At 49.1% G+C, this 245,848-nt stretch overlaps 9 protein-coding genes across 41 annotated transcripts; 7 read left to right on the forward strand and 2 right to left on the reverse strand.

The window, feature by feature from the left end:
* Nucleotides 1-12,394: 12,394 nt before the first annotated feature.
* NOTCH1 (notch receptor 1) lies at nt 12,395-57,505 on the forward strand. Of its 2 annotated transcripts, none has more exons than XM_030000497.2 (34): nt 12,395-12,617; nt 14,364-14,445; nt 32,190-32,452; nt 32,826-33,164; nt 36,488-36,610; nt 36,785-37,018; nt 37,162-37,317; nt 37,438-37,623; nt 38,082-38,195; nt 38,795-38,908; nt 39,962-40,195; nt 40,530-40,640; nt 41,400-41,592; nt 41,847-41,992; nt 42,395-42,508; nt 43,520-43,639; nt 43,997-44,149; nt 44,610-44,838; nt 45,002-45,203; nt 45,349-45,502; nt 45,742-45,926; nt 46,124-46,256; nt 46,571-46,828; nt 46,939-47,051; nt 47,603-48,174; nt 48,911-49,339; nt 50,139-50,287; nt 50,919-51,135; nt 51,491-51,581; nt 51,858-52,023; nt 52,754-53,049; nt 53,397-53,544; nt 53,657-53,754; nt 54,212-57,505. In XM_030000497.2, exons 1-34 carry the CDS (start codon nt 12,560-12,562, stop codon nt 55,679-55,681), a joined length of 7,650 nt encoding a protein of 2,549 aa, XP_029856357.1. In that variant the 5' UTR covers nt 12,395-12,559; the 3' UTR covers nt 55,682-57,505. The 2 variants fall into 2 exon arrangements, with proteins under 2 accessions (XP_029856357.1, XP_029856358.1); XM_030000498.2 differs by having other exon boundaries at nt 46,709-46,828.
* A 4,762-nt stretch (nt 57,506-62,267) lies between these two features.
* Nucleotides 62,268-93,794, forward strand: SEC16A (SEC16 homolog A, endoplasmic reticulum export factor). 8 transcript variants are annotated; one of them, XM_030001205.2, is made up of 33 exons: nt 62,301-62,432; nt 66,647-69,232; nt 70,001-70,531; nt 71,085-71,230; nt 74,214-74,299; nt 75,288-75,423; nt 76,217-76,415; nt 77,553-77,730; nt 78,521-78,663; nt 79,515-79,576; nt 79,814-79,952; nt 80,233-80,475; nt 80,800-80,897; nt 81,619-81,700; nt 81,893-82,010; nt 82,253-82,364; nt 82,621-82,726; nt 83,216-83,356; nt 83,466-83,579; nt 84,218-84,422; nt 84,621-84,869; nt 85,555-85,643; nt 86,682-86,729; nt 86,917-87,075; nt 87,319-87,396; nt 87,640-87,696; nt 88,378-88,489; nt 88,827-88,964; nt 89,629-89,729; nt 90,136-90,210; nt 90,835-90,894; nt 91,792-91,866; nt 92,101-93,794. In XM_030001205.2, exons 2-33 carry the CDS (start codon nt 66,722-66,724, stop codon nt 92,167-92,169), a joined length of 6,660 nt encoding a protein of 2,219 aa, XP_029857065.1. In that variant the 5' UTR covers nt 62,301-62,432; nt 66,647-66,721; the 3' UTR covers nt 92,170-93,794. The 8 variants fall into 8 exon arrangements, with proteins under 8 accessions (XP_029857066.1, XP_040975696.1, XP_029857061.1 ...); XM_030001201.2 differs by having other exon boundaries at nt 62,299-62,432; nt 66,647-70,531; XM_030001204.2 differs by having other exon boundaries at nt 62,300-62,432; nt 66,647-70,531; nt 77,613-77,730.
* A 1,792-nt stretch (nt 93,795-95,586) lies between these two features.
* INPP5E (inositol polyphosphate-5-phosphatase E) lies at nt 95,587-105,784 on the forward strand. 2 transcript variants are annotated; one of them, XM_030001208.2, is made up of 10 exons: nt 95,587-96,443; nt 98,246-98,369; nt 99,125-99,222; nt 99,931-100,055; nt 100,211-100,330; nt 100,726-100,833; nt 101,793-101,954; nt 102,544-102,659; nt 103,074-103,264; nt 104,377-105,784. In XM_030001208.2, the coding sequence occupies exons 1-10, from the start codon at nt 95,587-95,589 to the stop codon at nt 104,507-104,509; spliced, it is 2,034 nt and encodes a 677-aa protein (XP_029857068.1). In that variant the 3' UTR covers nt 104,510-105,784. The 2 variants fall into 2 exon arrangements, with proteins under 2 accessions (XP_029857068.1, XP_029857069.1); XM_030001209.2 differs by having other exon boundaries at nt 103,128-103,264.
* Nucleotides 105,785-106,001: 217 nt separating this feature from the next.
* Nucleotides 106,002-112,215, reverse strand: PMPCA (peptidase, mitochondrial processing subunit alpha). The gene is made up of 13 exons (XM_030001211.2): nt 112,085-112,215; nt 111,769-111,971; nt 111,476-111,555; nt 111,066-111,148; nt 110,673-110,767; nt 110,410-110,510; nt 109,728-109,991; nt 109,396-109,488; nt 109,030-109,148; nt 108,452-108,542; nt 108,266-108,328; nt 107,886-108,030; nt 106,002-107,521 (listed from the first exon to the last, which is right to left on the reverse strand). Exons 1-13 carry the CDS (start codon nt 112,135-112,137, stop codon nt 107,352-107,354), a joined length of 1,560 nt encoding a protein of 519 aa, XP_029857071.1. The 5' UTR covers nt 112,138-112,215; the 3' UTR covers nt 106,002-107,351.
* Nucleotides 112,216-112,230: 15 nt separating this feature from the next.
* ENTR1 (endosome associated trafficking regulator 1) lies at nt 112,231-116,896 on the forward strand. The gene is made up of 8 exons (XM_030000807.2): nt 112,231-112,286; nt 112,329-112,514; nt 112,610-112,889; nt 113,439-113,512; nt 114,288-114,399; nt 115,006-115,068; nt 115,776-115,915; nt 116,320-116,896. Exons 1-8 carry the CDS (start codon nt 112,231-112,233, stop codon nt 116,411-116,413), a joined length of 1,005 nt encoding a protein of 334 aa, XP_029856667.1. The 3' UTR covers nt 116,414-116,896.
* Nucleotides 116,897-117,003: 107 nt separating this feature from the next.
* On the forward strand, nt 117,004-136,886 carry SNAPC4 (small nuclear RNA activating complex polypeptide 4). Of its 6 annotated transcripts, none has more exons than XM_030001153.2 (23): nt 117,004-117,332; nt 118,326-118,366; nt 119,437-119,595; nt 120,106-120,231; nt 121,256-121,334; nt 121,948-122,029; nt 122,889-122,993; nt 123,597-123,669; nt 123,982-124,146; nt 124,382-124,529; nt 125,531-125,637; nt 125,924-126,018; nt 126,752-126,846; nt 127,477-127,562; nt 128,283-128,675; nt 129,739-129,828; nt 130,053-130,296; nt 130,402-130,472; nt 130,785-130,883; nt 131,124-131,151; nt 131,806-133,916; nt 135,282-135,416; nt 136,359-136,886. In XM_030001153.2, the coding sequence occupies exons 1-22, from the start codon at nt 117,137-117,139 to the stop codon at nt 135,399-135,401; spliced, it is 4,713 nt and encodes a 1,570-aa protein (XP_029857013.1). In that variant the 5' UTR covers nt 117,004-117,136; the 3' UTR covers nt 135,402-135,416; nt 136,359-136,886. The 6 variants fall into 6 exon arrangements, with proteins under 6 accessions (XP_029857013.1, XP_029857011.1, XP_029857009.1 ...); XM_030001151.2 differs by having other exon boundaries at nt 135,282-135,412; XM_030001149.2 differs by having other exon boundaries at nt 135,282-135,397.
* An 84-nt stretch (nt 136,887-136,970) lies between these two features.
* Nucleotides 136,971-149,719, forward strand: CARD9 (caspase recruitment domain family member 9). 10 transcript variants are annotated; one of them, XM_041119768.1, is made up of 14 exons: nt 136,971-137,260; nt 138,704-138,841; nt 140,716-140,939; nt 142,081-142,218; nt 142,661-142,986; nt 143,411-143,590; nt 143,787-143,939; nt 144,422-144,547; nt 144,670-144,861; nt 145,424-145,465; nt 146,081-146,126; nt 147,559-147,629; nt 148,379-148,461; nt 148,598-149,719. In XM_041119768.1, exons 3-14 carry the CDS (start codon nt 140,756-140,758, stop codon nt 148,611-148,613), a joined length of 1,557 nt encoding a protein of 518 aa, XP_040975702.1. In that variant the 5' UTR covers nt 136,971-137,260; nt 138,704-138,841; nt 140,716-140,755; the 3' UTR covers nt 148,614-149,719. The 10 variants fall into 10 exon arrangements, with proteins under 10 accessions (XP_040975702.1, XP_040975700.1, XP_040975701.1 ...); XM_041119766.1 differs by having other exon boundaries at nt 149,384-149,719; XM_041119767.1 differs by having other exon boundaries at nt 149,396-149,719.
* Nucleotides 149,720-149,813: 94 nt separating this feature from the next.
* DNLZ (DNL-type zinc finger) lies at nt 149,814-152,495 on the forward strand. 2 transcript variants are annotated; one of them, XM_041119772.1, is made up of 3 exons: nt 149,814-150,211; nt 150,513-150,652; nt 152,046-152,495. In XM_041119772.1, the coding sequence occupies exons 1-3, from the start codon at nt 150,026-150,028 to the stop codon at nt 152,155-152,157; spliced, it is 438 nt and encodes a 145-aa protein (XP_040975706.1). In that variant the 5' UTR covers nt 149,814-150,025; the 3' UTR covers nt 152,158-152,495. The 2 variants fall into 2 exon arrangements, with proteins under 2 accessions (XP_040975706.1, XP_029857028.1); XM_030001168.2 differs by lacking the exon at nt 152,046-152,495 and adding an exon at nt 151,319-151,594.
* Nucleotides 152,496-156,974: 4,479 nt separating this feature from the next.
* Nucleotides 156,975-240,480, reverse strand: GPSM1 (G protein signaling modulator 1). Of its 9 annotated transcripts, XM_030001157.2 has the most exons (16): nt 240,328-240,480; nt 236,281-236,343; nt 212,983-213,204; nt 212,311-212,446; nt 211,885-212,027; nt 210,229-210,352; nt 208,958-209,073; nt 208,522-208,677; nt 206,648-206,756; nt 203,482-203,608; nt 188,823-188,893; nt 185,756-185,935; nt 166,004-166,081; nt 163,229-163,388; nt 159,724-159,932; nt 156,975-159,261 (listed from the first exon to the last, which is right to left on the reverse strand). In XM_030001157.2, the coding sequence occupies exons 1-16, from the start codon at nt 240,384-240,386 to the stop codon at nt 159,073-159,075; spliced, it is 2,142 nt and encodes a 713-aa protein (XP_029857017.1). In that variant the 5' UTR covers nt 240,387-240,480; the 3' UTR covers nt 156,975-159,072. The 9 variants fall into 9 exon arrangements, with proteins under 9 accessions (XP_029857017.1, XP_029857019.1, XP_029857020.1 ...); XM_030001159.2 differs by lacking the exon at nt 236,281-236,343 and having other exon boundaries at nt 240,328-240,478; XM_030001160.2 differs by lacking the exons at nt 236,281-236,343; nt 240,328-240,480 and adding an exon at nt 226,609-226,640.
* Nucleotides 240,481-245,848: the final 5,368 nt, after the last annotated feature.

A 245,848-nucleotide genomic window follows, 5' to 3' on the forward strand; every position in this document is an offset into this window, starting at 1 on the left:
GTCTGGGATGAAGCTGAACGGGGCTTGGTCTGGAGGCAGTCTAATTCTGGCCCAGGCACAATCAAAAGGGATTTATTTTTAGGCTCTGGGCTATCGCTGCTTTGGGGAACTGAATGGAAAATGTATATTTAGACTCTTTGGTGATTTGCTTAGAAAAATAAGCTCCTGTCACTGCTGCGGGTAGAGATTTGTGCCAGCCCTGCTCTCGCCAGTGCTGCCGGGCCCCCGGGCAGCCGAGAGAAGCCGGCAGGCATTGCCCCGCTGCACGGCTGGCGGTTGTGGCCCCGGCTCGCTTGGGCAGCGCTGAGACGAGAGCTGGCTTGCAGCCTTGCTTCTTCTTTTTAGTTTCTCAAAAGGATCTTGCCGTCCCACAGACTTTGCCCTTGCTGTGCGAATGCAGGTGTTGGAGGGCAGCGCCGGGCGCTCCCCATGCCTCCCACACCCGCTGCGTCCGTGGGGCATCCCACCCGGGACCAGCACCATCCCCGTGCCCGGTGGCCAGCGCAGAGGGACGCGGTCACGTAAGTCTCGCTGCCAGGACCTGATTTATGTAGTGCCTGTGGGAAGTGCTGGGGCCTCTCTGGTGTGAAAGACGCGCACAAACGCACGGCAGGGAGATGGTATTTCCTCTCCAAATTGCAGGTGAGAGCCAGAAGGGCAGAGCGTTACAGAGCTGTTCACGCTATAAATACACGAGATACACAGGAACCCGGGGCCCATAGCTATTTTTGCCTTCAGGAAGCCGGGATGAGAAGGAGAGCATCCCTCCCTCCCCAGCACGTTGCTGGCAGCAGGACGTGCCCAGGGCCAGCGGTGCCGGGCTGGGCACGTCCCGCCCCGTGCCGGCTCCGATCGCTTCGCTCGCACACCACCGCCGCCAGCAAAGGCAAGAACGGGCACAGGGCCGGCGATGCCCCGTCACCTTCACCCTCGCAAGGCAAAGAGCAGTTGCCGGAGAGCTGCCGTCCCTCGGCTGGGGCTCTGAAAGAGGGTGCGTGGTCCCTCTGCCAGGCTGCTGCAAGCGTCTCGTCTCGGGGCGATGGAAATGGCCGGGATAGGAGCCCGCGCCTGGGTAACCCCAGAGCCGCCAGACCCCACGGTGGCTCGCGCTCCCCAGCGCCGGCTGGCCGGGCTGCTAAAGGAAAAGACGTGTTGCCTTCTCTGGGACCGATATCAGCTCCGCATCCTGCAGAGATCGCTGCTGACTGATGACCTGCTCCCCTTGCACGTGGGAAACAGCACCGACTTTACTGGCGCTGGATCAGGCCCGTGGAGCGTGCACAGCCAGTATGGGAGGCAGGAAGGGCTGCTGCCACGCCGCTCCCTCCTCTCCCTCGCTGCCTGCACTGAACACAACTCCTGAGCAGCTCCTGATCTGTTCCCTTACCCCACTTTCGGCTCTCTGGCAGGCAGACAGGCTGCATCGCTGCGGGGTCACCGGTACTCCCGTGTGTCCTGTGAAGCGCACCGGGGAGCCGAAATGCAAACCGCATGGAGGGGATTAAAGGCACTTGGCCCCGAGAGGGGAGAGTTAGAACAGGACCACGCTTGGGGCTGCCTCCTCCTCTGAGCAGGTCTCAGACAGTGCTCTCCATCCACACTCATCTGTCCTGATTTCCCCCTTGCTCGGCTATCTCTTGGCTGGCACCTCTTCCTTGGAAGAAGCCAGAGGCAATAATTGCACAAAACCAGTGATGGCAAATCACCAGCAGCAACGTCACTAATTGCCCAGATGTTATCACCACCTTCAGCAGTGCCTGTCTGTCTCTGCATCCTCTCACCTCTAGAAAATGGAACCCAGCAACATTTCTTGGTCCTAAAAAACTTAAGGCAGAGTCCTGTCTCTGCCAGATACTTGCTTGGTGTCTACATGCACATGTGTGTGCGTGCTGCACGTGTGCCTGTGGGTTTGAGTGTGTGTGCACTTCTAGAGAAAGCACATTTTGCAACAGACAAATAGGAATAAAATATTTCAAGAATGTCTCTTGAATAAGGCAATCTTGGGGAATTTGACAGCCAAGGTCACCAATAACTTTCGCTTCTCGTTTGCTCAGTGCAGAGCCGGGTCTGGGCTCTGCATGGGCAGGGTTCCACGGATGAGGAAGGTGGCTGGTCCCCAGCTCCCCAGCTGAGGACAGCTGTGTGTTTTGGGATCTATGTCCAAGAGCAGCAATAGCTTCAGGATGTGGCTGGGACCCAGAGCTCCCACCTCACCCCCGCAGGAGGAACCCTGCCTCGGGAGCGTCTCTCCTCCGAGTCCTGGCGTGACCTGCTGGGGCACGCTCCGTCTCCGGCATTCACCAAAAGAAAAGAAGCAGGAAGAAAAAAAAGTCAGCTCCTCGTGATGTAGCCTCATAATTACCTGTTATTCTCATATCGAGGTAATTAACAATTAGGCAGCTGTCTGAATCACATGCAGAGGAACAATTATTTCGTTATTAATGGATTCTATTTAACAGGTCCTATTTTCCCAGATGTTTTTTTTTTCCTTGTGCTTTCATGAATTATCCTAGCAATTAAACCTGCACCAGAAAGAGGGAGGAGTAGTCCTAATATTTACTGAACCTTGCAAAGCATCACATTTCTCAGCTTATGAACCTGTCACAAGTCATCGGGGGGCTCTCGCAGTGATGGGGAGCCCGTAACCCAACACCCTCCGCTGTCACCTGCGCAGATCTGCTGGCTCTGCCCCGCCGCTGCCGGGGAGCTTATTCATTTCACGGGTACCGCTGCAGATAAAAGCTATTATTTACAGTCAGTTACATATTTCCGTTGGCAAACCTCCTCCCTTAAGTGCAGGTTTAAAAACATCCCACTCAGCAAACCGAAGCCGCACAGGCTAAAGCCAACCGGCTTTCTCGCGGGTGCCGTTCCCCCCGTGCCCGCCCCGATGCCCCAGCCGTGCTGTGCCGGGTGTCACCCCGGGATGGCTGCGGTTTGGGATGCGGGAACAGCCTGGCTGGGCCCTTCACCTTCGTGTTCCCTAAAGGCACTTTGCAGGAGGCACCCCGGGCTCTCCCCAGGGCTGCTGCCTGCCGATGCTGGGAACGCTGCGGGGTGGGGGTCCCCTTCCCCGGGCACCACGCTTTGCTCCCACTCTCCCATGCCCACTCAGAGACGCTTTAATAACCTTGAACACTTAACGCCCTGCAGCAGGGACAGCCCAGGTCCGACCCTTTGGGTCAGCTCCCATGGGTGCAGAGGTGGTTTTGGCCACGCTGCCCAGGACTCTACGGGGACGGGGACCTGCTGGGCTGCCCTGGGGACCCTGGGTGGGCACAGGAGCTGCCACGGGCTGGTGCGGCCGGCAGCAGCTATGCCGGCTGGAGGGCAGCAGGCACGTGGGGGCTAATCTCTCTCCAGGGAAAGTTTCATTTTGATTTTCCCACCTTTTGAGTTTGGCTCGTGCTCTAAAGCAGGAGGGTTTGACTCCCTCCCAAACCTTTGAGTATGGGTTTTTTCTGGGGGGAGAGTTTTTTGAGTTTGCTTTCATCAGTTTGTGAGTATGGACTGGTCCAGCTCTAGAGTTTGTGTTTTCAACAGACAGCCGGGGCTGAGCCCTCGAAGCCGCCCTGCACAGGGCCAGGCACCTGCTCCTCTCCCATTTGTTTTTTCCAGGCACGGAGTTGGAGATTTCACTGAAAAACAGGAACTTTGCTGGACAGCAGCTGCTCCAAGGCGGTGAATCAGCTCGTCCCGCTGACGCCCAGCACAGCCGTGCCAGCATCGCGCAGCGCTCCCATGCCCAATGCCCCGCACGCTCGGGACCCCGACGTGGCAGCACGTGCCACCGGCCCGGCGGGCATCCCCCGCAGCGCGGGGACCTGGCCGGTGGCTGCGACCACCCGCGTGGCAGCAGCGAGGGGTCTGCGGCTGGTGCCCCTTCCCCACCGCCTGCGCAGAGGTCAGCGGGCCACGACCAGGCGCGGACAGCTAATGCCTTTTGTCCCAGCCTGACTTTTCCCCTCCCAGCGGGATTAGGATGGGATGACCAGGCAAGGAGGCCCCTAATCCTATTACCGGACCTTAGCGCAGCCCAGTCGGGCAGCTCTGGGAACCAGCCTTGCTGCAAGGCACCGGGGCGGTGGGCGACGAAGTGGCCCATGACGTGCTGCACCGCTGCTGCAAAACCAAGCGCAGCCGCCGTCCCGCTCAGCCCCATCTCCACCAGTTTTCCCAAAACCGATTTGCTCTGCGCTTGCAAAGCACTGGGCACGATGCCCCGGCATGTGCAAGCAGCAGGAGACACACGGGCACCCCTGGCCCCTGCAGCCTCTGCCGACGGGGCTCGGCCCCCCACAGCCACACACCCGGCAGCATTTGGAGCAGGTGGTCCTGAGCCCTTTTGGCTCATTTGGCTCATTTGCCGCATTTCTCCACGGGGTTGCATCTGAGAGGGCAACAAACCTTCTCCCGCCTGGAGAGCGAGTTGTTTTTCTCCCCTGACAGTTGCAAGGAGCCGTGTTTGTCTTTCTCTCCCTTCCTGTTTACTCGCTGCCATCAGGACGCGCTTTGATGTGCTCTTGCCGCTGGACGTTCGTAGGAGCATCGTCTTGCGGGCGCCCGCAGCTCCCTGCACGCTGCAGCGGGGACCACGGCTCCGAATGCAGCAGCTCCAACCGCACCGGGGCCCCGGCAGAGCCCACGTGCCGCAGGGGCACGGCTCGGCTCGGTGCTGGAGAAGGACGGAGCGAGCACACCATTACCCTCGGCAGCACCTGGGCTGCCGCACAGCTCCTACGCTCCAAAGTCCAGGCGACAGCGAGAGCCCTGCCCGGCCGTGCCTGGGGCAAGACGCTGCTGCGGTGGGACACAGGATCCTGCCGGGAGCGGGCAGTGGCACGGGGGTCCCACCGGGCAGCATCACCCCATCCCTGTGTGCCGGAGCAGGGGGGTCGGCCCCATCCCTCCAGTGGGTCCAGGGGTGCGTGGATCCCCCCTCGTGCTCCCGGCTTCCCTCCCAGCTGTGAGTCTCACCGTCCTGTGCAAGAGCCGCTGCATTTGAAAGGTCACCGGGCTTTGAAGTTGGTGGCTCGGGGTGGCAGGGGAGGGCTCGCACCTTGCCGGCATCTCTTTGCCAGCCGGTTCCCACCCTGCCACCTGCACCGGCCTGTGCCGCGGGGAGGGGTGCTGCCGGTGGGTGGTACGGCACGCGGTTTGGCCCGTGCCACCAGCCCTGTGGGCCAGCCGAGACCCCGAGGGGGCACAGATGCAGCGAGAGCCCCCCATCCCACTGAGGGAGGCAGCAGCCCTCGCCAAGCAGGAGCGACCCCTCCCCGCGGAGGGGACCCCACAGAGGGACGAAGGGTCATGGCATCACAGGGGGTTTTTTTGTTAATTTATTTTTCAGCCTAATTCTAAAGAAAATCTGCAATGATTTTCCAGGAAATAAATTGCTCGTCTACAGCTGCCAGCAGGCAGAGGTCAGGAAAAGGGCTCTTGGGCTTCTCCAAAGCCTTTGGCACCGGCTGCGGCACCACAAAAGCCACCGAGCGCAGGGAGCTGCCACGGCACAGGGCAGGGGACCCCCGGTGCCCCGGCACGAGGGATGCGCTGGGCATGACGAGAGTTTTCCTGGGGCTCCTGCGTGCACCCAAGCGTGTTTTGGGGGGGGTCCTCCCTCCCTCCCTCCCAGGCATGGGGCCCACAGCGATGGGGCACCCCGCGATAAAGCAGGCGGCTCCAGGGAGGCAGCCGGTGCCCCACAGCCTCTCCTCTCTGAGCGGAAAAGGCATCTTTTGGCCGATTTCTCCTGGTTCCCGTCTTCGTGTGCCTGGCTTTGATTCGCGGCCGAGTCCTGTGATAATGTGGCTGCCTGGGAAGGAAGGGAGTAGAAGGAACTGGCTATTATGCTTGGCCCCTCTCCAGGAGGTGCTTTTGCTGGGAGGCACCCAGGTCAGAACTGGGTGGGAAGCGTTCCCCGACAGCAGCCCTCACACACGTGTTCGGCCATGGTTGGGGGAACGCAGGACTCCCCGCACCACCCCGGCAGCGGGGCTGCCATCCCAAGTGCACGTAGCCCAAAACTATCTGCTTCGGCACCGAAGATGCGCGGTCCCCTCTGCATGCGTTTCGGGGGGCAAAGAGCTGCTTTGCAGCCACTCTACGAAATGAAACATCTCCAAATCTTCCCGTTTCCATGCGGAAGGAAAGAGGGGGCGGTGGGTGGGAGCGCCCACGAATGGAACAAGCAGCAAGGGCTGGGGTGCGGAAAGCACTTTTTCACCCTCTTTTTGTAATCGCTTAAGAATTTCAGCTGGCTTCAGCCCGGCGCAGGAGCTCCCAAGTCCCAAATCCCATTGCTGTGAGAACAGAGCTGGCACCAAACCATCCCTGAAACTACCTGCTGGCATCGGTGGCATCCCAGGACCCTGCAAGCCAGCCCCCCCAAGGCCAGTGCAGCAAGAAGGGGCATGCCCAGGTCTCCGGGAGCAACATCTCCTAAAAAATCTGCCCAAAAACCGGCACAGACTGAGTGTCCGCGCAGCATGATGTCTTTCTTGAGTGCTTGCCCTGGGAGAGGCAAATCCCAGCAGCGCGGAGCCGGGTGAAACTGCGGGGATGCCAGCGTAACTCAGATGTGCTTGGCATTGTGTGGCGGTCCAGAAATCCAGTATCAGGTTCATGCCCGGGCTTGTGTGCAGAGAATCACGCTTGGGTTTTCACTGCTGCGAGCGATGGTTTTCAATTATTTAATGTAAATATCAGAAGAGGTCTGATCCTGGCCCCTCCACACACCCTGGTGAGCAATTTCTTTGCTGAGACGATGAAAAGTCCCGTGTGCCTCAGCAGGAAAAGGAGAAATGGAAGAAAAAGCAAAGAAACAGATGATTTTGAAAGAAGACGCACATGAAACTCAGGGTGCAAACATGTCCTGCACGGTCCCAGGGCTGGGGACAAGGCTGGGCTGGGGTCTGTGCTTTGAGAGAGCTGGGGGCACCACCTGTGTCCCCCCCCTTGAGCAAGACCCGGCAGATGCAGAGCCACCCCCCGCCCCGAGCTGGGTGCCTGCGACACCCAAAGAAATGGCCCCGGCGAGAGAGGGAAGGGGACAGGGACACGCAGGGTCTGCAGCACCCGGGTGCAGGCGAGGACAAGAGAGGACAAGAGCAATCATGGAAGGGACAGGGACATGCACCGAGGGACGGGAGGGACCTGCATCTCGAGCCAGCTCATGCGGGTGGGTGCACCCACTCCCTGGCACCCGTAAAGGAGCAGCACGGGGACGGGACGGGCTTGGGACCGGGCACATTGTCACCCGCAGCTCCATAAACCCCATCGGCCTCTGTTTACACAACAGCAAATGTTTCGGTTGTTTTATGGAGACGGATAAGAGCAGTGCAGGGGATGGCAAGGCCAGGGCCGGGCTGAGAGACGCCTGCCCAACACCTGCTCTCCCTTCGCAGCCCATAAAGGCATTTTATTTTAAACGTGACACAGATTTTATAGCAGCACCTTTCACCCAGGTACAAACAGTGCAGGGAAATCTGCTCCTCCGGGACGTCTCCCCGCCTGTCGCTAATCCTGTGGGTGAGAGTTACTAAGCTGACTCTACACACCGAGAAATGATGGCCAGAAGCAACCCAGCAATTAAAACCAGTTTCAGCAGCCCATGAGGAGGAAAACCCCACGGGTGCCAAGCCCGGGCGCAGCAGCCGTGCCGGGGCAGGGACATGCGTGGCACCGACCTCCGCCCATGGCAGCGAGGGCTGGCTGTCCTTTGTCCCATCCCGATCCCGGACACCCTGGTGGGACCGATCCCTGCAGCGCTGCCAGGAGGAAAGTCGTCCTCCATGGGCACGTGCTGCCGGAGGCACTGCCATCACCCCTGTGCCAGAGGGATGGCGCGATCAGTGTGATTTATCCTACGGCTGTCCATTCACAATCCTCCACTCAGCTATTTAAGAAAGAAAAAAAAAAAGAAAAAAAATCAGGATTTAGACCATTCTTGCAAATCCAGCCTCATTTCTCCAGTGCCCCGGGGGAATCGCAGCTTAATCCCATTATGGGGCAGCTTTGGCTGGGATAGTTTTACATCGCAGACTCCATGACCGGCTGTATTTTTATCTGCTCAGACTTTCCAGGATGCTCTACCCACTTTGATTCACGCTTAATTACTAAAAATTGCTTTTTTTGAGAGCGTGAGCGAGGGTGCGGGTGCGTGTACCAGCGCGAGGAGGGCTAACCCTGCATGCTGCTCCAAAAACCAGCTGGCAGAGGAAAACCAAGCACGGCAGGGAAAGCAGGAGAGATCCAGTTTGATGTCTGCCTTATCGGTCCTATTTTTATTGCACTGAATATATAAGAGCAAAATATTGATTGTGATGATAAAGAGATGAAAGTGTCAAGAAGGAATAGGCACACTAGTTACTCAGGCGATTGGAAGCCGCGTTGGTTGTATTTAACAGGCATTTGCCATTAAAAAAACGCCTGTTTTTATTTAAATAGCCTAGGGCAAATTTCTCACTAAACCAACTTTCCCACGCCAGCCCAGTGCTCTAACTCTGGTTTTTGGCAATTTTTTTCCTGAGCTGTCAAGGCAAAATATATATAAGAATGCTGGTCTCACTTAGGTTTTTTTCCAGCCCCTGGAGACATGAAAATAATTTACAGATGTGCATTACCTGTTTATATTTGTATTAAGTTTTGCTTAACGGACATAATTTTCTTAGCTTGCAGTAACAAAAAAATATTCCCAGAGTTTCACTCATTTAATTTTAACTTATTAAAACTTTTAAACATGTGTGGAGGTTTTATGTTTTTAAATCACTAATCACATGGACAGTTGCCAAGGTTTCTATTAAAGCCTTTTATGAACGCTATTTTTAAAAGTACCTAAAATCCCATTATTTTTAACCCCTGAAGACCACTCAAAATAAAAAGTTTCTTTGGATTTATGTCATATTCACCTCTTATTGCAAAAAGATTTATGTTGAATGCTGACTTTTCCCTTCCTCCCCTTTTTCTTTAACTAGTAGGAGTCTCTGGGGGAGGCGTTTGGGAGAAGGAAACTCGAAGAGGTTCCCTGCGAGGATCTTGCACCAGATCCCCCCTGTACCAGGGGAAGGATGGCACCAGGTTAAGGCAGGGCACCTCACGCCAGCACCTGGCTGAAGGAGTCATCTTCGCGCCGAGATGCTCGCGCCCCCGTCCTGCCCACGTGAAACCACAGAGGAGCCTTTTACCTCCCCCACGGCAAAGCCTTCCCCGGTGCAGAGCCACCCCACTGCCACGGGGTCACGGCAACCCCGGGGTGACGGCAAGAAATAGATGTATTTGACCTTTCGTGTTCAGGGGGCGAGGCGGCATGGCTGCACGGCTGCACGTACGGATGTTTGCGTTTATCCGCAGCCTTGCCCCCGGCCGCCGCTCGCAGACCCTCCCCACCACAGAGGAAAGCCGGGGCCGGGGCTCGCATACGGCTTCCCGCGTGCTCTTTCGGCCCCAGGCTCGTGGGCGTCCAGCACCCCAAGAGCAGCCGGTACCAGGGACACCCGGTTAACCGGCAGCGCCCGCCGCGGCAGTGCCGGGACAGCAGGCAGGGCTGGGTGTCTCCACCAGCCGGTCCTGCCGCCGCATCCGTCCCCCGGCGATGCGGGCACGGCGGGGACCCCGACGGCCCCGTGTACCCAGGCGTGGCCGCGATGGTCTGGCGGGGCTGGAGGAGCTACCTCAAGTTTGGGGGAGCAAGCCCCTGAGCGCAGCTGAGCTGAACGCACGGTGCTTTCTGCACGTGGAGAACAAGCCCGGGCAAAGCTACGGCCGGTATTTCCAGGCAGGTAGAGCCGAGATGCTCCCCGGGCCCTTATGGGGAGGGAGAAAGGGAGAAGATGGAGAAAGAGAGCAGAAGGCATCGTCTCCAAGGAAGCCCGAGCGGTGGAAACCTCAGGCTGCCCTCGCAGCTGCCTTGCCTCCAGCTGAGGCTGAAGGTGTTGTACGGTCGTGGTGGCACAGGGACGTTGCTCTGCCGGGGCAGAGGCAGGGGCCGCATCCTGCTGCCCAGCTGCTGCTGTCCTACTCGTGTCTGCAGGGAGGATAAGACTGGGAGGGCATCTGCTTCCCTGCCAAGGGTAGAAAACGACAGTGAAGAGGCCTTGCAGCCTTGAGTCCTTTGGCATCTGTTATTTGCTCTTAAAACGCGCCGATGGCCCGGCCTTGCCCCTGCTCTGCCGCGACAGAGCGAGGCGAGTGGCATCCCCCTGGGATGCTTTAAGGTTTCAGGGGGGGCTCAAGCTCCCAGCAGCACCCAAACCCCAAGCGGCACCGTGCTCTGCTCAGAGCCCCAGCTCCGCAACCCGGATCAGGGCACTGTTTTAGAGCCCAAAGTGACGAATGCAGGAGGAGCAGGGAAGGAGGGGAGAGCGCGGGAGCGAGGTACCGCTGCAGGGCTCGCTCCTTTGATCTGACGAGCAGACTCTGCCCTTCGGTTTGTTTAATTGTTTCACACTTGCTCTGGAAATAATTTACAACAGGAAGCAGTGGGATAACACCGGGCCTGGCATGGGATGGGATGAGCCCGGGGGGCTGGTGGAGAGGTGCCCTATGATGAGACACACAGATGACAACAGTGTCACCTCCTTACCATTAACCCGTTGCCGACCCTTGCTCCTCTTCCTCTTTCCCAAGCTTTCAGCCAAAGGCCGGCAGCGCGTCTCCATATTTGAGAGCTGTAAAAGAGCCATCCGATGGCCTCCAGCTCGGAGGGGCTTGGGAGGATCCCCATGGGATTTAGGTGCCCCTATCCCTGGGGCAGTTAGTACCCCAAATTCTCTGTGCTCTGAGCTTTTGCCCCCCACTTTGGAGGCACAGTGCTGCGGTGGCAGACATCAGGCTGCCGTGGCGTGACACAAGGGACCGGTGTCGCAGTAAGCCTCGCTGAGCGGGGTTGGCCCCCACAACCCCATGAAGAAGCATCACGCATTAGCACCCTCACACGGGCCATTTCTGGCAGCAGTGCTCCGTGGGTACAGCCGCTGAGCACCCCTCTGCGGGCACAGCTCTCGGGTGACACCAACAAACACGAGTTTAAGTGCTTAAGCCCATCCTCGGGCTCAGGGTCTGGCTGGGTTTCGGGTGGGACATCTCCGCGCTCCCATCCCACAGGCTCTGGGGCAGCTCGGTGTGGCAGGCTCGACCTCGGCACAGTGACGGCTGGGGGCTGGAGCGGGGCTCTGGGGACATCTGGGGATGAGGGCGCAGGGACCCACAGGCAGCGCCGCGCACACGGGAAGCCTGTGCACATCTGGGGGTTGTCGGGCTGCCTCCCGGGTTTGGCTTCCCTGCTTCTCCTAATTTATTTGTTTATTTGTTGATGCGGCGCATCGGGCTGGCCAGGGCTCTGCCTGCGAGTTCATTAGTTCACAGCACAAAACAAATAACATCCGACCCCAGCTCCACGGGTAGCTGCCTGCACGTACGGTGAAGGCGGGTAGGAAGTGGCTCGGCGTACCTGCACACACCTGTGTTGTGGTGCAGGTCCGAGGGTGAGTCCCACCCTGTGCCCCAAAGCGCACCCTGTGCCCAGCTCTCCTGTGACCCCCGGGGAATGCTCAGCCCGAGCCCTGGTCCCCCAGTGCAACCGGCCATTTACAGCCACCCCATTCCCGTGTGTCCCCATGGTTTGTGTGCCCAGGGCCCCTGCAAGGACACGCTGCGGGCCTGGGTCCTCCTGTGGTCCCTGAGCAAGGGCTGCAGCCCGCTGGGACTATGTCCCTGTGGCTGTGCAGGGGCTGGGGGGGCTGCACTGAGGTTGGTTAAGGGGGCTACAGCAGCGCTGGGAGGGGGCTGTACTGGGGCTGCACTGGGACCATGGGGGGAACTGCACTGGGGTTATGCAGGGTGTGCATGGGGGGGCTGCACCAGGGCTGGGGTGGGGGGCTGAACTGGAGGTGTCTGGGGCTGCACTGGGGATGTCCGGGGGCTGCACTGGGACTGTGCGGGGGCTGCTTGTGGGGGGCTGCATGGAGGTGTCCGGGACTGTGCTGGGTCTCTGCGGGGGCTGCCCGGGAGGGCTGTGCTGGAGCTGCAGTGGGGACGGAGGGGGCTGCGCTGCAGGGTTGTGGGGACTACCCAGGGGGGCTGCACCGCGGGGTGTCCGGTGGCCGCATGGGCAGAGCTGCACTGGGGCTGCCCGTGGGGGCTGCGCGGACCCCGCAGCCCCACTCCCATCCCACGCAGGGACCCTCCGTGGCGGGAAGGGGGTTCCCAGCGGCGGCCCCGCGGGCTGGGTAGGGAGGAGCGTCCCGTCCCATCCCGTGCCGTGCCGTGCCGTGGAGCGGAGTGGAGCGGAGCGGAGCGGAGTGGAGTGGCGTCCCGCCCCGCGCCGTCCCGCCCCCCCCCTCCGCCCTCCCTCCCTCCCGCCCGGCCCGGCCCGGCCCGCCGGGGCTGAGCAGCCGCGGGAGGCGCCGGCGCTCGGAGTCGCTTCGCTCGGAGCTGGGGCGCGGTGTGTCTGGGGCTCCCGGTGGGGCAGCGCCTTACCGGCACACCGGTACCGGCACCGGCTCGGCTCGGCCGAGACCCCGCGGATCTATGCGGCTGTGAGCGGTGGGAGAAGAGCGGGATGGAGCGGCTCCTGGCGCCCGGCCTCCTGGTGCTCTTACTGCCCGCCCTGACGCGAGGTGAGGGCCGCCGTGCTGCGGGGCCCCGACCCGCCGCTTCAGTTCCCGGCGGGAAGTTTGCCGGGAGCGGCGTGTGTCCCGGTCCCGGCTGGGCACCGGAGCGGTGGAGGGAGGCGGGGGGGTCCCCCGTGGGAACCGGGACTCGGTGCCGCGGGATGCCCGGGGACCGGGCTCAGCTCCTGCGGGGGGACCGGAGCTCGGCGCCGCCACCGGGGGAGAACCGGGGCCGGAACCGTGGCGGGGGGGGGGGGGGGGGGGGGGGGAGCGGAGTTGGGTGGCCCGGAGGAGGTGGTGGGGGAACCGGAGATCGGGGCCGCCGGGAAACGGAGCTCGGGACCGGGGGGTGCCGCGGAGGAAAGGCGCTCGCTGCCGTCGGGGGGGACCGGAGCTCGGGACGGCGGGGAGCCCGGGGAGCCCGGGGGGGGGGGGGGAGAGCCGGAGCTCGGGGACGGGCTCGTCCCGGCGGAGGGGCGCGCAGGGCGGCCGCGCTCCTGCCTGTTGTTCCGCGAGAGCTTTTGACCGTTTTGCAAATTTTTCTCGGTTTCCTGTTTCTTGAAAGTCAGCCGGGTCCCCCTCGGTTTTCTACACCCCCCCCCCCCCCCCCCCCGCTCCTTCCCCGGCGCCGGCCCCGGCCCCGGGGCGGGTCCGGGTCCTCCGCCGCGAATTGCTGGGCGAGAGTCGGGGGCGGCCGGTCGGGGCCGGGGAAAAGAGCCCTAAAAGTGGTCGGAGGTGCGGGGCGGAGCGGGGAGCAACCCGCCCCGGGGGGGCCGGGGCCCTGCGATGCCCCCCCCCGTCCCGTCCCGTCCCGTCTCATCCCGTCCCGGGGCCGAGCGAGCAGCCTCCTCCGGAGCAGGAGTGTCCTGGGAGGATTTTGGGAAGGGAAGGCAGAAGGGCTGCCTTCACCCCGCTCCGCACCGGGGCAGCCCGGGCTGAGAACCATGCCTGGCACCCGGCCCCCTCGGAGGGAAAGTTTGCGGAAAGTTGGGCCCGGCCGGTGTGGTCCCCAGCACCCCAGTCCATCCCCCGTGGGACGTGTCGGGGCTGGGGACGAAGCCCCAAGCGCAGCGGGGTGTCCCCGGGGTGCGTGGGGCTCGGCAGCCGTCCGGCTGAGAAGTTTGGTTCTGGCGGTGGCGGTGCGAAGCTGTAGTCACTCAATGTGAAACTGTTTTGGCTGCACACGCGTGTCGCAGAACCGGTTACCGTGAAGAGCGAGCAGGGCAGAGAAGGGGAAGAGCAAGCCGGGGTGGAAATCGGAAGCGATTCTGGTACTTTCAGCAAGTTGCTGTGGTAACTCTGCAGAATTTGGCTCTGAGGGCCAGACAATGAAACCTTTACTCATAGCAAGTTGTGACGGGCGACTCATTTCATTACCGAGTTAATGGTAGCTAATGGGCCCTCGGGCAGATGGTTTTTCCCAAATGGCATTTGTCACTCAAGGGCCTGATCTGGGGTTTCTCTCTGTCAGTCCTCCCACTGGTGGAGAAGGCAGAGCCTACCCTCAAGCCCACCCCAAGCTTATTTTTAGGTGAACCTCTCAGTGCTGGGGCCACGCAGTCCCTGCCCGCCTCCATCACCCTGTGGGTGGGGGCCGCCGGGCGCCGCAGCCCCCACCTCACCAGGCTGCGCAGGGGCAGGGTGCTGTGGGGGTCTCGGCGAGCCTGTCCCCGGTCCGGGTGACGCTAGGGGATGCAGCCTCCCCCCCCGCCGCGACCTGCGCTATGGCTAACGCTTTCCTTCTGTTTGCAGGTTTACGGTGCACGCAGCTTGCCGAATCCTGCCTCAACGGGGGCAAGTGTGAAACTTTTCTCAACGGGACGGAGGTGTGCCAGTAAGTATGGAGGAGCCAGAGGATTTTCATCTCCCCCGACCAAAGTATTGACATGCATGTTGACTTTGCTTTGAAGGCTCTGGATTTAATAGGGCAAGATGCTTTTTCTTTCCTTGAGTGGCAAGAATAACCTGCTTGTGTAGGAGTCGCTGCGAGTTTGGCAGGACTGGGCTTTGTTCCTAGCTGGGTGGAAAAACATGGGCAAAGGGCCATGTTTTGCTGGTGTTAACCTATGCAGACTGCCCTGCTGATGGAGCAGGAGGTAGGGCCAGCCCGCGGCGCTCGTTGGACCGCTGGGCAGGGAGGGAGGCTGTCTGTCTGTCTTCCAGCTATTCCCTCCTGGCTCCGAAGCGTTGCCTTTCAGTCCCTTGCACCCTGGCAGTTCATGGTGCGGTGTCCAGTACATCTCCAATAAACATTCCAGAGAGATTTCATGGCGTGGCTCTGGATGCTGGAGCTGCCCCGTTGATGTCCGTGCGTCCGCGAGGCATCACCCGGCACAGGCGGGGGAGCAGGGCCACCTCCTCCCGCAGCCCTGCCGGCGCCGGTGCCAAGCTGCGGTCCAGCCCGGCGTTCTTGGTGGGACCTGGCACCCGGGCAGGAGCTTTCTCCAAGGCGATTGTGGGGAAACGGATGTGTAAAGCGTTGGGACTCTTTGAAGGACCAACCGACCCACCGCAGCGATGGCCGATTCACTCCAGGCTCCCAGGGAACAATAACCAAGAGAAATGAATAAGACTCCAGCTCCCTTTTTAAAACTATTCCATAAAAGAAATGTGAATGGGCAAGGCTCTGTTTTCCGGCCAGATTTCCCCTCTGCCTGTTGAACGTGGCCCGAGCTGAGAGCAGGCGGGGAGACGTTCCCACCCACCCCAAATTTCCAAATAGGAAGTCCTCGGCGGAGGAACCTGAAGGCATTTCCAATCCCAACCTGTTGAATGGCAGTTTCCCTTGACAATGTGTGTTGCTTTTTTGCAAATCCGCCTGGGTGCCGTTACTCTGCCCAGTAGCCGGGCACCTCCCGCCCCCTTCTCCAAGCTGAGCCCCCCAACCCTTTGGTGCAAATAAATCAGCAAATCAATCAGGCACATGAGCAATTTAATGGACAAAGGCTGGGTCCCTTTGTGAGCCACTAATGAATGCACGCCACTTTTTTTTGCACAGAAGCCCTTACCAACGCTTGACGCTCTAAATCTTGTTTTCTTTCATTCAAAGAGCGACAGCTGGGATTCGGTCGAAATTCGGCAGCTATTGTTAAGGGAGGCAGATTAATGCTGTGTGACTAATCATGTATGGCTTCCCAGAATGCCCAACCCTCCACCCCCTCCCCAACCTTACACCCCTCCTTTTCCTTGTGGTCATTCTTCCCTTTTTTTCTTAAGTCTCTGCAACTCCTGATTTACATTTCATGTGCAGATGGTGATGGAATCTAATTAGATCTGATGCGTGCGAGCTCTGTTTGGAGGAGAAGCCTCCAAAGTAGGCTTGGGGTGGGTTTTTTTTAAGAGAAAAAGTTAACTTTAAAGAACTTCTTCGTTGCTAGCTGTGAATAACCGCCTCTCTCTTGGCTGCAGACGCCAGGATGGCTTCGCAAGTGTGTGCGAGTTATTTTTGCAGGAAACTAAGGTGTGTGCTCTCAGTGTGTTAAAAGCGCTTGTCCCGTGCAGGGTATGCTCCATGGGCGATGGGGGCAGATATTAGAGGTACTGCCAGACTGGAGGAGGTGCAACTTTCCAAGGTATCTGATAGCAGCTTGCAAAATCCTGGTTTTTCACTTGTTTGAATATCTCTTTACGAGGAGTTTTGCTTCCAAGCTTCTTAAACAAAGCAGAGCCAAGAACACAGATACCAGACGCAGAAAAGCTTGGCACTGCCCTTTGGCGCCTGCGTGAAATGCACCATTTTGGCTGCTGGCCACATCTCCGCTTGGCCTGGCACTTAACAAAGTTTGGCCATAAAGCCCCATTGTGCTGCCCCCACAAATCCAATTAGAAAGTGGAGTGAAATAAATAGCATACGAGGGAGACGCTACTCCAGCGGACAAGCGTCCCGGCGTTTGTGGCGGGAGAGAGCTAGTTGGGTTACATGAAGACGACTCTGATAACTCCAAAACCGGGTTATCAGCCCTGTTACGGAAAGGGAATCGCCGGTGCGAGACGAGGAGCTTTCTCTGCCTTTATTATTTTACAGCGATAGTTTGTAAAACTCCAGGTACCTTATCTTGCTTGTCCCTTTGCCAGGCAGTCCGGGGCATGCAGGGCTTTAATTGAATGGAAAGGACTGAGCATTTGATCGGCTGGAGGACTCGCGACAGAAGCGGCCTAATTAAGCCGCCTTTGGAGCTGCTTTCCATCTTGGCAGGGGTAGTCGGGTCTTTCAGTGCTGGAAAAGCAGCAGCAGAGTTTCGTGCATCTTGCATGGACCCCAGCTGAAGGTGCGGGGTGTTTCTGTCCCACGCATGGCACTTGCACCAGATCTGGAGCTTTAAAAGGTCCGGCCTGCAGACGGTGGCTGCTGCAGTGTTTGACGTGTGGTTTCACGGCGCTGGGGAGCTGTGGCTTTCCAGAAAAGGCACTCGCCTTTGATTAAGGCATTTTCCCATGCAAAATGAGAAGGTTTTCCAAAAGGTCGTTTTGACTTCTAGTGATAGCTCCTAATTAGACTGTTGGATAACCGTAGTTTTGACTGGCATCCCTGCAAATGAGTAGGGCTGATTTTAGATTGCTGTGCCACGTGACGTTTATTCCCAGGACCTCCCTTGCTCTGCTAGTTAAAAGCAGATGGCATGAAAGAGGGCTGAGTTTCAAACCCCACTCCACCAGCCTTTCACCATTAAAGTCAGAGGAGCTGCGTCTGGGTTGTCATACCCTTGCCCAGAGAAGCAAAAGAGACGGCAAAGGAAAAGAATAAGTTAAATTAATCACTAGGCTTGCGCTGAAAAGGGGGAAAAGTCAGTTTGCTAAAGTACTTCCTCTGTTTATGAATCAGCGTGGTGTTGTAGTTCAGCCGGGGCAATGGCTCCTGAGCTGGTGCCCGTTGCCACCACCAGCTTCCATAGGCAGTGGGCCAGAAACATTGGAAGAAATATTCAGAGGGGGACCGTAGCGGGAAGAGATAATTATTTTAGCTCAAAACTCTTTCAGGAGACAACCAGGAAGACAGAGGAGTGATCTGAGCCCTGCAGCTCTCTGTACCCTTCAAGTTATTCAACTGCTCAGTCATTGTTATCTCATTGTAAAGGGCGGAAGTTTTCTTCTGGTTTGGTTTTTCTCATGTGCTTTAACCCAACGTTATTTCCATGAAATAATAACAAAGAAAAAATGCAGTCTCCGTGCTGGAGAGGAAGAGGGTGGAGTGTTGAACAATCAACCAGAGGAAGCTCTTAAAGAAGTAGACGAGCGGTGATTCAGCCATGTTGAGAACTCTTGATGGCTCTTTCGAGTCTGATCTCATTCTCGGAAAGAACAAGGTGGAAATGGGTAAGAGGGTAGATTAGAAATACAAAAGCGTCACCTGTTGCGGATTCCAGTGGAAGAGAAACTTCGCTGAGAAGCCCAGCTGGTGAGGTCACTGGGACAGCAGCGGGATTTGGGGCTCTTTTCTAGAAGAATCTCTGTTTACATCTCTGCTCTCTGCAAGGCGTCTTGATGGTTATCAGTTGTCTCAGGTGGTCCCACTGACTCCTGCTAACTTGCCTCGGGATTTTATTGGTTGAGCTGAGGTTTTTTGCTTGATTTTTCTCATGGCTTGGATACTTGTGATGGCCAGAGGGTTGTACTGCGTTTGGGCAGGGGCTAGCACGGGTCACATTCGAGAGAAGGTATCTTAGTAGGTCCCTCAGCAGTACCTGCAGCATGGAGAGGAGCAGGAGAGATGGGGTGATGCCTGCTGAGATGAATTTGCTCGGGGGCTCCCTGGGATGCAGAGGGGATGAGGTATTTGCAGTGGCCATCATCACCTGAGATCAGAGAGTCTATTCCCCTCCGGGTACTTGCAGCTGTTAAATGTGTGATCCTGCGGTGTGACACAGTGCATGGGGCTCTGCTCCATGGACAGCTTCTGGAGGTCACTTGCTTTGTCGTATGGGGTGTATTTTATTCCACCAAAATCTGTTCCATCTCAACCACCTGACTCGCTGTCTTCCTACCTGCTGGAAGCCATGACACGTCCATTCGTTCCAGGTGATGCTGCATACCCTGGTCTCACCTCCAAGGCTGTTACGGTTTATTGTATGTAACATGAGGCACACACGTATAAGTCACTGCAAAACCAAGCTATTCACCAATTAAGAGCTTGGATAACATAATCAGGAGGCAGTTAGCAAGTTTTAAAATAACATTGTTTGGAAATTAACCTACTCTTTCCAGGCCTGGAGGTGTGGTGACCCTCGTTTTGCTCGTGTTGGTAGGTGTCCCAAATGGTAACGGCCTGTGTACATGAGTGGAATGTGAAATTTATAGAGCATCAGTGTGTTTAACGAGGGAATAGCCTCGGGGTGCAGTTACCGCGAGCTGGTAAGCTCTGGATCTGGACGGAGGCTTCTCTGTGGTTAACATGTCGCCAAACTCCAGGTGAAGGTTTTAGACCATGTATGTGTTGGGGCTGCAGAGTGGAAGAGCCTCTGGGATATAACTTAACCCCCACCGGGAAAGCAGACCTGCAGTGGGGTCTTGGTTGAGTCCTGCCTCCATCCCAGGGGCCAAAAAGGTGTTCGGGGTTCCCCTGCTCCGTGCGGGGCTGCAGATTTGTTGCTTCGTGTCCAGCCATCCCCGAGGACTGCCCGGCTTCTGCTGCTGCCTGGCATGGGGCAGCACCGCTGGGCACTTGGGCTGCTCCCTCACCGCTCCCCAAACTGGTCTTGGGCTGACCTCCTGCAGCTCTTTGCTTTGGGGGCCAGGGTTAGAAAGATCATCAGGCCAGAGAGGTGATGGTTTGGGGTGATTCCAGATGCTTTCCGAACGGTGTTTTCATCTCATTACATGCCCTTGGCACACGGCGCTGCTCCCCAGTGCCTGGAAGGATGGTGCTCCGGCCACCCAGCCCAGCGGCTGTGCCGAAATCCCACAAGTCCCTGACACTGCCTTTCTGCATGGTGCCCTCATGAGCCTGGATTTGCTGCGAGGAGGAGGCACCCCAGCTTTCCCAGTCCATCGGTCCATGGAAGGGCTCCATCCTGCGGTGCTGGGCTCCTTGGGGTTGGCCTCAAGAGGTATCGGCGGCGGCAGGTCAGTGTTACCACCATCCTGAGGACTGCGAGCCACGGATGTCGTGCTGGGTGTTCACCAGCCCAGGGCTGTGCCTGCACTTCGGTCTGGGTTAAAACTGCAGCTGCTCGCATTGGCCCAAGATCTGGAATAAGCACGGAAATGCTACTCCGGTGTTGAGGGGGGACGTTGCTTTTTTGCTTCTTGGGAAGCTGAACATGGAGGCATGTGGGAGCAGGAGCAAAGACGTGTGAGGGTCAGGGCCCTGCTTTGGCACCGCTGTCGTCAGCAGGGTCTGATCAGGGTTGCAGAGCCGGGGCTCTGAAGGGCTGAGGAAGCCCCAGTTGGACTTAATAACACAACTCTCTTTGCAACATCTCTTTGCATGGGATGTTGGCAAGTCTTTGCAGCGCCCCGCTAGGTCTTAGTGACGCCAGACCACGGCAGATCCCATCCGCCTGCTTGGAGAGCCCCAGGACAGTTAGAGATGCCCACCTGGGGTCACCCCACCTTTACTTCGTCATCTGAGTCTCGCAGGTAGAGCAGCTCGGCGCTGCTTCCAGCTGGCCGTCAGGCCGAGGTGTGATGGTGCCCGCTCAGACTTGCGTACCCGTGTCTGGACTCTGCCTTCCTCCGTGCACCGCAGTGCCTGGACCCGTTGCAGTGCCTCCGTCTACAGCTCTAGCGCGGGTCTGGCACATCGGCTCACTGCGTCTCACCTCCCCGCGTTGGTGAGTGCCCCACGGGCAGGGGTCTGCGGTACGGGACGGTGTCGGCGTTTCCACATACATCAAGCGAGGTTTTCTTGGTGCCTCGGTTTCCCTCCATGTGCTGTTGCTTATCCGAACATCAAAACCTGGCTTGGTGCGAGATGGAGCAGCGCAAACTGCCAGGTGGATCCTGGCTTGCGGAGGTGAATTAGGGTGATGGAGGTGCCCACTGGTAAATGCAGTGCTTGGTGCGAGAGGTGCAGGATCAGGAGCACAACTAAAGTGTGTGTGAGGGACAGGGGGAAGATGTTTGGCTGGGCCATATGGGGAGCTCTGCCCTAGAATAGAATAGAATAGAATAGAATATTTTCAGTTGGAAGGGACCTACAATGATCATCTAGTCCAACTGATGGGGCAGCATCCTGCCCACTGCCCCACGCGCAGCAGGGTTCGTGCTGTGCTCACGGCCGGTGATGTCCCACATCTGTGTCTCTACAGGGCTGTTGGGAGCATGATGCCGGTGAGATGTGAGTGGTGCGCGCTCTGGGTGTGCTTCCCTCGCACAGCAGTAATTAATATCTACTTTAAGCTTTCACCCGTCACGTCCTCCCCTTCCCCCACGGCAGTCTGGAGTTAATATTGGAAAAGTCAGTTAAACAGTTAATGTTTAGGCCCTGGTTATTAGGCTCTTGCACATTTCCAGCAAAGGGAGCAGAGTTGCATTTTAATGGGAAACTTTCATGCTCAGTCAAGTTGCAAAAATTTATTTGCGCAGAAGTCATTTTCTTTTAACAAGTTTTCACCCTAATTCCCTTCCCCCAAATCTGAATTTAATGGTATTTATATGGGAAATGGATTTATTAAGTTTTAATGATGCTATAACGTTGCCCTTACTTAATAGAAGGGGCACGCTGCAGGCAAGCGGCCATGTGGTGGTGGGCTGGGAGGGCTGGGCGCTGGGAGAAGCACCGATGGCCGCCAATGGGCTGGGGGGTCTGTTGCTTTGGGCTTGATCTAAAGTCAGTGTAGCTGAGAAGTGGCGATGCCAGGCTTTTCTCGGACCTGTGCAGGATCAGTCCCAGGCTGTTGCGAGGGCTGGGGCTGCGGGGCTGAGCCTTGCCTCCTGCTGCCGATTCCTCCTCATCTTCCTCTGTGGCTCCTGGTGAGATGTGACGCTACCTGTGTCCACCACGACTGTCCCCAAGAGGAGCAACCAAAGGAGGGTCTTCACTTTGTCAGCTGCTCTGTCCCGTGTCCCCGTGCCAAGAGAGCCGGCATCAGCGGGGCGATGGGGACCCCGAGGACCTCACGCTCCCCGCTGGCATCGCTGCCTTGGGGGCTGAGTGCTTCTGAGCGTGCAGTGGTTTATTTTAAGATGGAAATTATCTGCTGTCGAGGAGCAGCTGTGGAGGAGAGCACGTCCCCAGCGCTCCTGCCCTGCCAGTGCATCCTTGCGCGGGGGGGGGGGGATCAGAAAAAGACCCTCCCAAGGGCACTCACGGCCACTTAACCCATCGAATAGCTCCTCTCGGGGCGGGTGGAGGAATGTGGCTGTCGACAGCGGGATAGGCAGTGCCGTCGGCTCCCGCCATCGCGTCCGCTGCCCGTCGGCTTCGGGGAGGGCTGGGAGAGTGACCCCGTGGGGGAGCGGCCCAGGAGGAGGTGGGGGGGGGGCTCTCCCCAGCCCCCAGCCCCTATTAAAATGTTAGACACAGACCTCCAAGTCAAAAGGCAGGGCGACAGACGGCCCTTTCACAGGGCCTGCTGCTCCCCACAAAAGGGGGGTTTCCAGGGGAGGGGGGCAGGAATGCGGGCTGCGGCCGGAGGGCAGAGCCGCCACCATTGTCCCCGCTCCCTCGGCGAGGGCGTCATGTTGACACAAGGATTTCTGCCGGCAAAAGGTGTCGGAGGCAGAGTCTTCCCTCCCTCCCTCGCCGTTTCCTTGGTTAAACTCGGCAGCAACAGAAATCCTGGGATACAGATCCCAGGAGCAGATACCCGTCGGCTTGGAGGTGCTTTACGTCCCTCCGGCCATGGTTTCCAAGGGGGCGAGGTTTTTGTTGCTAGTAACTATTTTCGGGAGCTTTGCTTTGCTGGCAAAGAGAAACCAGCAATTTCATGGCTGTGAGTTTGGGGGGAGCTGGATCCATCACTGTCCGGCCGTTGCCGTCTTTGCCCGCTCACCGTCTCACCAAAACAGCCCCGGTGCAAATTGCTCTGGCTTTCGGTAGGGTTTGTGCCGCAGGGGTACCCGTGTGCTCTGCAAACCCCCTCTCTCCTCCTGTTTATAAATATCGGAGCTAAATATAGCTTGTTTAAACTCTTGGTGGCTGTTCAGATCCTAATCTCGGGTTTTATGTTCAGGATTAGAAGAGCGAGATGGTGGGGTCACGCGTGTCCCGGGTGGGAGTTTTCCATATTTGGTTCTCAGGCAGCGCGGTGTTTAGCCAAAACTTGGTTTGAGAGGGAAAAGGAAAAAAAATAAGAGTTCATCATCGCTTAGTGAGATGATGACACCGGCACTGCGTGCGTGCCAGAGCTCCCAGGAGCAAGGCAGCGTGAATTTGCCCTGCACAGGCAGCGCTGTATCCAGAGCGGGTGAAAGTGGGCATTTATCCCAAAAGGGATGGGGAAGGGAGAGTGGCCTCGGGCACCAGCAGTGCTGGGCTGGCAGGTGGCCTGGGGAAGTGGAAATTCCTCATCTCCCCCAAATTCCGACTGTCTCTTTCTGCTGGCTTAAAGAATAAAACATTTTTAAGGGAGAATATTTACCAACGAAAAATCAAAACAGGGAGCAGTTGCAGCGGGTGCTCTCGAATGCCACAGCTGCTGGGCAGCACCGTGGAGGAAAAGAAGAGCCGGGTAACTTAGTGGTGTGTAACAGACACACCAGTCACCAGTGTGAGCACTTGCTGAGGACCTGCCCCAGGACACTCGCCCCTGCCCTGCGGGTGGGCGCTGGGACCATTTGCCAGCCTCAGCCCAGGTTGTGTTCCCTGGGGATCATCCGCTGGAATTGCATCCTTCATGGTTGTCCCTTAAATGGACTCTCCAAGAGAAGGAGCGGGGACTGGGATGAGCGGGGAGAGCAGAGCTCGGCGCAGGGCAGCCCACTCCCACAAACAACGGGGCTGTGCGGATTTACACCGGCAGAGGATATGAAAAACATCAGCTGGGGAAAAAAAAAATATTTCATAGCAGCCATTGTTGAGGGTGGGAATGAGGCAAGTTTTGTCTTGGTCTCTTCCTTCGACATCTTTCATGTTTATTGTGAATGAAGCTCCATTGAAAGGCAGCTCCTTCCCAGGTAGCCGGTTACCACCCAGTGAATAGCCTGGCCACTTTGCTTAGTAATGGGATTATATTGTTTTTCATTACAATGGGAACTTTGATTCCCAAACTGTCCTGACTAATGTCTGCTTAAGAAACAAAGCCATTTTTTTGCCCTCTCCCCTTCACGCTGGTAGGAGGAACAGGGCTCTAGCACGTTTTTCCCCACTCCTGTCCATGAGTATATCCAGCTTTGGGAATTCCTCTAGTTTCTCTCCAGATGAAAGTCTGGGTCTTAAAATCTCAATTAGATGGCTTGGGCTAGGTCAAAAATGAAATGGAACAAAAAAAACACATCAAAGACTTTGGATTGCAGTTTGCTTTTTTTAATTAAACAAGACTGGAGATCTGCTCTTGCTTTATTAACCTGATGTCACTCGAAGTAACCTGCTGCTTTGCCAACCACCCTCCCTGTGTGAAACTCTGTTTTTTTCCCAGGCTGGTGTCCCAGAGTGTTTAATAAAGCAGGGCCTGGATGGGACTTCATAAAAAACCACCGGTTTGGTCTAGTGCTGGTTTTTGGTGCTGGGAGCCGCGTCACGGCTGCCGGCGGTGTTTGTGGGGCCATGCCGGCGCCGGGGGAGCGCGGCAGGGCCGGTGGGAGTTTTGGGGTGTATCGCCCTGTCGGGGTGCCCCATGTGGATGAGGGGGAGCTGGGCGGCTCTGCCTTGGCTCTCCTGCGAGCCGTGGCGAAGCCTTTGGTTTCTTAACGGACGCGTGTGCCAGAAGCCACAGAGCGAAGCTGCAGGTGAGGCGCGGTGAGCCCGGCTGTGCCCGCTGCCGGGAGGGGGCTCAAGCAGCCCCCACCAGCCCCTGGCTGCCAGGGCAGGAGGGAGCATCCACGGCCCCGCATGCCCCAGGGAGGTCAGGGCGGCATCCAAAAGTGTTCCTCGTTTCCCTGCACCCATCTTCTTTCTGCCGGCTCCAGGGATACCGTGCCACCCCGAGCAGGGTGGTGATGCCGGGGCAGGAACTGAGCAGGAGATGGGACCAGAGCACAGGGTGCTGAGCTCTGCTTTCCCAGTGGGACCATTTTCCAGGCCTGTCTGCCTTCCTCTGGCTCCGGAGTGTGCTCCCGTGCATGGTGGGGTGTTTCCGAGGTGGGCTGATGCTGCTGGGAAGCCATCCCGTAGACGGTCGTACTCACCTGTGGTCCCTGATGATGCTCCGTGCAGGAACTTGGGAGGGGGTTGTGAGGAGGCAATGGAAAAAGATGGAATAGGAAGATGGAGTAAGAAGCAGATCCCTTCTCTCAGTGACACGGAGACATATCCCAGAGCACCAGCCCTTTCGCTGGTTGGATTGGAGCTGGGGGAGATCAGGGTCCCCCAGGCTGGCACCGGGCAAACATGTCTTACGGGGAAGGGTGTAACTTCTGGAGAAAGCTGGGGTGTTGCTTCCAGGCTGTGCCAGGTGGGAAGCACTGGCACGACTGGAAAAGTGACTCCTGTGCATGGATGCCTGATGGAAAGCAAGCTTAACGCCCAGGGTCTGCAGCTGCTGGGGTTGCGCAGGGGAAGGCTGGAAGGAGGCAGTTGTGGTTCCTGTTCGTAAGCCCAAGGATGACGGTTACCCCGAGAGGTGTGGGGACGATGGGGTAGGGTCGTGTCACCGCTCCGCAGCTGGGAGCAGCGTGCAGTGGCTGTGGTCCTGTGCGCAGCTAAGGGAGACTCTCCTGCTGGTTATTTCTCCTTCCCTCAGCTGTTGCCAGCAAACACCTGAAATGCAAGCGTCCTGCTCACGTTTGGTCACTTGCTTTGCTCCACGGGGTCCGGACCACACTGGCACAGGCGTCCGCTCGGTCACGCAGCATGTTTGCTGGTGCAGAGGTCTCTGCGGGTGTGATGGTCCCTCGGTGGGGACCCTCTGCACCACGCAAGGTCACAGTCGTGGTTTCTGAACCACCTCTGTGCTGGAGCGGCTCTGCCGGGGACTCTGGGGCACAGGGAGGGCGGCTCGTCTGGGATGGCTGCTCCGGGCCACGGGTACCGCGGAGCAGAGAGCGGCATCCCCCACAGCCCAGCCTGTGCCTGGGGATGGGTGTTGGGGTGGGGGCTGCTCCCCCCAGCGGGGGAGACCCCGCACCCAGTGCCTGGGTTTGCTGCAGCCCCAGAGGCAGCGGGGACTCTCCTGGCCCCATTAGTCTCAAGTACCCCCAAAAAGGGGCTTGAATAAAGACCCGAGCCTCCCCTCCTCGGCTTTCCCACGGTGCTCATACCTTGGGGAAAACAACCACGGCCGTTTATGCTTCCAGCAGATGAGGGTGAGGAAGAGGTTATGTGATAGCGCAGATAAGAGGCAGCCTGGATGTGGGGCCAGTGGCTGGGATGGGGCTCCCCGCCAGCCCCCCGTCCCCTCCCGCAGCGTGGGGCTGCCCCCTGGACCTGCCCCTCCATGGGATGGGGATGGGGACAGCCCGTGCACGTCTGGTGGCCGCGCTCCAGCTTACACCTGGTTTTCATTTTGCTTGTTAGTTTATTTTGTGCGTTTTAAGCCCGAGGTGGGTTTTACTTCCAGCCCTGCCACGGTTTCAGCCCTTGGGAGGACTGCCCTGGGGCTGGGCAGGAGAGCAGTGGGTGGTGTGAGCGCAGCCGTTCTCAGCTGCGGGGCGATGCAGGCTGAGCCCCCCGCATCCAGGGCATCCCCCATGTACCCAGCACCTCTGAAACACCCCCCGGCCCCCGGGCTGCGCTTGTGCAGGGCTGACGCATCCCGAATTTGAACAAAGCCCCCGTGCCGCCATGCGGGAGCCGTGCCGGGGCGGGGTGGGCTGCAGGAGCGCCTGGGTGTCATCTGTGCTGGCTGTGGCAGATGGCAGCTTAGCGCAGAAAGGAAAACATTAGTCTTGGGTCAGAGGTCACAGAAACATCTGCCTCGGGATGCTTTCAGTGCCCGCATTGCTGCGGAGGGACAAAACCTGTTGCTGGTGGGTTGGAGGAAAAGCCTTGCACGCTGCAAGCGGGGAGGGAGCGAACAAAGGGCCAGCAGCGCGCGCACGGAGCCGCACGCACAGAGCACTCGGCGCGGGAGCCACGGGCTGATGGGGGGCCGGGATGGGCCCCCCACCTCTCCCGATGCTGCTCGTGGAGCGAGGGGGTGCTGGAAGCCACGGCGCCCGGGCAAGCGCATGTGTAATGCAAAGCTGGGATAGCGGCGTGGCAGCAGGCAGCAGAGCTTGTTGGCTCTCTGATATTTCTGCGGCTCATTCATGCTTTTGATTATATGATCTGCCGAGCTTTTCTGGAGCCTTGCTGAAATAACTGCAGCGTTGTTTGTAACTCGTTAAGGATGTGCAGCAGACACAACAAATGCACGTGCCCACGCTGAGCAGATCCAGATTTGGCCTGGGCTTGGCGCTGGGAGCGGGGTGGGAATTTGGGGCCGCTGTTCCCGTTCCCAGGCTGTCCCCCAGGACTCGCTGTCTGACCTTGGACAAGGCCTTCTCCATCACCCTTCACATCACCCGTGAATCGTGCCGGAGATTTATGGGTCGGGAGCGCGGTGCATTATTAGTTGCGCCTCCCCCTTCGCAGCAGTTTGTGCTCCAGGAGCGGGTGCTCGCTCGGGGCTGGCGTGGAGGGGGAAGACGCGCCGCACGCTGGTGTCGTGGGAATCCAGCCCCCAGCCTCTGCCTGACCCCCCGAAACAAAAAGCCACCAGGATGGACGGCAGCCCCAGACGCTCGGGGAGTGTAAATCAGTGCGTTCACACCTGCAAGGACCACATGCAGCATCCCCATCCGCAGGGATGGGGACCAGCCGCTGCTTCGCTGTCCCCTGTCCTGCCTGGTGCTTTGGTGACAGCCCCAGTCCCTTGGTTAGGTCACGTAGAAAATATCCTAGAAGTGAAGATTGTGAGATTGTCCGCCCTGACTTGCTCCTTTGTGCTGGCACGGTGCTGGGAGAGGGAGCATCATGCATTGGAGCAGGGCTTGGCCATCACCGGGGTCAGGATGCCATCACCCTCTGTCACCGTCTAAAACGGTGGGGTGGGTCGTGGCTGAAGCGTTTGATGCCTCTTCAGCAGGTTAATGACTCAAAGGAAACGTTTCTCAGCTGCGTGCTCGGGGGAGGGAGAGACACGGGTATTTTTAGCCGTTCCTGCCTGGGTTGGGAATGGGGTGTGCGTCACGCGTGGGACTGGGAGCATGGCCATACTGGCCTCTCCAGGGATTTCACAGAGGCTCCACAGGACCCCGGGGAGCTTGGCCACCTTTCACCACCTCGAAGCTGGTTTCTAATGGCACTTCTGAGCTGTTTTGATCCTGGAGCACCCGCCCTGTCCTCTGCCAACACATATATCTATAATTAAAGCATAGCTTTAATGTCTCTTATGCTGATTTCCATAAGCTGCTTGGGGTTTGGTTTGGGTAGCCCTCGCTTGGGAAGTGCCAAAGGAAAAACCACAGGGTGATCTTCACCTGGCTGAGCCCGCGGGGACGTCGCATCCTCCACGTCTGCCCACCTCGGAGCCCTGACGCCACCACCCGCCAGTATGTTTTCCACAGAAAATAAAGCTTAGCTCCCTGGGCTGAGCTTTAGGAGAGGTTTTTAGCCGCTGGAGAAGTAGGTGGATGCATGATGAGGTTGCAGCACGGCTGGGAGCTGAACCTGGCTCTGCTGAATCCAGCCTTTCCAGACCTGGGAGAGCTGAAAAATAACTACGTCTTGGGCTGGCCTTATTCTTCACCTGGTTTTTGATCTCTTGCTTTGCAAGTGAGGCTTGTCTCCAGGCTTTCCTCTGCAGCCGGGACTCTAAAGCCATTGCGGTCGTTGGGCTTTTAAATGCAGCTCCAGAGTCTCTGGCTGTGAGTGAGCTCTGGGACCCACGTGGGGAGGAAACAGCAAAATTCATCCCGTGGCTTCGGTCCGCAGCTGTGCTCTTCCCTGCCTCGTCTCAGACTTGCCCTTGCAAACATGGGCAGGAATAGCATCGTTTCTGTGCAGAAGCGTCTACAGATGATGCAGGAGCGGTGTCGAAGCTGCCGGGTGCGAGGCTGCCCGTGGGCATGTCCCGGGTGCTGCCATATGTGAGCAGAGGAGTGTCCAGCGTCCTCGTTTCGTGCTCTCGCTGAGCAGCAATATCACTATCGTGACAGTGATATCCCTGCCGTCAGAGACTTTTGCTCTGAAACCTGGAAAAGAAATTGAGATGACTTTGAAACCGTGGAAGGAGTTTGGGAGGGCTCCTCGAGCTGGGAGCTGGCGCGGTGTGTGCAGTGGGTACGCGAGGGCTGTCCCCGTCCCTGTCGCGCTTGTGGCTGTGAGTCGGGAATGGCCGGGCATCCCCAGTGGGTCTGTGCCGCACAGCCCCACTCTGCGCGATGCAAACTCCTCCGTGGGTTATGGTGGTGACTACTGGATTTTAAGAGTGCCTGTGTCGTATCGCTTCTTTTCTGAAGAGTTACTTCACCAGCACTTCTCAATGGCTGGAAATACCCTCCTTGCAGGGAGAAGAAATGCGATGCATGAGCGTACCCCGGTTCCGTCTGCCCACGTGTGCCCATCGCGCGGCCCAGCCCTTTCTGGCTGGGGCAGACCCGTGCCGAGCCCTTCCTCAGCATCTGCCGCACCCACCTCACTCCTTGAGCTGATTGCGTCCGTAAACCAGCTCTTAAAACAAACAAATAGAAAGCCATTTAAAAAAACATCTACAAACTCCCTGAAATTTGAGAGGTTTCCTGAAGCAAAAGCCTGGAAAGCACCCGGGCAGCCCAGCCGGGCATGGGGCAGCCCCCAGCCCCCTCTGCCTTCAGGCAGGGGCTCCCCTGCCCCCCAGGGGAGTGCCTCCAATCACTAATTAACCTCCTGGCTAATAACCATGCCCGGGCTCAGGCTGGGCTCTGCTCTGGCTTCCCATCCGTGAGCTCAAACCACCGCTTGCCTGTACTGAAATTGGAAATGGTCCGAAAACTAATTGGGTGGGAGGGCTTTCAGCTCTGCGCCCCTCGCCCCGGCCTCATTTAAGCCCCGCAGTGCAGGAACCCCAATCCCAGAGACAGCCCCCCTCCCGGCCGCCCGGCTCAACCCGGGATGCGGAGCATCGCCTCTCGGTCCCGGCTGCCCACGGCGGCACCGCCGCGAGCCAAAGCCCGCGCCGTGGCGGCTCCCGCGCGCTCGGCGGTTCCCGCGCGCTCGACGGTTCCCGCGCTGCCCCTGGGGCTCTTTGTCCAGCATCCTTTTTTTTTTTTTCTTATTCCTTCTTTTTTTTTTTTTTTTTTTTTTTTTTCCGCCTTATTCTCCCATTGGAGAATCTCATGACGCTTCCCTGTCGGCCAGCCGCCGCGAAAGCCCAGAGGATTGTTTTAAGAAAAAAAGCGTGTGTGGTGCGGGGAGGCGGGGGAGAGCGGTGCTTTTAACAGATGACTGCACACTTGAGCGGTTTGCCGGCGGCGTGCCTGTGCCGGCCGCCGGGCCCCGCACAATGGCCTCTCTCAGGCGGCCACGGCCCCAGCCCTCGCATTCCCCCGCACGGGGCCACGGCGCAGCCACCCAGAAGCGCCGTCGCCCCACGGCCGCGGCGCCCCGGGCTCAGAGCCGCCGGCGAGCCGGGCATCGGCTGCGGGCGCCGGCAGCTGCTCTGCCTCATTAGGATGCACACCTGCTCCCCGCCGCCCTTTGTGTGCCGAGCAGATGCCCTGATTTATTATTATACACATTTTCTTTTTCATTTGGCCTGGATAATGCCGTCTCATTAACTCAAAATGTCTCCGAATCCTGACAAATTCTCACACAATCCCCAACAATGAAATCAGAATTGGGTTAAAAAAAAAAAAAAAAAGGAGGAGAAGAGGAGAGGGGAAGCGGGGCTGAAACGTGGTCCTGCTGCCGGCACGGCGCGGCAAAGCGCGGTGGCTCCGGGTTGGGGCCGGCTGAGGGTGGGGGTTTGCTGGCTGCGCTTCACCAGAGAAGCCCCATGTTCTTGTTTTGGGGTTTGCAGGCTGGTGGGGTTTGCAGGTGAGTGTTCTGCTCCGCAGCCGTGGGGCTGCAGCGTTCCCCAGGACCCTTCTCGCTCGCCCCAGGGGGGCTGCTCTGCCGCGGGAGCCTCGGGGGCCGTGCACGAGGCTCGGGGACGCAAGGTCCCGCCAGCTCGGGTGGCAACGGGTGCGAGCACGTGGGGGGTGCCCTGAGCCCCGACCTGCCAAAGCACAGCGGGGACCGCGGTCCCCCAGTGCCTGGGTGCTGTCGTCTTCCCCGGCCGTCACCTCCAGCGGTGGTTGCCTTACCCCAAGCTCGCAGCAATGCGTGCAACCGCCCCCAGATTTATTTCTGCTGCCAAGGCTTCTGATAGCAGCCGGCGTGCCCCGCTCTGCTGCGGTGGCATTGCCATCATGGTGTGGGACAGCAGCGTGCTGTCGTCTCGCTTCTCCCATGGATGCTAGTCGTGACGGCTGCTCGGTGCAGCCCAGCCAGAGCAGAAAATCCCCCTTTGGAAGCAGTGTAATGTGAGCAGAGCTGGTTGGGGACAAAACACGTGGCATCTCGTGTTGCAGACTTGATAGAAGAGATGCCGTGTGGGAGGGTTTGCGCTGGGGAGGTGCTGAAGGGCCTCGTCTCCGGGATCTTCGTTTGATGTCAGGTGCCCTCGGTCTCTGTGTGCACAGCTTTGCTCTGTCCTCCCTTTCCCAGGGGGAAGCTTCCCCCTCTGCGGGGTCCTGTGCCAGCCTCGCTGGGATAGCCGGCGGGATTTGCCCTTGCGGCACGTCCCTGTCGCCTGCCCCGGTCCTGCGGCAGGCAGTTGCTCCAGCCCTGTCGACCAACGGTGACAGATGGTTGAGCCGGTGGCCGCGTCGGGGGGCCTTTTCTCAGGGCCCCCACGGAGAGGGACGCGGCGGCCGGGGCCACTCGTCCCTCCTTCCACAGGGTTTGTCTTTGGGGAAGATCTCAGCTGGCTGCGAGGAGCAGAAATGTGTCCCACCTGCTACCAGCCGACGCTGAGCCTGCGTTTGATCGTGTTTGAGTGATTTCTAAGGATGGAGGGAGGATGAAAATCTCCCTGGTGGAGCAGGGACCCCGGGACGGGCAGGGGCACAGGGCTATCCCCGTGCTGCTTGTGGCCCCACGGGCCACTGCGGGGTTTCCTCTTCCTTGGGGTCTGTGGGTGCCCTGGGGTGGGTGCGGGTATGGGGGTCCCCATCCTGGCTCCACCACGTCCCGCCTTGTGCCTTGGTTTCCTCTTCAGCAAGGCGAGGGCGGGCAAAAAAAGCACATTGCGATGAGAAGCATCTCAGACGTCAGCGCCGAAGGCTGCGGTTTTGCAAGTCGGTGCAGGCCCCTCGATGGGGGACGCCTTTGTTCCCGGCGCCTCTTTCATCTTCCTCTTCTCAGCCCAGCGCGGCCAGGGCAGAGCCTTGCAATTGCCAAACCCGACGTGCCGGGATGCGGTGCGGGGTCAGGCCCGGGGAGGGTGTTCCCGGAGCTGGTCCCTGGGGCATCCGGGTGTCCCCCAGCCCCTCGGGACCGATCCCGCTGACGCTGACGGCGTGTCTCGCCCCCGCCAGGTGTAGCGGTGCCTACGTGGGCGAGCGGTGCCAGCTGCCCAACCCCTGCCTGAGCTCCCCTTGCAAAAACGCCGGCACCTGCATCCCGGTGGTGCGCGGCAGCACCGTGGACTACACCTGCGTCTGCCGCCTGGGCTTCACCGACGAGCTCTGCCTGACGCCCCGCGACAACGTCTGCCTCAGCAACCCCTGCCGCAACGGGGGTACCTGCGACCTGCTGACGCTCAGCGAGTACAAGTGCCGCTGCCCGCCGGGGTGGTCAGGTGAGGCGGCGATGCCGCGCGGTGTGGGGACACGGTGACCCGGCTCGGGGGGAGAGGGACAGCTCGTGCGTGACGGGAGTTGCTCCTGGAAAACTCCCGTGGATGGGGAAGGGCGCTGCCTCTGATTTCGGCTTCCTCCGGTGCTGGGGGAAAGGTGGGGGGGACGGTCTGCGAACCCGAGTCGGGGCTTGGGAGGGTCCCTGGCTGAGCGAGCTGCAAGCCTCCTGCACGGGTAAGGGTTTTACGGGGGGGTAGAGGTGGGGGGAAGTAGTTGCAACCCCTGTGAACACAGTCCCAGAGCCGGCTCTGCACCCCAGTGCAAAGGTAGCTCCCACCAGTTTGCATCCTCATCCTCCTTCCCTGCCCTCCCCAGGCAAAACCTGCCAGCAGGCCGACCCCTGCGCCTCCAACCCCTGCGCCAACGGGGGCCAGTGCGTCCCCTTCGAAGCCCACTACATCTGCCGGTGCACCGCCGGCTTCCACGGGGCCAACTGCAAGCAGGACGTGAACGAGTGCAACATCTCGCCGCCCGTCTGCAAGAACGGCGGGAGCTGCACCAACGAGGTGGGCACCTACCAGTGCTCCTGCAAGCCGGCGTACACCGGGCAGAACTGCGAGCATCTCTACGTGCCCTGCAACCCCTCGCCCTGCCAGAACGGAGGGACGTGCCGCCAGATCGGAGACACCACCTACGACTGCACGTGCCTGCCAGGTAGGGGCTGCCTCCGAGGCAGGGGACGGGGATAGAGGACCCTCTCGCAGCCCCTTGGGCCCCCCCCTAAACAAGTAGTGCCCGATCTTCCCCCGAGTTACGGCTCTGGGAGGGACAAAAACGAGCGGCTGTGGGCTCGCTGTGCTGCATGCGTTTGGGAAGACGTTGGGCCGCGATGTCCGAAGAGGAGAGGTCATCTGGGGGCTTTTTATACTTGGTGATTCACCAGAATAGCTCTTCCAAAGAAGTGTTTCAGCAGAGGCCCCTGTGCGGATGCTCATATTCCAGAATAAGAGTGCCTTTTTCCGCTTTAGCTTAATCCACTTCCAGAATGGAATAATTAGCCCGGAATAGCTATTTTGGAAAGTTTCCGAGTGCGAACAGAGTTGGGAGAGGGAGACCCTCTCCGTGCTCACTGCTGCTCCCTCTGGCAAGTGCCGGCGCAGCCCAGCTGAATTAGATCTTCTGAAATGAAGGGCTCTTGCAGGAGAGAGCCTGGCAGGGGCTGTCCCAGGACCTCAGCACCCTATACAGGAGATCAGCACCCTATACAGGAGCTCAGCACCCTGCAAGGGAGCTTGGCACCCTACATGCCAGAGGAAAGAAAAGCGGCTGTGAAAGGGCCCCCCTGACCCCGGCAAGCCCTTTCACTTCTGCCATCGAGCAGCGGTCTGCAGCGCGGTCAGGGCAGGGAGTAGAAGGGGACGAGCGTGGCCCCACGCTTCCCCCCATCCCCGAGCCGGCTGAAGAAATGACATAATGGGGTTTCCTGCCGGCGGGTGGCCAGTACAGCCCAGAACCACGCTGCACCCAGGGCAGACCAGGCTGTGTTTGCTGGAGGGCGAGTGCTGTTTCTGACCTGAGCTAGCCACGCTGGCCGGCTGTGGCAGACGCGGAGGGGAAGCATCCAGCCTCTTCCTTGGAAGGAAGCTGTGGGCAGTGCTAAGCTGCCTGAGAAGTCTCTCGTGGGATTGCTTTCATCTCCTCTGGTCGCCTGTAGCCCCGCAGGGACTGGGGCAGGACGAGGGGTAGGCGGCTTCTCTGCTCTGCACCCTGGGCGGTGCTCGGCATTACCGCAGGGAGCTCCAGCCTCCCTCCGCCGCGGCTCCTGCCCCACCGCCGCTGGGGACGTGGCATCGGGGTGGGGATGGGATCTCCCAGCCAGCACAGACGTACCCGCATCCCGCTGCCAGCCGGGTGCCAGGGGAAGATGCACGATCCCTGTGGGGCGGCATGGGGGAATCTCGCCTTGATCTCTGACACAGGCTCAGAGGTTTAATCCCCTTCCCAAAGCTTTTGGCTGCAATAACTCAGGAGACTCGTTAACCATCCAAAATACACAGGGCCCTGCAGGATCCCCTGCATCCCCTCCATGCCTGCTCCTCCAGGCTGGAGCAAAGCTCCTGTCCTTAGGGTTGGGGCTGACCGGGTGAGCAGCACCAGGGAAGGAAGCCTTTCCTTCTGGGATGAGCCAGTGCAGCTGGGAGCTCCCAGGGGCGATGCTCCGCGGGAGCAGCGCTGAGCCCTGGCAGGGCAGAGCAGCATTGCCACAAGGGACGGGCAGGTGGAGGGGGCAGGAGGAGCAGCGCTGGCCCTGCCCTGCCGTTCTGCTGACGAGGCACTTTCCCCAGAGCAGCCCAAGCGTCGGGCACGTCGGGGTGAGGTATGGCCTTGGGGGAGCATCCCTGCTGCGGAGGGGGGGATCGGTGCTTTCACACCCGGCTGCGGCTTCGTGGGCTGCTTCCAGAAGATTTGCATGCTGCACGAGCTGGTTCACCTCCCGCAGGGTGGCACGGCACGGCCCCTGCTCCGGGGGGGGGGACGGGGGGTCCCTCGGCAGCTCCGCCATCCCGCATGGCTCGCTGCAGGAGCTGCATCGGCTTCGGGCGGAGGCAGGAGGGACCGGGGGCTGTTTCTCATGATAAGAGGGTGATTGATACGCTGGTATGCAGCGCAGCAGACCTGAAACAATGTCCGCTTTTCATTCCTGGAGAGGCCTGGCCGTACCGGGTTTCTTCAAGTTAAACTAATCTCGGCTGTTTTATCGTGCCATCGCTGTAGAATGTAACCCTGAGTTTAAAGTAATTGCAGTACTAATTACTCATTCCGATGGTTCAAAATGAGTTAATCCTGGTATCTAGGACATTGCCAGTTATTGCTGTTCAGTCTCAGCCCAGCTGCTTAAAAATGAGGCACAAATCAAAGTTATCTGCTTTGGACTCCTACCAGCAATCGTAAAGAGCTGTTGCTGCTCCTCTTGTGATGGGGCTGAGGCTATGGGGTAGAGGAAAACGTGGCCCTTTGGAGAGGGAGAGAGGGGAAAACCCCCAGTTGGGCCAGGGTCTGGGGTCCCACAGATGATGAACCTGGGCACCCGGTCCCTTCCGATGGAGGCAGAGGTGACGTAGTGAGCTGCCTGGGCGAGGGAGCAGCCTGGTCTGGACCTGCAAAACGCCTTGGGGAGTTTGGGGGAGCTGCAGGTGCGCGCCAGCACCGCGGGGAGCTGCCGCGGGCTGGCATTGCCATCCCGACCCCGAGCGCCTGGGCGGGCTGGGAAGGCTGACGCCTGACGGCGGCTGGGTCGGGGGCTTTGGGGTCTTAGAGTAAATGCAGCTCTTAACCCATGGGGCTGTTAGAGGAGGATGGGTTGGCTTGGCAGATGCCCGTAGAAGGGCTGGGCCGTTTGATTTCTGCTGCAGATGCCGCAGGGAGAGGCCAGGGGCGGCGCGGTTTCCATGCGTGCCGCACTATTAGGTGGAGGCGATAAGATAAACCCGAGCAGCCGGGCTCACGGCGCGAGAGGTGGGCTGGGATTAGCGCAGCGCAGCATGGGGCGGTGGTTCCCCCTGCCAGGGACTTGGATCCCCCTCCGGGGGAAGCGCTGCTGCTGAGGCTCTTTACATGTGAAATTAAAAGCCGGTGAGTCAGCACCGGGTGCCGCAAGCCTTTGTGGGAGCAGCCCTGGTTCATCCTGGCTTGCCGTGGAGCCGGATCCTCCGACGCTCGGGGCGAGCGTCTCCAGACCCGGGGGCTTTAGCAGGTGAGCCCCACGCCGGGGACGTCCCGTCTGCCCTGCGTGGAGGAAGCCACCACCAGGCTCCGGCGATGGTACCCTGGCAGGGAAACCTGCGCGGCAGAACCAAACCCCGGCAGAGGCGGGACGGGGCTGGGGATGAAACCGGGCGGCTGGGCTGGGAGCAGCTGGTGCACGCTCGGCACCCGATAACAAGTAACCTGCCGTCGGCGGGGGGCTGGCGGGGGGCTGAGGCAGTGGCACGGCCGGTTGGTCAGTTGGCATCATGGCAGACGTCACCTCTGCGCAGGGTTTACGGGCCAGAACTGTGAGGAGAACATCAATGACTGTCCAGGCAACAACTGCAAGAATGGTGGCACCTGCGTGGACGGCGTCAACACCTACAACTGCCAGTGCCCACCCGAGTGGACAGGTAATGCCGCTGCCGACAGCAGGGGTGGCACGGGGCTGGGTTGGGAGGATGGATCCTTCCCCGGGACGTGCTGGGGACCGGGTGGGGAGAGCCGTCCTGCTTTGCAGCGATGCTCGTGGAGCCTGCGGGAGCTGGGCAGCGCCAGCCTCATGCAGGTGCCCTGTCCCCTGGCAGGTCAGTACTGCACCGAGGACGTGGACGAGTGCCAGCTGATGCCCAACGCCTGCCAGAACGGGGGCACCTGTCACAACAACCACGGCGGCTACAACTGCGTCTGCGTCAACGGTTGGACGGGCGAGAGCTGCAGCGAGAACATCGACGACTGCGCCACCGCCGTCTGCTTCAACGGGGCCACCTGCCACGATCGCGTCGCCTCCTTCTACTGCGAGTGCCCCCACGGCCGCACAGGTGAGGTCCTGTCCCATCTCGCCCCCTGCTCTCAGTGCAGGGTGGCAGCTCCCTGCACGTCCCCCGGCTCCTAGCTGAGGTCTTGGTGCGTGATGACTTACGCGCCCATCGCCCTTGACGTGCACCTGCCTTTTGCTGCCCAGGTTTGCTGTGCCACCTCGATGACGCCTGCATCAGCAACCCCTGCAACGAGGGCTCCAACTGCGACACCAACCCTGTCAACGGCAAAGCCATCTGCACGTGTCCTTCGGGGTACATGGGGCCAGCCTGCAACCAGGACGTGGACGAGTGCTCGCTGGGTGAGCGCAGGGGCTGAGCTCGTGCGGGTGGCAGAGGAGCAGCTGGGCAAAGCGCCGGTGCAGCCGGGAGCTCACGTGCAGCCGGGATTGTGTCCTGTGAGCCGCGCTTGTGTGTTGCAGGAGCCAACCCTTGCGAGCACGCGGGGAAATGCATCAACACCCAGGGGTCCTTCCAGTGCCAGTGTCTGCAGGGCTACTCGGGCCCTCGCTGCGAGATCGACGTCAACGAGTGCCTCTCCAACCCCTGCCAGAACGATGCCACCTGCCTGGACCAGATCGGGGAGTTCCAGTGCATCTGCATGCCCGGTGGGTGGGCAGCCCTGCGGACCCCTGCCCCGGTGCTGGGTGTGGGCGGCGGGAGGGCTCCGGGTGCCCCTGAGCTTCAGCTCGGTGTCGGTTTGGGTGAGGAGCTACAGGAGGCTCGTGTGCCTGGGGACAGCACTGAAAAGAAAGAGCTTGGTAAAGATTGCACGGTCTGCTGCAGCGGTGGGGGGACGGGAGGTGAGAGTCGGGCACCATCAGCCCTGCTCTGGACTCGTCCTCTTGCCGACCTTGCTGGCTTGGATCAAGCCAAGGGCGGGGAGATCCGGGGTAGACAACCACGGAGCAGCCAGTGCATCAGGTCCTACTACCTGTAGCACAGCTCCTGAGCTGCCTTTATAAAGACGGGGGGGAACCAAACGCGCCCTGGCATAACCTGCCCATCCTGCACGTTGTGCCAGCTCCGTGCTGTGGCGCTGACAGTGTGCCGGGTCTCTCCACAGGTTACGAGGGGGTTTACTGCGAGATCAACACGGACGAGTGTGCCAGCAGCCCCTGCCTGCACAACGGCGACTGCCTCGACAAGATCAACGAATTCCACTGCGAGTGCCCCACTGGTACGTGGCATCCGTCCCACTGCCGTCGCGGCGGAAACAAAGCCATGATGCATCCCAGCTTGAGCCGGGAAGGAGCCGAAAATGGGCTCCTTAAATTTTGGAGCCCCCCAAAATGGGGAGAGTGGGCTGGGCACCTCTCGGTGCTTTTGGTGGGGGGTTCCCCCATTGCGGTGAGGGGCTGAGCTCCGCGCAGGCAATGCTGCTCCGGGTCCGGCCCATGGGAGAGGGGAAGGAGGATTAAACCCCACGGCTTTGCACTTGAAAAGGCCCCTCTTTGGGAAGGAGAGCCGGGGGCCGGGGGGGCCGCACCAGCAGCTTTGAATGCGGTGTCAAAGTCACGGGGTGGAGCGGAGAATGGGGAGACGGTTAATCTGTGAAAGGAGGTTTTGAAGTTCAGAGACTTTGCTCCTCTAGAGATGTAAATAAGATGCTCTCAATGGCGGGTCGCAGCCCCGCATTCAGGGCCCCCAGCAGCCATCCCCATGGAAACCCGGCGCCCCGGCCGGGACGCGGGGGGCCCGGTGGGATCCGCCCGGCGGCGGGGGGAGGCTGGTGGGTCCAGTCGCTGCGCGGGGACGTGACTTCTCCCTCCGTTCCAGGCTTCAACGGGCACCTGTGCCAGTTTGACATCGACGAGTGCGCCAGCACCCCCTGCAAGAACGGTGCCAAGTGCGTGGACGGTCCCAACACCTACAGCTGCGAGTGCACTGAAGGTGAGGGGTCCCCATGTACCGGGGGGCTCCAGGGGTCCCACCCCACCGGCCACGAACAACCCACCTTCTGCCCCGTGATGCGCCATAAAACCACGTTGCCAAATTATGAACAAGTGCCCGCCTCCCCAAGCACCTGCCTCGGGGGGGTGTCTCCGAACCCCCCCGGCAGCGGGGTCGGTCCCTGCCGCTGTGACTCCCACGGGGCAGGACTGTCCCTTTCCCAGGCGTCGGCGGAGCGAGTCGAGCCCTGCCGCCCGCCGGGCCCGGAGCCGGGCATAACGAGCCCAGCGCTCATTAGGTGTGGCCCCGCAGCAGCCGTCCCACCGTGCTCCCTGCCTCGGCGGCGGGCGGCAGCGAGGGGGAAGGCAGGAAGGAAGGAATAAAGCTGCCTCTATGGGGACGCAAGGTGCAGGGCTGCGGGGGCTCGCCGACCGAAACCCAAGGAGCGGTTGCACAAAATGATGACTTGAGCCCTGGTGGCAAACAGTGGCTCTTTTGTGGAGCAGCTCCCGCCAGAAATCTTCCAGCTGAATGGCCTCTAATTAGTGTCTTGCTAATGCCAAGCCCCGATGAAAAGCTGCTATGTGGGCTTGGCGGGGTCTAGTCAAAGCTGTACTTTGTCCTCAGCTCTCCACCCCCAAACCCGGCGGGGAGGGAGCTGGCCAGGAGAATAGGATCTGCCGGGGGGGTTATTATTCGGGGGTGCCTGTGGCCGGCCCCCCCGCACGCTCCGGGACGAGCCGCGGGCGAGCGCGGGGCCCCGCTCCTGAGCCGAGGCGGCTTTAATGCAGGTCATTGTGCGCCCCGGGACAAAGCCCGCAAGCCGGGGTCTGACCAGCCCTGCCGCCGGCGTGCCAGGGTGCTCCCTTGCCTGCACCCCGTTCCCGGGGGTCCCGGGGCTCGCGGTGGGGTAGGTGGGCAGGTCAGGCCACCCCGGTGCACTGCCTCACACCTGGCCGGGGTGGGAAGCAGCGTCCCCCGTCCTGACCCCGCATCCTCCATCCTCACCCCATGTCCCCCATCCCGACCCTGTGTCCCCCCCGCTGGTGGCAGGTTTCTCGGGTGCTCACTGTGAGATCGACATCAATGAGTGCAACCCCGACCCGTGCCACTACGGGACCTGCAAGGACAGCATCGCCGCCTTCACCTGCCTCTGCCAGCCCGGCTACACGGGCCACCGCTGCGACATCAACATCAACGAGTGCCAGAGCCAGCCCTGCAAAAACGGAGGGACCTGCCAGGACAGGAACAACGCCTACAACTGCCTCTGCCTCAAAGGGACCACGGGTGAGCGGGAGGAACCCCCCGGGGGCTCCACGCAGGTCGGCCGTGCCGGTGCGGCACCCCATTCCCGTCCCCATCCCCAGGCGGGTTGGCCCTGGGCCACCGCCATCAGCCAGCCCGGTGCCGGGGCCGGCCCGGGGTGTCTTCGGTGAGGGCGAGTTCTCCCGGTTTGGTGCCCGGCTTTCGCAGGAACCGCGCCCCAGCCGGGAGCCGGGGAGCCGCTGGTGGTGGAGGCACTTTGTTGTGGAGCGGCGGCAGCAGTCAGTGCCGGCGGGCTTCGTTTTTGCCTCGTCAGCGGGGCCGGGGACCCCCTTAACGGCACCGCTCTCCTCCCCAGGTCCCAACTGCGAGATCAACCTGGACGACTGCGCCAGCAACCCCTGCGACTACGGCAAGTGCATCGACAAGATCAACGGCTACGAGTGCACCTGCGAGACGGGGTACACAGGTGAGAGCAGGGCATGGCGGCCACCGTGGCACCCCGGGGACCTGGTCCGGATCCAGCCCGGCGCCGGGGAGCCCTGGGATGTCCCCTGTGCCCGCGGCAGTGCGGGGACGCCTGCGGCTGGTGGTGGCCCCGCGCAGCCCGGGCGAGGGTGCAGCGAGGAGGGGAGATGCTGCCATCCCGCTCGCCGGAGGTTTTGCACCCTCCAGTGCTCCTGCTTGTTCAGGAGGGTGACCCTGGCTCAGGCCGAAATCAAAGGGGCGTCTGGTGCCGCGAATTCGACTCCTGCTGCGCCCACTCCCATGGGTATCAGGTTGCCGCCTTGTCCGACTGGTTTGTTTGATCGCTGCTGGAAATGGCGGAGGGCTTTGATGGGAGCAGCCCCCACCTCTCCCCACTCGCGCGGCCCCTTGTCCTCCCGCTCGCAGGGAGCCACAATAAAGCCTGGCTTTGTCAGCCGCGGCAGGTAGGGTTACAGGCTGAAACCAGCTCCCTTCGTTATTCCCTCCTGGACCAAACGAGCCCAGGGCACAGCCTCTTCCCAGTCATGTTTAATTAAGCCAGGTGGGCGATGCAGGGTGTGAAGTCACCCTACCCGGAGAGCAGCCCGCTCCTACGCAGGCGGCACGCGTGTGGCTGGAGATTTGAGCCTCCGGCAGCCGTTCCCCGGGTGGCTGGAGGGGGACCTGCCCAGTGGGTGCTCCCCGGGAGGTGGCGTGCACCCACCGTGGGGTAACAATTCCTCACCTCCCGCTTTCCCAGGGCACATGTGCAACATCAACATCGACGAGTGCTCCAGCAACCCTTGCCACAACGGGGGCACGTGCAAGGATGGCATCAACGGCTTCACCTGCCTCTGCCCCGAGGGCTTCCACGACCCCAAGTGCCTGTCCGAAGTGAATGAGTGCAACAGCAACCCCTGCATCCATGGGAAATGCCACGATGGGTTGAACGGGTAGGCTGAGGGTGCGGGGGCTGCTGGGGGGCTGCTGGGACCAAAGGGCCACCCAGCAAAGTCGGGGTTAGAGGCAGGGCAAACAGCCATCCCCTGTGCCGGTGCTCATCCATGCTCTGTGCTAGTGCCGGGGGATGTTTCCCTGCAGGGGCACAATTAAGAGCCGGGGTTTGCTGGGTAAATGACGGCTGGTGTAGCCAACAGGGCTAGGTCGGACCAGATCCTGTGCCTTATGCCCCAATTTTTCCCCAAAGCTACAGGTGTGACTGCGACCCAGGCTGGAGTGGGACAAACTGCGACATTAACAATAATGAGTGTGAATCCAATCCCTGCATGAACGGTGGCACCTGCAAGGACATGACCAGTGGCTACATCTGCACCTGCAGGGAGGGCTTCAGCGGTAAGGGCGCAGCCAGGGACACTGCCCTGTCCCCCCCGTGCTCGGCGGGAGCTGTGGGTGGGCATCCCCGTGATGCCAGATGGGCTGGAGGCTTTGCGGTGGGGATGGCGGAGACCCCAGGTCTGGTTGGGCGTTAGAATCATAGAATTGTTTGGGTTGGAAAAGACCTTTAAGATCATCAAGTCCAACCGTCATGTGGCAGTACAACCAGATGTGGCAGTGCAGCCAGCCTGGGGACCTTCAGCAGAATTTGGGCACCCATGGCTGGAGCTGAGAGCAGGAGGCTCTGCCAGGGTGATGGGTGGGCCATTGCGATTGTCACCACGTCCCCGCTGTACCCTCAGCCCGCTCCCACCAGCACACCTCCATCACAGCCGCTTTTATCTATTTTTCTTAACACAGGACCCAACTGCCAGACCAATATCAACGAATGTGCTTCCAACCCCTGCCTGAACCAGGGCACGTGCATCGACGATGTCGCCGGCTACACCTGCAACTGCCTCCTGCCCTACACAGGTGAGGGGGAGCACCCCGTGCCCCCCAGGCCCCCACTGGGGCTCTGCGGGGCTGCCGCTTCGGGTGTGACAGCAAATCGGTCCCTCTGCGTGTACAACGAGCCGGCACCAAGCGTAGAGGCTTCCCTCGCGCTGCTCTGCCGTGGGGCTGCCCATGGCCGTGGCTCCACCTCCCCGTGCCACGGCACAGCTGGAGGAAATCTGGAGGAGCTTTGGGAACCAGCCAGCCAGAGCTTCCTCCCTCCTCCTCCTCCTCCTCCTCCTCCTCCTGGAGGGCACCGAGGCGGTGGCTTGGCCGCAGCCAGCACCCGAGGCAGCAGCACCAGGCAGCTGCCCCACTCGCAGCCCATCGCCCTGGGGGGGTCGGCGCTGCCGGTGGCCCCGTTCTTCTGCCCTGATGCTCGCGCTGGGAAAAGCGAGCCGAGGCCGAGGGGCTGGGGGATTCTGCTGAGCCAATTCCTGTTTGCCGGCCTCCTGCTTCCGCTCGCGCAGAGCCGCAGCCGGTGCACAATTGCAGGAAGCCGTGAGCTGTTTCCTGCCCTCGGCAGTGGCCATAGAAACCCCTGGGGGGACGGGGACGGGGCAGGCGGGGAGGGGAAGGCTCTGGAAAATAGCAAAGGCCAGTTCGGGAGATACTGGCTGACAGGGAAGATAAGGGTTCGGAGGGAACGTGTCCCTCGGCTGGACGTAAACAGGAAAAGCGGCTGAGAGGGACCGGGGCGGGGAGTGCAAGGGAGGAAAGACACCCCGAGCGGCGCTTCCCTGCCAAAGGAAGTGTGCAGCGCTTTAACGCAACCCAGATTGCCAGGGCTTAAAGGATTCGTGGGGGGCCCGGGGTCACGGGGGACCGGGAATGGAGGAGATGGCCCCAGCTGGGCTGCCCGGGGGCAGTGGGGAAGCCCAGAGCCTGTGCCAGGGCTGGCAGCAGCCCAGGGCAGGGGACGGGGGTATCAGGGTCTTGGGCCAGCCGTCGTTTCAGACCGGGTGTCAGCGGGTGCTTGTGCCTGTGCAGGAGCCACCTGCGAGGACGTGCTGGCCCCCTGCGCTGGCGGCCCGTGCAAGAACGGTGGCGAGTGCCGGGAGTCGGAAGACTACGAGAGCTTCTCCTGCAGTTGCCCATCCGGCTGGCAAGGTAGGGGCATGGCCCGTCTGGGGGTTCAGCACACCCCGCGCTTCTCGGCTGCTCAGGGAGTGAAAGACGGAGAGGAGGGAGGGTGGCCAGGGACCGGCAGCGGGCAGGTGGCTGCCTGCGTGCCCTGCCAGACGGCAGCAGCCCTGCACAGTGCCCGGCCCTGGGGAGGGTCCTGACCTGCCCCACGGCTCAGCAGGGTGGATGCGATGCAGCCGTCACCCGCACCCCTTGGTGAGGGCGGTTTGCTGCGAGGGCTCCCGCCCTGGTGCGAGCGGTGCCCAAGACATCATCGTCGTCCCCGGGGGCTTTCGCCAGCGCCTCCAGCCCACGTGGTCCCCTTCCCGCTCTGTCCCGCAGGTCAGACCTGCGAGATTGACATCAACGAATGCGTGAAGAGCCCCTGCCGCAATGGGGCCACGTGCCAGAACACCAACGGGAGCTACCGCTGCGCCTGCAGAACCGGCTTCACCGGCCGCAACTGTGACACCGACATCGACGACTGCAAGCCCAGTAAGAGCAGGGGTTGCTCCGTGGACCACGCTCAGCCTGGCCCCGAGCCGTCAGCTTCGTTGCCCTTCCTGGGGCTGGGATTTTCCTTCCCATGCATGGGCGAGCCTCGGCCGCTGCTTTGGCTTGGGCCGTGCTGCCAGCCCTGCCCGGGCTTTTGGGCCGCCTCAAGCACGTCCCGGTTGAGTTGCGTCAGTCCAAGGCCAGATGAGAGCTGGCAGGAAGGAGGCTGGGGGGAGAGAGTGATGGGTGGGCAGCAAGCAAGCGTGTCCCATGTGCCCTCCTTGTGCCCAGTCTCCCGGTGGGGCTGGCCCAGCCTCTGCCTGGTCCACGGGCTCTGTCCCATCCCTCCACGCGGCCAGGGGACATGTGCCAGGACAGTGCTGTGGGGCAGCTCCCGGGCAGGGCTGCTGCACCAGGCCTGGACCCATTGCACCTTCACATGTACGTCCCTCCTCTCCAGATCCGTGCCATAACGGTGGCTCCTGCTCCGATGGCGTCGGCACGTTCTTCTGCGAGTGCCTGGCTGGTTTCCGTGGGCCCAAGTGCGAGGAAGACATCAACGAGTGTGCCAGCAACCCCTGCAAGAATGGTGCCAACTGCACCGACTGCGTCAACAGCTACACCTGCACCTGCCCCTCCGGCTTCAGCGGCATCCACTGCGAGAACAACACGCCTGACTGCACGGAGAGGTACAGCCCCGCGCGGCTCCTGCTGCGGGCGCAGCCTTTGTCAGGGCTGGAGCAAGGGGCTGAGGTCCTTGCGCTGCCCCGTAGCCCTGGGCCAGTTTGTGGGGGCTTTGGCGTGGAGCACGACCAGCGGTGACTCACTGGGATGTGATGTCTGTGTTCCCAGCTCCTGCTTCAATGGTGGGACCTGCGTGGATGGCATCAACACCTTCACCTGCGTCTGTCCGCCCGGTTTCACGGGCAGCTACTGCGAGCATGACATTAACGAGTGCGACTCCAAGCCGTGCCTGAACGGGGGCACGTGTCAGGACAGCTACGGGATGTACAAGTGCACTTGTCCGCAGGGATACACCGGGCTCAACTGCCAGGTAGAGGAGCCTTGGGCCGTCAGCTGCTGACCCCAGCGCCTGTCCGTGCATGCTGGCTGTGGGGATTTGGGGGATCACTGCAGCCTCCACTCCTGCAGAAGCCCTGCTGGGTCCTGACCCCCATCCCTTGCTCTGCTCCCCCCAGAACCTGGTGCGTTGGTGCGATTCCTCTCCCTGCAAAAACGGAGGCAAGTGCTGGCAGACCAACAACCTGTACCGCTGCGAGTGCAACAGCGGATGGACAGGGCTCTACTGCGATGTCCCCAGTGTCTCCTGCGAGGTGGCCGCTAAGCAGCAAGGTCAGTCCCTGCCGTGTGTACGGCCTCACAGGTCTGGGGAGGGGTCTCCAGTTGCCCCCGTGTTGGGCTCTGAGCAGAGACATGCTCAGTTCTCTTGGTGAGGATCTTTGGCACAACCAGAGCGATCTCAAGGATTGCACCCCCCGAGGCTGCGGTCCTGGCTGTGATCCCCAGGACGTGTCCCTGCGGTGCGTGTGTGTCACCGAGGTCCCCGCGTCTCACTCTACTCTCCCCGGCAGGTATCGATGTAGCACATCTCTGCAGGAATTCGGGGCTCTGTGTGGACACCGGCAACACTCACTTCTGCCGCTGCCAGGCCGGCTACACCGGCAGCTACTGCGAGGAGCAGGTGGACGAGTGCTCCCCCAACCCCTGCCAGAATGGAGCCACCTGCACAGACTACCTGGGAGGCTACTCCTGCGAGGTGAGTGCCGCGGGGGACGGAGATGTACAGGGAGAAAGCGCCAGTTACTGCCTTTCTGCTGCCCAAGGAGCTGCCCCAGCTTCAGGCTGGCTCAGTGCCCCTTGAGAGGGTTGAAGGCTGGGGTGCTGGCTGTGCTCCTGCAGCCATGTGGGAATTGAGTGAACCTCTCTGATAGTTCCCCTTTTCCCTCCTTGCAGTGTGTGGCTGGTTATCATGGAGTTAACTGCTCAGAGGAGATCAATGAGTGTTTGTCCCACCCATGCCAGAATGGAGGAACCTGCATCGATCTCATCAATACCTACAAATGCTCCTGCCCCAGAGGAACTCAAGGTAAATTAATTCCCCAGGCTGGGGCATTAGTGGGCTGAGTGCAGATATCCTCGGTATCTGCTCATTAGCTGCTTGGGCTAGCGGAAGCAAATGCAACGGTAGAGGTTTGTGTTTGCCTGCGAGCTTAGCCATCAAGGCCATGCAACCTTGGACGTGAGCTGCGCGGTGCTGCGTGCCTCCTGCCAGCGCGGCGGCTCAGACTGCCATTGAATTGGTCAGGCTCAGCCCCTTCGCAGGGAAGGTTCACACAAGTGACCACCAGGCACCCCGATACTGTTTGATGAGCTGTGTGGGTTGTTCCCCCATTTCTCTAGGGGTGCACTGTGAGATCAATGTGGATGACTGCAGCCCTTTCTTTGATCCTGTCACCCTGGGGCCCAAGTGCTTTAACAATGGCAAGTGCACGGATCGGGTAGGTGGCTACAGCTGCATCTGCCCCCCTGGCTTTGTAGGGGAGCGCTGCGAGGGAGACGTCAACGAGTGCCTGTCCAACCCCTGCGACGCCCGCGGCACCCAGAACTGCGTGCAGCGGGTCAATGACTACAAATGCGAGTGCCGACCTGGCTATGCAGGTGAGCGCTGCGTCCCCCCGCTCCCAGCACCCCATCCTGCAGCCCCCCCAGCCACCCCAAGCATCTCGCATGCCTTCCTCTGCTTCTCACATGCTCCTCTCCCTCGGCAGGCCGTCGCTGCGACACCGTGGTGGACGGCTGTAAAGGCAAACCCTGCAGGAACGGTGGAACGTGCGCGGTTGCCAGCAACACCGGCCGTGGCTTCATCTGCAAATGCCCCCCGGTACGTGCCTGCTCCTCTCCAGCTCTGAGCATGGGATGTTGCACGGGCCCTGCAAGTCAGCCCCTTGCACAGAGGGGCAGTCAGGGGGCCAGTTGAGCCCCTGAGGCTTCCCTGGCTGAGATAGCCAGGGGTAAGCATGGAGGGGAAGATGCTTTACTGTGGCTGCTCGCTGGAGCGAGGTGTATCCGTATATACATACCCTGCTCACTTGCAAGGAGACTGGCTTAGGGTCAGGGAGAAAGAGGTGGCTGAGCCCTGCAGGTATGACGCACAGCTCTGTAGGACAGGCTCTTCCCTGGTTGACCATTATTTGCACCACGTAAAGGTGGAGCAGGCAGCTATGGAGAAGAGCTCCCTTCATTTTGAGGGGGATGCTCTAGCGGGGATTACATTCAGATTATTCTTACCCATCACTAGTTTCAGGGGACGCACCAGAGCCGTGTCCCGATTCACTGGGTTTGTGCCGAGTTTCCCAGAACACACACGTGTGTTAGGCTGCTCGTAGGACAGCGCCAGTGATTCTGATTCCCTCCTTGCTGTCACCTCCCCAGGGCTTCGTGGGTGCCACCTGCGAGAATGACTCCCGCACCTGTGGGAACCTGCACTGCCTGAACGGTGGCACCTGCATTTCCATCCACAAGAGCTCCAAGTGCATGTGCACGCCGGCCTTCACGGGTCCTGAGTGCCAGTACCCGGCCAGCAGCCCCTGCACATCCAACCCCTGCTACAACGGGGGCACCTGCGAGTTCTTCAGCGATGCCTCCCCCTACTACCGCTGCAACTGCCCTGCCAACTTCAACGGCCTCAACTGCCACATCCTTGACTTTGATTTCCAAGGTGGGATCGGGCAGGATATCATCCCACCCAAAATTGAGGAGAAGTGCGAGATCGCAGTTTGCGCGGGGTATGCCGGCAACAAGATCTGCGATGGGAAATGCAATAACCATGCCTGTGGCTGGGATGGGGGTGACTGCTCCCTCAATTTCAACGACCCGTGGAAGAACTGCTCCCAGTCTCTGCAGTGCTGGAAGTACTTCAACGATGGCAAGTGCGACTCTCAGTGCAATAATGCTGGCTGCCTGTACGATGGATTTGACTGCCAGAAATATGAAGGGCAGTGCAAGTAAGTGACTTGCTCATTGACCCTATTGTTTTAAAGCCATGACCTCTGTGCTGATCGTCTTGGGGTATTTTCTGGTTGCATCTGCTGAAGCTCCAAGTGTAGACCTGTTGTTGTTCACTCTCTACGTTCTGTTCTGCTGCCTATGGGGCTGCAACTCAAGCAACCGCATTTCCCTGTCATCTTACTGAGTTTATATACACTTGGAAGCTCTCTGGGTTTGGCTCATTCCAGATGGTTTCCCCATCCTTGCCTGTATCACGCCATAGAAGTGAATTCTCCAACTCACAGTAGTAACACAGTGAGTTTCACTGTAGGGACACCCCAGATAGAAGAGCAGCCAGAAAACATGATGATGTTAACATCCAGGCATTTACCAAACATTGTCTTTGGCAACAGCAGGAACTTAATCCCAGATTCCTGGACAAACTCTGGTCTGAGTAACTTATTCTGTGTTCCCATGTCTTCTCTAAGTCACAGTAATTTGTCCCTTTTTGTGACATCTAAATTGCAACTTACAATTTAATAGCTGCTATCTTTCACCTGCAGAGGTGAATGCTACACAGCGCTGCATGAAACAGTTGCCTTCTATGTAAACTGGTTTAGTGTCTATCAGGATGAAGAATATTTATACAAAAGAGAGGTCCTTGTGGACCACTGCTGCTTTTCTCAGCAGATAGGTAATATGCACAGTACTTGGTCTAATTCATTCTTCTGCCTTTCTTTTTCTTCTGCCCAGCCCTCTGTATGATCAGTACTGCAAAGATCACTTCTCAGATGGTCACTGTGACCAGGGCTGCAATAATTTTGAGTGCGAATGGGATGGTCTGGACTGTGCAAACAACATGCCAGAGAAGCTTGCAGATGGCACACTGGTGGTGGTGGTCCTGATCACTCCCGAGAACCTGAAGAACAACTCTTTCAACTTCCTACGGGAGCTGAGCCGCGTGCTGCACACCAACGTGGTCTTCAAGAAGAACCCCAAGGGAGAGTATATGATCTTTCCATATTACGGCAATGAGGAGGAGCTGAAAAAGCATTACATCAAGAGGTCAACAGAGGACTGGTCAGATATGTCTAGTGCTGTCATCAACAAAGTAAAGAGCAGCCTCTACTCCAGGGCTGGCAGGAGGCAGAAGAGGGAGCTCGATCAGATGGACATCAGAGGGTAAGGGGGACCAGTGGGTTCCTTTTTCACAGAGCAGCATTTGTTTTCTGTGTTGATAATAGTAACACGCTATAAAGGGAAGGATGTAGGCCAGATAATTGTATTTAGACGTTGCTTTCTATGTGAATAGAAACCGGATTTTGCTCTCATGTGGGAAAAGCAAGTGATCGCTCAGCAATCCCTGATACAATGCTGCAGCGACTCTCACGATTGAAGGAGTCCTGTGTATTGTTGGGAGCCAGGGCTAGGCTGGGTGGGACCTGGAAGCAGAGGTTGGCCTGACCGACTGTCTGACTTCAGGAAGTCATTAAGTTAAGCCACAATTTCTCCCTGGGAAATGCTTTCTAGAGCTTTGTTGTAAAACTCAATTACTGCAAACTGTGTTTGGAGATCCTTGGTGTAAACATATAGATCTAACCTTCTCCCTCTCTGTGGGCTCAATCAAAAGCCACTGAAAGCAAAGGAGTTAGAGCACCGAAACAGATCTGAAAAGATCTGAAGACTCCCAAACAGCATTATTTAAGATACTGTAGTGTCTGGGTAATTCTAAAACACTGTGAAGCAGAGACTCCCTTCCATTCCTGTAGATAAGGAGTTAGATTTCACAGTGTTCATTGAGGCAAATCCAATAGACCATGAGTGTGAGCTGGAGGGCTTGGGCCGCAGGGAAGCAAGGAGATGGGTTCCCACCTTCCAGTTCCCACTGATGGGGGGTTAAGGAGGGAAGGGAGATAGGGCTCATCTGTCTGCTCAGTGTGGTCGTTGCTCCGTGTTTCTCATTGACTCTTCTCTCGCACAGATCCATCGTCTACTTGGAAATTGATAACCGCCAGTGCATCCAGTCGTCTTCCCAGTGCTTCCAGAGTGCAACCGATGTAGCGGCGTTCCTGGGTGCCTTGGCCTCCCTTGGCAACCTGAACATACCCTATAAAATAGAAGCCGTTAAAAGTAAGTATGGCTGGTCGGCTGGGGAGGAGAGACAGCCAAAACTTTCCAGCCTTATCCATGTTTAGTTGTCTGTCAGCTGGCTGCATTTGAGCACAGTCTGGTTTTAATAACCTTGCATCGTTTTTGGTTTGGGTTTTTTTTGCTTTAAGTCTGTTCTTAAAAAAATTGCAAAAACAGTTTATTATTTTTGCTTATTCCAGACTTATTTCAAAATCATTATCATGATAAAAGTTATTAAAAAAAAAAAAAAAAGAAAAGAAAAGAAAACCCAACCAGCTCCAATCAATCAGTGACATGCAAGGAGTTGAAGTTTGTATCTTGAAAATCCCCCCTAAATCCTTTTGTCTTAACAGCTCAATGCAAGCGCAATGATTTGAAGTTTGCTAATCCTTTTCCTTAAAGGAGAAAAAAGTGAAGCTGTCTCCTGATGCAGGCTGGCTTGTGCAGCCGAGAATTTGCCGATAGTTTGCAATTCTGATTAATAGCGTATAAAATGACCTTATTTTGGGGGGGCTGATTGAGATCAGACTTAGGTACCTCTATTAACTAATTTTCCTTCATTTCCACTCTGTCACTGGTTTGCTATGCAGCTTAATGTCTCAGCATCTCTTTGTGCCCCACTGTTTTGTAGGTGAAACAGCTGAGCCCACGAAGAACTCCCAGCTGTATCCTATGTACGTGGTGGTGGCTGCGCTGGTCTTGCTTGCTTTCTTTGGAGTGGGAGTACTGGTGTCTCGTAAGCGGCGCAGGGAGCATGGGCAGCTTTGGTTCCCAGAGGGCTTCAAAGTGACAGAGTCGAGCAAGAAGAAGCGACGAGAACCACTTGGGGAGGATTCTGTTGGACTGAAGTGAGTAATTTGCTTACTAACCCATTAAACACAGTGCAGCGGGGCTGCTTGGGGCTCTTCTGAAAGAAACCATCGGAGTTTTGTTCTCTAGTGCATCACATTGGCATAGCGGGGAGGAGAAAAATCAGGTTTCTTAAAGTTCTGCATGGGGAAAGCAGTATTCCCATCTGGAGGAGGTTTTTAAATGCTTCGTGGTCCGTTTGCACTTGGCAAAAAATGAAGGGCAACCTGAGGGGAACCTCCTGGAAATTGCCTTCTTGATTCTTCTTTCAGTTTGTGCATGTAGATAAGCAGAGTCCACCACAGACTAGTTCCTGCAGAGGAGCTAATTTTTTGTACGGTTTGATTTTTAAAGACCCCTCAAAAATGCTTCGGATGGCACGCTGATGGATGACAACCAAAATGAGTGGGGTGATGAGGAGACCTTGGACACCAAGAAGTTCAGGGTAAGCTCACTGCCACATTCCCTTTCTGTGCTGCAAGTAATCACTCGCTGGGTTTTGTCACGGAAGGAGCAGAGCGCTGCGGAAAGCAGCAGAGCAGAGGGACCCTGGGGGGCCCAGTCTGCACTACGCATCGCTGCTGCAGGCTCCTTTGCAAACCCGCGTGTGACAAACTCACCTTTGAGACTTGCGGAGCTTCCCACGTTAGAGCTCAGCCCCCTCCTCCCGCCCGGACTCGTGCGCTTTGCTCGGTGCTCATTTCCCGCTGTCGTTCCCCAGTTCGAGGAGCAGGCGATGCTGCCTGACACGGACGATCAGACGGATCACAGGCAGTGGACCCAGCAGCACCTGGATGCCGCTGACCTGCGCATATCCTCCATGGCACCTACCCCGCCGCAGGGGGAAATCGACGCAGACTGTATGGATGTCAACGTCAGAGGTCCCGGTAAGGTGGACTCCTTTCACTTCTGTGCTGCTTGTCAGCTAATCTAAAATCCTCCCTTACCCCTTGCAGATGAGCAGTTCCAGACAGCCCTACCTGTCTCCATTTCTAGTACGGACTCGCGTTCTGCATCGCATGGTTGTTGTTGTGCCTCATTTAGAGATAGACCCTGTCACGTTTTGCTTTCCATGAGATCTCTTTTGTTTAATCACTGAGACGGAAGTTAGAGAATACAGAAGTACCTATTAAATCATCCAGTTTATCTCTCTGCCACTCCTAGATTCCTCTCCTCCCACCGAACTGCACATTTCACAGTCTTATTTTCAGGTTTTTAACTATATTAGTAGTTAATAGGCTTTTAAATTATTACAAACATTTGGTCTTCCCCACATCCGTGAAATTGTCCTCTGAAATAATACAAATATTTAAGGCTGTGCTGTACCGTACTCAAGTTTGCTTTGAGCAACCTTCCTTATAAATTGCGCCTTAACATGTTAGTGTGCAAGGTAGCAGATGAAATAGGAAAATCAGCGAGCGGTGAGATACCACTAAGGAATTTCAGATCCATATCAGAGGAAGGATATTCGTGTTTGATGTTTAGAACCAGTCAGGAACTCGGTCTTGATGCACCCATGAGAATAAGCATCTATCACAGACAGAGCATCTTGCTGAGCCGCCTGCATTACAGAAGGGTAAAAAGCCTTTTTTCACCGAGTTCCCCTGTGCTTTTCAGATGGCTTCACCCCTCTCATGATCGCCTCGTGCAGTGGAGGAGGGCTGGAGACTGGCAATAGCGAAGAGGAAGATGATGCTCCCGCCGTCATCTCAGATTTCATTTACCAAGGCGCCAGCTTACACAACCAGACTGACCGCACTGGCGAGACGGCGCTTCACCTGGCTGCCAGGTACTCCCGCTCGGACGCTGCCAAGCGCCTGCTGGAAGCTAGTGCCGATGCGAACATCCAAGATAACATGGGCAGGACGCCTCTCCACGCCGCCGTCTCTGCCGATGCCCAAGGAGTCTTCCAGGTAATTGATCCTGTCGCCACAAGTCTTGGGGTTTTCTGGGGAAGGTACTGGTGCTACATGTTGAGTCAGTCACACAACTGAAGTTATTGCAGGGTCTCCAGCTTGCCCTGAGAAAGCGTGGGGTGAAAGTCTTGAAAACTGAAGCCCCTATTATCTTAGGGCAGGGCACAGCAAAACAGCAACCCCGTAGCTGCCCTCGGATGTGCAGCCCCAGACTGGGAGCAGGGACTGGAGGGACCAGCCTCTGGAAAGGGGCCTGCAGGTCCTGAGACCTGGGTACCTGGAGTGTCTGCTGTCTGTCCCTCCTAACATTTGTGTTTCCTGCGTTTTGGCCCGTGTTGTGGCAGATCCTGATTAGGAACAGGGCAACCGATCTCGACGCCCGAATGCATGATGGGACCACTCCTCTGATCTTGGCCGCTCGCTTGGCTGTGGAGGGCATGCTGGACGATCTCATCAACTGCCATGCAGACGTCAATGCCGTGGATGATCTAGGTACTGCAGGCAACTAAAACACAGGCTCCCTCAGAGGTGGAAGGAAGGGGCTGCTTGCTGTTACTCTTACCACTCGCTAATGCATGTTGTATTTCGTGGTCTTCCTCCGTAGGCAAGTCGGCACTGCACTGGGCGGCTGCTGTGAATAATGTTGAAGCCGCCGTAGTCCTCTTGAAGAATGGTGCCAATAAGGATATGCAGAACAATAAGGTAGGGGTCTCCCGGACTTATGTAGACAAGGAAAGAACCGTTTGGGGAGTCTGTTAAAGAGTAATTTTTGCCTAAAATACAACACTGTCTGGCACTGAGACTCTGATTTGATTGTTCTGCTCTGAATGAAGCTGTTGGATTTAGCTCAAAGAAGCATTGCGGGATTTGATCCTATGGGTGATGTTGAGGTGCTGTGCTGTGCTTGGTGAGAAGTATGATACAGTGTTCGTGTGGCCACCTCCTCACATGTTCTGGGTCACTCATAGGGTTCCTGGTTTGGTATCAGTATAAGGATATGGCTTAGCAGGGTGGGAAGAAGCAGCAGGAAAACCACACCAGAGGAGAGATGATTACCGTCTCTGCCACCCATCTGCATGGTGTTGGGCATGGAGCTCAGGATAGTGTTAGCCAGGAGAATCTGTGAGCTTAAACCTAACCATCTTTGCTGGGTTTGCAGGAGGAGACCCCACTGTTCCTCGCAGCCAGAGAAGGGAGCTACGAAACCGCCAAGGTCCTGCTGGACCATTTTGCCAACCGCGACATCACGGACCACATGGACCGGCTGCCACGGGACATCGCCCAGGAGCGCATGCACCACGACATCGTGAGGCTGCTGGACGAGTACAACCTGGTGCGGAGCCCACCGCTGCACAACGGCCCGCTGGGAGCACCCACGCTGTCCCCACCGCTCTGCTCTCCCAACAGCTACATCGGCAACCTGAAACCTGCCGTCCAGGGCAAGAAGGCCAGGAAGCCGAGTACCAAGGGCCTGAGCTGCAACGGCAAGGATGCCAAAGACCTCAAAGCCCGGAGGAAAAAATCACAAGATGGAAAAGGATGTCTGCTTGACAACTCCAGCGTGTTGTCTCCGGTGGACTCCCTGGAGTCGCCCCATGGGTACCTGTCAGATGTCGCCTCTCCTCCACTGATGACCTCTCCATTTCAGCAGTCCCCTTCCATGCCTCTGAATCATCTGCCAGGCATGCCTGATGCCCACATGAGCATCAATCACCTCAACATGGCGGGGAAGCAGGATATGGCCATGGGAAACTCCAGCAGGATGGCCTTCGATTCGGTGCCGCCGCGTCTCTCTCATCTCCCCGTCTCCAGCCCCAGCACAGTGATGAGCAATGCCCCGATGAATTTCTCTGTCGGCGGAGCGGCCGGTCTGAACGGGCAGTGTGACTGGCTCACCAGGCTGCAGAACGGCATGGTCCAGAATCAGTACAACCCGATGAGAGGCAACATGCAACCAGGGGCACATCAGCAGACGCAGAACCTTCAACACGGCATGATGACCTCCCTGCACAACGGCTTGCCCACCACAAGCTTGTCGCAGATGATGAGCTACCAGGCCATGCCCAACACCCGGCTGGCTTCCCAGCCTCACCTGATGCAGAGCCAGCAGCTACAGCAGATGCAGCAGCAACAGCTCCAGCAGCAAAACATGCAGCCGCAGCAGCCGCCGCAGCAACCTCAGCAGCAGCCGCAGCAGCAGCAGCCGCAACAGCATCACAACCCCAGCTCCAATGCGAGCGGCCACATCGGCCAAAATTTCCTTGGTACCGAGCTGAGCCAGCCCGACATGCAGCCGGTGAGCAGCAGTACCATGGCAGTCCACACGATCCTGCCTCAAGATTCCCAGATGCTGCCCACGTCTCTGCCATCCTCCCTCGCCCAGCCCATGACCACCACGCAGTTTCTAACTCCACCTTCCCAGCACAGTTATTCCTCCCCCTTGGACAACACCCCCAGCCACCAGCTCCAGGTGCCCGACCACCCTTTCCTAACGCCATCTCCGGAGTCGCCGGACCAGTGGTCCAGCTCGTCTCCTCACTCCAACGTGTCCGACTGGTCCGAGGGCATCTCCAGCCCCCCCACGAGTATGCAGTCACAGATGGGACACATCCCTGAAGCCTTCAAGTAAAAGACGGTGTTTCAGAGACGCTGGCGCTCAGTGGGAGTTAGAAGCTTGAGGGAGATCTTTTTTAAAAGGACATTGGATGCTTTTATTAAAGGATCCTTTTTAAATATGTTTTTATAAAAAAAGAAAAAGACAAATTAATTCCTTTTTTTTTTAGTATTTATTTATGTACTTTTTATTTTACATGAAAACACTGCCTTTTTATTTATATGTTCTATTGTTAAGAACTCAATGTGGGACACCAGTTGTGTTTCAAGAAATCAAAAAATTAGGTTTTTATAGGACATTCTCTTTTGTTTGGGGGGTTCATTGTGTTTGATTTGAGAGGAAATGTTTATGTAAAGCTATAGGCAGCAATTTGTGAATCTGAAATACCATTAATTTATTTTTTTCTCTTTCAACTCAGAAAGAGAGGTGAGAAAGAAAAGGGGAAGGAAAAATTGACTAAAAATACCACTCCTTAGGGGGAAAAAAAATTAAGTATGGACGGATTTTCGAAATGTACTTTAAAATGTTTCCTTTGCTATTATATCTGAGAAGACATTTTATGGTACCAGTCGTGAATCTTTGTTTAAATTTCAGTATTATATAGTTGTACATTTGCCTTGATAATAGAAATTTTTGTTCTCTCTTGTTTTTATATATATAAAAAAATATATATTTAAATGATTTTTATGATCTAAAAAAAAATAATCAGGATTATAGACCTGTAAGAACAGGTTCTAAGATTAAAAAAACCCCTACAAAACATGAATACTGTCCCCCACCAAAAAGAAGTGTATTTGCCAAACTTTTAAGAGAGCAAGCCCATAACTACGGAGTATATGCCAAACCCATAACTGTGGAGTTTATACACAAAGGAGACTTAATTTTACTTTGAATATCTTTACTGTTTTTTGTTTTCGTGTTTGCATTTGAGTAACTGTTTAAGAAATAAATGCCAATATAAACTTGTAAACCACATCCTTATTTTAAGGATGGCCTGCCTATTTTAAAGAAGGCGTGTCTATTAATGCAGACAACCTTGAGTGAGATTACAAAGCATTATAACACTGCCACCACTAAGTGCTCGCCCGTATCCAGCTCCTCTGGCAGCGCGATTGCTGGGTGCTCAGTGGAAAGCGCTGCCGGTTTTGGTGGGATGCTGGACTGGCTAAACAGGAGGGCGAAGGACAGCACAGCCGAGTCTGTGCTGTGAAATGTTAACATTTTGTTCTTGTTAGTCTGGAGTGATGCATCTTTTTTTATATTGATGTGCACTCTTTCTGTGTATCATGTAAAATATAGTATAAGCCTGTGGCAGATTTAATGTTTGTAAATATGTTTTTTTTAAGAAAAGGTGGATTTTGTTTCAAAAATCTAAATGAGCAAGTCTTAAATATATCATAAATATATCACCTTATAGAGGTGTTGGAATATCACTCACTCGGGTGCAAAGGCAAGCAGACACCCTAAGACTAGATATGCATATGGGACAGGCAAATAGAGAGCAGTTAATCAAGAAAACCTAAGAAAAGGGTTCCTTTTCCTCGTACCTTTTTATTAGAACACCAAATAAAACAGATGTTTCTCAAGGCGCAGCGCCTTGCTGAGCACTCATCTTAGTTAACATTTCAGACCATTGTTATTGTGACATGCCTAATATGAGTGATAAAAACATCACGTGGTGTTGAATCTTCCTATGTTTTATAAACTAGAGTGTAGTTTAAGAAAAGATATCTTCTGTAATAAAGTTATCTACATGCAAAGTTGTAGTTTGCAAAAATGATGTATTTTTTTTGGTTAACTGATTTGCAATAAATGATGCTTCTGGGCATCTAGATTTTACTAAAACTGCAACTTAGTGTTTTTGTTCTGGATTGGTTGAAATCTGGGCTTGATACCAGCTGTCTTTCAATACCGCAGGGCTGCCTCTCCACACAAAGTACCGGCACTTTCCTAACATCTTGTTCTCTAAGTTAAAGATCAGAGCAGGGCTTTGGACAATGAAACTTTCTCCTTAACTTGTGCAAAACTCTCACCAGCTTGACACATCTGGTTTGAGCAAGGCAGGAGGAGCTCTGCGAGGCTCTCAGCCAGTATGGGCTCTGCCCAGGTAGCCCTTTACCTGTGCTGTGGATGTTCTGATGTCCTCTCAGGCCTCTGCCATTAGGTCAGGATCTAAAAGGGGAAACATTGAAAAGTTGTTTTAAAGAACGTCACTCGCGCATGTTCAAAGTACTATATTCTGTCACTTTAAAACTTTTGCTTTCTGATCAGTTTTTTAGGAGCATTCTCTGGCTGATGAGATGGCCAAGGGTAAAAAATGGCCATGTGCTTTTAATTACAGAGTGCCTATGGAAACAGAGCCCCCTAGGAGTGGTGTTAAAAGTTATGTATAAGGCTTCCTACTTCACACAGAGCACTGAGCATATGGCTGGGCTCTCAGATGTGGTGGCTTGCACAGATAGGAACTGGGAAGCCATCCAGCGACAACGCCAAGGGGCAGCAGCACCCGAGCAAAAGTTTCACTAATGCCACTCCAGGCACAAACACCCCGCAGAAATGTTTGCTGTCCTTGCTGCACTCAAGATTTTTACAGTAATTTAATTTAATTCTTTCTCTTTCCCACAGGGAGTCTGTAGTCCAAATGCAGCTGCAAAGTCCCCAAATAACTGGATATAAATAGCCAAGCTGTGGACCTCCTCCCAAATCAGATAAGCCTGGTAACTCCTGGAATGCTGGTATTTTCCACTCCATGGCCAGGGAAGGAGTGGGCATGTGTGTACATGTACCCAGTATCCAGCCCCAGACGGGTTCGGGGCCGCCAGACATTTGCTGTACAACCAGTCAGAAGCTGGTGCTGCAGCTGTGGCATTTTATGTGCCACCCAGCAGCAGGGAAACGCAGCGCCTTCAGAGGTCAGGGAGGCAATGTGCCAGTGTGCTCTCCCTGCAAACTCTGTGGAAAGGGGGTATTTTAACTGAGGACAAATCCCTTTTCCCCCTGTAAAATGTGGTTTGCCACTGAGGATCTCGTTACTCCAAGGGGCGCCCTGGAGATGGGCTTCCTGAGACGTGCTCTTCCCTCTAGCTGTGTCTCGCTGCATCCCATCTGGGATATGCTAGATGAACTGTGTCTGCCTTCACCGCGATTCGCACATGTGCTGTCCATGAATCGCGTCTGGGAACATCCAGCCATGTTCCCACGCAGCCCATCTTTCCAGGCTTCTCCCACACGTACGCATCCAAGTGCTCATGCCCAGGCCTCCGTGCTGCCTGTGAGACTGGGAGATGCTCACGCCAACGTGAGGTGTTAGTAAGACTCTCTCCTACCTGGTCTAAGTGTGCAACACTCTCATCACTCATGGTCAAGGTGGGAATTTGGCCTGGAATGGATTAAAAAAAAAAAAAAAGGGATTATGAGGATGTGCAAAACAAAGTGCATTGCAAGAGACAACTAAACATATGTGGCTCATTTAAGAAGAGAGGAGCTTCAAAGCATGTAATTTTCCATGAGGGTGGGTCAGAGGGACAGAATGAGGAAAGAGGGCTAAATACCAGGGAAAGAGGCAAAACAAAAAGGTCTGCATTGGCACATGAATTGATACTAATAAATTGGCCACAAGGTAATTCAAACTAGAAGTCAGAAAAGGTTTTCTAAGCAGTAGAGGAGTACGGATACACAGTTTAGTTTTCAAGCATTTAGCTCCCAATGACTCTTACACTTATGAAGGCGTCTGGTGACCCACAAACTCCTGCCAGTCCCTTGTTCCTGCTTTCCTAAGTGGGTATATGAGATGATAGTGGGGTCACAGATCCCCAGCTGGGATTGAGGCAAAGTTAAATGAGAAATGAGAGAAAAGGCCCAGTTTCAAACACTCCCTCCACACTTAGGGCTTTCCCACCAACCCTCTATCCAGAAGGATTTGCCTTCCCCCAATCCCCTCCAACCAACCCATGCTGTCCAACCACAAGCTCGTCTTTACCTCATGTTGGTAAAGATGGTGGGAGCTGAATTTCAAGCTCTCGAGTTAACAGAAGATGCTGAGGAATGAATGGGTCATGGCAAGCGCAGTTGTTTTAGCATTTCAGGTGAAAAAGACTGAGAAGCACTGAAATTATATCTCATGCCAAGGGAAGGGTTCAGAAGTGTTTGCATAAGACAAGATTAGCACCGAGCTATTCCGATGGCAAATACGTTGATGCTATGAGGAATCGGTGCATCTGAACTATTTGTTTACATGCTGGAGGGCTTGGGGTTTTTTTATTCTTTGTTTTCATTATTCCTGCTCAATTAGATGGGACATTTAGAAATTGCTACTCTGTATTGCTTTTACCTCCAGGCTATTGGTGTGTGCTCAGAAAGTTGCTAACAGCTGCTTAAACCCTGATTGCTGAATTGTTACTGCAGCTCAAATCACCCCCTTAAGAATGTACAAAAGGAGCCAAATTCATCTAAGGTGTAGCCTCTCTCAAATTACACACGGGTTAACGTGGCTGAGGTAGTTTGAATAATCACAGCAACTAAATTAGTAAATAAATAAAGCTCAGCTTGTCCGAGTTGGCTAACCTGGTACAGGATACCTATACTCATAAGAGAACTCTCCTTTAGCCATTTTCCCTGTTTCTAAACTTAGAGAATGATCCTTTTAATAGCGAGCTCCTGGGGCAGGGCTGTGTTTATGGTTGCCTGCAACCTGAAGGCTGAATAAATTATCAGAATTTAATGGGAAAAGGTCAGTATCATTTGGGTTGGACCCCACGTAGGCTGATGAAGCAGGAAAAAAAGAACACACACTGTCCTCTTGCCCACCAGCAAGCCTTTTTATTTGTAATGGGTCAGTCTCAAGTCCAGAACTGGCTCCATTTTCTGAGTACAGCAAATCAGTCAGAAAGCTTCAGGGTAAAAAGGGATTGAATGTCTTAATGTGACAATTCTTTATTATCACATACTTACCAGGAGAAAGCAAAGGTGAGATCCCATCATTAGTGTTTGCATGCTGTATGTATGTGTATAGGTGTATAAGAGGAGGGTTAGATATGTAATGTAAATATATAGCTATAGATACAGATGTAAGCTGTTGATGGTATTTACAGAATACATATGTATTTTTAGAAAGCTAATCAGGCCAATTAAAATCATGTTTCCTCAGATTACACCTGTTGGGGGAAGTATCAAGGGAGGACCAGGGCTTTATCTGCAATTCATGCCTTCGTAGGGAAATTGTATTTGACAAGCTGGTTTATAAGAATGTTCCTACAAAAGAGGGAGATGAAAGGCACTTTAAAAATCACAGTGCTGCCTCTGGTTCCCACACCAGCATCAAAGTACTGCTTCCCCTGCTTGGACTGGGCTTTGAGGATATTACCCTGCTTTAATGATCAAGCGTGCAGAAACAGCTCTTGTGCTGATAATGACCCTTGATTAAGATGTTTGTTTAGGTCGTTTGTATTTTCCCCTCCAAGGCCTGTTGTTGGGTGCAGAGTGTGACAATATCGGCACAGCGGCCACCGCCTGTAAATGACACATCCTTCTCCCGTTTGAACTGGGACTCCCGCCTTAAAACCTTCGCGTTTGTGTGAAACAGACCCTCAACCCAGAGCTAGGACACAGAGCAGAGCGGAGTAAAAGCTTTAGACTTGCACGTAACTGTTTGATACCATGCTACGATCTTGTCTAAAAAAAAAAAACCACCAAACCGAAAACCCACGCAAACATGTGTTTCTCTGGAGAAGTGCTTTTATAAGCCTTTAAGTTAATGAGTCCCGGCGATAGCTGTGTGCAGCAGGGCTGAACGGAGGCATCTGCTACCCCGCAGCTTTTGGACACCCGTACGCCGGCCTTCCTCAAAAAAAAAACAAAAAAAACAAAAACAAACCAAAAAAACGAACCCAACCCCCCCCCAGTTTTTCCCTCTTTCGCAGCTTCAGCCACCCGGGGCAGTCTCTCCTGAACCGCCCTGCTCCCCCCGGCCCCTCCGCCTTCACCTCCCGCCCTGACAGACCGGCCTCCCGCTGCCGCCCGCCGCGCAGGCCCGCCGCGGGCCCGGCGGTCCTTTGTCCCGCCCTGGCGGTCACCTTCGCCACTACAACCCGCCCCGGGAAACCCGAGGGCTCGGAAATCCCGGTGGACGCTCGGCCGGGCTTTACCCCGCTGTGCCCGGCGCCTGCCTGAGGAGACCGGGACCCCCCCACCCCACACACACACACAGGGCCGCACTCCGCCATACCCCGACCGGTGCGAGCGAGGCCCGTTGCGGACAAGGGCTTGGCAGGGAGAAGGGTTCCCCCCCCCTCGGCACGCCCGCAGCCCAGGCCTCGCCGAGCGGACCCGGGGAAACTCAAATACCGGCCGCCGCCCGCAGCCGCCCCAGCCGGGACTCGAACCGGCGACGCCCGAGTCCGCAGCCGCACGGCGCCTGCGCCAGGCCGGGGCGCTGTCGAGGCCGCTTCCGCCCTTAGGTTTTGGGGCTTTTTTTTTTTTTTTTTTTTTTTAAACCCTCCGACACTTCTGCCTTCCCCCTTTTCCCTTTAAAGGAAGGCGGAAGAGCCGGGGCGTGGGGAACCGGCGGGAGAGAAACATAAACAAGCGCTGCTCGGCGCCGGGCTCCGCACGCGCCGTGGCGTCATCGCGCGACGCGGCGTGACACGTCGGCGGCGGCGGAACTCTGAGCCGGATGGTCCAAGATGGCGGCGGAGGGGGCCGGTGCTGCGGCCGTGCGGGGGGGCGGCGCCCGCTGCTGAGGGGTCCTCGGTCGGCGGGGGGCTGCCAGGTACGGCGGGGTGGGTCCGGGCGCTGCCGCAGAGCGAGGGGCGGCTGAGGGAAGGCTGGAGGGGGGTGGGTGCCGGGCCGGGGGCAGGTGGAGGGCTGGGGATCCCGGGCGGGTTGCGTGAGGAGCGGCAGGGCCTGAGGTGTGGGCCCCGGGGCTGGCGGCGGTCGCTGCCCCTTCTATGCGGCTGGAGCTGCCCGGTGCCGCCGTGCCTCGGCGCGGGTGGGCCTCAGGGCGGCGGCAGGGTCGTTGGCAGCCCTGGGTCTCGGCCGCTGGTCCCGGTTGGGGCAGGTTGTGGTGGTGGAAGGAGGGGCGAAGGGGTGAAACACGGGCGAAATCAACGGGGCTGTGCTGCCCAGGTGTCTTTCCTGCAGGATTGGGGTGGTTCTGGGTCGCCTCGAGTGCCATGGTGGGACAGGCGCACACGCTGCGGGCGTTCCAAATAATATTTCATGGGGTGGGGAAGAGAAAAAGAGATCTTGCGGTCAAAAGTACTGCCTGATGTTCATTATCATGTATTTCCTTTGACAAGACACAATACTTCTCGCAACTCAGGGTTGTTTTTTCGACTTGTCAAGTGTCATAGGTCTCTGCTTTATTGGAGTAGCAACTGGTGCTGACTCAGTAGCACAGTTGCTTGAAAGCGCTGGGACCTGCTGGTGTGATGGACTGGTAGTCAAGTCTCCCTTACGAGACAAATGTGATGGTTTTATGCTGCTGCTCTCTATGAATCACATTGAGCTCTGTGCTTTTGATTCCCAAAGAGCTCTTTTCACTGAATAACATCTGTAACTATGGTTGCCATTTATGAGAAAGCGGGTAGGAAGCTATCAGCAGTACTAAAGATGTAGAATGCATTCAGTCTGAGTGTCATCCATACGCGTGCAGATGTGCAGCTGTCTGTGTACAAAAAAAAAATCTGAAAAACTAGTGTCCCAGATACTGATTTTAAAGATACAAATCTAATTTTTCAGCTGTTCTGTCTTTGGGATTGCAGCGGGGGTTTTTATTCACTTTGTTTTTGTCATTAGGAATCTGTGTATGTGAATCTGCTTGTTAATTGTTGTTTGGTACGTGCATATGTGTGTGCAGACACTTATGTGTGTATATATGTATAGGCACACATGAGAATTAACATTAGTACTGTGTAACCTGCTTTGTGGGCATACTTATACTTGTTTAAGAGTAATTTATTTAGCTTATGTCCCTTGGAGATAGGATTAAATTAATTCCCCCCCCCCCCCCAATAAATTATTCCTTCATGCAGATAAATTTTCACAGGGGAGTTTAAAACTAATCATGGCTATAGAGCTTGTCAGGTGAACTTTATTGATGGCATTGTCTAGAGGGTAGTTTTAATCTTTTTTTTTCCTCATTGGTAACATTTTCTTGGCACGTCTGGAACCACCACCTGCAATTGTTACTTCTGGTGACTAATGTTTAGCAGGCTGCTCTGCATTATCTATAAATAAACCTGCTAAAAGTTAAGAATTTCCAAACTGACAAAGCAGAGATGGATTGCTTTTAACTTACATAGTTATTTCTCATCTATACATTTCTTAAAATCAGCATTTCTTTAATACTGGGATGGGGGCAGGGAGGATCAGTATCGCTGGGTTGATATCTTCTGTTTAAATTACCTGATATGGTCATGTTCATTTTATTTGGACTTAATTCTTCAAATCTTGCATACTTTTACTACTGTGTGCAGTCTGTTAATATTAACTTTCCTTCTGTAAGGAATCCGATACCCTTGTATTGAACTTCTGTAATGCAACATTAGAGATCTTGTTATAGGAATGTCAAGCCAGCGCTTTAAAGTAGAACTCTACACTTATTTTAATTAGCTAATTACTGGTACTGGTTGTTACAAAAATGTGGTAAAGTATTAGGATTTTTTTCTCTGTGTACATCTGATAAGACACTGTAATGAGTGAAGTCCACATTAGAAATTTGGAAGTAGGTATTTAAGTTGTAAAAACAGCTGGCTTTTGTGCTCAACTGTATTTCAGAAACAGCTTTTCTATTAAGAGCAGAACTGTTAAGTAGATATCAACATTTTGTTCAGTGAAGTTAGTGCTTTCCAGGAGGTAACTGTCTTGGCAGATGTTTTAATTAGCTTTGTTTCCTCCCCACTTTGTGGTGTGTTGCATAAAAACACTAGTTTATTTGGAGGGGAGGGAGGAGTTTTTGCAGTTAGGTTAATACAGTAAAGAACATGATGAAAAATACATGGGGATGTCCAGAACAGCCTGGGGTTTCTTAAGCATGTGGAAACTGAGGTGGGTGTTTAGGCAGGGTTTCCTGGTAATGTGGTTGGCTGTAAGCATGGCCAGCTGGAAGACCTTCACCTTGGTATCGTAACAGGAGAAAAGATTGCAAAGACTAGAACCTTTTTGTAAGTATTCCTTGATAGGAATTCAACAGGCAGCTGTGTTTCAAAAAGAATGTTGAAGATAAATGCAAGTAATGCATGAAACTAATGAAGTTTTCTATTTAATGCTTTTCTGTTGAAGTCAGTTTCTGGCCTTCTTTCCCATTTTAACAAAACACAAATTTTAACAACAAATTTACAAAGACTTAAGATACAGCTATGAAACATATGGATATGGGGAAGAAATTGAGAGACACTGTTGACTGGTACTTCAGGCCCTCTGAAAGAGGGACCAGAATTACATATAGAACTGTTCGATTCTGCAGTGATGAGCAGAAGAGATTTTTCCCTAGGGTAAGTTGTACTGATGTCCGATACAGTCTGTATAGATCATGCTGTGGTACCGGTCAGTATGCTTTTTATTGGAATTTTTTAGTTATAAATCTTTATGAAATACATGTAGTTACGCAGTGTTCACTCAGTATGTATTTTTGTTAACCAGAAACCAGAAGTGTTTTGCATTTGAACCTCTCTATAGCTATTAAAATTTTGGCTTGATTACAAACATCTGACTTTTCTGGCTTCCCATTTTTTTACTCTTACTGACAAGATGCTGAATCTTAAAAAACAAGCAAACAAACAAAACAACAAAAAAAACCCTAAAAATTGCACAGCTTTTATCTGTCTTCTATAAACAGAAGTGCATGTGGTATGAAACAGTTGCCATGGGTACTTCACTCTACATGATATAAACCATATTTGTTGTATACTATTAGAAAACAAGACTATCATGTGTTGCTAAAACTTCGCTGAGCTGAACTGGACAAGTACTGAAGAAGGACTCTAGTTTTGTCAGCTTCCCTCCTCCCCAGATTATTAAGGGGTGATAAAATTTGAAAAATACATGTTCCTGATTAATTTACTGAACTTCCTGTGTACCAAATTCCTAACTGATATTGTTTGGAGTTCTTGCTGGCAGAGTTGGAATACTTCTGTGCCTGTCCTTTCCACCCTGAAACACAGCTATAACGGATACTGTGCCAAAGTCCCACTAGTGTTAAAGCAAGAACATTGATTAATTAATAGGTGGGGGGAGTTGGTTGTCTTCTATATTCTTAAATGCAGTTTTACTATTACGCAGCATTCATCTAGAAGAGAGAATATTTGTGATGAAAACCCAGTTGCCTTTCTCAAAATAAAGAACACTACTGTCCTACACAATGTTTTCTTTATTAAAACAAAAAATGGACAGTGTTCTGTTGAGGGGAATAACATCTGAGGAATTCTTTCCTGAGATGCTTTCTTCTCATCTTAAAAAGGTCCGTTCATATTGAGCAACAGTGCAACAGAGCTGAAGATCAAGTCTAATAGAATTAGAGTTAGATAATAATTTCTCAACTCTTTATAATTAAATTGAGCTTGCCATAGTGCTTGCTGGCTCTATTGTAGGCTGACTGCTGCTGTGTCTTGTCTGTGATGCATACTTCTGCTTAAAACAAATTGGGGGAAATGTTACCATATGATACCATCGGTGCTTTAACAGTCTGAGACTTCAACATTTGTACAGGACTGAACTGGGTTGAATTACTCTTACTTGGAGCTATTTGTTAATATGGTTGTTAAATAATGTGCATTGTTACCCTACAACATTAAACTTTGTTAATACTGGACTTGGATTTAGACATGTAATGTTATGTGTAAATTTCTTATGCATTCTGGAGAGGAGAGAGAGATTTTCCACTTCAAGTTCTTTGAGTAATTTTGTTTCTAAAATAAAAATTGCTAAAGTGCTGCATGTATTGTGAGGAAGGAAACTGACTTGTCATCTGTTTTGCCTTAACAGGGCAGAAGAAGGACTCTGTCTACAGCATCCACCACTAGTTTGTCATCTAGCATCTGACCCTGATAGAAGGCCATCATGCAGCAGCCTCCACAGACTGTTCCAGCAGGAGCGGCAGCTCCACCTCCTGCAGGCATTGCTCGGAACATGTACTGGAGAAACAGCTCGCTCAGTAAACGAGCAAATGCAACAGCTGCCCCAGTGCAGCCTGTGACAGACCCTTTTGCATTTGGCAGACAAACTCCACAGGGTTCCCCTTCAGATAATCCATCCAAGGGCAATGCATTGGTTATGCAAAGTTCTTCCCCAGCGGTGTTTCCGCAGCCACCCATTATGCATACTTCACCATCACGTGCAGGGGACAATCCTCATGGACCGCATACGTCTTTATCAGCTCCTGTATCTCAAACAGGAATAAATACCAGTACGTTTTCTAATGTTCCGATTCCTTCACCGTCCCCAGGATACGTTATAAATAGTACTACAGAAGTGCATCCAAATGCGGATCTTGGACTCCGTGGGCCTGCGGTACCAATGCATTATAATGCAGGAGCAGCAGTTGAAAATTCTTTCAGTGTGTATCCTGGAATGGTGTCTGCATCAAACAAACCTGGAGGTAGACAAGATGTTAGTAGAGATCCAAATGATGTTCCTTCAGGACCCAATGCAACAGCACTCTTCCCTCCACCTCCTCAGCAGCCTGTGTCTCAGTGGAGGCCTGGTCAAGGTAACCTGCAGTCTCCAGTGCAAAATTTTGTGCCCTATCCTGAGCCGTCTTCTCAGACTGATGTTCATAACATTTCTCAGTCTTCTGTTAGCACTTCTCATCCTCCTCCACAGACAAATTTACAGCAGGGTCCTGTACACCAAGGTATTCCACAAAATACCATACAAGCGCCTTTATCTGTTGGTTCTGAAAAGAATGGGAAAAATGGCTCTGCAAATAGCAGTCATCACATGAACAGCATCCAGCCTGGAAATGTGTTTAGGCAGAACACAGAAATGACTAACGCTTGGTTAAGTCAACCATACCAGGAACAGTTTTACCCCCAGCCACCATTGCAAGACTCCAGTTTTGTCATTCCCACAGCTCAGGAAAATAACCCCAAAACCCAGTCTCCAGATATGTCTGAAACATCAAATAGACCTATTCCCACAGATCGAGATTCAGGCACTCTCTCCATGTTTTTCAAAGGGGATGAGGCAGAAAATGAAGAAATACTTTCATCTGAAAAAAATTACATAGTTGAGAAAGTGGAGTTTGATGCTTGTCAGGCAAATTCGGCATCCTTGTATCACCACCCAATGCATCCTCAGCGGATTGCAACTAATGTTCTCTCTCAGGCGCAGGTTGGTACAGGTTCAGCCAATGAGATGGTACAAAAAGGAATGGATGTCCAGTACTTTCCTAAAATTGTAAGTCAGCAGGAGACACAGGCTGCTAAGCACTCTATGTTTGTTAGCGATGACAAGGCATGTATAGGTGATGTGTCTGGGAATGGTGGGTCACAGTATGAAAATGTTGAGAACCTGGAGTGCATTCAGAATCAAGAAGTGCTGCCAAGTGAACCACAGAACATCAGTGCTTCATCCCCTGCTGCTGGTCCTGATCTGTACAGATACGGATCCTTTACAGGTCAGATGCTTCCAAAGAATGCTGTTGTGAGCCATGCTGAGGGAGGACCAAATTTGGAGGCACCTGATTCATTACCTCATCCTGTCCGACCAGATAGCGTATCTTCAAACTATAGCAACATTAGCCATAGGAGCGCTTCTAGCTCAGCTAGACTTCAAGAGCAAGTCGGTACATTTATTCAGCAAGAAAGTGGGAAGCCTGAAGAAGAATCTTCTGCTAGCTTCTTTAAACAGATTGACTCCTCTCCTTTGGGAGGTGATTCAAGTGAGCTAAACCTGGGCAAGAACTACCATGGTAATCTATCCCAGCCTCCAACTCCAAGTCCTCCTAAGCCTACAGGAGTATTTCAGACAAGTGCAAATAGTTCTTTTGAACCTGTGAGGTCCCATGGAGTTGGTATAAAACCTGCAGAGATTGACCAAGCAAAGATGGTGGTTGAATTAAGAGAGAACCAGTCAAACCAAAAGAATATCAAGAAGAATACAGCTGTGCCGGCTGCATCTCCAGGCAATCTTGAACAGCCACCAGATAACCTGGAAACTATTTTCATGCGTCAGGTACACCCACTGCCTCTTGCAGTCACTGGTGAAGCTGGAAATATGTTGCACTCTGGATCTGTTATGGAAAACATACAATCAGTATCTGAGAGAAGGTCCTCAACAAGAGCTCAGGGAGCAGTTAAGAAGTGTGATAGCCCAGCAACAACTTTGTGGGCTCATAACGAGTTACCTAATTTTGGGGGAAATGTTCTTCTAGCTCCTGCTGCTCCTGCAGTATATGTACCTGCCAAACAAACTGTAGAAGTCATTCAGCCACCAGAAGAAGGCCTGTCTAATCAGCCGCCAAGTAAACCAGGGACTATTGCTGTGCAGCTTTCCCAAGATGGAAATATATCTTCTGAAAATCTTGAGAATCCTCCCAAAATGGGAGAAGAGGAAGCACTTCAGTCTCAGGCAAGTTCTGGTTATGCAAGTTTGTTGTCTTCTCCACCTACAGAGTCTTTGCAAAATCAGCCTATCCTGATTGCTCAGCCTAATCAAAGCTATAACTTGGCTCAGCCAATTAATTTTTCTATTTCTCTATCTAATCAGCTAAGCAGCAATGAAAACAATCAGCCAATGAAGGACTCTGGGGTTGGGGACAAGCCTGCAATGGGTCCCCAAACTTCACATGCTGGTGGGATCATTTCTGGGGAAAATGTGCCATTACCTGTGATGCAAGTTGGACCTCTATTAGTTAATGCACTTCCAAATACTAATCTGTTAAAACATAATTTGTTACAAAGCCCTGTTAATTCCTCTGATACTGCTTCTAATCAGCCTGCAAACTTGCTTATGAAAACTCCACTTAATTTGGCTCCAGAAGGGCAAAAGAATGTTAATACGGAAGGTTTTGTTCCTGAATTTGCTAGCAAGCCAGGGTCTAACTCATCCATTTCTCCTGGGACACATCTCCCCAGTGGAAGTGCAAGTGCACTAGTCGCCCCTGTTAATTCTGTAGTACAGGCTAATCATTCTGCAAATCATTCAAATAGCAAAGAAGAAGCTGCTGGAGTGCTCGACTTCACAGTATCACGGACTTTGGAGAAAAGCAGCGCAAGTAGTTCTGTACAGGTGCACAATCAGTCACTTACTGGTGGTCCAGTATATACTCAACAGTCAGCTGGTAGTGCTGGTCAGGTGGGTGCTGAGATGCATGACAAACAACATTTCTATCAACAGGTGACAAAAGATGTACAGCATCAGGCTGTATCAGACAGAGCTGTACAGGGAGCATTGCCATCTCAACCACAAATGCAGGCAGCTCAAATGCAGCAACCAGCATCATCTGGGCAGTCCTCAGTTCCTTCAAACTACCAGATTGCCGCAGGGACTAAAGCCATGCAGGCATCACAGCCGCGTGAGAACCAGGTGCTGAGTAACCATCCTCAACCTGTGGGTCCCCAAGAGGCAAGTTCAGTGCAGCTGACAACAAGGTATGATCAGACGAGTCCTGAGAAGCAACCAGCGCCTGGACAGCCATTGGGTGCTCCAACTTCCACAGCCGCTTCTACCACCACCAGTCAGTCAGTCATGCCAAATGTGCAACAAGACCTGCAGCGTCCATCCCTGCCTCAGACTCCTCAGGATGCCTTTGGTCCGCCCCAGAACCCTTACTACTACTATAGACATCCTTACGATGCTTATCAGCCTCCATATCCTCCACCTTATCCTCCCGCAGACCCCAGAACAGCAGCTCATCTTTATTACATGGTAAATTTTTATTTTTCCCTTCCTCCCCTCTTAGTATGTTTTAGTAATTTTGAATTACAAGTTTAAACAGTTGTGTCATGATCAACATACAGTATAGCATTAATGTTAAGTATTTAATTGTAGGGAAAACCCAGATAGCAGTAACAAAACCTACATTACAAAGATTATAAAAACTTAAAGTAGTTGCTAATACCAATTCCAGCTGGCACAGATGTCAGCTGATAGCAGTTTATTTGATTCTTTGGACAAAGTTGGCAATTATAACTGTCTTAGTTTCAAATTTGGTTCCCATCTGCTGCCTGAATTATTGACAGTTTACCAGTGTGGCCAGTGTAGTGGTTGAACTGCCTTTGGTCCAGATGTAATGTTTTTTTCTAAAGTTTAGGATACTGATAGACTTGAATATAACTTGCCACAACAGATATCGAAACCTATAATGTAGTCTGTTGATCTGCATCTATTCAGGTATCACAGTGGTGGTGTGTGTTTGTTTTTAAAGTTTTATTCTTGGAGGTGGGAAGCCTCTTGCCTTACGTGTCAATCTCTTTTCTAGGAGGATAGCTACGGACAGTATGACCCACGGTACAGACACTATGATAGCACCAGCACTGCTTATATGGAGCCTGGGAGCTATCGGTATTCTGAGCCTGAACGTCCTAGTTCCAGAGCTAGTCACTGCTCTGACAGGCCTTCTTCTAGGTATGCAATTCCTAAATTGAGTAAAGATCTGGTATATCCTGAAGCAGTGAGTGAGTGTAATGATGTCTGTTGAAGTTTTATAGCATAAGCTGCAGTGAGTAAGTTCAAAAACTCATTGTGTGCTGCCATAGGAACAGGTGGTATCAAATGCCATGTCTGAAAAGGATATGATTCCACAGTCTTTTCTGTTGCTAAAGCTGTATTACTCCTTTCATTCAGTTCTCTGAGTGGTTGTTGGCATTTCTGCTAGACAGGAACTCACTGTGATGGACTCGGTGCTGAGGTTAGTTCTTTTTCATGTGGGCTGTGAAAGAGCAGTGTAGGCCATGGGTTTGTTAATCAATACTAGTTTGGTCTCTGGCTAGCACTTAAGCAGTGGCCCCTAGTTCTATTAATAAATGGTACTTTTGCACATTGGTCTGGGATTTGCCTTGCAAGCATAACAGTACGTGAGGCTTACCGATACGTGGTATTTCAGATGTTTAGAAGAGAGAGATGGTGAATGAAGTGAAAACATCCTGGTGCTGTGTCAGGTTAATTTGTCTGATAATTACTTCAACTGTGTGGTCTCACAAAACTCCTAAACTGTGGTCCATGTAGCAAATGTGCTATGTGGGCATGTTTCACCCACTGACTTCACTACAGGTTTTGATGCAGGTAGCACATGAATTAGGAAAACTTAAAAGCCTCGGTCTGTCTGATTATATGAAATAAAAAATTTGAGAGGGAAACAATGTGTTCAGATGCTACTTGCAAATATTAAATAAAAAGCAGAAATTAAATCTCCAGTATTTCTCAAGCAAGAAGCAGCAAATTACCTCCCAGGGATTACTGCTTTTTGATGATTATTGCATAAGTGATTTGTATGAACTTCAAACTAATGACAAAATGTTACCGTTGCATTATCTGGTGGGTGGGTTTGCAGGTTTCCAAGAGAGAACCCCAGTTATCTGTCTGGAAGTGATAAAACCCTTTGTAGTATTTGTCTGTTGTTGTTGGTAGTTCACTCGTGGAGCAGTCTTCGAATTAAAACCATAACATTTTGCTTACCACCTCCAGAATATTATAGGAGGTGTATATTGGCCTTGAGAGTACAAAACAATGGCTGTAGCTGCATGTGATAACTTTTATCATCTTAAGTGAATCTAAGCACACTGTGAGATCTTGTAATGAGATAATAACCTCTAGTAGCGCTTCCTGGTGTGTACTCTTCTTATGTACCATTTTTACAAAAGGTTGAAATTTCTATAGGTGACATTGGGCAGATCAAAGCCTGTAGCAAGTAGCTCTGTCAGTGTTGATGTGTGACATGATGTTGCAGTTGGATGTGGACTGTGGTGTGGTACTGCAGGGCAGCAGAGCCTAAGAGTGGCAAAGTCAGTGTGATAGCATGTCTGAAACTTGCCCTTAATGTGCCAGTATTGGTGATGCAGCTTTGTAAACTCTGTTTGGGGAGTCTCTTTCAGAAGGAGACAGAAGATTGGTTGGGTGGATAAACCTGATCTGATAAGATCAAATCTCCTCCTCTGCAGAGGTAGGTGCTGTGTTAGCAAACTTCCCACGCGTTCCAGGGAGGAGCATCACTTGACTTGCTTGGCCACTTTGGAGTTTGCCCTATCAGTTGTATGATCAGTTGTAGAGGAGCATGAAAGTTCCCATCATTCCACATTGGCATTAAATATCTTTACCTCCTGTGTGTGTATGTATGTATACATATGTGTGTTTGTGAGTATATACACACAGGTATATACACATGTGTAGATATAAACATACACGTATACACATATATATATGCTACATTTTTTCATTTTACATTCATCTTCTAGCTTTTTTCAGAAATTGTGGGATGGTGTCCTAAAAATTGCATATAATAAAGGCTCATGATTTTTCAAGTAATGGCCACATCTTTCTTTTTCCATCAGAAGTACTATAATTATCTTTTGTATTTGCACTGACTCTTACTTTGATGTGTTGGTTTTAGTCAGGTTCTTGTGCTTGTTCTGTTCGTTTGAACAATCAGTATTCTAACATGGGCTCTGTAAATGAGTATTTTCTTCTATACAGTCCTCTCTATTTGCTCAAATGAAAAACAAGCCTTTCCTACATGCTACTGTCCATCCAAGCCTATTGAGAAGGGTAATAACCTAGAAGATGCCTGGAATTAGTTGTGTAGTGATGTGCTGTGTTACAATTGTATCTCAATGCTATCTCATTTATTCACTGGAGTATTAAATGTAAGGATGTGCTAACACTCAAAACATTGCTGCATCTACTGAAAAGCTGAGATTGAGAAACAGACTGAGTGCAGAATGAAAATAAAGCACTGGGATTACGGTAGTACTAGCCCTACAATGTTAGTATTCTCTGTGCTTGCCAGCCACAGATTGGCATCAGCTCCAAGTCAAACAAGGTGATGATACAATATTGAGTTCTTTGGCTGAGTACCTGAAGAAAGGTGTAGTGTGTTTTCGTTTTGGTTTTTTTGTGTATGTAACTGTATTTAACACTTGTGACAGATGCCACAATGGCAGCCCCGGAGGCTGAAACCCTCTGTTCAGAATTACCTATGAGAGTGCTAGTTCATGTCCTGACCCATTTTTATGACCTCTTCTCCAGACTGTAGTCCTCTCTTTGTCACCACAAGATGTATAACAAAACAGTGTTAAAGTTGAGGGAGCAATTATTTCATATATACTTGTTAAGTTACTGACTTCTCTGTTGAGACAGTTCAAAGGATGTTAATTATAGCAGTAGGTTTTGTTATTAATTCTAAGTAATTAAACTTTTTATGGCACGCAACAATTTAGTGATATATTGGTTTGTAAAGTCTTAATTTTATGATTCCTTGATTTCCTATAAATGCATTATTTTAAATATGAAACTCTACCTAATCAGTTGTGGCATACAGTTCTTCATATCTCTTGCTGACTTTAGAAGAGATTGAAGGAAGAATAACTTTTTATACCTGTGCACTTTCTTTCAGGCAAGGTTATACTGAAGATTATTATACAAAAAGTGGATGGAGTGATTATTATCCAGGCTATTACCCAAACTCATATGATTATGGAGGTAAGGTGTCTAAATGAACTCTGAATTTTTCTATAGAAAATTGCAGGTTTAAACAAAAATTTATGGGGAAGAGGAACTTTAAGATCAGAGAATTACTATATTTTTCCATATTAATAAAATTGATATCCTTTCCACAACCAGCAAGAATAAAGTTATACTTGCTGAAAATTGATCTTTGGGCATACTTCAGTTCTTAATACCATGCCATCCTTCCTATATTTTTTTTTATTCAGTAGAAGTAGTAGATAGAAAATAAATTAAGTTTTTTCCTCAATACCAGCCTTCAGTTTGCCTTTCCATTGTGCAAGCACACCATTGAAAGTCTACAGAATAGTTTTCTTCAATGCGTTGCAAGCCTGTCTTTCACTGGGGTGTATCCCTGGTGTGTAATCTGCAGGCAGACTTCTAAAGTAAATTTTAGGTGGTTGTAAACAGAAATTGACTCATGACTAGAATTTGGTTTTGTCCATAATTATCTGAATGCTCACAGAGACGTAGTGGCGTTGGTAATCTGAAAATAGTTGCTTGTATAATGTCTGGGAGGATTTCAAGCAACATCTCTCCACACCCTGAGACGTGGAGCATGATGCTCTGAAGACTGATCACAAAGATTCTGTTAATATTTATTGGGTTGTTATCATGTTATGATTGAGTTTTAAAGTTGTTAGAAAAGATCTATCTGTCCAATGCTAAATGCTGTCCCTTCAAGAGTATCTAGCTAACTATAATAACCTTGTTTCTCTGAAAGGTGTGAAGTAGATTTTTTAGTTGTTTCTGTTTGGTTGGGGTTTTTTGGGGGTTTTTTTGTTTGGTTTTTTTTTTTTAACTAAAAATGAGTGGACATATTTATGTAGCTTTAAGTACATTATTTTGGTTTTGCTATATGTTTCAGGACCAAATCAGCATGTAATTAAAGCAAAAGAAGTAGAAAAAAGTTTATAGGCAGCGGCTTCCAATACCTAAACGATTTCTTTTTATTTTTCCAAAGATCCAAGTCGCTGGGAGCGTTACTCATCAGCATATGACGCCAGATACAGAGATCCTAGAAGTTATGATCAGAGGTATTGGTATGATGCTGAACACAACCCTTACCAGAAGAGAGACGCGTATCCATATGGCAACAGGTTTGTCCATTTGATCCATGTTCCCTCAATGCTCTTTCCAGATCTAGGGCAGTGCAGGGCCTAAGTGCTGCTGTTGATGAATGATCTAGGGTGCATGTCTGCGTGAAGGCGGAGAATCTGGTATTGGTTTTTTCAGGGCTGAGTTCCCCATAGTCAATATGTCACCAGAAAATTAAGTTATGGCAGTAAGTGTTAAGGCAAAGGCTGAGGCTTTGCTTGTGCACTAACAGAAATACTACTTTATTTGCTGAAGATCTGCCCCAAAGCCTTCAAAATTTATGAACTGTTGTGATAGTTGTATCAGGCATCAGACTTTCAGGGTATTGTGCAGCTTTGTAAGTAAAATCCTCTCAATATTCTCTAGGAATGCAGATGCATCCTGTAACAGGCTATTAAAATGCAGTATTGCACACATTTCACAGATAGATGTTGCTAGTCCTTTCTGTAGCTTTAACATAGGTCATTGAGGAAAAACAGTTGAGCTGTCACGTTACTCTTAACAAAAGGATTTAAGGCAGTAGGACTTGTTTCCAGATCGGGTGAATATTCCATGGGTTTTCCTAGAACAGACTCTAAGTATGATGTTGGTCTTGCTCTTGAATATTTTGGTTGAACCTCTTGAAGAAAGGTCAGTTTGTTTAATGTAATAAAAACCTCAATCTAGGAAATAATCTAAAAGTCCTTCTGAAGCTAGGTACAGTTTTCTTCTTGACAGGTATGCAGTGAAGTCACTTCCCTCAGGTATATAGGTGGCTATGTTCATTTTTGCTTTGCATGTTTCTTTGTTCTTCAGACATGACCGATATGAAGATAACTGGAGATACGATCCTCGTTTTACTGGAAGTTTTGATGATGAATCTGAACCCCATAGAGATCCTTATGGTGATGAATTTGATAGACGCAGTGTCCATAGTGAGCATTCTGGTCACAGTCTCCGAAGCTCCCGCAGTGTTCACAGTCACCAGAGTAGTTTCAGCTCTCGCTCTCAGCAAGTGAGTTTCAAATGGTCACGCCAAGTATTCTTTCAGCTGAGTTGGGTCTTTCTCTATGTTAGGGGTGGGTGAAACATTAGAAATGTGGAAATATTTCTGAGTTTACCTTGGGGAATATGTATTTTGAAAACTTCTATTCTTTTAAGTTAAGGCTGTTTTATAATATAGTTTTGAACTTAATATTTATCACAGTTGTCAAGAGAACTTTAACCAAAATCAGCACTCAGCTGTGCAAGTTGCCACACACACAGAAATGGAAAATTTCCTCTACTGAATCCATTTGCTGTTTGTGAGAACTTTGCCCTTACTGTGTTTGGCTGTAGTTGATAATGTGTCTGGCTTTCAGTGTTACATCATTTTTCTCATCACAAGCATGAATGCTATTACTGAACTTGGGATCTGTTAAAAGACTAACTCCATATTTGTATGATGCTATTTTGACCTTAAAAGCAAAAACCGAATCTAACTGATTACTCATCTATTTATGCCATAAGTACAAATACCTGAAAACCACAGAGAATATTTGGGTAATTTTTGAGGTACAGTCTTTGCTAGTGGAATGTGTTATTTTAGCAGTAGTCTCCTGTGTTAGTTCATCATGTTTCTTGGAAGTTTAGGTGGTTTTCCAGTCTGAACTCCAATTTGTTTAGTAATATTGGAAGTAGTATTGGAGATCAATACTGGAGATCAATATTGGAGATCAAATAGTTAGGCATTAACCCTTAGGCACCTGAAGTCATTTAGGCATTCATCAGATTTAATCAGTTGAGATTTTCTGTCAAAAGTGTTACAGCAGAGGTTAACACTGATTCTGATCCATAGTTGCTGATACAGCAACACTTGAACCTGTAACTCATTCTATAATGTTATTCTTCACACAAGCACATAGACATTCTGTCATGAGAGAGCTGAACATACTTGGATGTGAACAGATCAAATGGTAGTAAAAACACTGAGGGAGAACACTAAGATAATTAGTATATCTTCTGTAGCCTATTGCTGCAGTGGTATATTAAGCCTGGCTAAAGAATTGAAGCTGGGGGGGGAATGCTTACTGTCTTGAGTCATGCTTGCAGTATTGCTTGCTTTGTGTAACTTCACGCTCTCTGCTAACAATTACTAATATAATCTATTTAGAGCCAGCTGTATAGAAGTAATCATGATCTAACGGCTAATACGTATGAAACTACTGCACAGGCAGTGTCGCTCCACACAGATTATCCATATGGCGGATATGCTGCTAACTTTGATGGACAACAGCCTTTTACAGATTATGGCTACCCGACTGAAACTGGATGGTCAGCTGTAGAACAAGGTATTGGCACCATTGGCACCATTGGGGAAGGAGGAGGGAAGGCGCTGTGCTTGCGAGGTTGTTTGCCAGTAGTAGTTTGCACTTCTGTTAGTATTTGTAGTGTATAAGATGCCTTTTGTGTACTCATTGAGCCTGTTAACAAGAAAAAAAAATGCTGTTTTACAGTGTATGTACACATGAACAAAGTTTTGTTTCCTTTTCAGTGTAAGGATAACTTGCTTGCTGAAACCTGAGTATATCACAGAACAGTAGTAGCTAGGCAGTGTTTGGTATTAAATACTGCATACTTCCATTTGTAAATGTCTTTTTAAATAGATTTTTAACTACACTGCTTGTGCTTCATGGGGAATAATTGAAGTTTAACTTAAACTTCAGATTTTTTTCATAGTTTTTTCTTACCCTTTTGTTGTGGAACAAAATACTGTTTCTCTGGAAGAGCTTTTCCAGAGTATGTTGAAATATATCTTAGCTCTTTGAAGATGCATTACATATTTGTACAGAGTTCACAGAAATGTGTCTGATACAAACAATCAACGCCCCTGCATTGAAAAAATAAGTGGATTTTAAAGCTCTATAGTCTATTTTTGTTCTTGTTGTTGCAAATCTTCAGAAGATCTTTGGGACTATAATGGAACTGATTAATTGTTGCTTGTAAAGTATGGCCAAATTGAATGGCAGGTTTTTTTCCACTAGTACTGCAGGATTACTGAATTGGATAAATACATCAGCAAGTTTACTTACTTGCAAGGCAGGTTACTTGTTCTTATTTTATCTCTTTTTCCCATTTCAGCACCTTTAAGGCCCTCAACACCTGAGAAATTTTCAGTGCCTCATATCTGCGCTAGGTTTGGTCCTGGGGGCTTCTTAATAAAAGTGCTGCCAAACCTGCCTTCAGAAGGACAGCCAGCTCTGGTTGAAATACACAGTATGGAGGTAAAGTTTAAAAGAAGAAAGGAAGGTGGTGGAATATAGGCCTTTCTTTTGGAAGGGGAGTAGGGAACTTGGATCTATAGCTTCCTGACTTTTTTTTCTATGTTAACGCATGTATCTTTATATTTATCTGTTTGGTCTGTAGTCATAAGTAAAACAGTAACTTAAAAAATTCTTTTCCTCTGAGAGATGATGTGGTCATGATGGGATCATCCAGCTCCCTATAATTTTGTTCAGGTAAAGAAAATCCTTACATCCTAGAAGGGCTGGAGTTGTGTTGGTTTGTTTCTAATGTATTGCTGTTCATAGAGACAACATTGTCCTCGTACATTCTCTGCAGGGCTAAGGACTGCATGTTATTTGGGGATTAAATATCATGGGTATATTTTCATTCTTCTTGAGCTGCTACAAAAAAATGCAATACTCAAGTCATGTAAAATATAGGGAAGGACAGGCTGGAAGAACAGGGTAGAGTTCATTGGTAAAATATCACTAGAAGGGAGTAGAATTGTACACAAGTACTAGAACAGCATCAGGACAATTATTGGACTTGGCAATATTAGGTTTACGGTTGGACTCAATGATCTTAAAGGTCTTTTCCAACCTAAATGAATCTGTGTTTCTGTTCTATGATTAAGGAGATGTGAGGAATATTTTTATATTTTGCTACAGAATGACTTCCATGTGAAGTAGATTTCATCATTATTATCCTTTGCAGGTTGCAAGTCACCATATGTGTTTTGTTCAAGAGCAGTAAGCTTGATTACAGGTTATGTTCAGGTCTGGGGTTTTTATTATTAAAAAGCAAAATTTATAGTTATAAGAATTTCTTATGGTTTATATTTGTGTTTTAGACTATGTTACAACATTCTCCAGAGCAAGAAGAGATGAGAGCATTTCCTGGTCCTCTTGCTAAGTATGTTCTTATAGATTTCAGAATAACTTTAATGCCTTCAGAATTCATTTCTTCATCGAACTTTTAATTGTCTGCAAATTACAGGATTTAAACTGACTTAAAATATTTGTGGCTTTTCACCTGGTCAAGTAATATATGAGCCTTAAATTTGTTCCTCGTACTAATGACAATAATGATCTGAATGTTTAGATTTGTCTCATTAAAAACTTTTTTATTCTTTTTTCCTTCTTTTTTCAGGGATGACACCCATAAAGTGGATGTTATTAATTTTGCACAAAATAAAGCTACACAGTGCTTTAAGAATGAAAATTTAATTGACAAAGAATCTGCAAGTCTGCTTTGGGACTTCATTGTACTGTTGTGCAGGCAGAATGGGGTATGTCTCACTGCTTGAATTTTTATCTATCCTAAAATAATTTATACACAAAATGGTATTTATGTAAAAGACAGTAATAGGTGTATAGTGCCTTATCTTGGAATAATTCACAGATAGATGGAACAGGCAAACTGGTCACTTGTTCTCAGGTGCTCAGAGGTGCTGATACTAATGCATTGTTGTTGAAGTGACAAAATTAAGACAGTGTTGAAATAACAGACTTTTTTTTTTTTTTTTTTTTTTTTTTTCCCCTCTCCTCTCTCTCTCTCTACTTGTATAGACTGTTGTGGGAACAGACCTGGCTGAACTTTTGCTCCGAGATCATAAAACAGTGTGGCTTCCAGGGAAGTCCCCTAATGAGGCAAATTTGATTGATTTCACTAATGAGGCTTTGGAACAAGTGGAAGAGGAGTCTGGTGAAGCCCAGCTCTCATTTCTTACTGATAGTCTTATAACCACAATTGACAGTCTTGAGAAAGAGACAGAAAGATTCAGAGAGTTGCTGCTTTATGGCCGCAAGAAGGTGAATGCTTATGCTGTTGTTCCAAATACTGCATGTGCCTTATTTTGTTTACTTATTTTTCACAAATCTTAAAGCTCTAGGCACCAGTTAAAATAATTTTTGCAGCTTCCAGTGCCTATATTTCATGGCACCGCACTACACTGATATGGAAAAATGTTATGCCCTACAGTTTATAATATAAACTAAAATTATATTCGTGTGTTAGCATTTGATCTAAACAAACATTTTTTTAATTCAGTCACAAAGTACTACTGTAAAACAGTCATTGTTTATCTGTGTAGTATGTTAAGCTATTCCCAGGAAACTAATTTCTGCATTAATTAGGATGCTTTGGAGTCTGCCATGAAGCATGGTTTATGGGGTCATGCTCTGCTACTTGCCAGCAAAATGGACAGCAGAACACATGCAAGAGTTATGACCAGGTACTGTTTTGCTTGTTGATTAATACAATATGACTGCCTATCCTGTTAATGAGGGAGAGACTTGGTCCTCAGAAATCTTGATTTCAAAATCATGAGTTATCCTTAGTAGCTCATGCAAGAATTATGCTTTAATTTTACCTGTATATTCAGTTGTCATCTGTTACTTTTTATTCTGGGGCCTTCTGGCCATGACCTTAAATCTCAGAAATTATTCTATGCCACTTGTTCCATTTAAGGGGTATTTGAACAGTGCCGTCTATGGGCTTGCTTGACAGGTGCTGTTAGTCAGGCTTTGAAAAAACTGTGCAAAACCCCAACTGTCAACGTTGTTAAAGCCGAGTAACTCTGTTGTACCCTTCATTCTCCTTGCCTGAAAGAAGCAGATGTGTTCGTGCATGCTTTGTCTGTAGACAGAAAAACTTTCTCTCAGCTTCCTGAGCTTGTGAAATCATGTACTAAGTCTAGTCAGCTGGCAGGGGGAGAGAATCCTGAGGTTTTTCCTAGCTTGGACTGACCTCTGTCAGAGTGGCAGATCCAATTAACTAGTAATGTTTTGCTTTTGAACATTATCTACTGGGCAATTGCTTATTCAGTGTAGTATTTTCAAACAGCACTTCCTTCTCTTAAACTAAGCTAGATTAACTGCCACTGAGTGTTCGTGTACGTTTTAACTGTGCTTACCTTATGTTTGTGTTTTGTTTTTCTGTATAACTCCCTGTAGATTCGCCAACAGTCTCCCAATTAATGACCCTCTGCAGACTGTTTACCAGCTCATGTCTGGAAGGATGCCAGCTGCATCCACGGTAAGATTCAAGTGTGAGCTGCAGTTGAGACTGAAGAGGTACCGCAGTGAGTAGCGTAGTTCACGACAGTAATCTTTCCATGTGCTTTTCATAGAATTGTCAGATAAGTTGTTTTAGTCCTTTTCAGGTTGAAACACTTACCCATGTAGAGCTCCAGTCACTGATTTGACTAAGTAATTCTTCTAATTTTAGTGCTGTGGAGATGAGAAATGGGGAGATTGGAGGCCTCATCTAGCAATGGTGTTATCGAACTTGACGAATAATGTGGACTTGGAATCCAGGACCATTGCTACCATGGGAGACACTCTTGGTAACTTTTGGGGAATGAACAGGGTGATGACTGAAGGAAAAGCTTTCTGAAAGTTTTAATTACTCAGCTTATTTTTTTGAAAACAAGCAATTACTGTGTAAAATGTAAAGTGGAACAGTTTCATATGGGTGTGTCTCTATTGTGAAGGTATTTGAAAGCAAAGCCAAAACAATACGGGACACTGAATTACAATGTGCCACTGAGAGGAAATATCCTGAGTTCTGTCACTTATTTCTCTACAGCTTCTAAAGGCCTGCTGGATGCTGCTCATTTTTGCTACCTTATGGCCCAAGTTGGTTTTGGAGTTTACACAAGGAAGACAACAAAGCTTGTCCTAATTGGATCAAATCATAGGTTTGGCTTTTTTAATGCAAAATTGAAAGCTTAATGGCTTCAGAAACTGAGTTGCACTGCTCCCCTTATCATCACTAGTCACAGCTGGTTTTTGAGATAACTATTTGATGCCCTGTCCTTGTTTGAGGAGTAGAAGTTATTGGTATAGTGTGTCTAATAGAGCTATGTTTCAGACTTCATTTCTGATTGCCTTTATTTATTGTCAGCATATAATCTCAATGTTAAATAGTATTTTTCCTCTCCCATTCCTGAATAGCTTGCCATTTTTTAAGTTTGCTACCAATGAAGCCATTCAAAGAACAGAAGCCTATGAATATGCACAGTCACTAGGAACTCAGCCTGGCTGCTTGCCCAATTTCCAGGTGAAGAACTGTTTGTTTGGGGTTTTTTTTATTTGTTTGTTTTTGGCAGGTTTTATGTGAGGTTTTAATGTCTCGTGTTGTATTCAGCACAGCAAATGTTTTATCCAATGTAACATGAAATATTCGTGGATAACATAGTGCAAGATAGCTTTTTTTTCCTGATGTCACTTAAATGTCCTTTTTGCGGTTTTTCATCTGTGTGTTCTGAACTTCTGTATTTTAAATTTTGTTGTTATTGTAACTATATTCCAAAAGAAAAATCCAGCAGAATGTGTTGGTACTAGCTGTAGACAAATAGATAACTTCCATTGGATATGTTGGGTGGAAGAGGATAATTGAATGCTTTTCCCCTCATTTTTTTTTCCTGCCTAGTATAGAGGTGATAATGGGATATCTGAGCTTTCAACTGAAATGACAGACTGACTTTCATTTGATAATTCTAAGAATGTTCTGATCACTTGGTTTATTTGACCTGCTTGCATTCCTTAGGTTTTCAAATTCATCTATGCTTGCCGACTAGCTGAAATGGGACTTGCTGCTCAGGCTTTCCATTATTGTGAAGTGATTTCCAGAACTGTCCTTAAAGATCCACATTACTATTCACCTGTACTTATTGGCCAACTAATCCAGGTAACATAAGGAAGAATTAAGTATTTGTGGCTTGATATTGTAGGTGGTAAGCTGTGGCTGAAGTTGCCTTTTGTTGGCTAGTAAACTTTACAATGATTTCTTTCTCTAGATGTCATCACAACTACGCCTGTTTGACCCACAGATAAAAGAAAAACCAGAACAGGAATCTTTTATTGAACCTTCATGGTTAGTAACGCTTCGACATGTGGATGGACAGATCAAGGTACAGAGTGTACTTTTCAACATGAAGTGTTCTCTTTTAAGGATTAGTGTAAATCCAGTTTTTAAAATTTTTTTTTTATACTGCTAATTACAGAAATGTATGAAGTGACCTTATGATATATTCATGTTGTAAAGTGCAAGTGTTGTGATTTAAACCAAGTGGATTTACCACACTAGTGCCCTAAGATTCAATACAGAATAGTTAAAGGGTGGCGTACACTACATGAGACAGGCTTTTCTTAGTACCATAATGCAAGGAGAATTGCAAGGCTCATTAGGTTGCAATAACTGCTGCTGTAAGCAGGGAATCTGCTTGCCAGAAAAAAGAAGTTATGTATGAATTAGTGTAGCTAGACTGTAACAGAGTTGAAATAACTACTATTTATTTAAAGAGATCTCTTAGAAATTTGAACCTTGGGCTAATTAGCTAAGCTTCCATTTAAAACAAACAAACAAACAAAAAACCCTTTAAATTATTTGGTTGAACTTGGCCTGCAAATGGCTGACAACTCTTTTTTTGACTAAACACTAAAAAAACCTGTGTGCTGTTTTCACTCTTGAGATTTCCTTTGCTATATGTTCCCTTGGTTATGAACTTAATGTCTGGTACAGTTAATAAGATCTTGCTTTTTTGTGCAGGAGGGTGCAATAGCTTATAACACAGACAGATCCACCCCACCACCATATGCATGTAGTACACCAAGCTCTGAATTAGACCATGCTAGTCAATGTGATGGAGCAGGAGTTGGTCGTGACATGGGTCCAGGTGCTGAAAATGCATTGTTAGCATCCTTATTGCCCAGTATGGCTCAACAGATGCAAAGTGTGCAGCTGATGCCTTCAGGTTAGTGTTTCATATCCTTCTTCGTGACAGAGAGAAAATAAATGTTTCAGGTTTCTGGTATAAGAAACCAATTAAGAGGGTGGTAGAAACAGTGAGATTTCACTTTTGCATTGTATCATTTTATTCATAGGGTAAAAGGTTTATGCACTGGAATTTCTGTTTAGTTATAACTCCTAACTTTTTTTGTGTGTGCTGCAGTACCTCAGGCTGTCCTTGATGGGTCAGCTGCTATGATTCCTCCTGGTGACCAGGAAGCTGTCCGAAGTGTCCCTTTCTATTCAGTGGCTTCTCAGCCTATTGGTCCAGGACCTGGCTTTGCACCTCCAGGATTTTCAAATCCGTATGGAACTGAACCATCACCACTGTATTTAGGGTCAGCAGTACCACCAGGAGGGCCACCACAAGAAATGGAACCACGGTCAGAAGAGCAGGCAAACCTGGAAACAGGTCTGGGATCTTAATAAACAGCTTTCCTTCCTTATAAGGGCAGTGAAGTATTTGGGGGAATAATGCAAAATATCTCAATATTTAGAAAATAGTAAGTCAAGTCTTGGGTAATGAAATTTAAAAACACCATGTAATGGTACAGAAACATCTGTAGAAAGTTATAGTATTCATCCTGCTTATTTGGCTTAGTTTGAAAGAGAGGTCAGACTCAGCAGATTATGATTTAGACCCTAACAGGTAATCACTGACTGCACTGGGATTGGCAGTTCTGTTTGCAAGGTCTGTGATTGGAGCCTCAGGGATTTCTGCCTCTGGACGTCAGCTTCTAGGACCCTGATAAGTTTTAATTCTGTGACAGCAGAACCTGACATGTATGAAGGCAGGCATACACAGGTTCGGCAGAGCTGTCTTAGAGATGTGAAGAACGTTAAAGTGCCCCATACTGATGGTTGCATCCCTCAGCCTGCTCTGACCTGTGTTTAGAACAAACATAGTACCCATGCAGGAGAAGAAGAAAAGAATTCTCAGCAACTGCAGTTCACGTTTTTAAAAGACCAAGTTCTTTCTAGCACCAAGTTCATAACTAGTGAAAACTTTTGCCTTAAAAGTGGTATTGTGAGGTTTGGAGGCTTTTTTTGTTGTTGTTATTGTGTCCTCACTAACATAATCTCATTTGTTTTTTAAGGAATGCAGAGAATTGCCCCGGAGTCTCCTTCACAAAATTCTTTCCCTGAACAGAGAGAGGAGGATTTCTATGGCAGAATGGCTAGCATGGTATCTTAATTTCATACATCTCTTCAGCAAGTGTCAGCTGCATTGCAGATCTTTGCAAACAGAAGAGTATATTGGGGCTCTGTCTTGCTCTTCAGCAAGACTTGAAGATTAGTTTTTCTTTCCCACTGTCCTTCCCCTTCAGGAGAATAAATAATGAACAACTAGTAGAAAAACTCTAGCCATAATTTTCTTCTATAAAAATAGTAAATTTTTTTTTTTTTAAAGGGGGAAGGGGGATATCAGGCTCTTGTCTGAAGAGTTTAATTTATCTTTCTCTGCCCTGTCTTCCTCTCCTACCTCCCAGAATGATTCTTCATAGCCAGAAGAACTTGTAGCATACATCAGCAAGTGAGGCAAGCAGGCCCTAAAGAACAGTTCTGTGACTGGGTTTTAAAAGCACAGTATTGGCTACCACTTGGTCATGACTGGAAATGTGGAAGGTGTTTATCAAAATTCCAAGCCTCTTTTTTAAATATATAGTATTTTCACTGTTTAAATATCACTGAAGTTCGTATGCCCTTGGAAGTTAGTCTCCTGAAATGACAATTGTTTGAAAGAATTAATATAAACGTTTTTAATAGGGATATATTTGGGAACTGATAAAGGATGAGGAGACTTTTTAACTAGAAATTAACCATACTTATAGAAGAAACAGTGAAGATTTTTTTTTTTTTTTTTTACACTTGAGTTGCTATACAAACATTGGAAGAACAACCCGATGTTGGAGGGGAAAACAAATGCAGCAACCACTCCCTGGTGCAGCATGTTTATATCTTTCCTCTTGTGGGCTGGTTAGCCTGCACAACAGTGCCCTGATTTAACTCTTCTTTCTTAATGGACCAGTTACACAGTAGTGCACCTACTTGGCCAGACTTCAGTTCTTTTTCTGCACCTCCTATATGTCAGAGGAGATAGAAGTACCCAAATAACCAGCTTGAATATCTTTAATTGTGTGGGAATTCTTGATAAAAAGTGAATGTTGTGTCAGATATTTAGCTGCTTGCTTATTATGCATGTCCTGGCTTTATATCTAACCAGGCACCAGGACGAAGATCCAGATCTGCATCTCAGTCTTCAGCACATATGGTATGCCACAAGCAGGCTGTTTCTTTCACTAAATCTTCATTCTTATTTATGTTTTTTTTTTTTAATGTGCTTTTGTATCTCTTCCTATTACTAACTTTTCAAAGAAGTAAGTTGTTTAGCAAGATGAAATGTAATCCATCACTCCAGCAGTGACAACTTTGTACTTCTCTGTATATTTGTAATACAGGGCTATGGGCGAAGATCCCGAACAACTTCAGAGTCCTCTGCTCATTCTGTGGGACGAGAGAGATCCAACTCTGCAGCAAAACAGCCCTCTCCTTCTCCCTCTGTTCCTGTAGGGAAAGAAACTAAAAAAGAAATAAAAAAGGAGCCAGCACCTAGAAAGGTAAATTTTCTAAGAAAGGTAGCTATAGCTGGAGGAGATTTGTTAGTATATGTGGTAACTCCTGATCCAGGGTACTGACTTAAGAGGTCCTGTCTAAACTGTTTCTTTCTATTTATTAGGTGTGACTCTAGGCTCACAGTTGAACTCCCTAACAGAAAATGAATTGTTGCATGAATGTTTCTTTTAATCTGCCTGTAAAGACAGTATTGAGAGAATTAACTGAATAGATTAATTTATTTCTAGACTGGTGCAAACTGGTTTCGCTGGCTGATAGGAAAAGGAAAGAATGAAGCTCACCTTCCAGATGACAAGAACAAATCAGTAAGGCCCCTAAATCACAAAAAACTTTATACATTTTAATTTGTTCGAAATGTTTTCCTGGATGACAGGTGAACATTATTTTGACAAGTAAACAAATATGTGTAAAACTTTTCAAGATTATGCTTATTCCAAGACTGGCTTTCAAAAAAAAAAAAAAAAAAAAGTTTATGTGGGTTTGGGGGGGTTTTTTGGCCTAACAGCTTTGTTTTGAACTCCTAATCTTTGACTGTGATTTTCTTGTAGATTGTTTGGGATGAACAGAAACAACGCTGGGTTAATCTGGATGAACCAGAAGAAGAGGTAAAAATCTTGAGTAATCATTATTTCTCTAAGTGGAAAACTGAAATCTGTACTGCCACACAATTTTCTTTAATCTGTTATTGGCTCTTAAGAGCTGCCTTTTACTGAATTTGGATTAAAATGTGCAACATCTTGAAACTAATAAGCAGGTTACTTGTTCTTATAGCCTACATCCTTATGGAACCATTTGTATCTTTAGTTGCTGGTGTGGATCCAGTAGTTGCAATTGAATTTACAAAGGAATTTGCTCTAAATATAGTCCAGTGTATCTCTTCATAGAGGTTGGCATCACCTAGACAATTGCTTGTTAATTGATTTCCTGCAAACAGAATATTTTGAGAAAAAGGTAGGAAGAGTCTATAGTTTTGAAAATGTAATGCATTGTATAGCAAAGAAAATCACACATCCTGTCCATCCTTGTCATTCAAGGATCTGTCTCAAAACACAAACAAATGATAAGGACCACTGTTGTAAATGTTTCCTTTTAGAGTGAGCATAGATGGGTTGTAGAAATGTCTTGACATTAGTTATCATGTGGAAGATGAGGAATATTGGTCTGCACTACAAGATGTATGTCTGTATACCCAATTTTATGTGCTCTGGAAAAGGAGAAGTCAGATGGACACTTGGTTTAAAACTCAGTCAATGATGTGGTTGAATTTTTTTTTTTCCTCCCTGCAGAGTAAGCCTCCACCACCACCTCCAACAGGATTTCCTAAAGTTCCTCAGGCTGTTCCACCTGGGCCTGGAGGCCCACCTAGTGCCCCTGTCAATATGTTCTCCAGAAGAGCAGGTAATGGACAACATTGATGCTTGAAGTATGGAGGTCTTCAGATTTTCTCTTGCATAAAATGTGAAGGGAGAAGTCTTGGCTTTTCTGGAGTTGTTTGGGAACAGTTGGCAACTCAATGATATCATGGAGCTCTGGCTATTGCTGGCTTTGCTTGTGTCTAGCTTCTGCACTGTGATTGCTGTCACAACTGTATCATGGCTTGGGTATTGTTGTTTGTATCCCTGGAGCATTATTTTCTGGTTCTGAAAGATGGCTTAACCGGCAGACTGTTCAAAATAGACATGAAGATGACTTACACAAGGCTTATTTCTGTTTTTTCTGGATTTTTCTGTTTTAGCTGGAAGCAGAGCCCGTTATGTTGATGTCCTGAATCCAGGTGGAACCAAGTCAAGTGGTGCTCTTCCTGCACCATCAGACCTATTTGCCCCCTTGGCACCAATGCCAATTCCTGCAAATGTATTTGTTCCAAACTCAGGTGTGTCATGAGTGGATAAAATTGTAAGGTGGTTATATGGTTATTTATGGTTGTGTGGTTATCTAAGTCACTTTTGACAGTGTGTGTATTATATCGCCTTTAATGAACATTTAAGAATGTTCAGTCTCATTAACTCCAGTTTGCTTTAAAAGTAGAATCAGTCTGGTAACTGCAGTAAAACAAATGGGTTAGTAAAGCCCAGTTCTGCATGCTGCAAACAAAGGGGTTCTCTTTTTTTGCCTTTTTTTTTTTTTTTTTTTTTAACTCCCCCTGTTGCAGAGTGGCTAGGCCATCCAAATAGCATTGATAATTTGAACTGTGTAATATTGCTGCGTTACTCAGTATCTCATGCTTCTGACACCTGTTCCTAGTCCAGGATTGCTATTTGGTGAAAGAGATTTTTTTTTTTTTTTTTTTTTTCTGCTTTCACTACATGGTGTGTTACACCAAGGTTATCTGTATCAACTGTACACATCTCCTGCTTGCAGACTTGTAACAAGATGGGAGCATCTAGAGACACTGATACTGCCCTCTTTAAATTACCTTTTTCCTGGGAGAAGATTGATATTGTAGAAATTCAGTTCTGCTGATGTCCCTGCTTCTCATTCTGTGAAGTCAAACACCCTAGTATGGTGTGTTTGGCTAAATCCCATTTTGTTTGTAGTTCCAGGGGAACCCCAGCCAATGGAAGGGAGTGGAGCAGCAGAGCACACACCAGCTGCAAATCAAACCAACACAGATCCTGCTGCAGCTGTTGAACCAGAGGTGAGTTAGAAGGAGTGTCTTGTATATATAATTCAAACTTCCGATTAAAAAATCCTCATGATTCTGAATAGTAGTTTCATAGCCACAGTATGTACAAAGCATGTTGTTGTAGGGATTATGTTTGTGTATAACATTTTAGTTAAAGAATTGGAGAAGGAAAATGCAAGTGAAAATGGAGCAGGAAGCCCATGAAAAGTTGCATTTCCTAATTTGGCAGGGCTGCAGGTTCTATGGGTGCAGTATGTGTCAGGAAAGGGACCAAGAACATAAGAATAGCCATATACTGCATGTTTCACCTGGCTTGATGTATTGTAACATTGTTTTGGTTCAGTGGGGTCAATACAGCAGAAATGGGAAATAGCTTCACAGTAACAAAGATAAACAAAAGTGCATTGTTTTTCTTTAGTATTTAAACCCTGCAATCCTTCCTCCTGGATCTGGACTTCCTGTTTCTAACCCTGATGGCTCCCAATCAGGCGAGGTAAGGCTTGATTCAAAGTAGTTAGCTAATGACTTTTGCAGCACATTTTAACCACTAATTTGTAGTGGACGTAACATGGGCCATCTAAATCAACAAGTAACTGCTTCAGTTGCTGATGACTAGCCAAGATGGAATCATATGACTGCCTCCAAAATTGTACAGAAAAGACCTCTAAGCCCATACAAGAAGTTCAGCCTCCATGTCCTATATTCTGTGGTGTGATCACCTTTGTTCTATACGAGTAGACTTTTATAAAGCTTTTTCAGAGTAAAATGTCAATAGCAGTTTGAGGATCTCTTCTTGCCTCCGTGCATGCCTATAATTTCACTAATATTAAGTGCAAGACACAACAAGGAGAACAGATTGCTATGTGCCAGGCAGAGTAACATTACCTTTGTTCCTACTAAATGTTTTCTATATCTACATAATTTTGTGCTTTAAGAAGTCCTTTTGATTTAAACTAACTTCTGGCTTTACATTTTTTTTTTAACTTGAAGTTGGTTTAACCTTTGGCAGTGAGACTTTTAAAATTAAATAAAACAACTGAAAGCTTGGGGCAGTGACATGCATGACGACTTTTTTATTTGTGTTTTTTTGTATTTGTGTGTTCTTGCTGTTTTGTAGCTTTCGCGCTCTAGTTCAATGAGTTCATTATCACGTGAAGTAAGCCAGCATTTTAATCAGGTACATGTGGCTGGCCATTCTCATTTATGTTAACTTATTTACTTTTCCCCTCTTTATTTTGCATTTGCTCAAATACTTACTAATGCTACTTCTAGTCATTTTCCCCTCTTCTCATTTCACAGAAATAACATTAAAAGTAACTAATGATGTAGTGTTCCTTTTAACACTCAAACAGGGTCTTCAGAGTTTTTTGTATTTATGAGAATGCATGTAATCCAGGCATGCTTTTTGTTTATGTTCATGTTCCTAAGAGAGTCACTTAATAATTTTGATCAGCTCTTTCCTGGGATACCAAAGAAGTCAGTTGATTTTAAACAAACAAACAAAACAAAACAAACTCTTAAAAAGGCTCTTACAAGCAAAACCTTGTCATTCTGCTACTGCCAGTCTCAAATCGGTAATAATACTGATGCCTGTTTCATGTGCAAAAGCCCCTGTAGGAATTAAAGGAATGCTTCATCTCTGCTGTAAGTTCCAGTACTGTGGAGTCACCATAAAGGGGTGACAAAAACTCTTTCTGATATTTCTTAGTAAAGCAAACCTTGACATAGAATGTTTATTTGGGGGCAAGTCCTAAGGTCTACTAACAAAAGCAGAAGGTACTAATTCAGTGAAGTCGCACCGGTGTCTTGTTTTGGTTTTGCATGCTTTGGATTTTCAGAGCTATTTACAGTTTATGCATGTAACATTGTTTTGCCAATTCCTACATTAAGCAAGTAATATTAAAGATATGGATGCAAACTGTACCAGCACTTTCTGCAGTTGTTACAATATGCTGCGCTGTCCATATTGTTGGCATTATTACTGTGAATATTTGCGCTGTATGACTAAGCAAACCAGATTTGAGAGGCAGTGAAGCTCTGCAGTTCTGTAACTTCATTATTATCTACTTTCTAGCCTGCCACTGTACCACCTTCAGGCGGGCCTTCAGCAGGAACAGTACCGTTCTACAATCCTTCTCAATTTGCACAAGTGAGTAAAGACCTCATCTTCACTTCGAACAAAACTGTTGAACAAAAACATGATTTTATGTTCTACTAGCTTAACCTGGGCTGTTGCATATAGAGTGTTAAATGTGCGCATAAACCAGTCTAGCACCTGTTTAAGTTAAGAAGTTTGCATTCAAAACTTTGTTGCCAACTTTTTGTATTTTGTGTCCAGTATGACACTTTTACAGAACACTTCATTCCTGTTCTCCTTTTTCAGTCTCCTGCAGCCACTGGAAGTTCGAGAGTGGGAAGAATTGGACAGAGGAAGTATCCAACATTGAAGTAGAATACAATGGCTTTGTATTTGGATTCTCACTCGTGTTCTGAGTATTCAAAGAACTGTTCAATCTTACGGCACATGGTATCAGTACTAGCTACAGTTGACAGAAATTTAATGATGGGTGATTTTTTTCATGGGTCTCCCTACTTGCACCTCATCTACACAAATCATTACCAAACATGAAATATACGTAACTTTTCCTTTTAAAAAACCTGGCTAGAAATAGCTTTGCTGTGATAAGGAATAGATACAAGGGAGGGAATAGTTGCTGTCTGTTACAAAAAACATTTGTAAATTGCATAGGCAATTTATTCCTTAAGTTTATTTTAAACCTACTAGTGTGACCTTTGAAGACATAGTTTCAGGGATTCCTTATTTCTGAAGGATGCTCCCCTCCCAGCGGGGGAAGAACATGTCCACATTGTAACATAACACTCTGTGGCCTTAAGAGGACCATGCTCAATTGTAATGCTTATCAAACAGGACTTGGTTTGTCAGTGTATGAAGACGGAGATGCTCATCTGGGAAATGCCTCATGCTGGTTTGTTTTTTGAAGGGGGGAGGGGGCCACAGCTCATCCAAATAAATTGACCTATATTGAATGAAAACTGTGACTGTAATCTAATACTAATTTGATTGGATCTTACCTAGTATGTATGTAGTTTGTGGTTTAGACTACTTGTAAAGCAAATTGTATAGTCTGAAAGAAGCTCTCTGTATAATAGCCAATGCTGTACTATTTGACGAGTGAGTGTTCTTTTAAGTGCAATACGGTTACTTGCTTTCTCTCAAACTGCTGGCACTGTACAATTAAGGTGGTAACAGCTTGAAAGTTGTTTTAAGTTTTTTCCTGTTGAGTGCCAGAATCAGCGTAATACTCTGTTCTTGAATCTCCATTACTAAAATAACCAAGGTCTTAAATAGCTAACAGCTGAATTTCAAACATACTAAAAGTAGACGGGTTAGACCTCTACTGATGGACTTTAAAATCTCTAGGTTTAATATAGGAAATCTTGAAAACTATGATATGCAACATTCATATTCACTGAAGAATCTGAATTATCTGCAAAGAGAGAAATAAACTTTAAATATTTATTAAATCATTAGGCCATGTTTTATTTAGAACTTGCCACCAAACTATTTGATTTTACTTGAATTCCTGCCCATGAGTAGAAATAATGTGAATGTGAAATTGCCAGTGTTGGTCCCCGATTGTGGCTTTTTGGTTTTGTTTTGGCTTTGTTTTTTTGTTTTTTTTTTTTTTTTCCTGAATAACGCCACCTTTCTAAGATCTCGATAGCCTTACGTATGTCCTAAAAGGTTTGTAAGTAGCCGAAGCAAAATGCTGTTTGGGGGGGATTAGAAACCTTTGCATAATGGTCCATACTCAATTCCAGACATGGTCAGCAGCAGTCAGTGTGGTTTACTTTTCTGTAATTGAAAGCTGGTCAGACACTTGGCTTTCCTCTAGTTCAGCCAGGCTGCTGATTATTTTCTCCTTTCAGTAGAGACTGCCAGACAACTTAATTTAAGAAGGCTTCCTTTGAGCTGGGAGCGGCTATCTTTCCTAAGTGTAAGATTTGACACTGTAAATTCTTAAATAAAATATTTTGCGCTCTGGAGCACTTTCACATTTTACTTCTTCTTGTGGTTATTGCTTTAGCAAGCTGGGTGAAGGAACCTCTCCCGTACGTTTGGAAATAATCCCTTTAAAGAAAGGGAGCTAGAGCGTGCTGCCTGTGACCAGGGGCTGCTCTGTACAGGAACCCGCTTCAAGCTCGGGGCTGTGCATGAGTGTCTTCATTGAAATGTTCAAAATAGAAGCTGCGGACTTAAAATAAGCAACTTTTCATTGTCCTGAAGTGTAAAAAGCTTTGCTTTCAACTGCTTAGTTCAATACCGCCTTCGTCAAGAATGGCCCCGCGCCGGGCGGGAGCTGGCGGCGCGCTCCTCCGGCCGCCAGGGGGCGCCGCTGTGCCGCCGCCCGCGGGGCGGGTCCAGCGTCGCCGCCGTTGCTACGGGCGGGCCGCGGGCGCGCAGCGGGGCTGAGGCGGCCTCCACCGCCGCCCGCTCGGCCTGCCCGCCCGCCGGGCCGGGGCAGCTGCCAGCCCGGCCTCCGACGCCCCGTGGGGAGAAGGGTGGCTGCGGCCGCCTCCGGGCGGAACCGGCGGGGCCCGGGCCGCCTCCCGCCCGCACCGGCGGCGGGTGAGGTGCCGCCGAGGCCAGCGCAGCGGAGCCGGCCTCCGCCGGGGCGGCATCGGGGCCCCGCGGGCCGGGAGGTCAGTCGTCTCTCGGGGGTGAGCGTGTCCGTGGTGCGTTCGCCGGGGAGGGGGGGGCGGCCCGTGGGTGGTGTCTCCGGGACCGCCGGTGCCCGCGGGTGTCAGCGACCGCGACCGTGGGGCGTCTCGTCCGTCCTCTCCCCTCGCCTCGGCCTGGCGCGGCCGCTGTCAGGGCTGCGGTCGTCGTGGCGAGTAGGTGAGAAAGGGAGGTGTGAGGAGCTGGCGAAGCCATCCCTGCTGTCTGGTCCGAGGAGAACACGGGCGGCTTCCCCTCGGGTACAAAACCAGCGTTCCGGTGTGTTTTAACAGGGTTTTGCGCTTCCAGTGGAGAGCTACGCAGTGTGCTGCTGCAGGTGGGAAGTTTGGTTTGCAATAAGCGCGGAATAACGAGGTGCTTCCCCCGTTAAGTAGGAGTTTGCCTTGAATCCCTATTCTGTATCCCTAAAACTACTCCTTGGATATCGCCTCAGTTTCAGCAGCAGTGGTCGGGGGTTGGCACGAAGCAAGAAAAGGTGGCAGCCATCTCCCTGTTGTGAGATCACGGTAGAAGCTGAGATCACTGGAAATTTCCTGGCCTCTGGCACCGAGTGCTGTGGGCAGCCTGGAGGCTGGTTGTACTGGTGACTCACTGTACAGCAAGGAGAACAAGCTGTGATTTATATACGGTTTTAATTTCCTTTCACGCTAACAGTATACACAGTCTTTTCTTAAAGAAGTCTGTACGCAGTCATGATGCCTCCAGCAGTGAGGAAGTCAGTTCACTGCTCTGCTCTTGAAAGAAAAAAGAAAATAACATTGGTTTTCTAACAAGGTCACATTAAGGTTTGAATTGTTCTAGAGGGAGGTCCTGTGAGGAGTTTGCTTTCTGATTAAGGAGCAGAGTTTGCAGCTCAATAACTTTTCATTCTTACCTGTTTCTCTTGCGGAAATCCAGGTATCCCACCTCTTGAAATTTTGCAGACAATGCATCTGCCTACACGTATACCTGCCCTTCATTCTCAACTAAAGACTGACCTGTCTTCATTTTCCATGTCTTTCTGGCTTGGTTAAGCCCTGCGAACTTACAGGGTAAGCAAGGGAAGGAAACTATGCTGTGAGGAACTTTTCGTATGGAGTAGTATCCATAGCTGGTACCCGGGGGAGAATGAGTACTCCAAATGGATTTCCACAGCACTCCGGGGCATGTGTTACTCAGAGCACGGAGGGTGGAGCAGTACAGGACCTGCACGCTAAAAAAGCTGGGAAAGCAGCAAAGAAGGAGGCTGCTGGCAATGGGGTGCTTACCTTTGAAGATCCTCTGAGTGTAGGCATCTCTTTAAATGAAACCTTAAAGCTTCTACCAGATGAGCTCAAAGCTAATACAAAAGTTAAATCGGTCACTCCAAGGCCTCCTCGGAAACCCCGGCTGGAGCGTGCTGCATCTCTGGATGAGAAAAGCTGGAGGAGGTGGCGGCGGTTTAGAACGAGTCAGGAAAGTCTGACTGATCCCAATGAGACAAGTTCCTCAAATGGTTCTCTGCAGGAAGCATCCCTCAGCCCTCCTGTCAGGGGTAGGGCAAGCCCCTGCCATCAGTGCTGCCAGCAGAATTCCTTGCACAGTTCACCAGATGCCTCGGAAGCCAGTCCCGTGGGGAAGAGCAGAGGAGGCACCTGTGACCTGGGGAAACGAGCCTCCGAAATCTCCAGTGCCTTTGGTGGGCTTCTGCGTGGAAAAGCGTTTGCAGGTGGCAAACCCCGGCTGTCCCAAATAATGCCGGCTCGACCTCTGCCACCCATGGAGCTCAATATGGCCTCTCACACGCTGAGGACAGCTAATAGGATTGACTCAGATTGTATGGATTATCGACATTATTCTCAGCACAAGTTTGGGAGGGTAAGCAGCAGCTTGAGCGATACCAGGCTACATGGCAACGGGATGGTCTATGATAATTGCTCCACAGACTCCATGAAATCTACGTTCAGTCTGCTCACTCCCATTCGCTCCAAGGATGTTCGAAGCAGGTATGTCTCCCAGCTTCTCGTGGCAAAGTTTGGGGTGTGTTAGCAGGGAGTCAGCTGCCCTGCAGAATCCTGCTGGGCAGAGGCGGGGAACTTCAGACTGATCAGTAAAGCACAAAAGTTGTTCTGTATTGTTTAACCTGCTGTGGAGACTGGAAACAGTTTGAAGATGAAGAGATTAGTACAAATACTCTATATTTGCTCCTTTCAGTTGGGTATTGTTTTTCATTAATATGTTTGATTTGCTGTCAGGTTGCTTGTAATATTTAAGTAATCTGTTTTGAAGATTAAGAAACACTAGCTGTGCATGCTAACAGTTGGGAAAAACTTTTTTTTTTAAATCTACAAGTACATTGGGTTTGAACTGAAATGTTAAATGGTGGGAAAAAAACCCAAATATTTTAGCTTGAAACTATCATGCAGTACATGCAATGTTATCACAATTCTGTAAGGTGCTGAGGGTCCTCTGCAGATGTTGAGCTTGTTTGGCTTCTGGCAGGATCAAATCATGTACTATGACCTGATTCCTGCTCCCACAGGAGCTCCTCTGCCCCAGCTTTTCCAGGAATCTCTTGAGGAAGAGTGTGATTCCACTCAGATCTCAGCACTTTCTCCTAGTGTGGCCCTGACATCTTGCTCTGGTTGCTCATTTGTCTTCATTCTTAGTTTGAGATTGTTGATTGGAGGGAACTGCTGGGAGTATATTAATCTGCTTGCTAGTGTATCAAATCCTCTTCTTGTGTTGGCTGCAGACCCTCTGTTTGTAAAGACCTGCCAGCACACAGCACAAACACTGCAATGAGTATTATTGATAATACTGCAGGTCAGGAAACAAGTTAAAAGGTAAAGGATACCAAGTACTCAGCTAAAGGTTGTATGTTATAGACACGCTACAGTCTGCAAGACCTTGAGGGATAAATCTGATCATTGATCCAAAGAGTGGGAGTCAGTGGTACAGGGGAAAATAATTCTGAGATAAATTAAAGTGTTACTAACTGGTAAAAAAGCCCCAAAGGTAGATTGTTACTTGTTTGCCATGGGGGGGTTTCTTTCACTTCCCTATGCAAAGCTGTTCGAGTCAGGTGGGCAGCTGGGTAGACCAGTGGGTTGCACAGCGTTCCCTGACATCATGCTGTCATCATTATTTGCAGAGCTTAAGCAAGATTAAAAATGCTTATTCAACTTGCAGTCCTTTTGCCAATACCCCTTGCTTTTGTAAGCAGCCAGTGTGGGGCAGATCTATCCTTTTCGAATGGGATATTATTTTAGACCTCAGACTCAATAAATTGTTTACTTGAAAGCTAATTTGATGAGCTGAATTAGAAGGAAGAACGTGAGTTTGAATCCTTGATTAGGAGCAACCTGGTGCCAGAACACTGGGAATGGTGGAGCTATTTTCATGTTTTGAGTAAACTGAGCTGCTTCAAGATACTCAAATATCAAACCAATCTCTTCATTTTGTGCCTGCAGTAAGTACTAGGGAGATTGAAGACTTCGGATGGCTTCAGTCTTCTCATCACAGAACCTAAGCAGCATCAGTCTTACCATCATACTCGTGTCCTGGCTTTGAAAAGGCCGGTTTATGACAATAGTTTTGTTTTCTTGCATATGATCCATGAACTCTCTATAAGGGTTGAAACTTTATAAGGAACTTTAGGCAAGCAGAACAATATATAAATACTAAATGCTATTTTCTTGAGCTAAAGGTATGTTCTTGTTTAACTCAAGATTCAAGCGTTACAAATCATTATTCCAACTGTCATGCCGTTTCCTTAGGTGCTCTTTTATGGGTCTTCTGTTCACAGAAGCTATTTGGAAGGCAGCCTTCTGGCAAATGGTGCCTTACTGGGAGCAGAAGAACTTAGCAGATATTTCCCTGATCGGAATATTGGAATTTTTGTGGCCACCTGGAACATGCAGGGTCAGAAGGTATGTGCGTATAAGTCTTCAGAGGTCTTTTGGCAGTGGTAAAGTTACCCCATCTTTACTGCAAGGACTGGTGCAATGGTGTTTTTTTCCTGTTCATTACTATGTTCCTTGTCAACCTGAGTTCATTGTTGTTATCAAATTACAAGGCCCTGTCATGCATGTTCATTTTAGTGAGTGAGTCATTGTAACAGGGTTCCTCAGACACCAGGTATGAAAACAGTGCCACTGGCTTTCTGTGGCAGCTCCTTTGTGCTCTGTTGCAATTAGGGTCATATGAAGATGACTGATGATTTAGTGCTTATGAAGAGAACATCTCTGATAAAAGAACACAGCTTCCTGCCTACATCTTTATGTAGCCTAAAAATTCAAGATTGATTCTACCAGGTGACTGAGAAGCTATGCTTGGAAGAACACGAGCAACCCCTGGAGTGTTCAGTAAATAGCCTATGACCTTGGTAAAAAGTAAGCATCACCAGAAATTAGAAACATCACATTACTGGCCCATATGGCTGAAGAGTGGAATATTGGTTACTGCTGGAGCGACAGCAGTTGAAGTCTGCCTTTGGGAAGGAGAATTTTTAGTATTATCACTTAAGCTATTTTTTGAAGCTGAATTGTTTGTGTATGCTGTGGAATTTGTAGCTTAGCCTGGACTTTTCTTGTACTTTTCTAGCAAATCTTTGCATAACTAATATTGCTATTTTATCTTTTTTCTTCTTCTTTTTTTTTTTTTTTTTTTTTTTTTAAAATATTAGGAGCTTCCAGTGAATCTGGATGACTTCTTATTACCAACAGATCCTGACTATGCCCAGGACATGTATGTCATTGGGGTTCAAGAAGGCTGTCCAGACAGGTAGCAAAAACAATGTAATGAACCATCCTCTTTTATTGTTAACTAATTACTTTGTTTTTAATTAGTCTGGAAATAGTCTCCATCATATTCTTAATATTTTCAATACACAGCCCATTTAATAAGACTCTGAATTCCATTGCATGAGCACCAGGGAAAATGGGTTTTAGAGGAAAATGTCACAAAAACCTGTAAATACAGAACCTGGTCCTTTTGTCAGGGTAGCTAATAGCAAAACTCCTGTCTGATTTCTGTGGGCTTCTTACCATAGACCTGAGCTGGCTGTGAGCTAGCTCATGGGCTGGCTGTTAGCGTTAGCAGCCACGTGCTCATTAGTAGTACATTGCTGCAAATTTCTAGTCTGTCTGAGATTGACCAACCCTAGAAGAGCAGGTTGAAGCCTCATGTCAGGCTCTGCTTTTTTAGGGTATCTTCCCAGTGGGACTCTCTTTTCCTCAGATTTGCAAGCTGCTTGGTGCAGTGGCAGTAATACTCTCTCACCAACATGCAGAGCCTCTGCATGGCATGTGTGGAGATACAGGTCAAACTGACCAGCCTTCACTGCAGCATGGCTGTGGCAGTGGAGGTTTTGCTTACGCTTACTTGACATTTTTGTCAGAGGGATTGCTCTGTTTTCACAATGCTGATTTCTTTTCCTGGTTATTGTCTCTTGTACTGTCCTTGTGATCCAGCTGTTGTTCTTTCCTGCAGAAGAGAGTGGGAGATCCGCCTGCAAGAGACGCTAGGTCCCCACTACGTCATGCTCTACTCTGCTGCACATGGAGTGCTGTACATGTCGATCTTCATTCGGAGGGACCTGATCTGGTTCTGCTCAGGTTTGTGGTCCAGTAGGATCTGGAGAGTGGGGAGGTGAAAGGACTGCTGCCGTTGGGTGTCATGTCCTCTTCTCCAGGGCTGTCCCTCACCTACCTTTCCTGCTTACTGTCTCTAGAGCCTTTTCAGTAAAAGCTGCTGCTTTTTCTCCTTACAGAAGTGGAGTATGCCACGGTGACAACTCGAATTGTATCTCAGATCAAAACCAAGGGAGCTCTGGGAATCTGCTTCACATTTTTTGGGACCTCCTTTCTCTTCATCACCTCCCACTTCACATGTGAGACATTTACAATATTGTTAGAAGTGTCCTGATTGAGGGAGGAGGAGGGTTGCTCTACAAAGGTAAAAAAGCTGCAGAGGTATAGAGGAGCAGGACAGTCTGAAGTCAAAGCTCCGGACTAATGAGTTGAGAACAATAAGGGGGGAGGATTTTTTGGTAGCAAACTTACAAAAGAACTGTGTTTAGAAAAACAGAAATGAACTCTGCATAATTGTATGCCTTTTTCCGTACTTTCTGTCATTGTTTTTCAGTCTGTATGCTCCCTGGGTCAGAGTGTTAAATTTTACAGGTGGAAAATGTCTGATGTCCTTTGGAAGTTCCTGTTATAACCAAAAATGGTAATTGAATGAAAATGATGCATTGTTAGCAGTAATGGAATTTCTGTCTTTCAGCTGGGGACAGTAAGGTGAATGAGAGGAAACTGGACTACAATAAAACCATTCAAGCCCTTACACTTCCCAAGAACGTTCCGGACACAAACCCGTATCGATCCAGTTCTAGTAAGTGTGAAACCATGCTTGTGTGGGAGCCCAAATGAACACAGTTTGTGCATTGTCTTTCAGTCTACACTATGGAAAAGAGAATGAGAGTGCTAATTTGAGAGTATAAAGAGACCACAGGTCTCTTTGTCTGAGGATGGTTATTATTCACGTGATTTTTTTTTTTTTTAGGTGGGGTGTAATTTTGGGGGGGGGAATTTGAGAGAAAAAGTTGAAATGGAGGGGGATAGAGAAAATTCAAAAGGAATTTTCATGTGATGTATTTTTTTCTCAGAACAGCAATAAGAATTTTGGTGTAATTTTTATCAATATTATGGATGTGTTTCACTTTCCAAGTGTTTTCTAGAACAAGTAGAAAATACTTTATTTCAAAACTTAAGAGAAAGAACTTTATTCAGTTTGCATATACACAGGTCAGCATATTGTTTGCCAAATTCCCTTATTGTTTCTTAATACTGTGCTGTTAACATGATGTCTGGATAGATAGCTAAGCCCTTTTTCTAGAAAGATTAATTTACTCTTTATCTGCAGTGTAGTATTAGGTCTTTGTGTTCATACTATTTTTAGGTCCTGTAGATAGTTTGGTCTCTTTTCAGCTTTTTCTATGATTTTTAAAATTTCTGTTCTATTTTCTACTGGTTTTTTATTACCACATTCTGTGATGATCACAAGCAGAAAACATGCTCAGGCATTATATCTCCTGGTAGTAAAAAGAAAGAATTTATGCCTGTTCCCTGAACACATCTAGCAGCACTCTCAGGAAGCTATGCATCATACAGGTCTCACTTTGAAAGAATTAAGTGAGTTTCATTTTGATGAGCGTGTAGCTACATCATATACTTTTCCTCAAAAGTCAAAAGGAGATTCAGGGAAGAAAAGTGTGGGATTTTTTTTTTTTTGCTTTCAGAACTTTTCAGAATGTTTACCTTTATACTGACACTTCTGGCTTGAATTTGCAGATGATGTCACAACTAGGTTTGATGAAGTATTCTGGTTTGGTGACTTCAACTTCCGACTAAATAAGGATCGTGAGACCGTGGATTCCATCCTGAACCAGAACCCAGAAACAGACGTGTCCAAGCTATTGGCATATGACCAGCTTACCAGTGAAATGAGTAAAGGTGAGGGACAGCTGTTTTTCTCCCTGGTCTCCAGGAATAAAGATATCGACACACAGAAATAATTACAGCCAAATCCCTATTTCCTAGATACCTTTCCTGCTTTCTCTTGTTAAATTCCCTAAAAAAGGAAGTCAGCAGTTGTTAAATACAGTGGTAGTCTGTACAAGTGACTTTTTGCTATAGCATTTTGCTATGTATAGTGTAATCTCCCAAGCTATTTACTGCTCTGTTTCATCTGACTCCTCTCTAAACTGGATATCATTCTGTCACAGTGTCTAGGGCATTTACATTTGAATAATTAGCATTTGCAAAGCATCATGAGCTTCAATGGAATGGGAAGTGCATGCACCAAGTGTTTTTTGTTTAGCCACTGACTAAATAGCCACTGGCTATTTTTTATCCTCACTGTGTAAGAACTGGAGCTTGCTCCCTTTCCAGAGCCCAAGCCCAGGTCTTTATAGTCATGTATGTACATGGCTGCAGTTCCTAGCCAGCATTAGTTAAGCAACGTTGAATAAATGCAGAAAGTGTGCCATGTTCTTGTGAAGAAGGAATTTGTTGTTCATGGTGTTCTCCCCTTCCCTTACAGGGTCTATTTTCAAAGGATTCCAAGAGGCTGACATTCATTTCCGTCCTTCCTACAAGTTTGACATAGGAAAGGACAGCTATGACACCACTTCCAAACAAAGGACTCCTTCCTACACGGTAAGGGATGATTTCAGAGCAGCATGCTGGAGGGGCTGCTCAGCCTCACATCTGCCTCCAAAGGGGATTCTCACCTGTGAGAAAAAGCTGCCTTCCACAGTTGGTCTGCATGAGATACAGTCGTGCTGAGATTTGTTGCTTAAGGGCAACAGGGCATCTGGAACTGGTTTGGAAGAAAGGATTGTTGAATCTCTGAGCACAGGGAGAGTTTGGCACCGGCTGCTAATCTTATTTTCCCTGCCTTACATCCTGTTCCAGTGCATTCTCCCCTGTGCTCAGAGCTGGGCACAGAACTGCTATTGGGATCAGACACACATTTCTTCATGAATGTATCCCTGTCCAAGACACTTAATTTCACTAAGTGGAGTGTGATAAATGAATGGATTTGTCTCATGAACCAGTGCTTCTTTCCAGGGTGGATGTGCAAAGGGACTTACCATCAGTCTCCCCTCTCTCTCTCCCTCCCAGGATCGAGTTGTATACCGCAGTCGGTACAGAGATGACATCCATGCTGTCAAGTACTCATCTTGTCCTGTCATCAAAACTTCAGACCATCGGCCTGTATTTGCCTTGTTTCGTGTGAAAGTGAGGCCTGGCAGAGACAAGTTAGTACCTCCTTATACCACTCTATGATTGCACATGGCTCCAGTGATCCCAAGGATATGCTCCTGTTTGGAGTTTGTCCTCTCAGGAGAGTTCCTGAAATAGTTTATCCCATGTAGCTCTCTGCAGCCTGTTTGTTTTTTACCCAATATATGCTCTCAGTGGTCAGAGCAGTAAGAGCGCTTAAACCTTGCACTGACATCCAAAATCCCTGCTGCCACCTTCCTTAATCCTCCTGAGGGACATAAACGGAGTCCATTGCGATTGACTATAAATCTGTGCTTTATCTGAGATGCAGCTCTGTTTTTCCTATCAGCATGGACAGCTTTCCTCTTCTGTTCCTCTGTCCCTTTTTGGGATCAGTGCTGTTTTCCCTCCCCAGTGGTGGCTGCATTTCAGCATAGCTGTATGTCAGTGGAGTATTTTGAGATCCTCCAAGTTCTTAATGTCCCACTGTGGGCTGTTGTGCTAGTAGAACTACTTAGAAAACTTGATTAAGTCACTGAAATTTAGTTAGTCTTTTCTGTGAGTAGCATGGTCAGGGATTTCAATACCCAGGTATCTAGAAAATGGTGATTTCTCAAAGCACTTGATCAGCAGTGCAATTAGAATTGGGATTTTTTTGTTTATGGGTAGGAAATAGCCATTAAATAGAAGTATTGCAGAGTCTCTGAAGCTGGGCTGCTAGGGTTGCCTTCTGGCCTCTCTAGAACAGACCAAGGTAAGAACTATTGTGCATGAACCATACCAGCGCATACACCAAGTTAACAGTATGCTAGTTTAGCTTTTCAAATGCGTGTTTTGTGGTTTAGGGTCATAAAGAACATCCTCCATGTACGTCCCTTATGAATGCAGGCATGTTCATGCTTAAATTGAAAGTACAGTTGCCTCTTACAACCAATATTTTCTTCATTTAAATGTATTGTGAAAAACCTTAACTGGTTGCTGTGGAAGAACAACTTTGTTTTACCCATTTTCTCCCACAGCAGTAGCTGAATGCATTAGGAAAGTAAAAATTAGGTTTCTGGCCTTTGTTGTATGAACTAGTTGGGAAATGTTGGGCAAACAAGAGTGTGTTTGTGCCCTGATCTAATGGCTTGTGTTTGTATTGTAGCATTCCACTTGCTGCAGGGCAGTTTGACAGAGAACTCTATTTAATTGGAATAAAGAGGCGGATTACAAGGGAACTTCAGAAACGGCAAGAGCAAAAGGACCAAAAATCCAGCAGCGTATGTAGCATTTCCTGAGCTGAGAACTCTGCAATGCTTGTGTTAGAGGTGCCAGGAAAGAGGATTTCAGGCCATGGCAAACTCTGGAGGGAATTGTCTGCTTAAGGACCTCTGGCAGTTGCTGTGGCTTGCGAAGAATGTCTTAAACCTCATCCTGGGTTCATTTGCATGAGCTAATCCATGTAGCTCAAGTGCTTTTGCTGAAGAAAATGGAGTCAGTTATTTAGGACATCCATCCCAACAGATGTAACTGATTTATTTTTAACCATACTATCTTTGGAAGCAACCGGATGCAGACTCTTGGTTCTAAGATGACTCCACACAGGGGGCACAGCTTCTGGAATTGGCATGACCAGGGGCAGGGGACCTAAGAAAAGCCTGCAGAAAGGTGAAAATTTTTGTTTGTCTCTTTGATTTGATCTGGTTAGCTTATATATGTTGTGGGGTTGGTTTTTTTCTCCGCATCTGTAGCCAAGTGTACGGTATTCTGTAAAATGCATAACAGGGACCAGTTAGGGGACTTGGGCAGTTTTGTGTAAGGATGGTGCTCCTGTGTTGGGCTTTTTTGGTCCTCCACAGCAAGATCTGTGTGAATGTACTACTGTACATTTGAAGTGTAGAAACATTGCCTTTCAATAATTATTCTATAGGCCTTCTGTTACTAAGGGGGTAAATATCAATCTCTCACACCATATATTTGGCTGTTGAGACTGCTTGAAACAATCCCTTCCTTAACTCACTTGCCCTCCCCAGGGGTGATAAAACACTACCTGCCTTCATTAGAGGACACTTGAGTTGAAAATAATGGTCTAAGTACAGCTACTGTGTAATGCTTCACCAAAGTGATTAAGATGTCAAGCGAGTATACTAGGGAAGTATGCAGAGAAACTACAGCAAGTCAGATTGGTGCAGTTCCATTACCTCTGATTACAGTTAATTCCTTTTGTTTTTATTTTTCCAATTCAGTGAACTGTGAATAATTTGCTATTTTTGAAGTAGTGTTGTCTTAAAGCTAAACATAACTACATGGACCAGTATGGCACTGGTAAAATCTAAGTACAGCTAATACTCAAAAACTTCATGGGCACAGATCAGCTGGATCATTATCACCTTAGTACAGAAAACACCGTGCAAACAACTTGGAGGAAGTGCTGCTAACTATGCAACCTGTCCAAGACAGAGCTTCTGTTCTGCGGTACAAACATTTATGGCACTGACCTGTCTGTAGCCATCAGGTACTTGGATTTCCTTTCTTTTTAAAGGAATAAAAATAAATTAATGCAATACCTTAAATGAGAACCAGCTCTTATTGCAGGGTTGTCCAAACTAGAGTTATTTGACTGTGTGATGCATGCTAACTGTTTGGGTGACCTGAGCCATTTGTCTTCAGCTGGAAAAGCGGGACAGATTTCTTTGGGATTGTTTGCATTGAGCAAACAAAGCACATTTCACCTGCCAGTTAAAGAAACCCAGCCATTAGCTGATGAATTTCAGAACTCTTACTACTGGCTCCAGTCATTTAGAGGTCTCTTTTATTTTCTTACAAACATACACAACTGAATAGGACTTCCACAAGAAGCAATGCAACCTGTTTTCTTCTAGTTGCATGAGGAAAGATGAGGACAAAGCAGGTGATAGCTGCCTCACAGTGTTCTGCTCCCGGTCTGATTGCTCCTTACAATGCACATCAAGCCAGTGAAGTGCTGCAAGGCAGCTGTCTACATTTTTAAGCCCATATGTTAGGGGATTATGTACATCAGATGCTTTATTTCCTCTCTTCTGGGTCTCCATTTCTTCAGTGTATCAAATGCGTGGCACTTAGCTTTGTGTGAGTTGCTTTCAAGATCATGAGCTTTCTGAACATCATTTTGTTGATCCTGACTCCTAGCTGAGCTCCATCTCTGCTGAGGCTGACAATTGTGTCTTCTTTTTGCAAGGCCTCAAGTTCAGCTGTGTGACAATTTGAAGAAACTAGAGTGCAGTAGCAACTCCTTTAATAACTTCCTGTTTCTATACTAACTCTGGAGTAAAAGAATTTTTATTCTTTAGCATAGTTCACTTGCAAGTGAAAAACCTAAAGAATAGGATTGCTTTAATTCTAAGTGTCCATGTAGCATTATGCATAGTATCTCTGTATATGGACTCCCCAGAAACTGTTAGTTATGCCATAGGTCTACTTTCTTCTGAGCTCTAACAAAATTATGAAGTTGTTCCCAGATGTGATTTCTAGTAGTACTGCAAATGGTAAATGACACTGATGAAATGGATCCATGATGCTTGTACTGCAGGAAACTTGTTGCTTAACTTCACATGGATAATAACTAGTATTTTCTAATTCAGTTTGACCAACACTTTGTTCACCTTGGTAACTGCTATAAATATTCTTTGAATTCAGCTATATGTAAGCCAAGCTCTTTAACAGGCCACCACATTCCTCAAACAAGGGCACACCCCAGGACCCCCAGTGTGACAGCCCCGCCTCTGCTGCTGATTGATAGGATTAAGTGGTAACACACAGCAGTGACTGCCTTCTCAGATACACACTTTCAGTTGTAGTGATGATTATTTTGGCTTGCCCTTTTCTCCCCAGTGCCAAGAGAAGCCTGTATAAACCCATCTTCTCTTGTAACCTATTCAGAGGGTCAAAGTACTCATCCAGAGCCAGGGTAGGCCTTTAAGCCCGACATAACGAGCCTTTTACGGACCAGTGTTCTGAAGCAGCTTTGTTCAGCTGTAGCATAGCTCCATGTTTGAACAGTATGCCTGGAAAGATGGGGGAAAGGGCTTGCAGCAACATTATAATCTCATAAATATATTAAAAAAGAAGCAAGTCTGTCAGACATGGGCAAGATGCACTGTTTTATCGAAAGAGCCGGTACATGCGAGGGAGTCGCCCATCCTTGCTGGAAAGCGCTGCCTGGATGTGTTCGTAAGTGGGCAAATCTGTTAAGTCACCCAGTGCAGCCACAGCTGGTTTTTTATGAAGCATCTTAGTGACCACTCTCTTGATATCAGTAGATTTCACCTGACCTGCAGGGGAAAAGAGAGGGGGGGGGGGGGGGGGGGAGAGAGAGCCAGAGCTGTGACCACTACATTCTAAATAGTATGAAGCAGCTTTATTATGATTCTGAGTCAGACCCTGTGCTCAGAAAACCAATTACTAACTCTAGACCTTCCCTACCATGCTGTTTTTTCCTTCCTTCTGACAAAAATAAGCATTGTGCTAGCTTGCAATCAATTGAGAAAATCAGTTTGAAATACGTATCTGTAGTATTTATGCCCTCGTGCTTTCTAAGGCAATTTATCTGTGCTACAAGAATATGTTGTAAGTTGCTCCCCCCACCTAATTGTACGTACAGTTCAGTCAAGGCAAGGAAAAGCATTGTCTACTCACTGATCAGGGCACAGAGCTCATGAGGTAGCTTCCTTGTGTTTGTTGCCAACACTTGCCTTCCTACATCTTCAAAGATAACTGGCCGAGACTCGAGGTTCATCATGAGCATGGACTTCAGTTGCGTCTTCGCTCGCTCAAGTTCTACCTGTAAACGAGCAGCAAATAGAAATAGATGTTCTGGCCACTGCTCTCTAATACAAGATACCACATAAAAGTTCTGGAAGCACCTTCCTCTCTGTGAACGTGTTGCTAAAATTACTATATTCTTTTACAGAAATACTTAACATACTTATCTACAAACTTTCATTCTAGCAAGGCCAGTGCAATGCAGTATTTCAGCTCAAAGCCCATCTGCACAGTCTGCAAGTTAGGCTGCTGACCTCTCCTACTGCTCCTGCCATTAGAATGAACTCTCTTGTGATGATTTCCACCATCTCTCGAACCTAGGAAAAACAGATAATTGAAAGAAGATTAGAACAATGCTTATTCTGTTAACGTTCCTGTCTGGTAATAACCAACGTGATTACTTTTAAAGGACACCTGTCTTTGAATACAGGACTACATACCTGTTTTGGATCTGCGCTGGCATGTATACACAGGAGACCTGTATCCTCATAACTGTGGTGGTAAGAGGTTGCGTTATACATCCAGTGGTGCCTGTAAGTATACAAAGAGTACTTAAAAAAAAAAATCTAAAAACCAGAATTTAAATGTAAAAATTAAAAAAACGTGGACAGTGAGTCCCCTCCTAGTCCATTTTCAGGATTCTCAGCAGTGCCAATGAGAATTATCAATCCCTGCCTCTGACAATTTCTGCGTGTGCCATCTTGTTCCTTCTCTCCACTTGCATCCTTGAGACCAAACCCAGAAAATTACAGAGCAGTATTACTGGTACCTACTGCCAATTCTGTTAATACCCCCTGATTAAAGGATGGGTTGGGCTAGTGGAGGAAGACAGGATTCCTGGTCACTTCTGCCCTTTCACCCCCTCAAAATACCTACTAACAAATCAGCCCCACACATTTCAAGCAGAATAAGCTGATGTAAAACCCGGGGGTGCTGGCTTTCAAAAGATGAAGCCATCTGTGTGAACCTGCTAGAGAGGACCATTTCTGCTCTCTCTTAAACAGAAAGGCAAACAAACCTGTTGAGCACATTGAGATACAGTCGGGTGAACATGCCCTTGCCAGGCCCTCCAGCTGAAAAAGAGCCACCACCTCCCATCATCATGTTTAATACAGCAAAGGGAATGAAATCTTCCTCCTGAATTGCAACAAGAAATTAAGTCAGCTAATAGCAGAGCTCGCAAGGGTCTGGGATGAGTAAAGAGGGAGAAAAAGAGTCAGAAGAACGTAAAGGTCAGTGCCTTCTTCAAACTGTCAGTGAAAAAGCTGCTTGTCTGTACATGCAGCACCAGCAGCAAGAGTGCCAACGTTTACATGAAATACTGTACTCTGGGATTCTTCAAGTACAGGGCACCCAAAACAAAGGATTTTAGGTTGATACTTACTAAAAATGAGCAGCTTTCTAATCCAATCATGATGTGGGTAAGCTCTGGGATTGGAGTAGGGCCCAGACTCACATCTGACATATCTTTTTCAACCTGTGGGAAGGGCAGACAAATGATTAGGACTGATTTTCATCTCTGTTGTATCCAGCTTGATACATTCCCAATAATTAACCTGTCACTCAGATAGTGGCTGTCATGGCCAGTTTTGGCTCATGTTCATGAATGGTATGTAATTTTGGAAAAGCAAAGCCTATAGAGAAATCAGTTCAAGTCCAAATCTGCACCTCCAACAGACAGGAAGAGGCACAATGCCACCTCCACCTTCCTTCTACCTTGACAATGCCTCCTGTGTACTGAGCCACAGATCTGTCCACGTCCTTGGTCTGCCCACTGCCCCACACCGGCTCCACTCCAAGCAGATATTTCTTCGCACACTCCACTAACTGCTCGTGCTCAATTCCCACCCCGGCAAGGACCATCCTCTCTGGTGTGTAGTAGTTGCGCAGGTATGAATGCAGGACTTCTCGATCAATTTTGTCAGTGTTTTCCACTGGGCAGAACCTGTTCAGTCCAACTGTATTGTCTCTGTAGGCTGCCTAAAAGCAAACAGATACATTAAGGTAACAATTATTACTTCACCCCCCTCCCTCCATATAAACCTTCTTTTTCTGTTTTAGAATTATGCCTACCTGTTTGAGACATGTAAGAGAGGACAAGCTGAGCATTATTTCACTAATGTCAGCATAACTCAACAACGTGTTGTCACCCATGTCAGCAACGATAAGTTATAGATCGTTTTAGTTTAGGTTAAAATCTTACATGTGTGTAGAATATAGGATTTCAAAGTGGAGGGACAGCAAAATTCTCCCACCACTGAAATCTAATTGAATAACAGAAAAATCTGTTCTCACAATAATCTAAAATAAACACTGAAGTTGATGAAAAACTGAAGAAGAGAATGCAGCATCTCTCATACAGGGGACTGCACGCAAGATAGACTTTTCAGTGTTTTACCGCATGGATCATTTCTGTGAGCAGAGGCTCTGGATCAGGTCTCATATTCAAGTCTTCAAGCTCAAATCGTATAGCAGTTCGAGTCATCTCAATCTCTTCATCTGTATTAAGAAAGAGCGCAAGAGATGACAACCATTACACAAAATAGCCAATTGCTACATGATAACTTCTTGATGAGCACTATCTAATGAAGAATTCTAAAATCTAATAGCCAGTCATGCGTTGGGAGTCTTTTTTTGAGACAGAGACTTATGTTCCCAGACCTGATAACCTGGGCTGTAGTGCTACATCAGCCAGTAAGTTGACCACTGTGTCCAGGCCTTTGGCATCAGCAGAAACAGCATACATTATGGTGTCCCTGCAACACAAGCGGAAGGGTTCTGCATTGAGAAGTCACTTCTATGATCATTCAGTAAATGTGCATCAGGAAGTCACAGATAAAGCTGCTTGAGCATTACTCATTAAAAGGAAACAGAACTGACTTTTATAACCGTTTCAGGTTCACTTTTGTAGCTTCTTAGCAGTTGCCACAAATGCATTTCTGCTGCTTAGAAACACAAAGTGGCTTTTACTGCCACACACCAGAAAAAGCAACTCAAACTACTGTCAGTGTTACAACCACTCAGGTAACAGAGCAGAGAGAAAGAGCATCATACCTTGATGCCTGACAGTCACAAATGCCCCCGTGCTTTTCTAAGGTGAGAAGGATCTCATCTTTGCTGCCAAACTGAGCTGTGGACTAAGAAGAGATACAGGTGTTACTAATTAGTAAAGCAATAACTGTTTATAATCCTTCAGTGTAGCCCAGAACAAGCATCTTCTTCTACATTAAGTCAAATGGTTTGCTAAATACTCACTAACCTTGAAGGTGAAAGCACAACAGACTTTCAAAATATAATTACAGTCACACTAATTAACGAGGAATACTATCACCATCTCTTTAAACAAATCAGACCCACAGTGCCGTTGCAAGGAGCAGGCCCTGCCCCCGGCCACTCGCTGAGGTGCAGATTTACAGTGTTTCACACAGACTCCAGGACCCCGCTACGACAAGCACGGTACTCACGGAGAAGGCCAGTTTTTCCAAGAAGTGAGAGATGCCACTGAGGTATTTGGCTTCATGTCTTGATCCCGAATTTATAAGAACTAGCGTTAAGAAAAGAAGAAGTCAGCGTGACTTTTACCACACACACACACACCACCACCACCACCCCCCTCCCTGCTCCTTACACCCGGCCAGGCTCCCGCAGGCGGGGAAGTGTCACCGCCGCGTCCCTGGCCAGGCCAGCTCAGCCCGGGGCAGCTCGCGGGCCGGTGCCCCCGCCAGGACCCCTCCTTTGCCGGGGAGTGGGTACTCACGGCCCACGGTGCAGAACTGCCCGAACTTGTTCTGAGAGGCGACGCGCAGCCCGTTCTCCAGTACCGTCACCCGAGTTTCGAATCTCTCCCGGCCTTCGGCCGCCGCGAAGACCGCCTTGGGCACGCCGGGCAGCGGGCAGGTCAGCGATACGCTGGGGTAGGCGCCGCCGCCGCTGTAGCTCCGGCCGGCCGCCAACCCGCACCTGCGGGACAGCGGGAGCCGCTGTCAGCGAGGCCGGGCGCCCCGACAGCAGCTCCCCCGCGGGCCGGTACCGGGCGCTGCATCCCGCCCGCCCCCGTTTCTCTCCCCGCTCACCGCCGGGCCGGGCCCCAAGCGCCCCGCCGCAGCCATGCCATGGCGACCGCCATCTTGCCGTCAACCGGGAGCCTCGCTGCCGCCCGGCGCGGGGTCACGTGCGTGCGGCGCAGGCGGCACTGCGCAGCCGCGGTGATTCCCGGGGAATGGATGGGCGGGGAAAGGGGGCGGGGAGGCGGGACCCGGGAGAGGCTGCGGTTGGGTGAGGTTGTGGTGACCGCTCGCTAATTGGTCCGTTCTGAAGGAAGGCGGGACCCGCTCTGAGGCGAGGCCCCGCCCCGCGGTCGGTAGTCGCCCGGGTAGCGGAGAGGGCGGAGGCGGGGCGGTCATGGCGGCGGGTCCGGGTCCGGCCGAGCCCAACCCCTTCTCCTTCCGCGAGTTCGTCCGCAGCAAGGCGCGGAGCTGCGAGGAGGCGGGCGGTGCTCACCAGGTAGGGCCCGGGCGGAGGCGCGGCTGGGCCCCGCCGCGCTGAGGCGCCCGTCTCGCGCTCACCTCAGCCCCTCTGCTCTGTTCTCCCCTCCGCAGGCGGCGCGGCCCGGCCCGAGCCTTGGCCCCCTCTTATTCCCGGATCCGGCGCCGCCCGGAGAGGCGGAGGACGACGAGGAGGAGGAATGGAGCGGGAGCTACCAGCCCTTGGTCGTGGAGCAGGCCCACCTCGCCGTCGCGGGCGCCGCCTCGCCCTCCGCCGGCTCCTTCTTCTGCGAGGGCGCGGGGCTGGCAGGCAGCGAGGACCCGAGCGTGGCCTGCCTCGGAGCCCCCCCCGGGGCCGGGCTTTCACTCCCTTCGGCAGCCCAGCTACGAGGAGGTAAGCACCTCGGCCGACCTCCCGGCTCCTTTCTCAGGGCAGACGCAAACGCCGCCTGCGAGCTCCGTCTTCTGTCAAGCGAGCTCCGAGCTCGCGTATCAGGTTCTTAGAGAAACTTGGTGTCAAAGCATGCTGTCAGCAAGGGCTGCGCGATACGTGGCAGCTTGAGGGAGAGAAGCAGGTCTGAAAAGCTGCTCTGCAGCATGAGTCAGATCTAGCACCTTGTCTGTCCCGCTGCTTTTGGCGTGACCCAGGTGACTTGCTCATGTTCTTCCTCTTGAAGTCATGTTAATTTAGAATTAACAGCATTCAATGAGTCGCTCTGCACTGGCTGTTCGGTGCCACGTTTCTGTGCCCCAGAGGGTTAGTGAAGTTAAGTGGTTTCGAGAGGGGAAAATCAGGTGTGAAAGTAAGCTTGAATGTAATAGAAAGTGCAAGATTTTCCAGCACTAGAGTTAAAGCTGAATATTTCTTCTGGTACTTGTCTTGAAGTGCTAGTAGTGTTGTGAAACCACACCCTCATTTCTAATGAGAATTTTTATTTTTTAGCTGAAAGAAGAGAATGCCAGTTTGAGAAGCAAGATCAATAAGCTTCAGATTTTCTCTGAAACTCAAGCAGACAAGTGCGTAAGCCACAATATGGGGGAAAGTAACCACATAAGCAAGGAGTTGTCTTAGAAGAGGTGCTCACTGGAAACAGTCAACGTCTTTAAAGAAGAAAAATGTAGTTGAAATCTATGCTATTTATTAAAAAGCTTTAACAAACCTGGTTTTCTTATTGAAAAAGGCTTGGAAAGTAAGTAGCAAGCTGGCATCTGATGAGTGTGTTTGTGTGGCTTACGCTTCATGCAGTTTAGGTGCTTAGTGAAAATGAGGGTAGGGCTTGACAGGATGCATTTCATAAAGCTTTAGATTAACAAAATAATGAATCTTAATCTCTCTCCTTTGAAGCAAGAGAAGCATTTTTATTTTTGTTGGTAAGCAACTTGATATTGGGAGACTTGAATTTCCTTAGGTTAAGCAACCCAGTGACTGATCTAGGGTGGCAATTTCTTAAGTTCCCATCTGAATCCTCTGCACTCTGCTGCTCCTCACAGTGAGGCAGCTGGTACTTCCATGGTGATGAGGTAACCATTTGTTTCAGAATTACCCTTATCTAGACTGATTGTGAACGACTGTGTTTTCTGTATGGCCTTTCTGCATTCAGCTGTATAGTTCCTGTTAATGCTAATGGATGTTGAACAAAGAAATCCCCTGAGCCACAGCCTAGAAGTGTAGTTCTGTGGGAAGACTTCATTTTTCTTATAACATGAAAGAATGAGTTTCTTCCCTAGAATTTTCTTACTGAAGTATTTAATGTTACAAGTGCTTACTGTACATTGTCTCTTGTTTTTTAAGGATGAGGAAGCTTGAAAAGAAGCTTGAGGAAAACAAAATTAAAGAAGAAAAAGAAGCGCAAGATTTAGAAGCAATGGTGCAGCACGTGGAACAGAATCTCCAGCTGATGACTGTAAGTGTTGGTGTTTGCCATAGCAGCAGAAGCTTGCTCGCAGCTGGTGTAGTTCCATTCCTCTTCCTTCCTCCCCCAGGAGAGTGAGGGAAGCTGAAGTGATTGCTTCACCTGTGTGAGCACTAAACAGCTCTGGCATGGGTTCAGACTTTCCCCTTATAACAAGTCCCAGTCTAGAACTCCTTTCACTACCTAGAATAAGGGAGGTCTTTGCAGAAATACCATTTTCGGATTCATCACACCTTCAGTTGCTTTTTTGCAGCCTTCTGAAAACAGCTCCTATATGAACTAAGAGCTGTTTTTCCTTCTTTCTCATTTATACTGAGTACCTTTTCCTCTTGTCCAAGAAAAAAAAAAAATATGTCCAGAAGTGATGAATGGCACTTGAAGATATCAGAAAGGAAAAATGGGGAGGAGAGGAGACAGCTGATCAACCATGACTGCGGGCACTATCCCCATCTCGTAAAGCATTCAGAACACAAGGTGGTATAATGCAAACCACATCGCTTTAAGTTATGTCCTGGAATCGTGCATTCCTACGTAGGTCGAACAGCCTGCTGTGTCCTAAGCACTGCTATGGTATAAATAATCTTTATTCTATTTCAGAAACGGGCTGTTAAAGCAGAAAACAATGCTACAAAACTGAAACAGGAAAATGCGCTGCTTCAGGTAGGAAGCAGTATTCTTAAGGCCTTGCTGAATGTCCTGGGGCTGAAAGCATACATCTTGAAATTGAACCTATAAAAAAGATATTGAAAAATCTTAACTACGCCTCACTTTTCCTAGTGAATGCCAGAGAAGATGTTCTAGACTAGAACATTTCAGCCCTACGCAGACTGTTAACTTCATCTCTGTGACATGTGGCACTTCAGTTACAATTTTGCTGAAGTTTCATGTGACGTGTTCGATTTTGGGGACCTGTGAATGCTGTAAGGCAACAGGGCAAATGGGTGTTTAGCTGTAGGAAAGTGCCTGGCAGAGAAGGGAGAGAAGCTTGACAGATATTAGAGACAGCTCAGCAGAGCCTGCGTAGTTAGATGATAGCATCCATGTCGGGTAGCAGCTTCCATCACCGCTGTCGGAGCTGGGGTACGCCACTGTTACAACACTGGATTGGTTCTGTGAAACAAGCAGACATTAAAATGCTGTGTACGTTTTCAGTTTTAATAAAGGCTTCTAAGTTGTAGTTTTCTGTCAGAGACTGCTCTCCAGAGCAGGGAAGACATTCTCTCTAGGCAGTCTGGTTACGGGATCTATTCATTAGCTGCTGTAGCTAATAAACTGCTGTACGAATGTGTTCATTAGTTGCTTTAGTTGTAAAGTATCTAGCAGAGTTTTGTAGTTATTTTCATGTAAAGTGTTTGTTTCCTCCCTAGGTTCAGCTGAAGAATTACAAGACAGAGAATGAAGCCTTGAGGTCGGGCCAGTCGGCGAGTCTGGCTGTGGTGAAACAAAATGCAGACCTTGCCTTACAGAACCTTCTCACGGTTATAACAAACTCCCGGTCTTTGATCAAGTGAGTTGTTTTAAGATGACTCTCCTAACGCTACCCCTGATGCTTGCCTAAATACTGAGGTCACAACTACACGTCCCCAGTGGGTTTTTTAGGATTGAAACTCGGGTTCTGGTATTCTGTATGCCAGATCAGCTAGTCCACGTTCTTACTTACCTGCAACGTGTTTTCCTCCAAGTTTAGGTAATAAAAATAACTAGAATGTGTAAGTCCTATTTTTTTACTTAATGTAAAGCCATTATACTTAGGATCTCTATGTCTCTTACGCTTCACTTCAAGAAGTGAAGTCTTCAGTCCAGATAAACTGCTTCTTGAAAAATCACGTTGCACGGGTAAACACCAAAACGCTGCCTGGCTACTTCATCCTCTCCTCCTCAGTCTAACGCTGTCTCTCTCCCATGTTCCAGGCAGCTGGTCTCCGGAGCAGAATCGCTGCAGCTCGTCGCTGATCTCCTTAAATCAATAGACAGAATTTCTGAAGTGTCAGAAGACGGACAGTGACTCAAACAAAACTGAGAACTTTGCTTTCATGCGGAAACCATTACTTCAAAGTTAATTTCTGATACTCAACCTCGTTACGACGTGCGAAGCTGTTAGCGCTGCTGCAGAACCAGCTTTCCCATCTCTACCTGCCGCGTGGCCGTGGCCGCCCCGGGTTGCTAAAACCCAAAGGGACAAGAGTACGCACCTTTTCCTGCTAGGCCGGGACCACGGCCCTGCCTCCCCTTGCATCCCGTGCTCCCGTGAGCACCCCACGTTTTGGCCGGGACCCCGTGAGCACCCCACGTTTTGGCTGGGACTCCCCTTGCCGTTCTCTCCCCATCATGGCGGAGGGAAAAGGGCTGGCGGTGGGCGGTTCACGCAGGGTGTCGAGTCCCCGAGGTTGTGGCGGGGCTCGGCCTCCGCAGGCGGTCTGTAACCCTCGTCCCGGCCGCTGTGTAACGGGTTTTGCGGAGCCATTAAAGGCCGCGGAGGCGGCGGCACAGCCGGTGTGCGGTACCGGGGAGGGGAGCGGGGACCCGGCAGCGCCCTCTCGCCGACCACGTGCGTCAGCCCCGCCCCGCCGCGGCATCGGCGGCGCTCTCGATTGGCTGGGAGGGTGTCACGTGCGGAGGGGCTCAGCTGACCGAGGTGCCCAGCCGTGATTGGGCGGAGGGAGAGGGGGCGGGGCCCGTGGCAAGGCTGTGCGGCGCAGGCCGGGGAGGCGGCAGCGGTGCCGCCGCCATGTCCCGCTGGCCGGGCCCGGCCGGGGCTCGCCGCCCCTCCGGCGCTGAGGCCGCGCTGTCCCCCGCGGCCCTCGACCTGAACGCGGAACGGGAGAAGATCCGGCGGGAGATCGAGGAGCTGGAGCGGAGCCTGGAGCCCGGCGGGGCCGGCATCGAGGTGGCCGTGTCCGATTCCAGCCTCAGCTCCGGCACGGGTACGGCGGGGCGCGGGCTCGCCCCTCTCCGACCTCCCCCGGTGCTTCTGCATTAAGTTACTGCTCTGGCTCTTGAGATGCGTGTCGGGAGAGAGGCTTGCGTGGGGTTTTTATATTGACGGCACCGTTTCTGCCGGGCGCTGCGCACAGAGGGTGCTGGGAGCGAATTTTGGAGCACTTGAGGCGAGGCGTCTCCTCGAGGCTTTCCTTAGCAAGCGTCCTTGCAGGAGAAGCCTCTTGCGCCGGTGTTTTGCATATTTTCATGATGAAACTAGCGGGGAAGGTTGAGAGCGCCATCACACCTTCTGATGGACGTTTCTAGTTGGGGAGGGTGGTAATGCGCTGATTCATGAAAGGTAACAGCACACCAAATATTGCCGATAGTTAAATCGCAGCCGTTTCCACGCCGTGTGAATGGACAACACAAACTCTCCTGTGTGAGCCGCTGCATTTTGCAGCCTGCCTGCACCTCCTAAAATTGATTTTTGTCAAAGCAGAGAGGGGGTGGTAATAGTTCGTGTATCTATACCTATGGTGGCTGTCACAGTCGCTTCATCCACCTGTGTTTTGATCACAGAAGTCTGAATAAGGTATGCCAGAATTCTGCAGCCATGCTGAATGCAAAACCAAATACTGCTGAAGAGTGTGGAAGGGCTGTGAGGTCCTTTCAAAGTTTATGGGTTCTGTTGGGTTGGAATGTTCACTTGGCTGCACACTGGAGCCTGTAATTTGCCATGATGTGTAGGACCAAGATGCAGCTTGAGTGTTGCTGTTGTTATCAGGAGCTGCTCTTTTTTCCTACTCTAGAACAAAAAAGTGCATCCGTGGAGTATAACTAAATATCATTTTTACTTGACAGTGTTGGCAGTATTCAAAAACTCTAATGGTCATTATGTGGTGCTTTATTCTGTATGCTTTAATTGAAAAGTCTTTCGTTCTGAAGCTTCTTTATCTCACTGCAATCAACATTTTTGTATTTTTGTTGTCTGACAGATGATGGTGAAGATGATGACTCGGATTCTCATCCTGAAATGGTAACCATTTTCTCTTTAAGCATATCTTTCCATCTGTCTATTGAAGGCAGCAGGAGGAAGGGAATTTTCACTCTGTTCTGGGGAAATCTAGGCAGCTGGCTTGACTCTGTAGCTCGGGAAGGATTAATAATAGACCTGGAGGTTTAGTTATTCCTGCCTGGGACTTTGTTATTCATGTGTAATAGAGAGACTTCTTCATGTGAAAACAAATGACAGGGATCAGAGGCCTCACTGCTTTAGCGCTTGCTGATCTCTGTCACTGGAAACACACCAGCTTCTGGGGAGGTCGCAGGGCAATTGCACATGAGAAAGAAATCATCAGCTTGTGATCAAGAAATCTTTTACTTCTCTGTACCTGAAGAATACTGGATTTGTACATGAGGGAAAAATTACTTCTAAGACTTTTTATAATCTGTTTACTTTTGGTGTTGTTTTAAACATAGTATTTTTTCAGCCTTCATATAGAAAACATTTAGCAGAGAAACGTCTTAACAGCTGTATAGCACAGGGAAGGAGAAGCTAGCTTGTGAAGACAGATCTGCTGGTGCAGGTTGGACCCAGGTGCAGAGCACTTTTGTGAAACAGTCAGAGCGCTGCTTTGTGTCTGAAGCATGTGGTAGTAAATCATGTAAGGGAAGAATTGCTTCAGTGGAAGCAGAAATGAGGTGGAAATTTGAAGGGGTGGTTCTGAAGTACAGATTTAGCAGGTAAGATAGCTCCCGTGTAAAGTACTACTATTTTGCAGTTTACTTACAGTTTTGCAGTTGATGGCACAAGACCAAGTGTTGGCAGGGTTTGGAGTCAGACTTTGGTTCAAATAGGAGTAGGCTGAACTAATGAACAGGGCGAAGGGGAGCTAGGCAAGGCTGGTAATTCTGCCTCTGGGAGCATTCAAAACAACTGCCAGGGAGAGACATACTGTTATGTGCCTCCAAATCTTTTGAAAATCAGTTTTGTAAGATAATGGAAGTATTGAGTTACAAAAATAATTATGTTACATATGTCCTTTTAAAGTAAGCATTTTTCTCTCTTCTCCCCCTCCCCGCCCCAAATGCCTTGTTTGCTTCAAGGAAATGGAAAGAGAAGATGACAGTAGCGATGATGATATTGAAAGTAGTCTGCCACAGGATCCAGAAACATGTCTCCAGATGAACCATGTGTACCAGGAAGTTATCCAGGAAAAGATTGAGGAAGTCGAGCTTCTCATTGCACAAAACAAAGAACAGCAGGTGAGTGAAACAGGAGTAAAATGTTCATTCCTATGCTTTTCTGAGTTGCCATTTGCCATCTTCCCCTGCCCATCAAGCCCAGTAAAACTTTCTAGGCCATTCCTAATCCATCACAGGTACTAGTGGAATCAGCTGCAGTAGTCATAGTCCCTTATTTGTATGCTGGTGCAGTGCTCAGCTTGCTTGGCCAGGAACCAGGTTCATTTTCTTCATGGCAGTTCAAACCAATGATGGTTCCATGCTTTCTTATCACCAGAAATGCTACCACTAGGGTACTTTATATCTTATATTTTAGCTTGTTGTAGCAAGTTAGGTTTTTTTAATAATCTGCAGCGTACTGTACAGACTTAGGAAGTTACAAATCCTGTCTTTAACATGTACACTGATGTACAGTCTCTTGCTGCAAATTTGAACCCTGCCTGGGGTGTTTGTGGAGGCTCAGCCGCTGCCCTCTGAAATTAGGAATTTGAAGGAGACACTGATACCACTTAATTAATTCTTGTATTGCAGAAGGAAATCATGTGCGAGCTTGGTGGTCCAAAAATAGCAAAGGCAGGAGATGGTAGAAATCTACCAGCGAATGTATTTTTGGGTCATTTTATGAAGCCATACTTTAAGGATAAAACAACAGGAATTGTAAGTAAATATAACTAGATTACATACTGATATGTCTTTCAATGATAGATTTAAATTGTAACTGTTAAAACTGTGTTACATTTCAACTGTGTAACTGTGAATGTCACTCCTCAGTTTGAAACCTTTTTTTTTTCCCCTCACTTGTTGCTTACTTACCCTCTTTTGGAAATGTTTGTTCAACCCATGTCTGACTGTGATGTCTGAAAGTGAGTTCTGAGGAGTGGCATTCCAGCCATGGGGCACTTGAACATTCTTGGTTTTAACTTAATTTTGATTGTTTGTCTTCATCTCCACAACGCAATTCCAGCCATGGGGCACTTGAACATTCTTGGTTTTAACTTAATTTTGATTGTTTGTCTTCATCTCCACAACGCAATTCCAGCCATGGGGCACTCGAACATTCTTGGTTTTAACTTAATTTCGATTGTTTGTTTTCATCTCCACGGTGCAATTCCATGCTATTGTTTAAAGTACTCGTTGAAATCTTATTGTCTTTGAAACGGAGTTTTCTGAGGCAAGTGTCATGACTTTTTTCATGTGTTTTTAAAGGGTCGCGAGCAAAATATCTTGACGTTTTGTTGTAGCTGTCAACTGTCACCATACATATATTAATATAATATTCAAACAATTTCTGGTAATTTTTCTATTAAATCCTACCCAAGTTGGTAGTGCATCTGAAGTAGGTATAAACGTGCATAATACGTGTCCCCATGTTCAAAATGGTTCTTTAAGCAACTGTCAGCTAATGTGAGCAGGCCTGGCTCTGAGCTGAGAATGCGCTGTGTAACCGTGGACAAACTTATTTGCCTGAAGTATCTCTGTTTCTATTTGTTTTCTTACATCTTCTGATGTATCTGTGAGCTAGTGCTAATAAAGGTAACTTAGCAGTTTGAATGTGACAATTTGCACAAGTTTGAGTTACCGGTCTTTTTTTAGCACTTCGTGCTAGAGTTCTAAGAAGAAAGGGCAATTTTTCTGTGTATCTGACTCTTCCAATGTATCTAACCCTTCTAATCTTCATTAGGGCCCGCCTTCCAATGAAGATGCCAAGGAAAAAGCAGCTCAGGGCATAAAATCCTTTGAACAACTGCTGTCAACAAAGTGTAAGTAACATGTGCTCTTCAGTGTTCTATAAGAGCTATAACAAATGTATATATTCATATTGTTAGTTTCCCCCCATTTGCAATTAAACATCAACATTTCTGGTATTTCATACTTGACTCTACAAAAAAAAGTAGTTAAGTAAACGGGATGGTCTGTAAATTGTTTCATCGAGTGATTAATGACTCGCTTCTTTCATTTGCATTTGTTTTGCTGCGTCTCATAACAATTCCTGTGAGCACTCCAAAACTGAATGAGATCATGCAAAGGTAGTGCTCAGATGAGAGAAGCTCAAGGGACACTTAACAGCTCTAGATTAGTTACAAACACCTGGGTGATGATCTTTATTGAGATCTCTGTGGAACTAAAACTGAGCAAGAGGCTGCGACTTGCCCAGGTCAGACATGACATCAGTCATTTCGGTGGAGAATACAGTCAATTTACCTAGCCTCTGGTAGTCGCTTTGCCCAACAAAATTGTGTAGCTAATGAAGATGAACTGTTATGAAGACTAGGGGGGTACTTTAACAGTGATATTGAAAGCAGTGGGTCTCTCTTTTTCTTGGTAGTGGTTTTGCACCAGTGTCTGAATGCTCGATTACCTTGTTTTGTCTAGGGAAAACCAGAGAGAAGACATTATTGCAGAAATCAGTAGTAAGTGACCGCTTGCAGCGCCTGCTTCAGCCAAAGTTACTGAAGTAAGTACTGTGCAAAAGTCGTCTTTCTCCTGATGAGAACATTATATATGAAGGAAGGACAGGATATATGTGGAGATTCTACCTTCCTTCAGCGAGTTCTCGTGTTAACTGTTTGCAGTTCGGTAAGGTTACAAAACAGAGTAGAGATACTTTGACTGTCACCGTTGGGCCTGGGAGAGTGGCTCTGTGAATTACAGCAGTGATCCTCAAACTCCCCTGTCCTGTGGGCATCAGTGCAGAGGATGACAGTGTTGTAGGTAGCAGCATCTTTTGTTCTTTGTTGACACCTATATTATCTGTGTGTGCACGTTGTACCGAAGGGTCTTGGACTGCAGTGCTCTGACCATAAGCAAGAGGTTACAGCATTCGGGTTGGGTTGTAAACGCTTGATTGGGTATGTGGCAGGTGGAGAGGTTTTGTTTTGTATTGTGGCATTTTGTAGCCATCTATTTCTTCCCATTGACACAGTGGTATAACTTAAAATAGTCTACAGGGCTTGAAGCTGAAATTGTGATATGTAGCAAGTCATAATGGTGTGTCCAGCAAGAGATTTCTGTGCCTGGAGCTGGTATGGTCTTTGTTGCTGTTGCAGCAACCATCAGTTCTCTCTGTAAATACCAAAGTGATTAATCTGAGACCTGTTCTGGGTCAATGATTTGCATTCAGGGGGGCAAAAATAGGACAATGAGTGTGTCATGTGGGAAAACCTAGAAGAACAACAGTTTTGTGTACTGTGGAAATAAACTTGAAGGAAAGAATGATACTGTCAGGGAAACCATCTTTGCCATATGTCTTCTGATGCCGTTGACCTCATTCACATCTAGTCATAGTAAGTAATGATAAAAATTTTTTTGAACAGGATGAGTTATTGGAATCAGAAACTGGAGAAAGTCAAGACTGAAATGGAGAAACAGATCTTGGAAAAGCAAATCAAAGAAGTGGAGCGAGAAATAGAGGCAATTAAGTGAGAAGTCTTCTTTTTATGTTCTTGGTGAAAATGAAAGTCTATTCTTGGAGTTTACCTCTTCTTGGAAGTTCCCTCCTTCCTCGAGCACTTATAGATGTGACATTTGGAAAAATCTTTATTTGTGTTGGCTTGCAAAAAATTAAGTGCTGTTCAAACTCTGCAGAGCTCTCATCTCCACAGTTCTTTACTAAGAATTGTGTTTCGGGTCTTCATGCACAAATGTAGTATCTATACCCAATATAGAGGTGCTGTTTTAAATAGTTCTTGATTTAGCAACAAAAAAACAGAGCGGTCTGAAATTTTTAGTGGTTTTGAGCTTTTGCTCGTTAAGGTGTCTAGAGCAATGTATTTTGATAGTGCATTAATGGTTTCTCCTGCTAAACCAACATCATCTTGTAGGGAACTCTTTTTCAAGGAGAAACATTGGTTTGGGCAAAGTTACTATGTTAAAGAGCCTGATGCTTTTAGGTAGTAAGTGTTCAGTTCTTGTGGAAGTCAGTAACAGGTGGGAGGAACAAGATGAAGGAAGACCAGGAAGACAAAGTGACTGTGTAATTAACCATTTAATGGGGTTCTTTCTCTTTGTACCATCTGCTTTAGCCAACTCCCAGAAAGTGACTTGTTGGGAAACAGATTCGATGAGCATGACTGGGAGAAAATTTCAAACATCCATGTAAGTTGGGAGATCAGCTGTTTTATTACTTCAGATATCTGTGTCCCTTCTCTTGAGAATTACCTGACCTGGTCTAGTTTGCATCCACTGTTCCCATTGTGAATTTCTTGAAGTTAACTGTGATCGCAACTTGGCAAGCACAGAAGTACTGAAAATTTGATGTTATTGGTTAAATTTGATTATTTAATTCTGGAAGACTTAGCACTAAGACATACCTGGAAAGCAAAATATGTTCCTTGTATCAGTGTTCCTGTCTGTCCAGGTGTTCAGTCCCAGCTACAAGACAAAAAAGATTTTTGATGTTTCTTTTAGTTTGATGGACAACGTAGCTCAGAAGAACTGAGGAAGTTTTGGCAAAATTGGGAGCATCCAAGCATCAACAAAAAGGAATGGACTGAGGAGGAAATAGAGAGGCTAAAGAAGATAGCTGCTAAACATGGTTATCTGGACTGGCAGACTATAGCCCAGGAGTTGGGGGTAAGGTCTTCTGAGCTCAGAAACAAGAGGTGAAAAGTCAGTTAATTCTGACTTAACTGTGCCTCATGTCACTTTTTGGAAAATGACATTAATGTTAATTCATTGTTAATTAATGCTTTTCTGAGAAGTGTTCAAGAACAGTACCAAAAAAGTTTGGTACTTTAGCCTTGCCCTCTTGCTTTTTATACTCATAAATATCCAGTTTTCTGAATAGCTCTGTTTTCACTGTATTAAGACAAACAGGACACCTTTCCAGTGCTTGCAGAAGTATCAAGTCTATAACAAAGATTTGAAAAGGAAAGAATGGACCAAAGCTGAAGATCAGATGCTTTTAGAGCTTGTTCAGGAGATGAGAGTAGGAAGTCATATCCCATACAAGAAAAGTAAGTGACCTACAAGTCAAAATGTCTTCCATTCACCCATAATGGTTATTTTTTTTCATTTTCCCAGGCTTATGTCTGTTAATGTGTCTGCGCACTAGAGCACCCAGCCTGCTCCAATTCAAGGCATTAATGAAGTTTTATTTCCTATGAATGTTTTCATTTCCAGGATAGTCACAGTTCTATGTTTTCACCTTACCTTTCTAGCCTGTGATCTAGAAAGGGCACAACAGTGCTGTGGCTCATCTGAAACAACAGATGTACCTGTTTCTAAAAATGCCTTGTTGGTGAGCTGAATGAAAGAGGATGGTTGTTTTCCCTCTCTTTCTCTTTGGTGGGAGCAGTAATATATGTCTTTCCTGTAACTACCTGGAAGTTTCATTGTATCAGCAAGAGCTTAGTAGCTCTTGGAACCTTTATCCATCTTTGAAATTTGGTTGAAACTGGCTGAGAGTTATTAATAAGTACTGATGGTTGTGTGAGCTTTGTTTCTTATAAAAACATCATCAGGGTTCTTCCCTAGAAAGCCAGTATTCATTCATGGCCAGCTGTTTTGGCAGTTCTCAGTGCTGTGACCACTTTTCTAGGGCTGCCTTTTCTAGGGCATCAGTACTGCTGTCTCTATTCCTCAGAGGTGTGGGAGGCAGTATGAGAATAGTAACCACGTATCTGGGGTCCTAAATCCAAGCCTGTGCGTATAACACCTGGTGTGTTGAACCTGTCGGATGTGTATTGGAGCTGAAACCTTTGCTAGTTCTCTGTTGTTGCAAGATGGATTGTTGGGTCATTAAGTGTCTCGTATGGATAATGCCATTACAAATAGTAACATTTTGTGTATGGATGCTCTTTTTCAATTTTTGTTGTGTACCATTGTTTAAGTATTTAAGCTGAGATTTAAATGCTGCTTACAGTGATCCACAGTTTGGAAATATCTCAGTTACAATGTAAGTAAAGGAAGAAACGCTGTTTGCAACTGACTTTAAAATACACCTTTGCATTTCTAGTTGCTTATTACATGGAAGGAAGAGATTCTGCTCAGCTGATTTACCGATGGACAAAGAGCGTGGACCCCAGTTTGAAGAAAGGACCCTGGACACCAGAGGAAGATGCTGTAAGCTCTGTTCTCTGATGCCTAGAATTGCAGGGTGCAAGAAGTGGGAAGGTTAGACTGTTGAGATACTGCATGGCTATATACATCTGAGCTGTAACAGTGGCACAAAGGAATGTAAAACGGACCAAGGTGGGCAGTTTACAAGTCAAGAGGGCTGAGAAGCTCCTAAATGCTTTTGCTCGGGGATTTACAACACAGTGGAAACAAATACGTCTGCTTCTGTCTCAGGCCTGTTAAGATTATTACTGATGAGGATTTCAACTCTTGCTTTGTCTGATTAACATAGATGCTGTTGGCTGCAGTTAAGAAGTATGGAGAGCGTGACTGGTATAAAATTCGGACAGAAGTGCCAGGGAGGAGCGATGCTCAGTGCAGAGATCGGTAAGTATGCTGAATGTAGCAACTGTGCTTTCCAGTTTATTACACAGAGCCAAGATGCAACTTATTTTACAAATATGTTTGATTTGCTTAAACCAGTGTCAACTTAAGGACTGTTTTGTAAAAAGTGGTTATGGTCTAAATATAGTCGCTAACGTTATCTCGGCATAACCCTGCATTTGTAGTTAAAGAAGTCAAAAAGTTGAAATTGAGTTTAACAGAGAGAACAGCCCATTGTTGCCTGTGGCGTGCTGCTCCCTCATTATACTTGTCTGTGGGGTAGCAGAACTTGGGAGGGATGTTGTTCAAAATAAAGCAAAGGGGTCATTAAACGTGAATGAGTGCATGTTGGGAGGGAAGGTTGTCATCCATTTATTGTCTGTGCATCTGTGAAAATAATCTAGTCGGTCACTTCCTGTAACTGAACACCAACAATAAGGTGCTGAGCAATTTTCAGCCTCGGACTCAACTTCAGGAGATGCAGAGTACAGCATGTCCTAATTTCAGTGACCTGTTTTACAGCCCCTTGTTGTAATTCTTAATCATGTGGCCTGATATTTTTGAGAGCAAAGAGATTGTAGCTGTGCTGTATTAAGGGAGTAGGGATGGGACCCTTTACAAACAGAAAAGATTGATAAGGAATGCTGGGTTTGTTCAGCCTCAAGAATATGTGGTGATGATCAGAACTGTACAAGCAGAATTGAATGTTCCTTACTTTAATGTTTTCATTTTGAAGGTACTTAAAAGCATTGCACTGTGATGTAAAGAAAGGCAAGTGGAGTTTAAAGGAAGAGGAGCAGCTAATTGAACTGGTTCAAAAGCATGGCCTGGGTAAGTGTTTCTGTGGCTTAATCTTTAGAAACTTAGAGAAGTAAATATTACTAAGGAATTTATCATTTAAGTTTTCTCCTCTTTTAGTTTAAGCTCCAGAGCTGATACTAGCAGGCTCTGCTTTGTACTGATGATTGCAACGTTCCTTATATGGTGTGGTCTGTTCCTGGAAATTCAGTTATTGAGGGATTGCGTAGTAAAGAGTTCTGTAGCTGTGTTAGCAAGGTGTCAGAGCTGTGACAGTTTAGAGGGGTGAGTTCCCCTCTAAACAGCCTGTGAAAGAGTTATCTTATTTTCTCTAAGAAAAGTTTCCTTAACAAATAGAAGCTTTTCAGCATTCGGTTTAAGCTTTCTTCTAAGTGCTCTCTTACTGTTGCAAGGGAGTATGTAGTTCTGCTAGGGTTTTCATCACTGATTCATTTGTTGTAGTTTCTAACTTGAGCTGAGTGTATAGTAGTGCAAAGTCTGATCAAAGAACACTAATGAGTATTAAGGTTTTGAGATCCATTCATATAGTTACTCTGTCTCATACAAGGAAACGTATAATATGTGTATAACATTCTGCATTGAAAAGGCCTGTCACTCAGTTTGTTGCATTAATAGGTATGCTCTACTCTGCATGCTTTTTAGGTCACTGGAGTAAAATAGCTTCTGAATTGCCACATCGAACTGGCTCCCAATGTCTAAGCAAGTGGAAACTCATGATTGGGTCCAAGGTATTGTACAAAATTCTGCTATGTCACTGTCCCATCTCTTTAATTAAGATTCTCTAAACTAAAAGCAAAAACCTGTGAAATCAATACAAAAATTAACATTGATGTCACCAAATCAAGATTTTGTCATGGATGTTCATGGTCTAATTTTTCATGTGTTAAAGCAACCTTTGTTCTGAAGGGCTGAACTTAATTTGCTATATATTCGTATATTACCCAGAATTATCTTTATTACCTTGAAGTCCCTGTAGGGATTGGATATACCTAGTTTTTCATGTACATACCTCGTGAGTTGCCAGTTTTGGTACCAGGCACTCCAGACATTCTGGCTGCTTAAGACCGTGTTAAAGGTACAGTCTTGTTTCCATTGGCAAAGCACCTGCCCTAGGGAAGGGTTCATGGAAACCTGAATGTGTCAAGGTGGGGCAACTGTACTTAGTTTGTACTTCTTTGTGGACCAGTTCTTAACACAAGCCCCTATCTGTAGCTTTTTCTTTGCGTACAGGAATCTAAACGAGTAAAAAATCTGGGTCCAAAGACAATTGTCAGTTGTACTGGATTTAGTTAATCTTAGCAGAAGTAAAGCAGAACTATCCATTCAGAAGCCAGACTTTACTGATACGACATTGCCCCATGAAACTTTTTAACTTAGTGGTTTGAGAGATTTGCAAGTCAAGGGTGAGCACTGGCTAAAATTTGTCTGTGCTTTTTTTGACTGAGAAGAAAAGATCTAGGCCAACAAAACGCCGGCATGTGCAAGAGAGTTCCAGCTCTTCAGAGAGTAGCAGTGAAGACATAGAACTGGACTTAGCAGACAGTTCAGAGGAGGAGACAACAAGCAAGGAGGAGTGTGCATTTCCCAGCATTGATTTGTGGATACCAACACGGACGAATACACAGGAGTCAAACAAAGGAAGATACCAAACTCCATCCCTTTTCTGTCCTGTGAGTGCTGATGCAAAGACCGGTAGCAGTGAAGTTCCAAGTGCAACGTGTGATGGAGCCGAGGACAGAGTTGCTGATAAATCGTCAGAGTTGAACACCCTCCTAAGGGGCATTGCACGTCCACATTCAACGGACATCATTGTGAAGAATCCAGCAGAAGTAATGAACAAGGTGAATCCTGGGATTCTCAGTCTGTTCTTGATGGGATTGGTGCTTAGATCAGAAGTGACTGGGAAGTGCAGTTGCTGTAGTAAAGAGAGTATGTGATGAGTAGATGGCAAAATCTTTTTTGCGCCTCTGTTGGCTGCTTTCTCACTATGCCATTGGGGGGTGCTGTTGGAAACTGAGCTGTGGGATTAAACAGAAATTTCTAGCACTGCCTCCCCATGCATTACCTGGAAAATAGCTGTGTTCCTTCCTACATGTAGTTTCACAGAAACAAAACTTTTTTTAGATCTCATAAAGCAGAATTGTCCAGTGAATTGTGGTGTCTCTCTACCCTGGTGACTAGGGCATATTGGCTTAGAATTTGGAAGAATTAAGTTACTTATACATCTGTATCTGATTCTGAGCTGGATTTTCACCCCAGATAAGGTACTGAAACAGTACAAACCCTCCTAGCACGTTTTTGCAGAAAGATACTCCTTAGCAAAACATTAAATATCTAAATTGCTATTTAAGTTCACGTAAGCAAAATTGTTCTGACTTTTGTGTTAAGAATTGCACGTGTGCCCTAAACTGCGGGGCCGATTGCACCAATGACAAGTTTGTTGGTTACAGAAGAGGTGTGTTCATGGGGGTTATGGTATGCAAGGGTTGTAAGTGCTTATCTGGCATAATCAGTCTTAAATTTTGATTACACATACAGCATTATTTTACTAGCAGAAGTTTAGAGGAGAGTCAGTGGCATTTCCAAACCTCTTCCTGTACATTCCTTTGTACTGTTAAGCCAAAAAATATAAAGAGAATCATCCAATAAATTCTGACCCTCAGCGTGGGTTTTTGTAGCTACCTCACACAAAAGCTTTTACAAAGTAGATATTTGGTATTGTGACAATGTACAAGGTCTAAAAGATAAGGTAAATGTCTGCACTTAGGGGCTGATTTCATTTAATAAGATACTTTTAACAGCAGGAATATTGAAAACTTTTGTACCTTCTGTGTATAGTCAGTGCAAGTAATTTTCTGAGAGATACTTTCCCTTTCATATTTTCTTGTATGCTTTCGTATTAAGGCTTCCAGATCTGGAAAGCAAGTGCTACGGGTTACCCTGGAGAATGTGAGAAGAGTATTAAGAAATAACACATGCTTTCAGAGGAAACTTGTAAGTGCCTCTTCTGTCTTGTCTGCTCTTGTGATGTGAGCACTGCCAGGCTGTATTTAGTGGGAAATGTCTTTTGATAGAATCACATACCTTCTTGCACTGTAGTCACAAGAGGAAAGGCTCATAATTTTTTTTTTTCATAACTGCCCCATGAATAGTTTGTCCTGGGACTAATTTTGGTAGAACCTTCCTAATTGGAACTCTATGTATTTGTTCATGCACAGCAATCAAAGATACTAAAACCTTCTGCCGCTGTTTTAACAAAAACATCTGGAGTTAGTACATCTGTTGGGCAGAAGCTTCAGGGGCTGCAGAACATCACGGAGAAAAGTTACCGTCAAGAGAGAGAGCGTTTGAGAAGAATCAACCTTGACAGAAAGCTTCTAATGGCAGTAACGCCCTGGGTGGGCAATGTGCTACTGCCTTGCACCTTGCAAACTGGGAGGATGGCTTTTTATCAGACAAAAGGTAGTGGTGACCCATCAGGGGTAGTACTCTCCTACTTTTTGTCCGTACTTTCTGACCTTTTGTAAGTGAACACCCAGCTGATTTTGATGTTGGACTTTTTTCTAGCTGATTCTATTCAAGAGAAGATTAAGTCGGTCAGTCTTGTGAGCACTCCCCTGTTCACGCTTTTCATTCAGGTAGGTTTACTGTCTTAATAGCATTATCCACTTTCAGACAGTGGTAATCTTTATTTCTGTATTTGGTGCTTAAATAAACAGTTTGTCTTTGTTTCTTAAATCATCTAATTGCTGGATTAATCTGACCTCATGGCTTGCATATGATGTTTCTTAAATAAATCCTGCATCCAAAATCTAATACTGTCAGGACTTTTTCTGTAAGTGTAAAAATGTCACCAGAATCTTACATGTGAAGCCTCTCCAATTCAGTCAGTGGCCCTACCAGAACATTTTTGTTCTCAATCAAATTTTAATTAAATTCTCATCTTGCAGCTCTTTCAGATTGATACCAATGGCTGTATGAAGATTATACGTGAGAGAAGGCTAAGGCAGTCAGAGCTTCTTAGAGCTAATGCAAGAAGGCCTCAGCAGGTATTGCACATGGTCTGTTTCTAAGCTTTTCCCACTGAAGTCTTGACTAAAGTAGAGATTTTTCATTGCGTGTGGCCAGTGGTGCTGTTTGTGTGTGTGTGCGCGTTACCAATTTGTTTTGGTTCAGAAGCATAATAAAATATATAGGATGTTGGCAGGTATGGGTTTGATTGACATCTGTGCTGTTTTAATGATCTTTAGATATCTCAGAAGTATAATTTAATATAATTTTTTTGGCAGGCTTCCCAAAATATGGAGACTTCTTCAGGTACCTACCAGAACATTTATTTTTATGATGTACAAGAACTTTCACTTAATTCATCACCGTTACATTAATGACCCATTTAACTGAAGGAGAACTTTTGGAACAAAACTACATTGTCATGCTCATTTTTGCTAGCTCTTGGATCTTTCAGTTATTGGCTAAATATGTTACCCTTTGGTAAGGACTGGAAAAAATACTGAAGGGCTGGGGGACCAGTGGCACTGGGCCACCAGTTCTGTAGACTATTGCTGTTACGCTTTTCTCCAGCAAGGTGCTGGCTGTAGGCTGTAGTGAACATGCTGGCACCAACTAAAACCCGTTTGTTGTTGTCATCCTGGCTGATGCAAAGTGCCTGTGTACAATTCCTCGTGTGCAGTGTTAAGGTGCATTCCTAGCCCATCTGTGATTTCTGGGGAAAATTACATCGTTACTGAACAAGTGGTAAGCTTGCTGCATCAGAGTTCTCTGGCAGATGTCAGGACGGGGCTTGATTAAATCAAGACTATGGTGTTGTAGGAACTCTCACAAACAGGAATTTTGCTACTTCCAGTGCAGGGTGCTTGATGCTTAATAGCTAAGGAATGGCTTTTGAAAATACTGTTCAATCTTTCTAATTTTTTTTTTTTTTTTTTTTACTTTATTTCCCCTCCTCTATAGGCAATTCATCACAATCTTGTACTCAGAGGAACTCCCGAAGGGGCACACCAAGGAATGCTGTCAAGAGACCTGTTGCCTTAAAAGCAAGGGACACTTCTGCTGCTGTCTTTGAGAGCAGTGCTCCTGCCATACAGGGAGGTCTTCCAGCCCAAGTGCAAAGGCAGAAGCCTAAAACTGTCTCAGAATTACTGAGAGAGAAGCGGCTAAGAGAATCGCGGGCTAAGAAAGCTATGCAGAGGACAGTATTTGTTACCCCACAGATGGTGGTTTCAGGGCCTCTGATTATCCAGCATACACCACAGCAAATCATTCCTTCTGCACAAGCAGGGAGCAAACCTGCAGCAGTTAGTTGTACAAATAGCCAAGCACAGTGTGCACCAGCTCCATTGCCAGCATTTAGTTCTGTCCCAGGTTCAACTTCTACCGCTATTGTGCTTGAAAACCATTCTTCATCAGTGCCAGGAACTGGGGAAAGCCCCGTTTCCTCACAGGGGACGGAACTACAATCCAATAAGGAACTAAAAGAGCAAGCTTTGGAAAGTAGCCTTGAAGGAGGGGTTTTTCCAGGCATGAATCCAGCTGCAGCAGAGAAAGCCCCAAATCAGGGAGGGTGCAATGGTCAGGTCCTAGCTGGTAGCTCAGCTTCAGTAGTGTTGCAAAACCAAGCTTTTGTGCCACATCAGATTACAGTGGTGCCTGTTGGCATTGAGTCTGGCACCAACAAATTGTCTCTTTCCGCACCAGTTACCTGTGAGCTAAATAGTAATGGGCCACAACAGAGGCCAGTCAATCTATTGCCTGCTCTTGTAACTCCACAAACTGGTTCGCATTTGATTCCCAACAGCATACTGCCTTTCACATGGGTCGTAACGCCACAGGCTTTGCTCCCCACTGCTGTACAAACTGTGGTGGGTGTTCCCCAAGGACTGCCAGCTGCTGCTGTGAGAAGTCAATGTCAGACAACTGTGACTTCCAATGGCAATGTCTCTACCTTAGGAGTGCCTCCTGTACCAGCTGGAGCAAATACGCCTCACCCCAGCAGTGCAGAGACAAAAGCACCAAGTGCCCAGTTAGCAGAAGGAGTACCTTTGGGAAAGACAGCTAACCATTCCACAATTCTTTTACCTATGACCTCAGCGAGTCCTGGATGCACCACATCCAGCGTTTCTTCTGCAGCACCTGCATGTTCAGATGGCTTCTCCAAGGCTTCTGACTCCTCTGCAGCTCAGACTGTTCTTCCACCTGATGCACCAACCCTGCATGCTGTGCTGCTGCCCCAAACACAGCTACCTGCAAGCACTCAAGGGTCTGATTCCCAATGCGTGTCGAGACTCAGTAGCTTGGGAAAGAGCCATGACTCTATTACAACAAATGGATCATCTTCCAATCCAAGCATCATCACAAAAGGGATTGTGCTACAGCCAGGAGATCCAGTTCCCCATAACAATGTCCCAAGGAACTCTGACTGCTTTGCTGCACAAGCATCGAAAAGTAGACCTATTGCCTCCAAACCTCCGACTATGCAGCCCGCTGACAGTCCACCCCAGCCAACCACTTCCAGTGCAGAAAAGAATCTACTTGACTTTAGCCTGATTTCCCTTGAAGATGAGGGGCTAGTGAAGGAGTGGCTGAATGGGAAACAAGGTGTCCAGGTACCATCACTGCAAACCAGGTTGCCTTATTTGCCACCTTTTCTGTGCAACATGAAAACCCTGTCAAAGCTACTTCTGCAGAAAGCAGCTCTAGAAGAGCAAGCGGCATGTCTTCTGCCTTCTGATGCCGGTCAGGATGAGGGCACTGGGGTTGATTTGCATGCTATCAAAGAACTGGTGCAGCAGAAACTTGGCGATAACCCTGCTTACCTCCTACTGAAAGCCAGATTCCTAGCAGCCTTTACACTCCCGGCTGTACTAGCAACTCTGCCTCCTCCAAAAGTGACAACAACTCTGTCAGCCAGCAGGAAGCAATATGAAGAGAGTGACGAAGAGGAGTGGCAGAGTGAGAAGGAAGTGTCTGAGGAAGAGAGTTGTGAGAATGAATTAACAGGTGTACGGTTGGATTGGACAGTTGGTGATAAGCCTGGAGATAAAGATGCTGATTTACTAAATCAGGTAAAACAGAGGTGCCAGGGACTAAAAGCAGAAAGTTACTGCCAGCTAAATATTGCACTGGAGTCCAGGGTGAAACCCCCACTGTTCTTAAGTGTAGCAGAAATTTGGTCCTTTTGAATAAGCATAGTTTTGCAGCTGATAAAAGGAAAAGCTCTCTAGCTCAGCTGGGAGCCCTTAGTCTTCACAAGAGTAAAAGTCCCATGTTTTGTGTAGCACGTTAAACTTGATGTGATAGTTCCCAGAAGTGGGTATCAAAGCTCCTTTCCTCTTGCAGTTTATAATCTGCTGCACTGACTCCTGTATTTTTGAAATCAGGCCCTTGTTCTTCATTGTATGTATCCTTTAAACCCCAGTAATATCAGGGGGATTGTGTATGTTTGCTGCTATTGCTGTTTGAAGTCTTCGTCCTGAATTGTTTTATATGACTAGAGATTATTAGAGTATATGGATCAATGTAAGCCGTAATGTCAACCTAAATCAGTCTCTGATTTTTGAGCTAAATCCATTACTGCCCAGCACTGTTTCTTACAGAACATGCCAGGAAGCTGTGTAGCTCAGACTTGCATTTCAATTCATTGTGGCTCCAAAATAAACAAACAAAACACTAATGAAGATGAATAAACAAGGTAAATGGCTGTTTCTACAGAAAGATGGCAAAGCTGCCTAAAGATCAGAGCTTTCCCATAGTAAAAGCCAGCAGTTATCTATTCTGGCTCTGACTTTTGGGTCTGGGCCAAGTTCAGTGTAGTTTGAACTGCAAGCAGTTGGTCCAAAAGTCACCAGCAATTCTTCACTGCCTGCTAGCCTTACTGCCAACCTCTCTGTCCTGTGTCATCTTCCACCAGGCTCCCTCCCACTCCTTTTATTAATGCTATAGCCAGGTTGTTTTCCTGGTGCTTTTCAGTGAAAAGTTTGTGGTAGGGGTATGTTTTATGAGAAATCAAAAGCTTGTGTTGACCTGTGTTGTCTGGGGCACTGTCTGGCTCCAGCAGTGAAAGCTAAAGCATCACTTGTGGCAGGCATGCAGCCTCTCTAATGAATGGTTGTGCCTGCAACCTTTGTAACGAACAGTTGTGCCCAGACAGAAACTGCAGCAGGAACTGCTCCAGTTTGGTAGCAGTAGCAGAAGCGGGAAGAAATGCTAGTGTTGGCTGAAGGTTTTGCTCTGAAAACTTCGGGATGTTTTTGTGCCTGCTGTGACCTTGGTAATAGAATGTTGTTGTCCCATGTTTAATTTTGAAAGTAAATGGAAGATTGTTTTGGAAATCTTTGTGAGCTCCCTAAAATAAAAAGATGGCTGAAGGGGTTCTTTTGCAATTATGCTAGCTCACATGGTGTTGATAGTCTCTTCTGCTTATGTTGCAGGGCATGGGAGCTGAAGAGAATGCTGCACAGTCTGTTTTGGACTCCTGCACTGATGTGGCTGATGCCAGTGCTCCTCAAATCAGGAGAAGTGCCCGCTTCAGGAAAAGGAGGAGGATGTGAGAAGGAAATGTGTTAGTAGCTACTCAGTGGATCTTGTATTTCTTGCCTGAGAAGAGAACCTGAAACACATTTGTCTGTGGTACAGCTTAGACAATGAATCATGACCCTAGGAAAGGACTGAAATTATCTCAACTTTTGTTCCCATAGGACACAGAGTTCTATAATCACCCATTAATCATAGACTAAGGCTAATACTTTGACTTTCAGGGGGAGGGAAAGTTGATGTCTGTGTGATAAAATTATATACAAAAGTCATGAAGTTCAAACATTTGGCAGCCTTTTAGTCCATGCTACTGCCTACTAGCATTATACGTAGTTGGTAGCACCCTACAGGCTTATCTGCTAAAATGAGACTAGTAGAGGTTCATAATTGGTGGGACAGGAAAGCCTGGGCAGCTACTGCTGAAGAGAGGGTTTGTGTGTGTTAGTGCTAAGCACTTGCAGCAGAAGCTGAAGTAAATCCTTGCTGCAAGTTTGAGCAGGCTGGTGGTAAGATGTCCTTGCTCAGGGTTGTCAAGCAATCCTCTAGATCCTGGGCAGGTAGCGTCAGCTCTCTGTGTAGTTTTCCCTCTGTAGCCTGGTTTGTGAGTCTTGAAGTGAAGAATAGTATTAAAAGCTAGTGGGAAGCTGGGGCTTAAGACTAGTGGGTACTTCGCTGGAGTTTGTCTTCACACTTTATCTCTGAACAACTTCCCCCTGCCCCCCCATCCCATATGGCTTCATTTCTCTACATGTATTAACAGGACAGCTTCTGTAGGGTACAAGTGTGTGATGGCTTAATATCTATTGAGGCTTTTGGTGCAATAGACCGAATGAACATGAACGGTGTTTGATTCGCATAGTTGTCAGATGAGACTGTTCAGGTTTCTTCTTTAAAATTGGTTTTAGAAACTCCAAAAGGGCAGCTTCTCTATAAAAATGCTGTGACTAATAGGAGTTGTTTGTGCTTTGTTACAGGAGTCACTTGACTGCGGGTCTGCCTTCCTACATGGCAGTAGGAGATACTGTTTGCACTATTCACTTTTAACACTTCCAACAAACTGACTAGACGGACCTGGGGGAGAGGAAAATGGCTGGACTGGTTTTCCCATCACCTAACAAAGTCTGCATCTTTAGACAAGTTGCAAAAAATGAAACAAAATGGCTGGAGGGAAGTTTTTCAGGCATAGACCAATTCCGTTCTCTTTCAGACTAGCACCTGCCATAGATGCTGGGGGTCGGGGGAGATTGCTGGAGATCTGGGGAAACCAGCAATGATGGTTATTTATTTCCTTTTTGTGGTAGCCCCTATTTATGTGAATGTTTATCCATGTTCAGAATATGTTGTTCATTGGGTGTTTTTTCTTTTTAGTGCTGTGACAGTGGTTTTGCTTGATAGCTAACTGACTGACTACTGCTGAATAAGCAGCAGATTAATTTTGTATCAAAATGAGTCTTGAGTATTTGTTGAAATACAGATGTTTTATTTTTCTCACTTAAAAATTACTGATGTATTCTGTGTGGTTTTTTTCTGGTAAATAGTGCTTTTAATAATGTGTGTATGAGTATGATTGCTAATGAGAAAAATGAAGTTTGCAAGCTGCATGAAAACCAGGGAGAATGTGGAAGATGAATATGCATGTGGCTAAAACTGCAGGATCGAATTAGGCTTGGATTCTTTCTTGATTCTTCCACAGCCTGCCCCATACAGACATTAGCAAATCACTTTACAAAAACTTGTTTCTTCATTCATAAAACAGCAATTTCTGTTTTACAGAGAGGTGCAAGGCTAGCTGAGTCAAAGCTGATAAAATCTAGTGGGAAAGTGCTGCAGAAAGCTTCATTTCACTGCACTGGCTAATCTTCCCAAGAGTGTAGTGGTGAGTTTAGAGTGCTGTGAGGTGCAACTCTACAAGCACCCTTTAGGCAGAGCTGGTGTTGGGGACAGTGGATACCAATGTTGCTGTAACTGGGTGTCAGGACATTATGGAGCAAAAGGAATTATTTTGAAATGACTTTCCTCTTGCAGTGTACTCTGGTTTCCATAAGCCAGTATAGATAGCATTTTTCCAAGAAATTCAGATATGGCAGAAGCTCTGCCATACAGTTCTGTGTGCTAGTCACCACAGGCCTGTTACCATGAGGCACTGGTAGTAAATGTGATCTGTGCTCCAGATGATTGTTGTCCTTTGCAAATGCTGCTCAAGAGATGCCTTTGTAATCCTACTGCTTGTGGAAAAACTTTGTGTAACTATAAGAAGCTGTCTTTGTTCTTTTTCAGGATTAAACTGATCTGTTACTATAGAACAAAAACTCCTGAGGCTAGATAGGTCAATTAGCAGACATTCCGATTACCTTCAGCAAGGGCATAGCTAATAGAGGTACTGTATCTTTTTTTAGTGTAAAGCTAATTTAATGCCTAACAAGAAGCACAGGCTTAAAGAATCTCTGAGCATCTCTGCCCCACTCCTAATGATAACATGGAGAAACTCTCCAGAAACTTAGAAAGCAGAACAAAGAGTAGAGTGGGAAGCTAATGGGAAAATGTGTCATGCTGCCATGGTATCAGAGCGTGTATGTTCTCGAGACTTTTTTAAAACAGACTGTTAGTGAGTTCTTGTTGCAGCTACAGTTCAAGGACTGTGGGAAGGCAGGGAGGCAGTCAAAGGTATGATGTTGATGCTTAACATCATTACAATGCTGCTTGCTCTGCTGCTCCTTTAATTATTGTTAGAGCCACAGCCTGTAATTTGGGAATCGTGGGTTATGTTCTTTGCTTTTGCCAAGACTTGACTCCCTTTCCCTCAAAATACTGAGTTGTCATAATTATGCTTGAAGCTTAAGGACATCCAAAATTAGAGGCATCATTATAGAAATCATCCTTTTCAGCTGAACTCTAAACCAAGAGAGAGTTCTTGCTGCCACCTGCTTTCCTGTATAAAGATGTTAACAGCTGAATGGCCATTTGAAGAGCCTCTTTCTTCTAACTCTGTGGCTTGTTTTGTCCCATGAAATCAGCTGGACAGACCTGTGTCTGTGACCTTTGCTCTTTTTAGTCTTTCTGACCACTGAAGAAACTTTCTGGACCCTATCTGGTGCTTCAGCGGTGCAGATTGGAGAACAAAGCCAGAATGAGTAAAAGCACTGCATGTATAATGCTGCTGACTTGCAATGCAACTAGTGTTTTTCTCCTCCCCCATCACGCACTCTGGCTTCCCCTTTTTTTTCTGGCCTTTGTTTTTTTTTTTTTTTTCTTCCCTTCTTCCCTTTCCTGTCTCGGAGTATAGCTGAGTAGTTTCCCCTTTTCTCTTTTCTCAAACCAGTTTTGCTCCTGGAATGATCTTCTAGCCAGAATATAAAGGGAGGCTGCATCCAAGACAAGTTCTCTCAGAGACAGGACACAGATGAGTGCTGCTAGACCAGGAGAGGAAACAAGGAGGCTTTTTACTGCACAGGCTCAGGTTGGTCCATGTAATGCAGAATGGTTTATATTAACAAGGAAAATTTTTTTTTATTTTGCAGCTCTGAGGTAAGGAGGTGGTGTTTATCAACAGGGGAATGTATTTCTTGTAATCTGCTGGAGCTGGTTTGATGTCAGGCAGAGCAGAGTATTTTCTCTGTGCTAAGTAATGACTAGTTCTATGTCAGTCCAGCTCATTAAAGTTAACTGACAATGCAATGTGTAACAAGTATGTGCTGAAGATGTTTGGAGTCTTCCTCTGTGCTGGAGCACAAAAACAATGAAGGTTTGAGATGACCTTGGAGAGAGATGCAGTAAGATGTGTGTGAAGTCCCAGCCCATGTATAGCTGCTGATGGTTAGAACTCTGTTCCCACCCTCCCTGCCCCCAAAAAACATGACTTAAAATGTGAATACTAAGGTTTCTGGCAGCCTTCCTGAGCCACTGGAAATGACAATGGCTACTGCAGTCAACTCATACATGCGATATAAGCATAGTAATTAATGTCTGGCATTTCAGAAGGTACTCATTATGGAACGGTCTGACCACAAAGGGGCAAAGAAATAAAAATAATGCCAGTTTCTTATTTGAAAGGCAAAGAAGCCTGAGTATATAAGTGTTGGATTTTTCTGCATCTGTTTACATGCACGCTTCCAGGCTGAGAAGTAGTAGTTTTTCTGACCCTGTGGTTAATAGCAGGCTCTTGTCGGGAGGCAGGTAACTAGGAACCTCGGAGTACAGCTGCTGAAGGGGAGCACTGCAACAAGCTCCCACCAAACACACCGAAGCACTCTTCATCACTGGGAAGGCTTCCATGGCCTCTCCATGTGTCTGTGTGTTAGTCACACAGGTGGTGTTTGTGAGCATAAATTGCTGAAGCTGCACAGGTGGAATCTGTGAGGTGGATGTGAGAGGCAGCTGACCTCATGGTTTTCTGGTACATGATTTGCACCTCTGTGTTTACAGTGAAAATTGTATACAGCTGTGTGTTCCCCTTGCACAGGGATAAAGCACACCATGCAGAAAAACAACTTTTGTATGATTACAGCTGAACATGGTTAAGGCTATTGCCACTGGGGGTTTTCACAGAGCCTTTTGTGGGTGTTAGATTTAGTGACTGTGTGGTCAGACAGAATACAGGGATCTTGAATGCTGGGAGATGGAGAAGGAAGAGTGTGAACTGTTTGTAAAGCAGAGGCAACAGCTAATTAGGAGAGCTTTAAAGATGTTTTCACTGCAGAAGATGCTTAGTTTCAAATTGGAAAGTTGTGGTTTGCCATCAGCTTATCCTGTGTTGTGTTCCACCCTTTTTGTATTGTTTATGGGGATTAAAGATTTAATTGTAAGCATAGCTGAGCATCTGGAGAACCCATGGTGAAGTCAGTGAGATGTGACAGTACTTTCTAGGGGTATGCTGTTGGGAATCTAGTTAACTGCATTTTCCTCTATTCATGGGGCTCTCAATGACTTGCTTATTGCCAATAGACCTGTTGCTAAATAGTTTCACTTTCCTCTTCCTGGGAGATGTTCAGCTGGTTGGAGGGAGATCATCAATATTTGGTGACTTCTATTTTCTCAGAATTTCACACTAGCTCTCCTTCACGTATGGGTCAGCAGCATTAGCGCTAGCCTTGCAGCTGCTGGTATCTCCAGTCTGGTACCACACTGTTCTTTCAGGTATGACTGTAGGGTATCACCATGTTCAGCACGTGATTTGCAAGTTCTGAGTTAAAGACCTCATGGGAGATGTGTTCCTGTATCTAAAAGACACTTTTCCATTCTCAGTCTGTTAACATACTTGGTTTCATCACCCACCACCACTACTCTAGGAGGCTTAGTGTCTGCTTGTTTGTTTTCTGGTTTTGTTTTTTCAAGACAGGACAACACTGCTCACTAATACTTCTCACTCACCAACATGTTGGAAGAAGATAATGATGAGACATGTTGGAATAACCTGGAGAACTTCCGGGTGAAGCTGATCTCTGTGATAGATCCTTCCCGTATAACACCCTATCTTCGCCAGTGCAAAGTGATCAGCCATGATGACGAGGAACAAGTTCTTAATGACCCCAGCCTGGTCATGCGCAAACGGAAGGCAGGTGGGTGAAGTGCAGCCTTCGGCTCCGTAGATGCTCCCGTGCTTTGTCGGCTCTTGGGAGCAGATTGGAACAGAGTGCTAACAGACTGAGCCTGAAGGAATGCATTGCTTCTGGGTTACCATCTGCTTGTGTTTAGACATGAAAGTTGTAGGCGCTGCTGTGCGGCCCCTTTCCCCTCCCTTTCCCCAGCACATGATTGTGTGGAGAGGAGGAATGGAGATGGTTCTATCGATGCATTCCCGAGCTGTGTAAGGGGAATGGGAGCACAGAGGGTGTGCGGCCTTTTGGTGTTCTGGATCTCTAGATCAGCATAAGGGAGGGAGTCGCTTGGGTTTAACCCACAAGGCTATTCTTGTGTAACAATTTTGCAGGAGGAGATTTCCAAGATTAATTCAGTATGTATTGTCCCTCATTCCTGTTTTCTGGTGTTTGAGGGAACGTTGGCAGCACATTAAGTAAATTCTTCGTGACTGTTCTATACAGTCCTGGTCTTGTTCCAACCAGAGAGAATGACAGAATTCATTATGCTATTAGTACATCTTTTGGATTGGATTAACTCTTATTGATAAATTACTGAGATTCGTTGCAAAAAAATTATTTTCCCTGTTTTCCAGATTGGGAAACTGCAGAACACAGAAAAGAATCCCCCTGGGCTTGATTTGGTACAGAGTATTTTTAAACAAAGTAGGGAACTGAGCTCAAAGTCTTTTTAGTCCAGGCTCCCTTAGGCTTGTCCCTGCTACCTCTCTAGTTATATGCAGTGTTCTTACACTAGCGATCCTTTTTTCCTATATTTGCCTCTGGTATTTGGAAGTGGAGCCTTGAGCTGCAGAAACTGTCATGGTGCTTTGTTTTAACTTGTGTTTTCTGTAAGTATCAGCAGGATAACAAAGTGTTCTTCTGAGATCTGCTTTATGTACCCACTGTAGTAGGAGCTCAGTACAAGGGTTAAGTTTTAACTGTTCCTTCACTGTTAAAATACTTTTGTATAGTTACTGGGCAATTGGCTTAAGATTGGCTGGGCGATTTGGTCCCAGGGACCTTAATCTGCATGTGGAGAAAGTGGAGCAATGTTTTGTTATGTTAGAAATAGGTAAAGAGATAATGGCAACAGGATATTCTATTCATTTATTTATTTCAGGTGTTCTTCTGGACATTCTTCAACGAACAGGACACAAGGGCTTTGAGGCATTTCTGGAGAGTCTTGAGCTTTATTATCCACAACTGTATAAGAAAATAACTGGCAAGGAGCCCAGCAGGGTTTTCTCTATGATTATAGGTAATGTTCTGAAAAAACAGCTATACATTTGGTGTTGCTGTGCAAATTAAGGGGGGATTCACCTCAGCTTTTGCCTCTCCCCAGCTTCAGTGAGCAGAGTTGGGAGCGTTCCTTGGCTTGCTCCCTTAGTGCTTCAGAAGGGTTCTGGCAAGAATGGCCCTGCTATCTGGCATCACAGGCTGGACCTAGGAAGGTGGAGGAGGAAGGAGAAGGATCAATTCTTCCTTCTACCTCTTCTGTCACTGACACTGTGGTGTAGAAACGCACAGAGCAGGGTGGAAACAGGTGATTTGATTCCACATGTCTTTAGGGTTTGCATCACGTGCTTGTGCGTGGCATGTGATGATCCCAAGCTGCAGTAGTAAGTGGGTGGGAACCTGTGCTGTATGTGTGTCTGGGGAGCAGACAGGACAGCGGTGGCTGATACCTGCCCACCAAACAGACACCGCTGGGGAATCCGGCCTGAGCCAGCTCCTGATGAACGAGATCATGAAGCTGCAGAGCACTGTGCAGGAGGAGCGCCGGAAGGCCCAGGAGCTCACCGTGTGGCTGCACACCAAAGAGGACACGATCAGAGAGATGTGGGTGAGGGACAGCCTGCTCCGCAAGCACCAAGAGCGGGCGCAGAAGATGAAGGAGGAGAGGGACAGCCTGAGCAAGGAGCTGCGGAAGTGCAAGGACGAGAACTACAACCTGGCAATGAGCTACGCCAAACAGAGCGAGGAGAAGAGCGCTGCCCTCATGAAGAACCGGGACCTGATCCTAGAGGTCAGTCAACCTTTTCTAAAGCTTCCTCCTTCTTACCTGATCCCTGGAAGGCTGTGCTGTGCACCAGACTTGTCTTTGCCCAGGATGGTCTGGACCAGTCCAGCATGAGATTCTGTGCATCTTCTCTAGCAAGTGGCATGTCTTGGTGATCCCTCGTTCAGACCAGTTGGACCATGTATCACAAGTTATGCTGTGAAGAATTAACAGTCTTGCCCTCATTCAAGACTGGGCCCTCTCACAAGAGCAACATGTTGTATCCATTTAGCACAAATGCAGGACTCTGGTCCCCAGAGCACCGAGCATCCTGAGGAAAACAAAGCTGGGGAGAAACTTTCCCCATGTTTGTCTGGGGAATGGAGTGAGAACTGCTTTTGCAGGCCAGAGTTTTCTCTTTGTTACTGATGAGCTCTGAACCTTCTCGTAGATCGATCACTTGAAGCACAGCCTCATGAAGGCTGAGGATGACTGCAAACTGGAGCGTAAGCACACAATGAAACTGAAGCACGCCATAGAGCAGCGCCCAAGCCATGAGGTGATGTGGGAGATCCAGCAGGAGAAGGAGTTGCTCTTGGCCAAGAATCAGGAGCTGGAGAACACTCTCCAGGTTGGTGGGGGGTGGTTGAATATGGACTCCTGAGAAGTGATTATTTGTAGCAGCCAGGGCAGTGGTGGGGCTGCACTGAAGATTGTGTGGGTCAGCTGTGGCCTTGTTCTCCCAAGTCAAATGGAGCACTTAAGAATGTGGGGAAAGAGTTAATATGGAGTTAGATGGTTGCTGTATCTCACTTTTTTTTGTCCAGCAGGTTGCCAGGGAACAGAATTTGGAGAAGAGCCTGTCCAGTGAGACTCTGGAGAATGACTGTAGCCAGATACTAGAAGAACGCCGGAGGCTGATGAACACCATTTACAGCCTTCGCAAGGAGCTGCGGCGAGCTGAGGTGCTCCAAGACAAAGTATGTGATGCATTGCAAATTCCTGCTGAGGGTCAGTGGGTAAGATAGGCAGATGAAGCACCTGTAATGTCTTGCCTGTGGAGCAGAGGAGCTGCTCAGCAGCCATCCTTGCTGCTCCTACTCTAGTGTCTGTGTTATAGTTTGTTGAAAAAAGGCACACTAATATTTTAGTGTTCTGTGTCTGTGGCATTAACTGTTACCTGTTAATGCCTGTGTTAATTAACAGTTCCTTCCTCAGCCTGGAGGGTAATGGGAGTTTTTATCATGATTGACAGCTCAGGTACACGTAAATCTATCATGTTAGCAGTCCTCCTAGTCATGTTGACCAACCTGCTGGTTGGCCTTGCTCCAACTGGACAGTCTGGCTGAACTTTGACATTGCATGGAGGTCTGGCCATAGCAATCTGTGGCACAGAGCAGAAGTGGTCAGTCTAGCTCAGGCTCTGCCCACAAGCAGGGTACCTTTGACCTTGTCTCAACAGTATGCAGAGGAAAAAGAGATGCTTGAACTACAGTGCACGTCTCTGAGGAAGGACTCCCAGATGTATAAAAAACGGATTGAAGCTGTCTTGCAGCAGATGGAGGAAGTGGCTTCAGAAAGAGACCAGGTGATAAAACATTCCTCTTGGAGCTGCTGCTAATCCCTGCTTCGCCGCTTGAAGTGGGCAGATACTGTAACCCTGAATGTACTATTGTGTGACATGCCACGATGTGTTCTCCCTTACACCAGGCACTCCTGACCCGAGAACAGTTCTATATGCAGTACTCCAAGAACCTGGTTGAGAGGGACGGTTACCGCAAGCAGATTCGGGAGCTGGGGGAGCGATGTGACGAAATGCAACTGCAGCTCTTCCAAAAGGAGAGTCAGTTACTGGCTACTGAAGCCAAGCTGAAAAGTTTGCAACTGGAGCTACCCACACCGGTATGTCTGCGGGGTTGTCATCTGTATGATGGGTTGGGAAGCTGAGTATGGGGCCAGAGTGTGGCTGTTCCGAGGCCTTTGCACCTAACCAGTTCAGTTCAGCAGGCAGTGGCCAGCTGTGTGGGTAACCGTTTCCATGCAAATGCCAAGTTTAGAAGAATGAAAGACATGATGGTTCCTATTACCTCACCCTGGTTCCAGGCATGGATAAGCTGGATTGATGCAAGCTGAGGCCTTCTATGTTTGTGTTTGGAGCATGTCCAAAGATGTGAGGGGATCCTCAACCACCAAAGAGTGAACTCTATTTAGAGACTGTCTATGAGCCATTTCGATGGAATGGGAGCAGGTGTAAGGGTGCTAAAGTTTCTGAATGAAATTAGATATACAAAGGATTTTAATTAATGTGGCATCTTGTGTACTTTCTCCAAGTGGTCAGACAGGAGTGCAGGAGGGAGGAAGTCCACACTTCTCTGTTTTCTGGAGCTTTCAGTCTCCTGTATATTCCCTTACTACCACTTCCTTGCTTATGAGGAATGATTAATTTATACTGGTTTTATTTCAGACCTCTGACCTGGACGATACCTCCTCCAGAGATTCCCAGGAAGTGAGTAGGGTGCCTTGTTTACCTTTTACTTTCTTCTGGAATGGTTTCAAATTCCTCACTTGTGCTCAGTTCCCTCAGTAACAGCAGTTTTCAATCCATGGCTCAGGCTCATTTCAGTGCTATCAAAAAGTAGAGAGGCAGCAAAACAGACCAGTGACAGAATCTCCCTGTGTCCTGAGATTTCTAAGTGTAGGACACAGTTATGGCATTTAGTCAGTAAGATTTGTTGAGTCTAAGCAAATCAGGGGAATCAAATTACTTTGCTTCTAATTGTCTCTCTTGTGGGAGAACAGGCAAAAATAAGTCTTACTCTGGGGACATCTGTGGTAAAGAGTTTTCACTTAGTTCATAACTTCAGTGTGGAAGAGATTGTCACACTGTCTGGAGGCTAGAAGTATAAATAAGGCCAAATGAACTGGATCTACTCATGGAGGATAAATCCATGACTAGATCAACCTCTGGCTCAGCCTCCTGTTTTGCTGACACCAAAATGCACTAAGGAAAGGTCAGTTCTATGCACGTCCTGTTTCTTTTATTCCTCTATGTATTCCTAACTACTGTGTGAGACAGAATAAGGGGCAGTTCTCATGTTCTTGCTTTGTTTCTGTCCCATAGCTTACTCTTCACGGTCATCTAGATGAAGATACACAACCGACTAAAAGTAAGGCTTTTCTTGGGAGAATGTAGAGTAGAATTCTTGAGAGGATGGTCCAGTGTTTCAAAGGGACAGGAAAAAATATTCCTGGGTTTTATTTTTAGTGAAGAACAGGTAGTCTGACTGGTGACTTGGTTTGTGAGATGCTTCTCAGTGGGGTGTGCTTGGCACTCTGAGTAAGACCTCCTTGAGATGACTCAGAATAGGTACCCATAAATCAAGGCATTCTGCCATACCACCATCTTTCTCACCTATAAAAAGGACAGCATCCCCAGATGCTGGGAACAGTGAATGTTTGTTAAGATTTTTTGAGAGAAGATCCACAGGCTGTCTTTTTACTACATGGTCTCTGAAAGGGTCTTTCATATAGCTGAATGACCTGGGAAAAGTGGTGTCATTAGACCATCCCAGGAGCTCAAGTCTTTTTTTGGGGGGTAATCTGTCTACTGAATTTGTCCAGGAAAAATCACCTGGTGCCTTTGAGAAATAGCTCCTGGGTGCCTTTTTGCCCCCCCCCCCAGTCCTCTTGCATTTGTGGCAGAGCTGAGAACAGAACAAACATCCTTCCACTTCAGCTGGACCATGTGGCTTTCTCCAGGGATTTTTCCCTCCCCTCTTCCCTTTTATGTTGCAGGCTATTTTCACAAAAGCAGAACCATGTAGTTAATGTTGTCACTGCTTCTTTTTTTCTGTGGCATCCCCAGTGGAAATGATTCAGCAGTATGGAAAGGAATTAATAGGCTCCTCTAAGAACTTGAAATTCTCTTTCAAAACATGTTGAGAAAGGAAGGAAACTAGCACAGTAGAAGAATTTTTCTGTTCTGATCTCCTGGAAGATCTAAACGATCTTTTCATTCATTGAGATGGGAGATTTTTCACAAAACCTAAACAACACTGATCCAAAAAGCCTTTTATTATTCTACCTCGCTCAGTTCAAAAACATGTATCACAATACCTGATCGTTACATAAGGAGTTTCACTAAAATACGGTCTGATGTGAAGTGCTTGATACACACAACTTAGTTGTTCGGGAACGGGGACAAATTATGGTTAAAATAATGATTAACGTGATTTCTTGTGGTGACCTCCAACATGATTATTTTTTTTTTAATGATGCTAAGCAGAGATGCTTTTTTGCAAAGGTTTGGTTTGCTCCTGCATAAGCAGAAACTAGAAAGCTGATGTCTCTTTCTGAGCCTGATGGGGAAATCCATCATCCTAAGCAAGGTTCAGGGTTCAAGTAAATGAGAAGTGACTTGCGCATTGATCACAGGACTGAATCCTGAACATTTTGAGGCTTGGTTTCAGTTCTGCTGTTGACTCTGGGTACCGCTGGGCAGCTGTTACATTGCACTATTGCTGTTGGATGAACTGGCAGAGGGAGAAGTTACTTCGCAATGGCAACTATGACTAAAGCTGTAATTTTTCCTTCTCTTAGAAGATTGCCCTGAAGGACAAAACCAGCAATTCAGCACCCGAGAGAGCAGTCTGCCTCCAAACTCAGCCAGTGTAAGAGAATCTTTGTGGGCTCTTCTTTACTATGACTGGGGTTTGTGACCTTTAATGTTCTTGTTAATGATGGATTTACCAGGTTTGAGAAGCGTGTGAGCAGCTGCCACTTTTTAGAAAAGCTGAGCACTTTGTGCAAAACTCACCCTCTAAAAAGGGTGAGCTCTAAACAGCAGAACACTTATGGTGGTTATTTCTCTATGCCTAGAAGCTTCTTCTAATTACTTTCTGGCCTTCATCTCTGGGTATGGATGTTTTCCAGTTTAATTGTCTGCAGTATTACTGTTTGTACAAGAAAGAGAATCCCAAATTTACAAATGGGAGAGAATAAAGATGGTGAAACTATGTGAAACAGATGTATTACCACCCTGCACACACAGTAGTGGACAGCCCAGAAATGAACATGCTGTACTTCATTCTGCAGGCCCAAGCAGATGCAGGAAGCTAGCTGTACGCAGTGGCTTGCTTTCCTGGATGCGAGTTTTGGTAGTGAACAGCTGTTCTTGGTCATCTGAAGGCATAGGTTCCCATTTTTTTTTCTCCTTCATTTAAATGTAAAAATGATTAATTGCACAAACAAGTCAGAGAGGAGAAATGACGAAGCTTATTTGGGTGGTCTGCAGCAGCCAGATGCAGTACAACAGCCTCAAAACTGGCCACCTTTGCAGAGTAGGTTTGCACTCCCTGGTGCTAAGATTGGTCTGATCTTCTGAGGAATCCAGTTCATATTTGTTTGGATTTTTTTCCAGTTCAAGGAGTGTGGCTTAGCCAATGAGGAACTGGCAGAAAAGGAGCGGAGGAGGATGAAGGACTGCTTTGAGCGTTACCGAAGGTCTGGACTTTAGTAAGCAGAACTAATTTAGACATAACTGAGTGACTTAAATGATTAGCTTGTTGTTTGTATTTCCTCTTTTCTGTCCATCCCCTGTCCCCAGGTTTGATTCATGATAGACATAAATTCATTACAGATCTGTCATGGTTTAACCCCAGCCAGCAACTAAGCACCATGCAGCTGCTCACTCAGAGGCTCATGCTCCTAGCTGAACTGGTTGAGACTCCTGTTTTAGTACCAGAGGTAGCCAAGACAGCAATGATTGCATTTGCTGTGAACCATGCAGATGGTTCCACAGCAGGGAGTGGAGGGTGCTCCAAAGAACTGCAAGTTTAATAAATTTGATAGATTTCTCCCATGCGAGTGAAATCTGTCTGACATTTACTCTCCATCTGACATACTGCTGACTTTCAAGACCAAGCTCCCATGACTCTGAATGGGAACAGATTTCCCCCCTCTGTCTTCTTCAAATGCTCTTGTTGGAAGGTCTGTTCTCCAAATGTCTGGTGTCTTCACTGATCACTGCCTTTATGGAGCATGAGACTGATTAAAACCGTGTAAAACAGGGACCTAAGTTCTAGCATTAGATAGAAGTGCTCCTGATGGCACTGTAAACTACTCTTCTGACTGTTGACAATACTGTTTTTATTAAAGAGAGGACTTTGGGTAGGATTTCTTGGCTTCTTCAACTGAACATCAACAATACACCACGCTTCAAGAAATGTAAGAATGTCTTCATCAGTTTAGACCAATTCTCTTTACCCTATGGTCGCTTCCAGTCACAGCTTTGTTGGGGGTGTGAGCAGTCATTTCAATTAAACACTGAGTGGATTGATACATACTGAACGTCCCCACTGAACTCCCCAAAACATTCAAATGTTGCTTGTTTTAGAAGATGTTTTCTGCAAAGTGAAACGTCTAGTCTCGTTTTCAGAAAAAGAGCAATGCGAAGAGTACCAAAGGACGGACACCACGAGGCGGACTGGGAGAACACCACCGGCAGCGACAACACTGACACCGAAGGCTCCTGAGAGCGGGAGCTGACCTGCGAGGGAAACGCCATCTTGGTCTGGGGGCTGCCGTGCCCTCTGTAGTTCTCTCTCAGTGGACTTCGGTTTTAAAACCATCTAAACAACCATTTATGAAAAGTTAACATTTGTAAGGGGACAGCGTCCCCTCGTCCATCTATCTCTTAGAAATGCAGTGATGCAAGAGATGTGCGGCGCACAAATAAAATAAACAGGATTAAATGGTTGCAGGCCCAACGCCCTGAGACCGCGTGCCCCACAAGGCCCGGGCTGAGCTGCTCTGTAATTAAAGCCCCAGTGGACTGAGGAGGCCCTGCTTCCGCAGGGAGCTGCAGAAGCCTCGGCCCGTGGAGGGACGAGGCCGCCGGTCCCACCGACGGCAGGGCCGGGGTTGCTGTTCGCTTCCCCGCCACAGGCCTCCCGCGGCGGGGCGGGCGGGGCCGGCGGCCGCCCGCACCCAAAATGGCCGCCGCCCGCACCCAAAATGGCCGCCGGCGCCTCACTGCCCGCCCCCTCCCCGCGCCTGCGCCAGCGCCATGCAGCGGGCGGCGCGGGCCTTGCTCGGGGTCGTGCTCCGCGCCCCGCTCCGCGCCCCGCCGCCGTGTCGGCCCCGCCGTCCCCCGCCGCTCCGCGGTCCCTCGCCGCTCCGCCGCCCGGCCTGCAGTTCCGCCGCCGCGGGGCAGCCGCGGGCCACGCACTATCGCCTGGTGTACACCTGCAAGGTGGGCGGGGGCGGTGCCGGGAGGGCGCTGTGTGAGGGCCGCGGCGGGGCGGGCTGAGGTAAACGGCTCTTCCCGGAGAAAAGTCCCCGGTCCGGGGTGGGCCTCCGCCGGGGTCCGGTCCAGCGGAGCGCGTCGGTACAAAGCTGCGCGGCGTCGTGACAGGATCAAGCTGCCTTGCAATAGTTAGAGATGAGGGAGGGGGAAGGAAGCCTTTTAATCAGGTCAATAGAACGTTTTTCTCTTAGAAGGCCCAGATGCTGCAGTCACCGTGGTCATAAAACCCATTTTTTTTGCTTTGTAGGTCTGCCAGACCCGATCAGCAAAAACAATTTCCAAGTTAGCCTACCATAACGGGGTGGTAATCGTGAAGTGTCCCGGCTGCGGGAATCACCACGTCATAGCCGATAACCTGGGATGGTTTTCAGATCTGGAAGGAAAGAGGTAGGTGTGCCAGCAACGCTCGTGTTTAGCAAGGAAAAGGAGTTGTAAGGGGATCCTCCCGAGCTGATGCATTATTTCTTTGATGCTTTTAAAATGTGGTTCAGAGGAAACCAAAGTTTTTGCTGGGTATAATTCAGTTTCATCTGGTTTCTTAAAGCACACAAACTGAACTTTATAATCTCCTGTAATTTGAACGTCACTACTTAGGATCTAAATAAACGCTGTAAAGCTGTAGCAGAAGCTGTGTGACACACAGGCATCCTTGTTGGTGCCAGCAGGTTAATTACTTGGGGTGGGGGGGTTCTTCTGTTCTCCCTCAGGCTTTATTAAATCACCGCTAGGTTTCCCTGGCTAGGCTTTTCAAATGTGTAGACCCATCTGCTGCTGAATTTCAATGATTTCTAATTCCCTTAGATAACTTTAAAAATTTCTGTTTAGCTGTAATTGCTAAATTATTGATCCTAATGGATGAAAATAGTCCCAGAAGGTTTGAGTGGTTTTATCTGCTTCCCAATAACGTTATGGAGAAATACCGTGGTGGTGCTCATGGTGAGTCACTGTGTAGAGTTAGTCCTGAGAGCAAAGCATGGAAGAGCGAGCCTGCACTTGACTGTTAGGTCCATCCTTTGCTGTGGTGTCACTGTTGGCTTTCAAATCGCTGTTAAGGAATATCGAGGAAATCCTGGCAGCCAAAGGGGAGAAGGTGAGACGTGTGGCTGGTGAGGAAGCCTTGGAACTGCTTCTGGAAAGCTCGGCCGATACCGGGTCTCAAGGTCAGCCCACGGAGGGAGAAAGTGGGGAAGCCCCCACAGAGACTGACAGCAAGGGACAGACCTGACGAATGGGATTTGTGTCATTCTGCTGATGGCAAGAGAGACTCTTAACCTTTATTCCCTGATTTCAGTGGTCTGTGTTTAAAATAAACTTGGGCATTGGTCTTTCCCTGTTGTGTGTCTTTGTCTTGTGTAGTTTTGCCTTTGACGAAGCTAATGTTTTTAGAGGTGGAGTGCAGATGTTTTTTCTGATACTTCTTTTGCTGACTTTTAGGCAAGTCTCAGTGCTTCAGCAGTCTCAGGTGCCTTGTTTTGTTCTCTGCTGAGAAGGGAGCCAGTAATTCTTTGTCTGTGTGCTTTGGCCCAGGGAGGTGCAGCTGTAGCTGGAGGCTGTGGCGATGTCTCCTGGCCTGGCCCAGGTGTTGCATGGCAGCAGCTGATTGCAGAGCTGCATCCCGTGGCAGAGCAACTGAGCAGAAGAGGCAGTTGATATCACCTGGGGAGATGTGGCCCCATCCTGGGTGATTTTGCAAAGCCAAAACGACCCTGCAGGAGGGTCAAATCACTACCTCTTCCTGCAGTCATGTCCTGCTTTTTTTTTTTCCCTTGCCGTCTTCCAGAGTTTTGCCCTTCGTGTCAGGGCTGAAAGTCTTCTGCATTTGTGGGTTATGGCGTGAGCCGCCCTGTGGGAGTGTCAGCCCCCGCGCTCAGGAATCCCACGCGGGGCGATGAGTCGGTGAGTGGCTCCCTGGTGTTGGGGTTATGCAACTTCCTTGTTGGTGAGGGGGAGGATGGGCATGAAGGCAAAATTAATATTTGTGAAGCATGTTGGGAGATAAGTAGAGCACCTAGAAAGTTGTCATAGAGTTACATGACAGATATTGAGGAGCTTATTAATGCTACTGCTGCATGTTAAGATCAGTTAGAAGAAAAAATAATAATTTAATAGATGAAAAATGTAGGTGTTTACCAGCATATATCACCCAGGTAGTGATGAATCAGGCAGTGAGGTGATCATATTGTGCTTTGTTAGGGCTTACTTCCTCTGTCTGCATGAAAGTTTAACTTCTCTCAAGATCCATTAGCCTGAAGTACAGTGAAGTGTCTACTTTCTTATGGTTTTAAGCTTGCAATCAAAGAATAATTCAGGTTGGAAGAGACCTCTGGAGGTTTCTAGTCCAACCCCCTTGTTTAGAGGAGGATGCTCACGGTTTTGTCTTGAATATCTCTGAGGATGGAGATCCCACAAACTCTTTGGACTTTGTTCTGGTATTTGACCAATCCACATAGTGAAAAAACCCCAACACCTAACTGAAATTTCATGTGTTTCAGCTTGCACCTATTACCTTCTTTCCAAACACTGTGCACTTCTGAGGAAAGCCTGTCTGTCTGTTCTCTATGCCCTCTGATTAGCGAGCTATAGAAAGCAGTAAAATCCCTCTTAGCCTTTGTGTCTCCAGGCTGAACAAACCCAGTTCTTTCAGCCAAGCATGTCCAGGTGCTCATGATCCTTAATCAGCCAAGTATTCAGTGAGGGCATTGCATGTATTAAGGAGTTCACTTCATTCATCTGAAGTGTTCATAGTAATTTTATACATGTTGCATGACAAGCATGGATCAGAGCAACAGGAAAGTAGTCATGTTTTCCTGTGGGTACATAGGTTCAGAGTGATGAAACAGCATTGAGGGGCAGGAACTTCATCCGTCAGCTGGCATGTGTGTGTGCAGACCCTAGAGAAATATAGCACGCTCTGAAATAACTAGGTGCTAGAGCGATCTGCATATTAAGAAACAGGAGTCTTGTATCTTGGAACACTGCTGTGTGCTCACCCTATTGTGAGTTGCTGGCACGTATTAGCACTCTGCTGGAAGAGTGGTTATTTTATTACCTCTTACCTGAAAAGCAGCATTCTGCTTCCATTGTGCTAATGCCTTTGATGGGGTGGAACAGAGCCGCTGTTGCAAGATTCGTGTTGCCTCGGAAACAGTTCATTTACAACCTGACTTTTTTATAATGTTTTCCTTACCTTTCTTACCTGTTACTGTGCCCCAGCTACAGAAAGGTGGTGCTAGTTTTTGTTGCATTACAGTATAAACTGTAGCAAAGTCTGTCTGTGTTGTCCATTACTAGATTTCAGTGTTTCCTCAGTCCAGCATCCTCTGGCCCTAAGGTGCTCTGGAGGCAGGACAGTGTGCCTAGCCCTGCAGCACACAGATCTGAGGATGGAGGGTGGTGGTGTTTTGCTGCTGCTCTGAAGGTTCAGGCCAACATCACGGACAGAACAGGAAGCAGCAGATTACAGGGAGTGGGCAAATTTTCAGCGTGAGGCGCTGGTGTGGAGCACAGAGAGCTTGCTGCTTGCCATTGCCTGTGAAAGGTCTGCAGCAGGCAGGGCGTGTGGGGCGTGCAGCCCCCAGGGACTCAGCACCAAGCACTGAGGCTGCAGTGTGCATCGGCGCAGGAAATCGGTGCTTCTCGTGACAAAACATTCTGGGGCTTTCAGCTGGAAGGGGGAGAGGGCTGCAGTTATGCGAGGGAATTTGTGTATAACATAGGTTTTGCTGCTAATAGATTGCAGGTAAAAAAGGAATTTTGTGCTCCCTTTTGAAGCGGGTTTTTCTGAAAATGTTGTGTCACAGGGAAGTGTGCTCTTGAAAGAGGACAGAGGTGAGCATGCTTTGTCTAGGAGGAGCCCAGCAGACCTTGCTTTAGCTAAAGACTAAAGGAGCGGGAAGAAGAGAAGCAGCCTTTCTCCTGAATGGGAGGTGTGTCAAGATGGGGAAAAAAGTGACGTGAAGGCCTGGTGCAGCAGAGCAGAGGAGAGCGACTGAAGGTGCAGCCGAGCAGGGTAAGTCTTTGCGGCACAGAGGAGAGGTGGTGATTTCAAGGGGCACAAAGTAGTAATCACAGGACGGGTGGCAAATATAAGGCCATTTGCCTATTCCTTGAAGCATTTCATGGTGGCTGTTAAGGAATGGATCCTGTTCCTGAATCCTGTCCCACAAGGGCTTTTCTGCAAAATGGCAAATACTTTGCCTCTTGTTTTCTGCCTCTGAGCAAATCCTCCTTTTGTAGTGCAGCCAAATGCCAGCGTTAATCCAGCCAGTGTGGGACTCTGATGGGTCGCGTCTGTTAGCTGCAGAGGTTACTGGTGTTCTGGCCCACGCTCAGCAGGAAGGCAGTGGTGTTTGGTAAAGGTGGGTGAGACGGGGGCCCTGTGGGGCTGGGAAGCAAGTGGTGGTGGGACTTGCTGAGGGAAGGCCTTTGTGCCGGCCCAAATGAGAGGGAGGTTGGGGTGCAGAGGCTCATTTGCTGGGGCTACCTGACATAACCCCCCGCTGCTTTTTGCTACCAGTGTGCATGAATGTGTTGCGTGCGCTGCACGGGACTGTGCCTCCTGCTGCCTTACGCAGAGACAGCAGTTCTAAACCCCGCCACGCTTGTGTGTGCTGTGGAGGGCTCAGCTGAACCAAGGAGCTACTTGGGAGCCTCTCCGGGCGATTTGCCTGCCTCGCTGAAGTGACAACTGGGCAGGTACGTTTCTTTTCCTGTAGCATCAGTGCAGGCAGTGAGGAGGGGTCCTGGGGGCTGTGAAATGAATCTACTGCTTATTTGTGCTGCTTGCATAGGGTCTAATGTAGGTGGGTTCTGGGCTGCCAGGTCCTACTGTAGTGTAGGCAGAGAGGCACAGTGAGGGTAAGCGAGCCTTCCCCTCAAAACCGTGTGTGCATGTGTCTATGCTGTGTCTCTGGGCTGGGCTGTTTGGTGCGGGGATGGCCCTGCCTTACTGCAAAGTTCTGCAGGAGTTAAATTAGCCCATGGCTGTGTTCTGGCCTAGCGGGGTCCCAGGAGATTGCTATGGAGAGCTGCCAAAAGCTGTCCAACTCCAGACTGAAATTTACAGTGCCTGGGTGCTCTGGGCCAGCACATCCCTTCCTGCAGGCTGAGAGCCTTTCCAGCCAGATGAAGATCAATGACGGCTGGAGCAGTAACAGCACGAGGCTCTGGGGAGGGCTGAGGTAAGTGCAGAGACTCAGCCCTGACGTGACTTGGCAGATGAGCAACACAAAAATCCCCACAGGCCTGACATCAGTCCTGTCTCGCAAGTACCTCTCAAGGCCTGTGTACAGCTGAGTAGGAGAGATCAGTATCTTGTGTTTCTGCTGATTTTTTTTAGAGTTCCTCTTCTTCACCTCCAGGCCTGCACCGGGGTCAGCACCCTGCTCTGTAGTAACCTGCACTTTACAGCTGCAGCAGCAGTGTGTCCGAGTCAGCCCACATTAGCGCTGCGCAGGCCCTGGCAATCCCGCATCTATCCGGCGGATGTCAGCATCGGAGAACACTTCCCTACAAGGGACCAAGCTCTGCGGGCCTGGGTGCCTTGGCAGTGTGGGCAAGGGGAAGGCTGGCATTGGACATTGCTACTGCAGGGTACGGCAGAGCAGCAACCAATGCAGGCTGTGAGCTGCTCTGGAGAGTCAGTTGTAGCCGTTGTCTCCTGCTCACAGGGGCTCTGAAAGAGAGAACACTACCTGGAGAGCATGTGCTCCCTTCCCCAGCTGCTAAGGACAGAGAGAGAGACAGCAGGTAAGACCCCATCACTCACTCACAGGGATTTCACCTGTTCCTGGGAATTCAAGCCTCTAGCCTTTGTGTACCTGGGGGCATGGTTCTGTCCCCAAGTCACACACAGAGACTGCTAGCACAGAGCTGCTTGTGTGCAGGCACTGAGAAGGTGTGAGAATGCCTGATGAGAATGAGCTGATGGCTTTTCATTAATCTTTGATCAGGACTGGCAGTGGCCAGCACAAGTTAGTGGGGCATGGGAAGACCAGCTGTGACTTGGCTTTATCCTCACAGGGCTCAGGATCCAAAATCTGCTGCTCTCAGGCCCACTTACTAGCGAAGTCTAATGGCCTGCTCACACCTGCTGCGTTGGAATGAGCTAGCACTGCTGCCTGCTGCTTTGTGAGTATCTTCACTAAGAGCTGATGCCAGGGCTTTGCGCAGCACTCGCTGCCCTTTTCCTCTGGTAGCTGCTGCCGGGGAAACAAGACACAGCTTTTGGGCCAGGCGCCGAGAAGGCACCGAGACAGGGCTGAGCCGGAGCCCCCAGGCAGGGCCTGAAAGGAAAGGCTCGGCCACATTCCTAGAGGAGGGCTCAAGCTGACAGGGAAGAGCGGGTCTATTCTCGGCCACTGCTTTGTCTGCCTTGTCGTCTTGGTAACTTCTGGGCTTGGGCCCTTGCTCTGGGCAGGGAATGCTCAGGGCTCTCTCTCCCTCCACAGCCGTGCAGTCAGATAGGTGCTGTGCATTTAAGGCAGGCAGAGAGCTGGGGATGGCGGTGATGCCCAAGAGACCTGCGTGCTCTTAATGTAAAGGGATGTGTAGGTGGGTCCATACACCCTTTACTTAACATTTAGATGTAGTGATGTCTGCCACAGGAGACCACCACCCACCGCCAACCCCGTTCCAAAGGGCCAGCATTAGCCCTGCTAGCAGGCAGGCTGGCCAAGAAATAATGGAAATGAAGTGTTGTCACTGAAGCTTAGACACAAATATTTATTAAGCACAAACCCCCCCTTCCCCTTGAGCTGTATTCATTTCTAATATATTAATTCATTTGGCAGATTATTTTTTAGAAAAAAAAGTACCTGTGGGTTGGAAATTCCCCATTAAAATGACATTAGCAAATGCACATGTAAAAAATAAATAAGCTCATACATTCAAGTATATGGCAAATAATTAACATCTCTGAAAGCTTAATGGTCAGATTCCAGTTCACCACCTGGCTGAGAGCTGCACAGGCCCAAGCCTGCAGCTGATCAAGTCATTTTCAATGTTTTCCTCCTCTTTACAAATGCGAGCTGGGTCAGTACGTAGGTGGCTGGGCAGGTCCTCCTATCCCTTCTCCAGAGCTCTGACCAGCCCCAGGAAGGAGGCCGAGCCTCGGCCAAGCGATCCATGCAGCAGCGTAGCAGGTGAGTGCTCCCTGGTAGCAGGTAAAATGCAGCTACCCCTCCGCATGGTCAGTGCAGGCAGGTTAAATGCCCGATGAGCAGCATCACTGGTCTAAAAATCTTACTGCTGGTTGGAAATGTTTCCATCAAATGCATTTCAAATAGAAAGTGCTGATTTGTTCTCTATAGGAACATACCTGCTTTGGCAGAACTCATTACTGGAGTTTCTGAAGTCCAAGATAGCCTATCTAGTCAAGGAAAGAAAAAAGACTCCACCTCCTGAAGTTAGATTTCTGCTCCCTGGGCTTGCTTTTCCAACTGTTCCAAAAGGGGAAGGAGTGAAAGCAAATGTAGGCTCTTGCGCCTCTGTGTGGGGTGGAACTGACTTCCCAGCCAACACCCCAGTCTGGAGCCCTCGAGAGGCTCCATTTATTAGAGACAGATTGGGCAGAAATGGAGTGCCTTGCCGGGAGCAGCTCTGCTGGGGCCTGCAGGGCCTGAGAGAAGCTCAGCACTGGTTTGGGAAGAAACAAGGGAAGGGAAGGGCTATTATTCCTGACTGCTGTTGGGACACAAAAGGGAGGAGGGGATGGTTCTGCTTCGCTCTCCTGACAAGCCATGGCCAGAAAACTTTGCTGGCTCTCGAAGCGGATCATTGCCGAACGCCAGCTTCTGCCTCGGGCACGCTCACCTGGCACGCAGGACAATCCTGCGTGAGACTTCTGGCTCAGTGGCACCAGAAGTGATGAGTTGCCCGCGTTTGCCTTGTGCTGAACAGACGAGCAGAGACCTCCTTCCTCCCTTCCCGGGCACAGGCCCCTGTCTCGGGCCTGCAGTTTGGGCTGCACGGCTGGCGGTTACCTTTCAGGCTTTGTCCCAGGCTGAAGCTGGGCTTTGCTGCACGGCTGTTCTCTAGAGGTAACCAAATCCCACTAAAGCTCAGGGCAAGCAAGGCTTTGCTCCTGCTCGGGAGGTCCTGGTACAGCTCTGCATGGGACTGCGGCTGGGGAAGCAGAGGGGGTGTCACAGGGCTCACTGCATAGTCCTCGGCAAACCTAAAATAAACATTAAGGTGTGTGGGACCACGACTGCAGCTGGGGTGGGGCTGAGGTTTAAAAGCACTGGTGTGACCTCTGACTTGGGCTCATTTCCTCTCATAGAAAGAACAAAGCTGAGCAAGATGTTCCACGGAAGGATCCAGAGCAATTTGTGTCACCTCATGATGCGGGCAAAACAGGAGGACTTCAAAATGGAAAAGATGCTCTTCCCTTCCCCCATTAAATTAAAAGTGTGGAAATAAAAGACATCAAGGCTGGAGTTAACTACCCACTCTGGGCTCCTCTTCTGGCCGACAGCACAAGTTCGTGGATTTTTAGGTGATAAGCAAAGGGGCTGCCAAAGTCTTCTTCCCTCGTGCTGTGCCCAGTGTTACAGTGGCCGTGTGTCCTAAAAAACCCCTTGTTTAAAAACCGTCCCCCATCTGATGGGCCTTCCTGTAGCACTGCCTCTGCAGAGCAGCCAGGTGCAACACAACGGAGGTATGGCTTCCCATGTCCCTGGGGCGGCTCCTGACAGAAGTCTCTGGTAGCGCAGGAGCGCTCGGGTTTGAAACCACCTACACTTTTTTTTTCCTTTTTAAAAAACAAAATGAAACCAAAACAACCCCCCCAAGCCAAACCCCAGTTCTTAGCTGGAACCAGGCCTCTGCTGCTCCTCTGCTGCCTCCTCCTGGGCTGAGGCCAAATCTACCCGCTGCTCATCCATGCGTTTGGCCTGGACACGCTGGATGAGGCTGAAAAAGTCTTCGTCCGGCATGGTGGGGCCACGGGGGATGGAGTCCGGCGGTGCACAGCGTTGGTCATCTATCCTGGAGGACTGTACGGGGAGGAGAACAGGTGTTAGGACTGAGTACTGGTAAGACAATCCTGTCATGGACGTAAAGGGCTGGGACCAGTGCCCAAAAGGCATCCAGAGCGTGTACTCCCCGTCTGGGGGTGCAGGGCAGCGGGACCAGCAGTGCTGCACCCCACTGCGGGCTCCAGCGTACGGGAAGAGCAGGGACCCAGCCCAGGGCTGTAGGCACTGCGCAGAAGGCGGGTTCTCCAGCCGCCCTCTCCCCTGTAGAGTGGTAACAAAGCACAGCCCTCAGTACCGGGTAAAAAGAAGGACCTGAGGCAAAGACCAGTACCTGCCCGGGTCCCCGAGGCTGTGGGTGGGCAGCTGCTGGCCACAGCCCTTCCCAGCAGGGCAGGTGGGATCAGGGGATGGCGTTTGCCCATGTGGGAGAAACTAGTGTCCCCCCCTCCAGCTCTGCAGCCCGCTCAGCCCTGCCGGTACCTGACACTTCATCAGCATGTTGAAGAACTCGTCCCCGGGCTCCTGGGCATCCCCCTCCACACGCAGGTGCCCCAGGTTGTTGTGTGTTATCCGGAGGCCTGGCAGGTTGCCCACGTTGGCACGCTGGTCATCCAGCCGCCTGCTCTGGGAGCTGGCGATGAGGTCGAAGAACTCCTCCGTCTGTGGAGACGCCATTAAGGAGGACTGTGCTGCGAGTGGGGAGAGGAGCACACATCAGGATCACAGCTCTGCCTGCTCATGCCTCAGCTGCGGTTCTGCTCTGCAGAAAGCCCAAATCCTCATCACCAAACCACTGTTCAACCAACCGGGCTGCAGCTGAGCCTTACACGCTCCCCCGCAAGGGACCGGGGCTCACTGTACAGCCAGGCCTCCTGGGGCTGAGCTGGGGAGGATTTTCTTCTTGTGTGACCGTCGGCATCAACTTCCACCCCGCGTCGCGGAGCGGGAACAATCCCAGTGCCGGCAACACAAGCGAGCCAAAACCTACCATCAAAGCAACAAGTGTTACAGGGAGCAAAACCCGCTGCCCCATCTCACAACCACTCGCTCCCTTTTCCGAAGGCCGGTGCTACAGCCCTTGGTACCCGCCTCCCGAAAAGGCCTTGGGCTGCATCCCCAGAGCTGCCCTGCGTGAAGGGTGAGCAGGGCCGGCTGCGAGGAGCCTGCCTGCACATGGGTCCCGGCCCAGCAGCAGGACAGTCTGCCCTGCCTTCCCTATGGGAAGCGGAAAAGCTCCGGTTCAGCATAGCTGCAGTTTCCATGTCCAGCTGGAGCACATCTGCCCCCAGGGCTGTGCACGCTGCCTCCAGCACGCTCCCTGGCCAATATACTTCTTAAATGAACATATCCAATTTGTGGGGCTGCAAAAACAGCACAGTACACTCCAGAGCATGCCTCCCACAACAAACCTGCCATGCACACACAAAACCATCAGGCAGCACAGGGGAAAAGTAGGTGCCTTGACAGGGTAAAGAGCAGAACCTCACAGTCACACCTCCTGCTCCTGGACCTCCCGTGAGGGGCTCCCTGCTATTTACTGCACTTTGGCCAGCTCCTGGGGGACACCAAAGATGCCACCTCAGCCCAGAAGATCCAGTGCCCTGACATTAACCGCTGCCAGTCAGTGATCATTTGTTGTTTCCAGCACAACTACAGGCAGCTTCCACTGCTGCTTCCACTCGGGTTTCCACCTCGAGCCAAGAGGCACCGCTGCACAAGGGCCAACCCGCACCTCGCTCGGGGCTGGGCAGGTGCCAACAATTGCAGGTGAGCAGAGTTCCCGAGCATCACCGGCTTGGCGATGGGCACCCTGCATGGTCCCAAGGGCTGGGTATAATTACAGGCAGGTAATTGGCAAAGCCCAGGCCTGGCTAAGCCACTCACCTGGTGGCACATCCTTTCCAGGCCCCCCAGAAGCCCGGCCTTTTTTGGGCCAGCTCAATTATAGGCGCTGTCAAGGTGAGCCCTGCAGACACTCTGGCTGTGATGAGCTGCAGGACCTGCGTCACAGCACGCGTGAGGAAAACACTCGTGGGGTCTGGTTCTTATCGCGCAGAGCCGAGCAGAGCCAGCCTGGGCTCTGCCTGCTGGGAGGGAGCTGGCATGAGCTGGTGGCGGGGGGTCCCGGTCCAGAACCTATACATATAATCTATACTCTATAAACCCCTGGGGGGAGTATCCCATCCAGACATCCAACACGCCTGGTGCTTTCCAGCCACAGGAGTGGAACACTGGAGGAGCCGTCGGGCCCCGCACGGCCGGAGCGCAGCCGTGCCCAGGCAGTGTCCCCCAGCTTTGCACGCCTGCTCCAGGCAGCATCCCATCGGCACCACCGAGGGGCTCGCGCAGGGCAGAGGAACAACGGGACAAAGGGAGGATTTTCAAACACAGCACACGAGCAATGCCAGGACCTCTGCAAAGCAAGTGAGTCAGCCCCCAGCGCTGGAAACGCCCCTCGGGCAGCGCTCAATGGAAAGAGCCTGTTGGCTCCTGGCAGCTGCTGGGCAGTGAAAGGCTCCCAAACAACAGACACTGCGCTCGGGACAGGGACAAGCAAAAAAACTGTAAGAAACACAGCCGAATTGGTGTTACTGTCCCAGTGAGCACACAGCACTTGAGCAGAGGGTGCCCCGAGCCTCCCGACACGACATGCTCTTTTTAAAGCCCCAGCTCGTAGAGTTGCAGAAACACATAAAAATCTCAGTGCTAACACAAAGATGAGTTTCTTCCCCTTTAGCTCACAAAGAAACCTTGAAAATAACATGTCCAAAAGGCTCAGAGACCAAACGAGAGCGCAGCCTGTGCCTACTTGTACATTCTTTATAAAGCTCCATATTTTAAACTCAGTCTCCTAAATTACACAGCTGTTACAGCCAAACACACTTCTGTATCAGAAATATGTATCTTGAAAAAGTGATGCTCATTTCTACCCTATTTTTAGAAGACAAAAACCTGCTCACCTCACAGCCAACCTGCCTTCCTGCTACAGCCTGACCTTCTCCACACTGCTCTGCTCTTGCTGCTCCTGGCACCCACTTCTCTGAGCAGTCTCGTGCTGCAGCTCTTGCCACACTCGGAGGGATCTCAGGGGTCTCCTCCTCTCCTGTTTGTACTTCGTGTTCATTTGGAAACCGATAAACAAATCCATCACTTCAAATGAAGTGTTTTGAGCCCTTTGTGATGGTGATTAAGCGTGCAAGCGTGACCTGCACGTTTTAGTGCTTCTCTCCAGCTTGGTTTAAACAAAGGACCTCAACACCATATCATAAAAAAAGACGTGAAACCGAAGTGCAAACACAGACCTGACCTGCCTTTCCTGTCCCATCTATTTGTCAGACAGCTTCCTCAATTTATCCCTTTTCTTCCTATGGGTGAGCTAGCTGTCTGCCTGCTGGAGCTTCCTACTGTTTATCCATCCTTCCGGCTTCTCTGTTCTTACACAGCACCTATCACCACAGCATCCAAGAACTGTACAAAATCCAGAAGTTCTTCCTCCATGGCAACGCTATGAGAAAAACTGTCAATACTTTAACCTGCCTGTGAAAGCCTGCCCCAGCCCTCTGCATGCCCCAGCTCTCCAGGCTCTAACAAGGCTCCCTCAGTAATGACCATCAGCATCTTCCTCCTGGAGATGCTGGCAGAGGCAGAAGTCCTTGTGCCAACCTCACTGTTCAAAAGGCCAGACCTTCAAAAGATCCGCACTGAAAAAATCCAAGTATATTTTGCATTTCTCTTGCTGGTTTACTCTCCAAGCCTTAGTTCATATTCTCCAGCCTTTCCCTCAGCAACCATTAACATAAGAATGTTTCTTTCTTCCTTAAATAACGATGGAGATTGCCAAAGGACTGCTAAGTTCAGAGAGCTGAGGCTTGGGGAAAACAGTATAAAACAGTAAGATTCACAGTAAAACCACGACAGCTGGCCACACCATGGGAGCAGCATCACTCCCACAGCAATAGTGACTTATGAACGCATCAGTGCTTACATATCCGTTCTTCCAGGGCAGGGACCGGTGTGGCAGCTGCCTCTGCAGCCTCCGATGGGCATTCTTCCAACGGGCAGCGCTGATCATCCATCCGGTTGCTCTGGAACTTGCTCAACAGGTCAAAGAAGCATTCCTCATCCGAAGGGGTCCGGTTGATTTTCTGGAAAGACAGTAAAACACAGACGAGAGTCAGAACACCCCAAACAACTCCCCATGTTCAATTGCTCCATCTGGCGTGACCTCGGCAACGCGTCGTGCCCTCTCCTGGTCTGTTCAGAGGCCGGCTCCTGGCTGTGCCCGCGGCTTGCCAAGCCCCGCAGCCTGGAGCCTGCCAGGGGTCACTGCTACTTGGTCCCTCTGTCCTCCTGGCTCTGAAATAACCTCTCCCTTTTTCCCTTGCCACTTTTCGGTGTGGACAATCTAACACCACCCTCCTAGAGGAGGCCACAGGCAGAGCATCACGAAGGTCCCCTCTCCCGCAGGGACCCCTGAGTGGGAGTGGGGTGAAGAGCTGCTCTGCAACTTGTGCTCCATGAGATGGGGCATCCCGTGGAGAGCTGCGGTCGCTCCAACAGGTCATCCGCGCTGTGGCTGACCCCAGAGACTCCGGGCACTTCTGCAGCCCAAACCAGAGCCGGGCTCCTACCAGCAAGCAGATGAGCCTTGCGCAGAGCAGCCTCTGTTGCTGCTGAGCGTCTTGAGCACTCAGAACAAACTGGAGGCTGAAAGGGAAAGAGGGGAGGAAAGGGGACAGCATTCACCCTGGCACTTCTCTGCAGGGAAGAGGAGCTTCTGGGCTGGCAAAGGGGTGGGCTCAGAGAGGGACTGTGGTTGGGAGCACGAGGGACGAGGGGAAAACATGCAGACGCCCTGGCTGAAGTGTTATTGTGTGCCCAGCTGAGGCTCAGCTCGAGCTCAGGCATGCCAGCGCTCAGCCGTCCTTTTTAACCAGCTAAATTTAACCTTTGCAGGCCACTGCCCCTTGCACCCCCAATGCTTCCTTTCGGAGCTCCTGTGTCCTCAGCACACCGCTTGTTGTAACAGTCACCAAGCTGCAAATGCCACAAAATTATAGTTTTTCAGGAAAACAGTTCTTGCACAAGAGCCCCAAATAAGCACCTTGCACTAGACAGTGATATATTTAAGTCGTGCTGCAGAAGGGTTTGCGTTCAAGGCAGCCTTTCGAAAGCGCTGTGTTGTGTCCGGTTCCAGCACAGAGAGGGGCCGTGCGCCCCGTGCTGGGAGAGCAAACCCAGAGTCCTGCCGTGGAGCAGCCGGTGCAGTAGGAGCAGCAGATCTTTCCAAGGAGCCACTCAGAATGGGATATAAAATTAGACAGCGATAAGAGGGGCATCTACCAGGCTCAGGAAGGGTCCCTGCGTGCTGAGCTGGTCCCACCAGACGCTGGAAGAAATACCAGAACAGAAACTAACCAAAAACTCCTACAACTGGGTCTGCCTGTGCTGAGCTATTTTCCAGCCTGGGGCTGGGGAAGGCCAATCTGGGAAGGAGCACTGGGTCCCTCCTGGGGAGCAGCACACCCCGCCAGAGAGATGGAGAGAGCACAGGGAGAGCCGGGCCAGAGCGCAAGACCTTTCAGCAGAGAAAGGGATCTCCTTGGCTGTTCATGCAGCAAAGCTCCTCTCCCAGCTCTACCGGTGGCCGTCCTGGGCAGCCCAGGAGCTCTCCCTCTCCTATCATGTGCGGTGCTGTTCCCAGCAGAGAGCTCTCCATCAGGGCAGAGGCATGCGAAGCCCTTCAAGAGAGGTCTGCAATGGGGAGACACTTGTGCTGACAGGGTTAAAGCTGCAAGTTGGATTCAGTAAATGAAGGAAAACAATTTTCCTGTATGCTAAGTGAAGCAGATGAGATGCACTCAGCTTCTATTTAGGGCAGCGTCAAAATTAGCAGCGGGCCAGAGAGGAACATTAGCAATGTGGGAACTGATCAGGGAGGGGAAAAACCCCTCTCACCTCTTTCCACGTGTCAATCCGCTAATGAAATAGCAGCTCAGAAGGACTCTCTGAACCATCAACAGTTGCACCTTGGAAATCAAAGCTTGCCTGGGCTTGAACCAAGGATGAACTACATCTATCACAGCTCTGTTATGTTGGTTTGTGTGACCCAAATTTCAGGCTAGAGGAGGAAGCCGGCTCATTCACACCAAGCCTCTCTCTAGCTTCCCCGCAACCGCACAGAGTAAATCAGAGCAGTCGCAGGTCCACAGAAGTTTTGCCTTGCAGGGAGCGGCCGGGCAGCACGTAGGTCAGAGCTCCCAGCTCGGAGCTTCGCCCCTGCAGAGACCAGATTCCCCCTGGGTACGTCCTGCCAGGGACCCTGCAATTTCGCATGTGGGGATCTCTGCTCAAAAGGTGCCTGGGAAAGGAAAGGATGCTCTGAATCAGTAGGAAGAGCAGCCAGTGCATCCGAATGTGGGACAGGGCTGGCTGCATGCCTGGGTACCTCCCAGTTTGGTGGCAACCAGAGGGGCGGGAGGCCAGTGCCCGCGGGCCAGCATTAGGGCTTGCACGTGCTGCGCCAGCCCGGGACGCGGGGTGCAGCAGGGCCCGCGGCAGCACCCACTGACGCCAGGCTCCCTCTAGCGCTGCCCCAGGCCTGCACCTCTCTAATTAAAATGCCCAAATATGACAAGGCACGGAGTGTTTGGCTCCCTCCGCTCACAGTCTGCTCCTAGCCCCAAGGAAGGAGCTGTGAGGGCAGATGGATGCGTAATCACACCCCGGGGCCCACCATCTGCTACCGAGCTGTGCTTACCCAGGGCTTGGCACATCCAGGATGGTCAGGAGGCTTCCCGAGAGCCAGGGCATCCCCTAACGGGGCTGAGCAACAGTCCTGCGATAGCACAGACACACAACAACCGGTCACCATGGGCCCGAGACCCAGATCCCTAAACGGTTCCTGGGCAGCAGCTTTGGTTTCCAGACTCGAGACCACTTCTCACCCCATGGCTGGTGTCCCTGCCTGGCCTCATCCCCCATGCTCTGCCTCTAGCACCACAACTGCCCAAATTCTGCCAACTGTTACTTTCCTCTGGTCAGCCAGCCTCCATCATGTACAAAGAGGGAAACCAACCCCATTTGCACTGGGCAGAGGGACCTGGGGCTTTTGCTGGCACCCACAGCCTGGGGGCTGCTGGCACTGCAGAGATCACCCCCAGGGCAGCTTTGGCTGCAAACACGCCTGCCCTCGGCACGGGCACGGAGACACACACGCCTCTCCCACGCAGGACAAGGACAAGCAGGGAGCCTCTGCTCCTGCTCCCCAACCTCTGGCAGAAGAGGGACGGCCACCATCCCAGGCAGGTGGAGGTCCCATACGTGGGGGTCGGAGCTTTGTTCCAGTTTTCTGTGAGCGGTATTTCCACCTGGGCATTGCCGGCTCATCGGAGAGCTGAGCTACCTGGCTAAGGACAGCCCGGGCGCAGGACTCGCTCACCTGTAACAGGCCTCCCTCACTGGAAGGCATCCAGGCTTTTGCATACATGTATTTGCTGGTGGATGAGCAGGCTGTTTAACCTGCCAGGTTGGATTCAGGATGTGTAAAACACAGCTGAGGTGTTGGAAAGGCAGCGAAGAGCAGCTGCAGGGAGCGATTGGGTGCCTGCTGCCGCTCTCCCTGCAGTGATGCCGCCCCAGGGAGTCCCTCTGCTCGGCCGGGACCAGCAGCTCTTCAGGCTGCCCCAAGCCCCTGCCTCTCCCAGGCTGCAGGTCACTGCCCTGCGGAGCACAAACGCACCCTATTTCCTCTCCGATGAACTCTCACTCGTACTAAATAAAACCTTTCACAGTCTCTGGATGAGAAGGTCCTGGGCTGCCCGGCTCTGCCGCCCAGGCACAGAAGTGCAGGGCACAGACCAGCATCTCATGGGGAAATTCCTCAGATTAGCTGCTCTGGATGCGCAGGCGAGAACAAAGCTGAAGTGATCCCATGCAAAGCAAAACAAAGTCAGAACAGACTCCTGTGCCTAAACCCCCTTGGCCATTTCCACTCGGATTCAGGAAAGCCATGAAACAAATGTAGAAGGCCTAATTGCAAGAGCTGAAACACTTTCTACCTCCCAACACGCAAAGCCACAGCCCACAAATGCCCCGCAGCGTTTCCACCCTTGGATGCCGCTGCCCAGCAGGGTCTCTGCAGAGAAGAGCCTTTCCCTGACACGTTCCCGTTCCAGAGCCCCATCCCGGGATCGGCAGAGGACACATTAATTATTTCCGTGCTAGTTTCACATGGTGTTTCCATCCCTGAGGGCCCTGTGGAGCAGGACACAGCGCTCCCTGGCAGGCAGATGGTGGGGGGGCCCTTTTGCCTGGCCCCACACACACATCCTGGACCAGGAGTGGTAAGTCCTTGGTCGGAGCAGGGCAATGCCACTGGCACCATGCTTTCTGCACGGTTTTCTTTCTTTTCTTTCGTGGCTTTCTGCTCCATAACACTGCTCCTGGGGAGCACCCTGTCCCCAGTCTTGCTTTGGCACCCAAGCAGCCCACACCCACCACCGCCGGCCCCGGCTGCGCTCCCCCACCACACACGGGCACCTGCTCTTAGAAATACCCTCAGCCGAACAGCTCTGGCAACGGCGGCTTCTCCCACAGCTTCCTGCTGCCCCCACAGGGTTTAAAGTCAGCTTGGGCAGCGCCGGAGGGCTCCCCGGGGAGCAGCAGCAGCCAGGGCGGGATACAGCTCTCCCCGCGTTCGCTGCTGAGCCCCACCAAAAGCCTGTCTGATTACGGCCATGCAACAACACGCTCCCAGGTTGCTCTGGGACAGGGCTCCAGAGGCCCCCAAGGACCATGGCAGATGATTTCTGCGTTGGCAGAGCCACGGCACATCCTCCAGCGATTCCTGCCACTGCCACGTGCCAAAAGCACCTGCTGTACCACGCATGGGTGAAACGTTCCCTTCGAAGGGAGCTTCGCCCACCAAACCAAACTGCAGATGCTCTCATGAGCTACCCAAAGGGCCAAACCTTGTTCCTCTCTCGGATCATCTTCTCCTCTCGCAGCTGGTGTCCCCACAGGGCACTAGCCTGCCTTTGGTTCCCCTCCTCTCCTCCAGGCTCAACTTTTTGCAGACATGCCCCGATGCAGCAAGGAGCCGTCAAGCTCAAGGACCGCTCGCGCCGGCTTCATCCAGCCCTCTGAGGGGGACGGTGCTGCCCTACCCGTGGGCAGGACCTGCTGCCCAGCGGTGGATGGACCCCAGTGGGTCTGGCACAGCGGATCCAGCTCAGGAGCTGCTGCTCAAAGGCGGTCTGGCTCTGGTGTGTGGGCCAGGTCAGCGACGAGGTGAGGATGGCAACAGGTTCAGGGATAATGCAGCAGTTTTCACCATTACTCCCTCAGAAAGCACTGCCTTGGCATTTAAACGTGTCCACCACGAATACTCCTCTTCACCTTATTTCAGGGAAGAGACAATGTGGAGATGAAGTGACTTGACCAAGTCCTGCAGTGACGCAGTGGCAGAGCTGGGACAGGACCCAGCGATCGGTCCCCAGCGCCAAGCTCTTGACTGCAGACAGTTCTTGGAAAAATTGTGCCCCTTGTTCTAGCAGGCGCTTATCTGCCCAAGGCCTAGCAGATATTCATTCCAACACATCTACACCCGCGTGCCATGCCTTATCTGTCTCTCCCTCTATAAAGCAGATACATCACAACTGCTTACCTCCCCTCTTTTCAAGGCAGCCAACCTCAAAGTCACCAGGCACGAGTGGGGCTGGGGTGGTGCTGGTGACTGCCAGTGCTGGGAGCACTTTATCCCAGATGGCCCCACCACCTGCCAGTCCCCTCCACGCGGCTTTTCTCTATCCCTGCATCACCCCAACACCTCGCCCTGGACAAACCCACCATGGGGGCCAGCACCACTGGCATGGCCGCAACCCCAAACCCCCTCACCTCGCAGGTACATCAGGCACTGAACTAACTTCCCCAGCTCATCGCTTCACCTGGTGAAAGGCACCAGAGGGCAGGTTTGCAGAAAGCCTCCCAGAAGGCAGGGGGAGGCTGGAGGACAGGAGTGGAAGCAAACCCATGGCCAAAAGCCGCAGCCTGTTTTACCGGGAGATGAAACGTCTGGAGCATCATCTTGGGGCTCAGGAGCGGGGCTCTCCCAGTCTCCAGCCACCAACACCTCAGCTGGAGTCTCCACTCCTTGATGAGACCGTCATCTTCAAAGTCAGAAAAGCTGTTAAACTTGTCCAGTCTTTGCTGAGGACAGCACTTCCCTTTCAATGCCAATCCTCGAGCACTGCTGCCACACTCCCTCTAAAAGGCAGGGCTGGCCGGCAGACACCCCGTCCTCCCCCAGTAAGCACGGCCAGCCACAGAAAACCACCAACCACACTCGTCACACTCTGCTGTAAGACATCAGCAGACACTCGAGCAGTCTGTGCATTGCTTGCATCTATTTCCCAGAAAGTTGCAAAAATATTAATAATAAGAAGTTCAAACTGAAGCTACCTGCAAACTTTAAAAAAAAATCAAGCACACACAGGCAATATCCAAGCCTGGCCTGAGTAAATCTCTCTTCTGTATCCACCTCCTTCTCTCACCCCCGATCTAGCCTCTCGTTTCAGAGGACAGAAGGGAAACACAAACAAAAACCAAGTTTTACTTACTGACCTCAGCAGCCAGCTCTTCCCCAGGCTCCAGCTTTTACATATCCACGGGTGAGAACAACCTCACCTCGCCGGGCAGAGGCTGGCGATGCGGGGCTGCCGCTTCGATGCTCTTTAGCTACCGCTAGCAGCCAGAGAGAGCTCTCCCCAGCTCCGCTCCGGCTGCCGGAGCAGAGATTTATGCGGAGCGCGCAGCCATGTGAAGAACGTCGCCAGCACCAGTGACCCACTGGGTGCGAGATGCAGCTTAAAGCGACAGCCCTGCTCGCCACGCTCCTCCCGGAGTCACTCCTGTGCCCTTGCACGAGGGGGTGGACTCCAGCGAAGCGCTTGTCTCTCCCTCACCTCGCTGCCACGATCCTAGTGTTATTAGATGATGCTCTTAAACACACAGTGGAGCTATGCGAATATTTAGCTTTCCTTCCACCTCCTCACCTCCTACCCACCACACACACTTTACCTTAAAAATAGATTGGGATCAATTTTCCTAAACTACATCTGCAAACACACTCAGCTCTACAGGCACACGCACCACGACAGTAAATGCACTGTGCACATACAGACACAATATGATCACTCAGATTTAAAGCACCAAAATATTGAAGGACCATTTTTAGCTCCAGATAGTCCCCCTGCTCCTCATATTATTAGATACGCGATTTTTTTTTTTGTCCTCTTGCAAGAGCCAAAGACACTCAGCCATAGGCATCTCTTGATTTAAATGTACCACTGTTTAACAGAGGGACATTTCTAATTGCAATAAGGTTTTAAACATGGAAAGATGGAAATGCTACGTAGCAGCCAAAGAGCTGCTCTTACCTCCCGTTTGTGAAACGTGAATGTGAAATGTGGATTTCTGACAGTGAAATGGGTCACTGGAAAGAGAAGCAGCTTGCCAAAGGCCACCTGGCAGGGCAGCAGCAAAATGAGGACAGAGCCCCGTTGGCACTCTCGGCTCTGTCCACACTGTCCTCTTACACTTTACTCTCATTTTTCATTGCAAAAGTAGGAAGTTTATCCTGAACAAATGCAGCTTTTGGGGACTGCCTCTGCCTTTCCATACCAGTAAATTTATTTCCAGGAGCCACACAGTAATTAGAAACATGGAAACTGTGTGGGGCCCGAGATCAGGACTCCTGGCTCGGTACCTGGCTCTGGCCCCTGCCCGCTGCCAGGCTGCACACAGGGCACGGCGGATCTCAGTCCCCAGACCCCTCCTATCCTCCAAGAGGGGCTGGGAAGCCTCTCTGGGCTTCGCAACAATCCTGAACCAGAGGACAAGGCATCACGGATGCATAAAGCATCTCCAGGAGGAGAGCAGCAGGGCTGGGGCAGCCGTGATCGGGGACTGCAAATCCACCGGTGCCCACGAGGCCGACCTGGCTGACGGGGAGGGGGTCAGGCTGTGCTCAGGGGCAAACACAAGCTCTGAAGCAACAAGTGATAAAACACCCTGTGCTGATGAGAGACGGGCAGAACCGCCACGGTGGGGATGCTGCAGACATGCAAGACGACCCTCTGCAGCACCAGTGATGCTGGCCAGGATCTGTCCTGTGGGGCAGCCCCATCTGTCATGTGCCAGGAGAAGAGGCCAACTCTCCATCACACAGGACCTTGCAAAATCCTACTATCAGGACAGAGCGGGCAAAAGGCAATTACTCTGCACCTATTTTGTTCTGGTGCCACAGGCTATGGAAGGCAAGAGACAATTGGGAATCGGCCTCAAACTAAGCTGCTGCCTGGGGAGCTCACATACTAAACTTCAATTTAGTTTGTGATTTAATTTTTTAAAATGCTACAGCAACTGAGGAGGGAAAGAAGGCACAAGGAAGGGCAAGGAGCAGGGCACAGCCGATCTGCTTGCTGTCATGCTCGGTGTGGGGGCAGAGACACTGCTGCAGCTCGCGTGAGCAGAACGTCTGTGCTGCGGCCACTGTTTCCCTGCTGCTGCACTGCTGGGGAGCTGAGTTAAGGGGATACTTTGGTGGAGAGGGGTAAGAGGGGAATGAACCAGAACTGAGACTCTGCCCCTTACCTGAAGAGCTGAGTTGACTTGGGACAGCCATGAAAGGGGGCATTTGAAGCTGGTATTGAGGGTGAAATGCAGGAGAAAGGTACAACACAGGAGCAGAGCCCCCACACAAGAGGTCAGTGCTTGGAACAGCAAGAGGAAGCAACTTTTTGCATTTGAGTTTAGGATGCAGCAAACAAGAGCGAGTGAGACGTCTGTGATCTGCAGAGACACCACCTGCAACTTCAGACTCCAGGTCTCGCACCACGGAGCTGTGAGCGTGCGCCCGAGTGTGCCCCCGGCACGCGGGTGCCCTTCAGCGTGTTTTGCAAACTGCACAGCCACAGCCCCTGGTGCAGACCATTCACACACTGCTCAAACACAACGTGTGCACCGCGCTTTCCTTGTAGGATGAAATTATCACCCTTACTTGGACTGTTTTCAAAGATTTTTTTTCCTTTAAACAACTCGCCCACTCATCCCTATAAACGCCGGTGCTAAAAGCTGGTTCTGTTGTTAAGATTTCAAATAACTTGGGTTTTATTGTTTCAAACAAAATCAAAATAACTCACCCACGCTCCCTCCTTCCTGAATACAGTAACTGCTGACCTGTTGGGAGCATACATACCTACTGCCACACGTGGCTTAAATCCACCCCTTTGGATCAATAGCAGGTGACAATATCGTTTTTGCTTTTATTTTGAGACAGAGTGTGGCAGGCCTGCGTGGGTGTCTGGCTGAAGTGTTACTGACACCTTTGCCACTTGCAGTGCTGATCCAACCACCTGAAAAGCTAGCGCAAACGTGCTCAGATTTGGCCACTTTGTGCAACAACCTTATTAATTCTGGATTTACACTTTTTCCCCAGCTACACTGTCATCTACCTGAAATCACAGGTAGCCAGCCCTCACTGCTGAGACCAGTGCATCCATGGCATGGAAATTACTTCTATTTTCTCTCTGAGAGGCAATATATTAGTCAGCATATTCAAACAGTCCTCCAAGAGCTACAACAATATTCTGTAGTTCATATAGCAACTTTCCCACATAGGATTTGACAGCACTTACCATTGCCAGTCTGGGTTTCCCTGTCACCATTTAATAGAAACACACAAGCCTAGATTTAGCACCTAAAGCTTAAATTACTAACCAAGGAGACAAGTTAGAAGCATTATCATTCCAGGTCAGTCTCTCCAGTCCACAGAAGAAGAGGGGAAGCTCCAGAGGCCAATTTGACCCATCAAAAACCCGGAGCATCCCTTAAATACCAAAACTGGGAGTGAACCTGAACTACTTGGTCGAAACAAGTCAGGTTATAGACAGATGCCAGCAAGCAGTAAGTTCTTGGAGCATAACCAATGCCCACCCTCACACAGAGCTGCGGTACCTGGCCGTGCACACCGTTACACACCCAAGCAGCAAAGCACAATGTTTTAGCTGAAACTAGTTGCAGTGATTTACTTTGCAGTTGGAGGGAGGCGGAACTAGGACCACACTCAGCTGTTGAGTCTCAGCTGAGCAGCAGTAATTTGCTAAACCGAAATAACTCCATTGCTTTAAAGGATATAACCCATATTCTTGATTAATTAGCACAGAAGCCAAGGTTAATATATAGTGCTCAACTCCCAGTCACCTACTGTATCCACTAGACCGCACCACCACCTCCCCGCTTCCAGCCCTACCGAGGAGTAGGAGGTGATGGAGGAGACAGGTGCCTATAAGCCCGCTGCCAGTGAAGGAGACGCTCCTCTTCAGCGGTGGAAATGATCCAACGCTCCCCCAGCAGCAGATATGCCCTCCTCCCCACAATATACTGTGCTTGGTGCATCTGAAATTGGAACCTACTGACAATTTGCTTTGAAAACGCTTTGCAAAAAAGCCTACTTGTCTCTGGATTGCCAAAATTGTGCTGCTTTCTTGAAACGTACTTTTATTTAGACACCTACTTGCTCTTAGCATAGCGTTGTTTTAAAAACCAGCTGAACAGATGCAGCACCTTTACCAGGGGTGGTAACGATCGGGTGAAGTTAGTCGGTGGATCCGCACACACCCATCTACATTAGCACCCATAACGCACATCTAACCTTCATATAAACACCCTTCACTGCAGCAAACGCCCAAATCTTAATTATTATTTACTCATATTCCAGTAATGCCTGAAGGCTGCGCTCAAGATCAAGGCCTTGTTATGCAAGGCACCCCACAAAACATGAAATCCTGGCCCTGCTGGGGGCAGGGAGGATGCTGGGGCTGGTACCCATGGGTTTACCATTTCAACGATCGTCAGACACAGCCCTTCTCAGAAGAGCTTAAACAGGTAAGACAAAAATCACATGCAAACACAGGAACAGCTTCTCCTATCAGCAAAAAGCAGCTTTTGCTCTGGTACGTGCTAGTTAAAAGGGCAAGATGAAACTACACCCCATTTGGGGAAGGCAAAGACAGGGAGGCTGATTTGCTCCACATGACAGTTCCCAGAGAATACTAGGATGCAAATGGCTTTAGATACAGGCAAAAAATCCTCCAAGGACTTTTCTGCACATCCCAGGGGAGTTGCACCTCCTGCACCCAAGCATATTCAGTGGGCACACTCTTTGCTGGCTCTCAAGAGAGGGCTGCACCGATCTGCAGAAACTGGTTCCCCCTCTCCTCCAGCAGAACGAGCACTGCAGGGAACTGCACCTCTCTGTGGCACAGACACCACGATCCAGGATGGAAAAGTTGGATCCACGGGATAGTTCGGGGCCCTTCTCTAACTGCAGATCTCCCCAAGAAGCTTCCCCCACACTCCTTGCACACAAAGCACTTAACCGGGCTCAGCTCTCTGCCGGGTTCGGGCTGCAGTCTTCTGGGGCCGCACGGGGAACAGGAAGGAGCCGGGGGCTCTGAAAAACCATTATTTAGGCTTTTTTAGATTAATTGGTGTTAATTGCCTTGGGAGGCTCAAAAATAGCACTGCTAATGGGAAATGTGGACGCAGGCTGAAGGTGAGGTGCGAGCAGAGGCTCGTGATTGCCACATTAACCCCGGACGCAGGTTGTGCCCTGCCCAGCAGGCAGCCGGCAGTGACTGCCAAAAGCAGGGTGACCTTCTCCTGTCCAGCTGGGATTTGCTTGCCTGCACCTCTAACCCTGACATCCCCCCCGCCCCGACAGCTGCATTCACACTCATACAGGGGCAGAGGGAGCTTTCCTGCTGCCACAACGGTTTTTTATCATGAGAGCTCCAAGAAACAGCACTTGAACTTTCTTCATTTCAGGCTCCTTTGATTTATGGATTCACATCTTTCTCCTTACTCCTGCAACCATGGAGGACCCTCAGCCAGCTCCCAGGGAGCCTCAGTTTCCTGCACCTAGTCCAAGCACAGACACAAAGAGAACCCGGAGAGACCCCAAAACCTCTGCTCACCCCAAGACTATCCTACATCCAGAAGAGAGGACTGGCATTGGATGGGACCATGTCTATCCATAAGCAGTGGGTTAGAGAACAACCTACTACCGGAGGAGGTTACTGCCCGTCGCCTGGGTCATTGAACGCTCCTGCCTGACCGCCAACGAATGCTGGGGACGGAGCTGCGCTGGTGATGAACGAAGGCAGCGGGGTGGCCCCTGGGCAGGATGCCCAAGTGACCACACTGGACAAGCTGCTCACAGGCTGCAATCTGGCCTCTCCAAAGCTGGGCAATAACAGACAAAAGCCAAACTTGCCCCAAGGTTGTGCTGTGTTTGTGTCTTCTGGGAGAGCCTCCAGTGCTGGAGCCCTGTCCAGCAGCTGGTAACAGCCGCTATCAAAGATAAGATACAGACAAAACTGGTCTGATTATACACACTCCTGCACTGCTACAGGTCTGTCCTTAAACGAAACCCAAAGCCCATATTATTAGGGTACATTTCCTTGTTTTTAAATATAGTTCATATAAACAGAAACACAAGTTACTGGTACAGATAAGATTATCTATGTAGACCCACCAAGCAACAGAACAACACAGCACAGCTCCAGCAAGCACAACCAGACCACGCTCCCTTCCCAGCCTCAGTCCACCCACAGAGGCCGGCCGGATCCATCAGGCGCTCATCCTTACGTGCCAGATCCTCCAGCCACGGCTGGGAGCTCAGTCCCCAGCGCTGCCACAGATATAGGTCACTGCTGGCACCCCGGTGAAACACAGGCACAGCCATGCTACCTCTTGCACTCGCATTTGCCCGAGCAAGAGATAGTCGTGCAAGAAAACCAAACAAAATCCCCAGTCACCAGAGGCCCCCGTGTCATCTGGTATCATCGTAGCTCCAGTGATTTAAGCAGAGTTATGCTGATTTACATCCAAAGAGAACCTGAGCTAAGATTTTTTTTTTTTAAGCTCTTCTGGCATGTGCAGTTTATTAAATGCGAGAGGCCAGAACTGTGAATGTACAAAGTGCCCCAGGCACCGCAGAGACCCTAGAAATGAATGAAGAGTTCCAGATTTTGAGAGAAGTCAAACATTTCGAGTTTTATTGCTCTGGGTCTGGCTTCAATTCATCCCTGTTTTTAGTATTGTTCTCTTTAAAGTGACAGTTTCTAGGAAATGGTGAGCGTAACATCTCTTTTACTGTCTCATACCACTTGACGGCTGACAATTTGCTGGGAGAAAAGGCTGTGCAAGGAGGAAAGCAGACCTCAATTATGGCTTCAAAGTGCCAATAACTGAAAACTCAGTTACAGTGAGTCAAGGGAAGAAGAATGTATTTCGGTAGCTTGGTTGGTTAGCTCCAGCCTGGACCACTGGACTAGCCGGTCTGCAGACCTTCTGTCGTAACCTCCAACAAAGGTCTGCTGGGGGACCTTGGAGAACCAGTTCAGTTTTTACCTCCTTCCTAGAGCAGGTTCCTCTGGTAAGAGGCTCTTTCTTACAGTTTTCTAGCTCCAAAACTGGCCTCCACACTTAGCCAGTTATGGATGGACTATGGGGTTCTCCAACATGCTTTCATACATTCCTCTGATCCTCAGCCCAAGGGATCTGAGAAGCATCCAGACCTTGGGGGTCCTTGGTGTAACTTCTGCACAGCCGAGGGCTTGGACAGCCCTCCTGCACATGGGGCAGCCATTACCTTCCTTTTTTCTGCACTCAATTAATGCACAAGCACAGGCTTGTGTTAAATCCTGCCTCCTATCTTCTTTCCACAGCACAGCTTTGATTCACAACCTGTCCTCAGCCTGGGAGGAGAAGAAACAAGGGACAGGCATAGCAGGAAGAAGCAGAAAGGGGGTGTACCAGTAACAAGAATATCCCAAAGACAGGAAGATAAGGAATTCAGCTTTCTGTCTGGGACCTTAAGCACTGAAGTATCTCACCGAGGACAAGGCCTAGAGGCAGCGACACCTCTGCCTTGCTTCTGTTCAGAGCAAAATGTGGGCAGGTCACTGCAAGGGCAGCTCTGGTACAAGCCCTGAGCAAGCAGTCCTCACCCATCTCCGCCCCAGATAAAGGATACTGATCAAGCTGTGGCCCATACAGATACCATCTGCCCTGCCAACATCAGTCCTGTCCCACAGAGTGCGTGGGAGTTATCTGCCTCTTAAGTGGTGACAGGTTCTCTTTTCTACTTAGCTTTTGTCCTCCACATCATCTGCAGGACAAAGGGGAGAGAAGAGTTAACACTTGTCCTGTGCTGCGCAGCACACCTTGCAGGGGTCATTTCTCCTGCTTCAGCACCCCAAAGGGTCAAATATTCACAGGTGACCCAGAGATCACAGTCTGGCCTTTTTCTGGTTTAAATTAAGAAGTGTCAAAACCATTCCCTGCAACCTTCAGGGGCTCCGTAGCAGAGCTGTCATTTTTCTAAAATGAAAACAGCATCAACTGAGAGTCTCCTCGGTGCTGAAAAGCCCATTGCTCTGAGCAGAGACACCCCTGGGACCCGGCTGCAAAGGGTGCTTAAAGCAGCCAGTGCCCATATCCTTCTCATAAGCTAAAGCTGTGGGTAGAAGAGATGATCGCCGCTTCTCAAATCAAGCCAGGCAGCCGTCTACATTACGCCCAAGGCATCTAAGGCAGAGTCTCTGGACTCCTATTTCTGGACTCTGCGCGGCTGATTTTAAGGAAGTCTCCCCTGGCCACCCAGATAAGCAAGGCAGAGGATGCAAAGGAAAAGCCTTGGACTGGCACAACGTGGACTGTTGTGCAGACAGAATGCAGGGAACTGTGCACAGCTCCTTGAAGACAGCTGGTCTCTCACAAAACCAAACCTCAAGTCACAGAGTTGTCCAAAATGCAGGTGCCATCCCCACTGAGGAGGGGCTCCCCAGAGAGAGGCAAGCACAGCATTTGTCCCCAGCACCCTGGAGGATCAGGACGGCTCCTGCCTCACCTCTCCCTGCCACGGACACTGCTCCCTCCCCACACAGTCTCCCAACCACACCTCACCAGGATCAGCTTTTCGTCCGTGGGATGCCGAGGAGCCTGGCAGGTAATTCTGGCTTTTACTCCAACTGTGTATGCTAGCCTACCTCCCAAACCCACCCCCCTGCATAAGAAAAAGTAACTTAATGAAGGATCATAAAACCATAAGCCTCACACAGCTGCTTGTGCAGCCCCAGCCCCGCACACCGGAGCTGCCCACTGGGAAGGGTCGTGCCTGGGTTCAGTCCCCCAAGCACGACACTTGCCTGCAGCAGAGCCTGCAAGGCCCAGCTCTGCCGTGCCTCCCTCTCACTCATACGCTCTCATTGGATAATTACAGAGAAAACCAAGGCAATTCCCAATTTTAGTGCCATTATAAAACAGAGAGGGGGAATTCATTACCTGGCAGTTGTTAATATTTAAGGAAGAAACTGATAATTTACTTCTGAGGCAATGAATGCAGCAGAGGCAGTGCAAGCCAGAAAACGCTATTGCCTCCCCCCACCATCTCCGTGCAGTTACTTTGCAGAGATTTTCTATCTACCCATTTGTTTCCCTGCCTCCCATGCTAGCGCCCAAGTCCCAGCGAGGACCAGCGTGTCACGGCTCTGCACTGCAAAACTCATGAGAGCCTTGGCTCTGGCTCTGCTGCACCTCTAGATTTGGGAGAGTGTTTTTTAAATCTCTCCTGGCTCATGCAGCATCTGTGCAACCAGCCCACCTGAGTCAGAGAAGAGGAGCTAAAGAAAAGAAGGGCCCTAGAGCTTAACAAAAAGACTCATATAGACATACAGAAAGAAAGGTCAGACAATTTAAGATGACTCTGGGGAGGCAACCTGATCACTGGCCGCTTCTCTGAACAGCCCAAACCCCTGGAAGAGCCTCCTGATACCCGTCAGATTCGAGCACATCCTGCCTCCAGCTAGGAAATATCTCAGTGCAGCCTCTCTCCCAGGTCTGCGTCTGCCCGAAGCACTACAGAAGGTCCCACAAACTGAACAGGAAGATAAAGCATTACAAGAACGAGCCACAGCTCAGTGTTTACCTGCTCAGTTCCAACAGGACTGACACCAGCACAGCAGTCTCCAGGTGTCATAGGAACAGTCTTAAATTTAGCAGCAGCCGCCTTCCCTCTCCCTGACTCTGGCTTCTCTCTTCCTCTCCATCCCCCTTGCTCTCGGTCTCGGAGCACGTTTACACTAGAAAGTCTGACCAACGATAATGGCATAATTATACCCATGCAGTTAAACAAAACATAAAGGCTGTGGGATAAACGAGGGTGTGCATTTGCACTGCGCTTGCATTGCAGTAGTTTACACATCAATGAGACAAAGATGCTGCCTCATCTTAAAAGAGAGGTAGGATGCACTGACAGCCACCATAGAGTAGCAAAGGCTGCCTGGTGCAACCCTGCCATGTTCAAGTTCCTGAGGGATTGCAAGGAAGTATCAGTTTAATCCTCTCTCAAACAATACAAGACAACCAGGGAAAAGATGCTTTGGGGCCAGAGTGCAAGTGTCTGGGAGGAAGCCCCCGAGGCTGTAATTATCCTTGCACCCCAACATCCATCTGGCAAACTCTGCAGTCCACGGTGAAGTCACAGGGGATGGATGGGGGCACCCGACACCCGAGCGCTGCCTGGACAACACACGATTCAGCAGGGGCAGGCAGGACCTCCCTGCCCGGCTCTGCCATGCTGCCCTCCAGCTCTGCTCCCTGCCCGGTGACACCAGGAACTGAACTCTTGTACTTGCAGGCCAGGCAGAGGGTCAACCACGAGCATCTGCTCTGTGCATCGCTCCTGCAACCTGACAATCCCCTAGTAAATCATGAGAGAGAAACCATCAAAAGAGCTCTGGCAACCTGCCTTTGGGGCGGGGGGGTATGATCTACAAAATTTTCCCTTCTTTTATGGTTGCTTCTCGCTGTAATCATAAAAAAGGTCTTATAAAAACATTTGGCCGAGGGAATGTCTGGGGATGCAGTATGCTTGCAAATTGTTCGGTGTCTAAATACATCAGCAACCCATCTCTGCAAGTCGTCACTGCAATCAAGTGCAGCTCCTCTTTCTCTTGACTATAAATGGCCTTTGCTGAGAACAGGGTGGAGGACAGATTTGAAGAGCAAGGAAGTGCTCCCTTGAGCTGATGTACTCCCCTGGGAAGAGAAGAGTCCAGATGAACAGGACCATTTCTAGAGCACGGATCCCCAAGGAGGGGAGAGGATTAGGTTTGATCCTTACCTCTCTCCACGGTTTTTGCTCCAGCTGTTGGACCTTGACCCGATGAAGTGCTTTAGCCCTGGCACGTGCACAGTCCCATTGACCTCAGAGACTTTAGCTCAGTACTGACCTTCAACACAAGGCCCAGAATTAGGGCAGGTCCCCAGCCCCTCCCCAGGCAGTCTTTTCAGGAATACACAGCCCCTTTCTTCCATAGACCCTCTCCTTTTTCCAGTGGTTGCTCTCTCAGAGAGGGGGGTGAGGGACACACAACCTCTGATATTTCTGAAGTGGTAGAAAAATCCCATCCTTCTAGTAACCCTCTAAAATGCAGCTGTTACCAAGCCAATCAAGAGCTGGAGCGTTATGACCTTCTCCCCAGCAGAGCAGAGGGGTTAAATTTATGAGCTAGCCTTTGATGTCTGCAAGCTTCATGTGGTACAAGACCTCCTGCTTTGATATTACTTTTAAGAGAGGAAACGCAGAAGGTGTGCCGTGCACGTGTCCCAGGGAGCGCTCGGATCTGGCCGCCTGCAACTGCAGGCACAGGGACCAAGCTCTAATATGGCTACTAGTGCTCAGAGCTCTGCTGCAACACAGAAAATGTGACCAAACGCATCTCACCCTCACCAGCTTCTCCCAGACCAAACCCACCTTTGCTCTGCCTGTGGAGAACCAGGCACTCACAGCCCTGAGTATTCCCACAGGAGCTCCAGACCTGACCTCAAAGGTGAAGAAGACCCTGCCCTTGCCTGTCCCCCAGACCCAGGCAGTGCTGGTCTCTCTCCTCCCAGCGACCACAAGCCATGGCAGGGAAATTCCCCTACTTCATGGGGCCACGGGAGGGGTAAGGAAGCCCGTGTCTGCCCCGCCAATGATGCGACCCTCCTGCGCGAGCTCTCCATCGTCTGCAACACCAGCATCTTGCACAGCAACGGCAGGAAGGTCTAAGCCGCACGGAGGGACCTGCCGCAGGCCCTGGCACGCTCTCCTACCTTACGCAGCACCTGGGCCATGGCTTCTCCTATCCATCCCAGCATCCCCACAGCTTTGCCAACAGGCTGAGCCCTTCTCCCAGGGCCGAACAGAGCTGCCAGCAGGGACAGGCTCCTCTCCATCCCCAAGCTCACTTTGCCACCCTTCACTTTTCCCTGCCTCTCCTCCCCTCTCCCGCCTCCTCCCATGGGGAGTTTCCCAGCAGCTCAGTAATTAGCATCATCATCACCAATGCTAATAACACCACCACAGCTCCTGCCATCCAAAGCTCAAACAACTTTACAGCCATCATCACGCCTCTGTAACCTCCCCAGGGTAGGCAGGGAAGCAGCATTACCCCATCACACAGATGGGGAAGAGGGAGGTAAACAAGAGGCAGTCGGTGGCAGAGATGGGCAACGAACCCGGGAGCTCTGACTCAGGCGCTGCACCCACAGGACATCGCTGTCCCAGGGACCTGCCTGCTGCAGTAAGGCCCCTTTGGAAGGAGGTCAGAAGCTGTGTTGACAGCAGGACTTATCCAGAGATTGCATCACTCAGCTTGGGGCCCAGGATGAGTTTTTTTTCCTGGGCATCCATCCCTGCGCACAGCCTCGGTTCCCCTCTGCAAAACAACCGTGGGAGAGCAGCACACAGGACTGAGCGCGCAGTCTGAGTTCACGCCTTCTGATGGGACAGCGAGTATTGTGGCATCCCATAAAAGCACCTGAAATCAACTATTAGAGCTCACCTCTAATTAAGGACTTGCTGTTTACTGATGGATTAAAGAGGGTTTTTGCTTTGAGCATTCACAAAACGAGGAATCTGGGGGGATTCTTGTCTGAACAGCCTGACCTGGGAAAGCTTCTCTCCCATCTTGGGTGGGGTTTGCTACATTTGATTTTAAAAGACTCACATGGATAGGAATTACACCTTTTCAAAAAAGCCCACCCACGCTCCCATACAACAGACCGACATGGCCCTGGTAGCCCTGACAGATGGGGACAAACACAGAACACAAGGCAATGGGTTGCTTCGCTTTTGGCAAGTACCTGCAGGACGACGTGGACTTTAAACATTCTGAGGTCTGGCCTATGCTACAAAGTCAGGCTGGCATAACCATCAGCTGGGAGCACCAACACAATACAAAATTCACCTGAAGTGACCCAGCCTTGTCCACCAGGACATACTGCAGAGACATTCTTCTGGCAAAAGAGCTCTTTCTGGAGGGTATTTCATGTGTGGCGGGACACAGTCTGAAGACAACCACCTGGTGTAAGCCATGTGCCGGCAAGGCTTTGCTGCCTGCAACAGGGGTGATGGACCATTTATTCCTATGCCTGGACAAACAGCATGCACGCAGCACCGCCAGGCACTGCAGGGATCAGGGCAGAATTTCAAATACCTCCCGAGCCTCTCCAGCTCTGGCTTCTGGGAAGCTCCTGGATTTCTGAGGGTGTTTCAGAAAACTTTAGGAATGGGGATATAAATACAGCTGCCTTCACTTTGTGGATGCACAGGCAGCAGCAAAACCTAGTTGGAAGCTCCAACCTCCTTGGCAAGGAAGGATGGCAGGATGCTCCACCGAGAGCAATGCTGGGAGGCTTCAGTGTCCCACCTGCATTTTGCCAAACTCCCCTCTGCCATTTGGAGCACCTGCCTACAGAGACCGCAACCCCCATCATGCTACGTAACTCTGTATAGCTACTGGTCTGAAGAAAAACCCAATAAAACACTTGTCACTGTCATTTTTATGGGATATGGACTATGGTCCATTAGATACCAAATAAGGGACATTCTTTAAAACGTAAGACAGGCAATCACCTTCTCCTCCAGCCACAAGCACTGTTGAGTGCATTGACCTATTCTCTTCTGGGATAAAACCGGACACGTTTAGTGTCTGCAAGGAGGAAGATACCCTTTTTTTCCCCATATACTGCTGCTCTGCATGTCCTGTTGAATTCACTCTATGTTATTTCACTACCATGTGCACCAGGCATGCCTGGGAACTGAACTAAAAATGGACTCTTGAACTAAAAATGCTCAGCTCACAAATCCAGAGCAAGCAGGGAGCTAACACACACACACTGCAAAGTCAGGGCACACAGGGAAGAGGCCTTGGGAGAACAGCTGGTGAAAGAAGACAATGGCAGCAGTCAGGCAGAGAACCACCACTCTGCAAGAGCAAACCCTGGCCTTTGCATCCCTGCTGCACAGTCCCCCATCCCCTGAAGGGTGGGAGGAGCAGCGTGTCCCTCGCCTGCCCACACACCTCCATCAGAGTCAGGAACCAGCACGTACCCCAGGGGTCTGAAAGGCACCTCCTGCGACTGGAGAGTGTATGTCTACACTCGCTCTTTCATGGGCATTCACCAAAACCCCATGTGTACTGTCACAAGGTCACTGGTGGTTGGCAATGTCCCATGGGGCCTTTTCTTAGACACAGCTTATGTACTCACAACTACACTGCTAAGGAATGCTTTTTGCCTTGCTCTTGATGGAGAACGACTTTTGTTTGGTTTCTGGCTGAATGTCCGAGTTAAAAATACAAGACTATTTCTGGCAGAAGTGGTTTTTTTTCTGCCTTTGTATTGCCTCGGATGCCCCTGTGCTGCTGTCTCCTTTCTGGCTCAGATGAGCTTTGTTTTCTTTCTAATGATCATGTTTGCACCGGTGAGCAGTAGGAAATGCTTTTCCTATTAGACCATTTCCACGAGCACTGTTGGGAATGAAGAATGAGCTCACAGAAGTCTAAAAAAAGCCCAGCTGGTGTAAAGATCCTGTCTCCGGTGGTCAGAGAACTGAAAATCAGGAATGTCTGTGGTCAAAAAGGGATGTGTATGTATGCACATGCACACAGGTAGAGCAGGATATGTTCTCCCCGTGATCTGCAGACACGGAACAAAGGGCTCCGTGCTAGAAACACTTTCAAGCATCCCCACTCTACAGACAGGCTTCATCCCAAGCTCTGCAGCTCAGACCCTTTCTTACCCCGCATGAAAATATTTTATTTCGCTTTTCTTAAATGCCAAGAAAAAATAGGCCTATCTTTCCTGGCTTGGATTTATTCCATCTGGAATCACTGCATGATCACAGGACTGTGATAGTGTGTTACAGTCTCAGTATAAAGTAAGAGCTTAAATACTTTCAAGCACCCATGCGATCATTAAATCTTTGCTATTATGCTCCATATCTCCTGGCAACAACAAGCTGAGGACTTGGGGCTTCTCACTTGAGATCACCAAGTTCAAATATCTCCAAGCCCCCTCCCACGATCCAGAAACATGCCATCGTTTGTGGGTGTGATGCCTGTCTCCAGGACTGAGAACAAAACCAACACAGCTGCAGGAAACCTCCCCAGTACATTGTATTTGCCATGTGTCGCAACATAAACATCAACACAACTGGAAGATAACAGCCTAACAAACAGCTCAATTGTTCATGCTAAAGACATCAAAAAGACACATGGAGATCTTTCCAGGACACGGATCCCCACCGCCTTCTGGGGATCCAAGCACAGGCAGAGTCAGAGCTCTTCCAACACCCAACACAGGACTTGCTGCATGCCAGTAACCCATAAATCACTGACATCAGGGTCAGCTCCTCTTGCCAGCTTCTGCTCTTTAGGAAGCATGCTCCACCTAACTTGCTTTCAAAGAGAAGTTCCTAGACAATGATTTTCTATTATCTCTGCCTAATGATTGACGAATTCAAAGAGACCACTCTGCATATCGTCACTCTGGAGATCATCAATGTGATCAGGAGATGAGAGGGAACAATACCTAAGGTCCCAGATTTGGCAAAGGCAACTAGCATTTTTAGGTGCTCATCAAAAACCTGAAAAGAACTGTGTTGCTTGAAGGCAACAAGCCCACTCCTCATGAACCCCAACAAGCCTGACTTGATCAGTGTCCACACAGCAAGGTCTCCAAATAGTCTCCAAATAGCTGTGTTCTTCTGGAATTCAAGGCATCACATCCTGACAGTCTCAAACGCAGGAAAGTTCAGGTCTAAACTCTCATCCTTCAAGAGAAGGTTACCAATACCACCACTGAATACCAAGCTCTCATAAACCAGTTCATGTTGGAGGTTGGTACCATTGCTCTGCTTAATGGACAGTGAAGCTGAGGCTCAAAAAGGCAAAATGATTTGCCTACAGTTGCCCAAACAGTCAACAGTAAAGCTATATGCAGTTTTCCAGCCAACAGGCCACACTGCCACCCATACCAGGTTAGAAATGAAATAAGAATGAACATGCTATAAGAAACTCCCAGATCAGCACTGGAGGAAAAAAACCCATCTTCCTACCGACTGTGACACCTGGACTCGAACTTCACTGGTATCCAGTGGTGATGTACTTGACCCCTGGGACTTTCTCTCTGAACTGGATTGGTGCTCCCGGTATTTCTTTGACCTTGCAGGTAATGACAAGAACTCTTTTCCAGAGATCTTCAGGTCTCCCATGTGATGGCTGTCCCCATTCTGGTCCTTGGGAAAACAAGAAATAGTCATTGCACAAATTGCTAGTCTCAGGTTTATGTGGAGATCTGTTAGCAAGTATCCACAGAACAGGAGACACACAGAAGCAAGAAGTTAATGCAGAGTTTAGACGGTGTGATTTGCCACTCATGATGTGCAGGGTTGAATGAGGACATTTTGCCTATCTCCACAGCGGGTGATTTTAATGAGTGAGAAGACGCATGACCCCAACAACACAGAGTAGTCAACTTATCCACAGGGAGAAGTCAGGGAAAAGTAGCACCCTCTTAAAAAATCCAGGTATGGAGGTAGAGGCATGGCTGGTTTATTTACAGGCATAGGGAATGATGGATGAAAGGTCCAGAAGCAGTCACTGCTGCTGGTGATTTCTGGCAACTGCACTCATAAAAGCCTCTTCCAGAGTGGCAAGCTTATCTTGCCCAGAATACCAAACTCTTGGCACAAGTCCCTCCACTTGCTGCATCTTCAATTCCTCCCAGGACCCAACCATGCTGCAAGCCCACACTGAACCATGGATAACCCGGCCATGCCCCAGGGAACATGGCTACACTAGATGCTCCACAGCATTTCCCATCTCTAGGATTTGGTTCCCAGCACACATGGAGCATTGCCTGCCTCAGTGCCTCCCACTGACTTAATGAAGAAGAGGAGCCCTTACCCAACAGTTTCCTAAAAGGCAGATTAACATGAACGGTTGGAGTCCCATTCAGCTCTTTTGCCAACCCTCATGCTACCAGAAGCACGTGGGGACCGCAGGGTAACATGACTAACTACAGCAGATGGTTACAAGCAGTCCCCTGTTCTCTCATTGCTGTCTTCCTTTGCTCTCTTAAAGGCTTGTGCTCAGTGCTCCCATGACCATATAAAATATAGGATTATCACCCCCGTGTAATGCATGGGGAAAATGAGGTGACAGAGATTACACATCTCCTGAATTCTAGTTTTTGTCCCTCCTCACTGCAGCTCCTCTTTTTGCTTTTCCAGGCCCTGCCTTACGCCTGGCTCCTCCTTTCTCACCCCAAAACACACACACAACTCTACCTGTTCTCTGTCAAAAGACTCGGGTTAATAGGCCTGCCTGTATTATCACAACAGCCTCATTACTGCCTGTCATGCAGATGAGGCCCTTGTACAGAAGCATCAGCAGGAGTATTCAGCGTTTAGCTCCAAAGACACTTATTAAAGGCACCAGACACTTTACATGTTACTGGTGGGAACAGAGTGCCTAAACCTGCTTGATGCTTTGGGCTTCGGTGTTTCTGGGCTGCAAACCACCCTTTTTATCACACACAAAGCACTGAGGGGACTCCCCAGGGTGTCCTCACTGCAGCAACTACATGCAGGTGAAAGAAGCTCAAGCACAGCTCAGGACATGACCCAAGGGCCCACAAAGTTGGGATTTTAGGGCACATACACCAGAAAGCCAAGAACACTGAACAGGATCTGAATTCACAGCACACCAACAGCACAGTGGGATGCTGTAGCCAAAATCACTTTTCCATTCCTTGCAATAGAAACAGGAACAGTGAGAACAAGTAAGGAGAGATTCATTTCCCTAGCTGCTATTGATGAGACCAACTGCAGCCAGGCCAGTGTCCACATTTTGAAAGGCTGCCACAAAAGTAGATTTCAGAACTGGAAAGAAACTGCCTTCCAATGCCTTACTGCCTTAGTTAGAGGCCTCAAACCGTTTAGTTCATGACAAAAAGAATAGATGACTCAATTATGGCATGTAAGCACCTTCAGGGTAAAAAACAGCATGCAATAAAGAGATTTTTAGTCTGGTAGAGAGAAGAATAAACAAGAACCAACGGCTGGGAGCTAAAACCAGAGAAGCTCAAAACAAGGAATAAGGCACAGGCTGGAGAGAGCAGGACGATCAGGGAAGCACTGTTCCCGCTGTCTGGTGGGGCATTCAGAGCTGACGCGGGTGCATCCTGACAGATAGACTCTGCCCAGACACACAGCTCTGTGCAGAGGCATTGGACAAGAGTTCCTGGCCTGTGCAGTAACAGGGGGCCCTGCTGACTTTGAAGGCTATCTCTGGCAGAAACAAAGGGCAGAGAGGGTGAGACAATAATGAGAGGGTTCTGGAGACATCACAGTTCACTCCACTGATTTATTTTTTACAATCTTATCACCCTCACCGTAGCAAGCCTGACGCAAACAACCCTCTCCCATGACTGTAATCAGCTCTCCCTAGGAGCTGCAGCAGGGGAGAGGAAGGGGAATTGCATCCAAAACACTCTTGCAAGAGCCCCATGGCAGCACCAGTGCCTGTCGCTGGGCAGACCCAGCGATCCTGTGCAGGATTTTCTCAGAAACTTAAATGATCCCTGTAGGTGGAAAGGTTCAGTGCCTCCCAGCTGACTGTAGAAACAGCCTTTGCCCTGGGGAGACTGAGAAAATGTTGATCTGCTTGGATGTGACATTTCCAGCAGCGAACCAGAGCAGAGGCAGTCCCTAGAGCCCCTTGGAACAATAAATACCCTCTGCCTCCTGCAACGCACCATCTCCTGCTTCTGACCTCTCCTTCCCTGCTTGTGCTGAATGCAGCTCTCCGCAGGGCTAATAAGGCACTGAGATTTGCCACCAGCCACTAAAAGGGCTAAAATGCTCACGATTATCCTCTCAATAAAGGGCTGTTTTTTCAAAAAAGCATAGAAGTGGCTTTTTCAGCTTTCAGTTGTTAAGTGCCTTTTTAGTTAGACCAGCTGTTCCTCTCCTCCAAGCTCTCCAGAAACCCTCTTTGGTTAATCCCATTGACTCCAATGATATCTGCTAATTGCATACTTCCCTGCAAATGAAGCCAGTCAACAAGCCATTACAGGTTCCTACTGATACTTAATCTTCGAGGCCAGACACCTTTGCTTACCTTTTCAGAAGGGAACTTCAGGAGGTCTAAGCTGTCCATGCTGTTCCTTTGGAGTCTCTTTGGCCTGGCTCCTGCAAAACAACGCACTCTCGCATCAGGAGGGTGTCACTCACCAACAGCACTAATGTCACACAGATAAAATTCAAACCATGGAAGACCTCCTGCTCCTGTTAACTACAAAGTCAAAAGGACGGGATGTTGCAGCTGTACCGTCCTTGAGATTCAAACGTGTTTTTTTCTCTATTGTTTTGGGTCTTTTTCAAAACATTATTGCACCACAGTCAGCAACAGCTAGGGCTGCATGAAGGTTTTGCTATTGAACAAGTAGCCAGGTCGTACTATGACCCTGATCTCAACTGAGGTCTCTGGAATTCAGGAGTTACAAACGTCACTCTAAACCACAAGTCATGGGACTGGCATTGAGAAAAATCATAACAAAAATATAGTTTAATACATCTGTGGATTTGTTGCTTTATCTTCATGTTTTTAACTTAAAGAATGTATCTGGGACGCAGCTTTGAGCTTTTCTCTACAGTCACAAGGACTAGAAAACTAAGTGAAGGAGCAAATATTTTCTAACTATTATAGGCCCAGCCTTAAGTGGAGCAAAACCTTGCCCTGAACCTGACAGAGAAATCAAAATTTGGCAGCATTCATGTTTATTTGCGATTTCATAAAGTTCATTTTAAGATAGTATTCCAGCAATAACAGAGTGGGTGAAGCACAGTTCAGCTCCAGCTCCTGCTTTCCAAACTCTCTTTACCTCCACATCTCCCTCCAACCTGCTCCCAGCTGCTAATGCCTTGCTCACACAGCCAGGATTTACAAAATGGCCTTGGGATGCCTTCACCACATCTGGGAAAACTTCAGCCCTTTCACCCTCCTGCTCCCCTTCCCTGATCTTTCCTGAAGGTTCAGTTTAGCTGAGCACCACATGACATCCCATCCCAACACCACCAAACAGGGCAGAAATGAAAGCTTTGGACTCAAGGTCCCATGACAACTTCCAAGCTTCAGGGGAAATCCTGGGGGAGGGTGAATGAATGCATGTGAATTGAAACCCATCCCCATGCTGAGCCCTGAGAACGGAAACCACTGAGCTTTGTGTGGTTCCTGCAACAGCAAACTTACTAAAGCTAAAGATTCCCCAGTTTCCCACCACCACTTAACAGCACCGTTGCTTATGTTACAGTAGTCCCCATGGACCCCGTTCGAACCCAGGGTGCCAGCCACTGAGCTGCTCACTGGACAAACTTAATGAGAGAGAAGGCACAAAATTCATAACCAATTCAAGACTGACTACAAGCAGAACATGGTGATTAAATGGAAAAAGCCACCAGGTAGCAGGGATTCCCACACTAACACACATCCAGCTCAGCCAGGGCTCCAAATGCGACCACAGTTGTATCTAAACCGCACCAACTCCAGAGACACTGCTACTTGGAAAAGTTCAACCTTGCTCAGATTCATGAGATATAAGACAAGCTCAGATCAGCTAGGACTTTGCTAAGGGTCATGCACATACATCACTTCTTAGTTATAAATGACCTAAAGTTAATTTCACTGCCCCTCGCTACCCTAAAGTGATTTACTTCTTGCAGCCATAAAGGCTCAAATCAGCAAAATATTTCTGCATGTTTCTGTCTCTCTACTCCAAAAAGCACACTAGCACCAGCTTCATTTTAAGATGACCTCATTACTAGGCTGTAAGTTCAGAAGGGACTGACATCAGGCTTGGTGATTAGGTGCAGAACAGATACTGATGTAAATACGCAGAGAGCGAGGAAAACAGGTAACGATAAGCAGTCATCTTTTCTACCAAACTCTACCCCTTTCTGCACTGCAAAGCCAGTTGCTCACTTGGCAGCAGCTCAGTAACAACAGGATTTGATCCCGGAAGGTCAGTGATTGCTGCTGACGCTGGCGAGGGTTTTTACTCTTAATTTTACCATTTTTATTTCATTCTTTGCTCATGTTTACTAACATATCTTATCTAAGGTATCTTATGTTCAGTAACGTATCTTAAGCACCTCCTGCAAGCAGGTTATGAAAGGCTTGTGCTGTTGGATACCAATGAAACGATATGGTTTTCTGGTAGCCGAGCACATCTATCATCACAGGCTGGATGTGCACTCGGCCACAAAGACAGCTGAAGCCATCAAGCCCAAGCCCTCTACCACCATAAAATGGAGAAAGCTGCACCACTCTCAGTGGTAGGCACAACCCACCGCCCTGCCAGAGGCACCGGTTCACTCCATACAGGACATCCCTTCCACGTGCTAAATGCCGCCAAAGCTTCCACTCCCCCAGAGTGTCAGTGATACCAGCTTTCAGCTGAGAGGACCCAGAGCTCTTAAACAAAGCTGAGGTCCTGTACCACCTCAGTGGGAGATACAAGACACCCCACACCCAGCTCCCATCGCTCCACCACGCTCCCACCAGCAACCTGTGGGTATCAGCACGGAGGAGATGGCTGTGCAGGAGCAGGGAGGCTGCTGCTGGCCCCAGGTCTCCTCCCACGCTGCCAGACGAGCAAAGGGCTTTTGGCTGTTGCCACATCGGTCAGGCAGGAGATCAGCGAGGGGAAGGCAGCGGCGGGTTGTGCCCAGTGGCTCCCGGTTATGCACAATGACATTCTGGACATTGCTCACGGCTCTCGGCTTCCCTCAGAATAACCTATAGTCTTATTTGTGGAGCAGTGAGGTGGGTCTGGAATAAAAGCCACCTACAAACACTTAATCAGATGGTATGTTTGGGTTTCAAAGCAATGCCCGAGAGGCGAGGCCAGCATCTGGAAGTGAGCGTGCGTCACAGCAGCTTTTAACGGCCACTTCCAGGAAAGCAAGAAAGAAGGAAAGTGTGTCTGATTAGATAAACACACATCATTTCCAACAGTCTAAAGAGTCGTTAATTATACACCTCCATCCTCAGGTGCTTTTGTACATTTGCAATAGCATTAAACTGCTGGCCAGAAACCATTAATCTCTGACCTGAGAAAACCTGCCTTCCCCTTTGTTAATTTAATATACGTAGTCAGCTGAGACTACCTCAGCAATTAGGGCACGCAGAACAATTTGTCTTTTTCAGTTGTTTTGATGCTGGTGTTCCTCTATTACTATGTGGATTTCACATTCAGTTGAGCCAAGAGAAGAAGTCAGGAGTTAAAAACTCAACTTCAGAGCCATCCAACTCAGCTAGTTTCTTCCAGAAGAAAACGCAACCAGCACCGGGGTCAAATGCTGGCCTCACAAAAGCCCATGGTTCTGCCATCCCCACGCACTACAAGCTATCCCGCAGGTGGAGCAAGCAGTGCCATTAAAACAAGCAGCTAGCAGAATTAAGATACTACCTATCAGTCTGGGCTATCATAAACTGCATCAACACAGGCAGCAATTCCCACCACACATCTGGGAGTTTCTCCCTTTTACTCCACAGCAGACAGGCTCAGTAGCCTGCAGCATACTCATCTTCCAGGAGAGCAGAGAGATTTCCATACTCACAGGCACCCCACGACAGAAGGAGTCCCATTAACTTTCCGTCTCTGACCAGGACATTTCCTCAGATGGCTCCAGATGTAACTTTCAGCCTCCTCCAAGTTATTTTTCCCAGAAATACCTGCAGCACCACCTAATACTCAGCGAAAGTTCAACTCTGCCTCTTTCTCCCCAGTGCCGATCAACAGCAGCAGCAGCAGCCGTGGATGCAAAAGACTGACCAGCTGAAAACATGGGTCTGTTGCTCTGGAAGGTTTTTTCCTCTCTCTCCAGTATTTATTGGCATGTTTACCAAGCCTACTGCAGAGTAACGGAAAACCTCAGGGGCATTTCTAAATGCTCTCTCTGTCTTTAAGGTTTACTGAGGTCTCTAATAGAGCAAGTTGAAACCTTCTTGTGAACATCAGCTGAGCAATGCTACTGACTAGCTGTATTCATGCCTTGCTTTCCTGGAGCTCCTCGGATGTTGTTCTTTTCAGTGCTCAGGCTCGGGGTTGTTGTTTCTTTTTTAAATATTTTTTTTCAAAAATCTCTTCCCCCCCTGCCCATGATCTCAACGCCACCATGAACCAAGGAGTTTTGGTTTTTGTTTGGGCTTTGGTTGTTTTTTTTTTTGCCGGGGGGGGGGGGGGGGGGGTTAACTTTTTGCTTTTGCAATTTGGTTCCTGAGGCGAGTTTAACGGTTTTCACATTCCTGTATTTTAAGACTCGATGAAGCAAGTCACCTCTCTCCCTGGAAGAGAGCAATGGACTCCGGTGAGGGGAATTTTACTGCAACAGAGAAGAGGGAGATGCTTGTGTTCTTGCCTGCATGCATATGAGACATCCTTTCTTCCTATAGCTCCCTCACATCCCCCCATCTCACAAATACTCCCTGTTCTTCTGTCTTCGGGGCACTAACCCAACATATCCACATCAGATACCCATTTTTTTCTCTGTCTTGCATCTCCACCCTGCAGAGATGGGGATGGCCCCTCTGCACATCCTCGTGCTACCTGTGATGACATGGATGCAGGAACCTTTATCTACAGTCTCTTCTTCACAGCCAGAAGTTTGGTAGTGCATGCTCCCGACCTTCCTTGGGCTTTTTAAGCTGATCAGCATAGAGCAACACTGGCCTCTGCATGTCTGATAGAGAGGCTAAACACCAGTGCTAACATGGTGCACGCAGCAAGCACAGCATCTTTCCCCCCATTCTTCTCCTATCCCTTTGGTATCTGTTCACCAGCTCCATACTGCCCAGGAGGACAGGATCAGTACGGTCTCCAGACGGAAGGACTCTCTTCCTGTGCCATGGGGAGGCCCTTGAACAGGCAAGTGCTCAGATTTCAGGGTGCAATTAGACGAGAAATGCTCATGTAACAAAAATTCTCTAGCAATACGTTGCTACAAAGTGAGCTGTAGCCACTGAAAACACAAGGAAGTGTTTTATCTTAGGATGGTGATGGGGTCACCCCATGTAAATCTGCAGTAGGGCAAGGCTGGGTAGACAGTGTGGGCAGAGTTTTGTTCCTCTATGGACAGTCTCCATATCCGACTGGCGCTCCTGAGATTTCAGAGTTGACAAGATCGAGCAGAACATGTGTAGCAGCGACTCAGGGAGCCCTGCCAGGAGCTCTCATCAAGTTGACATGTGCTTTGATAACTCCTAGGCTCTCCCCCATCTCCAGCAGCTTGGAGAGCTGCCTACTCCATCCCTGTTAGAGACGAAGCAAACCCCCCCCCCCCTCCGATGCAGATCGAGCGACAGTTCTATTTGCAGGCCAGGAACACGCTGTATCCCTCCAGGGTAGCTGTACCAGAGGAAGCAGAATTAAACCTGACAGTGGACTCCACAGAAGACCAACAGGAAAAGGTTGTACAGCCAACGTCACCCAACCCCCCCCGCCACCAGCGCTCCCAGCTGAGCAGCACGCACAGCTCAGCGGCAGCAGTTATCCCACAGAACACAAGCTTTGCACCCCAAAGAACACGACAAATCTTGGCATAAGCACTTGCTGTATTTTCATGAAAAGGTCATTTCTCTCTGTACCTGTATTAATTGAGATACTGACTTGTCTTTTGGGTGAGTTCTTCCAGTCCAGGACATTGCCTCCCCACATTTGTACAGACCCCAGCATTTCAGAACCTTGATTTTAGCAGACAACTCTACAATATTGTTCAATATGATTAAATTAGACCAGCCAGCCAGTTGTTTGGGGTGGAAGACTGGTCTGTAAACCCTACCAAGCTCAGAAGTGACAGTGGAGATACAGTCCAGCAATCTGAATGCTCACAGAGCATCTCAAATCATACGCTACTGACATCTAATCAGGAAAGCTCTGTCAAGCTAATGCTCCATTATTACAGCAAGCTCTTCAAAGAGCAGAGGGAGGAAAAAAAAAAAAAAAAAAAAAAAAAGGCAAGCACAGCAGCAAGAAAAGAAAGGAGAAAAAAAAAAAAGCAGCCTCCGGTAGGACAAGCATCTCATTTAAGGCTTTAATTAGTCTTCAAACACATAATGGGTTCTGGCACTATAAATCCACTTGACCTCTATTATTGCCAGCACTTGCATGATAAATGCTGGCATTTGTTTTCCCAGTTGTTACTGGGATAGAACAATACTTTTCTCTAAATAGAGAAAGGAAATAATATCAGTTATTTATGATGACTACACCATAAAACACTGGCACCAAGCTGTTGTGTGTCGATCCATGGGAAGGACCATCTGCTTACCCCCCAATCCTTTAGACAGGAAAGGACCAGGGGAATCCTGACAGCTCTGGCCCCTTCTGTGTCCAATGATACAGTTAGATGGGCAAAACAACGTTTTTCTCCCTATCAGTTATTTGAGGGCTTTTCTGGCTGCCCGGTCTAGACAAAAGCCAAGAGCAGGTATGGCTCAAAACAGAAAGGACAGTACATGTGAAAGTAATAAAGTCAAGCCATAGCTAAGGGCCAGGGAAAGCTGTGGGAAGGTTGTTTTCAATGTGGTGTCACATCAGACTTCCTCAGGAACACTTTGGTCCCAATGCAAAGCCCTCCATCCTCAGCTCTCCATTGTCAGAGCTGGGAGCCAAAAGGACAGGAATGAAACTCTTCTGCTGGGAAGATCAGGCTTCAGCATGTTTGCTCTGATATGCTGTATTCATTGGCACACAGACAGCACACAGCTGAGCAAATATCAACCTTCCAGACAGATCCTGAGCACTACAAAAACCTTCTCCAGAATAACAATTTTGCAGGTTTTTTTCTCAGTGGCAAAACTGTTCCTTTAAAAAAAAGTGTATACAACATGCGGTAATGAAGAGAAGTTACTTTTGAATCAAGATGCTCATCTGCCTGATTTGGCAGAAAATGCTTTGCGTATGTGTCACACGAGTTTTGCATCCTCCAGAATCCAGTCTGACAGCTGAACAACTGGCTGAAAATAACAGCATTATTGCACATCTACATGGCACCCAGGAGCCCCTCAACATTTGGCTGACTGCATTCAGGGTGAGCAGCTAGCACAGAGGCTTCTGAGATGGGAAGAGGCAATAAGGAGACACTCTGGACCACATGCCAGAATAACCTTCACATTCACATAGAAGAGGTAAGGCTTGGAGCAAAAGTCCTCCTTGGAGATAAGAGATGGCACAAGGGAGTTATTCCCCCAGCGGGGGCAAAACCAACGTAGCTCAGGAAAGCTGCAGTCTTTGAGCTCAAGGTGATCTTACACCTTGTAGCCTTACAAACTATTACTAATTGCCATGATTGTTGGGCACATCTTTGATTCCAGTTTTCCCCCATACATGCAACGAGCATTAGCTTTTCTCTAACTGAGCAAGGCTGGAATAAGGCTTATTTGCAAATAAAGTGCTGGCAATTCAGGCGAAACTATGAAGTATTTTGGTGTGTATTTGCAGGATCTAGAAAAGGCAGAGCACCCAGTCATGCAACACCTAACAGACAGTCAAATATAAGCCTTGGAGCTTATGGAAGCTTGGAGCAATGTTAGCGAAGGCCTACATAACCATAATCTATTAAGCAGACCATTGCCTGGGGGAGGTTAACAGTTGTGGGGACAGGAGTATTTTCTGGGAGATAAACTGAACCGGGTGGAGCAGGCTGGGAGGAGGCACATAACCTCAGGGCTAATTTAAGAACAGCCATGAAAGGCTTGGCAGGAACACCTGGCTTTCTTCTAAGCACAGGATTTTCTCTGCCAGTATATAGCAGAGCCTTATGACCTCCCATCTTCCATTATCAGCTTGTGTTGAACAAGATCAAAAAGAAACTCGGTTTGAGCTACAAAGTGACACACAGTGATTAACACAGGCAACATCTCCAGCAGCTAGACAAGTCCAATTACAGCAGCTGAGTCCTAAACACTGACTCAGGGAGGGCAAGGGAAAGAGCAACACACATGTCAGAGCCTTGCAGCGATCAAACTCTCACAGTAAAATCCTCTAAAAAGAAGGGCAATGTACTTGATCCCTCCTCCTGGATGCTGTTGTGAAACAGTCAGCAGCTTGCAGCAGCCAGGCACTTTCCAGCTACTGGGACATGGCTGGCCACATTGGACTTTGAATTCATGAGCTCTGCCTCTACAAGCTGCCAGGTCTCTTTGCTAAGCAAAGGTCTGTTGGTCTGTTGTCTGAGTGCTTGCCCCTGCCAGGCTAGGGGCCAGCCTTGCTGCTGAGTGAAGGAGTATGGTTCCTGAGGTCAGTCAAGAGATAATGGTGACTCATGCTGAGGTTCTGGCCTTGCCTTGCTCAGTGAAGTGCCAAAGCAGACCATGGTCATCCATCCAAAACCGTTAAAAGATTAAAAAGTAATTTTAGCTGGGTGAGAGAGAGAACTCGCTTCTTCTTGGTCCCTTTCTTGCTCTGTGCTGCAAGAAAAACCAGTAAGCAGAGGCACCTTGTCCCTAACAGTAACACCGTACTGTTAGACAGGAGATCATCATATCCATAGGCATTTCCTACACGTTGGCTACCAAAGGAAACTCTCTGTGGAAAGTGCATTCGGGAACCAGACAGCACACACCAGAGCTGGGATGGCTGCAGGAGCCTGGAACAGCAGCCAAAGGGAACTTCAGGCTTCCCAGCTCAGAGCAGGAGTTTGTGTAAGGAGCCAACAATTTCCAGAAAGTTAGCTCTCCCCACAACAAGAAAGCCCTTGACTTAATAGATGGCTTTGCCAAAAGCCACGTTGTACCTTCTCTACCACAGGCTTCAAGAACTGGCCTCTTCCTCATCCTCCTTTCCAGCACTTGCAATTTCCCCTGGCATCAAGATAAAACAAGCACCTGAGTTTCATTAGCACGATATCTTCTCCTCCAGTCCTGGAGCATTTCCTCTGCTGTGAGCTGAAAGTCTTGCTGTACTTTACATTGATGCTGGGAAGGAGGCTCGCGTACAGAGCAAGATGAAAGAACATTAAATACTTCTTAACGCTTTGAGAAGAGTATTTTAAAACTTCATAAAGCCAATACTGGTGCAGTCTGAACTGAGTGCTAAATTACTCGGTTTAAATCCAAATGACTCAGAGGTTCATCCCCCCCATCAGTGCTGCTGGAATGATTTAACAGCTGTAACAGCAGAAGTTACTCAGGTTTAGAAAAAAATCATTATAAAGATAATGAAGAGGCATCCTTTAGAAGTCCTAAATCTTCACCCAAGAAGCCCCCCATGCAAGCAGCACTGCTGTCCTTGCTGCCCTGCTCCCTTAAGCATCACAGCAAGGACCACCACAGACTCAGGTCTTTTTGGACACCTTCCTGCAGGTGCCTTACTGGGAGGCATGTGGGAACACTCGCGCTAGCACTCCTCTGAGCTCAGAAGCTAAGGTTCCACTGAGCATCTGTTAGCGTGCAATAAAGCAACCAGACCACCTTGCACTCTGCCTTCCACTTGGCCAAAAGCTACTCTGCTTCAGTCAACAGCCTCATCCATCAAAACCCTGCATAAGCAGGTACAATCAACCAGCACGGCCTCAGGCTTTCATTTTCAGAATGAAAAAAGGCTGAGCTGCAGCCCATCACCTCTTGGGAAAAATCAAATATAGTTGAGGATACTTAATATTAAGCAATTTCAATTACTATGCTTACTCAGTCTGACTAGTAAAGAACAGGGCAGGTTCCATGCTGAAGCCGTTAGTGATGTGACCCCTGTACTCATCTGCCGAGTGGAAGGCAAACGCTACCTAGACACTGAAATCACAGCCACAGCAAGCAGGGCTGTCCCACTGTCAGAAAGATGCTGGTCTCAGATGGCCACGTCTCTCAGGTGTCACCCAGCACAGTCCTTCGCAGGAGGGTTGAGTGAACCATGGAAAAGGAACATCCCTATCCCTGGGCAGCATCCCTGCCCAAGGCACAGGCTCCATGGGTTAGCAGCACTGCCGCCTCCCTGCTTTGTGTCAATAGAAGGCTGGTCAATCTAGCATATTTCGGCAGCCCTAAACACTTCTTAGATACTTCAAAGATATTTAAAGCAAGCAAGCAAACAAAAACAAACAGGCTGGGAAACATAAAAGCAGATTTCTTCTATCCCTGTCTAATTGATCCAAGGGTTCAAAGATTCCTGTGAAGAAGGCAAGCTCAAAACTGCACTGAGGATGCAAAGACCCACATTCAAAGCCACACAGAACTGATCACTGCTCAGGAAGGAGTGGGATTTCATGCCTGCCCAGGCTCAGCTGCCCACTTCACCACTTAAGAATACCTGAAACGTGGCTGCCTCTCACGCAGGGATGAGCAGTTCCCAGCATGGAAGCTCCTGACCACCAAACAAGCAGAGTAGCCTTGTGCCTACCCTTTTTCAGCAGAAGATGTGCAGAGAGCAGGGGAAGCCAGGCTCACGGCCGAGTCCTTTCCTGCCCTCAGAGCTTGTTGAGCATGGCTGGGCAGCAGTGTCTGCGTACTGCAAACAGCACAGAAACCATGCCAGCAACCAGCTTACATTGCTCTGAAAGCATCTACATGCCAATGCCTTCTGGAACACCTGCATTGCTCCCCACCTACACCCAGCTTGCCAGGGGAGGTGTTGCTCAGTGTCTCCTAACACTACCGCAGCCATCAGAGATGACAACTGGGGCTGACATGCTGATGAGAGCAAAAGCAAAGCACCCCAGAGTCAGTTTTCGCTTTGGAGAGGCACTGAGACTGGCCCAGGCTGCTCTCTGCCTTCTGTCCGGCACCTCCACCCCTTTGGTGGTGGGCGAGCCCCTTCTCTGTGCTCCCCTCCCAGCTGGCAGGCTGCCCTGGCCACTGCCAGCCTCTGTAGGGGAGAGCCGGCAAGGGGGAATTGAAGAGGGGAATGCTGCAAGGCAGCACTCTGTTTAGTGCACCAGAGGCCTGAGTTACCCACCCAGAGACAGCCCAGGCAGGCGCTGCCACCAGGCTTGGTGCAGGAAGGGCTCAGCTCAGTGCTCCTGATTCACTGCTACCTGCAGAGGACTAGGCACGGCCAACTCCTTGCTGAGCAGATGCTGAAACCTCAGCCCAAACCAACTGATCTGGAAAAGGGCAGCCTGCAAGGGTGGCCCAGGCAGCCAGCGATCCCGCTCCATATCCAGCAGCAGTGCCGAGGGCTGCGCTGGCTGTTTGCACCCTGGGACATCTCCCAGCACCAGGCAGCACTGCTTCTTGTTGATGGATGCCTTCACCCCTACAAAACAACTCCCTTATAGCCACAGCAAGTTCCCTTACTTCTCTCCAATGGCGAAAGCCTACTAGTACTCAGTTCTTAACTTGCGGTGTGTGAAAGAGGGCAAGACCATTTCTCAGGGCCACATTTTTGGTTGTTTGGAGAAACACACAACCTCTGTTTATTTGCTTCATGTTTTAGCTACTCTCTAGCTTCTTTCAGTTTGTTGCTTTAAGCTCTCTGTGTTTGCATTTCTTGACAAGGTCGTTGCTTTCACAAGACTTCTGCAGCGCTGCCCCACTTCCCTGGCCTCCAGCTTTGTCTTCTGACGTCCAATTGCTCTCAGAATATTAATTAAAATCGCAAAGAGCTCAGCAAGAGGAGCCAAAACAGCAGAGGAAAACATCAGACATGCCTTCTGCCCCCCAGGTCCCCGGCAGAGGGCAATTCCCAAGACTTAGAAGCAAAAGTAACCTGCGAAGAACATCCTAGTCTGATGGTCTGGCTCATGGTTTCTCAGCCAACAGTACAGATTTTCCCAGAACTCAAGTTTGCTATGAAACTTTATTCTGCCTGCTTGATAAAATTAATGTGTTTTATAACATGCCTGCCTTATCAGATGATTTCAGCATCTTTATGAATATGCAGCCATTTTATAACCTTAGGCAAGGAAAATAATCTGAAAGGAAAAAAATTGAAAGCTCTCCTCACCATGAGATTTGTTGACATCAAAAGGCACGGCTGGTTCAGAAGTCAACTTGAATCTCAACTCTCTCACCTGTTTCCTATTAACAGAAACAGATGTTCCTCTTGCTGTAAATTGCTGCTATTAATAATATAAATAATTATCCTTTTCTAATCATTTAATAGGTGCACAGGAGGGTACCAAAATTCCTGGCAGCCATGAAATACATCTCCCTTCTTCTCAAGGGCTCAGAGCCTCTCATCCTCCACTGAAGTTCAGAATAAGAGAGCTGAAGCCAGGATAAAAGCTAAGGAGAAATCAAGGGAGCCAGGCTCCTCTCCACAGGCTGTCCTGTGGACCCATTCTCTCCCCAAATCTCTATGCAACAGGGACAGCACCTTTCCCCACCCGAGATGCATGTGTAAAAGCATGCACGTGGCTAAGCACTGCAACACTGACACTCCCTTCCTCCAGCAAGATGCTGCTGCACAGCCCCAGCCCACGAAACACAGGGGCAGCTGATTTTTACCTCCCCAGCAGGTTCCCAGGACCCAATGAGGGGCAGCACCCCCCACATCCCGCCGACTGGGGAAGCCCTACTCCGCAAGGGAACCTGCCCTACGGTCCCTCCCTCTCCTGCACTGCAAGCCCCAGTCATTTGCTGGTCTTCCTCCAGAGAAGGAGGAACTTCGTCCTTCTGTTGACAACAGCCCCAGCCTTGGGAAAGTGAGCAACGGCACCACAGATTAATGAGGTCAGTGCAACCTCCAGCGAACACGGCCTCTGACTACAGCTGCTCAGCCCCTCTTCCCACCCTCCAGCAATCACACACAGACCAGCATGGCTCTGGCTCTGTCAGATGAGAGAAAAATCACTACTGGCTCCAGATGTTAACACATCACAAGTACATCTGGATCACTGGAGGGCAGTGAGCAGCCCACAGGCCACATGCTGGCTCTGCCTTGCCCTGCCTCACCTTCTGAGTTAAGCCCAGTAACTGTCCAGGCTTGCCACATGCCTTAAGCAAAAATCCCAACCCTTCAGTGCTGCACGCTCTCTGAGTCTCATGCTGTGAGATGCGGTCAGTGGGGCTGTGCCAGGGAGGCAGTGAGGCTGTGTCACCACCCATGTAGGGGACACTGCCACACGTTAGGCTCAGCTCTCCCCAAGAAGGGCTCTGCTCAGACCAGGACCCTCCCTACCCCCCAGGGTACACTGTCCTGCCTGCAGCAGGACACCAGACCAGTCCATAGCAGGTTGCATTCAAGCCCAGATTCAATGAGGAGTGTGTTATGAGAGCAGAGACACCCTTGCTCTGTTTTTTCAATTATTTTCAGCTAAGAAAAGGCTGTGCACTGCTGCTTATGCAACACGGTCAGAGCTGCAGAGCCCCTCTCCCAGATAAATCTGGCCCGACCCCTTCTGCTGCAGCTCTTCCACACAATATGCTCACACATCCAGTCAAATGTGTCTCAGCATGCAGTGCTCTCATGCCCGTAAGGTCCTTGGCACTGCCCTCCCGCTGCACCCCTCCACTCCCCAGCCGGAGGGACCTGGCACCCCATCAGCTCATTTCCTCCACGCTTCACTCCGTCCCAGGAGCAGCAGCAACATCGAGGTTAATTTCCTGTTCCCCTTTCGGAGCAAAATCATTTGCCAAAAGGAAGCCCCTAACGAGATGCCAGGAATGAACAGAAGGCCCTAGTTAATAAGTTTCCCAGCAGTTATAAAGACGGACCTGCCGTGCAAAAGGAGGCTGAGGCGGTCGTTGTGGCCCACATGGCCTTGAGGAAACAGCTCAGCTCCACTGCAGCTCCTGATGGGGCACGGCAGGGCACACTGGCTCCCTCACCCACAGCTTGACATCTCAGGAAAAGCTTTAGCACTGACATAGCAGACTACACCTTCAAGATCAATACAGAGAGCAAACACACTCAGCCAGCCTTTCTCCCTCCCAGAACACCGTGCCTCAACTGAGCATCATCTTCTCTACGTCAGTTCTACCAACAGGAAAGAGAACATACCGCCTGAGAAAACATGTCTGCACTAACAAGGTCATATTTAATCAGTCGGCACCTCCCGGGATGCAGTTTCGTCTGTGTGAATTAATAAGTCTGTCCACAGTGACAGAGCAACCAGCTGGAAGCGCCCCGTGCCAGGCACCCACAAATGTCTGCAGCGGGCACTTCCAGGACAGGCAGACGGTCCCCGAGCTGGGGGGACACGTCAGGCTGGCAGGCTGACAGCACGCTGTGGCGAGGACTCAGCTGTGCTCTCCTGCTCCCTGGGGAGCAGAGGCAGAACAACCCAGGGCCCAGTGCGGTAAGTAAAGCCATTTTGTCTGCTGTGACCAACTCTTGCCACACCTTTGTTTCCAAGTTGGGCATCGCTGCAGGTGTTCCAGGGGTGAGACAGCACCCAGCGTAGTGATGCTCACAACCTGCCTTCAGCCCATTCTGTAGGCTTGTTCCTTGGGTGCTAATCAGAAGAGAGCAGCCAAAAATCCCTGCCAGTCACCTTTTGAAAGCTTGCTTTATCAGTCAAATCAGTTAAAAGGGTCCTACAGAGCTTTAAGAGAGACAAAAGCTGATTTGCTGCTTGGTGCATGGAATTTCATTCCCAATGTAGATTAATTCCATTAACTCATTCTGTGCCCTTTTTGGGGCAGATCCTTCCCTGCCCTTACGGCTTATAGAAAACACAGAGCAAACATACCAGAGTCTCCTTTCTGGTAAAGGCACTCGATAGCCTCATCTGGCATTCATATTTCCTCCCATGTTGCCTACTTGCAAACACCTCCCCTCCCCACACACCATACCACATCCTTCACGAGGCCCTTCAGTGCTAGCAAAAGCCCAGAAACTCACCTTGTGCTTCATACCCAGAATAGTGATGAGCTGTACCCATGTCCTCATCCCCGGGGCCCAAGCCGAGGGCTGACTTGAGCTGGGCCATGTTCACCTGTGCTGTCAGCTCACCATTCCGGTCCCCAATCTACAGGGTGAAAACCAACAGGGCAGCTGGTTAAAAGGCAACATGCTCTAAGCAAACAGCACCTAGCAAAGGGTTTGGCAGTCCCATATCAAGGCAAACACACAGCCAGCCAAAAGAGAGCTTGGAGACACCCTGAGAGACCATACAGCCCAGCTTTCAACACCAAAGCAACTCTCCAAAACTATTCCTCAGTGATAATTTGGGAGAAGGTCCATGCACGCTGTGCTGTGCACCGGCTGCACCTCAAAACACAATTCTGTGGAGTTCAGTACAAGGAACTGAGGGGGCACAGCTCGCCCACTGCTACAGAAGTAGGACAGAGGTAAACGTGCATGTCTGGTCCGTCCTGTAGCTGCATATAGCTTGGCAAAGAGCCCTGAAACTCACCCCCCTTCCTCACGTATCTCCATAGTTACTGAGCACCAGACAGCCACACTACTATCAGCCACGTGGGCAGTGTCACACTCAGGGCTTGGATGCTCCAAAAGCCCTTCTCTCCTGGCTCAGATCCATACAGCTTTGAGTTGTTCCTAGTGATCTACCCACACAAGACTCCAAAATCTTTTAGAGTCCAAATTTTTCCAAAGTCCCATCTCTCATGGGCCTGAGGCCAAGGAAGCTGATGTTACATGTTCCAGAAGAGATCTGTCCAACAGCTCCAGCTACTTAAAATGGGGAGTCGTAGGACACGCTGCTGGGCCCTCCTCAAAGTTTAACCAAACAAGAAATTACTGTGCTGCGCATCACCAGCGAACAGAGAGAGGTCTCTCAGAAACCGCCTCCAATCTTCAGAGGAACAGCAGCCTCTGTTACAGAGGAAGACCTTGGCTGTTCCCTTGGAGAGGCCTGACTCCCTATTAAATGCCTTGCAACAGCTCTTTTGTGGTCCTTCGAGATAGACTGCAGTGTGAGCCATCCTAGAACAAAATCATAAATCCCCACATTATTTATGACAAACCCCCAAGCACTAGTAAAGGGAAGCAGATCAAACGGCTTATCATCAGGCATAAATCCCCTGCCAATTACAAGAGATTTGCTGTTGACATCATCTCCAGAGAAATTACTACGTCCTGGTAAGGTCTTGCAGTCCTTGATGCTCTGTTAAATGCTTCCCTGACTCCCACTCATTCCAGATCATCTCCAAGGGCCTATTAACATCAGAGGAACACACTGGCAGGACAACGATCCTAGGCAGGACCTAACACATACACCATAGCAGAGCCCTGTTTTCTGCCCTCAGCTCGGATGTCTCAGTTTTCCAGGAGCCCCCTGCCACACGCAGAGATGGAAAAGGTACTCCGGAGCAGTGTCTGAGAGCTGGGGCAGCTTCCAACATTTTTTTAGGTACACATCCTTCACTCCAGCTGTTTCAGAGGAAATTTTTCAGTAACCTCTGATCACCCTGCAGCAGCTTCCAATGTGGTTACCCTGAGCAGATTTCATTTGGATTCAAATGTCACTATCAGATTTTTGTTGGGGGAGAAGGGGGAAAGGGTGATGGGAAGTGAGTTACAAACACCAGTGTGCAAAGGTTTAACTTCACTAGGTTTCTCCTGGGCAAAATGCTGGTGCTTGCCACAACAGCACAAGCAGCTCACTTGGTTCCCAAAGCTAAAATAAAACATCAGCTTTATAACAGAATCACTAGCTGCTAGAAGCTAATACAGGCTCTCCTCACAAATGGACAGTCTCTGCACTGCTCCATAATTAATGATGTGGGGGAGTTTATTAGCCCCCTGCCATGAGTAACCTACTCCTGACATGCCCTGTAATCACGGCCATCACCACAGAATGCGAACACTGTGAACCCCCACCCCATTGGGCTCCCCCTCCACCCCCAGAAGTCACCAGGATCACTACTGCTCCAGTCCTCCCATCACCCCTCATCTGCACTGCACATTGACGAGCCACCACCTGCCTCTGAGTAATCAGCCCTGCACTGCAACAGTCCTACAGACTAAAGCTGGAAAAGTTAATTTGTCCCAAAACATACAGGACCAAAGAACACTATTTCTTCTGCATGTCTGATAAGTATAATTAAATACATAATTAGGCCAGTATGTCAGCCCTACCCCAAGATTTAGCCAACCTAATAGGCAGGAGAACACACAAAGCACTTACATATGGTGATTTCAATTAGTGCTTCAATAGGGCAATTTCTTCATCTGGGGAAGACTAAAGAGGCCACAGCCAATTTCCTCATAACACACTGGAAAGAGCAAACAATGGAATTCTTGCTTTCTGTACTTCTGAGCCACCTAAAAACACCATATGTTCTTGCACTAGGAAAGCTGCAGCTAGCTGGGCACGCACATCTATGAAAAACAGCGTAGCTGCACACATGAAACCCCAAATGGCACAGCAGCAGTACAGGGCTAGCTTCAGGCTGTGCTCGTCCAGCGTCAGCAATCGATTGCATTAGGACAATGCTAGAGTTCACCACCTCACAGCTGGGACCCCCTGCCAGCTCCACGGAGAGGAAATAACTTGTCACATGTACACTCTGTTGCAGTGCAGAATACAGCAGGTTTAGAGCACCCAGCCACCAGGTAGAAGCTGGCCTTGTTTTCTCCAAGTACTTAACTTGTCAGCAAATCAAGCCAGACCACAGCTAGAATCACAAGGTCCTCCTCAGTCAGAACCTCACAGCCTTGTGCTCAGGAAAGGGGGGTCTTACTAACAGACTGGATGCCAAGATGTATCTGAGCTCCTTCACACCAGCTGGGTGCATAACACCTTGGCCAGCAGACCAGACAACTAGTCGCCAGATCCTTTCTCACCCAGAAACATCGGTTAAGAGCAATGTACAGCAAATGTACTAACTGTAATTAAGGGGAAGGCTAGGACCCTGCCATAAAAAGAATATTTTCCAGCCAAGCTCTGCAGTTCCTAAAGACACCATTGAAATGGCACATAGAAAAGGGCTTCCCAGAGCAGTCATAGCAAGAGAAGAACTACATGAATATAACTTATTGGCATAAAATAAAGTCTCTCAACAGGGAGGACTGGCTCCCTCTGATCTGAACCAGTTTCTCTTACCTCTTGGGAGATTTCAAGATGTTTCCTTGCAAAGTGCAAAGCTTGTTCATGGCTCCCCAGGGAGACGTAGGCATTTCCGAGACTCCAGCAGGCTCTTCCTTCTCCCACCCTGCAAAACAGGAAACTGTCAACCACAGAAATGCTGGGCAAAACCCAGCAGCACAGCAGCCCTTTCAGAGCCTCCTTCTTGAGAGCACAAACAGCCAGGCCTCCTAGCTATGTTTTCACCTACAGAAAGGTTCTACAAAGCTAAAACAAAATGCACTGTACATCTTAAATTCTTCTTATGCTGAGGTCAGTAAGATCAGGGGATGAGCAATAGCCTCAGAAGTGGGCCTGCACCCACAGTGGCAAAAGCTAAGCAGTGTAGCAAGGTCCCAGAATGGTTTGGCTTCATTTGTGAGCACCAGCCTGAGAGCAGAAGCCAGAGCTCCTGTCCTGCTTGCACCCCGCACAGCAAGGCTTCCTCTCCAGAGATGCACAGTGCATCAAGAGGGCACGTAACATCCAGCCCTTTTGTTCAACAACAGTCCAGAGCTAGATTAACAGGAACATGGCAAGGAGGAAATATTGTGGGCATGCAACATTATCCTGCTAAATACTAGCACTGCGTCACCCAAGATGCATGCACAAACTGAAACTGCATGCAACAGCCAAGCAAATATTGACCTATTTCCACAAGGCCTCCAGGGTGCTGCTGCTCGTTTTCAGAAGCCAGGGAAAGCAGGCGAATGTGAAACCTGCCCCAGGCAGCCCTCACCCCCAGCCCAAGCCAGACACCCAGGTGTCTCTGGAGCAGGTTTCAGCACCTGTTTGCACAAGCAGGCAGAGACCTACTGCTCATCAGAGCCTGCTCAGCTCTGCAAACGAGCAGATGTGGGGGGTGACGGGATAAAAAAAGCACATGGGGGCGCAGGGGGAGGTTCAGCATGACTGCAACTCCCTTTTCAGAGGTTTGGGCGGGTTGATCAGCATTTAAACATTTTTCTTGTCACCCTGTTCAATACCTTCTGCTCATAGGGTGTGTTCCCAGAAATGCAGGAGCCCACAGGCCTGCACCCCCACAGCATGATTCACCCTTGGGTGGGATTATACCTTCTCTGAGCACATACTGCCCAGATAGTGCCACAGATCTCCCATTCTAATGTCTCTGCTCCATCTAGTGGAGGACACCCAGCTTCCCAAGAGCCATCAACAGTAACACTGAACAAGGTGGCTGCAAAGTCACTTCAGCGGCAAGAAGGCTCCAGGATCACAGAGTATCCAGGAGAAAGGAGCCAACATCTCTTAAAAAAAAAAAATACATATAAAAAAAATTTTAAACAAGGCCAAACCTCCTAAAGAAGAAGGGGTGAGGCCAAGAAGCAAAATATATCACCTCCACATACTCTATGTAACATCATTTGTTTCTACATGGAAGTTTCCAGCTTCATCTCAGAGCAACAGGACAAAGCAGCAAGTAGCATGTATGTATGCCCTAACCACTCAGTTTCCATGGAAGATAGAATTTTTGTGAACTGGAGGGAGCTTTAGAGGGGCCCTTCTGGGATAAAACAGCAGTAGCCACATCGCGAAGCACTGAATACAAGGTGTTTTCTTGAAATACCTCTTATTAGAAATCTCACTCAGCCCACACAGACATAGCATTAAGGGCACAATCTCCAGGTTTGAATGACATGATAAAGGTGTCAATCATGGTACGTTTTTGACAGATGACTGGACTAAGGCCCAGGTTCTGCAAGATTTCTAAAGACTTTCAAGAATACATATCACTGTTGTTTAACCCAGCAGTAGAGAACAATAAATCAACAGGAAAGGGTCAGTGCTGTGAACCCACCAGAGCAGAGACACCATCTCCTGAGGCAGTCCTTTACCTGTCTCCCAGCTCCTGTGCTATCACCAGGTGTTTCAGATGGTACTCGATTGCTCTTTCATAGTCTTGAAGCAGCGTGTATGTGTTTCCAAGACTGTAGCAAGCCTGGGCTTCTACTGCTTGGTCTTTGAGTTGTCTGGAGAGCTGGAGTGTTTTCCTGCATGGAACAGGTGAGAATGAAGAGACCTGGTCACTGCAGGGCACCTCTGCAAGGTGACAGGGAAGTCACCACTTTGGCATGCGCTGCGTTGAAGTTGATGCCTGTAACACACTGCAGGCTGTCAGGTGGCTGTATTACTCGCCACTGCTGAGCTCCACACATGCAACTGGCCTCAAGGTCCCTTATCACATCCCCCTGAGCGTATGGAATTCGCTTCAATAGGTCAAAATTTCCAGGGATCATGTGCCCTGAGTCTGCCTTAGCCCCTGGCACTTACTTGTAGTACTCAGCAGAGATGTCAAACCTCCCAAGGAAGATGTGCGCATTGCCCAGGTTGCTGTACGCTCTCCGCTCGGCTGCCTTGTCCCCAAACTCCTTAGCAATAGCAAGGCGCTGCAGCAGACACAGGTTAGTGAGTACAGGCTGGCCATTGCCAGGTTTCTATTACACAGCGACTCTTCTGGGAGATTTAACTTCTTGGTTTGCAAAGCTCCCACCCAGCAAGGTAGTGGTGCACATGCCTATCAGGGCTGGATGCAGCAGGAAGTCTCTCCCTCTTTTGCAATTCAGGATCAGGAAGGGCCTTTGCAAAAGTGGGAATAATGGTGCATTCTTTTCTAACTCCCACTCCAGCCTGGTCAGTACACAGCTCTCTAGCTGAAGTGCAAAAGGAGTTATGCACGTACTTCAACAGCTGAATAAAGAGGCGAACGGAGAGCTGTAGGTCAGGCTGTGAAGGGATGTGGTTGATCAGCAGACTAATGTGCAGGAACAAGGCTGTCACTTTGCACGGTGCTGTGGCACAGAATGAACATGCACATGTGTGCACTCCATCTCACCGTCTGCGCTGCAGCTGCTCCCCAGACTTCTGCCCTTAGCTGCACCTCAGTTCTGCCTCTCCTCTCATGTGCCCCTGGCTCCCCATGTTTCCCCACCTCTCACCCTCCACTTTGCAGCACCTGCTCCTGGTCCCAAACACTGCACGGTTTTCCCACCCCTTTTCAAGCCCCTTCTCCCACAGCACTGCTGGCTGCTGTCCCCTAGCATTTAAAAAATCAGAAGAGCTGTGACAAGGCTGACTTTCCAAGGTACTGAGCACCTTCCACTGCAAGAAAACCTGTACATACCCTGAAATAGAAGCTGAATCGCATTTGAATTGGGGCAGGGGCTGTGTCACCTCAACCCTCTTGTAAAGCTTTACAGAAAGTTATTATGTTCTACAAGCAACATTTATTCCTCATCAACAGCTTTTTCAGCAGCTTAATTAAATTCATGGCTTGCATTTATTAAAATCTAGATTGATACAAATTAAGAGCAGAAAAACCTTGCTAGGCCCAGCTGCAATTTGCCCTTAGACATCTCCTTTGGTTTCCAAGCCAACAGCACCCTTCCCTCAAACCGCTTGTTAGGTGCTGATGGGGATTGGAGCATGATGTTGCTTGGCATGAGTTAGTACAACAGGGCCAGACCAGTGGTGAGAAGGCAGGCTGCTCCCCAACAGCCGGTCTCAGCCCCTGACACCAGAAGGGCGGCGCAGTGGTTTCCTACCTCCTTGTGGAAGGCTATAGCTTCACTGAAGTTGCCGAGTAAGTACTGGGTGTTGCCGAGGTTGCCATAAGCACGGCCCTGTGCAGCTCTGTCCCCCAGCTCCTTCACCAGGGACAGGTTCCTCCTGAAAGAAGTCAGAGCAGCATGTCTGGTGAGACACAGCCAACACTCTCTGCAGGAGACACCGCAAAAAGACTTGCACTTTAAAGAAAGGACAGCTAACCCTGGAGAAGGCATTTCCCCTCCCCAACTGCCTGTCCTGTGCATCACTTGGCAGATGAAAGTCTGGTGATCTATGCTAGCTGTAGCTCTGGGAGCTCGTGCAAATCCAGCGGTGTAAGTCTCTGCTGCTCTCCCGACCTCAGGCAATCTGCAGCTGTGTACAGGAACTGCTCACATACCGATGGTCTGATAAGACCCCACATTAAATAAGAGACAGCCACCTCACTGTACAGGGGAGAACCAGGAGCACAGAAGAAAGGAGATTACCTACAGCAGGACAGGGGCAAGATCCACAGTCCTATGCCATGGCTCTGCTTATAGAGCTTCCCAGCATTTCTTTACCTTGTTTTTTTTTTCCCCCTTTACACATACAGCACACAGAGGGAAGCATAGAGGTCCCAGCTGGCACAAATTTACCCACTGGCTATGCTACATGCGCCATTCTTTGGAAAGAGGATGGTGAGCTATATATAGGCACTATCACATTCTCAGATATGAGATCTTGTCACTCTCCTCATTTAAAAAGACTACGTAAAAACCCCTGCATTATTGAAGCAAAACTCTGAAGTACATACAAGAAGAAAAACATCAGCCCAAAAGTCTGGTGACAACCTTCCTGTATGGGACATCAGAGTGATCTTTGAAACTATTTAGGAAAGGGAAGGATGTTACAAGCAAGATAAAACTACAGATCCCTGAGAAGGACAACTGGGACTTCAAGTGAAAGCTTCTTCCCTTGGGTGAAGAAGAGTCTCTGTTCATGGCCCCAGCAATGGAGACACACAGGGATCCATTCTCATCAAGGCCAGCAGAGAGCAGCAGGGGCTACAGGAGCCAGTAGTTTAGGTTCCAAATAGGGCTCTGAGAAGGAGCACACTATTGAACTTAATTGCGTGATCTTACTTCAAAGTACAGTGAGTTTTACCAAGGCAATGCCAGGATGAATTTTAGCTCTAATTTTATAAAAGCTTGCAGTCCCTCTCTCACCTTCCTTGAGATTAATTTGCCATCGTAACTTGGCATCTCAGGGGAGTATTCCTAATTCATTACAACATGCAAAATCTCATTCAGTGGCCTGATTTTCATCAACGCTGAGCCCACAGTCTCATTCTTTGCAACAAACATCTTCCACAGTTCCCACGTCCTTAGTGGCCCAGGAAACAAATCCCGCCTATGAGAAATGCTTCCAAGAGGACTCAGTAAAAATTGTCATCTTGCACCCCATGCAGCTATCATTAGCCTAACGGTTATCAGAGCTCAGCTAACCTGCAGACCCTGAAAGCTCTCAGCAGAACAGGACCACCACAAATGCAGATTATGATCTGAGCAGGATAAGCTCAACGAAGGTGTACCTGTGTGCATTTCAGCAATCACTGATGCCCGACTAGCCCTGTTCCCTCCAGGAGGAAGGGTTGGCCAAGCTTGAATACTTACTCATAATATTCTGAAGCTTTCTGTAGCGTCTCCTTGACTTCTTGAGGCAGGTAGCCTGGGTCTTGGGCCATGCTCCAAGATAAGTGCTTTCCCTTTGCATGGTAAACATTTCCTATATTATACAGTGCTCTGGCTTCACCTACCTAAAGGGAGGAAGAACAGGGAGCAGCAAGGTATTACACTTCGCATCCCAGTATGGACCTTTCCATTGCTGGGCAGGGATGGTCAAAGCCAGGAGGCCCACATTTGCCTTTCCCATCTTCACTGTCATGGCAGCCGTGAGTCCTGTGACGGCAGCCAGAAGGGAGGGCTTTACACTCCACCTCCTTCCGAAGCCCACCTTCACCATATTGCATTTCCCGACTTGCAGACAGATTATTTTTAAAGCTAGGAAATATTTCCTGTTGGATGCCATGAATCAATTACCTTGTCTCCCTGCTCCTGAGAAATGTCCAAGTGTCTCTGGCAACAAACGACAGCTTCATCAAACTGCCCAAGTATTTTCAATGTATTCCCAAGGTTGCCACTTGCCTTGGCTTCTCCAATGCGGTCCCCGATGGTTCTATAAGATGACAGGAGGAAGGAAGAGAGGTGTTAAAGAGCTCGCAGACTTTCATTCACCAACTGTTGGAGGCAGAATTCAAGCTGCAGCAAGTTCTGCATGGCATGTACACCACATCCAGCAGTTCCCAGCACACACACCTGGCTGGAGTGCTTCATACAGGCTCTCTCAATTTTGAAGACAGATCCTTGTTCCCTGTTTTGCTCTCTCAGGTGAACTGCTCTAATGACTTCAGGTGTACTTACAACGAGTACCTGGGGACAGGAGAACTGGACACTGCCCTGCTCTTGCTCCAATTGCCCTCCTCACATTCATATCCCTTTCTCCACCTCCCTGCTCTGAAGGTGGCCAGCCCATTCTTGTTGCCTCCTGAGTTCTCCACAGGACAGTCACCCCGTGCCTCAGGGCTAGTTTTGGATGCTTATTTCTGGGGCAGATTCCCTCAGGCTGCTGGGTTCAGACCCCACAGAACTTGCCTTCACTCAAGCCCTGACAGGTTGAATCCAATTAGGATGAAGCACTGCTGACATGCTTACCTGGCCAGGGTAAGGTCGTGTTTATGGTACTCCAAGGCCTTGGAGTACTCCTTTAGGTAGAAATAGGCATTGCCCAGCTGACTGTAGATGGCACTGAGAGTCTTCAGGTCCTCTGTCCCCACCTGCACCGCTGCTTCGAAGAAGGCTGCCCCAGCTTTGAAGTCCCCAGCCTTGCACAAGCGCTCTCCTTCCAGGGCCAGTTCCAGGCAGGATGCCTCCATTCTGCCAAAAGCAAGACCATCATTTCTAGAGGAATTGGACTGCAGTGCACCCATGCTGCTATGCAACAGTAAAAAAGTTTACTTCATTGTATACCTTTAATTACTCACTGCATCAGAAGAAAAAAAAAAAAAAAAAAACTAAAAAAAAAAAAACCCTGGAGAGAGCCACCCTCCAGGCAGCAGCTGCATCTCTGCATTCAGTCCCAAGCACCAAGGCACCAGCCCCAGGTCAAACACTGTTTGGGCAATAATAACTCAGGGACACACAGCTAGCACACCTCAGTGGCATGGACACCAGCTTTTAGTGGACATGGGGGGCACTCAGTCCCTCTGAGAAACCAGGCTCCTAGGCATGAGACACAGGAGCATCCAGATTTACAGACAGCATCTGCGAGTGGCCAAAGGCAGCCCCTGGGTTCCCAGTAGGAATCTGGACAAGAAACTCAGGGCTCCTGGCTCTCAAGACGCACACTCATATCGCAAGAGTAACGCGGCATCTGTTTTTCTTCCAGGCGGTGCACAGCGCAGAAGCCACGTACCCAGGCTATTCATGCCTGCACCACTTTCCCCAGGGTAACAGAGAGGGTAGCCAAATGGTAACACATTTTTATTAAATACCAGAGAAAACCCTGGACTGTGCAGAATTTCTTGGCTGAGCAGCTTCCAGTGCTCCGTGTCTGCTTTTCATTAACTCTCCTGCTGTCACTTTTTCCACAGGCGCTCTGCACATTAGCCTCCAGGCGAGCCTTCCTCCCTTGCATTTCTCGACACCTTTGGCAATGGCACATGCCATGCTGTCAGCACAAGCACTTTGCGAGCCAACAGAGAGGAGCAAGACCAGTGATACTGCTTCAAGAGAAAGGAAACGTGCTCCTTTGAGTGCTCCACCAAGTCCTCTCTAAGTTACAGCCATCCCTGTTAGGCCATGTGTATCCAAAGTTCTCAGAAGGGACAGAGCATGCGTTTGAAAGCTTACATTTGGAAATGTCTTGCCTACTGCAAAGTCAGCCCCTTCATAAGGTGGATGGACACAGCATGTTCCTGCTCCTCTATTCAGATGCTTCTCTTTGCTCTTTTTGGCTTTTTCATTTCTGTTCAATGTGTTTTTAAAAGTCAAAACTATCTGGGTCAAAGGTGGACACCTGCTCAGAAAAAACATAGCTCACTTCTTCACAGTCAGAAAAGCAAGGGTCAAATAAAAGATAATAAATGTCCAAAGGCAGTTTCTATTCTGTTCTCGGGCAAAGAGTACTTGCAGGAAGTTTGACTGTGGTACCCAGACCAAGAGAACAACTTGCTCATCATCACTGCGAGAGCGGCAGCCCAGCTGACAACCCCTGTAGCAGTTTCCTGCTGACCCCTAGATGCTTCTCCCAAAGCCACCCTAAGAACGAGCCAAGGCCCAGCCCCTGCAACCAGGGTCTCTGCAGACCAAGGCTGAGGTGTGCTGGCCAAGCCAGGGCACTCTGCGCTGCTTTGGCTTCTCTCCCTGAGGGCACAACCTGTGCACGCTGACTTCAGGGCAGAGTTCCTCCCGCTCCAGTCTGCACCCAGCACTTGCCTCCCCCTGCTGCGGAAGGGCACGGGGACATGCATGTACGGAATACCAATCCTGATACATTTTTCCTACAAACAGGCAGAATGACGTTTTCTCAGCTGCCAGGAAACAAAGCCAGTTCCTCTATGAGCAGTGCATAAACTGTCTAAAATCCAACCCTATTTGCCTGGCAATCTCCCTGCTGAGTTGGCTCTGTATGGCTCCAAACACCCAACACTTGGCAGCCCAACAGCATCCTCCAAAGCAGGACAACACACAAGAGCTGTCCAAACAAAAAAAACAGGCGAAAGAGCTGATTTCAGACTCTCCCTCCAAACACACTCGTGACCTCTCCTGTCTCACTGTTCATTTGTCCCCAAAACCAGAGTAATAAGAGGGAGAATGGGATTGTGAAGCAGCTCATTTGAGCTCCCACCTCAAACTCCCACACAAGTATTTGATTTCAAGCTCACTGCAGAGCCTACATTCGAGTGGCTATTTTACTTGCGCAAGAAGGCTGCTTGCAGTGCCAGTGCAGCATCAGTCCCTGCCTCAACCTCTGTTTGATAGGGGAAATAAAAATATTAAGACTGTTAATACTACAAATGTTTAACTACTCTCTACTGATCCTCTTGCTAGACCATGTGAAAATTAGTAAGAACGAGCTTCTGCTACAGCATGTTGAATTAGAGGGACCCATTTTGGGATCATACCAAACTTCCATCAGTTTCAAGGCACATTTATGGTTTGTAGATCACTAAAGCAGTTACCTGGTGTTATCATCAGGTATTGACAGGTCTCTGCTGATACCTCCTGAACAGCTGAAAGAAGCGTTGGGACTGAAGAAAGACAAGGGACACCTTATACTCAAATCAGCAAGATTAAGTTCAGGCAGCTTAACAGAGGTCAATCTTGAGAGGATTTGAAATGCAGGAACGAGCTACTATCACAGGAACTAATGATGAGTTCCAGTTAGAAAAGGGCACAGAAGCAAATTTCAGCATAATTTAAATTCAATTTTCAACACAAACAGAACGCTTCCCAATACCCAGGTTCTCTTTAAAAGACTGAGTTCAACTGTAAACAGTCTAAAAACTGAGCTAGAGACCAGTTTCCCTAATTCATGATATTGCAGTCTAGTTCGGATCAAATTTGTTGTGCAATTTGAATAGCCTGAAGTGAGGGTTCCCATCCACGCAACACAGAAAACCCTACAGCAACAAAACTCAGCTACACACTCCGAGGGTGGCATATTTGCCAGAGGAAACATAACCAGAAGTGAAGTCTGTGCCTTGGGGCCTGCATTCTGATACACTCAAACACACACACACACACTTGCACTCTCTGGGTGCTCTCCTGGTGTTCCCATAGTAACTATTCAGGCCCAATGCTGTGACATGACCCTCTAGTGCACACAGCTTTTTATTAAAATCTGTTTGTCCTTGAACAGGCTGCTTTGCAGAGTATCTGACTTATCTAATTAACATCACTGCTCAGTTTGGGACCTAAGCAAACAAGGGGAAGGGAGAGAAGGTTTTTTCTCCACATTGCACTCTGCCAAGCCTTTGCTGCCATGTAAAGGGACAAAAGTCAAGGATAGCAATTATTAATAGAAACACAACCCACTTCTAAAACCCACCTGCACTTCCCACATCCTTGGGGCCCCACAGTCAAAGCTAGTTCTGGGAAGCAACTTTGCACGCACTTCAGTCACCGCAGGCTTAAAAGCACTCAGAAACACAATGCCAAGGGCAGAGGAACCAGGTAAAGGTCAATGAACAAACTCCAGCATGCTAAAACACTCCACGTCCAACAGCTTCCAAAGGTCATAGCTCAACTGTCCATAAGAAAAGACTAGAAGGGCTATTTAGGCAGAAGATAGGAATCTGCTGTTCAAGTGAGCAAACCTGAACCACCTTGACTGGCAAAGGAAAGGGAAAACAGTCACTAAGAACAGACTCAAGTTACAGTCCCAGTCCCTCCCACAGCACATGCCTGAGCTCTCCCCTACCTCTTCTTCCGCAGGTTGCGCATTTTCTGAACATAAACCCAAAGCTCCAAGCCCACTGGCAGAAGAAAGCAGCGGAGCTGAGGTCTACTTGGAACAACTTTGCAGACAGGTCTCTCTGTTAAGTTCACAGGCAGGACCCAGGGTTTTGAAGATGCTGATGGCATCTTCATGTCTGTACAACGTGCACTGCTGTTCAGTTTTCAACTGCTCTCCAGTTTTCACTCCATCTGCATGGGCAACATTACTGTTAAGTTGCTGGAATCTTGAATTGTGTTTATCTGGGATCCTTCTTTTTCTTTCCATATGCTGCCCTTGAAAGGGAAGGGGAAAGGAGCATTGCTTTTGTTTCCAGAGACCTAGAGAAAGTAAGGTCTTCTTTCCTCCAAGAAATACAATATCCTTCGTCCACTTGGTTTCAGGTAGCAGATAGGCGAGTTCACAGCTGAAATCCCAGAACAAGAGAGTGTCTTGGTTCACTCACATATTTTCAGCACTGCCCAAAGAAAAAGGGCCCTAGAAGAGTCCACGAGATGGTCAGAGGCAAGCAGCTCCCTCCTTTCTGAACCGGTCTCTTCCCAAAGCACTTTGCCTCTGTGGTCGCATCAGCTATTCCTGTCAGTGCCTGTTGGCTCCAAGAGCAGGACTTCTGCTGCTATGAACCTCTCCTTGACAGGTGAGGAGCTCAGGGTTCCTCCAAAAGAGGGTCACCTTTGGGCAGAAGCACTCATTAGTGTTTGACAGGCTCCAAAGAGGCCTCATCCGTCTGCCATCTGGGAAGCTTTGCAAGTTCCAGAAATGATCTGAGCAGTTCTCCGACAGGGGAAAAGCAAGAGAAAGCGGATCCCACAGAGCACATCCCTGCCCATTTAAATGGGCTCCAAACCATCCCCATCTGAGAAGACACAGCCTTCTATCCCCCAGGTATTAAGTTTCCCCTCTGCTGACACACAGGTAACACGCCTGGGCCTGTACCACCTCAGCAAGCACCTACTATTCATGTCTTAATACCAGAAAAGAAGATTCAGTCCCTCCTGAGCCAGCAAATTACTGCTGACAAGCTGAAGGTGCTGGGCTTGGCCATATGGTATGGTTCAGAAGAGAGACACTGCAGAACACAAGCTGCTTTTCCACAGCTAAGACGCTGGAGCTTGTTAATGCAATTCTCCCGCAACATTCAACCTTTCAGCTAACAGCACAGTATGTCCCTGACTGTGGGTTTGAACAAAGACATGGGGAGGGAGGGAAGCTCACTTGAAGTGGCCCCTGTTCATAAGCCTTGCTCTAAATCAGTGCAAACCACTCATACAGATTTACGTGTTCCTCCAGATATGCAGGATTTCCAAGTATTCACAGAAGTCACGTCCCAGTCCCCAGGCCTACCACAAGCAGCCGGGAAGGTCTGACAACCTTCTCAGATCAAGTCGCAGACCAAAACAAGCTACACCACGTATAGCAAAATGTTTTTTCCTGAATGCATGGAGATGACAGGCTATGTCAAGTCTGGCCAGATAAGAACAAAGTTTTGAAGGCACCAGTTGTAATCTAGAAATCAGAACAGCGCTGGTGTGCACAGCGACAAGTGTCAGCATCAGTTCCCTGCTGGAGCATTAAGCAAGTCCTGCAGCTCCTCCACTCCTTGGGTTACATACACATCTGTAAAACAGGAGTGAAGGTGGCTCCCAGAGCACTTTGAGATCCTTTTGCAAAAGGTACTTCAAAAAGGGCAATATATGTGTTTAAGAAACAACAACAAAAAGAACAAATTTTTTAAAAGCAGTAAGAGGCCAAATATAAACCCAATGTTTGGCCACAAATGAGTTAGGCAATCTGCACAGCATTCTGCCAGAGGAATGAGTGAGTGGCATAACGCTGGCAGATCACTCGGCCCCCATCAATGCGACAGCTGCGAATTTCAAACCTGGGAATGGATGTTGCTTCTGACACTCATAGGAGGCAGAAAAGGGTGACCTTCCACCATGTGGTGAGAGGGATGAGGAAGTCTCTTTCCAATACAGCACAGGGCAGGGCCACCCTCCCTCCTCCTTAACTTCTTCTTTAAAGGGTAACTGATCTGAAGACAGAAAGAGCTGAGAAGAACAGGAAGAGCAGATATTGCCTTTAACAACAACATTTCCCAGGGTCATTCATCACTGTCAGATAGCGGCTAATGATGATCTGTATCACAGATTGCCTTTTGGCAGCCTTGCAAGCTAGCTGAAAGAATTGAAGAGCAAAATTTTTCCTTTGTAAAAGGTACACAGGCAAAATGGAAGGACTCTTACACATCAAACATTTTCAAGCAACACAGCAATACAGAGAAAGCAGTGAGGGTCCCAGGAGCACTGGGGATGCTGAGAACACTGCCAAGTAAGAAACAAAGCAAACAGCACATAGTGTTACCAGTGCCACTAACAATGATCGCCATGACTGCTGTGCAAACAGCACTATAATTAGGACTTCGGTGATGATATTTAGGTCCCCAGAGAGGCAACACTACTCATAACGTGTTCAGAAGCTTGGAGCTACAGTTAGACTTCCCAACACCCCACTCTCCTCCAAATCTTGTGTCTCCCTTGACAAATATTCCAAGAAAATAACACTGCATGGACAACATCACGCTTGTCCTCCTACTGCTAGGCTGGAAAACAAGAGTACAGACTACCTTTAGCCAAGAGCTATTCTGCAGGATTATGGGCTACGCACTGACCCGAAACTCAGGGCTGCCGTAGCTCCTGCCGCCCAGGACATAGGGCCACAGAAGCCAGAGTAGGACACAGTGACATCCCAACTCTCAGGTCTGCACCTCAACCCCACGTCTGCTCCAGGCAGGCAGAAAAAGAGACCATACAGTGTCCAACAATTAAACTTGTCTAACTCCAACCCTCCCTTTCACACATTCAGGGTTGCCTTGTTTGGACTGTCTTGCTCTCAGCACTTAACCCTACTAACAACAAATCCATCAAGCTACACAGAAGATAATCATATCACAAGACAGAGCTACAAGACTGACTGCTGCCTTAAACATTGTAAAGCTCACAGGGCAAGAGAACCTCTTCCTGCCTGCAAGGTAAAACTGCCTTTAAAATATATATATATTTATAGGTATTTGATTCATATTAGTGGGGGTGATTGCAAAACTCATTCCCAATCAGAGCTGCTGTAGTTCTAAAGTCAGGAATAAAACCCAAGCTTTTAGACAGGAGGTAAGGCAGAAAAAAACCCACCAAAACCACTAACAGTAGTAAAAAAAACCCTTAGTATATCTATTGATATGAATTAATGAGCAACAGATTTTAGCATCTTACTTGCAACCTGATTGAATTTTATATAAAAATAAACGTAATTTCAGAGCACTGATGACAGGGGCAATTAAACATTTTTCCCCAATCAAAAAGGGATCAGGTTTAGCAGGTGCTCAATGTAAATGTATATTCACTTGCTTAACTAACTAAATATGCATTTAAATAATTAACTGGCAGCACATCCTTAAAGAAAGCAATCAAGCTGGGAATTATTCCCCTTTAGTAATTTCCTTTCTCAGCCTTCGCACAGCTCCTGTACGTGAAAAGCAGCTGATGACTCTGAACCACCAGATAACACAGCCAGGTAGGAGCTGCTCCAACTCCCCAGTGACAGTTCCCCTACACTGCACGGGGACACAACAGAGGGAGCACACATCCCACACGAACCAGCTCACGCTTGCCCTGTGCCAAAGCCCATGCTTGACGAAGGGCCTGACTATTTTCATGGTCTTCCCTTTCCATGAGGAAAGCTATCCCAGATCCTCCTGATGCACAGCCCGAATTTATTCACAGTGAATTTATACCTGTTTAGCCTTGGGCCAGCACTGCAAGCCAGACTAGACTGCTCTTCTCTGCCTGGGGCATCCTCACAATGTGTTTTGGGCAGTTTCTCTCTGGCTACTCTGTCCCAGGCAGGGTCCTCGCTCCTCATCAAGCAATGCTTTCCTCACAACAGGCTGGGGGCCCACGTCAGCGTATCACCAGCACATACACAGCTGCCTCTCTCTCTCACTTGCTCCCAAACGATAAGCTCGCATCTATAAGAAGAAAATCTTATTACTAGCTCCTAAGTACACGTGCTTGCAACTTCATACCATTAAATATCATCACATTGCCATGACACCAGACCTATCAATCATTCAGTTCCTCCTATTCAATACTCATCCTCCCCTGCATCGCTCGTATCTCCGTATCATCAACACACCAATTAGCAACCTGCTCTGTTTTGCAGGGAGGACACTAACAAAAATATCAACTAGCTCACTCCCAAGCCCAGTTCTTGTGCAACGTGGCCAGTGATGCCTCTCCATCCTGCCAACAGCTCTCCTTGCAGCACAGCCCCTCGCTTCCCACCCACATCACAACCCAAGCACTAATCCCTCCTGACAAGCAGTTTCCCCACAAGGCACCATATCAAACACAGGTTGGCAGGGAAGGGTGACAACAGAATCAAGATATATGTGAAATTAGCCTGACTTGAACTACTTTTGGTAGTTTGAAACCAGCACATGGAAGCTGGTTTCCCTCCAGTCAATTGAAGGCAGAACCTCTGGGGCACTTTGACCTATGTGTCACCTTATTAGCGAGGGGAAGAAAACAAAATCTCTTGTTTAGTTTGGAGAGGAAAAGCTAAAGATGAAACAACGAATGCTGCACCCAGTCCTTCCCAGCTTCTGAATTAGTTCCAAGCATCTGGGTCAGTTTCCTTCACATCTCCCAAAGCACCTGAGGTGCGGCAGAGGCAGTTCTGTGTCACCGGCACATCTGGAGGGGAGAAAGTTTCCACTCCACACGCTTTCACTGGTAGTAGTATTGCAGTGAGACCTTTCAGTGACCCCCAAACTGAAAATAATAAGATAATATATATACAGACACACACTTACTGCTGCTTGAAAAGTGTTTGTTCAAGCTGGAGCTCCAGGGAGTACCAAGATGAAGGGGTTTTCACTGCAGTCTTTTGATAAGGGCATGAAACAGAGAATCCAGAGGGGAAAACTACAGGGAGTTCTGGAAGCCGCCGGGTCTGTGAGCTGGCTCCAGATTTCCTCTTCCACTCACTGATGGCAGCATCAGTGCTCAACAGTAGTCATTTCAGTTAATTGCTATCTACCATTAGCTGCAGAGTACTTACAAGGGATTCAATTCCACTGCATATTTGCTAATAAATACCAAATGACAGTGAGGAAGACAGCTGTATTTAGTTGCATTTACCCTCTTATTAGCAGAGCTGAATAAGACCCCATTTCAATTCATAATGGCTCCAACAAGCTGCGTCGTTGTCAGAAATTCAAATTCAAACTCCCCATTGCCTGCTTGAAAGCAAAAGTCATCCAGCACTCCCCTGCTCACACAACTCCCCTATAGCTGCACACAACTCTATTTGACCAAGGGCCACGCAGAATGACTACCTCTGTGGCTTTGAACCATGGGGACAGTGAGAACTGAAGGCAGATGGGAATTATGTGCTGTTTTAGTAGCATTTTGTGAAGCAACTTATGATGCTGAACTGGTATGTGTAGAAACTTTTCAACCTAAGGACCGCAAAATATTTTGCAAAGGTGCGAGGGTAGCTATTACCCCGTTTTGCAAAACGGAAGCTAAGATACAGCAAGACATAACTTGCTTACAGTGAGTCAGCTGTAGAGAATGGAAAGGAACCCAGGAGCCCTGGCTCCCAGCTTCTCTGCCAGGTCCTCCCCTGCAAGCACCAAGGGAACCACTCAAACTAGCGCTGCTCTGTTGGGGATGAGGTGCAGCATCTTCCACCCAGGCAAGGATGCTCACACAGCTCATGCCACCAGCTCAACATGATGCCAAACAAACACTGAAGATCTAACCCTGTCCAGAGAGCGGCCCCCAACTCCAGGAGCTTAAGATACCCATGACCTCTAGAAACCTGCTCTACACTTGGAAGGATTGGGTTCTCAATAAATCGTACACCAGTAATAATTATTTTGAATCCATGTACCAAATCTTTCCCACAAATACAGTTTAACCCATAGAAAGAACAGAGAACACAATGAAACTTTCCTGTGTCATCTGAGGAGTGAAACCTCTAAAAGGCAACGAGTACAAATTTAAGCCTTTGTGCTCCAGAATTACTCAAATATCAAAGGATGATGATGGGATGTAATTAGGTTGCAGCATTTGAGAAAGCTCAGATGGGATTAAGGTGCAAATGTGAATTTCATTTCATCCTGGTTAACAGTTTCACTTGATGCCCAGTTTCAAAGCACTTAAATTATAAGATGCAAATACTTTCCAGGGCTAAGGAAACGATTAAGGAGATACTAATTTGAAAATTAATTCATAAAACATGTTCTGACTCCCAAATAAAAAAAAAAAAAAATCCACCTAACATATGAACTGATCAAGATGCCTCAGAAGAGGGACTCCACAGGAGAACTCACTTGCAAGAAAAGCAAGAATAAAACCTTCTGAAGAGCCTGGATCATAATCTCTTTGCAGGGCTCATCAGCAGGGTATAAGCCCAACCACCACCTGCCATTTGCACTAAAAGAAAACAAGTGTAGAGGTCAGCAGCACTAGCTTGCCAAATGCTAGCGGACTAATAATGCTCATGTCTGAGGATGCTCTCTCCTTCCCAGGAGGCACAAAGGAAGATGCTCAATCTGTTCTGTCAGTAGTTTGTCTCACCCCCATACCTGCAGACCACAGTCAAAGGTAACAGCTCTAACATCTGAAACCTTCCATGCAGAGTACCAAGCCAGCCCCTACATCAGGATGAATTTTTAGGCATTCAGATTTTGTCACTGAGGATACTTGAAATTAATTCAGTGATTTCAGGACGAGAGAGACTTCGTGAGTTTTCCAAGAGCATTTTGCTTTCTTGTACAATGCTAGTGCCTTCAGTGAAATTAATCTATCACACTGCAATGAAACAACACTCTTGGGATGATTTCAACAGAAGTGAAGTGCTAGTTCCTTCAGTCACTTCCAGAAACCAGAGGGCAAGAGAGGACATGCGGTCTGAATGGCTTTTCATTATAACATTACTTTGGCAATTAGGCCAACACATCCTCTCACTAAAATATATGCTGTGATTTAAATCAGCAAACTGCTCCTGCTACAAAATATATTGGGTTACACTTACAATATACATTAGAAAAACAAATAGTTGGCTTATCAACAGCTATACAATGAAAACAGCTGATTTATTTATAACACATTTTATTTATGCTATTCAACTTCTACTACCCACCAAAATACAGGGGTTCACTCATGCCAAACTAGTTACTGAAAATAGCTGGATTCTTGTTTGGGTGATTATCTTTCCAAATTCAGAAGCACTGTAAATGAGACGAGAGATGTCCAGACTCAGACAGCTCTTCTCTACAACTGCCCCACACCCACCTCCTGCAGACACAAAGCAGGGGCTCAGCAGCCAGCTCCCATGGGGCCAGCCTGGACCCCAGCCCCACTGCTCTCCCAGAATGAGAGGGGACTGCTGCCCCCTCCTGTCCTCTTCATCAGAGCCAGGGACGAGTCCTCATGGACCATGGTGGAGCTACAACACAGCGGTGCCAGTTCAGGTTAGATGAAGTCAGCGTGCAGCCTAGGACTCAAGCTATGAGACAGCTTTGACTACAAGGCATCACAGCCTCCCCCTAATTCCTGCGCCAGGATCCTGCCAACCCCCAGCTGCCGGCAGGGTCAAGCTCAGCTCCACAAATGCCACCAACACAATTGTTCCAGCTGTGCTGTGTAACTGCTTCATGGGCCCTTAGGAGATTTCCTTTCCTGCACACCCAGACTACTTTTCTGAAGCCAAGTGAATGCTTGTCTTCCCAGAAATACAGAGGCCACAGGCCCAAGTCTTTTCTCAGTTCAAGCTACCTGGAAACCCCTTCAACTGCAGCCCCCCTTCTCCTTCCTCTCTCAACCTGCCAATTGCTCCTGCCTTGGAGCATGGACTTGCAGCAGGAAAACAACTGCATTTTGAAAAGATGCTGCCAAGTCCCAGGAACACCAAGGACGATATTATGCTTAACCCCGGTCAGACAAAGGAAGCCACCTCTGCCTGTCCCAGCCACGCAGCCCCTTGCCCATGCCCCCTCCACATGCATGGCCTCATCCCAAACCTCCCCTGCATCTGCCCAGTGCCGGCAGTCAGAGAGGCTGCACACGCTGCCTCTTTTCCTACCCTCATACCCATGCAAACCACTGATACGCGCGCAGGGCACGGCAAACGGGCTGTCGTCGTGATGCAGGGTAAAAGGCAACGATGACAAAGTTCACACCACAGTTTTTCCACTGACTCCTCAGCAACCAACAGCCAATTTGGTTCTGTTCCCTTCCTGTCTCATCTGCTTCCCTTCAGCCCCAGGCCAAGTATTTAAAGCCAAGAAAGAGAGGCCTTTGGGATATATCTGAAAACATAGACCCCAGATCTCATGCTCCTGGGCCATCCAGGCTTCGAGCCAGGGAGATGCTGAGCGATTGCAGCTCACCAAGAGACTGCTCAGGATGCTCTGCACCAACACTCATGCTTGAAAGGGATGTGGATGTGATCTTAGCGATAGAAACAGCATGAACCTTGCCCTCCTTTACTTTCCACAGAACTCGCTGAAAAGCAATTAGCAGAAACCAAGTGATCAAGTCCAGCAAATCCAAACAAGTAACAACTCCTTTTTCAAACTTCCATTTAGTAAAGCCAGCAAAGAGGACAACATCAGGCCAAAGCATGCCAGTGAGAGCCCATGATAGTTCCTCCCTCTGTGATTACAGTCCTGCGTGCCCAAACCAGAGAAAGCCACAAAGGAAAACAGACATGGTGGTTCTCTGAGGTTGCAAAGAGCATGTGGGCAGAGCTTGAGTCCAGGCTGGAAGTGACACCAAATACTAGGACAGATTTTCACTGGCAAAGCTGTAGCAGAGCAGATTGCACCAATTCTACATTGTTTTTCTGCAGCTGTCTCATGCTCTGAGAGCTGTTAAAAGCGTTGTTGTGCTCTCCCTGGAAATTTCAGGGGTGCTAAAAATCGGAAATCAGCCCACTCATGCATTTAAAAGGCTGCCTTGGCAAACAGTGACAGCGCTCAGGTGCAGCACACTGCTGTTCTCCCTGGCTGTTGCACACCCATAGGGCACCCCTCTGGATTTTGTAAAGGTAATATTCTACATCTGTCTGAACAAACAGGAAACAGAGGCTCCCCAAGAGCTCAGATATCAGCCAGGGGTCCTCTGCAGCCCTTGCCAGCATCTCTAGACACAGTTTCTGCAGCTCCTCTGTGCAAACCCAGACTCAGCAGAACCGGAGCAAAGTGCTTTTGGGTTCTTCATGGCATTATGGAAAAATCTATGTGTGCCATCAGATTAATCTGCAAGCCTATAAACCAGAGTGTAGCAGGATTCCCAGAAGGCCAGGCCATTGCCTCAAAGCAACGCAGCTTACATGCAAGGTGAGAATTACGCTCTGCTTTGCTAATCTGAGAACAGACACATTGTCTAGCACTGTGTGGCACAGTCTGTGGCGGGTGTCTGCTGCCTGCGCAGGGAAAACCCTGGAGCTCCAGCATCCTGCAAGCTGGTTTCACTTCTTCCAGAGGATTGTGTGGCTTAGTCCTCCACCGCATTCTCCCAAATTTTTAGCACTTCTGTCCTAGTATAGCTCCACAGATAACATCTACCCTGGAAACGCTTGGCACCGCTACACTGAACGTCTGTACAAATCAAGTGCACAGAGGCAAGTCCCTGCTCCTCCCCGACACAGCACCGTGTCAGGTTTTGCTCCGACACTGTGGTATTAGTGTGATGCAATCACGTGTGTAAACAGCAGGCAAGCATATATCACTATATGAGTTTGCCACATACATCAAAGCATGATCCATCTTTGCATCTGGGAAATGGCCTCTGGTCCTGTTCTTCCATAGAAGGAATTTGTACAAACATTTTGTTTCTTGGAAAGTCTCCCTAGATACAGCAAGAATGCTAAGAGTCTCCCTAATAATTTTCTCACTGCAATCACAAAATCATAAGTTAGTCCATATAATGATTTGCTTTTTAAGCGAATTGCAAAACTTATTATGAAAAAAAAACAACAAAATTATGTTCTTTTATATCTTTCTTGGAATTGAGCCTTTGGTAAAGGGAATAAAAGGATGAGGCATCAGATTTTTAAGCTTTTCTATGCCAAAAAGCCTCCTCTGTCTTCCTCACAAAGTAGGGTAAAGGCCTGCAGCACATCCAGCTCCAGCAAAATATCCTAGACTCCCTCCAAACCTTGGCAGTTCTCTCTCCCATCTGACACAACAGCTACTGTTACGCCACAGCAGACACTCTCCCATCCCTAGGACACCAGGTAAGGCTTCCAGTCCAGCTGAGAGCAGGAGCTGAGCCTCAGCCTACCAGGCTGTTCTGCCTTCACTGTACAGAGCAGTAACCAGCCACACGGCTGCACCACACCTATAGCCAACACCTGCTGGGTTAGAGGCAGAACCCAACACCCTTTCCAAATCAAACTTCCTAAGGCCACATCCTTCATTGCTTTAACTTCCCATTCTTTTTTTTTTTTTTTTTTTTCCCCCCCATCCTCCATATTTCTTTCTCACCCTTACCTTCCCTGCTGCTGCAAAGTCCCCCTTGGCACAGCAAGTAGTTGTTACTGTGCACATAGAAAGGATGAAGCCAAAAGCTTAATGTTGTATCATGTATTACGTGCCTGATGGAAATGCGCAGTTAAGGAGACAGAACAAGCAGGAACAGATAGTGGAGATCTCTCCACAGACCTATATTAGGTTTAGGTTAGCTCCTTGTTGCAACCTCAGAGGTATTGCAATGGCTTCATACAGAACACAGACTGCTCCGTAGCACTGAAAGAATTCACTGCTCCCCTCCTCCCTTACACTGGTGAAAGAAGGGAGGATATAGCATCTGGGTTACACACATGCCCAAATCAAGGGAGTTCATTTATCCTGACTACTGAATAATGCATGCCTTCAGAAAAAAAATATCTCTGTTCCTGCACAGAGAGACATCATCATCTAGCAGTGAAAGAAAGAAAGACATGGCACAACGGCAGGCTGCACAGAGAAATGCACTTCAGGAGCACAGGCAGCAGCAACAGGGAGAACGAGAGGTGACAAGACAGGTCCTTACCTTAACCTGTAAGGGTGGTGGGCTGTGGAAGCTGCTGACATGCAGGAACAACACTGCTTCCACACAGATTTCATGTGCTGGAGAAGCCTGCCTCTTTTAATCCAGGGCATTATGGAGTGACTGCATTTGTGCTGTACCAACAGCATCTACAAGCCTTTCAGGAGCAGTTACATCCTCCAACACACATGGCTTTAATTGGGAATTCTTTTTTTTTTTTTAATTCCAGTCACACATTTTGAGCTGTTACTTTTCTCTCATCTGTGTGTGTACATAGATAGATGTATTTTTACATCTCCTGTCTGCGTGCCATGTTAGCCTCAGGCAACCAGCTCCGAGAGTGCCGTCAGCCTTGACAAATGACTCAGTTCTTGTTTGGAGCCAGGTCTGTAAAGCATCTCCTTCCTTCCCTTCCTAAGGCTGCTGTTAGCACAGCCACCCTGGCCCTGGGCAGGTGAGCTCTACCCTCTGCACATGGGCTTGGAGCTTCACTGAGCACAGCTGGAGTCTGACCCTGCTTCAGCAAACCTGAAAGGACCCCCTGAAATCACACTGATCAGACCCTCATCCAAGGTCCTTGGAGAAAGAGAGATTTCCATCACAGGAGAACGTCATTTTGTTCAGTGGAGGGGAGCTAAGGGCAAGGCACACAAGTTTTCTCTGCTCACTCCTCATCCTTGTGTCACTGCATATTTGGCTTTAAAACAGGGACAGGGAGAGTCCTGGATGCTGGGGCCAGGACCAGTCCGGTCTCAGAGATCACAGACCATGTAACAGAGGACATCCACTCTGTGGTGAGCCGACGTGCTCATCAGCCGTGCGGCAGGACAGAGCCACAGCACGTGGCCCTGGAGCTCCTTCCTGCGGACACATGGCACGGCCAGGACACCGCTGCTGGAGGCCAGCGTCTCAGACACCCATGCAGCTTTCCCAGGCTTTCTTTTTCCGCTCCTGATCTCTCACACAACTCTCTGCAAAATGCTCACTCAACGGCATGACTGCTGACAACTTTCTGCCAAAAACACTGATGCCAAAGAATGGCTTTATTGAAGGAAATGTACATTTTGCAGAGTGAGTTTTCATTTTCTTCCAGAACAGCAGAGGAAAAAGTGGGTATTTTCAACCATTTCATCATTAACTCCTTAGACACCTGAACACGTTGTCAAAGCTCCCCGTCAAACAGGATCTCCTCGCAGAACCCATGGTATTTGCTGGCACACTTTTGCTGTTTGCACTCCCAGCAGTGCACATGAAAGGGATGAACGCAGATAACACAACGGCCTCCCCTTTTCCAGTGGCCTTACCCAGGAAAGCACCAAACCACAACTTCAATCAACCAGCTAGTTCATGCTTGCAGTTTCCTGGATTACAGCCCTGATGGAAGCAATTGATACCAGAGCTGGCCATGGGCTGCAGCCTTAAAATTCTGGGCGTGTCGCAGTGAACTCATATGTTTTATTATTTAGACCCGTCCAGGAGCTCAGACACTCGGCTGAACTCAGAGGCCAGGAAATACCTCGAGGCACACGTGGAGTCTCACGGTTCCAGTACATTCTTCCGCATTTATATATCTAAGTCCCTGTTCCCTCACCGTGAGATGTTGGCCCATGGGTCTCCCAAGCAAGCTAGTCCTTGCTAAAATCAGAAGGGCTTATTTGTCCAAAAGGGGAGAGAAACACACATTACTTATGATGCTAGATATTTTCATTTATTTAGTCACTAGGGGTTTATTTTCCTGCCTTCATGCTGCAGAAGGCTTGGCCAGTAAACAAGTCGGATCTGATGGCCTCTGTGTTTTGCAGCAAGATACAATCCCCAGTGCCATTTTCTCAATACAAATCTTTGCAGACAGTTGCTAAAAAAGGGGCTGTTTTCTGATGCAGTATCAGCTGTGATACAATAACTTTACAAGAGTATAGCTGAAGTACAGTAACAACAGGACCCTCCTCAAAGCACTGGCAGCCACTGCCCATCCCAAAAGCTTCCTGCCCAACTGGAAGAATTGAGATGTGTGTTTTTTCTTTCTCCATCTTTCGCCATACCCCAAAGACAACCACCCCTCAAGGCAGGGCACCCAGGAACTCCACTCAGTTACATGATTTAACTTGCAGGCTATTTTCTGACAGGGAACATTTTTCTGTGTACATCTCTCCCTTTTTAAATTAACTGCTCTCTTCTCAAAGCCTGAAAGACAGATAACTATGTAGAGTCACAAGTGGCTAGGCACTCTGACAACTTGGGACTGTTCTCCTGCTTTCTTCAGGCCAATACCTGGCGTTAGGCTTTTCATGGTGACCAGACCCCATGGCCACCCAGGCTGCTCCTTTTCCTCTCCCAGGGCCTGTGGTTTGCAGTGTTCCCCCCACATTTGTGAGGCACACCTTGTAAATGGGCAGAGCCTGGTATTTAATTCACCAGCTGGTGACTTCCTTCTAAACAACCTTTTGCTCCCTCCCATATTAAGCAGAACAGCAGAACCATTGTAATATCATGCAATGCAAGTGCTGTGCTGCCCTGCACGGTTCAGTAAAAGATGAAGCCAAGGTCTTCAATTCACAATTAACCTCACTGTGACGTGGGTAAGGAAGAGCTGAAGGGAAGGAGTGGGAGTCAGAACATTCAGCTCCCAGCTTTGCCACCTATATTCTCTTTCACCCTGAACACTATACAATTTCTCACCCTTGAAAACAGGAAAAATATTTCCCAGAAAGGCTGCAATAAAATACTGATGTTTACCAAGAGCTCTGAAACCCTGGAACGGATATAACCCTTCCGGGATCCACTCAGTCTGGCGCAGCAGCATGGGACACTAGGCAGTACTGTAATACAAACCATGAATAACAGTAATTAACAAATAGCCCCAGAGAGATGAATATTAATTGGCACTTTCCAGCTCTCCTCAGGCATGAATGGATATTCCACAGATGGAGTGCACAAAGAACAACCTCAACTCTGCAGTGTGGATCACAGGAGAACTTGCCCCACAGCTAATTTGCGCTCAAGCTGCTCCAAGCCGGAACATAGGAAATTGTAGCAGTTTACACCAAAGTGCCCAGGGAGGTACCCACCAGCAAGACCTTGCATGCTGTATGGGGCAAATGCTCAGAAAAGGCACCTGCTGGGATACCCACCAAAGAGCAAATACAGCCCTGTAGTCTGCATAATCGCAGGAGCATCAAGAAAGTCATGGAAACATATAATCTAGCAAAGCCATCTGGCACAGCAAATCCCTCCATTCTACCCATAAATACACTCAGCTGTGCAGCTTTTTTAATCAAGGCATGGAGAAACTCCACCACACACACATGGACCACTTGCCTGTCCCAGTGGTGCGCTGGAGCTTCCCCTTGGGAACTCAACACAACCATTAATTATTTGTTGCCACAACACTTGCAAGCCCCAGGGCAAAGCTGGTCTCCTTGGGCTGAGTCTGCGGCAATCCTATAGCAGAAGTCATTCCTCCACAGGCTAGACAGGGCAGGCAGGCAAGCATGAGCAAGGCTGCAAATCAAATAACTTGCCCCAGGTCTCATCATGGATCAGCAGACAGACCCGTGTCCACAGCAAGCTCTGCACAGCATCCACTAAAGGGGCTCAGAAGGGGCAGCGCTTCACTTTCACGCCAACCATCTCGGTCTGCTCCCTGGAGACAAGAGCGTGGGAGGGAAACGGAACTGGATCCCCAGGGCAGGAAAGGAGCCCTGTCGCATGACACATGTTCAAAGCTGCTTCCCAGGAACACCATGCAGCCATCATTTTCTGCAGCTCAGAGACCAAACCGCATATATCAACTGATAGCCATAAGTTTTATCCATACATTTCTTAAAGCAGCTTCCAAGACAAAACATCTGCTCTCAGGTATAGCCAGGGCTCAACATGAAATGGCTTCTACACTGAGTTACATTATACTAATAACATAGGTGTTTTCCCCATTTTAAATCCATTTTCTTAATCTTTCTCCTGCAGCATCTGGAGGAAAGATGCATTAGCCCCAAACTCCCAGAGAAGAGCCCCTCTGGCTGCTCCAGAGGGTGTAAATGCAAAGGGTAACAGAAGAGCATGAGGGGAAACAAGACAATCCATTATTCTTCATTCAAAATTCCTTCAGGTTTAGCAGCTGCACAGAGCTACTGACTCACAGTAGAAGTGAAGCTTCTGTAGATATATCACTTCTAATCTCAAAGTCAGAAAGGAAAGGCCTGTGGTTCCAGTGCCTGTCATCCTTGGGCAAAATCCTCTTGGTGAAAGAAAACTGGGAATAGCAGAAGATTTTTAAGCTATTTATTTCTACCCTGAAGGTAGTGATCAGATAGTAGCACTGCCTTCCAAGTAATTCATTCAGGGTTTGTGTTGCTGCTCCAATATCTAGGGCCTTGCAGAGGGATCTTTTTATTGCTTCCACTGAAATAAGGAAGAGCAATCAGATATCAATGAGATGCTTCAGCACATGCTTGCTCCCCCTTTCCCAGGCTTCAATGGGACAGGGATCAGTCAGGCACTTGCAGGCTCAGGCCACTAAACTGCTTTGGCTGCCCACTTTGAAGGCTCTCAGTCCAATGCCTCAGATTCAATTCTAAAAAGAGCGTGTATTTGCTCCACTCCTGGTGGGAGCAGAGGCCACAGCTATTGCCCTTACCAGCGCTGTCATTTTATCCTGGGAGAAGTTAGTTAAGTCAGTTAAGTACAGGGTTGTGCTGCAAATTGCTCATTTACTATTGCCCTTGAAACTGCACTGTAATAATAAATTTTCACTTCCTTCCCTAGGTAGTTGCATAACATTGCTGGGCATTGTTTAGAGAGCTGCTGCTGCGCTCCAAGCCAAAGGCAGCTGGCATCCCTTTCCCCTTCTCCTCACCAAGCACTGGTAGGACTGTTACCTTTCCGGTTGTGGTGGTGGGGGTTTTTTTTTTTTTTTGGTTTTTTGGGGGTTTTTTTTGGTTTTTTGGTTTTTTTTTTTTTTTTTACACTCCATCACCTTACTACATTAATCAACAGATAGACATGACTGAATGCAAGTAGCCTTCCAACCAGATTATTCCTACTTTTTTCAGCTTTAAGTGGGGAAAAAAATATCCCATTTATACCAGTTAAATCTAAGCCAGTTAGAAAGTCATATCTATCAACTAACATTTAATTAAAAGTATCTTTAGGGACGGAGCAGCTCAGTCAATGGAAAGCTTTCCCACTATAAATAGCCCAGGCCCAGAATTCAACAGCCCCACTTTGTGGTCAGGCTACACAGCCTGCATGCCCAGACAGAGGAGGAATTTTTGTTTCATGGCTTTGGTTGGCATGTTTTTTTATAACAGGGAAGTGGCTTTGAATTTTGGAAGCTGCGCTGGCTGATCAAAGCGATACACAGAGCAGGACTGGAAAAGGTGAAACTAGGTATACTTGAGCAGCAATCTGGAGATAAAATTGCTTTTGAAGCAGAACAGCATCAAGAGTTAAATAAGATGCATCCCTCCACTTCAGGAAACTTGCTGCCGGTGGCTTCTTGCAGCATAAGACCCAACAGAGTTCTAACCTGGTCTTCAAGCAAGGCTGAATGCAAGTTTGGACACCACCTGAAGTACAAAAAAAACCAAGGGAGCAAAAAAGCAACCACACCAGCACAAAAAAATACAGTTTATATTCTCTGGTGACAGAAGGCCTGATCTGTGGGAGAGGAGGCAAGACAGCACAGAGTAGAAAGCAGGGCTGGAACATGAGAGTACAGGCAGATGATGCTTGAGACGTACCAGTATTTGCTCTAGGGAGAGCACAAACTGCACGTGGTTATGTTGCCATAATAAAATTGTGCCCTGGGGACACATTAAAACAGCACGGATGCAGGAAGCCATAGGACAAGCTAGGAAGTCATTGGTTGTGCAGGGGACCCAGAATATAAGCCAGGGTCACCTCAGATGCGCCTCAGGGCAGGACAAGGAAGGCTGGGCAGGTGGCAGCGGGGTGGTCCTGTCCCAGGACTGCCATCTCCCCACTGCCTTTCCTCTGTGCTTGCTCAAGCTTCAGGCGTACCTCCAGCTGAAAGCACCAGCAACATCCCAAGCACAACGGCCAGCTCAGTGCAGGGAACCAGGAGAAGGAATGTCACCCCCCAGGACAGTCCAGGCTTCGGGGCTGGAGACCTCTTGTGCTAATGGGAACACACACACACTACCGGTTTGAATCCAGGCAGGATCTTCCATCCTGGTGAGCTTCATTTAAAAAAAACAAAGTCATTTTATTAGCCTCAGTCCATAAAATAATCCCTTCCTATCTGCACAGCGTACTGCAGATGTTTCCCTCCAAGCCTGCAGGCCTTGAACAGCAGGGAAAGAAACTGATTCTCCAGCCTTTTACCAACATATCCAATTTTAAGCTTTCCTGCTGCTGGCCATGATTTCACTTATCCTCAAGGCATACACCAAGGCAAGGCTTTTCCCTGTAGTTTATGTAATGTAACAGGAATAAATCCAACGTCTGGGACACTCTCATCACTGAACTGGAGGAGGGGAATGCCAGCTGAGCTATGCAGCCTGCTCCCGTCTCTTTCACACAGGTATTTCTAGTCTCCCATCACCTCCCAAGTCTCTGCTATCATCACCAGAGCAGTCATGGTTCAGCTGTGTTCAGCTGAAGAGAGGAATGGTCACAAAGGAATTTTAAAGTCACTCTTCTACAACAAATCAATATCTCAGTCTTCATAAAGGGTTTTCATCCTTTGGTATAATAGGCACTGCTCCCCTAACTTTGAAAATAAAAGGCAGCAGATCCCTAATTACTTATATCCACCAGGAAAAAGAAATTAATTACAAGATTTTCATGTGGCATAAGCAAGTCATGCTGCAGACATCAGGAAAAGCTCTGACAAGACCAGGATCCAGCAGGAACCAGAATGGGATCCACCACCCACGGAGGCAACTAAATTGCAACACTTGGTCACCATGATCCAGTTGTAAGAGGTCCTTGTTACCACCACAAACCCCAAGGACTTTCTCTGTCCTTAAGACTGGTGGGGACTAGCTGGGGCAATCTCCTGGTTATAGGACACTGTCTGGAAAGGGTTCCTTTCTCCCTTGTTAGCCGTGAGCTCTTTCAGATACATTCCCGGGAAGGAGGCATCTGACGACTAATGCAACGGCTAGCAAAAGGCATCTCAGTAGCTAACGTGGCTCACTCATGCTTCACAGACAACATCCCAGCCTGGAAGGGTCAAAGGTTGCCTCGCTTCCAGACCCAGCTCTCTGTTCAGTTAGGCCCTGGGGCAACCAAAGACAGCGTTAACATTCATCTCACAGGGAACTGGCTTCAAGGGGTGCCCCCAGGCCACACACATGAGTCACATAAGCTTATTTGACTTCAGTTGACACACTAGCAAACAGCACATAACCCACGAACATGTGGCCAATGCACAAAGTTCTCTTTCTAGTCTGCTTGGCACAAATGCCTCGTACAACGTGAAGTATTTTGGGATAAAGAGTCCAGAGGGACAGCTCTTACCCGAGGAGCATGAGGCACAACAAGCAGGAGGTCTGGCATAACTTGAGTCAGCGAAGTGCAAGTCAGCACAGGGAAAAAGCAATGTATCATCTCAGCTTGATTTACATGTGCACATACAAGTCAAATTAACACCCTGAAGACAACAATTGTTTGTATTGCAGCAGCACCTAGAGGTCAGAAGCAAGACGAAGATCATGCTGTGCTAGGCACTGTACAGGTACAAGGCACATCCCCTACGCATTTAACATCAGACACCGAAGGGAGAAGGGAAAAGAGAGCTGCTGTCCCCACATCCCACAAGGTCAAACACAGAAGAACTAAAAAGGATGCCCAAGGTCCTGGGGAAACCTGCAACAAAGCCAGACACTGATTCCCAGTCCAAGGTCTGACCCGCAAGGGTCCCTCTCCCTGCTGCGGTGGAGCCTAAATGTTCTGCTTGGCTCTGCGCTGGGATGACCACATTACTCGCAAATGCTGAAACTACAAGCGAGTTGTTCAAAATGTCCTAAAACAGATGTCAACAAAACCAATACTGCATGCTAAGCTATCATGTAATTTTTTTTCCTCAGGCCACCTATTATGCAGCACAGCTATTATAGAAATGTTTGTCCCATTTTTCACATCCTTCTGCCTAATGGAGACTGACTCCGTAGGCCTACGAAAAAAACTTGTCATCTTTTAGAAACCTCTAAAACAGTATTCTCAAACATAATAATCATGCAATTTCAAGTTTGATCTATGGAGTAGAGACAAAAAAGCATCATTCCCAGCTTTCTGGTGGTGCAGAACACCACTTTTTCACTGCAATGCCAACTAGCCCCCACTTTGCAAACCTGCCCATCCAGGACAGACCACCTTCTGCCACAGCACTCGTGACGCTGTCACTTTCAGCGGGAAAATCCTTACCTGGACACAAGAAGAGGACAGCTGTTGCAATTTGGAGCATCAGAATAAGGAGACAGGGGAAATCTGCCAGGAAGTCAAAGACACAAACAGCCAGTAAAATAGCCTGCAAGCTCAAACAGGTTAAAATCACATAAACATTGTATTTTCTATGCAGATCCTGCTCACATGACAGATATCATCTGCACCAACTTCAAGTATTTTTATAAGACAAAGATGTACAAGCAGTTACTTTCAACCCATCCATCAAGACTTACTCTAGGCATTGGCACCCCAGCCAGTTCTGTGACCTCCTTGCTGGCGCTGCCGCCCACTCAGCCTGGCTGCTCGGCACATGGCGAAGCACTGCTCACTCGGATGCGCACACAGCCAGACCAACTGCGGAGCAGCCTCTGGGCTGCTCACAGCATGGTGGCGGCAGCCAGGCTCCGCAGCAGCCAGGCACTCAGCCGGCTACTTGGGCGAGGTGTGCTCCCTCTCCTGAACTCTGCCACCACCTCAGCTATTTCCAGGGTCTGCAATAGCTGCTACCGCAGTAGTTCAGAGGTATCTTCAGCAAGTTCAAAGGGTTCCCTTCATCTGAGCCCCGTCCCAGTTCCACAGAACAAGCTAATCGCACTCTTCCTCTGCCATCGTCCTGCGAGCCAACAACTCTCCAACCCTCAGGCTCAGAGGATTTGTAACAAGGCACAAAGCTCTGTCACCACACTGCTGCTCAAATCCAGCCCAAGTTAATACAGAGTCAGTAGCTGTCACCAGGCAGCTTATTCACTTGAGCATTCAGTAAAATTCCTAAAAAACACCAAAACTAGCACTGCTGGGATGGTGCTGATTTTTCACCTCTGAGACAGATACAAAATATTTACCTTCTTTCTAAGAGGTGGCATTTAATTGTACCTTAAAAGAAAGCAATATGTAACTTTTTTTTTCTTTTCCTTTTGAATGAACAAGTTTTGAAAGTTTACAAGTACTAGCAGCTGGAAAACAATCAGAATATTTCATGGTGCTGTGGTCCCTTGGATACGTGCAAAATGAACAGGAACCATTCCAGAGGAAAGTCCACCCCAGTGGCAGACTTTCTTCCCAATTTGCTTTGCAAACACCAGTTTATTCTGCCTTAACCCCCATGCTGAGTTATGCCCTCTCTCACTGCCTTCCTTGCCCAAAGGCCAACAATTCTTCCAGCTCAGTTTTCCAATCAGAATAGGAGAAAGTTGCCTTCTCTAGAAAGATTTGTAGTGCTCAGAGAGAGCACTCCAATAGCCCGACAGGCATTCAGGTCAGGTACCCACTGTAGTGACACTAATGAGCGAGATGGAGACTGTTTATGACACAATCAAGAGAAGTTAGTAAACATTACAAAAGCCAACAGCTCTATTGAAAATATGTAGCACTACAAGAGAACACGGAACAAGGGAAGGGAAAGGGAGGCTCAGAAGGGAGGAACAAAACATGCTTTTAATCTGAGTTTTCATGTCAGATTTATACATTTCTGGTCTGATTACAGCATTATCTAACATTCTTTCTGTGTGGGATCAATAATGTCTCCGAGATGTCAATGCAGTACAGCGATGGTTTCCCCAGAACATGCTCATGCCTCACTCCCAGACTTGGAAATCTCCAGAGTAGCCTTTTAAAAGCAAAGGGGCAAGTTTAGTGGAGCTCTCTGAACACTTGCAGACTTGTCCCCAGCATGAACTTGACATACTCTCAGGAACCGTGGTCCAGGGGAATCATTTGGTGGGCTTGGTGCTTCCTACACATTCACGGTCAGACAGCCAGCACAAAAAGGCAAGTGAGACTATCTGCAGCAGCAGAGAAGAGCAGGCACCTGCTGCAAGCAGGTATTTCACAGCTCCCACAGCCCGGATTCTGTCCAACAGAAGTCCTCAGAGGTTACACGCAGCTGCGTTGGATGCACTTAAATTAGTACCAGATCAAAACCCCATGGAAGGCAAAGCATTAGCTCAGGCTCATGTAATACTTGCTCAACTCAAGTTTGCAGAGCGCTATCACAGAGCTCGATGTTTCCAACAAGCCCCACCAGAGGTCGAATGTTCAATACCAGGAGCTGGCCACCAAGATGTGCCAGCCCTGTAGAGTCACAACTGCTTCCAAAGCCCTGTACTTCCAACAAGTCTCCCTTGAGACTAATAGTTCTGCTGTAACAACAGCAATGAAATAAATGGCATCAGAAAGGTTACCAAGACTGGGCGCAAAGAGTTGCACAGGACCTCTTTTGCAAAAATGCATATGGTCTATTATTGCTGTAGCAGAGATCCTCCCAACTTTGGTCTCTGTAAACAGAAGAGTTTGGCCCAGTCAGAACACAGATTGTCTGCTGTGAGCACAACAACAGAACAGATGCCTTTGTTCAGGATAGGCAGAATTTAGGGAAATACCAAGGGATGTAGTAAAATGAACAAATACTTTCATTTCTTTGTGGCACGCTTCCTTCCACCCCATCCCTCTTCCTAGAAGGAATATACCTCCCCCAGCCCCCCAGACAAGGGGTCTGGCACTCCCTGCCCACACAGGCACCTTCTGCAGTTCTTACACTTGAGTTAGTGCTCCCAGGCAAAGAAAAAACACACAGAGAAAGACTTTGATACCAGTCATGATGGCTTTACCACCTGAACAGTCACCTGAGGTTCCACCTATCACCCCAGATATGTCTGCAGGATGGAGTTGAGAGTCATTTACTTCAAGCTAGAAGTTTCTACACTGTGATAGCAGTGAAGTTAAGGAAGAAACTCTTAAGTTATAACTCCAGTTAACAGTGCAGTAAAGACAGAGAGGCTCCATCGACATGCACTTTCAAGGCCTGCAGAGCAAGCCTGAAGAGCACTGCAGGGAGTTTTAACACCACATGCCCCGCCAGAGCCACCCAGACTGAGCCACAGGAGAGGCGTTTCCCATTTCTCTTCTACTCTCCCTTCACTAAACAGCTGGTAGCAGTGTTTACTGTGCTGGACAGGCACACATTAGGGGTACGCAGCCCCCCAATAGGATTTCCTTCACAAAAGTGACCAAAGTCTATTCCCCAAAAAGTTTTCAAGAAAAACAAAAGAGAAGAAAAAGATGCAGTCTGATTAAAAGCCAGTGTGTTTCTCCACAGCTCTAGCTCCACCAGAGTAAGCAGACCAATGGTTTTAACTCTTCATTCTCTTTTCATTTTCCCAGGAGTTGCTATATAATGCAACAAAACCAAGAAACACCTGCTGTCCTAATGAACCAATACTCATTAAACCAGACAACCCACTAGTTGCTGTGCTAATGGTTGCAAAGCATGCAAAGAGAATTGATGAAAAGCTACTATATTGCATATACTTCAAGCATTCTCCCCCCCCCCCCCAGTGCAGACACTGCATTACCTCCACTTCTGACTGCTAGAGGAGAAATAAAACAATGAGGATGAACAGCATAAACAACAACGCTCCAAGCAATGCTGCGAGGCCTCAAATTGACTCCAGTTTAGACTTTTTCATTTTTGATCTAAATAAAAAGAATGGGCAAGATACGGTATTTTCATGAACGCCAGACAGCCTAAAGCTATTTTTTTTTTCTGCCTCGTGTGAATTTCCGTAGCGCCCAATTTTAAAGCTGAGACTCAAAGTCTCTGCAGTGCGACCAAGAGCCTCCTATGCAAATACCCAGCACAGACCAGGCTTCAGCATCAGCCTCATTAACAGAGGGAGCCGATCACTCCGGGCTAGCGCCAAAGAAAACCACAGTTTCCCTCTCGGCAACCTCAGCACCCACCGCCCCACACACGAAGCAAGAGCTGCCCCACGGAGGAAACACCGCGTCCTTCCCCTCCGTCTCCTCTAACTCTCGCCGGGTCCCCAGGCGTGCAACAGCTTCTCACTTCCCACGGATGAGCGCTCCCTCCCCGGAAAACCCGCGGCCGCCAGCCCTCCCCTCCCCTCCCCGCCCCGCTCCCTCCCGGCGAGGGGCCGCGGGGGGCTCTGCCCGCGCCGGCGGGCGCAGCTCCGGGGCCGGGTTCCCCCGGGGCCGGGGTTTCCCCCCCCCCCCCCCGGCCCCTCTCACCTCGAGTAGAGCCGGCGGGCGGCGGAGCCCGGGCTGTCCCCGCCGGGCAGACACGCCATGGGCGCCGGCCCCGCCGAGCCGAGCCGCCCGCCGCGGCGGAGGCAGGCGCGGCCGCAGCCCCGGCACCGGGCAGCGGAGTATGGCAGCGGCGGGAAGTGATGCGCCGAACCAAGAAAACTCGCGGGCAGGCCCCTCCTCCGGCTGATGTCAGCCCCGCGGCGGGCAGCGGCCCTTCCTCCTCCGCCCGGCCCGCCGTGCTCGGCGCTGCCGCCCGCCCCGGGGGGCCCGCGGTGGGACGGGGAGAGCGGGGCTGAGCGCCCGGGCGGGGGAACCCGCTGCCCGGGGCCGCCATCGCCCCTCCGCCCGAGACACCGTGCAGGGGCGTCGCGGCAGCCCTGGCAGTAGGGCGGGCTGCAGGTCACGCTTCTCGCACCCCCGTATTTAACGACACCTTGCGGCGCCTCAGCACTTACCCTCAGAGCTACCGCAGCAGGGAAGGACAGAGCTACAGCAGTCCCATACGCACAGACTCCCTACCCACACGTTAGCGCAAAAGGAGGGTGGCATAGCATTGCTGATTTCTGACCCGCTCCGTATATAGCCGCTTAGTTCCATGACGAGAAGTCCCCCGTTTTCCTTAGCCTGAGCTCTTTTGTCCTCAAAGTAAACGCCTACACCTGGAGGCAGTTAGGATGAGCGGCAGAGAGCGGGACCTGGCACAGCTGTGTCCACCTTACCTGAGTCAGAAGGGGTATGCCACAGAGGCCCATGCCCTCCCAGTAAGTCCGCACGAGCAGACTTAACCACAAAGCAAAGTCTGGCTACTATCTTTGGTAGTGAGGAATCCACCAGGAAAAGGGATGTTTCCCTCCCAGCCCACAGCAACTTGCTTTCTGTGTTAACTGTGTCCTGTTGAACCTTGGGGCCTTTACTATTTACTGTCAACCAAATGTCTCAAGCTGGATGCAGGTCATCTTCACATGCTGCATCCAGCTCCCTCTGTTTTTCAATGCTTGAGATGCTCCTGTAAAAGTTAGTGAGCTGGTCACTCAGCAGAGGCCTGACTGTAAATTAATGTCACTTAGCCAGCAACACCAAATTAAACATCATTATTTTCACAGATACCCCAAAGAAGTGCAGGTATAAATTGTGGCTTTCAGCAGATTCCAGCAGCTTGCTCTGCAGACGCAAGAACCCTGTGGTCAGAGGGAATCCAGAGCCGTGCCCTACTTACTGGACTGTTTCACCCTGGAGAACCTGCACAAAAGCCTCTCAAGAGCAAGCAGAAATCCTGCTCAGGAAAAAACATCATCAATAACACCCCACTAGCAAACCACAAAAGCCTCTTTCCCAAGAGCTAATTGATTGGGCATTTAAATTCAAAACAAAAACCCATAAACAAACATGTATCTGTGTCTTAGCTTAGGAATAGTCACAATTCTGTAGACGAACCACAGCAGAGAAAGCTGAAACCATCCTGCCGAGAGCTGCCTCCTTGTCCAGGGAGGTGCAACCATGTCCTGGGTACATGCCATACCATCCCCCCCAAAAAAGAACACCTCTGCGCCCTCAAGCAACCAGCTACGGAAGCCCCGCTGGAGGGACTGCAGGCAAACCCACGGGCCAGGCTGGGACACTGTACCTCACACCAGCCAGTTTTTACCCAGGTCTGTGGTTTCACTGACAGCAGCAAACATCCTGGCACAAGCAGCTACTCACAAGCACGTGGAAACAAGGAACTGTTCAGCCCCAAGGGATTTTGGTATTTCCAGGGGGTGTGTTTGTCCGTGCCTCCCCCCTCCCCAAACTCTCTTCCAATCAAGAATACTAGTGCAAAAGATGAAAACCAGCTGCTCTTGCCACTGGCTACAGCTCTTCCTCAACCGCAAGAGACAGAGGGTGCTTTGCTGCTCTAGGCCCACAGCACTGGGTCGGCATTTAATGAATGTGGGCAGATGGAGTAATTGCCCTTTGGAAAAACAATGCTGGAAAGGGGAGCAAAAGAAAGGAGGGTGGAGGCCAGCTTCCAGTTTGGGCTCTGGCCAGATATATGGTATTCCATGGAGCTCTGGGCAAACGGGTCACCCACATGTTAATGACACAGGAATCGCTGGGTCAGATTCCACGGCCTGGGTTATGCAGGAGGTCAGACTAAGATGAGCATAATGGTCCCCTTTGGCTTTAAAATTCATGAATTTGGAATGGATAATTTATCATCTGACAAACTCAGCTTCTTTTTCTTCTTGTAGAAGTGGCAAACAGGTCAAAATAGATTTGAATTCATTAGATGAAATAATTCAATTACTTTGCTGTGGGTTGGGTTTGGTTAACCCTACATATTCATGCCAAGAAGCTCCCTGCAACTACTTGGACCTAAGCCACAACTCAGATCCATTGCTCAGCTGCAATGAAACAGGCAAATTACAAGAGTACAGAGAGGAAGAAACCCCAATACTTTAAAAATGCCACTAATTCGTCTTGTGTCCACATTGTGTCATATGTTGGGAAGGACATGGAGCAATTAGAAAGACTCCAGATGAATGTGAGAAGTGTGACCTACGAGAAAAAGGTAAAAAATTGATTTGTTCAGATAAGATCAAGAGGAAGTGGAGCAGTAATCTTTAAACATGAAAAGGGCCACTGCAAAGAGCAGCAAAAAGGAGGAATGGATCATGAAAGAGAGAGTAGGATACAAAATAGCCAGGCTAGAATCCATCAAAGGCGAAGCAGGGTTCATTTTAGTTAGTCAGACATTACGTACCTCTGCACCTCCAACAGCTTTTTGTTTCTGTAATCTTAAGGCACATCATCTTGTTCCTTCTAGTTACTGAATGTCTCTACACCTTCGCTTACAAACACAGGCAGAATCACAACGCTAAACAATAGGATTGCAGGATCCTTAAAACTTCTTGAGCAGTTTTTAATATTTCTTTTAAAAATTGATGTCCAAAGCTATCACAACACAATATGAAAGAGTTCTAACTATTGTCACATTTCCCACCGCTTGGAAGAGACAACCATAAAAGCAACAAGGCACAGAAAGCTGAAAGAAAGACAGTGAGACTGTAATACAAAACTGCGATACAGTAGTCAACAAGCAAATTTTGCCACTCGTTTAAGGATTGCTAGGACATAGGAACATCCCTCCACTGCCTCGATATCTTCATCATCCAGACACACTAAGGAGCCAGGCACTCCCTCCAAAACACAAAGACCTCTCTTAATTAGCATAGAAGCTTTCCTGCAGCTCATGAAATGGGTTGCTGGTGGCCTCTGCTGGGGTTTATGTGCAAAAAGAGCACTGCAATTCAGAATCCCAAAGCTGACAGACCCCAGCTGAAATCACTACTGAACTGGCACTGTAATTGACAAGTCTTACTGGCAACAGCTGCAATTAAAGACCATCACCTTGCACTGTCTTTTTTTTTTTTCAAACTGGCACGTTCTGAAAGCACCTTGCTATTGTCCAGCATACCAGAAAAAGTTTGTTATTTTCTAAATTCCTTTAAAGGTAGCCTGCAAGGAAAAGCAGGCTATGGTCTCTGTTTCTGTGGATGTAGAACTGAGTATTTTTTCTCATGCTCTTTTTTGTGTGAAAGAAGGCACAGGTGATCCTTGTCTATGGGCAGGTGCATCCAATTTCTGCCTCTTCCCCACTGACAGTTATTTAACTCCTAACTCTCTTTCAGCAAGTTTGGCAGAAAGATAAGGGTTTTGCATATATGATGTTCTTGAAAATACTAGGCTGAAAAGACCTATTACTGTCTCAGCCAAGAGAAGGGGGTAATGATAACTCCAATGTTGTTATGTGACTGAAGATGTTAGTAGGTAGGTAGCAGAACGCACGGCTTGCTTTAGAGTTCATACTCAACTGAGTCCCATGACAAGAGAAAAATCCACATGAAAGCAGGCTTTCAGCAGCAGCACTTGCAAAAAGATCATGATACTATTAGCAAGGCTGAAAGTTGGCCACTATCAGACTGGAGAAGGATAGAGAGGCTATAAATGATCTGCTATCAGTCAGACAAAGTAGAAAAACCACAACAGTGTGGGGGTGCTATTAATTTCCATACCCCCTTCCTTCACGTTTTAGGCAGCTTGATGACCTTAGTCTGCAGACAGAATAGTACTAGTTTAAATCAGACTAAAAAGAATCACACCATGAAACTCGGGAAACTTTGTCTTGGCTTGTATCAGATGGTTTTACAGCTGTGAATTTAAATGGAGATAAACATATTGTTGAGGAAGTTTGCACCTTTTTAATATCAAAATACACCAGTGGATGTGACTTCCTTTTGTGTGCAGACTTCTAAATACCAGCTCAAGTTGCAGGAAGTGTAGAGAGGGGGGATAGATGCAAATTTATAATTAGCAGAATTCCTTTAAAACTAACAATAGTAGTTTATAGTGAGTAGAGGTGAATAAGCAAACAAGCAACAACGGCTGTCAAAAGCAGTTCTATTGTAAAGATGAAAACTGAAAAGACAAAAACCTGTAGAGACAGGATAAATCAGGCTGGTGCACGTGGTCTTTCTTTCCAGGCAAACTCTAATATACATGTGTTGTGCTGCTGTTTATATTTAAACTTTTAATATAGAGTAAAAAAATCCATGGATGTCAAAAGACCTTGACATAACGAACAAGCGAGTTTTCTTGTTCCAAACACAGATTTATATCTACATGACCTCTGCTCTTCTTGGTCACTAAGCAAGGCTGTGTCACCAGGAAGGTCACTTAACCTTTCAAAGTTTGTTTAGATCAGTAAACAGCTAAGCCAGTAAAGCTTCCTCTGTTTCTCCTAGCCCATCCCCGTGGCTCCTGAGCACTGGTCCAGCACAAGTATTCTTGTGGCCACACACTGAACTGAATCAGAGAACTAATCCAAGTGAAAAGTATCCCAGCAAATGCTCCGCACACGCATACACAGTGTGTATTTTCAGCTAGATCTATTTCTTCCCCAGTTTGTTGGGCAAGTGTCTGCACAGATGCAGGCACCAGACAAAGAACACAGGACTGGAAGGGAGGGATGATGGGCAGCATAGCCTTGGCCAGGACTGCTTTCCTGTGAAATGTCACTGTTGGTGCTGCCATGTGATAGTTTGTAAAGTGGAGATAACAAAATAACTTCTACCTATCCCTCCTGGGGAAGGAATAAGAATTAATGTCTGACGATCTTAAATGTATTACTGAGCTGCGAGCAAAGTAGTTTGAATAAGCCTGAAGCCAGTGTGAAGATGGGTAAGAGAGGAGTTAGCCTCGTTGAAGAAAAAGGGAATAATAGAAATGCCCCCGGAGGGTGCAAAGGCTGGTGTGCAAATCGGGGCCACACACAGCCTGTCTGAACCAGAAACATTTGCTTTGGCTTTGGGATTTTCATAAAACATAATTACATGAGTTGCAACAACAGTCTTCTCAGAACAGCCCAGAGCCATGCAGGAAACTCGTGAAGGGACAGGGATGGGTTTCAGCAGGAGTGCTTAGCCATTCCTGTTATTTAAAACAACATATTAAGAACAAGGTT

The sequence above is a fragment of the Aquila chrysaetos genome, chromosome 24 (assembly GCF_900496995.4).
Source record: "Aquila chrysaetos chrysaetos chromosome 24, bAquChr1.4, whole genome shotgun sequence".
Classification (NCBI taxonomy): Eukaryota; Metazoa; Chordata; class Aves; order Accipitriformes; family Accipitridae; genus Aquila; species Aquila chrysaetos.

Coding starts and splice junctions, on each gene's coding strand:
- NOTCH1 (XM_030000497.2), top strand. CDS start 12,560: ATGGAGCGGCTCCTGGCGCCCGGCCTCCTGGTGCTCTTACTGCCCGCC. Junction 36,611..36,784: donor GTGCCCACCCGAGTGGACAG/GTAATGCCGCTG, acceptor GTCCCCTGGCAG/GTCAGTACTGCACCGAGGAC. Junction 37,318..37,437: donor CGTGGACGAGTGCTCGCTGG/GTGAGCGCAGGG, acceptor TGTGTGTTGCAG/GAGCCAACCCTTGCGAGCAC.
- PMPCA (XM_030001211.2), bottom strand. CDS start 112,137: ATGGCGGTCGCCATGGCATGGCTGCGGCGGGGCGCTTGGGGCCCGGCC. Junction 109,149..109,395: donor TAGAAAGCTGCTCATTTTTA/GTAAGTATCAAC, acceptor GTTGCAATTCAG/GAGGAAGATTTCATTCCCTT. Junction 108,543..109,029: donor TATCTCAATGTGCTCAACAG/GTTTGTTTGCCT, acceptor GTATACTTACAG/GCACCACTGGATGTATAACG.
- INPP5E (XM_030001208.2), top strand. CDS start 95,587: ATGAGTACTCCAAATGGATTTCCACAGCACTCCGGGGCATGTGTTACT. Junction 100,056..100,210: donor CCTGATCTGGTTCTGCTCAG/GTTTGTGGTCCA, acceptor TTCTCCTTACAG/AAGTGGAGTATGCCACGGTG. Junction 103,265..104,376: donor GTGAGGCCTGGCAGAGACAA/GTTAGTACCTCC, acceptor TTTGTATTGTAG/CATTCCACTTGCTGCAGGGC.
- SNAPC4 (XM_030001149.2), top strand. CDS start 117,137: ATGTCCCGCTGGCCGGGCCCGGCCGGGGCTCGCCGCCCCTCCGGCGCT. Junction 130,297..130,401: donor GGCTTTTTATCAGACAAAAG/GTAGTGGTGACC, acceptor ACTTTTTTCTAG/CTGATTCTATTCAAGAGAAG. Junction 130,473..130,784: donor TGTTCACGCTTTTCATTCAG/GTAGGTTTACTG, acceptor CTCATCTTGCAG/CTCTTTCAGATTGATACCAA.
- DNLZ (XM_030001168.2), top strand. CDS start 150,026: ATGCAGCGGGCGGCGCGGGCCTTGCTCGGGGTCGTGCTCCGCGCCCCG. Junction 150,212..150,512: donor GCCTGGTGTACACCTGCAAG/GTGGGCGGGGGC, acceptor TTTGCTTTGTAG/GTCTGCCAGACCCGATCAGC. Junction 150,653..151,318: donor TCAGATCTGGAAGGAAAGAG/GTAGGTGTGCCA, acceptor ATCGCTGTTAAG/GAATATCGAGGAAATCCTGG.
- SEC16A (XM_030001201.2), top strand. CDS start 66,722: ATGCAGCAGCCTCCACAGACTGTTCCAGCAGGAGCGGCAGCTCCACCT. Junction 71,231..74,213: donor TCTGACAGGCCTTCTTCTAG/GTATGCAATTCC, acceptor ACTTTCTTTCAG/GCAAGGTTATACTGAAGATT. Junction 86,730..86,916: donor CTCAGTCTTCAGCACATATG/GTATGCCACAAG, acceptor TTTGTAATACAG/GGCTATGGGCGAAGATCCCG.
- ENTR1 (XM_030000807.2), top strand. CDS start 112,231: ATGGATGGGCGGGGAAAGGGGGCGGGGAGGCGGGACCCGGGAGAGGCT. Junction 112,287..112,328: donor CCGGGAGAGGCTGCGGTTGG/GTGAGGTTGTGG, acceptor TCCGTTCTGAAG/GAAGGCGGGACCCGCTCTGA. Junction 115,916..116,319: donor AACTCCCGGTCTTTGATCAA/GTGAGTTGTTTT, acceptor CCCATGTTCCAG/GCAGCTGGTCTCCGGAGCAG.
- CARD9 (XM_041119764.1), top strand. CDS start 140,756: ATGTTGGAAGAAGATAATGATGAGACATGTTGGAATAACCTGGAGAAC. Junction 142,219..142,660: donor GGTTTTCTCTATGATTATAG/GTAATGTTCTGA, acceptor CCCACCAAACAG/ACACCGCTGGGGAATCCGGC. Junction 144,862..145,423: donor AACTGGAGCTACCCACACCG/GTATGTCTGCGG, acceptor GTTTTATTTCAG/ACCTCTGACCTGGACGATAC.
- GPSM1 (XM_030001156.2), bottom strand. CDS start 216,921: ATGAAGATGCCATCAGCATCTTCAAAACCCTGGGTCCTGCCTGTGAAC. Junction 208,678..208,957: donor ATCTCTGCTGAGTACTACAA/GTAAGTGCCAGG, acceptor TGTTCCATGCAG/GAAAACACTCCAGCTCTCCA. Junction 166,082..185,755: donor GAGTCCAGGTGTCACAGTCG/GTAGGAAGATGG, acceptor GTGCTATCGCAG/GACTGTTGCTCAGCCCCGTT.